Below are 288,358 nucleotides of genomic sequence, written 5' to 3'. Positions count from 1 at the left end.
CTATAGCTTATGAGCATGAGGAGTGTATTAGTTATCCTGTGCTGCGTAACAAATTGCCCACAAACTTAGCAGTTTACAGCCATAAACATGTATTATCTCACCGTTTCTTCTAGGTCAGGAAGAGTAATGAGGACAGCTTAGCTGGGTGCCTGTGGTTCATAGCCTCTCCCAAGTCTGCTGTCCAGGTGTTGGCCAGGGCTGCGATCAGTGCAAGGTTCAAGTTGGGGAGGTGCTGTTTCCAAGTTCACCAGAGTGGCTGTGACATCAGTTCCTTGCCATGCAGGCCTCCCCATCAGGCAGCTCACAACAGGCAGCTGGCTTCCCTCAGAGTGAGCCAGCTGAGAGAACAGAAGGGGATGCCCATAACAGAAGCCACAGTCCTTTCGTAACCTAAGCTCAGAAGTGATATCCCAGCACTTTGTTGTATTGTGTTTGTTAGAAGCAAGTCACTAGGTCCAGTCTACACTCAAGGGGAGGGGATTCCACAAGGACATGGATTTCAGGAGGCAGGGATCACTGGGGCCACCTTGGAGGCTGCATACCACAAAAGGGGAAACAGCATTTGGATTAGCTTCCCACTCTCGGTCACTGACATGCTTTTCTTTATCTTTATTGCTTGTCTACTACAACAAAAGCTCCATGAGGACAGAACTTTATTCAATTTGATCACACTTGTGATCATTCTATGACCTACAGTATTACCTGGCACATAATTCTCAATAGGTCAATATTTGTTGAATGAATACATAGATCTCATTGATTGATGGCAAGGGAAGACTCATTATGGAGTTTCTCAGTCCTTCTATATATCTTACTTTGTTTCTTAATGATTGTTATTAGTGACTTAAAAAGGCAGGCCCAGGGAGAATGGTATATTAAATTCGTTCTAACTCTGAACTTTAAAATAAAATTTCTTCTCAGGACAAATTCAGGTGCTTTAACACTTCAGGTAAGTGAGAAATGAAGTGTTCAATGGCCAATGAGCACATGAAAAGATGCTCGATGTCACTAACCAACAGGGAAATGCAAATCAAAACCGTAATGAGATATCTCTTCACACTCATTAGGATGGCTATTATTAAAATAAAAAACAACAAAAAAGTGGAAAGTAACTTTTGGGAAGGATGTGGAGAAACTGGAATCTTAGTGCATGTTTGGTGGGAATGTAAGAGGGTGCAGCCATCGTGGAAAACAGTTTGGTGGTTCTTCAAAAAGTAAAATATAAAATTATGATTTTGGTTTGGGGGGTGGGATCAGGTTTCCAGTCCTTAGAGGGATGGACGGCTAACTTGAGTGTGAGAGCAACCTGGGCACCGTTGGCTGGCTTAGGGCACACCTGGATGTATACAGCCTGTGGGTCATGCGTGATGTATAGGTCAGGGTTTTCCAGAGAAACAGGCCCAATAGGAAAAATATTTATACTTATTATAGGAATCTGCTCACACGATTATGGAGGCTGAGAAGTCCTACAAGCTGCCGTCTATAAGCTGGAGATCCAAGAGCAATGATGGTGTGAGTGCCAATCCAAAGGCAGGAGAAGACCAATGTCCCAGCTCAGCAGTCAGGCAGAGAGAGAGCAAATTCACCTTCCACATTGAGGAAGATGATCTACTTTACTCAGTCCACCAATTCAAATGCTAATCTCATCTGGATACACCCTCACAGACACATCCAGAAATAATGTTCAACCAAATATCTGGGCACCCTGTGACCCAGTCAATTGACACATGCAATTAACCATCACTATGGCAGAATAAATTCCAGATTCTAACTGCTGCTGGATGGGGCTCCCAAGGGGGACCTCATTCTGGTCAGACCTGGTGCAGAAATGGCAGGAGGCCAGCAGAGAGAGCCCCAGTGGGACAAATGCAGGACCGACGTGGGACACAGTGTGCTTCGCATTCAGTTTAGTTAGACCCCGATTCACCTGGATTATATAAAAGTCATAAAAGAGACATTTGGGCATGGGATCTTCACGGGTGGCCAAAGGGTACGACTCTTCAAGCAGAGATGCTGCTTGAAAAAGAGAGAAGAAACACTTAGAAAAGACAAAATGAATCAGACGGTTGAGTGTGAGCTGGAAGGGCATGGCGCCGTCTTCCTCTTTACAAGCCTAGGATGGAAAGAGCAGTCATACGGGAATAGATCATCCACCACTGGAGCTGGCAGGTGGAGGCCATTCGGGGAGGGGAGAGAGCCCAAAGCCAGATGCTCAACACAATAATAACATCTTTGCCCTTGATATCATCTAAGTGGTGAATGAGAAAGGATCCAGGGGAACGACAGGGCCCTGCAGGGGGCAGGGGAAGTTAGTGCTGGTGTTTCCCATTAAAGCGGTAGTAATAGCGATAACAACTGGACATTTATAGAATGCATGTCATGCCTGGGATTCCACTGGGCTTTAAAACAGGAGGATCTGGTTCACACCTCCTACCAAGAGAATGAATTACCGTCCAGCTCTCAGGGGTGGCGTGAAGGACTTCTCAAAGGATCTTAGATTCATCAAATTGTAGAGCTAAGTATGGCGAGAGGTAAACCAGTCCAATGCCCTTTTCTCATAGGCCCAGAGAGGTTGAGTGACTGGCCCAGGGTCACACAGCTACTTAGGGGAATTGCTAGGACTGGAACTCAGTTACGTTTCCTTTGAATCTCAGCTGTCACTTTCTGTGTGTCTTTGGGAAAGTCACCTAACCTCTCTGAGCTTCCGTTTCATCATCTATAAAATGTGGACAATAATAACACCTACACCAAAGGGCTGTTGAGAGGATTAAATGAATTCCACATGCTTAGAACAATGCCTGGCACGTAGTAAATGTTAAATACATGCTAGATATTATGGACTACTATTCTTTTTAAGGGTACCATTGATTTAAAAAAGGTTGATGTAACCTCTTCTCATTTGCCACTGTTGTAAAACAACCAACTGGGGTGGAAATGGCAGGTAGCATCAGTGCTCTGTGTGCCTTTTTGCCCCAAATCCTGGTCAACAGGGATGCTGGATCACTGTGAGCCTGAAGCAGCCCTGCTCTCTGGGTCCCGTCAGTTCCAGGGCAGGTGGAGACGTGGACAGAGCCCGTGGACTGGCTCCTGGCTAGGTCTTCCCTGGCGGTTCTGCATGGTGCCAGGCGTGCTTCCCCTGATCAGAGGCAGATTGCCGGCTGGTACTGGACCGTGCTGTCAGCAGCTGTGCGTCTGGTAATTGCAGAAGCTCTGCTGCTCTCTCCCCTCTGTTCCCCTACCCTACTGGCTGTTGATCTTTAGAAATTACTCCTCTAGATTAAGACATTGAACTCCTATTAAAAACTCTGGGGCAAGAGCTAACATTTTGGTCTATTGCCAGTTATTATACTTTAGTGCAAATAGGTTCTCTTCTTTCTTGAAGGTGAGTTTTAAGGGGACTGGAGGGTAGAGGAAGGAGTTGGGGTGGGATGGATATTGGAGATACTGACCCTGGGAGAAAAAAGGTCAGAGTTCAAAGGCCGGTGTGTTGGAAGATGGTAGGTACGTCCTTCCCAATTTAGCCTAATGTAGGAGCTCCTGGAAACCAAAATACTATACAGTCAAGTGACAGTAACCTGTGACCATACTGAATTCCGTAACAATCTGGCTGAGCCATTCCTATGCCCTGTGTGCCTGGGCACTCTGTATGAGGGCCACTCACCCGAACCCATCCCCACCCGAATAATTCATCGCCTTGCTTCCACTCTCTGCTCAAGATAATTTATCAAATGAAATAGTTGATGAGAAAGAGTCCTTCGACATGTAGAGCACTATAAAGAAGTTTTGGTGATACTACGGTGATAACTGATATTTTTCAAAATGGGCATGAGTGTGGCCTGCTGGTTATGGACGTGCTTCCTCAAGGTGGCATGAAAAGCCCCATGTTTCAAGTTTTGGGGGCAGGGGACAAGGGTGTGGAGGAAAGTTGCTGTTGGCCGTGTTGCCTCTGGAAGGAGCTCTGAAGAATTCTACTTCTTGGCTGATGAATCAATGAAGGAGTGAAAGGATGTCTTCTTTGAACCGCTGCTCAAGGGCAGGTAAGCTAAGCTGACCCAGGCAGGTGGAGACAACACAGCCCAGGGGCCAGCAGGAGGGGACCCGCGTGGCCTTGTGCATCTGGCAGGCTTAGCTCTGCTCCTCGGACAAGTTGCTTACCCTCCTCAGGGCTCGTACCCACTATCTCAGAAGGTTAAACGAGGAAAAGCACAAAGCGCTTGGCCCAGTTCCTTGAACAGAATAGCTACTGGACAAGCAATTATTATTATTACTATGGAGGCAGAATTTATTCGTCTTTTCACCATAATTCAGATTTCAAGCTCTCACAAGGATACACATTAGCCAACATACCTGTTTAGCCTCTTGCGAAGATGTCTCAATCTCTGATTTATTTTACTTTTTATTTTCCCTTAAGGATTGAAGCTTTGACTGGTAGGAATTTTGGTGAGTGATTCATTCGGGCTCCATTTGGCACAAGGAAAGTTCTGACAATGGCTTTGAATCTTGTTTGTATCAAATTCACAGTGGCAGCGACGTGCTGTCATGACACAAGCCAAGAAGCCTGGTGCATTCCATGAAAGGAAATAGGCATTAACTTTCTTCCCCAGCCTGGTTACTCAGGACATTAATCAGCCCATAAAAATGGGATTAAGTCAACTCTCAATTTAGTTTTGTAGTTCACCTTTAAAATGTAACCATTCTTTGTGTTTTCATATCGGGTGATCACATTTTAGATGTAATGAAAGAGCAGAGATATTTTCCCACAGATGTTCATGGGGATTCGTGACTACAGATGGAAGCCTTCCTGCAGACATTTAAGGAACAATTATTCAATCTGGGGGATGGCTTTGGAGGAGCCATTCCAGCTGAGGGCATATAAAGTGAGTTTCCTAAAAGTTGTATAAATGAGAGGCTGGAGTAACCCTCAAACGTATAGTCATCTAGCTTATCCTTTATTGCCTAATGAACACGGTATAATATCATGGGCCCATCAGCTTGAAACTGTGCTCTGGCTCCGAGCCCCCGAAGGCAAACAGATGGATGTTTAAATCCTTCCTCTTAAAGTCTTACTGGATTGCAGAGCCTTTGCTGAAACGGAGAGCCTGAAATTCTCCCGAGCTCTAAAGCATCCTCCTGGGCTTTGAAGGAACTGCTCTGCCTCTGCCCTAAAGGTTCTCTTTTTTCTTTTTCATTTTCCTTTCTCTTGGATACAAAGCCCTCGGGGCTCATTCCAGGCCAGAGTGTCTACCTTTCCCAACTAAAGAGCCAAATTCAGGCCATAGTGGGTTTTCCCAAGCAACTGCATTTACTCGATTCAAAGAACCAATCTGGACTCTGAGGTTTTGTTCTTTCCTCTTTTTGGTATAAAATACCTTCTTTTATTAGATGATTTTTTTTAAAGTATCTTTTTCGACACAAAATAAAAGTTTTCCCAAAAAGCTTTCTTTTTTTTTTTTTTTTAAATTTTATTTATTTTTGGCTGTGTTGGGTCTTCGTTTCTGTGCGAGGGCTTTCTCTAGTTGCGGCGAGCGGGGGCCACCCTTCATCGCGGTGTGCGGGCCTCTCACTGTCGTGGCCTCTCTTGTTGCGGAGCACAAGCTCCAGACGTGCAGGCTCAGTAATTGTGGCTCACGGGCCCAGTCGCTCCGCAGCATGTGGGATCTTCCCAGACCAGGGCTCGAACCCGTGTCCCCTGCATTGGCAGGGAGATTCTCAACCACTGCGCCACCAGGGAAGCCCCCAAAAAGCTTTCTTTTTAAAGTTTTGCTACAGAAGCCGAGAGTCTGGGGACCCTTTAGCGCCGTCCCTCCGTTTTGCGGTGGAGGTCTAGGGTCAAGACCGTCGCGCTTCCGCGGGGTCGCGGACTCGGTGCAGAGGCGGGTCAGCAGCAGCCTGGCGGCTCTTCGTGCACCGTGCTGTCCCTGGAGCGGGCGGAAGAGGCCTCGCTAAGGGCGCCGTAGCTCCTAGCAGCGAGGAGGCTCCTCAGCGCCCTCTGGGCAGCTGGCTTTGCAGCACGAGCGTCAAGTGGCCGTGTCCAGGGCAGGGCACCTCGGGCACCCGCTGTGGCTTGCGTTCAAGGGTCCTGGACCCCGCAGGTGGGCAGAAGTTTCCTCTTCCCGCCCGAGATGCCCACGCGCACAACCTCAGCCCCCCTTTCTTAGGGTTAGGCCTGGCTCTCTCTGGTTTCCCATTTTTTTTCTCCCTCTAAGAACAAATTTCCCTAGAACACGTACCCATAAACCCGCATTGGTCATTGGCGGTTCCAGAATGAACAAGGTCATTATTTTCTTCTCTGAAAGTCAGCTGAGAGCTGGAATTCTGATGAGGGGAAAGAGACCCAGGGGGGTTCAGAAAGGGCAAGAGGAAGCCGCTCTAGATCTAGGGCGTGCAGAGTGGGGAGGGGAGGGCGGAGATGGTGTCAAGGCTCTGGCGCTCGTGCTAGAAGGTGTCCAGAGGCGAGGAGGTTTGCTGGACGGGCGGACGGATGAGCACAGCGGATAAACTTGGTCCTCTTTCTGGAGACCTTTATCCAGCAGGAGGAACTACCCTGAGGATGGGGATCTCTGAGCAGCAAGCCTGAGCTGGAGACCTTCAGAGAAGCTTGGTTCTTTCCCCAAAGGGACCCCAAGCCCATCACCTTAGAGCCGGGGGCTCAGCACACGTCTTCGTTAATATTGTCACGCGTTCTTTTCATTGAAAGACACCCTGAAGGCAATCTCAGAGTCCCCAGTGAGCGAATCCTTACAGAAGGAGCCAAGCTCCATACCCGGATCCCTGATTCCGGGGGCTGTTTCCGTCATTTGGGACACAGAGACAGACGTGGAAGGGAACGGCCACCGCGTCTTGCGGGCAGGCTGCTTTCATGCTGTATGCGAGCACGAAGATGCTCGCAGCAGATCTTCTCTATGAGAAGCTCCCTCCGTTACAAAATCTGCTTCTGGAAGTAGATCTTTTGGGGAGTCTCAAATGAGGATTTTTAAGTCTTCCTAGTGGGTGCCGTGTTCCACTTCCTTTTAAGTGTCATGGGATAGGGCTTCAGTTGGCACCAACAGTGAAGTTTCTGCAAACTCTAAAAATCTCACGGTGCCTGTAAACAACTCCAACCTGAGGCGTTCTGCTGGGCAGAGATTCCATGCTAGAGACATTTATCAATAGATAAAATAACTTTTTTCTTATTACAAAAGTATTACATGAGCATTTGAGCAAAATTAGGAATTACAGATACATAAAAAGAAGAAAATTAGAAAAAAACACTGTAATCTCAATACCCAGAGACAATTGCTGTTAACACTTTGATATTTGTCCTTCCAGATCTTTTTTATGTACACACTGGTACACACACACACACACACACACACACTTAAAAAAAGCAACATGGTTACATGTGGTATAAGCTGTTTGGAAAGCTGTTTTTCAATGATCAGTGTATTATTATACATATCTTTCTATGTAAAATAGAATAGATCTAGAAGAAATCGACACAAATTTCAATTTACACAATTATGTGGGAAGGAGATTTGTGTTCCCCCAATTCACATGTTGAAATCCTAACCCTCAAGGTAATTAGGAGGGGGGAGCCCTTGGGAAGTGATTAGGTCATGAAGGCAGGGTCCTCACAGACATAATTCACACCCTCATAAAAGAGGCCCGAGAACGCTCCCCTGCCCCTTTCTGCCACGTGAGGTTACAGCAAAAAGACAGCTGGAGTCTTGGAAGTGAGCACTCCGCAGACACCAAATCTGCCGACACCATGATCTCGAATTCCCAGCTTCTAGAACCGTGAGAGGTAAATGTTTGTTGTTTCCAAGCCACCTAGTTTATGGTCTTTTCTTATAGCAGCCAGAATAGACTAAGACAGTAAGGTAGTGGGCAAGTCTTCACTCCTAAGGAATTTTGTTAGCTGCTGGCACCAACCCTGGTAGAATGCAATGTTGCTACTCACCTCTCCAGCCTCTGCCAGTGGGCCCGCGTTTGAAGGGTAGGGCTTTGATGCTAGAAGAGCGAGTCCGGAGTCCCAGGTCCACCGGACCCCGCTCTGTGACCTTGGGGTTGGTCCCCATCATCATAGCCACCATTCATTACCATTTATGAGCCATGCTGTGCTGGGCCCCTGGCTAAGTTCTTTTTTACATGATCCCTACTTTGTACGATAGCCCCATGTTAGAACTCGGGACACAGAGGACACTGGCCACCGTGACCCAGTTAGTAACTGGTAAGTCTGCCCGAGGCCCGGCTGAGTCTGTGGGCCACCACTATGTCCTGTGCCTGTAGGGCCACAGTTTTCTAATCTGAAAATGACAATAATAAAGAAAACAACTGACTTGTAGGGTTGTTGTCAGGTTCAAATGAAATCACGCATGTGAAAGCATCACATCCATCATCAGTAGGTTATAAACAGCAATAGTTATTATTAAGAAAGAGAGAGAGATTGAAAGGTGTGATTCTCCCAGAAAATGCCTCCAGGTTTGAAAGCAAAAGTGAAAAACTGACAGGCCAAGGCCCAGTCGAGGCAGCTTACTGATACCTTTTGTTTGCCTTGCACAGTGCTTGGTATTTTTCAGCCAACATTTAAACTCAGGAGATTTCATGAACAAATTCAAATTTTCAGCATTTCTTTGAAATGTGTAAGACCTGCCATCTCTGGGTCCATTTTGCAAGGCCCTGCTCTCTGGAGCTGAGGCGTAGCTTTCCATTCTAAGAGAGGAGTGCGATGTAGGGCTAGCTCCACCCGTTTACACCCCCTGGCAGGAGTCTGCAGGTAGCTGGGTGTGGGATCTGGTTCTAAAGAATGATGTGTGTGTGTGTGTGTGTGTGTGTGTGTGTGTGTGAATGCACCTTCACTAAGAGTGGAAGGTGGGGAAGGGTGCTTTCGAGGTGCTATAGGGGGTTTCAGTGCTATACGGTGTTTCATAAAGTATTGTGAAGCTCAAACTTGTACCGGACTGGAATTCTGCTGAGTGGTCCACAGCCCAAGATAGTCTCTCAGGTCTAAGCAGAATTTCTAAGAGGGCTATAGGCTCCGGAAGGATCTTCTGGTTCCCACTTAAAACCCCAAGGTGTAAGGAAAGGATCCCAGATGAAAGGAAATGATACTGCTTTGCAAGCATGATTTACGAGCCCGGGTGCCCCTTCCCATGGCCCAGGCTGCCGAGTGCAATGAAGAGGGACCTGTCCCCTCCATCTCGTCCCTCCGGCCTTTTGCACTGTGCTGCCCAGGACATCTTTATTCGGGACTGACTGGGAGCTGGCTCTACATAGGTAGGCAAGGTGAACAGGGCCCAGAGGAGCATGCTGCCCACAGAAGAGGAATTGCAGAGTCCTCTCGGAGATGGGCAGGCCCACCGTCCATCCCAGGGTGGAGAAGCTGCTGAGATTCTGTGTCGGTGGCGTGGGCCATGAGGTGAGAGGAAAACGCTTTTGACCATAAAATTCCGACAGACCCAGAGTGGCTTTTCGGCCAGTACTTTCTTAGAATAATATGAGTGGACAAACCCTGATCTCATTTGATGTCTGTGATTTTTATTGTAAAATTCTTATGCCCCTGGGGCCCATTGCCCGTCCAGGGGAGGCAGTGACAGAAGATGCAATACTTATTCATCTTTGCAGGCTGAAGAAGACTGCAAAGTGCATTTCCCTCAAGATTCTACTGCTCTTATCATCCAGACTTCTAGACCAGCAGCCACCCACTTGTTTATTCTAGACAGAAGGCTATTTTTTGTTTTAAAGGAATGCTATTCAGAAAGATCACCAAAAGGTCATCAGACCTCTTGTTTATTTACTGGTTTTGAAGATCAGGTTTCCTGTTACTAGATGTGGGGCTTTGAAAGAGAGCAGGATGCCAGGTCCTCACCAAAAGGATTGAAATTCACAAAGTAGGTTGAAGGGAAAGTGTAGTTTCTCCTTTAAATGGAAGGAAGCAGAATTTAATCCCTTAGAGTTCCCAAAGTATTTTTTTTTTTTCAAAATTTTTTTTATTAGAGCTGAAACCCTTTAGAACTGGTCCAAGATCCAACTAATGTTCTTATCTGCAGTTTTCTTTGGAAATCATTCAGCAGTAGATATAGATGTCCAGACATGTATGCAGCCCCGTCTTAGGAGCTATATATGGGGAAGCTGCTGCCAGCTGCTAATACCCACTGCTCTTTGGGCTCCCCTTCCATTCTCCAAGTTGAAAACCTTTTTTGTTCACCAACTTGACCTTAAAAATGCCAAGTTCAAGGATGCCAATTCAAATGGGATCTATTTCAAACAAAGCACACCCAGATTCACTTTGATCATTCCTTATCTTGCCACAGAAGACAGGGGGGCTTGAGCGTGGAGTCCCGGCAAATGGAAGATCGTCAGGCTTCTCCAGCCCAAGGCTCTGGACACAGCGGCCAAGATAGCGTTTCTCGAAGCCCGCGTATCTGAGCAGGGCACATCTAATTGAAGCATTTGGCCTTCGGTATGGACTTGTACTTAACAGCATCCAAAGGGTTGTTCTTTCTAGTTTCATTAAAGGAGCCGAATCCTTCTCATAAGTTTTCCATTAATGGGATTATAAATTGACATAATTTTAAGTCCAAGAAGGCAAAACTGGTATGTGGTAAACATAAACATGTGTTTGGCGTTAGATGTAAACTAGCACAGCCAAAGCGGGCAAGTGTTGTAAACTTCAAACGTGAAACAGATGGAAGGTAATTAGAGGCATGAAAGTGACGACAACAGCAGTGAACTGTGGCAATGAAATGAATTGTTAGTTTAGGCAGGAATCGCCGTGGCCCTGGTGGATTTATCACGTTTCTAGCTGCTGTATGAAGTTGATGTTACCCTCCTCTAGAAGAACACAAGAATTGCTTTTTTTTAATTCGAAGGCAGGAAGTACAACTCGGAAACACGTGGACCACAATACTGGTTTTCTACGTCTAAAAAAAAATGGATTGGGCTTGCCTATCGCAAAATGGGTTCACTGGTGGATGAGCAATTTAAACATTTTATTTCAACTCATTCTCTAATCTTGGGAGCAAGCTCTTAGAGCCCGTCTGGAGACGTTTGGTTGGAACAGAGGTAAAGTCTGTACGACAGGTTCCCTCCCAGCAATGCGGGAGGGTCTGTTTACTCTGTGTGCAGGTGACAATGGCATCTTTCAATGGCAAAACTTAGCTTTGGAGCAAGTTTCACAGTTCAGTAAAGCTAAAATGAAAGAAACCCTTGCTATAATTTTCTGATGCCCAGAAAGTAAAATTTTAAGCAAAAAGTCTTGGAACTTGAAGAAGAGCGATGGAATTTTCCTCCTGAGGTATCAACTGAGAAGAACAACATTTTTTTGAGCTAGCTTTTTTTTTGTAATGAGGAATCACTGTTTGACGGCCAAAGGATCATTTTATCAAGTTACTTTTGATTTAGTGGAATCCAGATCAAACCCACTCCAGTGTCACAGGCGTGTGATAAAGGGCTTAATTCATTTTTGCATTGACTGATAAAAAATGTGCGTTGTATCTATCTATCCAGCTCTTGAACGAGGATGATTAATGAAGAAATGAAGAAGCGCCTGCAGGTGCTGAGGAGGAAGCGAGGGATGGGTAACGTCTACTTGTTATTGGCTGGACCGAGGCCAAAATCAAGAAAGGCATGGACTTAAAACCACCTTTTGTTTCAAAGTGTAGCCCCTTCCGGGGAGTCCTGAAAGCACAGCGGATGAAGTGGTCCTCCTTTCCTTTCTGACACCTGGGTATAGAGTTAGGCAGCTGTCACATCCAGCCAGAGACCCTTCCCCCGTTACCTGCAGCCATAACATGATTAAGTCCCATTAAATTATGAACATTCTCTGTCCCTTCCAGCACTGACAGATTCCAACGTCAAAACATTTAAGATGGTCCTCTCAGGAACAACGTTTCCTCCTTTGTATCAGAGGCTCACGTCTATCTTAGAGAAAGGAGCACTGCACTTGCTGTTAAATGGCCTGCTGCTACTAATTTTTAGGGAAGTGAAGTGCTCTGGCCCTCAACTTCCAGCTTTGTAAAATGGGGGATAATAATGTTTGTCCTTCTGACTGCTGCAGTCGCTCAGTGAAATGATGAACGTGAGAGTGCTTCGTCATTATTATTCTCCCTGTGTGTTCATGCTGTTGCCTCCGTTTGGAATGCTTTTCTCTCCTGCTCTACCAGGCCAGCTCTTATAGAGCCTTCAAGACCCTATTAAAATTTCCCCTCCTCTGCCAAGCTTCTTAGTGCAGAGGGGACCCTCTCCTGTACTTTCAGGGCCTTCTGTTCGATCTCTGTCAACCAACCACGTTGTGTCGTCATTGTTCGTCTCTGCCATTGGACTCTGAGTTCCTTGAGCAGAGGATGGTGTCTTATTCATGGCATGTGCCCATCTTCTGATATCATCGCTGCCTTAGTGGATGCTCAAGAAATGTTTGTTTAATTAATGCGTGGAGGACATTGGGTGGGCTTCCTGCAATCTACGTGCTCAAGCAGAGGATTCCAGACCACTGGCCTCTAGTAATAACACACAGCCTCTGTTTTGCCTTCTGTGCCGGAAGATGGCCAAGGAGCAAAGCCTCACTGTCATGGTCAGATTCAAAGCTTCCTTGGAATTGAAGGAAGGAAAAGCCCTGGAAGCTGCCGTGTTCATTCTGCCCATGGAAAGATCAGCTTACTCTCCTGTACTGAAGTCAGATAATAAAATGTGAAAGGGCTTTGTAAACACTAGAATCATGTCTTAAACGTCTTTCTTTGCATCCCCTTCGATGTGGAAGACGTAGTTGATGATCGATACTTACATATTGAATAAATAGGTCCTTCCTTTTACCATTATAGTGTCCCTTTATTTTCAGTCACCATAACATACAAGGGCAACACCAAATGCCTACTGCTCCCCGCTTTCACCTCTTCCTGCTTTTTTCTCCATGGAAGCCAATGGATTATTAGTATTTCACTTAGAGTGCACGGCCATGGGTGCAAGTTTTGGTAAATATTTGTGATTGAAGTTATTGGATCCCCTCTGTATCACATGTCCCCCCATATCTAAAAGATAATCATCCTTTAAGTAAAGAATGATACTTATTTAAGGGCATTTGGCATTGGTTCCAAGTGCGAAAAATGCTGGGAAGTTCTCTTTATTTTTTATATCTGGGTCTGTTACAATTCCTTGGATGAAAAGAAAATGGTGAGTGTGCCTTCCACTGGCATTCGATGCATATTTATCGATTTGTTTTGAATTTAATTAATGCACACGCCTACTGCACGTGAAGTACCAGGTGTGGGGCTGTGTACCAAGAGGGACAGACATGCCGCTGCTCCAGGGAGTCAGACACGATTTTGGAGATTAAGACACATACAAATAAAACGTGATTCGTAATAAAAAAATCTATGCATGATTTATAGCTGTATAAATCTCTATGTATACGCACACACACACACGTATATATATGTAATGTGAGAGATAGTAAATGCTCCGTGAGTTCAGAAAAGAGAATTTCTTTGAGGGAAAGTAATAACCCTTAGGTTCCAATAACAACAGGGTCGTTTGTGTGAGGTTTCTCATTTAAAGATGTTTGACATTATACGTATATTTATACGTAGAAGATAAGAAAGAGGCAGGATCAGGGAGGGAGAGAAAGCAAGAGAGTAATGTTTTGATTTTTCAAAACATTTGTTTTATTTTATTTTTTAAATTTTATTTACTTATTTTTAGCTGTGTTGGGTCTTCGTTGCAGCACGCGGCCTTTCTCTAGTTATGGCTTGCGGGCTCTAGAGCGCAGGCTCAGTAGTTGTGGCGCACGGGCTTAGCTGTGCCGTGGCATGTGGGATCTTCCCGGACCAGGGCTCGAACCCGTGTCCCCTGCATTGGCAGGCGGATTCTTAACCACTGCACCACCAGGGAAGTCCCTAAAAAAATTTATTTTATTCAGGTATAGTTGTTTACAAAGTTGTGTTAATTTCTGCTGTACAGCAAAGTAATTGTTTTATGTATATATATATATTCTTTTTCATATTCTTTTCCATGATGGTTTATCCCAGGGTATTGAATATAGCCCCTTGTGCTGTACACGAGGACCTTGCTGTTTATCCATTCTCTATGTAATAGTTTGCAATAATGTTTTGATTTCATAATAGGCCGCTGAGCCAAGTTTCCTGAGTTCCAATCCCACTTCTAAGTGGACCTTGGCACCTTTTCAAATCTCTGTAAACCTCAGTTTTCTTTTCTGTAAAATGTGAACAAGAATAGAATCTTCTTCATAATATTGTTGTAAATACTAAGTAGAAGACACTGGACACACAACTTAAGACTCACTGACCCTGAAGTGTTAACATGGAGCACTTACTAGGGCGCTTAGGAGTGGGCGGTGGCCCAGTGTTCCTGCATCATCCCGTCTGGCCTTCCGGCAGCCCCGCCGAGGGACTCCACTGGCTTCCCAGGTGAACTAGCATAGATGACTGCTTTGCAGGGTGTTGCCGTGTGAGTAGGTGCTCAGTGCATTATCCATTTGCTCACTGATTGGATTGTGCAAACCACTCCTGTTCCACAGCTAAGGTCCTTAGAACAGGCCCTTAGCCCAAAGTGGGGCTGCATCTGTGTTTGCTACTCTTGTGCTTCCCTCCATCCCTGGTGGCTTCTGCACTTGGGGAGGAAGGCTCGGTCTGGGGAAAGGTCGCCTTGTTGTCTAACGACAGTTTCCCCAGCCAGGCCTGCAGACGCTGGGGGGCAGCGCCTCTGTGGTGATTAACCGTCTGGCTGCTGGGCTGAGGGTGACTTTGAGAGACCCAGGTGACAGTGGTGCCTGTGGTCCCAGGCTGTGGGATTACTCTGAGGCAAGGGCTCCAAGGCCTCTCACAGCTACTCATTTTCTCTTAAATTACATGTGATTAGGAATATAATTACCACTCCTTACTCTGCCCCCCAAAACACTGTTTTCCTTTGCTCGTGCAGTGCTTTGGGGGACGGGGCGGGGAGGGTCAGAGCACGCCGCGGCTGTGAGCCAGAAGAGAAGCAGCCTGGAGACGGCAGGGGGATGGAGCCCACCCTTTGTGGCACCGGTGAGCTCTGAAGTTCAAGAACAACAGTCCGGGGGCCAGAGTGAGCCTCAGAAAAGGTCTGCAAAGCGCTTTGATTATTGAAATCGTACCTGCCCAGGGTTCTTGGGAGAGCCTGAAATGAGATGTGTGCTTACGATAGAATTAGAAAGCTCGGCTGCAGATCTTTTTCTTTTGGGAATGTCTCTCCCTCTAATTACTTCACAGTCCAAATGATTAAAAAAAGGAGCAGAGAGCGACAGATGCTCCCAAATTGCCGTGTGTCAGGGAAAGGGCTGTCTGTCTGCGTGGGTCTCTCCCTGCAGCGAGAGCCGCTGCTGGAAGCCGTGTAGACAAGCTCCCGAAACGGGCCCAGCGCCCCGGAGCCGGCCGGGCTTCCCAAGGCCAGGCGGCGTCTGCCGGGGCCGGAGGCCGGCAGCAGCTCGGGGCTGTGTTTTCAATTAATGGGTTCACTTCATTCGGAGTACCGGGGGCGGGGCGGGGGAAGGCTAGTTCAGAAGGAAACTTCCCAGGCTGGTCGTCGCAGCATCTGGAAGACACAGCGGGGCCTCCCCTTCCAGGGCGCGACCCCCGCGTCCCCCGCCCTGGGTGAGGTCCCGCCTCGCCCCCTGCCAGGCTGGATGGAGACGTCCCATCCCAGCAGCGGAAAGGGGTCCGGGGGGCGGGGCGGGATCCCTCCGAGATGTGACAGAGGGAACGAGGCCCGGCTTCTCCCAGCGTCACAGCCAAGGGCATCCCGCCCCGGGTGGGTGCCGTTCTCCCAGCCCCTGCTCCGCGCCGCCCCTCTACGCCCGGTGAGAGGCGCCCGTGCGCACGTCCCCGGCTGCAGACGACGCCCCTCGGTGAGCCGCGAGGGGTCACCGCGCATTCCTGCGGAGGGGGGAGGGGCTCTAGGCAAGCCCACCCAGGAGGGGCTCGCTCGCTGGAGGATCCGGGTTACTATTCAAGGTAGCTCAGCCCTCACGCATGTCCCCTCGTCGCCTAGCGACTGGGAGAGAAGCTGGACCAAAGGCATTTCGCTGTTACATTGACTTCTTAATTAAAAAATGTCTTTCTTTAACTTTGGCTCACGCATTTCCCCTCAAAATGCTGGAGGATTTTTCAGGGTGTGAAATCACTTTACTCTGGTAGCTTGGAAGAAAGAACACGCCCTCGCATCCCCCGCACCTTCTTGATGACTAAGAGGCTGGATTGGTTCCTTAGCTGCAGAATCTTTAATGTTTATAACTCGTTCAGGAGGAGGAGCACAGACGAAGTCAATACAATCCACTAAAAGTTCATTAACTTTTCAAGTTGATGAACTTGGCCACATTTCTACAATTATAGTTTTCCCTTTGATGCTTGAAGAATTCCTTTTTTTCCCCCATGTAAAGCATCTTCATATGTTATTAATTATTAAGGGGACCATTTTGACTTAGCAAACTTTATATCCAAACGAGTGATATGCACTCTTTGTAAGGTACAACGGACTCTACGGAATAGTAATCCGTATTCTCAACTTTGATGAGGCAATACATAAATCCTTCCACTTTTCTCCATATGGAATAATGTTTTTGGTAGGTACATGGTATCATGGTTTGCAAGAAGAAGTCTTATTTAAGATTTTAGCCTCCTACCTTCGTCCTTAATCTTCTTAAAAAGTTGTTTTGTGGGTTTAATTCCAGTTTATGCACAGGCAAGAGATAGGTGAGATTGCCTGGGTGCTTGAAAATGAGGTTCGAAACTACCTGTTGATCATATCTAGTTTGGTGTTTGTCTCCACTGACTTGTGTTGCCAACCCTGACACAAGCCAGAACCTGAATTATTCCTGAGACCTGTAGCAGCTATTCAGTGGGAGCTCTTATCGATGGACATTGACAGTCTGTTAATGACAGATGTAATGGCTGGATGCAGTTTCTAGCCAAGAAGGAATTTTGCGGTGCTGTACATTAGGTCATTAAATAATTGGCGTGAGAGAAAGTTAAGCTTAGAACATGGTGGCATTAACGCCTGTGACGAGGCAGAAATTTAAACAAAGGAATTTTTGTAGATTACTAGACAGCAGAAAATTTGAAATTGAATTTTATGTCTATGTCTAATTTTAAGACTGATAGAGTACAACTCTTTTTCTCTCCTTCCCCCTATCGCAAAACAAAATGAACAACAAAAATACTTTTAAATGATGGTAAGAAAAAAATAGATTAAGACATTAAATTGGGAGTTTTGGACTTTGGACATTTGAGAATTCTACAAAATAGACCAAAAGACGCTTCTGTCACCTGTTCTATTTCAGGCTTGGCCCTATGTGGAGAGGCACGTTCCTTCTGTTTTATGGTAGACTTTGAATCAAAAATAAAAGTTCTCCGTAGGCAAACTTGCCCCTGTTTTCTGGGACTGGCTTTTCTCCTCATCTGCATATTTTAGAGGGGACAAGACAGACCCCTCCCTCTCTCCTTCTCTGCCTCCACACAGAAAGGTCCACAGGCATTTGGCATCTTTTTTGCATAAGGGAACAGACTATATTGTGGTAAAAATGGGCTCAGGTGAAACCATCATAAAAAGCAGTTCAAAAGAAACATCTGTAGACTGTAACTGTTTGCAAGATTTTGGCAATCAAGCAAAGAAAATGCCGGCAAGGATGGTGAAGGGTGGCAGTTACCAGTTCTGCAGTCAAAACAGGCATCAGGGGATAATTGTTACAGGAGTTGATTCCGTAGGAAATGATTTTTCTTGTGCCACATATTGTCGTGAGAGGACCATTTCACTTTTGTTTTTTCTTCCCAGGGCGGCACAGTCATACAAATATATTTGGAAACCTTCGCTCCAGAGCACAATTTCAGAAATAATGAAACAATAAACAAGAACCTGGTATTAATAATCTGTGGGTTTTAAATTTTATGCCTTTAAAAGATGTAGGGATTAGTAATTTCATGTAGCCTACAAAGTAGAACATGCCTTAGGACACACGGATCAATGATTCATGTGGCGCTTTACCATCTGACCGTAAATACTCGGCACATAGACTGGGTTCCTGGCGCTCACTGGTTGGAAGACGATAAAACCTCATTAATTTAAACCTCCCAAAGCCAGATTTGGGGATGAATCAGGTTGAAAAGGCGTGGGACTGAAGCTGACATTTGCATATTTGACAGCCTTTGCTAAGATAACTATGAGTTGCCCATCGTTGAGGGAAGGATGATCAAAGAGAACACACAGGTTTTGAGAAACACCAAGCACAGACACATGATGGCGAGGCTACGTGTGATTTATGTCACCTCGACATCAGAACAGGTTTCCCACAGGCCTCGACAGAGCAACTTTTATTAACCTATAGGAGGCTCTAGAAAGGACGTGGGACCTGCCTTTCCTGTAAAATGGCTTCTCTCCAGAGCATCTGAATTATCAGATGATAATTCAGAGAAGCATCTGAAAGAAAGTGAATCCACTTTCTTTCCATACGTGGATTAACCACTTCTGCAAGACACACGCAGGCCACAGCTCTCCACCTGTCATGAGTACAATTTGCAAGCCTGTCTTTCCACAGCTGAGGGGGACGAGGGTGATGAATGTGGCTGGGACGTTCTGGATCTTGTCCTTTGATAAATGCACCCATAAGTCAGCCAGAATGTTCTCTGATCCAACCAGAGGGAGGAGGGCAAGAATACCCGGGCCCCAACACCTCAGGACACACCACCTGCTGGCCTGGTGGCCTGGCTTTTGCCATTTGTCACTGTGCTTTTTCTTGTTCTCAAGGACTGTAAGTGCCTTGGTGAAAAGTTGCTGCAAAAAGGCACACGGGTTTGTGTGCTTTCAGTCTGAGGCTGGGAACCACCAAGGCCCCTGGGTGTCCTGTGGAAAAGCAGCGCTCAGTACAGCACAGAGAAGGCCAGGAACTCCGTCTCCAGCAATACTTGTGAAATTCAGAACAAATTTCTCTTCCCTCCCATTGCCTCAATGGGACTCCACAATGCTTCTCAATTAGTAGGGATCGATTTTACTTTTTTGCTTTGCAATGGCAATATTTCAAGGGGCAGACTCATGGCGTATATCAATGTGAATCTCTCCAGTGAATTAATTGTGCAAATTTCTGCTCTGCAAGAGAAATAAATACTTCTGTAAAACATTTACCTTGCCTAAGAGTCTAACATTATGCCAACACAGCAGTAACACCTGCCAAACAGAAAACGCTTGATAATCTAGGAGTCAGTAACATTAATATTATTTTTTTGGAGGCCTGCAGGATGGCCCAGAGGATCTGTGATAACTGGGATTTTTGTGGGTGGGTAGACCCTGCAGAAGATCACACTAGAATAACGGTCTGTGTTTACATCAAGCGAAGGGGACGCCACACAACTTAGACAAGAGCAGAATTCAGAGTGGAAAATATGGATGGCTTGTATTTGCAGAGTGCTTTGCAGCTTAGGAGATGCTTTCATATACAAAAGCTAGTGTGATCATCTTCTCCATCTGTGAAGATTCCTGAGTGGGTATGATTAGCCCCTTCTTATGGCTGAGAAAACCGAGGTTCAGATGTATTAAGTGACTCAGCTGGTAGGTAGGAGAACTGGGCTTAAAAATCCAGATGTTTTAATTCCGACTTCAATACAATTTTGGCTACATTTCTAATAATAGGGAATTCTGAATGAGTTGGTGTTGCTTTATGTTTCTGGTTAAGACCTTCAAAATAAAATCTGTATCACAGAATAAAACACGGAGTGAACCTACCCTCCTCCAGGGGACCTTTTCCTTTAAAGACCCCTGGAATGTTATTTGCCTCAAGAAGGAACATCTCTGATGTGTGTGCATTAAAAAAAAAAAAAAACGAAAAGAAAAGAGAAAAGTCAAGGCCCAAGGCAAGGTCGGGTGGTAGACAGAGAGCAGAGAGGCTGTGGGGAGCCAGAGCCTTTGTGAATCTTCCCCAGGCCTCCAGCTGGAGAGGCCGGTGGGGTCGCCCTGTTGAGCAAGGAGGGTCTGAAGCGTGCCGGGGTGTGAGGACTTCTAAGAATGTGGGTTTTGAGTCAAGATAGAAACTTTTCCTTACATTCTGACTCACAGGGGATTAGAAAGTAGTGGATGGATTAGACGAAAATGCTTCAGTTAAGAATTTAATCCTGTTAGGCAACAGTAAGTCACTTTTCTTAAAGGCTCTCTTGCCAAAGAGTAGAAAGAAAAAAAGGTGCCTCCACAGTGTGGGAGGTAATTGTTTCTGAAGAGCTGCCTGCCTGAGGCCTCTTGAAGGCCAGTTTTCCTCCAGTTTGCATGATTTTCTCTTCTAAAGAGAACAATGGATTTTGTACTGGGGTGTGAGCTGTGCCCCGAGCACAGGGCCTCCCAGCTGGGCTGTTTCTCCTTGTTGTCTGTGTGTGTGTGTGGGGGGGGGGGAGCAGTGCTGGAATATTCTGGGGAGGGCTGGGGGTGGGGAGGGACTCAGGTTGCCAGTCCTGGGGTCAGAGTTCAATTATGCAGCGGACTCAGACCCAGAATAAAACCAAATGGTCAAACTGATCTTTACTCCGTAGGCTTGAAAGCCGATTCAAACTCTTCCAGCCCCCTTCTTGCTTCTCAAGACTCTCCTTAAAGCATGAGGACTTTGCTTAGGACCTGGGTTGTTCTGTTGTATTTAACATGGGGGGAGGGGGCAGATAAATCATTGACATGAAGGAGCCAGTGGAACCCGTATTTCTTCCTTCCTTTCTTCCTTCCTTTTTCTTTTTGTTATAATTCTTTTTTTAAAATAAATCTATTTATTTATTTACATTTTATTTTTGGCTGCACTGGGTCTTTGTTGCAGCGAACGGGGGCTACTCTTTGTTGCAGTGCGCGGGCTTCTCACTGCGGTGGCTTCTCTTGTTGCAGAGCACGGGCTCTAGGTGCGCGGGCTTCAGTAGTTGCGGCATGTGGGCTTCAGTAGTTGTGGCTCGCGGGCTCTAGAGCTCAGGCTCAGTGGTTGCGGCACACGGGCTTAGTTGCTCTGTGGCATGTGGGATCTTCCCGGACCAGGGCTTGAACCCGAGTCCCCTGCATTGGCAGGCAGATTCTTAACAACTGCACCACAAGGGAAGTCCTCTTCTTTTTTTTTTTTTTTAAAGTTTAAACAGCAACATTTATTTCTCAAAGTTTTGGAGGCAGGAACCCGTATTTCTTGACTTTCAACACCAGAAAACCCTAGAAATTTATATAAAAATTATCATTATGTGGCTATAACCTTTGTATTGCTTGTGGGGTCTCCTACAGCAAGAAGTCCGGGGACAGATTTCAGAGAAAAGCCAATCCAACTATAAATCCAAAGAAATGCCATGGTTGAATCTCCTGTGATGCCCTGAGCCCAATATCAAATCCTAGAGTTTTGCACAAGGTCTGAGATACGATGCCTCGTACCAAGCTGTTCAGAATCTGGTTGCAGAGACAAGACAGAAATGATCCTGCCTCTACCGGCCAAAAAGGCCATATCTGACATCAGCTTATAAAGACGCTTCAGGGTGAAAAACCAAAAGGACCATTTATTCTGTTGTCATGTTATCCTATTATTATACTGGACAAGAGGTTGGGAGAGGTTTTCCCTGGCATCTAATACTATGGGAAAAATATATTATGATTACTATTCCCTTGGTGTGGCAGTGAATTTTATATGTCGTTTTGACTGGCTAAGGGATGCCCATAGACCTGGTACGACATTGTTTCTGGGTGTGTCTGTGAGGGCGTTTGAAGAAGAGAAGAGCATTTGAATCAGCAGCCTGAGTAAAGAAGATTGTTCTCACCAATACAGACAGGCATCATCCAATCCCTTGAGGGCCTGAATACAACAGAAAGGCAGAGGAAGGGTGAATTGACTCTCCTTGCTTGAGCTGAGTTGGCCATCTGCTCCGGCTCTCAGATGCTCTTTGGGTTTGGACTGGAATTACACCAGCCGCCTTCCTGGGCCTCCCAAGTGTAGACGGAAGATCACAAGACTCCTCAGGCTTCATCTTGGCCTGAGCCAAACCCCTCATGATACTGGTCCTGCTGTGAACCTGCGTCTATTGTATCGGTTCTGTTTCTCTGGAGAACCCTGACTAGTACACTCAGTTAACAAGAGGTGGATGGTGCAAATAGAAAGATTGGTTAGGATGACGATAATCCAGGTGAGAGATGAAGAGGGTGGCCCAGCGAGGCTGTGATGGAGGTGCTGGGAAGTGGTCGGATTCTCTTATACTCTGAAAGTACAGAAGAAGTGATTTCCTGACAGATTGGATGTGGGTGTGAGAGAAAGAAAGAAGTGGATGGAAGCTGGGCTGGCCACCCCATTAGTTGGGCCCTCAAGAGACCATTCCCCCTGAAAAAATGGGTTTGTGCTAGCAAGCTGAGATGGTAGCAGCACATGTTTAAGAATAAGACAGGACTGCCTCTTCTTTTATTACGGACCTCCTTCAAGGGAGCTAAGCCAGGCTTGGGTCCCAGCTCTACAACTATCCTGTCTGTCTGTCTATCATCTCTCTCTCTTTCTCTCTCTCTCTCTATCATTTATCCATATCATCTATCTACCTATCTCTCTTGATTTCATGATAGATAATTTAATTTTTGAATACATAATACATTCATACCCAACAGGTATAGAAAAAAGGGATTTTTTTCCCCTATGACCAACTCTTTGATATATTTACTAGTTCTATGATTTTTTCCTTTAAAATTTATGTCTGATTTTATCTTTACTAATTCCTTTTGTCTGCTTTTCCCTGCATCAAACAATGTTTTATTTCATGTTTTCTTGTATTTAAGGCTATACATTTCCCTTGGAGCCCTGCTTTGGATGCGCTCTGTGGGTTTCATATGGCTTCATTAAAGCTCTTCAGATTCACACGCGGGGCCTCTTATCTAGGCATAAGCCTGTCACCATGGTGGCTGGGACAGGATGGTGTTTAAGCCTCACAGACCCAGAGTGAATGCTCGTCATCCTTTCTCTACCCTTGATAAGAGAGAGGCTTACATTTGTAATCACCTCCTCCTACCCTCGTGAAGCATTCTCAGGGACATTAGTATCCTGTACTCTGTGTAATCAGGCCTTGCTTGGTGCTTTCAAGGCCATTTGACAAACTTTAATGGTTTTGAATTATAAAGGGAAGAGATCTCTTTTTCTTCAAGGGGTCTCCCTGTTTCTATGGGGCAAATAGGTAGATGGACAGAAGCCACCCAACAGCAGTCACGGCCCAAATTTCAATGAACTGAGGGTGTGGTCATTAAGAACACTCGACTCCCCACCCACATGCGTTCTTACACCTACATTATTTCATTTAAGCCTCAAGACCATTTTGCAAGGTAGTAATTTCTATCCCCACTTTTATGTACGAGCTTAGGAAAGTAAAATACCTTACCTGAATTTTCACACTAAGTGGCAGAGATGGGATTCAGTTTCAGGTCTGCCTTTGAGTCTAGACCTCTTCCACTGTACTAAGTTGCCTCTTCAAAGTTCCAGCTTTTGAGCTTCAGTTGTATAATTGTGTCAAGAAATGATGAATCCTTTCTAAATTGTTTTTCAAGATAATCAAAGCTTAGTCGTTTAAGCACCAACAGTTTGAAAACCATTGTAGATATAGATATTTCTAGAATGTGTTTTCTACCTTCTTAAACAAAGCACGTTGGACAGATTTTGAATTTTTCTTGGTGGTTCGCATCATCTTCATGAAGAACAATTATTATGTAACGCCATAGTATAGGGAGTTTAAGTGTCTTGCCCTGGGCTAGACAGCTGTTAAGTGGGGAAGCCGTTCAGACTCAGGCAGTCTGGTTCCAGAGCTCATGTTCTTAACCACCAGACTATGATGCCTCACCAAGGTCTCAAAAGAGCCAGAGATCCCTGTGGGCTGGAAATGACTTGTCACACTGGGGTTGGTTGTTCCAGTAAAGAGCAAGGAAGCAGGACCTGAAGCCATCATAGTAATCATATGATTACTCAGGACCTGAGTAATCATAGCAGAGGGAGAGAGGAAGGTCTACTTTGCTGATGTTTCAAAACAGAAAAATGCCAAGTCAGAGCCCAAGTCCGGAAAGAAGTAGGTCAGAGATTGAGATGTATTTTATTAAAAAACGAAAAGCGGATATCAAAGAATCTATGGCTAGGAGTCTGAGATAAAAGTCACATGTAAGAGTTTCTTAGGGGGACAGAGAAAGAGCCCCCCTCTAACCTGCTTGAGTTCTGAAAAAACAGAGACAGAGTAGCAGATGGGGCCTCAATAGTCCTTTATTAAAGGCTCAGTTAGAAGGCGTAGATCATCGGGAGAACTAAGTGGACTGCAAAATAATTCCAAAATTCAACATCCTTACCCCACATTCGTGTGGGCAAGGACCAGGTGAGAGAGTGTGGAGGAGCCGGGAACTCCTGGCACCTGCAGTCAAGTTCAACTCCGGGAGAGAAAAGGTGAAGCTGAGCCAAGCATACCTAGTACAGTCTTCTCAGAAGCCTCTCCACCTTCTCTTGGACAGAGAGAGTAAGAGGTGGAGAGAGGCCAGAAATTACATGAAAGTCCTGTCACATGGGAGGAAACATCAGAAGTCCCTCAAATGTTACAGCGAGTAGATTTAAACTGTGTATCCTGCAACTTTGCGGCCATACCACGTTCAACTAGAATTGGTAACACGCGTCTACCCTGTGCTGGTGGTAGTGGTCAGGAAATGCTAGCGGAAGAGATAGAAACTAAACTAGGAGTTCAAAGGTGCGTTGGATTTAAGGAAGAAAGGAGAGCAAGAATGTTATTCCAAGCAGGAGGAAAGGATCTGACCCAGGAAAAATTCATTCCATGTCTAGGGGACAAATATGTGAGCTGCCTGGTTTGAAGCGGTTTTGGAAAGGTAAGTTTGTACAAGCCATGGCTGCTGAAGAAGTGGCAGGTTTCCTGAGGTCCTGTGTGCAATCAGTCCTGTAACTGAGTTTTCTATCTGGGAACCACCCCCCCACAGATGTATGAATGCCCTACATGTCTATGCTAGTCCTTTGCTTGTTTAAATAGTCACATCTACTTTCCACCCTTCCCTTGTGCTCTGCGTTGCAGTGAACTGCATGTCCCAGGTTTCCTTAGCTGACTTCCGGCTGGTGTGGCCAATAGGAGGGGCTGGCATGAGCTTGGGGGGAAAGAGTTGGGAGAAGCAGGATGTTTTCTGTTCTTCCTCTGTTCCAGGCAACTCCTCCAGCAGTGACTCTCTCCTCTAGGCTCCTGCCTAAAGATATCCCTTCTGCTGGTGGCCCCGGATTCTGGGCTTGGGTCACGCTTCCTCCTTCTTGCTAATCCTTTGATTGCCTCGCTGTCTTCTGGACCCCCTAACACTTGCGTAACCACTTCTCCATATTAAATTCCCTCCGCTGGAAATATCTAGAATAGTTTTCATTTTCTTGGCTGGACCCTGACTGATCCCCCACCCCCACTCCTGCTCGCATTCAACAAGACTCACGACATCATGACAGATATAGACCCAAGCGTTGCTTCCCGGTGCAGGGCTTGCAGGCGGGCTGAGGAAGAGCACATCCAGTCTGCTCCTTAGAATTGCTGCTTTGGTGACCTGCGGAGAAGGGCAGTGGATGCTGTGTCTAGAGGAGACAACCTTGTTTGAAGACCATCGTAGGAGTCCGGACACAGATGGGGAGGCTGGAGGTCAGGGGGCTGCAGTGTGGATGTCGAGGGAGGAATGGGCTTGAAAGACACTACGGAGCTCGAAGAGGCAGGTCCCTGATGAGGAGTGGGTCCTAAGTAGGATGGTGGTGGCGTCCCAAGCGACAGGACGGAACGAGTGCTCTTGGCTGAGCTTGAAGACGCAGGGTGGGGGGGCATTCAGTTTGGGGGCAGGTTGACCTTGGGGGCACACCCCTCTGGTACTCAAGAAGGGAAGAGAGGAATGGTGCGAGTCCTCGGCAGAGGGGATGTGTGGAGCCGTGGCTGTGCGTGAATGGAGAAGGGCTTGAGGCAGACCGCGAAGAGCATCGACATGGAAAGGGAAGGCAGAGGGCTGAGTCGGAGCGGCCAGAGAGCCCAGGGGAGAATCAGGAAAGAGTGACCTCGTAGAAGCCACAGGGGAGCAAGTTTCAAGAAAGAAATAGTCACTGCTGTCAAATGCCACGTAGTGGTCAAGTGGGACCCGTCAGTGGAATGGGAGGAAGGGCACAGATGTGGGTCCACGGCAGGCATGGGGGCTGAAATCTGAGTAAGTCTATGCCTGATGGTTCAACAGGTACAGACACCCATGAGAATCAGTATCTACTATATGTCATCTGACAGGTCTGAAGGAAAAGAATGAGCCAACATTGGGCTGCCTTTCCATTTTCTGCTCTCCGCTACTCTCTCCTACACACACGTGTCGCAGGGGCCCATTGGGAGACCCCAGGGGTCAGACCTTCGGTGCCAGGCGGCAGAGAACCCTATCAGTCCCGGTGGATGGGCCCAGAGCTGTTTGGCTACAAAACATGCTCTCCCTCTCTGCTGTAGGACCCTTTGCTAATCTGGGGGGCTGCATCCCTGTCTCTACGAGTTCTGAGGGTTGCTTGCTTTAATTTTCAGTCCCTGGCAGAGGCACAGCTGGGCACAGGGCCATGCAGCTGACAGCACCTGCTGGTGCCACCTGAGAAGACGCTACTGATGTCCGGGCAGACACACCCCCGTTCCCTGGTGTCACTGCTGGGACGGTTTTCTGTGTCTTGACAAGCAGGGCTGTGGGCTGACATTCTCCCCGGTGAGGGGGGGTGTGGTGGCAGCGGAGGGGCGTGTGAGGGGCCAGTAAAGGGGCCGAGCAAGGAGCAGAATCTCCTGGCTTTGGGTAACGGCCAGTATCTGACAGGACGTCGTTCTGAGCCCTTCCCTGCAAATTGCTGCTTGGTCCACGGAGCAGAGCTGCCAAATGCAGAGCTGGGCCCGTTTGACAGGTGGGCAGTTCTCTCTGGGGTCGTGACTTGGCGGGGTGAGGACGCCGTGTCCCCAGGAGGCCCCAGAGGGCCCGTGGTAGCCGTAGCCCAGGGCCCGCGCCAGCTGCACACTGGCTCCCCTGGGAACCCTGACCACCGCGGGCCCCTGCCCCGCCCCATCCCCTTCTGCCCCTGAGCTGCGAGTCTGTCGCCCTGGGACAGGCCTGGGCATCAGAGTTTGTAGAAAAGCTGCCCCCGTGATGCTAATGTGCAGCTTTGGGGGGATGTGGAGAGGGAGTCCTTGGGCCCCGAAGATTCCTCTGGGCTCTTAACGTGCAGGAACCTTCTGGGCAGGCTTGGCTTGGCTCTGTGACACCGACCTTGTGTGGCTTGTTTAATTCGTGCCTCTGGCCTGCCGACTGGCTGGCATCAGCTGCTCTGACAGATGGCTTAGGGAGATAGGGGCTGAGGGGGCAACTTCTCCTCAGAAGGGAGGTGGACGGCAGCTGTAGGGGCAGGTAGGTGGCCGCCCAAGGGTCTGGGAGAGACGCAGCTCTGGGACCTTGTCAGTTTCTCCGTGGGGACACAGAGGCGGCTTCCACAGGGCGTAGCCGTTCTCAGACTGCGCGCCCACCTCAGACGTGCCCAGGGCCCAGGGAGGGAAAGCTGACACTTGATGCAGAAGTCAGGCACCGTTCCCCTCCTCCTGCCCCTTAGACACGGCCACCGTGTCCTGGGGGCCGCGGCTGCCCGGACAGTGAGGGAGGGAAGACAGCAGAGTGATGGTGGCTGAGAGGAAAGGAACAAGAGGAACAGTTGGTGAACTTGAACCTGGACTGTAGACGCTGGTCAGGAGCTGACGCAGCATCCAGCCCAGCGCTCCCATCTGTCAAACGCTGGCGTCATTGGTAAGTCCCTGGACATTCACCAGCAGGTGAGTGAAAGAGGAAAGAACAAGATAAAACACACCAGAGACTTCCAGGCTCTGAGGATGGGCAGACTCCAACAGGAGGTAGGTTCAGTATAAAATCGGGTTAGACAGCAGTTCTTTCTTCAGCACTTAGAAAAGATTTTATCTGATTAATGTCTAAAACAAACAACAGCAACCCCTGCAGGAGCTCTTTCCTTACCCCATGTGGCTGGCGAGTTCCTAGTTCATGCTTCTGAGGTGTATAGAATCATCTGTTCATTGAACTGAGCACCTACTCTGTGCCAGGCACCGTTCTAGATGCTGGAAGAGTGGTGAACAAAGCAGCAAGGATCCTGGCCAGCGGGGAGCATGGAGTCTACAGGGTGTGACAGTCAGCAAAGTCTAAGACAGTGCTAAGTGGAGCCATGGAGAAAGTGATGCTGAAGGCAGCTGGGGAAGGCTGGTGTGCACGAACGAGCGGGGTTGCTACTTTAAACGGGATGGCGGAGGGGCTGACTGACAGGGGGATTCTGAGCAGAGACCTGGAGGGTGCAGGGAACAGAGCAGAGCACAGCTCGGGGACGGGGAGCAGGCAGAGGGAAGAGCAGGTGCAAGGGCTCTGAGGGAGCATCCTGAGCCTGTTGGACGCTGCAACGTGTGGCTGGAGAGACGTGACGAAGGGGAGGCCTTTGAGGCCGTGAGAGCCTGACATCATAGACCCTGTGTAGGAAAGACCCAAAGAGGGGTCTGGCTTTGGCCCCGACTCCTGGGAAGTGATCTATAAGGCCTTGGGTTGAATGTCATTTTAGACCTGGGTCATGGGTCACACCCATAGTCCAGCAATGTAATTTAGGATGGGAGCTTTGGGTCACATGGTATCAGCTTGATCTCTGGAAGGGCTGGAGATGAAGCGCAGCCATGTGGGCAGTCAATCATGTCTGTGACTGAGCCCCAATAACACCTCAGGACCCCAAGTCTTGGGTGAGCATCCCTGGGTGACAGTACTCGATGTGTGATGTCACACTCTTCAGGACTCCACGGGGAGGGGGTGAGTGGAAGCTTCGTGTGTGTAACTGTCCTGGACTTCCCCCCCACCCTTCTTCTCTTGGCTGATTTAATCTGTGTTACAGCTGATGGAATCACTGTAGTAATCCGTAACTGTGAGTATAAGAGCTATCAGTGGGTTCTGAGTCCTTCTAAGTGATCGCTGAGCCTTGGCTGTGCCCCCTAACTTGACAGACCTGTGGGACACTTTTGTGGACTTTGGCTTTTGCTACTTGTGGATTGGTGTCCACGCAAGGCTTTTGAGAGGAGGAGTGACATGATCTGACCTACGTTTCAATGAAACCGCACCAGCGGCTCTGTGCAGGATAGGCTGGGCGGGAGGGGAGGGGAGAGGCGATGAGAATGCTTTGCAGGCTGTTAAAGCGCAGCTCAGGGGAGTGACGATGGCGGTGTGGACAAGGGTGGGGACACGCATTGTGTTTGGGTGTATTTGGAAGGTGGAGCCAACAGGACTTGCTGAAAGAATGGGCATGTGAGAGAAAGAAGGGCTGAGGGTGTCTCCAGGTTTAGGTCCCAGCAACTGCAGGAGAGCGGGCAACCCCCTCACAGCAGCAGGCAGGCAGTCAGGGAACGGGACAAATGCGATAACATCAGTTAGGTGTTGTTCAAGGGCTGCAGAGATGATGTAACCCCTAGGCACTGACTTTACCCTCAGCAAAGTGGGGGAAAAGTACATACACACATGCATCCATGCATAGGTACATACGTGTGTGTATCTAGAAAATGTTTTCTCTAGTTTAAAAGTCAGAGTATTTGTCTCCACAGGTGACAAAAGATGAACATTGACTCCTAGAAAAATGGTCAGCAGAGGGACCAGGGGTCAGCTTTCCCAGTGCCTGCCTGGCCTGGGATGTGAGTGGGACCCCTGCACACCTTCCGACATACTGAGTGAACATTTTCTCGGTGTGGCGTGTGACCCAGATGTGCGGGGATGAACTGAGAATGGCGTGTAAAAGCATGGGAAAAATAAAGTCTTATTTGGGTTGTGGATAGAGATACAAGATACGTGGAAAATGAAAACAAAAACAACTTTCCCAATTGCTAAACGATATACAAGTAATCTACCATGAAGATAAATAGCATTCCAAATACGTATTGCATGAAAACGTCTACGTCCCCAAGGACATCTTTTTCCCTCTTATAGTTGCCCAGTAGAGTGACACGAGGGTGGGATGATTTCTCCCTGTCTCCGTAACGAGGGTCTGTACTCCACAACTGGAATACACAGTTCCAACTGGGCGAGACCAAACATCCGAGGGCAGAGAAAGGAGCCAGACAAGGGCAGAACGAGCTCATGGCTTGTGGCTCAGGTTTGAAAACCACCTGATCCTGCGGCTTCCTCCTTCCTTTCCTCAGGAGCTCAGCATTCTTGAGACGATGGGCAGAAGCAGCTCTCTTATTCTTAAACAGCTTTCTGTGTCTCCGAGAGGGCTCTGTGCTTTGCAGCAGGACACTTTGCAGCAGGACAGTTACTGAGCTATTCTTGTGATGATTTTCAGGCTACATATGCCTACACCCACGAGGCTGACATCTTCCTGAGTGCAATATGGTTTCTGTTCAAATGAATACACTGTTGATGCATGTTTGGCTAGAAGTATAATGATAAATTTAACCCCACTGTCTGAGCTGTCATCTTTACTTAGGTTAAGCTTGTTGATTGGAATTTTGTACTATAAGAACCTACAGCTTGGTTCCAAAATCAGCCATGTTTGTAGATAGATATAGGTAAATCCACTTGTTCATAGCGGCTCATGTGCTCCAACGTGATTAAGGGTCATCTTTTATTATGATTGTTTACCCCCAAGTCTGATAACAATATCCTAGTTTTTCCATGACTGGAAAACCTAGAATGTCCCAGAAGGCTCCACATCTTTGGAAGATCCTTATTTTGCCTGCAAAAGAAATTCATATGTTTTGGATAATCACATGAAATGATGTGGGTGGTGAAGATTCAATTAATTACACTTAAAAAAAAATGCTATAGACATGTGCTCCGGAAAGCCAAATGCTCTGCATTAGCATAAAGAGGCTCCAGGAGAGGTGTCAATGTTTTGTTTATTACTTTAGTAAGCTATTATTTAAAAAAAGTATATTTATGCATATGAAAAACTTTTTCAGAGTTGTGGAATCTGATAAAAATTTATAACAACCAAGGGAGTGTTTAATGAAGAAAAAGGCAGCTGAATTTTAGTAAGAAAGCACTGTCCTGTTTTTGTTCATCTGCCTAACATCCTCTGTTTCCCAGCATGGGGACAGCCATGGGGACAGTGGCTATTTTTCCTGGTGTGACTTGCTGGTGCCAGGAACCTAATGCAGACTTGCTCTTACAGTCATGCGGTTGTGTGTTTTGACCTGTCTGGGAGTTCTCTGAGGGACTGGCACAGAGGCTGGCCTTTGTTTTGTCCACCTTGGGCTACAGTGGTTTTCTGGACAGCAGCAGAATTTGCTGAAAAATTGAACTCTGGCTACATGCAACAGTATGAATGAATTCCACAATGTTTAGTTAAAAAAAAAAGTTTAAAAGACATATACTACCTATAGTCACTTGGAGTAAGGGATGGTGGATGGAGCAAGCACCAGACGGACACAAAAGCCTAGAAAAGCAGGGACTGAGGAGGAAATTTCTTGGGGGAATAAGGGTTTGGAAGGATTCTCATATATACCTGGGGAAGCTGGAGTGAAACGTATACGCATAGGGCTGGGTGTGTGCTCAGAAAAGATCTGAGAGGACCCTATGCTTGCACCTATGGTGGATCAGTGGGGTCCATGAAATCAAGAGGTGAAGGCTGAGGAAGAATTATAGATGTCCTGACAGTGTTGGAGGAACGTCCTAGCTCATAGCCACATGGCAAAGACCAGGGAAGTAGGATTTTCTTTTGGGCTCCAAGTATTTAAGGAAATCTCTGTCATGTCACTGGTTGACCTCTGAGATAATGAAACAGAGATTTTCGTGACAACATATGACAAAGAACACAATCTTTACAATAATAGTTTGGAAAAGTCACTAAACAAATGGATAATTGCAGCTATCAGCAGTCAGTGACAGCAAATCTTGGGGAGAGAGAGAATCTGATTTCCAGAGTTACCACATTATACTATTCAAAATGTCCAGATTTAAAAAAAAAATTACAAAGCATACACAGAAATAGGAAAGTATGGCCCATTCATAGGAAAAAAAAAATTGACAGAAACTTTCACTGAGGAGGCTCAGATATTGGACTTACTAGATAAAGACTCTAACTAAACTCTCTTTAAGATGACCAAAAATCTAAAGGAAGCCAGGAGAACAATGTATGAACAAATAGAGACTATCAATAAAAAGATGAAAATTATAAAGCAGAACCAAACAGAAATTCTGAAGCTGAAAAATACAATAGCTGGAATGAAAACTCACTAGAAGTGTTCAACAGGGGATTTGAATTGGCAGAATAGATAATTAGAAAATTTGAAGATAAAACAACTGAAATTACATAATCAGAAGAGAAGGAAAAAGAATGAAGAAAAATGAAAAGGGTAGGCAACTTCTGGGACACCATCAAGTGTACCAACATACACATTATGGTATTCCCAGAAGGAGAAAAGAGAGAGAAAGGGGCAAGATGAATATCTGAAGTGATAATGGCCAAAATCTTCACATATTTGGTGAAAGAAATGAACCTACACATCCAAGAAGCTCAGTGAATTCCATTTAAGATAAACTCAAAGAGATCCGCACCAAGATAATTATAATCAAACTGTCAATTCCAAGGGCAGAGAGAATCTTGAAAGCAGCAGGAGAGAAGCAACTAATTACAAACAGGAGATTCTCTATAAGATTAACACCCAATTTCTCATCAGAAGCCACAGGCTAGAAGACAGTGAGATGACATATTTAAAATGTTGAAAGAAAAAGAATGTCAATAAAGAATTCTGTACCCCCAAAATATCCTTAAAGAATGAAAGAGAAATTAATACATTCCCAGATGAAAGCTGAGAGATTTTATTGCTACCAGCCCTGTCTTACAAGAAATGCTATAGGGAGTCCTTCAGATTGAAATGAAAGGACACTAGACAGAGACTTGAAGCTATATAAATAAAAAAATATCTCTGGTAGGTAAATGTATAGGTAAATAAAAGGACAGTATTATTGAAGTTTTGGCTTATGACTCCTCTTTTTATTTCCTATATTATTTAAAAGAGAAATGCATAGAACAATGCTTACAAAGTGAGGTTAATGGACACACAATGTATAAATATGTAATTTGTGACAATAACAACCCAAGAGGAGCAGAGTTGTATAGGAGTAGAATTTTTGTATGTTATTGAAGCTAAATTGGTATCAGTGCAAACTAGATTGTTATAAATTTAGAATGCCAAATACAGTAGTAACTAAAAAAAAAACTAAAAAAATATATAGACAAGGAAATGAAGTGGAAATCAAAAAGGTGCACTAGAAAAAATAAACCAAACACAAAAGAAGCCAGTTTTGGAGGAACTGATGGACAACAATATATGGCACGTAGAAAACCAAAAGATGGCAGAGGTCCTTCCTTTTTAGTAATCACTTGGAGTATAAATGGATTAAACTCACCATGTAAAAGGCAGAGACTGGCAGAATGGATAAGAAAGCATGATCTAACTACATGTTGTCTACAAGAGATTAACTTTAGATCCAAAATCACAGATAGGTTGAAAATGGAAGGATGGAAAAAGATTCCATGCAAATTGTAACCAAAGAGAGCAGGGCTAGCTATACTAATATCAAACAAAATAGACTTTAAGTAAAAATCTGTTTTAAGAGACAAGAAGGCCATTAGATACTGCTAAAACTTTCAATTCATCAAGAAGATACAGTAATTACAAACATTTTAAGTACAAAACAACAGAGTTGTTATTCAAATGCAAATCAAACCCACAATGAGATACCACCTCTTATTCACTTGGACGTCCATAACTTTAAAAGTGAAAAATAACAAGGATTTGTGAGGATATAGCAAAATTGGAATCCTCATACATTTCTGGTGGGAGTGTAAAATGGTCCAGGTGCTATGGAAAATGATTTGGTGATTCCTCAAAAATCTAAACAGAATTATCATAGGTTCCCAGTAATTTAATTCCTAGGTATGTACCCAAAGTAATTAAAACAGGGGCTCAAACAAGTACACACATGTTCATTGCAGCATTATGCATAATAACCAAAGGTGGAAAAACCCAAATGTCCATCAATGAATGAATAAATTGTGGGATATACATACATACAGGGGAATATAATTCAGCCATAAAAACGAATGAAGTACTAATACTTGCTACAATGCGGATGAACCTCAAAAACATTATCCTAAGTGAAAGAAGCCAGACATAAAATGTTACATACTTTATGTTTCCATTTATATGAAAAATCTAGAATAGATAAATTCATAGAAACAGAAAGCAGATGGTGGTAGCCAGGGAGCAGAGGGAGAGACCAATGCAGAGCAAGTGCTGAATAGGTATGGGTTCTGGGATGACGAAAAAGTTCTGGAACCCATAGAAGTGGTGTTTGCACAATGTTGTGAATGTACTTAATGCCACTGAACTGTTCATTTAAAAATAGTTAATTTTATGCCCTTTGAATTTCACCTTAAAAAACGTGAAAAAGAACATATAGTATATTAGTATATTTATCTAAAGTGGAAAAACAGGCCCAAATAGTTTTTGGAGTCAGAAGTTAGGGTAGTGGTTTCATTTGGAGAGAAGGGAGGAGGGCAGTGGTTGGGAAGAGGTTCAGGTGTGTCAGATCAAGGTCAGCTCCTGCTAGAACCTTGAACTTGTCCATGGGGCTTGGCTGTTGGAGGACCCTTGAACCTGTCGAGAGCTGGGTGGGGTGTAATGCCTGCCCACGTGACTGACCAATCACATTCTGTAATCAATTCAAAACTGTCTTTGAGGAGCCGGTGTCCTTTGGAAGGAACTTCTTTCTTTTTGCCTTGTGTCTTCTCCTCACACACTCAGCTCTCTGATCTCCATCCAGAGCGACGTGGCTCTTCCTTGCCCTTTCAGCCTCAATATAGACCCTATGATGGTCTTTGGTTAGCCTTTGAAACTGGTAATGTTCTATTTCTTGACCTGGATGGTACTCAACACAGGTGTATTTCACTGTGCGATACTTCGTTGAGCTGTATGAACTTAGGATTTGTGTCCTTTTTTCTGTATGTTAGCCTTCAATATAGATGAAAAACAGAAATAGTAAAACACAAACCAACTTCGGATCTTCTGCAAGCCCAGACAACCAGACTCCCATCTATTGTTTGTTTCTTAAGAAAATATAACACAATGACCCTTTGTCTTTGGTTCATGGCACTTTCTTCCTTGCTCACCCTACTGATTTTTCTTCTACTGGGTTAACGTGGGCTGTGTTGGTTTTTAGCACTGATGACTAATAAATTAAATCATTCAACCAATTTTATTTACTACCTACTTTTGTCCTAGGTATTATGTGGGAACAGAGACTCAAAGAAGTTTAAGAATCATATAATACTGTGATAATTTTAGCACTGATGCTTATTTGGGGCAAGGGGAAAAAACATATGAAGACACTACTAGCTGTAAAATATTTGCCTCAGACGGGCAAGTTGTATTTCCCTTCTGCTTGTCCGTCTTGAGAGTTGTAACTTTGATTTGCACAAGAAGAGCAAGGGCATCGTCTCTAGAAGTTTTGAACGTAGCCTGTGGATCAGGCTTTCATTAGAAGAGAAACTGAGTTACCTCTAGCTTTCATCTCTAAAACAGTTGACAGGGATTGTGACTTTGCTTGAGAAGATAAGATAAGCCATTGTCATTTTTCAGCAGGTGCAGAGCAAACAGAAGTGTGGCAGGGAAGGTTCCGAGTGGTGGGGTGGCAGGACAGCAAGAGCTGCCATTGAGTGATGGACATGATAAGTATGATTTAAGAACTTAGTCCAGGACTGAGCCACTTAGAACTCTCAGTGAACTCGGCTCAGGAACCACTGAAAAGTTTGAAGAGTAGCAAGGGAGAAATCAAAAAAGAGAGAGAGAAGGAACTGGGAGAAAAAAAGCAGGAAAGGAAGAACAGGAGAAAAAGCAGATGGAGCACAGCATTTACCTCTCATACTGCAGACTTTCCTTACTTGAAGGAGCTTTGAACTGGCTGTAGTTCCTGAAAACTTGGTACATGATGAGGGTTCAGCCTGGGTGTGGTTCAAGCTACGGCAATACCGCAAGGGGATCATTTCAATGAATCTGATGATTACAAATTGATGTTTTGGTTTTTTAATGATTGGAGTTGGTTGAAGAATTGGGGCTTTCCATTCGAGTGGGATCATTTGATTTATGGATGGATATAATGGTAGATTTATTTTGAGTTTTCTGCTGTAGGGAGACGCAAACATAGCTACTCAACGTCCACCAGCCAAAGCCCTCCGGGAGCACACCTGTAGTTGAACAAACTGGGTTTGCTGACTTCTAGTAATGGGGGAGAACTCACACAATGGGAAACCGTGGAGGATGTTAGAAGAGACGTTGTAGGATTTAGACTGTGTTAGGTGATTTGGGAAAGGGTTCAAGGAGGTGACGTTTTGGTCTGAACTGGATGCTGTCAGGAAGTGGAATTAATTCTATAATTGGGCATCTTAATAAATGTTACCTAGAAGGCATGAGAAACGAAGCCATGCTAGAGCTGTGACTGGTGAAGAATAGCGTCCCATTAGCCAGGATAGGGGGAGATGTGGAACTTTGAAGCTTGGATGATATTCATGCTTTGTCTGTGCTCAGACATGATGTGGAGTGGTCTTACTCCGTCTTCATCCTTCATGGTCACAGGTAGCCTTGTCTGAGGTTGAAGTTTTGTGAAATTGCTTATGTTAATTTCAACACCAAGATTTAATTGTGAATTCTGGGGCAGCTTCTAGCAACACCAAGTCCTGGCTGATGGTACCAGGCCAGCTCCTAGATGTCAGGGACTGCTTTTCCCTCCCTCAACTAGCAGAATATAGCTATACATACAGCCTAACTTTCAGTCAGGTGATATGTGAGTTAGGGCTATGTTTTGTCACATGAAACAAACAAACATCCCCAAATAACAGTGGCTTAAACAATAAAGATGTTTAGCTCTCTTTCATATATAAAATAGCTCTGGAAGTAGGTCTTGCATAGCTGGAAATGTAGCTCCATGATTACCAGGGACCCGAGCTTTGGCTATCTCAGTGTTCTGTCTTTCGTAGTTTTTTCCCTTGGACTTATGGTCCAAGATGGCTGCTCAAGTTCCAGCCATCACATTAACATTCCATTCAGCAGAAAGAGGAAGGGAAGAAGCAGGTCCACTTGCTCCCTTTTAGGAAACTTCCTGGAAGTACCCTTCAACACAGCTATTTCACATTTTACATGCTAGCATTTGATTACAAAGCAAAGATGCTTGTGAAATGCAATCATTTAGTTAGGTGGCAATGGATTCATTAGAATAATTGGGGTTCTCTCATTAAAAGAAAAGTCATAATTGGCTATTGGGGGGCTACAAGCATCTGGAGTTGGGATAACACAGCTACCACATTGAGGTCTATGAAAGGCAATTCTATGAGGGCTTTTGTGGTATGCAAATATCCCTATCTTTGGTGAAGCAGCAAGCAGTTAATTATCTTAAAGGATGCCTCCTTTTTGGTCTTTCTTTTGTAACAATATCAAGAGTTCAAGTTTCCAAAGTGAACTCCCTTTTCAGTAGTTCGAAGCTTTGTAGCTTGATTGAAAAAAATGTTGTGATCCAGCCGGCCACCGTTGCTAGGCTGCCTAACAATTTACCTTCTAGCAGCAGGGAAGAAATAGTTGTGTTGTTGGAAATATCGAACTTAAAAATAGATAAAAAATCATTCTTGCAAATTTATTTTTAAGAATAACTTAATTCCTTTGTTTGGAAGAGCTATAAAATTACTGTGTGTTCTTCTGTTTTTTGTTTTTTTTAAAGGAGGTAATAATTAAGGTGAATACAATTGTAAACAAAAAGTTCATGTTGGCACTCACTATAACTCCATGTAGACATCTGGGCTGGAAATGTGAGAAAACTGTAAAGAATTTGGAAAGGTTCAAAGGCTGATGTTATTAAAGTTTTAATAATCTTCTTTTCTGCAGGGCTAACCCCCTGCTATTCTTTCAGTGTAGGAGAAAAACAAAATATGGACAAAATTGTAGTTAATTAAAGCTGAGTCTTCCTTGGAAAACCTATAGAAATTGCTTGGAATTTTTATAGAGGCTAAGAGTTGGGAAGCATGGGTTTGAAATGATGCAACTTCATTTTCGTTTAAGGAATGTGGAGGATTTTTGTTAGGTTTCAATGAAATAGAATATTTAAAAATCTTTATCAGTTAGTGAATATAATTGACTGGAAAACACTATTTTACAAGAATTATCTATGAAAATAATCTCACTTAGCATTTTAACTTTTCCCCATTGATCAGTCAGAGCAAAATAAAATATTTATTGCCCATAGCAGTATACTGAGAAACAAATGACATGTCTTTAGTTGATTACCAAATTGTCTTAATTAAAGAGACAGCATTCCCTCATGTTTGAAATATAGTAAAATTGTAAAAGTCTTCTGAATACAACGCATTTTATTTTTGCTGTAGACTTGTAATGTCAGTGTTGCTATTCTTCTGTTTGAAATTAATTTTCTTTTAAAGGCCTCTTAAAGGTATATAGTAATATATAATGCAGCATGTATTTTACTATATGTTGTATAAGGCTATACTTAGCGTAGGAAACTTTTATCATAGGTGTGTGCACATATAGGTACGAAAGTATGCGCATACAAAGTCACACGTGTATATTTGAAATAGGCAGACACACAAGGAATACTTTAAATTGTGTTGCATCAAGGATGGTGAAAGAATTTTACTCATTAGGATCCAGCCATGAGCATTGAAATATGATTTGCGGGAGATGAAGCTTGGAGTTGTTTTAATAGGCTAAGTGGTTCCAAATGCAAGTTCGGATCGCAGACTCCCAGGCCCTTTGTGAGACTAATTGACTTTGCTGTAGAGTTTTGGCAAAGCTCTTATTATTTTTATTACATTTTCCTTTTTAATAATGTAAAATTGAACTAACTTCTAAAATTCAAGTTCCTCTTTATGAGTTTGTTACTCCTTCCTTCTCCAAATTAATGACTGACCAGGCAGGACAGCCAAGAACGCTTGCTGCTCTGGGCGTTTGTTAATTGGTTCTTCGTTGGGCCATATAGGAGGGGAGATTACTGCTACTATAAACCAAAGAGTGTAAAGGAAAATAGTGATATAAATATGGAACTGGGATAGCCAGGGAAAGCTAGCAACGCAAAAGTTCTGTTGTTCTGCTGGATGGTTCCCCTAGGATAACTACAAAATATTGAAAATAAAATGCTGCAGCCCAGATCCTACGGAGGAAATTCGTTTTGGTAAGTCTTGGAAAAGAAGAGTCATGGTTTTGACTAGTTTGTAAAGCTCTAGCGATAAATTTCTTTTGTTTTTTAAAGGAAAGTTGGGCTCATAGAACAAATAAGAAAGAGTAAAATCTATTTCACCTTGAAAATTGCTGCATAAATAGTTTGACCCTCAGTACTGGGAGAATGATTAGGAAGGAATGAAAACTGCAAGACTGGAATTTTGACCATTTAAGAATGCGAGGTGGACGGTCATTCCATTTCTCTAGGTCTGACATTCCTTGGAAATTTCCCTTGGAATGTCTTGCGGGAAAACATCAGACTTTAAGGCAGAAACACCTAGTTTATTCTCTCATCGTCCACTTTTGTCCCCGTGCATGGTTTTCTCCTAACTCTCCTTATAAACGCTCATCAGAGGGAGGAAAATCCAAAAGGGAGGGGGTATGTGTATACGTATGACTGGTTCACTTCACTGTGCAGCAGGAGCTAGCACAACATTGTAAAGCAACTATACTCCAATAAAAAAAAAAATGCCCATCGGACACTGTCTTAACTCATGTTTTAAGCTGAGGATTGAATCCAGGGGTTTGGCTCGTGTTGCAAAGGTTTCCAGCAGCATCAGGTAATTCTGGGCTCCGTTTAGAATGGTATCAGAGACCTGAAAGTCTGCACGACTCATTACCAATTACCCATTCCCTGGGCCATCCGGTTCCCTGGCAGAAAGGCTTCCGATGAATTTGCGTTGCAAATTGAAAACATGTTGTCAACAGCAGCAAGTCCAAAAGATGTTTACCTTAACTTTTCCAAGGCAGGCTTTTTACAATGGGGATGTTTTTTGTTTACAGAGCAGCTTTCCAGATTTCCTCCTGTTTCTGGGGTTGGTAGTGTTGTTACAAAGGGGTTGTCATAGTCTCTTGATGGAGAGAAAAGTGAAGTGGCTACGTGAAGACTCGCTCTCAGGTGGTGCCCGTGCCTTTTCGGGGGCACCTGCCACAAAACTTTGCATCGGGTGTGAGGTGGCAGACGTCAAGGCTGGCACAGAGCCGTCTGATTTCCCTAAGGGTACAGGGACCTAGGAGATCAGCCCGATGAAGGGCTTCTTTTGCAGATAAGTAAACTTGTTATGTCACTTCCCCAGGGACACTTGTATAGCTAGCGTCATGGTTGAGTCTAGAAGTCAGGGTTTCCTGAGTACCCCATGCTTTCGCATAGTTTATGGCCCCGGACTGGAAAGTTGTTAATGATTGATGTGTATAAAATAAAGTTCAGACAGAAATTAACTTGCACATTTCCATTAAAAATGAGGACATTGGGACACAGGCCTCAAAGGAAAGCTATTTGACCTTTGAACATTTTTGGATCCTTTTTCCAGGTGATACCCATCCACTTTCAAAAAATACTACTGGAAGAAGCCCATCAGCTCAGCCAGAGTGAAGGTGTCTGTTCATCCTGGGTTAAAGTAATGTCCTGACACCCCGGGTCCATGGGAGGTCCATCTGGGGCCGAACAGAGTCTGAACTCTAGAACTGTGGTCACAGAGCCTCTGAGCCAAACCCTGGGGATGTCAGGGAACCTCTAGTCTTCCTAGGAGGCTTGTTTTAAATTCAGTCTCCCCTAATTAGCGTTCAGTGTATTTACTTAGATTACATGTCATTAACTCACAAGTCCTCCTTAAAGATCAGACAAGAATTTTGAGCAAGTACGAAAAAGAAACTTAACCCATTGTGGACTTCAGGTAGAAAAGAGGAAACCTGGCTTTGGCCAGAGCAGGAGGAAGGAGCCACATTCAAGTTTGGCTGATTTCACAGAGGGCTTTCCAGAGGCCGTAAACCAGAGGAGTTTGCTAAGCAGGCCTCTCAGCTAGTACAGATGTGATGAAACCCAGCGCTTGGAGAGTATCCCATGAAGGCTGGGAGGAGTAAGCACCACACAGAATGTTCCCAAGACACAAGAAATGAGAAGGTTCAGAAACGCAGACCCGCCTAGAGACAAACTCCCAGAGACAATGGAACCAGAGTGTGGAGACGGGACGTCAGGGAACAATTCAAGGGCATGAAGTGTCGGGACTGGGGCTGGGGCTTCCTTAGTTCCGTCAGGGTGGAATGTTCTGGTCACCCTGACTGGCTGAAGTTCAGCCTCCCCAAAGAGGTCCATCTGATCATGACCTCACAGAAACAGAATTCTAGAAACCCCGAGGTTAACTCCAACCAATGCCTTGGGGACCATCACGTAGAAGACATTCTATCTGTTGCCTATTTTGAGCATTTCATTTTTTGGATTAAAAAAAACTCAAGATTTTTGCTAAAAAAAAGAGATCAAAATGGGGCAGCAAAATGTTGACCTGAAAGGCTTACTTACTTAGGACTAACTTAGAACCACAATTCTACTCTTCTTGTAGAAAAGTGACCCAAAACATTTTTACTGGAGGTGACAAAATTGCATGAGTAAGAAATGTGCTGGCCCCTCATGTTTACTCCCTCCTGAGTTTGCCCGTCATAAAATTCGACCTGGGCCACTTGATGAAGCGTGGCTCTTGGGAAAGAGGAATTCACTAGTTCCATCCTCGGGAGGATATTTGTTAACTAGAACAAACTCTAAAGGAAAATGTATCACCGTAGAGACCTGAGTCTAGGTTTGATGTCTATTTCATCCAGTCAGCTATAACATATCAGTATTAGGTGGTTCAGGACTAACTATGACTGAGAAACTTGGGAGATTTTTCCTTTTGGGAACGATGGATTTGAAAGTCAGCTTTTAGGCATTGGTTGGAGTTAACCTCGGGGTTTCTAGAATTCTGTTTCTTAGCTTTCATCAGCAAGCTGTGCCTTGGAGTCAGGGCCATGGACCTGGGGTATGCTGTCACTGCGGTGCTGGTTGGACCAAGGTCAAATGACGGTAGAAGCAGTCATTTGTCAGACCCTGGCACGAAGTCATTTAGGTTGATGACCTTCTCAGAAGAGCCAAACAGGAAGTAGAGGGTGGGAAGGGGAGTCACGTCAAGGTTACCTTGAGCAAAGGGAGTCAGATCAGTGTTCAATAAACACGAGGGCGTCCCAAGGCGGCTTCTGCTTTGTCCTGGCCTTGCTGCCCTTGAGGGTGTACTTTGGCGTAAATCCAGCAGCTAACTGACATTCAATAATTCTCTGAAGCTACCTAATGGTGGCCCTGTCAAGACCCACACTCAGCAGTTAATTCCCTACAACCTTAATCACAAGTGTTAATTATTACAGAGTTTATGGAAATGAGCTATCAGACAGCCTTTGGAGTCTGCAGCTGCCTTATTTCTATTTCTGAGAATAGTGACATTGGTAGTTCCCGCCTAAGATGGCCTACGGAAGGTTCATATTAGTGCCTGGTGTAGAGCTTTCTGCAAGGCAGAGCTGGGAGGCTGGTGCTCTGAACTCTTTCTTCCTTTTAACTGGGCTCAGAGAGAGTGGCTCACAGGACTTTATTGAGCATTTATATTAGCCTCTTCTAAAGAGCATTCGAAGTGGTAGTAACGTGACATAAAAGGGGCCACGTTGAGGACTGTTCCAGTTTCCTGAGGACATAGGAATCTATCTAAGGAGGTGAAAAATGGGGCATTGAAAACAAACAAGACTCCAGGCTCCTTCCTCATGTTTCTGCCCGTGTCTGTCATAGATCTGCTGGCACGCTTTCTTTTGGGGACAAAGGACAGCACTGTTCAATCCTCCTGTCCATGCCAAACTCCAAAGGGGATAATTACATTCTGCCTCCTGAAATTCCCTTTGCAGTTTCATGGGGGCACCGCTCTGCACCGCCTGTGTGTTGCTCCACGCTCTCGGGAGCCGTGTTTTGTCCCCAGGTTGCTATCATCATGGCCAGTGTTAGCACTGCACAGTTTGATTTCGGTCGCAGCATATAGATCAGACTGGGGTCTCAGGCTGGGCTTTCTTACAGTAAAAAACATTGAGCGGCAAACACTAGCTCACTGGAGCATCGTGTGTCTGAGTGTCTCCTGGGCACAGCTGGCATAATTGCGCCTGAAAAGTACAGTCAGTTGTCTAATCTTGTTTTTAAGAAAGGGAACTCTTTTAGAGCAGTTTTTGGACCGGTTAAAATAGTACAAGGTAATGATTTTGTGTTCAGGTGAAAAAACATAGTTCAGGTATAATGTTTTGACCTCAGTAAAATCATTAAAGCTAATTGAAATTCTATATGTAAGACCCCAAATAATTCAGTTTGGTTTCCTGAAGGCAATTATTCTTTCCTAAATAGCACTGATAGTAACGTTATTGTAAACGGGATAAAAAAAAAATTCTTAGGGAAAGATAATATATGTTTGTTTAAATTCTTAGAACCGATCTTTGTAATATAAGGAAAATTAACCAAGCTTGTTAGAATGAAATCCAGGTGAAAACGTAATACTACTTCCCTGAATTTTTGGAGAAATAGATACTAAGATGATAATTCCAATTCCCCAAGGGAACTAGGAAAACCTGGACAAGATGTTGGTTTTAATAATGGTATTTCAAGCTGTTCCTACCCTTAATTGTAGCGCAGAATGAAACTGTAGCCATCGAGCGGTGCACTTAAAACCCACTGAGGGGTTTCAGCATGAAAGAGGGGATCATTAATCACAGCAGTGACTGAAGTGGTTTAATAATTATGTCATTTCAAGGGAAAAAGGGATCTGCCTAAAGTAAAAGGGGAAACGAAGGACTGGTAAATAGAACTTCTTTCTATTCTAGGTAGTCAGCTAGTGGGACTACTAGTGGGAAAGGTCTATTAACTAATTGATCTGCTAGACTCGATAGAGAACTCTAGCTGGAGATCAAAGGAAATTCTCTGCCACAAAGGCAGGCAGCAGCCTTGGACCAGATGTTTCCCTTCCAGCTCTGTCATGCTTGATAACTGTGGAGTGTAGCTGAAGCTGGCCATAGGCTTTGTCCACCCAACCATCGAGATGAAAAGCAAGGGGTATGTGTGTGCCCGCACATGCTTAAAAGAGAGACAAGATCTGCTTCAACGTAAAAAGGTTCAGAATTTAAGATGGGTTTGAGAGCTAAGAAATTACTTTTCTATTTCTTTGCAAAGTAAAGGGGACCAAAGAATGTTGTCAACTGCCAACTTTTAAAAAATGTTCCTATACCTTAATCGTTCTACAGTTGCCATTTATAATAACTTACATGAATGCATTAGAATATACATCTGTTACGATAAAATCAAGGATATTTTGAATAATGGATGAAATTACCAAGATTCAACTGTTACTATTAGCTTATGTGTTTTCTTTTCTATTCAGAACAAAAGTGAGAGTTCAAACTCCAAAGGTGATTTTTCTTTTAGTCGTTACCCTAGAATTGTTTGCTTATATCTGTTTGCCACCTTTATCTTTTTCAATTCTAACTCTGTATCCTGGTTCTGGTTTTTTCACATCTGGATTAGGTATTATTTAACATGATGCAAAATATTTGGTTTAGAAGTTTGAAATATATGTAGATTTATCATTATGTCTTTTCTATGCACTTTTAAAGATTCCTACAGTATTAGACATTTTGAAAAATGAGACGTCTAGAATTACCTTGATGTGGTTTGGTCTGTTCTATGGCTTTTCTTAAAATACACCTTGCTTCTTTAGTTGATCATAAATATCACCAAAAAGTCATTAGTTCATCTGATTGATAGATGTTCAGAGCGAAACTTCATTGATCTAAGTCAGTTGAAGTCACAATAAAAGGTAAATTTCCGTAAAATGTTTGAATGTTTGCACTTCCAGGGTGCCTAAAATTCTCAAATGAGAACTCACTTTTTTAAAGCCCAAGACTTTTGTTTCTACTAAATTTTAGTTTCTAAAATTTCCCATTATCTTTGTGTGTGTATGTATTTAAAAGAAGTATTTCTTAGATAATATATTTTTGTATGTGTATTTATCATATAATTTCCTGAAAATATAATTGGACAGGGTGGAAGGAGGGAAAGGTAAAGATGGCCCCCCAAAACCAACTCTGTACGCTTTAAACTTTGCTGAGTGTCTGGTTCAAGACCTTATGCCTCAAACCTCACCCTTTCTCAAGGTCCCATTGAAAGACTGAAATGATTAATTGCGCATTGTCTGTTTGTCCATCCATAAATCTATCGAATGAAGCCACAACAATCTGGACATCAATAAAGGAACCACAGAGTGTGAATAAATGCTAGTAAATAGAAAGCAGATGGACTTATATGAAAAGCAAACAAAAGAAAAAAACAGAGAGGGGGATTCCAGAGATAAGGGTGGCTGAAGAAGCTCCAGGCTTGGAGTTATCAGACACAAAGGACAAGAATGGGTGGGGGACAGGGGAGGATATTCATTAGAGTGTTTATTTAACCTTCTGAATTCAGATCTTCAGAATACCTTTCTTCAACTAGATCTTCCTTTCCCCACTCTTCCTTCTCTACTCCACTCATCAATTTCTCAACAAACATGGACAAATTTTGTCACTTGGATAAAACCAAATAACTTCTAAAGACTGAAGGGTAGGGCAGTGTGGGTGCTGGCCCTAAAGAAAAAAGCTGGAGGTAACTCTGGGCTTCGGTAGCAAATGCTGGGATAAGGACGCTTTGCCCAGACACATCTGCCTAAGTTCTTCATGCCCTGAGCAAGCCTGGGGGCTCTCTGATTGCCTGCTCTGTACAATCGGGAATCCTGCTGGTCAACAATTCCATTCACCCAGTGTCTGCATGGAACTCCCTCATTTAATAGAGCCCTGAGAAACAACGTTTTTGTGCTGGCCCGTTTCGTCCTTCAGCCATAGATATAACACTAGATATTTGACAATATTGAGTTCTTGAAAGAGAAGGATTAATATGAACACATAGAATAACCAACCAATCCTAAAGAAAACAGATAAAAGTCAGAGAGCTAAAAAGACCTTTAAAAATTCTCTTCAGCATTCTCAGAGCAATTCAGGATGATACTATATCCTTAAAATAAGAATAACTTGCTATGACACAAGAGGGATCAGAAAATAAGAAGAGCTTCTGATAGTTAAAATAAGGTTGTTAAAATAAGAAATCAACAACTGATTGAAAAACATGTTGGACATGACTAAAGAAATAACTTGGAAGAAAATAAAGGAAACCTTCTAGTATGTAGAGCAAAAAGACAAAAAAGACAAATGAGAGAAAAGTTATCAAGTATGAGGATAAGACCAGAGGTTTGACATCCAACTCATAGGAAAGACATAGCTAACAGAGAAAATGAAGGAGATAAATAAAGAAAAAAAAAATAGTAGAGGAAGATTGCCTTATGTAAGGAAGACATAAATCTTTAATTGGAAAAGTCCCACTAAATACTAAGAAAAGGTAAATTACAATAAAAATAAGACAAAACCTGGTGATACTTGAGGTATATACAAAGATAAAGAAAAAATCCAAGAGTTTCCAGAGAGAAAAAAGCAAGATTATTCTAGATGCCTAATAATCAGACTGACATCAACATAGGACAATAATGCGGAGCCCACAGAGTTCTCATCAGCAAGAAACAATGAAGCAGCGCCTCAACGTTCTGAGATAAAACGATTTTAAATAAAGGTAGGCACACTTTTTCTCTAAGGGGCAAGATAGTAACGTGGTCTTGTGGGTCAGGTGGTCTCTTTTGCAACGATTCAACTCTGCCAATGTAGCACGAAAGCAGCCCTAACACTACATAGATGAACGAGCATGGCTGTGTTGGATTTGACCCACGGGCCATAGTTTGCCAACCCCTGATTTTGAATGTAGAATTCTGTACCTAGTTAAACTGTCAACCAGAGATGAGGGCAATATAAGGACATTCTCAGGAGAGCAAAAACTCAGAAAGTTTCATAACCAGGCATCTGATATGAAAAAAAATACTCAAGAAGTTTTGTTTGAGCAAAACAAAAAAAGACTAAGTGAGGGTGAGATGAGGTACAAGAAACAGCAGCAGCTGAGCATGACCTGGGAGTCTGGAACATTCTCCTTAAAGTGGCCATGGTTTATGACCTAGGATTGGTTACTTTCCCTTCTCTATGGGCTTAGTCATATTACTTAATTCTTCTTGGAATAATATGTAAATACAGTCAGACCTCCTTTTCTTGTTCTTTGCTTTATTATGCTCCATAGTTATCACGATTATTTTTACAGACTGAAGGTTGGTGGAAACCCTGCCTCAAACAAGTCGATGGTGCCATTTAGGGCTAGGGACTTTATTACATGAAATTAGCTTAAAGCTTAAAGGCTGTTAAACAAAAAAAGTTTTAATCTGTCATCTGTAGTAAAGTCGATTTGTCAAAAACATTCTTATAATTTTTCACTGGGCAAGTTAATTAAAAAGAAAATTGACAAAATTTTATAAAATATTTTTCTGGACCACTCTAACCTTTGTTAATAAAAACTTTTACAATGTCAGTGGGAATATAAATTGGGGTAGCCACTATGGAGAATAGTATGGGGTTCCTTAAAAAACTAAAAATAGAGTTGCCATATGATCCTGGCAATCCCACTCCTGGACATGTATCTGGAGAAAACTATAATTCAAAAAGATACATGCACCCCAATGTTTATAGCAGCACTGTTTACAATAGCCAAGACATGGAAGCAGCCTAAATGTCCATTGACAGATTAATGGATAAAGAAGATGTGGTACATATATATAATGGAATACTACTCAGCCATAAAAAAGAATGAAATAATGCCATTTGCAGCAAAATGGATGGACCTAGAGATTATCATGCTAAGTGAAGTAAGTCAGAAAGGGAAAGACAAATATCATATGACACCACTTATATGTGGAATCTAAAAAAAAGATACAAATGAACTTATTTACTAAACAGAAACAGACACAGATATAGAAAAGAAACTTATGGTTACTCCTAATAAATTAGGAGTTTGGGATTAACATATACACACTAATATATATATAAAAAAGACAGTCAACAAGGACCTACTGTATAGCACAGGGAACTATATTTAATATTTTGTAATAACCTATAAGGGAAAAGAATCTGAAAAAAAATGGATATATGTATATGTATAACTGAATCACTTTGCTGTACACCTGAAACTAACATCACATTGTAAATCAACTATAGTCCAATAAAAACAAAACTTTCACTCAGAGACTACGACCTATCTTTAATAAGGTAACGTTTTTCTCAGCTACTCTCAGAACACTTCTTATACAAGAATTACATCCCCGTCACTGGGCATCTGGTTTTGTAAATAAACTTGTATTGGAACCCAGTCACATCCATTTGTTTATGTATCCTCTATGGCTGCTTTTGTATATGGCATGCCATTCCAAAATATTTACTATCTGGCCCTATAGGAAAAAGTTTCTTGACTCCCATGGTGCATCAGAATGACCTGAGACTTTGTTAAAGCCCAGATTGCTGGGCCCCAACTCCAGCGCTTCTGATGAGGTGAGTCTAGGGCAGGAGTGAGAATTTGCATCCCTAAAGGTGCCACAGGCTGCACATGCTGCTGGGCAAGGGACCACAGTGAGTAACCACGGTGTAGACAGGTCTTGGATTTGCATTTTTGCTTTATCCATTGCAGGTCTGTACGAGCTCAGACAAGGCGCTCAATTTTCATATCTCCGGGTTGGTTCCTCTGTGACATGAGGGGGATTCCAGTTCCTATCTTGGATTATGGTGAGGATTCAGTGAATTAATGCGTGTAAAGTGCTTAGCTTGGTGCCCAGCCCACAATGACGAGTCAATGAAATGTTTACCATCGTGATGATAAACGCACACTTTGCCGAGGGGCTGATCAGGTATGAGAGATGAGGTTAGAAAGTCAGCTCTTCGGGAAATGGAATCATTTCCCTAAGTCTCTAGATCTCACGCTTTGCATAAAAATTTCCCTAAATGTTGGACCAGCAGAAAAAAATAAGCGAGTGGCTTTAAATCAAGTTCCTTGGAATGAAGTACAGATTGAAAAGGATCACCGGCACTCTCGTATTTATTGCTTTCCCATTTGGAGTCATTTCAAGTTTAGAAAGAAATGTATAATTTTCCACATGTGAGGGTATGTGGTAATCATATGAAACGTGTATGAAAGAGGTGGCAAATGAACATTTTTGTCCTCAAGGAATTTATAACCTAATTTTAGGTAAGGTAGACCCTCATGGAATAGTTACATGAAACACCAGGCGCAGTCTAGCTAGACTCTGAGGAAGATGAGAGATGCAGGTAATGTGTACATCAGGGTGTGGACACCAGGCTGGAAGAGTCAGGGGCTGCTTGAAGATCAGGTGGGATTGTGTGAGGGAATCTCCCCCATGCAGTAGGAGAAATGCCTTTGAGAAGGTATGCAGGTGAGGAAATGAACACAGAATGGTTGAAGTTTAGCTACGAGTTGAGGAAATCAGTCACTGTTGAAAACTATGTAGGCAAGTAACTCTTAGAAGAGCAAATTCCATTTTTCAAACATGCATACTGTGCTTTTTTTTCAGGTGGCACTACTAAAATAGTCTCAAGTTCAACAACTGTGGCTGATAGGGGCTCTGGCTCAAAAAAAAAATCCTGCTCTCTTTGAAAACTCAGTCTGCTCTCTGCAGGATGGAAAATCCTTCTGACCTTGGAGTCATCTGAGGGGATGAGCTGGAACAGGACAGGGACCGTCCTCATCTTTTCCTCTCCAGGCAGAGAGGCTGAGACAGACCACGTCTGTGGCTAGAGAGCAAGATATGCAGGGAAACTTGGCTTTGGGGCTTGGGTCCTGGAGAGGGCAATTATTTATCGCCCGGGCTGCAGTCACAGAGGACATTCTCTGAGGGTCAACAGGCGGATGAACGAGCGAGAAGGGCATCTGAAAGGACCACCTGCCTCCTCGTGCCCGGGTCGGCTTGCAAACATCAGTGCACGATGAAGAAAACTGCTCTTGTGGGCTGGGGAAGCATCCCTGTCTGGAAGCTGGGGTCTGGGGCGGAGTCCAAGCTTGTTCGGTTTAGTTCACCACGGAAGCAGTGTGGGTGTCTTTGTGGGGCAGAGCAAGACCCGCCGCTCCCATCTCTGCCTGGAACGGAACCATCTGACGCTGCTGCGTCAGGTGATAAACTGAGGGGACTAATGACTGTGACCTCATGAAAAGAGAAGGGAGCCTCCCTCCTTCTGATTGGAGGGACGGTGGCCATGGCTTAGTCACTGCAAAAACAGGCATGGCTGGGTCTGCCACTCATTTATCTCCTTCTGGTTTTTAATTGCCAGAAGAGGAGATTTATGTAAAGTCTCTGTAACTCCTTCTCCCTGGGAGAGAATCTGGTCCACAGCCTTCCTTCACAGCCGCCCACCACGCCCCCATTTAATTGCCTTAGCAGTCAGACCGGATTACTGGAGAATTTGTCTCTTGAAGCTGTCTTTCTTTATAAAAGAAAATATTATACAGTTTCAGTGCGTTTTGGTTCTCCCTGTGTTGTGTAAATTAACTTTGATTTCAGACATTTTTGTAGGTGGAGGTCTGGGATGATTTAGAATAAAAACCGCACAAGTACTTCAGTGTCGAGCCCCCTTTGGCAGGGGGCGCTGGCTGAGGGACTTTGACTTACCCTCCAGGGCTGCAACCTGGGCAGGAGAGGCTGCTCCAGGCGGACACACCCAGGACTGTTTCTACACAGGAAGGGGGGGGGGGCTGCAGGCAGCAGGCATTGCTCTGCCCCTGGTTCCACGGTGCCATGCTTCTCCAGTTCAAGGAGGGAGCTTTGTGTAGAGGGGTGGTGACAGGCTAAATCTCCGAGGTGACTTTTCTTGGCATGTCACCAATAAGCCCCAAAGATGCTTCTTTATGATGGAAGTAAAAAGAAGATAGAAGAAAACCTAGGCACAGTACTCCCGAGCCTTTGTGTGCATCAGCTTAAGCAATTCTCAGGCAAAGGGAAGCCCCAGAAGACGTGAAAACGTCATTTACAGAGAAGGACACCATCGAAACGATGGAATAGGAGTTTTCTCCCATCTTCCCCCCAAAGAACACTGATGTTGACAATCACCTGCAGACAAGAGGGCTTTTGTGGCGGTCTGGGGAGGGCAGTGGAGAAATTCCAGCACGAGACTGGACGCAATGAAGAGGGTAAGAGTGTTACCCACCAGGGTTCCTGGCCTCCTTAATCAACAGAAATTGATAAAAGGCCAGACAAGAAATGCAGGCAAGGCTTTACTGGGGCCCCTGCTGCAGCAGGAGGGAGCGAGAACAGACAACAGGTTCCCTTGCTCGCTCCTTTGTCAAAGTGGGGCGAGCTGGTTCCCTACACGGGGTGAGGGTAGAGGTGTGTCCAGGGGTCAGGCTGGAGGGGTAGCTTAGGCGGTCTGCCCACCCCTCAGGTGGTGGTGTGTGCAGGGGGCATGTGCAGTGCCCTGCTTTTGCTCCTGGCTCTTCACAAGTGGCAGTTGGGTTTCTGGTCTTTTTGTATCTTGTTGTCCATAATTTGCCCCAGTTGTGCATGCACACAGTTATTTTTAGTCCCGTAGAGTTTCTCTGTATCTTGTTGCTGGAGGAGATGTGTGTCCAGGTGCCAGCCCTGCAGCCCAGGGCCCAGGTCCCAGCCCTCTCAAGAGGAAGCTCCACTTCACCTGTGACTCCCACCCCTACCCCAGGCAGCACAGCCCTGGGCCAGGAGAGCCCTTCTCCCAGTGATTTCCCCAGAGGGGAGAGTGAGAGCCTGAGAGCGAGCCCCTGGTTTCCCCAACTCCACGGGGCACTGCCCACTTCCTTCTCCCCCATCCCGGATGCCCAGGTGTGACGCACGGCCGGGGGAGGAGGCAGAGAGGCTGGGAGAACAGCAGGCTGGCCTCTGGGAGGGCGTCAGACGGACGTGTGTCTCAGGAACTGCTTTCTGGATTCCATCAGGAAATCCACCCCCAAACCACTGGGGACACCTTGACCTTGGATCTCCCCAACTGGCCCATGGGCACCCTCAACCCTGCACACATCTCACCTGCATACCCTCATCCAGTGGCTGGCGCTCTGTGTGTGCCCCTGAGGGCGGTGGGTGCGAGCCTCAGCAGGTGTCAGTGAGTGGGACTGGGAGAAAGTGCTCCCGCCTGAGCATTCAGCAGGACCCTAGAGACAGCGAGCAGGAAGGAGGCTGTCAGCTCCCGGCCTGGCTTCACAGGGTCTAGAGAAGGCACACAGCCTTTGAGGTTTCCCCGCAACAGGGAGCAAGAAGTGTGGAGCTGGCGTACCCATAGAAAAGCCTGAGAAGGACTCGGCATCCCTAGCGGGACGGACAGAAGGTATTTCTCTCCTGAAGCCAGACTGGAGGAGGTGACAGCTTCTTCAAATGCGGAGACTAGCACACGGCTTCAAGGAACATGAAAAAACAAGGAAATGCGACACCAAGCGTTAAAGTAATTCCGCTTAGAGAGAGAATGATAAACCTATACATCTCTGAACCTTTTAGCAAAATAAGACGGATGAGAAGCCAAATCCACTCCTGCTTTTCCTGCAAAGTCCCATTCCCACCTCCATCATGCTGTGGGGCTTATTAGTTTAGCAGAGCCAGAAAGCTTTAGTGGTTGGGGGGGTCAGAAGCTTAAATAACCTCAAGAATGGTCTCACATAACAAAATTTTGCTGATCTTGATATAAAGTCAGAGTCTGTATTAATAACTTTTGCAATGGAAATTAACACACTGAAAAAAAAAGAAATTAACATGAACTTTTTCAAACTAATCGGTAAAAAAATGTTCAGAGTGATTTGCATTAGTAGACTAAATTTATTTAATGTTTTTTTCAAAAACATTTTGAATAAGTCAAAAACATGTTTTTTTAAATGGAACTTTTCAGTTGGGAACATAGGTATAGCCGAAGCTTCTCGTTTTAAGACTTCTAGTTAAACTAGGCTAGTTAGACTAAACCAGGGCCCAGCAAACAATGGCTGGTAAGGTCAAATCTGGCTCACCACCTGATATACACAGCCCCTGAGCTAAGAATGATTTTTACAGTTTTAAATGATTGAGAAAAATCAAAAGAAGTTTTGTGATGTGAAAATTACATGAAATTCAAGTTTCCATAAATGAAGTTTTACTGGACACACACTCACACACAAAATGTCATTTAAGGAAATATGACAATATTTATTAAAAACTTAACCCAGCAACTTCACTTTTTCCTACAAATGTTCTCACATGCATGTGTGCATACTTACGTACAGGGATATTCCTTGCAGCACTATTTGTAATGGCAAACAACCTAAATGTTCTTAAGTTGTGGTTCATTCACACGCATGAACACTATGTGGGCAGTAAAAAGGAGGGGCATGGAGCTCTATGTACTGGTATGGGATGATCCTAGGTGTACTAGTTTCCTATTGTTGAGGTAACAAATGACCACAGGTTTAGTGGTTCAAGACAAAGGTCAGAAGTCTAAAAAACCAGTTTCACTGGACAGAAAGAAGTCCAGTGTCGGCAGCACTGATTCCTTCGGGAGCTCTCAAGAGGAATCCATTTCCTGGCCTTTTCCAGCTTCTCGAGGTCACCTGCAGTGCTTGGCTCATGGCCCCTCTCCATCTTCAAAGCCGGCAGTGGAGCATCTTCAGATCTCTGACTCTGCTCTGTGACTCTCCATAATCGTGTCTTTCTCTGCCTCCCCCTGCAAGGCCCCCTTGACCACACTGGCCCACCTGGATGACCCAGGAGGGTCCAGAATAATCTCTCCTCAAGACCCTTCATTCAATCACATCTACTAAGTCCCACTTGCCGTGTAAGGCTTGCAGGTTCTTGGAATGGGCATGTGGATGTCTTTGGAGGGATGTTATTCAGTATTCTAAACTAGAACATACTTTTAGGCAAACATAGCAAAGTACCTTATGTTGTGAACAGAATGCCACCATTTGTGTAAAAAAATGGGATAGGTGCTTTTTGGTTTGTTTTTGTTTTTCATTCTTTTTAAAAATAAAAAAACGTTTATTGAAGTACAGTTGATGTATAATACATAAGTTACAGGTGTACAATATAGTGATTCACAATTTTTAAAGGTTATACTCCATTTTTAGTTATTATAAAATATTTGTGATACTCCTGGTGTTATACAATATATCCCTAGCTTATTTTATGCATAGTAGCTTGTACCTCTCAATCCCCTATTCCTACATTGCCCCCGCTTTCCTTCTCCCCACTGGTAACCACTAGTTTGTTCTCTATATCTGTGAGTCTGCTTCTTTTTTGTTATATTCACTAGTTTGTTGTATTTTTTAGATTCCACGTATAAGTGATACCATATAGTATTTGTCTTTCTCTGTCTGACTTATGTCACTTAGCATAATGCCCTCCAAGTCCATCCATGTTGCTGCAAGTGGCAGAATTTCACTCTTCGATACAGCTGAGTAGTATTCCATTGTGTGTACGTATGTATGTGTGTGTATATATATATATATCACATCTTCTTTACCCATCCATTTGTTCATGGGGGCACTTAGGTTGCTTCCATATCTTGGCAATTGTACATAGTGCTGCTATGAACATTGGGGTGCATGTATCTTTTGGAACTAGTGTTTTTGTTTTTTGCAGATATATACCCAGGAGTGGAATTGCTGGGTCGTATGGTAGTTCTATTTTTAGTTTTTTGAGAAATCTCCATACTGTTTCCCACAGTGGCTGCACCAATTTACATTCCCACCAACAGTGTAGGAGGGTTCCCTTTTCCCCACATCGTTGCCAGGATTTGTTATTTGTGTTCTTTTTGATGATGGACAAGAAAACGGGGGGGAGGGAGATAGATATTTAATCTATATTCTTACGTATACATAGAATATCTCTGGGAAGATATCCAGGAACCTCATAACAATGATTTTGGGGCTGGACTGGGGTCATGAATGGGAAGAAAGTTTATCCTTTGTTATTTTTTACTTTTTAAACAGAGTAGGCATCTGCTATATAAAAGTTAAACCACGGTTCTGACCTCTTTCTTACCAAGCGTTTACAAGAGTTTTAATTGACAGAGTCTTGCCTGATTTTATCTTTTGGATACCAGCAAGAGAAAAAAAAAGAATTTTATCTTTTGGTTAAAAAGTAAGAGAAAGGTAGAGAAACCAGGCTTAAAGATAATCCGGGAATGGGCTTTTCAGCACCAGATAGTCGAACATTGGCTTGGCTTCCACAACCAAACCTCCACGTGAGATCAACACACGTGCCAGCACACGTGTCCTCTGCCCCTTAACCTAAGTTCTCTTAAAAAAGGCTCTTTGCAAAGATGCACCAGAAAGCAAAGAAAACTCTCTCCCAAGAGCTGGGCTAGCACTAGTTTCTGAAATTCTTTGAGGAGACACAGGCAAGACATTTCTCTCTAGTTCACATTCCATTTTAAAATCAATTTTTCTCATAGAATCATATTATTTCAGAGCTACAAGGGCTTAAAAGTCATTGGTTTCAAACTTTTCCTTTTAAGGATGAGAAAAGGGAGATTGACATGGGTGAGATGGACTCCTCTTTGGTAACAGATACAACAAATGTCCACCTATGGTGTGTGGACGACATGCCAAGCCTGGCGCTGGGCTGCAAAGACGGTGCCGTGGCCTGCTGTCCAGGGGAGCTGGCGCTCGAGACACAGCTACACGGTGCTGGTGAGAGGACGGACAACGGGACCTGGTTCCAGCGGGCACATCACTGAGCAAATCAAGGCAGGTGTCACAGGGTTCGGAGTCCGTGAGTGAAGCTTGACAGATGAGTTAGTATCTCTCAGGAGCTGGCGTTCCGAGACGTGGGGACAGAACAGCAGGAGAACGTAGGTTTCTGCACCTGTGGAGGGTAAAAGCAAGGAGGGAGGTGGAAGAGGAAGTCGAGAAGCAGTAGAGGCAAGATCATGAAAGATATTGTACATACTCAGACTTTTGTTCTTAATTTACTTATTTTTATTATATATTTATTTATTTTTGGCTGTGTTGGGTCTTCGTTTCTGTGCGAGGGCTTTCTCTAGTTGCGGCAAGCGGGGGCCACTATTCATTGCGGTGCGCGGGCCTCTCATTATCGCGGCCTCTCTTGTTGCGGAGCACAGGCTCCAGACGTGCAGGCTCAGTAGCCGTGGCTCACGGGCCCAGTTGCTCCGCGGCATGTGGGATCTTCCCAGACCAGGGCTCGAACCCGTGTCCCCTGCATTGGCAGGCAGATTCTCAACCACTGCGCCACCAGGGAAGCCCAGACTTTTGTTCTTTACCAGGGTTATAAGGGGTGACAAACTTTCTGAAAGGGGTCAGAGAATAAGTATTTCAGACTTGGCAAGCAACAGACATCTCTGTCTCCTATTCCTTTTTTATTTTTATTTTTTTTACAGATCTTTAAACACGTAAAAACCATTCGTAACTTGCAGGTCGGATTGGGTCCCCGGAGTCTGCTGACCGTGTAGACCATGGGAATCACTGGAGACTCTGAAGCAGGAAAGGCCGTTGTCAGATGGGGGCGTTGGAAGGAGCGCCCTGCTGGCAGGCAGGGTGGCAGAGAGATTGGGCGGTGGAGGGAGAGTTACCTCAGGGGCCGGGCAGGTAGAAGAAGACCCTAATCACCATAGTCCAGGGACGAATGGTAAGGGGAGGACCAGGGTGGTGGCAGTGGTGTCGCTTGCTTCTTGATAGCCGGGCTGGACCCGCGCACATGAGGATGACGTGATCGTGCTGCTTTTCTCTCTTCTCCTTCCCACCAACTCCACAGGACAACTTCTCATCCACTCGGGATGTGAGTGACAAGCGGGGGAGGGTGCCATTCGTCCAGGCAGGGCTTCAGCCTGGGGGACACTGCAAACCCCTTTCCCACGGGCCCGACCTGCCAGGTTCTCTGTCCAGCTGGTGCAGCCCCGGGGCAGCTCCTCGGCCTCCGCCCCTGCTCGGGCTTCACACTGGACTACGTCAAGGATCCTTTCCTTTGGATCAAAGAGTTTCCTTTTTTCTATAAAATAAGCATTGACAAATATCATATGATATTACTTATACGTGGAATCTAAAAAAATGAGGCAAAAGAACTTATTTTCAAAACAGAAACAGGCGCACAGATTTTGAAAACAAACTTATGGATACCAAAGGGGAAAGGTTGGGGGAGGGATAAATTGGGAGATTGGGATTGACATATACACACGGCTATAGATAAAACAGGTAACCAACAAGGACCTGCTGTGTAGCACAGGGAACTCTACTCAATATTCTGTAATAACCTATATGGGAAAAGAATCTGAAAAAGAGTGGATATATGTACATATAACTGAACCGCTTTGCTGTACACTTGAGACTAACACAACGTTGTAAATCACCTCTATTCTAATACAAAATAAAAATTCAATTAGAAACATAAAATAAAGTCAGCATGTCCCCAGAATGTTTTAGTGCATCTTCTTCTAATTGCTCAACGTGCCGGACAGCTCAAGCTTCACACTTTTCACCCCATTTCTGTTGTTTGCTACCAAGACCGCTCTGCTGTTCTAGGTGTGGGAGACAGGGCAGGAGCAGGGGGACCCTGGGCAGTGCTGAGTCACGTCTTATCCTGCGCTCGGTGCCTCCTTGCCGGAACAGGGCTGCCTCCCGACAGACAATTGTGTCCGCGCTCTTTGCCTGTTTTTGTCGCTTAGGTTTCTGAAGCTCCTGACTGACTCGGGCCCTTTTATCCCAGGCCTCCCCCGCCGCCCCGTTATCTTTCAGCTTCCCCTCTCTGGAAGCTCCTCTTTCATCTTCAGGGGCAGTTTCTCCCCCCAGGACGTGAATACGTTGTCTCATGATCTCCTTGCAGTTCCCAGGGTAGAATTCCTGCCCTTTTTACTTTTGTTTCCTTCTCAAACACTTTCTGGCAATGTCTTGAATTATGTCTTGAATAGTGAGTTACTCCTGCCGATTACGATGTGTTTTCAAATACTTCAGATATCTGTGACAACGGGCTAAATTTTCTACTTTTCCTCTTTTTTTTTTTTCTGCGATTTTACTTGATAAAAATTTGTCATTGCCTCTGGAGCTGTAAGTTGCTCCCCTTCAGCTGTGCTTGGTAGGGCGCAGGCCTCCTCGGATTGTATCTAGTCCTGGTTTACGTAGGTTAGTTTTGAGCGTGTGAGTACCCTCATTTATATATGTTTTCCCCAGAGGATGTTTCCTCCTTTTGCCGTGGCTGCTTTAGTCAGTGGCTCTGTTCTCTGGGCTTTTCTTTATTTTTTAAAAAATTGTTTGTGTGCTTTATTATCACCTCTATCATCTGTTGGCTGTTTTATGAATCTATCCAAATACAGGAGTCAGAGGTATGTACTTGGACCTCAACCCCTTCACTTGATGCATCGGTGTGGTCACAGACCTCTTACCCAGCCAGGTAAGTTCCAAATTAGAACATCTTCCTCTGTTGTCTCAATGGGTAGCAGCAGCGATAACGGTTGTGGAGAAGCACTGACGTTAATGAGGATGGTGGTCGCCATCGCTTTAGCTGACATTTATCCAGTGTCGACCGCGTGCCAGAGGCTGTGCTAAGCTCCACTCGTATTACTTCATTTGGTCCCCACGGCAGCCTTCTGAGTTACAGACGTTTATCGTGTCATTTTACAAACAAGAAACCAGAGAGATGAGTGAATTTACCCAAGGCCAGATGATGGCACCAGGATTCAACAGAACTTATCAGGCCATTTGTCACCATGTGGGTCGCCGGAGATACAGACGCACTTTGTTAAGGCACCATCAAAGGATTTGCCAAGGCGTGCGGATATTAGTTACAATGCTCGGGTTTCTTCCCTTTTGTCTTCTCATCACCCACCGCTCCCGAGGCGCGTATAGCCAGACCTTGGAGATGTTTCCAGTTTGGTTCCAGACCACCACAATAAAGCGGATATCGCAATACATTGAGTCACGTGAAGTTTTTGATTTCCCAGTGCAAGTAAAAGTTAGGTTTGGACTGTACTGTACTCTGTTGTGTGCAATAGCATTATGTCTAAAAAACCAGTGGATGTACCTTAATTAAAAAATACTTTATTGCTAAGAAATGTTAACCATCGCCTGAGCCTTCAAGGAGGGAGTCGTAATCTTCTTTGCAGTAATAACATCAAAGATCACTGATCACAGGTCACCGTAACAAATGTAACAGTAACGACAAAGTGTGCAATGTTGTGAGAACTGCCAAAATGTGACATGGAGACCCAAGTGAGCCAACGCTGTTGGAAAAATGGCACCATTGACTTGCTTGAGGCAGGGCTGCCACCAACCTTCAATTTGTAAAAAACGCAGAATCTTCTAAGTGCAATAAAGTGAAGCCCAATAAAACGAGGTCTGCCTGAAGTACAGGATTTCCACTGCTTCTGGAGTTAAGCTTCCTGTAAGGTAAGGAGCGTTGTAACCCCCCCAGGTGGATCCCATGTGCAACCGGTAACCAAGGCGGACGTCTTCATCGGGAGGCAAAGTGCTCGGGGCCCACTGTACTTTTAGGGACCTGCAACAATGTTTACATTTCTTTTAAAGTCAGAAGGGAAGAAAAGGACCTTTTAGGCCAAAGAAAATGCTTTAATATGTAACATTAATACATTTGTCCTATGTCTATGCAATTGTCAACTATTAGCAGAGCCACCCAAATAAAAATGTGCTTTATTTTCAGACAACATTGAACTCATGGTCCTGAATTTTTGCCTATAATCTTTTAGCTTTAGAGCTGTGTGGGGTAGGGGTTTAGGATTGAGTCAATGGGATTAGAGTCAAGCTGCCTGGGTTTGGATTTGAGTCAATCACTTACCAGTTGTGGGACCTTGGGATGTAAGTGGACCTCTTTGGGCTTCAACTTTCTCACCTGTGCAGTGGGAGTATTCACTGTAACTACCGTTACTGAGCTTTGAGGATTAAATGAATTAAAGCAAGAAGAGCTTCTAGAATAGAGCCCAGCATGTGGTGAGAGCTCAGTAAATATTAGTATATTGTTGCTATTATTATGATTGACCAAGTAAAGAGCTGTGTCCCGAGGTTAGGCTCTCAGACCTTTCCCCCTATTTATTTATCTATGAATTCTAGCTTTCTATGTCTGGTCATTTCCCCATTGCATGGGGACACCGCTCTCTCTGTTTATTTTCAATGCTCCCTTTGCAGAGCTTGAGTCTAAAGACGCGTGCCTTTTACCCAGCAGCATGCTGGTGCAACACCCATGGGCCATCCCCCCGCTGGGCTCTGAGTTGCAGCCGCAGAACAAGATTCTGACAGACACAAGCAAAAGGGGAATTCATGGAAGATGCGGCCGTGGAGGGTGGGAAACAGCAGGGAACAAAGATCACAGAACCCACGGGAACGATCCTTGGAAATGGATCCACTGGTGCTTCAAAGACCCAAGAAGCAGGAAGACGCGTAAGTATCTTATAACCAGCACAGCGTGGTCCGACTTTGCCCCCTTGGGTGCCCAGCTGTCCCTGCTGCGATGACCCAGCAGCATCCCTCTGTCCTTCCTCATGGCTCCGGCTCAGGAGCAGATTGGCTGGACTTGGGTCGTCCCGTCCTCTGCATCTACCAAGTGTGGAAGGGAAAGTAAGTATCTGTTCTCCGCAGCTTCTGGCTCCAAAGCCACAGCCCCAGCTCACCCACCTGAAGTCCACTGCCCTTGAGAAGGGGAATAGATGCTCAGGTCCCCAAAGATGCAGGGTCCCTCCTGTGTGCCCGCACCCACACGCTGAGCTGAGACGGAGAAAGAGGCGTGGCTTTCTCCTCCTATTCTCTCTGCGGGGCTGGGGGCTGCGCATCTTCTAGCTGTTGGCTGCTTGTCTGCTTCGTGGGCTGGAATTTGGTGGTAAGGAGCTGTGCGTCCCATCCCGGGCCCTCAAACCCCTCCTGACACAGGCAGATCGACCCCCGATCTGTAAGGCCTTCTGAGACTCGCCCAATCCTTTGTTTGATAATCTCCACCTTCACGAAGCATAGCCATGCTATTGAACCCAAGTGCTTTCTGTCGTAGCTTAAGACAGCGGTCCCCAACCGTTTTGGCACCAGGGACCGGTTTCGTGGAAGACAATTTTTCCACGGGGCAGGGGATGGTTTCGGGATGATTCAAGCACATTACATATATTGTGCACTTTATTTCTGTTATTATTACATTGTGATATATAATGAAATAATTATACAACTCACCATAATGCAGAATCAGCGGGAGCTTGTTTTCACTTGCCACTCACTGATAGGGTTTTGATACGAGTCTGCAAGCAGTTGATTTATTGTGGTCTCTGTGCAGTCAAACCTCTCTGCTAAGGATAATCTGTATTTGCAGCTGCTCCCCAGCGCTAGAATCACCGCCTCAGCTCCACCTCAGGTCATCAGGCATTAGATTCTCATAAGGAACACGCAACCTAGATCCCTCGCATGCGCGGTTCACAGTAGGGTTTGCGCTCCTATGAGCACCTAATGCCGCTGCTGACCTGACAGAAGGCGGAGCTCAGGCGGTAATGCGAGCGATGGGGAGCGGCTGTGGATACAGATGAAGCTTCGCTCGCTCACCGGCCACTCACCTCCTGCTGTGCGGCCTGCTTCCTAACGGGCCACGGACTGTTACTGGTCCATGGCCCGGGGGTTGGGCACCCCGGGCTTAAGACATTCCCCTGCTCTGGATTCACTGACGGTCACCCCTCCCCCCTCCCTTGTTCAGAATCAGTCTCTGTACAAACCACATTTTCTGGTTGCTTCTGAATGGAGACTGGATTTAAGGGCTAGAATCAGGGTAGTTGTGGTTTGTGCAGGGGGGAATCCAGAATCCGGTTCTCTTTCTCCACTGATGTGAAGCGGGGTGTGGCAGGGAGGCTGTGGGGGGCTGGCCTCTCTCTCTCACGACCCCTGGAGCAAGTGCTGGGTGCTGGTGGGCTGGGCATCCCAGGAGTGCAACTCAGGCTCCTCTGAACCGTCCTCATTGCTGCAAAAAGATCTGGTTTAGAGCCTGCTGATTCGGGGCTCTTGTTTTGCTGGCGGTTTTTCTTTTCCAGGAAAGACCTCCAAGCTAAGAAGAAAGCGTGAATACTCGCTTTGTTGGGATATGGTAATTTTCAGTGAAAATCACAGCATTTCATCTTAGTATTTGCACCCTTCGTTCCTTCAGCTCCAGAGCAGCCCCTACCTCTAAGTTTCTGGCATTTTCCAGAACAGCCAAGCACCTAGGCAACCTGGCGTGGGAATCTAAGAAACAGCCTGTGGACTCCGGGTGAGAAGGAAGGGAAAAGTCATCCCTCACGGTTCTTTGCAGTGCTGCAGGGGTTTCCATTTAAAATCCAGTCTTTTACAGAACAATATAAATTTCAAGCAGAAGGGAGATTTTAGAGATCATTAAATCTAACATCTATTTCATAGAACCCAGAGGGATTAAATTACTTGTTCAAGGTCATATATGGGTTCCAGAGCAGGACTTGAAACCTAGGACCCCTAACGTGGAGACATTCATATAATGACGTTTACATTGTCCCCTCTTATTTTTGTTCATTGGGTAATTCATTTGTCTCCACATTTTTTTTTTGTTTTTTGAGGAATATTCCCTATGTGTCTATTGCTGTTCTAGACATCAGCTATGTCATCTTTAAGATGTCACATGTTACTAGCTATAGTTAGTGGTGTTTCTGGCTTTATAGGTAAATTAAAGCACTAGAACTATAGTCGTTCCTGACTAGAACTTTTTACAATGGGAAAATGTAATTTTTAAAAAGTTTAGGATTTTAGTTCTAGTTCTGTAAGAAACTGCCCTATTTATTTATTGAAGTATAGTTGATTTACAATGTTGTGTTAATTACTGCTGTACAGTAAAGTGATTCAGTTTTACATACACATTCTTTTTTTAATATTCTTTTCCATTATGGTTTATCACAGGATATTGACTATAGTTCCCTGTGCTATACAGTAGGACCTTGTTGTTTATCCATCCTGTATATAAAAGCTCACATCTGCTAATCCCAAACTCCCACTCCATCCCTCCCTCACTCCCCTCCCCCTTGGCAACCACTAGTTTGTTCTCTATGTCCATGATTCTGAGAAACTGCCCCATTTTAGATGCATTTCCAGGGGAGTTGCTTTTCCTGTTTACTGCGATACGTTAATGCATTGGGTGCATGGTGGCCCTTGAGCTGTCCAGGTCTTTGCTGCATACCCTTTGAATGTCACGCCATCTCGTGGATTGCGGGAGTTGGGCGAGGGTGAGCTGTCTCCAGTGGGTGACCCACTGGCCTGGAACTTCTCCCTCCCGCCTGCCTACTTTCAAGGGCTGTCCCAGATCACAAAAGCGTGTCAGCTGTATGTACGCTGGTCCAATCGGCTTCCATTCTGAGCTTAGAGAAACCAGTAGAAGGTAGAAGGTGTAGGACCTGCAGACGAAGGCAATAATTTGGGTGGTGTCATAGTCAGGGGATTGGGTTTATTGTGAGTCAAAAGGTGACACGCAGGGCTAGTTGATGACTGACCATCATGCAGTCTCGGCCTTCCCTTGTCCAGCAGCTGGATCTGAAGGCATTTGATCGTGGAGCATCTGGGACTCGGGTTGGCTAGAGCTGGCTCCTGGGGTGTGGAGGTGTCTGAGAAACTAGCTGAGAACCTAATGAATGGATTTCAGGAATTTCCAGAAATACACATTCAATATGCCACTCTTTGTTGAAAAATGAATAAATATAGTCTGTGGGAATGAATGTAGCACTTAGCGGAGCGTTTCTCCACTGGCAAAGAGTTTGTAGCGTATGTACGCTTGGAGCCTTTGGGAAATAAGGGAAACAAGGAACGCTTTGTTAAGAGCTGAGAACGCGCTGGGATGCTTTCTGTGTGTCACACAAGCCTCTGCATCATCACTCTGAATTCAGCACACAGATTGTTTTATTTCCAGGTTGTTTTTAAACTCGACAGTCCTTTGACTTGATTTGAGGCCTCAATGCCACGGCCAAAGCACACATGCTGGAGGAATAGTCACCTTTTCTTTCCCTAAAACAAGGACAACAACATTATACTGGCTGCATCTTGTATTTATAAAGTGACGTTTCCACATCTGCCCTGCGAAGTTCTTTCTTAGTCAAGTGGTCATAAAGAAGGGGAAGATAAAAAACCAAAAGAAACGGGAGTAATTTAAGTAAAGAATAACTTCCTTTTTATTAGGTTTAACTTGAAACCAGGTATCATATTTATATAAATACTGTGGAAAATATTTAACCTATTCATAGAGGTTAAGTAACTAACTGATAAGCTTTGTAGGGAAGGTCTGTTTAAACGCGCCCGTTAAACTCAAACCATGCCAGGCAATTTTTCAAATACATAACCATTAGGAAACTGGGAAGAAGTCTGAGGGACAGAAAGAATTTCTGGTGAACAGATACAGTTGTTCATTGTAGAAATTGTTGCTACTTTATATATCAGAGAGTGCCAAGCGAGTCAAAAAGTCAAAATAACAGGATTTAGATGAAAGCCTAAATGATACAAGTTAGTCTTTGGTAAAGACTAAAATTCCTTCAGCTGCTGGCTAGAGGAAATCAAAGGGCAGGATATTTTAGCTGGGTCTCCTTCTCCGTAAATAATACATGAAATGATTAGAGTAGCAAGGTTGAGAGGTCTGGGGATGCAAACGGAACTTTTGGCAGACTGGCAAAACTGTTTACGAGGATAAAAATTAGACAGCGCTACCTTTGTAGATTTCTTCTTTGAGTAGAATCATCGTATAGTTTATCCTCCAACCAGGAAGCTTTGAGAGTGGAAGTGGACCGTTTTCATAACTAACCAGGGCAGCGGGCATAACCCGGGACCAGCACGGGATCCCCAGCGCACACGGTCACTTCCTTTGAACCTGTCTTCGTGGCTAACAGTTTGAACGCAAAGAATTAAATAGGCCACTGTCTTTTGGTTTTGTTTCTTTTGTGGGGCTGGGGGATCTTAAGCACATTTTAAAGGACTTGTGCGATTTCTGCTGCATCGAAGAAAAAAAGGTTCATAAAAACCGTCAGACGATAATATGTATAACCAAAAAGTGAGTATACTATACACATTCGCCCAGAAGTGAAAGATCACATACAACCTCATAACCCACAGGCAACCATTATTGCCTTTTTTAATCTACCAATGTAAATTCTTCTATTCGTATTAGATGATCTATCGATCTATCTAACCATCTATCTATCTATCTATCTTTTAACATGAAAGGGATCCTACTATACAAGTTGTTTAATAGCCTGATTTTAGTCACTTTAATATGATTAATTTGTTAATATTATTAATAGTGTGAATATTTTTCTGTTCAATAAATGTTATTTTTAGTAGCTACATAGTTTTCCATTATTCCAAAAAGTACTGGAATTTATTTAACCGTCTTTATTTATGGACATTTGTTTCCAGTGCAATATAAACAATACTATATTAAATATTTGGGGCATGTATACATTTTTTATATTAATTTGATTATTTCCTTAGAATTTATTCCTAGAAGTGAAATTGCTGGATTAAATAGTGTGTATATATACGTAAATATAGCACATATATTTATATACATTTTTCAAGTGTCAATAATCAATTTTCCATTTAGTAAGGTTTAATAAATTTATGCATCCACCCAAAAGAGTGTGAGAATTCCTGTTTCATCATATCAGGGTTAACATCGGATATTAATAATTAAAAGTTTTTGCCAATCTGAAAGATACAAAAGAGCATTTTGATTTAATATCCATTTCTGTGATTATTAGTGTAATGAAACATCTTTTCAAATGCTTATCGGACGTTGGTATTTCTTACATAAGTCGTTTGTACCTGTCCTATAGGAATCTCCGATTTTCACAGGTCTCGAGAAGAACGCATGTCACAGCCCTTCCAAGTCAGTTCTTCGCCTTACGTCCTGGTTACCAGCGTCACTGTCTACTCAGAGCTGGCTTCCACTTCTCTCAGCTTTTCCATCCACTCTGACACCCAGTCTGGTTTATTTAATTTCCGAAATGTTTCTCTAATAAGTCCCTCTTTTCCATTTCTTCACCGCGGATCCAGTTCAGGACCTTTTCTTGGTTTACTGTAGTCGGCTCTTCGCTGGTAACAAAAGGCCACGGCCACGGCTGCTGCCACTGCTGAAGACTGAAGACGGAGCCCTGAGGCTAGAGGTCGGGTTTTCCCGAGTCCCGTAAAAGCCATCGTTATGGGACTAGCTAGACTACCACGTATGCACCTCTGTATCCCTGGTGCCTGACACACGGTAGGTACTTGATAAACAGAGGACGAAATTGCTTTTTCCCGTCTCCCGTGACTCTTCTAGGTTGTTACCAGAAATCTCTCTCCAAAACACAAATAACGATTATGGTCCTCTGCTCTTAAGAACTGTTGCTGGTGCCCCACTGACTGTAGCTGGGTTTCTCAACCTCAGCACATGTGGCCCAGATAATTCTTTAACGTAGGGGACTGTCCTGTGCATTGCAGCGCCCTTGGCCTCCACCTACAGATGTCAGTGGCACCCCCTGCTCTGACCTTGGTTTAACAACCAAAAACGTCTCCAGATCCTGACAAATGTTCCCTGGGAGGCAGGGGTGGTGTGCAAAATCGCCCTTGGTTGAGAACCTCTGGCCTGTGCTTTGGGCTCTCCTGCCTTGCCGGCCTGCTTACCGCCTCTCCTGAACACCCTTGAACACGCCCCACCCCTCAGCACCTGTGCGACTGTCACGTGCTGTGTCTTCAGCACTTTAGCAGCGAGGAGGCCCGACTGCCACAACGCACAGACAGTGCACGTTGGCTCAGACTAACAGAAGCTTATTTTTGCTCACGTAACGCACTGTGGGGTTGAACACGCTGCTGAGGCAGCCTTCCACATGTCAGACCTTCAGATTCTAGCCTGGCTGAGGCTCTGCCATCCTTGATAGACGGCTCCCCAGACGGCCCCGGGGATCATCGCCAATCTACCTGACGAAAGGAGAAAAGAGGCTTGGGCAGGACGCGAAGGAGATGTTCACGGCCAGGATGGAAAATGACGCAGGTCCCTCCCACTCCCATCCTATTGGCTGGGACTCAGTCACAGGGCCACCCGGAATTTGCAAGGGACGCTGGGAAATGTAGTCTAGCCGTGTGCTTGGAAGAAGGGGTCCTGGACTTTCCCATCAGCCAGCACTCTGCCGCCATCAGCTCCTCCGCTCGGCAAAACTGTCGTTATCCTTGAAGGTCTAGCTCAGCCGTCACTCCTAGAATTATGAATTCTGGTCTCCCCATTATGACCTCTTTTATACACTGTGCTTATACATTATAGTACGATTGGTATGGCATAAAAATCATTTTTTCTCATTAATATCTAGGATAGTTCCTGGTACATGGTGGGCATACATCCGTTATAAAAATGAATGGATTATATTTAATTAGATATTATATAATATTATGTGTATTATATTATATATTATGTATTATATAATGGGAATGGCTCACCAACTCACTGAGGTTTTTTGTCTGTCTGTCTTCTGATCTCTGTTTGAGGAATCTGGAATACCAGTACAACTGTCTCACTAATACAAAGCTGAGACAAGGTTATTTGCAGTTTCTCACGGGACACTCAGCGTCACCTGAGGCCTAGCAAAAATGGAATGAAGGCTTTCTCTTTCTTCTGGTGCCTCCTCTCTCTGTCCCCTCCCCCAGCTTCCTCGTGCTGTCCACACATCACCTTCCACGGGTTCTCCCGTAGTCTCCCGATCCCGCTTCCACCGAGTTCCTGGGGTTCAGTGACAATCCTCCCACCAGAGATGTGCATTTAAAAAGGGGTGGTTGTTAATTCTGAGGAGTCATTGACTGATTCGTTAATTACATTGGGAAAGAACTTGGGATCCTGATTTTGAAAGGGCTACCATGTTGTATTTTGTTGTTTTTAATCTGTATTTGCAATCTGACATTTCCCTAGGAAACAAAAGTAATAGTTAAAGGGACAAAAATGCCTACCATGTATAAATTCTAGAAAGATTTTTACAAATGGGAATTTTGTACCTTAGAAAAAAAACAAGTCTTCTTTTGAATGCTGGCTGTATAGTTGCCAAAGTAAACCAGTCAAGGCCTATGTGCCTTTGATGCCTGGTGATCTTATTAACTAAACTGGGGTAAGAATGAAAGCATTTCTGCAATGAATATTCAAGGGATTTGAGCATCCATTTAAGGCTGTAACCAGGCCAAAATTTCCTTTTAGAGACCAAGCAGAACCTGGTCCAAAAGCATGAACACAACCAGAATGTTTCTGGTCATTTTTCTCAAATGCACCAGAGGGTTCCCACTGCATTTTCTGACACACTTAGCCTATATACTGCACGACAAGGGAGCATTTATGTAAAATGTCCACCCCCCCCACCCCCCACCCCCGCAAGTTGTTCTGACAATTCCAACCCTCACTTTCTCCCCTGCTCCGGTCGACATCTGAGAAGGGAGACCACAATTGCATACCACTTTATAGATCCCCCTGATTAAAACCAGTTCTCCCTATAGGTCACATCATGTATGAGACACACGGTTTTTGTCAAGAGACCAGCTACCAGCAGAAAGGGTTTTGATGCTATTGCTAGTAAGAAATTAGTAACTAGATCCCGGGTCTGTTTTAAGCCAACTTTATAATTATACTGTTTCAGTGGTAAACCAGACCTTTGAGCCAAGGGTAATTTAGAAATTCTAGATCTGTATTCTTTCCCCCCTCTTTCTTTAATGTTCATCTTTGCTGTCGGAGTCTCCATCTTTTGCCTTCAAACATATAATTTTCCTCCATTCCCTCCTCACCCCTGGCTCCTTGTTTCTGTGACCCTCTGTCACAGAAGGACAAAGGCAGCCTGTTCCCCCTTGTCCTGGGAGATCACACGCAGCAGTCACGGCTGTGCACACACACATCTCATTCTGGTCTATGATGCCACTTGGCAAGGGTGTCGCCAGCGAGGGCTGTCTGGTTTGCCTCCGGGGTTGGAGGTGAACTGGCGCCTTATCCTGTGTGTCTACAAGGTAACCTCTCCCTTCTAAGACTAGGACCACACCGGAGATGACTTTCTCCAACTCCTGAACGCTTCCTGCTTCTGTAAAGTTTTTGTACTCAGAGCTCTTTTTTCTGTGTGTGTGTGTGCTTCGATTCTTTTTTTTAAAATTTAAGTTTATTTTTAAAAATTGAAGTATAGTTAATTTACAGTGCTGTGTTAGTTTCAAGTGTATAGCAAAATGATTCAGTTATACACACATATGTATATTCTTTTTCAGATTCTTTTCCATTATAGATTATTTCAAGATATTGAGTATAGTTCCCTGTGCTATACAGTAGGTCCTTGTTGTTTACCTATTTTATATATAGTAGTGTGTACACATTAATCCCAAACTCCTAATTTATCAGAGCTCTTTCGATATAGAAAGATTTATTAAATATTACAAACGAAACCCAGGGCTTCCCTGGGGAAAATTTTGTAGCCTCACTCGTGCTTACCATCGTGTTCTCTCTCCCCATTTTCTCTCTTAACCCTCTTCTGTTTGTTTCCCCTGCTGCAATTGTTTTTCTACTCTTTAAGCTATATTTTGGGATGGTTAAAAAAAAAATCTCTTAAGTAGACCTTGAAAGCCTAAATTTTCATTTCAGCTGAAAGTCATCCAAACCATATGCATTTCAGTTGAACACGCCTCCAGCTGGCCTCATGCTGCCAAAGACCCTTTTTTAAATACCTGACCAAACTTCTTTAGAGTCTGGCTGGAATTATATTGATCCCTCCCAGATCTTTAAGGGATCACCGTCACCAGGTTCCAGATTGTTCTTTCACATAGCTAGAGGTTCCGTTGTAAGCAAACTTGAGCGTTTCTTCTCCAGAATTGCTTCCTTCTTTCTTTGTTTCTTCCCTTTACTCTTTCTTAGTCCACCTTTGCTCTCCTCCCAGGAAGCCTGGTTAATCGCCCAGTGTCTCTGTGTCTCTGTGTCTCTCTCTCACCAACCCTAATCCTCGGCCGCCCGTGGTACAGAGGAGCAGCCAGAGTTTCCTTCAGAGACAGCTGGTTTCCATTTCAGGAGTCTCAACACTGTGGCTGTGTTGATCGTCTTTTCACCTCTAGGTTTGGTCTGACTTGCAGCTAAATCATAACTAACTCTTTTCCCTCGGCCTCCGGGGCCCCTGCCTGAGCCCTGCCAGCTGCAGGCCCTCCCCGGCCCTCCCTGCCACTCAGGGGCCACCGGAGTCCCCGCCAGACACCCACACCCACACCCAGGGGAGAAATTCAGGCAATTTCGCTGAGGCCCACGGGTGAGGAAAATTGGTTGATCGAGTTATTACTAAATGGCTTTTCAAATCTTCTCATTCTGTGGGAAGGGAGGTAGATTGGCAGGGCCTGGGTCCCGACCCACAGATAAAGCCAAATCCGCAGGCCTCCTGTGAGTGGAGAGGCTTGGAGACCGTGGAAACAAACCACCACGCCTAAATCAGCAGGGCTGCCCCTGGGTGCCGAATGCAACCAATTCCTGCCCGTTTTAAGTGCAAACATTCTGGGATGGGAAAGTGAATCCTGAGGGTGGAGTGCTTTGTAGTGATTTGTGCTTGGGGCTGGGGGGCGCTCAGAGCGTTAATAAGCGCAATATTAACAATAAACGCGAGGGCTACTTAAAAGGCCGCGCCTTCCGCTCCCAGGGTACGTCTACACAGGAAGCCCAGCGATAAAGATCATTCATATTTTTTCTGTAAGTCACTGAATCAAAGGGAAGCTTCCCTATCTGCATTGTCTGGATGCCAAATTAGGTTGTATACGTATTAACTCTTTGATAATCTCAGCCACCATAGAGCTTTTTGCATATATACACATATATATTTATACACGCATACCTACACACCTATATATGTGTACGTATATACATATATATATACACACACACAAAAGAAGTAGACAGGGAGGTTATAAATATACAACCTCTCCACTTGGTACATATAAAAATGAAATCTCCTTGTGTATGTTCATCTGCCTGCATCTTTAACCTGGCTCTGTAACCTCTGTGTGATGGCGAGCATGTCACGTAGTGTCTCTGCATCTGGTCTGTCCGTCTGGGAAATGAAGGAGTTGCACGAGCTGGTGTGTTCTGTGGGAGGTGCTTCCGCTGTGATCCGGCACAGGTCCGGGCGCGCGGTGGCTCTCCGTGCAAAGCGACACGTCCCAGGAGCCACCCAATTCCTGAGGCTGTGCTGAGTCCTAACGTTCCGTGATTCTAATAGTTTTAGGTGAGTCTGTCGGGAAGGTCCTAGCAGTGGGAGGAGGAAAACGATCATCAGATCCGCACGCGTGTTCTGAGAGACGAGATAGGACTCACCTGGCTGCAGAAACAAGACCCGTCAGATGAACTTTCTGTCTCCCTGGAGACCGAGGTTGGCCTGCTGGGTTCAAGGCAATGGACAGACTTCATCTAGCTCGACTTTAGCGAGACTTTCGACTCTGTCTTGGGCAACACGCTTATCAACAAGCCTCGGCTGGGCCCCGTCGCCTCACACCCAGATCCCTTACCCCAAGGGTGTTCACTTACCCCGGTGCGCCATCGGCCCCTTCAGGCACACGGCTGCCAGCTCAGACATCCCCAATGTCACTCTCTTCTTCCAAATCCAAGAGCGGCCTCTCAGGTGCCTTTCTGACGATTGCCAAGGCCCTTGGCTTAGCACTGAGCTTCACTGGGTTTTCAGCCATCCTTTCTTTCCAGCTTTATTTCTAGGGGTCTCCTACAGACCCAGCTCTCCGGCAGAAAGAGGTTTCTAATTGTTTTGTCCCCCTGTGGCACCCCTGCCCTGCCCCACGTTCGTCCCATCCTAGGGCTGTTGTGCGGCAAACCTGGAAGACTTCTTGTCCAAAGCTGCAGTCTCCTCTCCCCCCACCCACCCCGTCCTAATCTGACCTTTGAACCCAAGGTCAGGACCCGCCTCCTCCACTGAGGTCTCCCTGGTGGGCTTGTGGCGAGGGAACCTGCCCTCCTCTGACCTTCCAAGTCACCGGAAGTCTGCACGACACTGTTTGTCCTCGTTCCTGCTAGCCTGGGCACTTCACTGCGGTCCTGGAGGAGCCTGGTGGGACTTGGAGGGTGCTGGAGGAAGCCAAGGGGGTTATGGGGGGCTCGAAACCCAGATGGCTGGGCGGGCTTAGAAGAAGCAGGGATAGTTTATTTGAAGGAGGAAAAGTAGAAGGTAATTTCACAAGAATCTAAGTTTCTGATGAAGTACCCAGTCTGCATGGCCACATGTGAGGGTAGAAAAACAGACACGGTATGCCAGGGGAGGTGAGGAAATGGCCTCAACGGCGGGTGTCTTTCAGGTTGGCTATGAGGCTGCAGGAGAGGTTCGACCAGAGACAGAAATTAGAAAACACACCCCACTCTCACGGTCTGCTGTAGTCCAAAGACTTAAAGCTTTTTAAATGTCAGACAGATATTTGGCCTGAGAAAGCAAAAATTAAAAAAGTAAATTAAAAACATACTGGTATTTAGAAATCAATTTCATAATCCCATGAAAATTTTCCTTGTTGCTCTTAATCAAGCTGGGAAATGAAAGCAATCTTAAAATTTGCTTGCTTAACAGATCTTGTGTGAGCGTATAGCTATTTATGGAATTTGTTATAAAAACAGAGAAGGAGAAGTACTTGACAAAGTTAAGAAGTCCGCCCAAAAGAGAGATCTTTTCAGTTTTGGAAATCACCTTTTTGGACTTGGATTTTTTCTGGCTTAGCCCTCAGGTACCAGACAGTCTCGTAACTGGAGGGTAAGTTGGGTGGCGGGTGTCATTTCAAAGTGCTTCCCCCTCCCTCTCTCTCTGCTTATCCCCAGTCGAGACTCATTGACCCAAAGCTTCCATCTCTGGCAGGGGTCCTTCTAGCTAATCTTACTGGATTCTTGGGTCAAGTTTTCTCCATCTCCGTTCCTTTGCCTCCTTTTTATAGGGAGCTCGCCTCTGAGATCAAAGACAATCTATAGCAATTTATGAGAAATAAAGGAAGCAGCAGAGGATACTAAGCTATTTAAGGGGCGGGGTCTGAAGTGGTGAATCTATCGGAAGATCTGGCCTCTGCTGTGACTGTAAGAGGTGGGACAGGATGTGAGAACCTGCTCTGTGGAACGCTGGTCTTCGTCCAGTCTGATCGGCGGTCCTCAGATCTGACTGTGTCTCTGAGTCACCTGGGCTCCTTTTGAATGATGCAGATGCCTGGGCTTTACTCAAATGATTTAATGGGTCCCAGCGAGTCCTATGAGTCTGTAGTTTAAAGCCTTACAGGTGTCCCGAGGCTCAAACAGCACAGACAACCATTGACCCAGCCCCTGATATTTACTGCAGTTTCCTTAATTTGCTCCTCTTTCCTCCAAATACATTTATAATTTTCCAAGGGCTCCAAGACAAGAATCTGGTTCATCCCAACTCCAGTGCATTCACTGGTGAAGAACAAAGGGGAAATTCACAAGAATGAGAAAGCTTCAGAAGTAAGACTACGTAAATTATTTTGGAGACAATTTTTCCTTCTTGTACAAATTTCAGAGGGATTTTGGGAGTAACACACACACACACACGAGTCAGGGAGATGAGTAAACAGGAAAGAAAGATTGACTTTTAATAGTTGCTGGTTTAAACTTAAAATTCTTTTTCTTTATATTTGGACTCCCCCTTTCCTTTTCCCTTAGAACTGTATCAAGCTATTTTCAGGAAGGAGAAGTGGTTGGTTTTGGGGAACGATGAAAAGCATGACATCACCATGTTATTTTGAAAGAGTGAGAGAAATATACCAGTTTTAGGTCAGCTTAGTTTGGTTCTGTGTATGTAGGAGCTGCATTGCGTCTTTTTCGAATTTGGCTTCACTTGGGGCTGCAGCTCTTCACGGGAAGGATAATATTTATTCAGAGCTAATTTGTAAACATCACTTTCAGTTTAAGGTCTGGAACCTAAATGGCTATTCTTTTCCTGCAGACAGCAGCTCAGACTGCGCGTTTTAAAGGGGGTCAGATGTGCAGGCTTCTTCCCACGGGCCCCCAGACTCCCCCAACTCCCAACTGCCTGTTTGATTTTAGGTCAACTGGGGGCTATCAGTTTGGAAAGCAAACCCTTAACCTGGACTTTTTGTTGCTGATAAGGGCTCTGTGGATGGCAAAGAGACAACTTACTCATTTCTTTAGAATTTGCAGTGGAATCTTTTTCTGCATGTATGTCGTGTCAGCAACTCCTATTTTCCCGGAGAGGTTTTGAAAGTTTCCCTCTGAACGTTAATATGTTTATAACATTTCTCAAATAGAACTCCTCACTCCTAATAAACATTCAGCTTTTTGAAAGGCGTCAACCCCAACTTTTCCATCCCTGGAGACAAAAGCACACTTTTGTGTGTACCATGGAAAAGGCTGCCAATTACGGCTGTAACGTTGCTTTCTAGACAAACTCGGATATCATCGTTTTATTGTTAAAAGAAGCATTTTACTCCGAGGTTCCTAACCTATTTATGGGTCTGATAGATGGTTCCTTTTTGGCAGCCTGGAGAAAAGCCCGGGTCAAGGAAACAGCTTGCACTTGTCTCTTCAAGTCTAGCTCGGCCTCGCCGTATCATTTCATGATTTCCTTTCTTGTTATCTTCAAACATTCCCTCAAAGCTGAGCTTGACAAGAACAGGAAGGTTGGCAAAGGTCTGGCAAGGAGGTTGTTTTTCTTTGTGTTTGAAAATGGACGCTTTCCTCCCCTCCTCCCAACCCCATCCTTTCTCGTTTTATTCCCGGCTCCCGGGCCCTCTGCAAAGCTGATGGAAAAAAAGTTAAGAACTCCGTTCCCTCTTTAAAGTAGGGTCTCTAAGAGCTTTCTAATCAGCTCACTGTCAGCCTGTTTCCTCTGATCAGCTTAAATAGGTCCACTTGAAGTTCACAACTGCCAAAGCCAGCGTTCAGATGGAAAGCACGGGGCATTGGAGAAGCGTTTATGCACGTCTGCCCAAGATTATCCAGGGACCCGAAATCCCAGGGAAAGTGCTGCTTCCACAGAGCCTTTCTTCTTGATTAAATTAGCGCTTCGCACTAAGAGGAGAAGGCATTCCCATTGCACAAGCTGATTTCTGTTCTCTTTCTACCTCTCGCCTCCCCACAGTAAAATGTGAACTCGATTCCTGTGTCCTTAGCGGGAGCCTGGTGGTGACTGAGGTTCCCTGTAAGCCCTTCCTAAACATCTTGGTACAAATGAACCTTTTAACCTCTTGTGGATGGCTTTGTGTCTAACTTGGTACAGGAACAAAAAACCCAAACAAAAGCAAGTCACGTTATCTCAGCCCTACACAGACGCGGGGGGCAGAAGTTGGTCTCCGCTCTATGGCCCCCAGCTCGTTTTCTGAGATTTTCTTGCTCTGTCTTCAGAAAGGAACGGCTTTGTTAACCATTAGCCACTGACAAGAGTGTGTCCATTTCAGCAAAATTAATAAGAGATAGCATTTTTCTTCCTTCTAAATGGCCCATGTCGGTAATTAACATCGCCTTTCATTACTCAACTTGAAAGCTGCCTTCCCGGGCCCCCCTGACCTTGCCCTGGCTTTGCTGAACTGTGGCCTCCAGCCTGCGAGAGACCTAAACGCAGAAAAAGCGCCCGGGGCCCTCACCCAGGTGCCTTGAAAGAATCATTCGACAAATATTTATTGGGCGCCTACTGGATGGAGCTACCGAGTTGAATCAGACAGGGACTCTTGCGGAAGGGAAAACGGGGGTGGAGATAAAGAGGGGTTCTTTCAAATCGCCCTGATGCAGCAGAAACTGAAGATTGTCACAAACAAGAGCGGATCCAGTGGCGGGGTGGGACGGGGTCTGGGCTAAGAAGTGACCCAGGCGGGAGTTTATGGAGGAGGTGCCATTGGAGGGGAACATTCAAATGTTGGAGGTCATTGCATTTAAAAGGGATGTAGGGGCTCAAGTGACCTTGCCTTGCACTGCTTTAGGGAAAAGACCATTTTCACAGTGTATATAAGCTGAGGGCTCAAGAAGAATTGTTTTCCTCTTTGGTGGGCTGTTTCCCTGTACATGTAGCCAATGAGCTGTTGACATTTTAATAAGGGCGCCACCTTCTAATTGAGCCAACTCCCCGCAAAGTGTGTAAAATATATTCCTGTCATTTTTTCCCCATCAGGTCTGTGCCCCAGGAGGATTCTTGGTCACAGAGCTGGAAGTGTCACTTGGGGGTGAGTTAAGATACACTTTATACGTATTGTTCACATCTTTAACCATGAACTCCATGCTTAAAAGAGCCACCAAGAAAAACCCAAATGCTCTGTAAGAGGGGATGGGTTGAAAAAATTATGACGCATCAAGGGATGGGATCTAATTGCAACCGTGATGGTGAGTATTTTCAATGGTTTATGAAAAAACAAAAGTGGCACGTTCTCATTTTTGTGAAGAATATGAATATATACACTGAGAAGGACAGGCTAGAAGACTCAATACTAAAATCTTAATAGTGGTTATTGATGGGTGCTGGAAAAAGAAATGATTTAACTTTTTCTTCCCTGTGATTTTCAGTATTTTGCAAAATGTCTACAGTGTATATGCATTACTTCTGTAGTCAGGTGAAATGCTATTAAAGAATAAAAATGCTGAGGGAAAAAAAGGACTTTGTTAAGGTGAGAGGATGGCTAGGAGGTCATTCTCCTGTCTCAAGCCACTTTGGACTTGACATCAGTTGTAGGAAAAAAAAAAAAAAAAAAAGGACAAAGCACACCCACCCAGCAATCAGAACTAAACGCCCGGAGTCCGTTTTAAGTAACGCTGCCCGGCATTCAATAAACCCAATGGAAAAGTTCTCCTTTAGCTACTTGGGTTGAAAATTTGTCAGTTGATTCTTTTAGAAATTTTTGTAGTGAAAAATTCACTTCTGTCTCTGTCTCTGTCTCTGCTGGAATTTAGCTTCAGTAGACTCTGGGTTCTGAATTATTCAAGGGTTAAAAATCTTTTGCAGAGGTTGTCCTGATCACTTTTTTTGGGGAAGGGTGGTGGTAAATCCTTTGTTATTGTTCTCTTGTTCAAGCCTAATGATATAAAAAAATCGAAAGGCCAGTTATTCATCTGGTGACGCCCTTCACAAATGCACAACAATGCACCTCTTTGTTTTTATCTATTATTTTGTAATTTTCTTTTGCTCAAATTTCACACATCAGATAAGCTTATTCATTTCACCGTTGGTGGTAATAAGCGTGCAGAGTGTCTCAAACCAGGAGGCTGTTGTCTGCAGGTCTGGGAGCAGAGGAAATAGCTGGGGCTTTTATTCAAATGCTGTCTCTGGTCATTTGCAATAGAAAAGCTTAGCTGGAGGGTGTGGGGTGTGGATGGCAGGGGCTGGAGACAGGGAAGGGAAGGCAGAGAAATGGAAAAAATGCAGACCTGTAGTTTAGGTTCACATGGGGTCCCAGCTTCTTTTGGCGTTTTGTGTCATCCAAGCCTCATAATTTGAGGATCATTCCCTAAATTATAGCAGCAGCTCCCGCGGGGGCCCCTCCTCCAGAACCGAGTTGTCTTTTGACGTCTGAGTCACTCTGAATTGTGGAGTCAAAACATATAAACAGAACAAGAGAAGCTGTTCTTTCTACAGAAGACTCTAGAAATGGGGTTGAAAAACGTACTCAGGGAGGTCTTCTAACCATTTTGCTTTTCCTTTAAACTTTCTGGCCTATGTATCCACTTGCTTTGGTTATTAAAATTTACTCATTGATACTTCATTCTGGAGCTTTTCATAGAGAGATGAACAATGTTGCTAAATGAACTCAGCAAGGAGGCCACGAGACTCAGGTGGCAAACCGAGGCCTCACGGCTGAGAAACGGGAGCCAGAACAGCCAATAGACTTTTCCAAACAAGGAAGGCGCCGCTCCGGGCCAATCACATACTGTGTTCGCTTTGCTGACGCATCTTCTCTGTAAAAGTCTCCGGGCTCCTGTTGGTGGAGCGCTCCTAATCCTTGATGGATTGGAAGCTCCATTATAATTGACTTTTGCTTAAGTAAACTCTGAAGAGTTTTAATATGCTTCAGTTTATCTTTCAACAATACCAAAATCAATAATTTGTCTCTATACCTACAGTAGAGTTAGGATTGCAGGGTGTCGCCCATAGTGAGCGTTTAACAAATACTTGCTGAATGAATAGATGAAAAATTAGTAATATAATGTGCTATCAATAAACAATTAGAGGACGCCATGAAAATATTTTAATTACATGAGAAAAAAAAATCTAGAAATAAACCTAATATGAAGAAAACCATAACGTTGTATTGAAGGACCAAAGAAAACTTGAATAAGCAGACACATACTGCGTTGGATGGTAGACTCAGAGTTGTGAAGGTGTCAGTTCTTCCCCCAGATAATCCACTAATTCAGTGCGATGCTAAGGAAAATTGCAAGGGGATATTTTATGAAACTTGACAAGCTGATCTGCAAGTTTATATAGACTAGAAAATGCACAGATTAATCAAAAGTTTATTGAAAAAGGGTGAACAGTGATAGGAGATTTATCCTATTTTATATCAAAACATACTTTAAAATGTTAACAATTAAAACAGTGTGTTGTTGACACAAGAATAGAGAAATAGATCAATGGAACAAAGAGTCTATAAATAGATCCATGTATGTTTACGTAGGAATTTAGTATTTAAGACAAAAGTAACACTTCAAATTATGAATAAGTGAGGACCTATTCAATAAACAGTGTCAGGATAATAAGAAGAAAAGGAAATTTCAATCTCACCATAAATACAAAAACATACTTTGTATGGATTAAAGAGCTAAATCTAGAGTAAAACTATAAAAGTATTAGAAAAAATAGAAATTTTGTAATTCTTAGATGGGTAATGTCTTTTTTAAGCAAGATGTGAAACCCAGAACCCATACAGGATACAGTTTTTATTTTAAGGCTATATTAGACATCCTAAGCTTTAATACAGTGAGGTATATAAAACATGAGCCACAGTCTGGGGTAAAATATTTTCAAGCTACATGATAAAGATTAGAATTCATAAACAGCTCATAAAAATAAATAAGAAAAAGAAAAAAGTAGGAAGATAGGCAAAAATATAAACAGTCCAGTCACTGATCTAAGTAAAAGTGACCAATTACATGTGGAAAGATGCTTATTCAGTAAATAATGAACAAAGATCGAAGTAATGATGATAGATCATGTTTTACCCATTAGATTGGAAATTTAAAAAAATTCTGTTGCTTTCAGTGTTGAGGGAGTATAAAATGGTATAGTCTTTTGGAGGTCAACTTGAGAGTATATATCAAAAGTAAAAATGTCTGTATTCTTTGAACCATCACTTCTACTTCTATGTTTCTGTCCAAGAGGATTCTTTCCACATGTGTACAGAGAAGCATTGATAAGGATTATCAGTGCAGCATGGTTTGTAATGGCAAAAAATTAGAAACCATTTAAACGTCCATAATTAGGGAAATAAATTGTGATATATCCAATATTACAGAATAAAATGCAGCAGTAAAAGAGAATAAGGTAGACTTATAGTGCTCACATGGAAAGATTTATAAAATATATGTCTGTGTGAAAAAGTGTAGATGGAACAATACATACAGTTTAATCCTGTGTTGAGACAAACCTTGGAGATGCTGTGGGATCACTTCCAGACCACTGCAACAAAGCCAATGTCACAATAAAGCAAGTCACATGAATTTTTTGGTTTCCCAGTGCATATAAAAGTTATGTTTAGACTATACTGTTAAGTGTGCAATAGTATTATGTCTAAAAAAGCAATGTACATACCTTCATTAAAAATACTTTATTGCTGAAAAATGCTAACTATCACCTGAGCCGCAGTGAGTGAGAGTAGTAACATCAAAGATCACAGATCACCATAACAAGTGTAATAATAATGAAAAAAGTCTGAAAGGTTTCAGGAATTACGAAAATGTGACACAGAGACAGGAAGCGAGCAAAGGCTGTTGGAAAAATGGTGCCGATAGACTTGCTTGATCAACCTTCAATTAGTAAAAAAAGTAATATTTGTGAAACGCAGTAAAGCAAAGTGCAATAAACGGAGGTATGCCTGTAATTCGTATTGTATGAGCATTTGAAAGAATATATTCATTCTTAGTTACGTAATTAAACATTATTTTAAGAAGATAACATTATTATCTGGTGCACTTTTCAGAAAGAAGACACTTTACCCAAACCTAAGCAATGTAAAGGGCCTCAGGAATTCTTAGTTGCCAGGGTAATGCAGTCCTCTTTTGCCCTCTTGTCTGGAAGGATTTATTTCCTTTCGACATCACAACCTCTGGCCACCCCTCCCTCCCCACCCCAGGGCCTTCCCCCTTCCTGATAAGGGTGAGGCAGTCTCCCAAGGGATGTTGTTCACAGTCTCTGCAGTAATGGAAGGGTCATGGGCCTGAGCAGAGTTTTAAACCCTCTGCCCATAGCTCCCATCTTAGCTGGTGGACTTACTTACTACCTTGATACCGGAGCTGATATTTTAAAACCTCACATTCTTTCCTCTCCTGTGCTCTCCTCAGGGTGATGTAAGTGTACAAAGTGACCAGTGGGGAAAAGGATTGGGCAACTCACACCAGGACAGTTAGTTCCTGCGTGATTGAAAGCTGGCTAGTTGGATTTCATTCTCCTAAAAAAAAAAGAAAAATCCCCAAAAGTTACATTTGGCGGTCTGGTGCATAAATCAATATCTGACAAAGCTCCCCCTCCTTACAGTGTGTAAAGCTCAAAACATGAGACACGTTTGTAGGCCTCTTGGGTATCTCTGTTTGAATGACCCTCTTTTTTTCTCCTGACCTGTACTCTCCACACTGTATATCAAAATCCAGAGGCTTTTTTATTTTTCCCCCTTTGGGAAATTCATTTGGGTTTCATTCATTCCATGCAAACCTTGCTTCTCCGTTCTAAGCAGAAGAAGGAATGTAGTGTCTAAAAAATGGCCCTTGGGCAGGACAGCAGGGAAACCAATTCCATCCCTTCTGCCAGCCCGAGGAGTATTTCTCTTACAGTTTATATGCAGTTGTTAAAAATCAGAATGATCTGCTCTGAGATCCACTAAAGTCACACTTGATTTACATCCCTGGGAAAATGCTTTTCCAACACCCCTTGGAGTAAATTTTTTTTTTTAAGTCTTTATTGAATTTGTTACAATATTGCTTCTGTATTATGTTTTGGATTTTTGGCCGTGAGGCATGTGGGATCTTGGCTCCCCGACCAGGGATCGAACACGCACCCTGCATTGGAAGGCAAAGTCTTAACCACTGGATCACCAGGGAAGTCCCCAAATAAAGTTTTAAATTAACACTTTTGCTGGAGCCAATGTGTGTGTGTGTGTGTGTGTGTGTGATGGGAAACTGCCTTTAAACACACTGAAATATCTGTCACAGTTTGAGGCAATTTGTGTAGAGACACATTGTGATGCCCGTTGCATATCACAGAGAAAACCATTTTCATTATATCAGAATGAAGACCTGTGCGGTGGATTATCTCTTGCTCTTTTGTCTGATTGTTCTTCCCTTTAGGACCTTTGCATTCTGTACCATTTTGGTGGGTCAGTCAATTAAGTGCTTGCAATACCACTCCCACCACAGGGTGACGTGGGACCAGTCAGGCCAGACAGAAACCTTTTTCAGAGACTGATACGGATGCTGAGAGGGCAAGGTCTCTGCAAGGGAGATAAAACTCCAGGGCTGCTGGGGGCCAGCTTTCGGACCATGTGGGTAGAATCTGCCTGAGAATGACATCAACATGGAAGGAAGCAGAGCCAGGAGATACATAGGTGGACGGAGGGGAGGAAGGATGGATGGATGGATAGATAGACAAATACAGAGTGCCACACCTGCTTTCCAGGTGTCAAGTGTTTGTCCAGGATTCAGTGACTGAACCAAAAGATCTAAATGAGGGAGGTGTATCCTGTAAGGAATTCTGCCCAACAAGATGGGTCCTTACTGGATGGAGACAAAGTGACCTCAGCAGACTTCTCCTGGGCCGGGAAACTCAGCTGACGTAGGCCTAGAGCTCAGGGCGTGCTGAGCAGCGCCGAGTGAGGCCTGTCTCAGTAGTCCCTGAAGCCTGAGGAGCACCTAGACTTGGAGATGCTGTAACTCTCATGCGTATGTTGCTGCTGAGACTGCTTTCGGGTTGGCTCAATTCCCAGTGTATTCATTCTTAATGTCAAGTCCCGTCACTAAAGACGATCTGTGTGTCTTATCCTTGTGACATCAAAGCGTCTAATTCAGATGACCTTTTTCTTTTTTTTATGTTTTATAAGCTTAGTGATAGTTTGGAGACGTTGCAAAGTATGGATTTGGGAGAGAGAGACCAGAGATGAACAGCTAGGTACATAAGAAAATAGGGAGTTATTTGAATGTGGATGGTTACTGATGGAACGCTAGTGAACACTTCTGCCACCGGAGAGAAGGGAGGACAGCTGAGGTTCTGCGTGAGGGCTAGGGTCAGGTTGACAGAGAATTGGAAGGAGACCCCAGAGGACCCAAGTTTTCCCAGTAATGAGCTGTGTGACCTCCTGCTTGGCCCCAGCGTCGATTCCATTTTCAGTACATGGAGTCACTCGCTCTGTGGACAAGGCGAGTCCGGCATGGCCTCTGCCCTCCTGAGCCTCGTGGGGTAGGGAGGTTGGGCCTTCAGAGATAAGCCTACAGCTAAGTCTGCCTCAGGGAGAGCAGGACAGAGGTGCACGCTCTGTTTGGGGTGAATTAAGTGCTGCTGGACGTCCACGAGGGCTGGTGGGTCTGGAAGGGTTTCTCCAGCTTCCTGTGAATTGGCAGCTTTTGCTTTTCTCTGCTTGAAGCAAGGGTTATTTCCATCTGCTTCCTGATACTGTTGAGCTAGAAGGCCCACCAGGCAGAGGTCCTGGGGCTGGAGGCTGTGAGCTGCGGTGAGTGTCCATTTGCATTCAGGCTAACAGAGCCCGTGAACGATGTACTGATGTTGTCACGGGGACAGGAGGGGAGGTGGGCAACGCTGGTGCCCCTTTGAGCAGGAGCTGGTCTCAGCGAGAGCACTGGACTCCTCCCTCCACTTAAGGCATTTAACATGTGTTACAGCTTCTCTCGCCCTGTCCTCTTCCGGTTCCCTTACCTCCTTATCTAGTCTTCCCAGGACTTAAAAAGAGACAAACAAACCTCAGAGGTATAGGGTTTCCTCCCCTTTCCTCCCCATGCTGGCTGGGAGCACATTTCTTAACCCTCGCTTCATACCACTCTGTGTGTGTCTGCTTCCTCTCTCTCTCTCCCTCTCTCCCTCTCTGTCTTTGATTCCCTCTATTTTCTCTTTCTCTCCCCCATTAGTCTTTGATTCTCCTTCCATCCCTCCTTCCCTATAAGTCACAAGATCTGAAAACCCAGATTATTTTCTCTCTGAAATTTGCAGACAGCAAACTAATTTGAGGCAAGAGAAATGAAATGTTTTCATGTCATTTCAATTTCTATCTTCCACTGTATCTTCTCAGACACACATTGGACAGAGTAAGAAAATGTTCGACTCTAAGTCTGTTCTGATTTTCAACCACAGGCAGCATGTATAACTTTTTTTTTCCCTGAGGAATCCCTGACAGACAGCTTCATCCAAATTTCAGCCCATCCAAATGCTTTCCTTAAGCAAGAGTGTTAATGTTTCTCCTTAAAATCACCGTTTTTCAAAGGAGGGACAAGATGCTTCTTCAACGGACTAGACTGACGGGATAGATTCTCTTGGTTCTGCTTTTCTAGGTGATAACCTCACGGTTTTGTTCGAGGATGAAGAAGAAAAACCAAAACAACAGTGGGACTATAGTTCCTTTCCTCTCCAAAAGCTATTACGACTGGGTGTCTGTCCATTAAGGCAGTCAGTTGGCTGGCTGGCTGGATTCATCCATCCATTCATCGGCTGTTTGAACAATGATTTATTTAGCGACTACGAAAGGCAGGCTCTGCGATAAAGAGAGGTCCCCAATCACATGGAGTGTCTCCTAGTCGGTGAGACAAATAATCTAATAAAAAAATGAATGAACAGGATAGTTTTAGAAGTGCCATGAAGACAGTAAAGGAAGTTGATGTGACCCCGAGTGGGGAGTGGGAGCCTAATTTAGAGGGAGGGGCAGGAAGCCTCGTTACAGAGGAAGAAACACATCCTGAAAGCCTTAGATGATAAGGAGGACCACCTACACACATGTATGTGGGTGAGGGATGCATGGTGGAGAAAAGCAGACATCCTGGGGGAAAACTTCCAAAAGGAGCTGAAATGAGTTTGACTTACATTTCTTTGCTTTAGCAAATGTCCTTCTTCTTCTTATTTTCCTCTTCTTCCTCCCCCCTCTTATGAGGAGGTGACCCAAGCTAATAGTCACCCTCAACCTAGACCCCAAAGGCCAATTTCTGTTTTACCACACGTGGCCAGCAAGTCAGTTTCTGCTCAGGGATCATTATCTTTCTGTCTTGGTTTCTTCCCCAGCTCCAAGAGCATTACAGTTCATACCTTGAGGAAGAGACTGCAGTGGGTGCATCTGTCCACTGGGACAAGTGTCCCCCCAAGCTCAGGTGGACGTGATTTTCAAGATCACGGAATGGAAAGAACCCCACATGATCTGTCTTGTTGACATCTTGGAGAACTTTTTATGTTTCTGTGTCTTTAATTGGCTTGAAAATATGTTGAGTGAAAAAGGCTTTTTGGTAGTGTTTTAACCAAGGTCAGAGAACCACATGTGGCCCCGAGAAGTTTATTTTGCGTCTCAAGCTGGCCAATGATTAGCCTGTCCCGAACGACTTCATCTAAGAGGCACTTACGTAATGGAGAGTGAATAAAAAATAAAAGCAAATTACAGAGCATGGAGATAAGGGGAAAGCTGAAAAAAAAAGTAGCATTTCACCTTTCAAATTTGGCGGAGATTGTGATCAAGCTATAGATTCTGTCTGCCTGACAGATGGCTTTGAGTTCATTTTATTACTTAACTAGGTCAGTACGCTGGAGTCCTCAGTGATCAGGTGGATAGGACCAGATCAGGAAAAACTAGGCTTAAGGGCAAAATAATTTATTAGAGAGTTTCAACACACTGGTAGAAGTTTCAGTCCAAAAAGAAGCTCTGATTCTAAATTTGTAGGCACCTAATCATATATAAAGCCAAAACTGACTGTTTTCAGGAGATGTTTGACATGTTTTAAAATATGCCTCTCAGTAATTGATAGATCCAGTAAAAACATCACCAAGGACATAGGTGATTTGAACAGCACAATACTGTATTTACCTACCGAGACATAAACATACACACATATGTATATCTGCTCGTATGTGTTCATACATGTATATGTATCAGCTGCACCTGGCTACTGGAAATTACACATTCTTTTTAAGCACACATGGACTCATTTAAAAATTTATTTCTTAATAGTCATAAACCAAGCTTACAAATTTCCAAGTCCCTAGCCACAATACAAATGAACTAGAAATTAACAACAAAAAGATAAACTTAAAGGAAACCTCATATACTTGGAAATTAACAACAAAAAAGGACCTATGGCTCAAAGAAGAAATCATTACGGAAATTGAAAGTAGTTAAAGTTGAATGATAATGAGCACAGGAATACTAGCTATAAAAACTTGGCAAGCATGGCTAAAGTATATTTTAGAGTGACATTTGTAGCTTTAAATGCTTATGTTAGAAAAGAAGAAAGGCTGACAAGAAATTAGCTATGTGTCCATTTTAGGAAGACAGAAAAAAAGAAATAACTGAATAGGTCCAAAAATAGTAGAAAAAAGAAAAGAAATAAGAGTAGAAATAAATTAAATAAAAAAGAAAACCACAAAATTATCAAGGTCAAATTTGCTTAAAATGACAAACTTCTGACCGGTCAAGAAAAAAAGAGAAGTCACAAACAGTATCAGGATGAATTAAGGTCATAAGTACTGATGCAGCAGAGATTAAAATTTAAGGAATATGATGATCAAGTTGATGTCAAATACTTAAAAACGTCTGTGAAGTTGAAAAATTCCTAGAGAAGTGTAAATTATTAAAGCCGACTGAAGAAGTAATAAACACCTGAAGGATCCTATAATTTTGAAAGAATTTGAGCCAGTAGTTAAAAATCTTTCCACAAAATAAATACCAGTTCCAGAAGTTTTTATAGGTTGTTTATACTCTATTTTCAAGGAACAGATAGTTCCAGCTTTAGACAAACTCTTTTCAAAGAGTAGAAAAAGAGAGAACACTTATCACCCACAAGACTAATACAACCTTGATTCTAAAAGTAGAAGGAAAATCATGGACCAATTTGGCCGTGAATCTAGAGGCAAGAATCCTAAGTAAACTATTCGATAACTAGGGCCAGCAAGGATCAAATAGCATTTATTTCTGGAATGATCGACTTTCTATCATAAAATGTATTATGTAAATCATCATATTTATAGTTTAAAGGAGGAAAATCTTGTGATCACCATAGATTCAGATAAACACTTCACGAAATTCATCAACCATGCATGATAAAACCTTAGCAAGCTAAGTTTAGGGTGGAACTTCCTTTATTTACAGCAAATAACTTTTTAGTGGAAAGCTATGAAAAGCAATGCCTTGAACATTAGGGATGAGACAAGGGCTGCGGCTACTCTTACCCCTGCTAATGAACGTTGCTGTGGAGTATAAGCCAGCTCAGTCAAACAAGCAAAGTGCAAGGGGTGAAAAGGAAAAATCAAAGCATCACTATTTGCAGATGATATGATTTTTTCCATATAGAAAAAGCAAAAGAATCTACAAATTATGAGAAATCACACACACACACGCACACACACACACACATACACATACACACACACACAGTTGTATCCAGTTGGGATCTCTACAGGAAACTGGTAGTATCCTCAACGTAGAGTTTGATGACTAGAAAGATGTAGTCAGGGTGAAGGGAAGCCAACAAAGACGGTCACCCCCAGGTAAGTAACACTGAGGCCCCTCAGTCTGTGGGGTGAGAGTGGGGCGTGGATACCACAACCTGGAGAGGGAGTTGCAGCTCTAGGCAACTTCTGAAAGTGGGAGGTGAGCTTTGTTTCAGGAGAAGAGCACAGCCCTGCGGCCTGGCTGCCTGAAGGGGAGGGGGCGGGGCACAACACCCCATCTTACTCTCTTCCTGTCCTCTGCTCTCCTCGCCATTGCTTCCTATTTCCGACCCTCCTGGGAGGCTGGACGCAGGGACTCCTGGATGTAGAGTCCATGGAGTTCATCTCCTGGATGCAGGGCATGACGGGAACGGCGGAGGGCACACTCGGGGGCCAGGAGAGGATGGCCAGCACACATCTACCAATGCCATGCAGGTCCTTTACGTAGACACGTACAACTGTATTCAACTATAATAAGGGGAACTAAACAAATGAAGAAAGAGCCATATTCATGGTAGAAAGACATCATAAAAATGTCAATTCTCCACGATGTGATGAGAGATTGAAAGCAATTTTAATAAAAATTCCAACAGGATAGTTTTTTGCAGGACGTGATTAGCGGATTCTAAATTTTAATGGAAGAGTAAATCGAATAAGCAAGACAGTCTTGAGAAGAACCAGGCAGAACATATACTCTACAAGATATCAGGTCTTCTTATAAGGTTTTAGCAATAAAGACACGGTCTATTAGCACCGTGAGACCAAAGGAATAGAATAGAGAGCCCAGAAAGAGGCCCATCAAACAGAAATCCCATAAATGGCAGAGCTCACAATTGCAGGTCAGTGTGGAAACGATGAGTCATTCAAAAAGTGGTGCTGTTATCGTGTATTAATGCATATATGTGGAATCTGAAAAAATTGGTATAGACGATCTTATTTACAAAACAGAAATAGAGACACAGACGTAGAGAACAAAAGTATGGATGTCAAGGGGGAAGCGGGAGGGTGGGATGAATTAGGAGATTGGGATTGACATATATACACTATTGATACTCTGTATAAAATAGATAACTAATGAGAACCTACTGTATAGCACAGGGAGCTCTACTCAGTGCTCTGTGGTGACCTAAATGAGAAGGAAATCAAAAAAAGAGGGGATATATGTATATGCATAGCTGATTCACTTTGCTGTACAGTATAAACTAACACAATATTGTAAAGTAACTGTACTCCAACAAAAACATTTTTTAAAAAGTGGTGCTGTGGTTGGTTATGCACGTGCAAAAATCATAAAAGCTGTCTAATGGTCTGTATTCAAATGACAGTTCTGAAGCCAGGGGCAAGGTGGATTAGAAATCTAAAACGTGAAAGACAATATTTTAATATACTTAGAAGGGAATATAGAAGGATATCTTTATGACTCTGGGACTAGAGCAGGATTCCTGAACAAGTACAAAGGACACAAACCATAAAGGAAAAATGGATAAATTCAACCACAATAAAATTAAGACCCTCTGTCCTTCAAAAGACATCAGTGAGACAGTGGAAAAGCAAGCCATGATCTGGGATATTTCAACACATAACTGACAAAGGATTAGTATTCTGAAGGTATGTACAAACATTTACAAATTAATAAGGAAACTATAAACACTCCAATGAAAAAAGAGGCAAAAAATATGAATAGGTCAGACACAGAAGAAGTCTGGGTAACTAATGAACATGGAAAATGCTCAGCCTTGTTAGTTATTGGGACAATCGGCAATGTCCCACCCTCCAGATTGGCCCAAATTAAAAAGTCTCACCACAGCAAGCGTTGGCAGGAGCATGGAACCAAAGGAACTTTCACACACCGCTGCACCTGTGCAAGCCGGTGAAACCATTTTAGAAAACAACTTATTAGGAATTAGGTCAAGTGCATACATATCCTGGAAAGCAATCACTCGACCACTTTTGACTTTCAGAAATGACCATGTCATGTGGTTGGATCTAAGAGATCTCCTCAAGGAACTCTTCCACTTTTTAACTGGGAGACACGTATAGGATGATTCACAGCAACGTTGCCTGTGATAACTGAAAAGAAAACGTCCTAAATCTCCATGTCCACTGATAGTATGAGGGATGAGCATATGGGGTGTGTTAAGTAATGGAAGACTTTAGATCCATGGAAATGATGAATCCATACTCAACACAGATCAGGTCAAACACAGAGTGTAGGCAAAAGCCAAAACAGAACAAAACAAACAAAATACTGAAGTGTGGAAGAACTTATACACAGTTCAAAACCAGGCAAAACTCAGCAGTGTGTTATTCAGGGATGCCCTCACATCTGGAAGATTTAGCAAGAAAATCAAGGAGTGATTTATATAAAACTCAGGAGTTACCTCTTAGAAGGAAGGAAGGGAAGGTGGTGGCATTCCTAGGGCATCAGGATAATCAGTCGTATTTGTTTCTTAAGCTGGGTGATGGGTATGTGGGCATTTGATGCATTTATTTTTAAAATTATCATTCTTTAAAGTGTACATATATGTTATATGTATTCTTTTGTATATTGTATACATAAAAAACAAAAAGTTAAAAAAACAGAGATTACAAGAAGAAAAAAAATGCATCTGGTCCAATTTCCTCTCCATACTATAGCACTTGAAATGACTGTCCTTTCCATGTCTTGTTTTCTTCATGTTATATCTCCTGGTATTTTATTATTCTTTTCATGATTTGCAAAGCATTTATCTTTCCCAGTGCCTAGAACTGGTCTGTATCATCGTAGGCATTCAGTAAATATCTTTTATTGTTGAGTGCAGCAACAAGCTAGCCAAATGAGAAAAAGTTCAATTTCCCTAGTAATTAAAAACACTGCTATTCGAAACAATGTGAATTTTTACGTAGCAAATTGACAACATTTGAAAAAGTATCATTGGAAGAGTATGAGAAATCACATATTGTTTGTGGGAATGCAAAATGTAAGCGGTGGCTAGTTCTACAATAAGTTTGGAAAGTCCTAAAAAATGTATTCTTTGATGTAGTAGGTCTACCTATAGAACTTATGATCATAAAACCATTAAGATGTGTGTACAAATTTCCATTTAATACAGTACTTTATGTAATTACGTAAAAGGCATATACTTGACAATCATGGTTTGTTTAAATAAGCTATGGTCCATCTATAATTTAATGGATAGTATATCACTATTAATATGGTGTAAAGTAGATGATGAAATAAAAAGTTCTTGATATATTATTTAGTACAAATGAGGTTAAAGTCCTATGTAGAATATAATTCCATGTTTTAAAAATATACATATTTATGTATAGATAAAGAATAGAAAGGATATATATAGTCCCTGACCTTTAATTGGTGCTAAATAAATAAATGAGTAATAAAGAAATAAAGGAACGAATGACATACACCAGAATCCTGACACTGGTTACCTATGTGCTAAGAGTAGGGGTGACGGCAATGTTCAACATTTTATATCATGTTTATGTATTCTTGTTGCAGGAAGAAAAGTTGCAAATAATTAGAATTAAAATGGAAGACTAGTATCTCTGCATGACCATCTTGTTTCGTATCACAACCAGCACAGCATTATCACAAATGGGCTTATTAAATATCTTTGAAGTTGAGGGTCACGTTCAGATCTGCTTCTTTTCTTTTTCTTTTTTTTTTAAAGTAATGGCATCTTATTTATTTATTTATTTATTTATTTATTTATTTTTGGCTGTGTTGGGTCTTCATTTCTGTGCGAGGGCTTTCTCTAGTTGTGGCAAGCGGGGGCCACTCTTCATCGCGGTGCGCGGGCCTCTCATTATCGCGGCCTCTCTTGTTGCGGAGCTCAGGGTCCAGACCCGCGGGCTCAGTAATTGTGGCTCACGGGCCCAGTTGCTCCGCGGCATGTGGGATCTTCCCAGACCAGGGCTCGAACCCGTGTCTCCTGCATTGGCAGGCAGATTCTCAACCACTGCACCACCAGGGAAGCCCCTGCTTTTTTTCTAATCTTAAATACCTGTTTATTCAATATCCTACAGTTTTGAAACCTTGAAAAGAAATGGTTATGTGTTCATACCCAGGTTCCAAAAGTGCCCACTCTAAGGTTACTATTTGGCCAAAATTTAACCAGCTGGTCCCACAATGTGCTCGCTTTGTGGGAGTGCCAGCCCATGTCAGCAGGGAGGCAGTTACAGAGCCAAAGATCCAGCTCTGGATTTCCACCCAGAGGCTGAAAACGGCCCCTAGGACTGAGAATTTCAACACAGGACCTCCCCCCTGCCCCTAACGCTATTGGTCTCAACTAGCAATTGGGTGCATTGCTTAGAAGACTTTGTTTCAAGGTCTACTAAACTTTCTTAAATTCCCTAACCTGGATACCCATACAACAACCTGGGTAGATCTTTCCAGATCTGATTTCTATTAATGTGGCTACTGTTGTTTTCAAATACATTCATGGCAAGACTTGAGAAATGTATGATTCTTGTTAAGCATCATGTTATTAGAACATTTCTGTGCTGTTGGACATACAGATTCAGAAAATTTAACCAATCATTTTGGATCGCAAGGTCTGTCCTTTTCAACAATGTCCTGTGCACACCCTTGGGTGCTGCCTTCTTTCTGGAATTTTTGAGGGTTTGATGCAGGACCAAGTGTTTCCACACCACCCACAAGCTTCATGCTCATTAGTTCCACTATAATTGGAGTCTTCCAGCAATTTACTTGGGAAGAGAAGGAAAAGACAGGGGCTCTGCAATACTCAAGATTACAGGTTGTCCTGAGCGATAGGAATTCACAAACCCAGAAGGGCACTATTGTTGTGTGGTTTGCTAACTTAGGCTGAAGGTTGGACAACTATCAAAACCTTCCGTCTTGAGAGGGTTGTGCTTGTACTAAAATATCTCAGAAAACCTGACTTTTATGATGCTTTTAGTATATCCTTTCTGGGTCTTAGAAAGAATCCCTAACCTAAAAGCCAAACTCTACTAAATGCTTGGAATCCAGTGATAAATTTAAACTGGAGCCTCACAAACCCCTTTTGGAAGAATCTATGAATTTTCAGTTATTTGCATAGGCATGGAATTATTTTGGACACTAAGGAAAAAGTAGTGCCACTGACAGCCTGCGGTAAAACACTAGCTGAAAACCACATTTGTCTTAAAGGAAATACGAAAAACATTAGCCCCAAATGGCACCGACCAGGGGCTGTGTCCACTGTGATAACTTGCTTTGGTGAGGATTGGAAGGTATGCTTGGAGTCGCTCAGGGTCCTGGAGATCCGTGATAATAATTTCCAGGAGGAAAACTGCATGGGTGTGGAGAGTGGAGAACTTTCCAGTGGGTTTTATTTAAATAAGCTAACATTTAACAGATTATCTGAGCCTAGTAAAACATGTCGAAATACAGTTCCTACGGCGTGGTCTCAGATCTTTGCAACTGTTTGGGGAATATAATTAAAGCCAGTTCATCAGACTACTGGGTGGGGCCTGCTGAGGACTCTGGATGGGGAAGGCTGGCGACGTGGAAATCTACAGGCAATTAACATTAGACCCCGGAAGAAGCGGTGCTGAGGAATTAACGAATGCGCTCCTCTGCTCGCGGGAGTCCTGCACAGCGAGCGGTGATGCATTGAACAGTCCGTTTTCCTTTTCTGAATCGGGGGCTGTGTTTTGCTTCTCCTGGCTGCTGATGGTGCATCTGAAAGGTAGGAGTCCAGGTTTTGCCTGCAGGCAGATATTTGCAATCACGTCTGGCTTGGCTTTGCCATGTCATTAACCGCCCCCCCCCACCCCCGTTTCCCTGCTACAGTTGTTTTCTTTTTATTAAATTTCCCGTCTAGATCCATGCGTCTGCATTTCCAATGTCAACAACCACTTTTTATCACAGATAATAACTTCCTTTTACAGAAGGGGCTGTATCATCCTACATGCATTTCAAATTACGTTTTATGGACAAACACTGAAATACAGTATTTGGCAGTATGCGTAATTGAGTATATTTATAGTAATCTAAATCTCAATTTTGCGAGAGCCAAGAACCAAGTTGGTTGCAGTTTTCTTAATAATCTGTTTCTTGAGAGTGTTGTTGCTTCTCACCAGAACTTAATTAAGTTCACATTGGGATGTTTATGAAGGAAATTATGCGGTATGCCCAAACACGCCATACCAACAATTATCAAAACACCAGCAGTTCCTTAACACTCCAGAGTTTTCACAACCACGATCATGACATGTTCCCAGATCGGTTGTTTGCTAATAGACAGGCTAGAATAAAATTAGGAAAAAATGGCTGAGGAATGGGAAGGAAAGCCCGACTTCTGCAGTCGTCAAGGACAGGACTAAGCAAGTGTCATGGTGTCTGTCGTTTTGCCTGATTTATTATTGTCTCGTGGTGTAGACACACACTGGGCAGGGTGCCAAGTTCAGGTTCTGGGTTCTGCCGCTGACCTGCTATGGGTTATGCAAATGTGTCTGGTCCTTGTGGATCACTCGAAGAAAAATAGAGGACGGTTAGGAAGCTATTGGCCAAAATGAGGTTAAAATGAATTTCTTGTTCCTTTTGCTAAAGGTGTTGAGTGTTTATTTACTATAGAGTATATTTAATCTAGTGACTAATCCTTCATAGCCACGTAATGCTGCCTGTAACCCACAATGAAAACTGAGTGAATGGTAGAGAATTAGATTCAAAACTTGAGTGATGAGTTTCAGGTGTTTCCAGTTTTGAGATGTAGCCTGACGGGATGATGATGCTCACGCAGGAAAGAAGTACACAAGTATGGAAACAGAGTTGGCAGAATGGGTTGCATATTTTAATCTCAGACATATAAGAATGTTCCAGGTGCAGACTTCTGTTATCAGTGCTTTCTTGATTGTGTGCCCTTCATGGACGGAATGTCTGCACACATGACACTGGGCAGATGCAGCCTCCAGCAACAGTTTTATTAAAGAGGAAATGTAGCTTGGAAGGATTGCACTGTGGAAACAAGAATTTACATTTCAATGGCTATTACGTTAGTTCTCAAACCTGTTTGAGTGGGATTCCTGTTTAATTTTAAAGCCCAATGATACATTTTTACTTGCCCATCCTGAATCCTGGTGCAACTCAGAATGTAATGACTGGAGTCTTGATTTCTTTTGTTGATTGTTCTGGGTACATTTTAAGGGTGCAGTCTCGTGGCTACTGACAAGAGAGTTGTTCTGTGTATACTTTATGTCCATGCTCTTAAAGAAATGAAGCCTTAGAACAGTGATAGAATTTGGATGGGTGTTTCTTTCTTCTGTTCTATGGAACATGTAAGGCACATTCTTATCTCTGTTTAAGTTCTACCAAATTCTAGAAAATAACCTAGTTAAACAGCCTTTCTTTTTTTTTTTAATTGGGGTATAGTTGCTTTACAATATTGTGTTAGTTTCTGCTGTACAATGAAGTGAATCAGCTACATGTATACATATATCCCCTCCCTTTTGGACCTCCCTCCCACCCCCATCCCACCCATCTAGGTCGTCACAGAGCACCGAGCTGAGCTCCCTGTGCTATACAGCAGGTTCCCACTAGCTATCTGTTTTACACATGGTAGTGTATATATGTCAATCCCAATCTCCCAATTCATCCCACCCCCATTTCCCCACCCCCCACCGTGTCCACACGTCCGTTCTCTATGTCTGTGTCTCTATTCCTGCCCTGCAAATAGTTTCATCTGTACCATTTTTCTAGATTCCACATATATGCGTTAATATACGATATTTGTTTTTCTCTTTCTGACTTACTTCACTCTATATGACAGACTCTAGGTCCATCCACGTCTCTACAAATGACCCAGTTTTGTTCTTTTTTATGGCTGAGTAATATTCCATTGTATATATATGCCACATCTTCTTTATTCATTCATCTGTCGATGGACATTTAGGTTGCTTCCATGTCCTGGCTATTGTAAATAGTGCTGCAATCAACACTGGGATGCATGTGTCTTTTTAAAATCTGGCACCAAAACAGAAATATAAATCAATAGAACAGGATAGAAAGCCAAGAGATAAACCCACACATCTATGACAAAGGAGGCAAGGATATACAATGGAGAAAAGACAGCCTCTTCAATAAGTGGCACTGGGAAAACTGGACAGCTACATGTAGAAGAGTGAAATTAGAACACTCCCTAACACCATACACAAAAATAAACTCAAAATGGATTAAAGACCTAAATGTAAGGCCAGACACTATAAAACTCTTAGAGAAAACATGGGAAGAATACTCTTTGACATACACCACAGCAAGATCTTTTTTGACCCACCTCCTAGAGTAATGAAAATAAAGACAAAAATAAACAAATGGGACCTAATTAAACTTAAAAGCTTTTGCACAGCAAAGAAAACTCTAAACGAGACAAAAAGACAACTCTCAGAATGGGAGAAAATATTTGTAAACGAAGCAACTGACAAGGGATTAATCTCCAAAATATACAGACAGCTCATGCAGCTCAATATCAAAAAAACAAACAACCCAATCTAAAAATGGGTGGAAGACCTAAATAGACATTTCTCCAAAGGAGACATACAGATGTCCAAGAGGCACATGAAAAGCTGCTCAACATCACTAATTGCTAGAGAAATGCAAATTAAAACTACAATGAGGTATCACCTCACACCAGTCAGAATGGCCATCATCAAAAAGTCTACAAACAATAAATGCTGGAGAGGGTGTGGAGAAAAGGGGACCCTCTTGCACTGTTGGTGGGAATGTAAATGGGTGCAGCCACTATGGAGAACAGTGTGGAGGTTCCTTAAAAAACTGAAAATAGAGCCACCATACGATCCAGCAATCCCACTCTTGGCATATACCCTGAGTAAACAGCCTGTCTTGAACACTCATTCTCCACAAAGTTGGGCGTTGTAAAGGAGATGCAAAAGAAAAAAGGAGGCAGCCCACACCCCCTGCCTTCTCATGATTCACCACCTAGTGGGAAAAGGCAGAATAAGCATATGTGAAATACGTAAGAAACACTTCCTATGTACTAAACCACATATGTGAATGTTGGGTGCTGGGTTGGAAAATCTAAGTCAATCAAGTGGATCATGATAGGAATTTGGTAGAAGCAAAGCACATAGTTGGGGATCAAAATCAAAATACTACAAGGACGATAATGAATGTTGCCTTGGAATACATCAATCACTGAACCAAAGGCTCATTCTGATGATTGGGATTACTGATGGAACTTTACTTAATCTCCCATCAGAAGCTCCAAGTTCAGTAGTGAAAGTAACAGGTGGCAGGTTGCTTCAGTGACAGTGACTTTCATGCTGGAGTGGCTCCATCTGAGCTTGGAACTTCTTTTCCCAGGACTGGGAATCATGGGGAGATTGAGTCTATAGTCTTGGGGTGGATTTTGGGGGTGGAATAAGGATTTCCAGAGAAGAAGCTGGAATGTTGAACTACCAGCCTTAGGCTCATGTTGGTCTCCAGCTTGGAAGCCGATAGTCTCAGAAACACAAAGTGAGGGAGAAAAGTCCCAGGGGTTGGTGGCCTGAAGGCCAGGAATAGGAGGTACGGGTCTCACTCCCTGTGGGTCCCCATGGTTATTTCTCTTAGTGGCACAGGACAATTTTCCTAAATTACAAATGAAGGTTTATGTTGATGTGATTAAATATGATTTTTCATATTCCTTGTAATGAGTAAGGAATCCAAACTGTGTCAAGATCAACTCAAATGGACACTGTGTGTTATTAATGTAACATCTTCTGCCCTCAGAGAAATGACAACGTATGTGGAGACATAAAACACATCAGAGTGAAAATTAATTTTGAGGTTTCAGGGCAACTGACCAGCTAAGTACTAAGTGAAATCAGGTGCATGGGTGGTGACATGAGATGAGATTTAGCACCACGTGCCTTTGTCCTCTGTCACTTACCTATGTCGCACCTTTAGCAGCTACTCACCCCTCCCAGCTCCAGCCTCCTCATCTGCCCACCCCCCAGGCCTGTTGCAAGGATCAAAGGAGATGATTTATTCCATTTTGATAAAGAGTTTTGTTGAAACTCAGGTGCGTGGTTAGAGTGAAGCACTCTTGAGCCAAAGCTTTGCAGGAGAGGCAGACACTGTAAATAAAGGATTTTAGCCCCAGGTTAAGAGCCGAGAGAGGAAATGATGGACTCCGTCTGGAGGAGACCGTGCGTATGAAGACACTTTACAGAACCAGGTAGGAAATACTATGAATGCGGGGAGCTGCCAATGTGTGCTGGTTCTATCAGATTATTTTACAACAATAGAATGATTCTTAACATCAACAAGAAGGTGGGAAATTCCCAGCTGGGGTAATGCCTATTTTCTGATAGGTGTTTATGAGGAATCCATGGACACATGTCATGGGTAACCCCACTCTCTGGTTATTTTAGATCAGAATCTGACCCTAGCTATTTTTAACCTACGAACTAGCTTGAAGAAAGTTTTGGGGAAATCCATCCTTTTAAATTAAATGTGGCACAGCATTTGAGTTTCTTGCAGTGTGCCCTTTAGTTGAGCCTAGTGCTAAAATGAAGCAATTAAGAATATAAAGGTTGAGTTTTGAATTAGAAGATCTGAAGCAAGACCTGGGTCGTAGGTACACACACGCACGCATACACGCACACAGAGTTCTTCCCAAGTTATCAACCCATTAACGGAATAGTGCCTCATGATATTACATGGGTCCTTTGGTCAATCGTTCAACACGATTTATCAGTTTAGAAGATAGGCGATCAGCTATGGGCTTGTTGATTGCCTTTGCTTTCACAGTGGTACCGTGGAGTCACTGAGAGCGTTCCCTACGGTGGATTCGAGGTTGAGTGTTACGGGGTGTTTAGCCTTAGGTTCTAGAGGCCACGTTAGAATACGGGGTGAAGGCTCTTCTGGGGGCAGTACGAGGACTGGGACAGGGGACTCTCAGCCGGTGAGGGGACCGTGGGGCAGCCGTTGCTGACGTCTGAGGAGAAGTGAAGATCCTCTTGCTGACAGAGGGGCACGAAGTAAAACGCTGATTGGGAATCTGACGCTCTTCCCGAGCTCCCCTGCTGGGCCGCGATGTGGGTGAAATCTACTCCCCACATTAATGAGAAAATGCCAAGGGAGGCCAAGCCTGGGGAGCAGAGGAAAGAAGGGCCCGGAGATTGCGCACTTTCCTCTGATCTCCCGGCGGCTGTGGACTCATCAGCCTCATTTAATTAGTGAGGAGAGAGGGAGCCACTCTGCCAAAATAAACAGTGCTGGGCACACACGCGCTTCCTGATAAGAGCTCCCTTATCTGCGAGCACAGCTTCTGGAGTAACTTGGAGTCGCTGACGGCTCGCTGCTGGCACTTGGGGCCTTTGGGAGCCACGTCCACGAAATCTGGGGCTGCTCCGTCACAGTCTGCCAGGCCGCGGCCCTGCCAGCATCTTTCTTGGTGCAAGTTCTGTTCTGTTTCTCTTCCTAAATGAAAGGATAGGGAGCTGGTCTCCTGCATCCTAGAATCAAAGTTTCTCAAATGTACCTGGGCTTAGGTGGAGTTGTACTGCCCTTTGTGTTTTCGGAACGCTGTAACCACGGCCCTGCTCTGTATAATGACTTTCCCAGTTTCCCAGATGGGGAGTTTTGACTTGAAGTTAAGAAAAGCCGAGTGAAGAGAGCTCACAATTATTGTTGGTAAGAGTGAGAGTTCAACCTTTACTTGCCTGTTTAATTCAAATTCCACACAAGACTCTCCGAGCCCTTTCTCTGGGCTGTGCACCCCGCCACGTGCTGTGGGCATCAAGAAGGGCACCCGGGCCCCTGGAGAGCTCTGTCTTGAGGTGGGAGAGGCAGGAGAGACCATAGGTCGTGGCCAATGTTCCCTCCCCTCAAATATCAATGTTTAAAAAAAATTCACCATAATGCGCATGATGCATTCGTGTGAGATGTATTCCTAAGGATGAATGGACTTGAGAAATACCATCTTCTGATAGATTCTTAATACACTAAAAAAAAGATTTTAATGCAGATCTGTCAAGAGATGATTTTTGTTCCGTAAAGTGAGTTTTAAAGTGATACTTACCAATTCATTCAAAAATTGGAAAGAGTCAATGCCTCCGGCATCCTCTGGGCCCTGGGCAGAGTTCATTGGGTTAAAATAAGTTATTTACTGGCTTTACTTTGTGTGTGTATGTGTTTTTTTGCTTTAATGATTAAATAATTTTTCGTCCCTTGAAAGCTCCACATTGGTTGACTGTGTAGGGAAGTGTTTATCTTTTGTTGTTTCCAGGTGGTACTTCCTTCTGCCTCTGTGTGCTATCTGAGCAGTAAAAATAAGACATCGTTAGAATCAGATATGAACCCCGTGACTTGCTTGTTTATATACCTACTGTACCTTTGTTTTGTTTGAATTTCTGAAGTGAGTCAAAGCAAATATATGTACAGTCTGGAGATGGTTGTATATAAACTAGAACATCTTTGGTCACAGTTGCTGATAATATATTCCTTCAGACGAAAGCCTTAAAGAAAACTAGCTATTGATATTAATGGAAGGGATTTCTGAAAAGCTTGAGAGGAATAACTGGACTTTTGTTCTACTTCCATTTACCGCTTATCCTGTAACCCGTTGCAGGGTGTGGTCCTTGCCCTGACCCAGCTTAAGTGCCTGGTGGGGTCGTTTGCTATGAATAGACACCACTGTATGAAAACAGTGACTGTGCTTTGTGTTTTAACACCTAAAAGCATCGGCTTCATTAATCCATTATGTGTTGCATGCGGCGTCATGAAGTAGAAATATTTGATTTCAAATGAATTGTATTCTCTGTATGTATATGAATTGAATTATTAGACAAAGTTATAGTGAGTTTATTACTATTGGGAATGATATTAGACAAAACTTTTAAAAAATTACACTAGTATTTTTTTCCTACTTCAAAAAAACACTTTAGGCTGGATAACACATTTCCAGAATGGATGTTTCTTGTATTTCCAGAATGGATTGTTCATATTTTAGGGACAGAATTTTTTTTCTTTTTTCTTTTTGTAAATTGCATTGAAAAATATCAATAAAATGTTGTATTATTTTCTGCTGTTCAGCAAAGTGATCCAGTTATATATATATATGTATATATATGTGTATATATATAGTCTTTTTCATATTCTTTTCCATTATGGTTTATATCAGGGTATTGAATATAGTTCCCTGTGCTATGCAGTAGGACCTTATTGTTTATCCATCCTATACATAATAGTTTGCACCTGCTAATCCCAAACTCTCAATTTAGGGAGAGATTTGATCTACATTAAAAGAAAGGCCAACCACCAACTCTTCTAGAAATAATATAAACAGATTGTTGTTAGTGGTTGGCTTCAGTTATTTGTTTTAGTTTTTTATTTTTAAATTTTTAAAATTGAAGTAGAGTTGTACAATATAGTGATTCACAATTTTTAAAGGTTATACTCAATTTTTAGTTATTATGAACTATGTGCTACATTCCCTGTGTTGTACAATATATCCTTGTAGCTTATTTTACACATAATAGTTTGTACCTCTTAATCCCCTACCCCCATATTGCCCCTCCCCCCCACCTGGTAACACTAGTTTGTTCTCTATATCTATGAGTCTGCTTCTCTTTTGTTGTATTCACTGGTTTGTTGTATTTTTTAGGTTCCACTTATAGGCGATATCATACAGTACTGGTCTTTCTCTGTCTGACTTATTTCGCTTAGCATAATGCCCTCCAAGTCCATCCATGTTGCTACAAATGGCAAAATTTCATTCTTATTTATGGCTGAGTAGTATTCCATTGTATGTGTATATATATATATATATATATATATATATATATATATATATATATATATATATATATATACACACCACATCTTCTTTATCAGTTCATCTGTTGATGGACTTTTTTTTAAACATCTTTATTGGAGTATAATTGCTTTACAATGGTGTGTTAGTTTCTGCTTTATAACAAAGTGAATCAGTTATACATATACATATGTTCCCAAATCTCTTCCCTTGTTGATGGACACTTATGTTGCTTCCATACCTTGGCGATTATAAATAGTGCTGCTGTGAACACTGGGGTGCATATATCTTTTTGATTTAGTATTTTTGTTTTTTTCGGATATATACACAGGAGTGGAATTGCTGGGACATACGGTAGTTCTCTGTTTCCTGTGGAATTGGGTGGCTCTTTATGTGAGGAAGGAGGTCAAGGTGACTGAGTGAGCGTGATTGAATGGGGTGGGAGGGTGGAGCCTTGGAAGGATTATTACCCGTGCGTGAAAACGCTAGAAGAGACCAAAGTTGTGTTAGACAGGGTGCCAAGAGCCAGGAGCTGCTGTTGCTGAAAAAGGCGGGGAACCGTGAGGAGCAGGGGTGATGCACGATGACATGATGTAAGGTAGAAGGGAAGGAGAAGGATGCGGAAGTAGGAAGAGGTTTGACAAGGACCCCTCCATCACCTCCAGGTCTGGTGTGTGATAACTTCGAATGAAAAACAGCCACCACGTGAGGGGGAGACAGAGCAGCGTCCTCAGGGAAGTGTCAGTCTTTGTCAGAACAAGAAGGAGAAAAGAGTATTTGGGGATTAGATTGGGGATATAGGGAACTTTGCTGTGAATGGTCCACGAATTCCAGGAGGCGCAGTGGAAGGGTTTCAGGAGTTGGGAATAGATGGGAGAGCCTTGTGGTCATTGGACTGTGGGGAGGAGGGTGGGGTGACCTGGAAGACAGAAAGAAAGGGCAAGGGTACAAAGCATTTAGCCTGGGGCTGCAACGTCATGAGCTCTCAGTAAATGTTCGCTTTTAATCGTCTTGTCAGGGAACGATGAATTATTGGGAAAAAGGATGTATCAGAAAAGGATCAATAACAATACTTCTAACTTACAATCCAGACATTCAATCAGTGTTATCAAAAACTGTGTTAGCTCAAAGGATTAGATAAAACTACCTTCTGATCTAATTGGAGAGAGCGCCTAAAAGAGCCGGGAGCTATAAATCTCAGGCAATATTGGTCTTTCCAATAATGCTTTATATACTGACTTGCAAAAACAACGTTAGAACATTTAAAATACTCACGTTTCCCATCAGAGTAAAGGAAAATGGTTTTATTTTTGCATTTCCCCTTGAGTGAATGTGATTTATTTCGTTTATAAACTCACCACTTTACAAGGTTTTTGAGGAATATCAAGCAGACACGACACAGTTATAATTCTTGGCTTCTAACAGCATCTTCCTTTTGTATGGCGAACTACGTCTTATTGTAGTTAATGTTGTGAGGAGTACAATATCTCTCCAGAAATCTTTTCATATCCTAGACTCAGTGCCTCTGGGCTCAGAATCTGATCTGGCATATTTTACTACTTGAGTAAACATTTAACCTCAAAATAAATAGGCGAAATCTTTTAGATTTAAAAAATGGATTGAAAGATATTCTGGAGGGGATTAAGCCTGTCTCTATTCAGTAAAATTTCTGACATTTTCAAATCCCTCTGACACTGAGGTATTCTCTTTCCCCAGTTATGATTTCAGATTGCACAGCTAGTGTTTCACAGAAGAGGACGCCTGTCAGGTACACAGCTCAGGGATGCAAAGGGTACTGTCCTAGGTACAGGAGTAGCACCTCTCTCTGGAGGGGCACCTCACACTTCATCTCACCTGAATTCTCTGCAGTAGGGGTCCCCAACCCCCGGGCCGCAGACTGGTATCTGTTAAGAACCAGGCCGCACAGCAGGAGGTGAGTGGCAGGAGAGTGAGCGAAGCTTCATCTGCTGCCCCCCATCGCTCCGCATTGCCCCCCATCGCTCCCCATCGCTCCCCATCGCTCCCCGGTACCGCCTGAACCATATGCCCCAACCCCCGTCTGTGGAAAAATTGTCTTCCACAAAGACGGTCCCTGGTGCCAAAAAGGTTGGGGACCGCTGCCTGAAGCTGGGCATGGGGCACCACTTCTTCCTTCTCGGCTTTTGTGACGTCTCGATTCTACTCTTATTTCTTAATCTTCCATCTTCGTTTCCTTCGCTGGGCTTCTTCTTTGTATCCCTGAAATTCTTTATTAACCCATTTAGTCATTGTTATGGGCTGAACTGTGTCCCCCACCAATTTCATACCTTGAAGTCCTAACCCCCAGTGCCTCAAGATGTGACTGGATTTGGAGACGGGGTGTTTAAGGAGGGCAGTTAAGTTGAAACGAGGTCATTAGGGTGGGCTTAATCCAATAGGACAGGTGTCCTTACAGGAAAAGGAGAAGAGGACATGACACACCCAGAAGGCAGACCGTGTGAGGACACAGAGAGAAGACGGCGTCTGCAAGCCTAGGAGGGGGGCCTCCGAGAAAGCAAGCTTGCCAACACCCCGGTCACAGACTGCCAGCCTCCAGAGCTGTGAGAAAGTAAGTCTCTGTTGTTTCAGCCCCTAGTCTGTGGTACTTTGTGATGGCAGGTCTGGCGAACGAAAACGGTCATTCATCTGATAAATATTTTTAAGGCCCTGACAAAAAGGCATGGTTCATTGACAGAATAAAGGTGTTGTCTCCTGCGGGGAGGCAGACGTGTGAGGCGAAGGGCATAATTCAGAGCTGCGTGTCCTGGAGGTCCGCCCTCCCCGCTGCTCAGCAAACCCTTGGAGACACCTTGCTGCTCTGCACTTCCTGCTCAGTCCAGCAATCAGGAAATCAGCTTGGCTCAGATGGGTGAAAAATACAGCCCGAGCGCACCCCTTCTGCCCCTTCCCCGACTCGCACCCTGCTGGGAGCGCGTCACCTGCTGCCTGGACCAGTGCAGCCTCCTCGCTGGTCGCCCGTGCTCTGCGTCCTCAGAGTGCCCTCAGCACGCCCACCTGGGCACTTACAAATTCAGCTTCGGTCAGGTGGCCCCTCTGCCGAAAGCCCCACAGTGGCTTCCGTCTCACTCACACCGGCAGCTGTGATCCGCCCCCAGCCCCCTGCCCTCGAGCCCCCCTCCCGCAGTGCTGTGCTGGCCCTAAATGTACCGGGCCCGCTCCTGCCCACGGGCCTTTTCTGCAGCTGCTTCTTCTGCCTGCAATTCTCCCACCTTCCTCCCGCAGGCATTCGGCCAACGCCCTCATTTCCCTCACACGTCACCTTCTCAACGAGGTCCGTCCTGACCACCGATTTCATGTGATGACCTGACCCCGCCCACTGGCCCTGCTCCCCCTCCTAATCCCCTTCTCCCTCTGGGGGCTCTTACAGTCTAACGTGTTCGGGGTTTTATGTGTTTATCGTCTCCTCCTTCCCCCACCGCTCGAGAACAGGGAGTCCCCAGGGCGCGAGTGCAGGGGCGCTTGTCTGTTTTGACCGTGGAGACCCCGCAAACGCCTGGTGCTGGGGCTGGCGCGTGCGTGGGGCTGGACGCAGGTCTGTGAATTTGGTGACTAGAGGACCCCATCCCATCTTTCGAGGGGGAAACATGCAGAGGGAGCTGCACCTGCGAAGGTCTGAAAGCCCCGAGGCTGTGGATTGGAAAGAGCTGTTAGAGTCTTCAGTATCTTCAGCTTTCCAGGCGCCGGCACACGTTTCCTGGGCAGCTGCCGGGCAATGGGCTGAGCAGGGCAGGGACTCTAGGGGCCAGCCCTGCGTACCCAGTGAGGGCCTCTAACGGGCCATCTTGCCTGAGACTTTGTCAGCTCTGCATTATGGGCTGCGCGCTTCCGGCCCCAGCCTGCTCCCCTCTGCTCTCACAGGTACCAGCTCGGCATCAGGACCTGAATGCTCTTCCTGCCCAAGTCTGATCAGGCCCTTTGTCTTTCACAGGGGCCCCCCCTGACCCCAATAAACCTCTTACACTCTTAACTTCATGGTGTCCGCTTCCTGAAGAGCCCAGGTGGTCCAGGGAGGAGGTGGTAAGCTGGCCTGTGGGAGTGGGCCCCCACTCGACTGGCAGTGAGGACCCCATCCCAGGGGTGCCCAGAGCGTGGGTGATCTCTGGCACAAGGTGGTAACCCAATTGCTAAGACTGCCACTGATGGTGAGTTGGGAGAATGTTCCAGCAGAGGGGGTGTCCCTGGCTGGAGAGACGATTCAGGAGTTTGGGAAGGTGAGGAGATGCAGGGTACACGAGGACCATGGAGTCGGCTGGTTGTTCCTAAGTTGCCGTGGTGCCCGTGGTGGGCTGAGGGGAAGCTGCAGGCAGTTAGGGGACAGTTGAAAACCAAGTGTGAAGGCCAGAGGGCCTCTTGGAGAGACCTGTTGCTGTAGTCAGGGTAGAAAAAGTAGAAGACCAAACTCAGGATTTAATAGACTTCAATTATTCAAAGATAACTGAACCATTATGCCAAGGTCAGGGCCCTGGCTGGGAAAATACGGGACCCTTACACATGGGATGGGGATACCTGGGTGGATGCCTCCAAATATTTTGGCCCCCAGAGCCCTCTGAACCCTCGGGGCCTGCAGAGCTAGTCACCCTTCTCTTTTATGAGCTAGCACTCCACTGGTGTGGGAGGACACCACAGACCCTGTCCCCACGAGGCAAGAAGGGCCTCCTTAGAACCCCACCTCCTTTTCTGGTTGCCAAGCTGATGGCTGGAGATAAGTCACAGCGTATCCAAGCCAGGGATGTTCTGGTGAGCCTGGCAAGTTAGAAAGAGACGATACCACCGCCCCTTTGAACGGCAAAAATCAGCCAACATACACTGGCAGGAATTGGGACTGGATTTTGAGCGTGTTGATCAAGGGGCTGGATCATAAGACTGAATAAAGGCGAGTTTATGCGTTTGGGAGCAGTCTCTCAGGATACGGGCACAAACCTCAGAGGATGGTGTAAACTTGCTGCTTGGCTCGTTCTTAAAAGACTGGAGAGAGGCCTGTGCTGAGTGGAGTTGGAAAGTCTAAAATGTCGTGGCAGAGAGTGTAGGGAGGGGTGAAAAGGCTCAGGGGCGGGGATATGCTGGGCGGGATACACCACGAGCAGAAGACCCCCCGAGGGTTAGTCGCGTGGGCAGGCCAAGTCAAGAGTGCCAAGACCTACTGAATCAGAGATCCCTATCTTGCACTGTGTCCCCAGTAGGAAGAATACATGGGATCTGGAACTGAGGAGGGGTAGATGGAGTGGCCCCCTGTCATCATTCACAGTGACCACTGGGCTCCTTTGTGTTTCTTATCCCCAGAAATCTGGGCCCCTCCGAGGTAGAGGTCTCTTACTAGGGGACTCAACAATGTTCTCACAAACTATGAGCTATGGCTGCTCCCTGGACAAGAAAAGGAGTTGCCATCTTGGCAGAGATAACTGAGTCTGATCAAAAGGCAGATACCCAAAGGCAGCAGAGAGGAATAGGCGTGGCCTCAGGGGAATGAGTTGGATGCCTCTCGGTGCTTCTTAGACCACTTGTGACCACAAATGGACAAGAGCAGTGACCCCAGCCTGAGAAGCCTGCGGTCACTAAGGATCCCTCAGGAAACGAGAGCACGGCTCATACCCCAGGGAAGTCACCAAGATCAGTGGAGGTAAGAGCTAAGGGTGAAGGAATTCAAAGTGGATAATGAAGGTGAGGGAAGAAGACTAGCAGTGGCCGTCCTGAGGCCAACGGCAGTGACAGAGGCTGCACTCTGCCCCATGAACTCCCTCTTTTAAGTTTCCCCTCACAAAGAGAGCCCCACTGGACTTGTGAAGGAGCTGCTCCTAACACGCGTGTGGAGAAGTAAATCCATGCGATGCAGGGATGCACTGTGGCAGGCATCGGGTGCGCTGCCCAGATACCGATTCAGGAAAGAACACACCTGGCGGATGCAAGGATGAAGTCAGCTGACCACCTCCAGCTGCGGCATCTTTAGGATCTGCCTCGGCTTTTGAGCCAAGACCACACTTCCTGGACAGCATCCAGCCAACGACTGAGCACCGTCTGTCCAGTAGGTCATCTTGCTCCAGGGTCCTCCATCGGGTTGGCCAAAACTTTGTCAACCCCCCACCCTCCACCGTGATCTGAGTCTCTCTCTTCTCCATCTTGTTTCCTACTCCCTTACCGTTTACAGGTGCCAGATCTGAACCATGGTCTGAACCATGGGTCGTCTTCATCCCTCCTCGGATGTTCTTCACAAACATCACCCCCATCCCCGATCTCTTGTCCTTCTTACTCAACCTCACCGTCTGCTTTCCTGGGGACCCATCAACACAATGTTCTAGTCAGCTGGTTGGAGTCCTTGAGCCGCAGATAAAGGCAGTGAAATGCAGTAAGTGGCTAGCAGAGGCATGCTTACACATGGAAATACTTATGCCCATTTAAAGCGTTGATTCACAAAGTAGTACCAGATTTTCTTATTACAAGTTTGTTTCATTCAGGGACTTTTACAGTTAAAATATTCTGGAAGTTGAACAGGAAAACTAAATTGAAGATAAATCTAAGTTAATTACAGATGCAAAATTTTCGTTTGAAATGTAAGCACTACCCCACTTTCTTTACCCAGAGTTAGATTAGTGTTCTATGGATTGCACACACACTTTTCTTGCTTATTATGGAATTTGCTTTATGTATTTTTGAAGAGGCTAAATTCAGAAGCAACAAAACTAAACTGGTCTCACATTTAGATTAAACACCTTCTGTGGCTGAGCTACTTCCTCTTGGATGACTGATTGTCACCCAAAATTAAAGATGGTAGTGGATAAACTCCTTGCTTTCTATTTCAACCCTCTCTTGCCTTACTGATTTTCTAGTACTATTTGTGACACCATGATCTTAAACATTCAGTGGGCTCAGACAATGGCATTAAAAGTGGCTGCCACTTTTTTGTATATTCAAGGTCCTTGACAATATCTCCCAGAAGACGTTACATGGCTCCTTATGATGCTCCAGACAAGAGTGGTAGAGGACAGCCCTTCTTTCTCTTTCTTCACTCAGACACTTATTGGATGAAATCAGTTTTCCAAAATTACTTTTATACAAAGAATGTAATCTTTTTTCTCAGATCCTTTCGTTGGCTTCCCATTACCCATTTTCTTTTTCCTTTTAAACCCTCAAGCCATCATGTCTTAGTCTGTTCAGGCTGCTATAATAAAATTCCACAGACCGGGTGGCTTATAAATAATAGAAATTTATTTTTCACAGTCTGATGGCTGGAAGTCTGAGATCAGGGTGCCACCAGGGTGGGGACCTCTTCAGGGTCGCAGTTCCTTGTTGTGTCCTCACATGGTGGAGGGGAGAGGGAGCTCTCTGGGGCCTCTTTTACAAGGGCACTAATCCCATTCATGAGGGCTCCACCCTCATGACCCAATCATCTCCCAAAAGCCTCACCTCCAAAAACCATCACACTGGGTGTTAGGATTTTAACATGTGAGTCTCGCAGGGGACACAGACAATCAGATGTGGACTTTGAAGTTTATTGCATCTTTGTCTGTCACTCTCCTCCTTTTTTCTTTATTAATGTTTTCTCAGACCTTATATTCCAGCCAAGACAACAGCTTCAACATCCCTTGCCCTGTTTCCTCTGATGCTGAAGATTACCAGCCTGCTTGCCAGCCCTCCTGGATTTACCAATATCTCTTTTAATCTTCAGATTCCTTCTTAAGACCCATTTCCTCCTACAGGTCTATTCTAGCTGTCTCCAAATGATTTCCCCTTCTTTGGTCATTATCATAATGCTTCCTTATCCGTGAGCTTGTTTGTACAGGTGTAATGAGACCTGAACTTGGTCGAAGCATAATGCCTGTACTTGAGAGAAGCAACTGGAAAGTTCACCAATATCTGCTGTTTCATATAAATACAGTCAAAACTCCCTGCCTTCCTCACCTTCCCAAGTGTGTGTGAATAAAGGAGAATATGCTTGAAAATCACCACCTTTCATTTGTAGATTGAGGGAATAATTTGGCTTTTTTGTGAGTATTAGACAGTTATGTGCTGTCAAAACTAAGGGATTTATTTAAGTTAACAATTATACTGTAAGTAGTCAGAGTGCTGAGTCAAAATCTGGCCAATACTTCTCTTGTGCTGAAGGGTTAGCTGCTGTTTGTCCTGTAGTTAGAACATGCCTATGAGAATATATATAAGGAAACATAACTTATACCAAGCTGTTTGTATGTACCCACTTACTTATCTTCCCACTAACCCACACCTCTAGCATTCTTTCTTGCCTTTTTGTTCCTAGTTCCCGGTCCTGTCTGGCATAGACTGAATATTTGCACCTCCACACGAAAAAATTTAGTGTTAAAATCTAATCCCCAAAGTGATGGTGTTTGGAGGTGGGGCCTCGGGGAGGTAATTAGATCATGAGGGCAAAGCCTTCAGGAATGGGATTAATGTCCTTATGAAAGAGGCCCCAGGGAGCTCCCTCCCCACTTCCGCCATGTGATGACACAGCAACATCGGTCACCTGTGAGTTGGGAAGTGGGCTCTCACCAGACTCTGAATCTGCCAGTGCCTTGATCTTGGCCTGCCCAGCCTGTAGGACTGTAAGAAATAAAGTTATGTTGTTTATAAGCCACTCGGTCTATGATATTTTTGTTATAGCAGCCCAAACAGACTAAGACATTGTCAAAATTCAATAAATGTTTCTAAATTATTTGGCTTTTGTTCTGTGTAACGTTCCCTCATTCTTCACACCAGAATTGTCTGAAAGTCAGCTGGAAGTTTCACAGTAATTTACTCACAGTTTTTACTCACAGCCATAACATCTGCATCTCGGGAAGAGAAGGCAAACGTTTTAAATGTCCTGTGAACTGCGATTGGACGGAATGATCAGTCATTCATAAGATGGTTAAGTGATGCTCTTTCTAAGGCTGCTTCTGGATGACTGCAACGCGTGCATTTGCTTTCCTGGTTTGTTCTTCTTTCAATAAAGAGGCCACAATCAGAGGGCTTTTGGCTCTGTGCTAAACCGTTCTCTTTGCATTTTGGCTATTGTTATAGTCCTTGCATTGGGGGAGGATTAAACTGGATTTGCATGTGGTGACCTATTTCAGAGGAGGAGAGGAAATGTTTCATTCAGTCTTACGGGGAATCACCACTCTGTGAGCCATTTAAAACTCTAGCTAAGGGCCGGGGAACATTCCGCAGAGGACCGTCCAGAGTATTAAGGGGATCTGCATTTTGCATCTTTTAGGCTCCAGACCTCTTTTAACTCTCAATCCCAAAATCCTAATGAGACTAAACAGCCTTTTATTTTTACAAGTATATACAAATTGTTCCAAAACTTTTAGATTTCATGGACCAGTAAATTTCCAATAAATATTTTGAACACTGGCTTATAACTTTTTTTTTTTGTCCAGGATAGAAAAGTTAGAAAAAATAAAAATCATCAAACCTATATCTTTTTTCTAGAAATATCTATCATAGCAGATGTTATTTCCTCCTTCCTTGCAGGAAACTCCAGTTTAGTTTGGGTGTCTGCCCCCTCCTGTGTGAGTCATAGTTAAATCGTGACTAGTCTAGGGTTCCAAGTCCATGCCCTTGACAGTGATTGGCTTAAGGACGGGCACATGATCTTATTCAGGACAGTGATTGGCTCAAGGACAGGCACATGATCCTATTCGGGACAGTGATTGGCTTAAGGACGGGCACATGATCCTATTCGGGACAGTGATTGGCTCAAGGATGGGCACATGTTCTTATTCGGGACAGTGATTGGCTCAAGGACGGGCACATGTTCTTATTCGGGACAGAGATTGGCTCAAGGACGGGCACATGATCTTATTCGGGACAGTGATTGGCTTAAGGACAGGCACATGATCTTATTCGGGACAGTGATTGGCTCAAGAACAGGCACATGTTCTTATTTGGGACAGTGATTGGCTCAAGGATGGGCACATGATCCTATTAGGGACAGTGATTGGCTTAGGATGGGCACATGGTCTCATTCAGGAAAGTGATTGGCTGAAGGACAGGCACATGATCCTATTCGGGACAGTGATTGGCTCAAGGACGGGCACATGATCCTATTAGGGACAGTGATTGGCTCAAGAACGGGCACATGTTCTTATTCGGGACAGTGATTAGCTCAAGGACGGGCACATTATCCTATTCGGGTCAGTGATTGGCTCAAGGATGGGCACATGTTCTTATTCGGGACAGTGATTGGCTCAAGAACGGGCACATATTCTTATTCGGGACAGTGATTGGCTCAAGAACGGGCACATGTTCTTATTCGGGACAGTGATTGGCTCAAGAACGGGCACATGTTCTTATTCGGGACAGTGATTGGCTCAAGAACGGGCACATGTTCTTATTTGGGACAGTGATTGGCTTAGGATGGGCACATGTTCTTATTCGGGACAGTGATTGGCTCAAGGATGGGTACATGATCCTATTCGGAACAGTGATTGGCTTAGGACAGGCACATGATCCTATTAGGGACAGTGATTGGCTTAGGATGGGCACATGGTCTCATTCGGGAAAGTGATTGGCTGAAGGATGGGCACATGACCCTATTTGGGACAGTGATTGGCTGAAGGATGGGCACAGAATACTATTAGGGACAGTGATTGGCTTAGGATGGGCACATGGTCTCATTCTGGACAGTGATTGGCTGAAGGATGGGCACATGATCCTATTTGGGACAGTGATTGGCTCAAGGACTTGCACATGTTCTTATTCGGGACAGTGATTGGCTTAGGATGGGCACATGGTCTCATTCGGGACAGTGATTGGCTGAAGGACAGGCACATGATCCTATTCGGGACAGTGATTGGCTCAAGGACGGGCACATGATCCTATTAGGGACAGTGATTGGCTCAAGAACGGGCACATGTTCTTATTCGGGACAGTGATTGGCTTAGGAAGGGCACATATTCTTATTCGGGACAGTGATTGGCTTAGGAGGGGCACATGATCCTATTAGGGACAGTGATTGGCTCAAGGACAGGCACATGTTCTTATTCGGGACAGTGATTGGCTCAAGGATGGGCCTATGATCCTATTCGGGACAGTGATTGGCTCAAGGACGGGCACATGTTCTTATTCGGGACAGTGATTGGCTTAGGGAGGGCACATGATCCTATTCGGGACAGTGATTGGCTTAGGAAGGGCACATATTCTTATTCGGGACAGTGATTGGCTTAAGGATGGGCCCATGATCCTATTCGGGACAGTGATTGGCTCAAGAACGGGCACATGTTCTTATTCGGGACAGTGATTGGCTTAGGAAGGGCACATGATCCTATTCGGGACAGTGATTGGCTCAAGGACAGGCCCATGATCCTATTAGGGACAGTGATTGGCTCAAGGACAGGCACATGTTCTTACTCGGGACAGTGATTGGCTCAAGGACGGGCCTATGATCCTATTTGGGACAGTGATTGGCTCAAGGACGGGCACATGTTCTTATTCCCGACAGTGATTGGCTTAGGAAGGGCCCATGTTCTTATTCGGGACAGTGATTGGTTTAGGAAGGGCACATATTCTTATTCGGGACAGTGATTGGCTCAAGGACGGGCACATGCTCTTATTTGGGACAGTGATTGGCTCAAGGACGGGCACATGATCCTATTCGGGACAGTGATTGGCTTAGGAAGGGCACATATTCTTATTCGGGACAGTGATTGGCTTAAGGATGGGCCCATGATCCTATTCGGGACAGTGATTGGCTCAAGAACGGGCACATGTTCTTATTCGGGACAGTGATTGGCTTAGGAAGGGCCCATGTTCTTATTCGGGACAGTGATTGGCTTAGGAAGGGCACATGCTCTTATTCGGGACAGTGATTGGCTTAGGAAGGGCCCATGTTCTTATTCGGGACAGTGATTGGCTTAGGAAGGGCACATGCTCTTATTCGGGACAGTGATTGGCTCAAGGATGGGCCTATGATCCTATTCGGGACAGTGATTGGCTCAAGGACAGGCACATGTCCTTATTCGGGACAGTGATTGGCTGAAGCACGGGCCCATGATCCTATTCGGGACAGTGATTGGCTGAAGGACGGGCACATGTTCTTATTCGGGACAGTGATTGGCTGAAGGACGGGCACAATATTCTTATTCGGGACAGTGATTGGCTCAAGGACCGGCACATGTTCTTATTCTGGACAGTGATTGGCTCAAGGATGGGCCCATGATCCTATTCGGGATAGTGATTGGCTCAAGACCGGGCACATGTTCTTATTCGGGACAGTGATTGGCTTAGGAAGGGCACATATTCTTATTCGGGACAGTGATTGGCTTAGGAAGGGCACCATATTCTTATTCGGGACAGTGATTGGCTCAAGGACGGGCACATGTTCTTATTCGGGACAGTGATTGGCTGAAGGACGGGCCCATGATCCTATTAGGGACAGTGATTGGCTCAAGAATGGGCACATGTTCTTATTCGGGACAGTGATTGGCTTAGGAAGGGCCCATGTTCTTATTCGGGACAGTGATTGGCTTAGGAAGGGCACATGTTCTTATTCGGGACAGTGATTGGCTTAGGAAGGGCACATATTCTTATTCGGGACAGTGATTGGCTCAAGGACGGGCACACGATCCTATTCGGGACAGTGATTGGCTTAAGGACGGTCACGTGATCCCACTGTGGCCGACGATGGGCAGGAAGGGGGCTGCTGGAGGGCATGCTGATCATTTTCCATCTCCCTCTCTCCATCCAGAAGCATCCTTTGCTTTTTCTGCCTGTCTGGCCTCTAAGCACTGCCCCACGAAGCCTTCCTTGTCCGCTGGTTTCCCCTGGGGCTGGCTAACGGAGGCACTTGTCGGGCAACCTCTTCCCCCAGGAGCAGCTCTCGTGATGGGGGTGCGACTTTCACTTCCTCTTCTCGTCCGGTCAGAGCCGGAAGTAGTAATGGCTTCCTGCTGCTGCTCGCCCTTGGCCCGGCACCTCTCTGTTCGTCTGTCCTCTTCACTCTTCTGCTCGTGGTCTTTAAATAATCCCTCAGTCATATTCACTTCAGGTAAGTTCCGTGAGCGCGCCGCGGCTTCCTTGCCCGAACCGTGACTGATACAGGGGCTCTCGGGATCGGTTCCCATAAAAGAGACACAGAGGAGGGCCCCGGCGTCTTGTACTGGAGGTGACTGTGTCAGCAGGTGACCCGGGGCCTTTGTGGCCGCCGTCCCGACCAGCGAGGGGAGCCGGGCTGAGGGAAACCAATGCGGCGTGGGTGGCAGAGGGGGCACCCAGAGGCCTGTGTCCTTGAGGATCTTGTGCCTTTGAAGGAGCCAGCTCTGGATATGCGTTCAGTGGGAAGCGTGCTATCAGGCTGAGAGGTTTCCTTGTTGTTTAGGCCACTTTGAGTTGTGGTCTTGTGTTCCTCGAGGCTAAAAATTTCCCAGGTTTGATAAAGCAGATGAGTAGGGTGCAATAACCGAATAATGGGGTGGGTGTGGGGAAATCTCTTAAGTAGAACGAGCAGAGCTACATTTAACATGATTTGAAGAATGAAGAGAAAAGAGATGATGAACGATGTTCATGAGGACTCTGCTGTCTGCCTCCCCGGGGTCCCTCTGTTGTGGTCTCGCCTGCCTGGACCTCCAGGCTGGCTGGCTGGCTGGCTCTGTGCTCTCTGACCCATAACCTTGGGGTGGGGCTCCCCACTTCTTTCTTCCTATCTCTCTACCTGTTTTTGCCTCCTCAGGATTCTCTAGAGTGGATCCTCCCACCATCCTTGAACTTCCATTGCCATCATTTTCATCTCGTTAAAGCCATTCTTTCCGAAAAATATCATAATTTTTAAAAACCAATCTTCTCCAACCTATTTAAAACAATTTTAATTTTAAAAGCTTTTGCCTATGGAGCTATTTGTTCTTAGTTGTGAATGCTGTCACAGCTGACATGATGGGTTCAATTCCCCCTTATTCCAGGCCTCCATATTTTGGTCACGCCTTATTTCTTTTCACTTCTTTGACATTTTGTCTTCTCAATTCTGATTCCCTCCAGCCTTTTTCTACCAACTCTCAGAAGAGAAGTGGGAAGGAGAAACAAGAAATTAAGGGGATGCCGAAAGTTTTATTTTCCAATGAAAGACTCGAGATAAGAGAGAAGGTCTTTGAGGACTGGTGTATTCGTGATCCCAGTAGCCTAAGGTTAGATTGGAGGGAGAGTTTGTCGTTTCTTCTTGGGTGAGCTATTTGCATGAGTGATGCTGGATTTGGAGGCTACGGATGAAAATTATTCTATGAAAATTATAGAATAATCCCCTAATTTACCCAACCTAGTGGCTAAGTCAGGGAAAATGATCAGTTCATCCCTTGAAAATAAATTCTTTCCTTTGGAAGATAGTAAAAAGCAGAGGAAGACACTGAATAAATCCTTTCTGATGGTGTGGCTGCCGGCTGGGAGCCACTGAGGTCTGGAGGCCCTTCCAGCTGTACGGTTGGAGGGTTCTTAAGCGAGAACACATGTGCTGAGAATCCACAGAGTCAGAGATTTTCACTGTGGGTGGAAGATGTTAAAGGGTATGGCTTTAAAATGAAAAACTCGCTCCTTGCAATGTATAAGGCAAAATAAGGGATAACACTGAGGCCCCCAGTCAACAAGATCCTGGGCTCTGATTTGGGCCCCTCCCTTTTTCCTGGCTTTGGGAAATTAGGGAACGCCCTTAGTCTCTCTGAGCTTTCAGTATTTTTATAACATTGGACTAATCAATCCTGTTCTGCCCATCTCTCTGGGTGGACAGGATCAAGAGATGCCAAATGACAGCCTGCTGTGTTGTGTAACATTCTGCACACACACAGGGCACGACTGGTTTTACTGTTACGTGTGACCCAGTTGCACAGCCACCAGGGATTGTGAACTCTACCTGTCAGCACCTCCGGCAGGGCTGGGCTGGAACAGGTGCCTTCCTACCCTTGGGAAGCTTAACTTGGCTGGAAGAAATCACTTAACCAAAGCTATGCACCCAGCAGTGTGCAGGAGAGTGGAGGTGGGGGCATCAAGACTGCTCAGCCAGGCCGTTTGTAGAGATGCCTGCTTTTACTGTCAGACTTCAGAGAGGACACTACACTGAATATATTTGATAATACCTGGTGTTTTAAAATCAAATAATGATTGTTTGCAGAAATTTTAAGTAGGTATGTTTTTCATTCAAAGTCTGTTGGCCCGTCCTTTGAAGTATTTCTTCAGTCCGTCCACTTTTGTCCATCGTCACCACTGCTCATGCCAGGCCCGCATCCCCTCCCACCTTGATCTTCACATCACCCTCTGGCCTTGTCTCTTTCACTCCAGTGCCACCACCCACCCCCAAGCTGCTGCCCACGCCCACCCAGAACCTTCTCTAGGACTCCAGTCTCTTTATGTCACTTCCCTGCTTCACATCCTCCAGAATCGATCACTTTTGGGATCAAGTCAAATTTCTTACCGTGTGGCACAAAGACCCAGCTTAGCTTTCCCGTCCCGGCTCACTACCGCCCCGTCCACACTCGGGCAGCCTGGACGCCCTGGGCCCAGCCTTCCCTGCCTGGCTCGTCTCTCATGGTCACACAAGCCTCTTTCTCTGCTCTGCTTGTCTCAGCCAGATTTCCCTCTTCCTTCCCTGTTGCGTTCAGATGTCCTGTGTCCCCAAGGCTGGGCTCGGTTGTTCCTTTGTCCTCCTGGGCTGGGCTCACCCCACGTTCCCCCTTCATTCTCAGCTGACGCCTCACTTCACGCCTCTCCGAGGACCGGGAACTCTCTCATCTTCCTACCAGATCTGTGATCCAGCATTCTCGCCCCCTCCCCCTTTCCTCCAGATGCGATTCTCAAAGTGTCTCTTCCCCGTGAAAGGTGGGCTCCTCTGCTTCTGCTCCGGACCTCACCCCTCCCCTGCTCAAGGACTCCTGCCTTTATCCCGCCTCCATCTTCAACCGCACAAGCCCTCCCTTTGTCCGGGATCGCTCCATCAGCATGCAAACATTCTCCATCTTCTTCTTGGTTCTTCCAAGGATCTCTAGCTGCCATTCCCTATCTCTGTTTTCTACGCCTAAAATCCTTCCAGAGCTGTCTGGGCATTGTCTCACCGTCTCAGTTCTCCCTCTCGCCCGCCCATCAGGCTTCCCCCTCTGCTGTCCGGCTGCAGTAGCCCTGCCGGAGGTGGGAGGTGGGCAGTGGCCTCTGCTGTGCACTGCCCCAGTCGGGCCCCTCCCTCTGCACCACTCACCACCCCACCTGGGCTGCCTTCTGGCTCTTCCCCATCTACCAGCCCGTCTCTTCCCCATTCCTGTGCCCTTGCCTTTCTTGCCACCCTCTCTGTGGGTGGTCTCATCTTGACCCAGATCTTTAAATAACATTTATTTGCCAGTGGTTCCTGAATTTATAGCCTGAGCTCAGACCGCTTCTCTGAATTCCAGACTCTTGTATTCAGTGCCTACTCCACATTCCCACGTAGCTGTTTCACAAGCATCTCAAAATTACTATGTCCCAGAATGAACTCTTCATTCTGCCACTTCAGTCCATGGCTCCCCTGTCTTCCCCATCTCAATAAATCACACCTTCACCCACCAGTTGCTCCATCCAGAAATGTGGACGACCTACTTGTCTCTTCTTTTCACTCATCCTCGGAGTCTGTCAGACGTTCCTGTCTAGCCCATCTCCAAAGCCTATCTAGATCCGGTCCACTTAGCCCCACCCCTTCCCTCTCACCATGGCCCAAGCCACGCCCCACCCCTTCTCCTCTCACCGCGGCCCAAGCCACGCTCAGCTCCGGGGGTGGTCCCCTGCTTCCACGTGGGGAAGGCAGCTCTAGTCCATGACCACATAGCATCCGGAGAAAGTGTGACGCCTGCATAAAACCTTCAATGGTTCCCCATTGCACGGCTCACACGGCCCTATGTGGTCTGGCTCTTGCCTTTCTTCCAGCCCCCCTTTTCGTGTCCGGTCCCCTCCCTTCTTCATCACACACCCCGTGGCTGCTCCCCTCACGTCTGCTCCGTTGGTTCAGTGATGGGTACTCAGTCTCCAGTAACTGCCCACGACACAGAGATTGTGTGAACAAATATTTGCTTTGATTGCTAAATTTATTGCTGTGTGCCAGATCCTGGAGTGAACCAAAGAAAGTTCCTGCCAGACAGGAGCTCTCAGTCTGGTGAATGACACGAATGTGTATACAGAGACTATTTACTATTTGATGTGATAGGTGTGATCCTGAGGGGAAGCCAACTCTGGGGCCAGAGGAAGCTTAGGAAAGGTTCTCAGAGAAGGAAATATTTGAAGTGAGTTGATGAACCGCTACAGAAATCTAAAACAGCATTTAAAAACAGTAAGTTAGGAAGTAGGATAGTGGAAAAATATGCTGAAATATTAATATTGGTAATCTCTAGCTTTTAGCTTGGTGAAAGTTTGTTTTTTTTTCTATTTTGATATTTCCAAATATTCCATCATGAATTTATTGTTTTTTATAATAAAAAAAGTTAAAAAAAAACTTGGCGGGAAATAGTTCTTTGACACACCCACAGGCACCGGTATCGTAACACAGACAGGCTGGGTGTCTCGCTATGAGTTTTCTCATCTGTTTCTGGAAGCCGGCTACAGGTACTGGAAAAAGCTTCTTGAAATAAATTTTCCCCAACCAAGGAAAAAAAATAGTAGAAGAAAAAAATGAGAAAAAGGATGAAATCCTTTTCCTCGGTTTATGAGTTGAGCGGGTAGCTGGCAAGGAATAGGAGGAGAAAAGAAAATAGGATTCTCTTGTCATGTTCCGCTTGTGAAAACCAGTGGATATTTTTACAGGTACCAGCTAGTCGTTCCTGAAAGTCCGCTAATGGGCACAGGCTCTGAAGCAGCAGTAGGAAAGATAAATGCTTTTCTGGAGAGTAATTTTAGTTCAGGGTGGAAAATGTGAAGAGAAAAAAAAAGAAAGATCAAATGGAAAATCCATCCGCAGGCCAACCCACAGCACAGAAGCTCTGAAGACCATGTGTTCTAATTAGTCCCTGCACCCGGCCGGGGCCTCTCCCTGCAAATGCCCCTCCCCTTGTGTCGGGCAGCCTGGGGGGAGCATTTGTTGGTACCGAGTGGCTATCATTCTGGGGGGTGGGGGGTAGAAGGCTTGGAGAATATAAAAAACCAAGACCACCAAGCTGTGACCTTCCTTTTCCCCTGATTCAACGATGCAAGTGTACTTTTCTACAACAGGTATTTAGATGCTTCTGAACGGAGCATTCAGAATGCAGGCACTATTGTGTGTGTGTGTCTGGGGGGAGCTGCTTTCAGTCTCTGACATCTTTCCCACTCGGCTACTTTTTCTACCCCAGTCAACTCTTTTGTAATGACTATGGAGGGCACATAGACTCACTAAGACTTGGGTCTCCTCCTCCTGCTTTTTCTCTGTGCTGAAATGGTCCCCATTTAGTGCCCGTCTGAAATTCAGAGTTTTCCACGCTCCTCATGGCAAGCTTTAGTGTTTCTAGTTGCCCTGACGTGCAATCTCCAGTAACCATTGCCCTGTGGGAAGCAGAAAGGGAAAAGGTGCTGTGATGAGATAAACCAATCAGGACAAGGGTCTCAGAGCTTCCTCCCATCCCCTTCGCTCAGTAGCTACTTCTCTCCCTATAGGGGTTTCAGAGTCAGAGAATCTGAAATGACAGACTGTTCTGAAGGTTTGCTGAGGGCTCTATACTTGGATCTCCTCAATAACCTAAGAGAAATCTGGGGAACTGTGACTTCCTTCCTGCGACCGGCTCACTGCTCCAACAAGGGCGGCCAATGGCTGAAAACAAGAGTCACATCCCATATCCAGAGCTTGGCAATCTTGAGCACTGAGGTATTTTTCTTCCGGTCAAGGAACTTTTCACTCCCACACAGGCAATCAGTATGTTCTAATGGTTGACTTTTAGGGCGCTAAAACAATAAGATCTGTGGGAGTAATTTCATATTTAATTTAAAACGGAGACAATCCCAAGGGACTAAACATAAAGGAGGTGGTCTCTGGTCTGATCTTAAGGCACCTGCTGTATTGTACCCCAAAGCCCCGTTTTGGTGGAGATTGTCCAGGCAATAACTGGGAGTGTTTACTCCCCTTGCCTTAATCCCAAGCCTAAGGGTATGTCTGCTCCTTTGTTTTAATTGTTATCCTTTGAGAGGTTTAATCAGGTCTGGTTAGATTTAGAATTAAGTTGGAACCTGGCTTGGAGGGGTGTTTTTGTTTTTCACTTTGGCTGTAATTAAAAATGGTACCTGGGGGTCAAGGCAAAGCAGATAAGATTGCTATTCTGTCCTCTTGTTGCCGAGAACCTGACTTCATAAAGCAGTGGTCTGAGATGATTGCTGTGGAGATCATGAATTCGGGGCGCTTCCTTACAGAAAGCTGGCATAAGCCTCAAGATGGCCAGAACCCACTCCTGCCCAGCTGACTTAGGGTCACCAATGGTCTTCCTTTGCCTGGGACTGTCTCAGTTTTAAAACCCGTCAGTCCTGAGAAAATCAAGGTGGTTTGTCACCTACTTGGAATTAAAGTTCGAATGAATCAAAACCATGAGACAACCAGGAGACACACTTGATCTCTGGCTTTAGTGTCCTTTCTGTGTGTGAGATGGCGCCTGCTCCCACTTGTTTCCCTAATGGGCGTTGGCGTGGAGGCAAGGAGGAACAGAAGTAGAGAAAGGCAGTGGAGACGAACTATTTCTTTGCAGTGAGACTCTGTGCATTTGAGGCGGCTGATTTTAGATAGTGGCCAAGTTTGGATAACCAGTGGGACATGTGATGGCAACAGAGGTTGGGCCTAAGCTAAAGAAAGCGATTTCTGCCCCCAAATAATGGGACGGGGGATGAGTCTCAGTGTAGAGAATCTTCCTGAATTCTCAGGCAGACAGAGATACTCTTCCCCTCTGTGTCCACTACATCTTGCACCGTGTTCCCTAACAGCAAACCTAAACATTTCAATTTTTGTTAAAAAAAACCCCAAACAACCCAATCAAAAACTGGGCAGAAGACCTAAATAGACACTCTTCCAAAGAAGACATACAGATAGCCAACAGGCACGTGAAAAGATGCTCAACGTTGCTAATTATGAGAGAAATGCAAATCGAAACTACAATGTGATACCACCTCACACCACTCAGGATGGCCATCATTAAAAAAATCTACAGATAACAAATCGTTGGAGAGGGTGTGGAGAAAAGGGAACCCACGATTGGTGGGAATGTAAACTGGTGCAGCTACTATGGAGAACAGTATGGAGGTTCCTTAAAAAAACTGAAAATAGAGTTACCGTATGATCCAGCGATCTGACTCCTGAGCATATATCTGGAGAAAACTATAACTCAAAAAGATACATGCATCCCAGTGTTCATAGCAGCGGTATTTACCATAACCAAGACATGGTCCTGGAGCATCTGTCCCCTTCAGGGGGTGGCTCACTGTATCCTGAGCTCATACCCTGTATCCCCAGTGGGACGAGCACCAGACTCCAACAGAGCGAGCCAATCACAGCACAAAAGGTGGGTCCCCCCATCACAGGAGAGGGTGCTGTGTTGCAATACCACCCTTTTCTAGTTTCCAGAATGCTGAGTGTTGATTTTTAAAATGGAAATCCAGAAATGGAGAAATTAAATTGCCGTGCGTTTGTGACTCTTTGTTACCTAGAAGTCAGTTTGCCCTTTTCTGTGACAAAATGATATGGATGATATTGCCTTGAAGGGTTTTGTGATTTTCAGACTCTGGGAAGATCGTAGAGATCTTTCCTGGTGAGGCTCTTTCCCTGCTGATGAAATTCTTGTTACATTATGAGAACAGGACACCAAGCAATGACCTCAACAATAAAATAAAATGATGAGGCCCCAGCTGCCCTTGACCTGGGAAGTTCTGGGGATGTCTGTTCTCCTGTTGGCTTGAGATAATAAAAATATATTTGAAAGTATTCGGCTGACATTGCTTCATGGATGAAAAGGAGAAAGGAGTAGCTTTTCACGTTTAATCTGGTTTACAACACAGCAGTGCCACGGATCTGCTCCGTCTGGGTATTTGGGAACCTTGGTCCACACTCCAGAAACTGAAGGGGTCTGATGCCTGAGAAAAAAACAACAAGGCCCTCGAAGCTGAGTGAATCTGACGCCAAAACAGATTGCAGCCAGAATAAAAGTTCCCTAAGCCAGACAAGTTTGAAACGTGGGGACTCCCTGTGGACCACAATGCAGACAAAAGCATTCAGTGTCGCTGCTGTAAAATCAGAGCTCGAGTCGATGGGGACGTGGAACGTAGCTGAAGGAAAAGGTTCAGTATTGTGGCTAATGCCCACTTTGAGCTGTGAAACAAGTTTACAATGTTAGGAGTATTTGGAGGTACGAATGTACACACACTGAGTTTCCAAGGAATTGTTAGCAACACGTTTTGTTTTCCCTGTTAAAAAATTCAGAAGTTTCTTAAATATGGTCAATCTCAAATTTGTGTTTGCCATAGAAGCAACTGATGGTTATAGAGCAATGTCAAACAATTCATTTTAGGAATAAATGCTATGGCCCCAAAGTAGAGCATAAAGATAACTACAGGATGTATAGTCTAAAGGTGGGAACTACTGTGGAATCTCACCTGAGTCAGGTCAGGCATGACCTAGAGGTGGTCCCCAAGTGAGTGTCGTGAAATATTCACTACATCTTGAAATAAAAGTGTTTCTTAAAGCTTATTTGAGAAACTAAAAAATTTGGTAAGTGTACAGTTTTTGTAATGATTTGGTGGGAGTAAGGCAGGAAACTTTGCCTAATTGGACTTTAGTGTAAAAGAATCCAGAGAATTAAAAGGCTGATAAATAGTAATAATAATGATAATAATGCAACATGTTGGCAGAAAAAAGGTACTTTAAAATGAGCTTGACCAACTTCAAGGAATTTCTTGGTAGTCTTATTATTTTGGACATGGGCTTATTACAAAATCATTGTTGTGATTATTATGGGGAAAATGAAACCTCAAGTATCAGACCTTCTCAAATTTAAGAATTTTTTTTTATGGGTTTCTGGGATAAATTGTTAACATAGCACTATTTTAAATAATTGGTTCTTAAATATAGCCCTAGGTTGTACAATAATTATAAATGTAATATTACTTTTAATAGTCTTCGGAGAACTATTACCAAAAATGTTTAGCTTTACCCACACAAAACCCTGTAAGACTGGCCGTGCAGACATATCTCCTTTTTACAGAAGCTGGAAGAAATTCAAGCTCTTAACTTGCCTAAAGCTGGGAACTGCTGGGACCAGGACCAGTTCTTCTGACTCCTGGAATAGTGCTCACTGTGTTTTGATGATTGAAGAAGACACTTGTGGTTTGGGTTACTCTTGAATAAGACCTAAAGCATTAAAAACATTCTTAGCTCCGTTCCAGGTTACAAAATAACACATCATTATTCTTCGGCGTTTCCCGGTGAATGAATGCAATATAATTCTTCATTTTATTCTATAATTCATTTTAACCTTTAAATTCTAGGCACCATTTTGTGTTCTATCTGTGGAATTGTCTGGTTCATTTCATTTGCATTGGATTTCAACCTGAGGGAATTCATATGTTGGTTCTATGAACAAAGAAAAGTGTATCAGTCACCATCATTTAATGAGCATATGCTGAAAGCAGGTAAAGCTGGCAAAGACTTGAGAATGAACTTCATGTATTTAAAAAGCTTTCAGGATACTGAGAATTCTTACTGTGAAAGGGCTTTGGGGGAATTATTTTTTCATTTAAGGAGGTTTTGTCTAATAGGCAGTGGGGTATGAGGGAGTATGGAGTTTGGGAGTCAGGTAAGGTGGAGGTGTTAACCTGGCAACCGTCAGCAGGGGATCAGCCATGTAGGGGTGAGTCTGGATGGAGAAGACAGAGGGGCCTGAGAACGTCAGGCGAGCGCTCGCCCGTGTGTAGAGCAGCGATCTTCTCCCCGGCTGCATCGTAGAATCACCCTCAAGATTGAAAAACACGTAGTGGTATCTGGGCTCCTCCCCAGGGCTCCTGGATCAGTTACCTGGTACAGAACCTAAGCATCAGAATGTTGTCTGCACTTCCCAGGTGGTTCTAATGTGCAGGTGGGGATTGAGAACCACTGTTTCAGAAGTTAGGAAGAGGAGGGGAACCCTCAGTGGACAGTGGGCAACAGGAGGAGAAATAAGAACGGCATCTTGCAGAAAGTCAAGCCGAATGCAGAAAGTGCTCAGGAAAGGCGGATTGGTCAACTGTGCAAAGCACTGCTGATAGAACAAATAGGATGAGAACGTCTACCGTTCACTTCGTCAGCGTGGAGGTCGTGGTTGACCACGATAGGGCGGTCCCTGTGGTGTAGTGGGGATGAAGCTTGAAATGGAGTCGATCCCTGACAGCTTGAGAAAGGAGGATATAGACAATTTTTCAGAGACGTTTTGTTTTAAAGGGGAACAGAAATATGCGGATGTACTTGGAAAGGGTTTGATGTTTAGGGAGTTTTAGTTTTTTAAAAATGGCAAAAAATTGCAGCATGTGTGTATGCTGATGGGAATGATCCAGTTGAGAGGGAGGAATAATGGATGAAGAAGAAATAGAGGGCAGTTGAAGGAGATCTTGAGCCCAAGAGGACGGGCCTTCAGAGAGAGAAAGGGCAGCCCAGCTGTTGAAACAAGAAGGGAGGCAGCGCAGGTTAAGGACCAAAGCAGCCGAGCCGATGGCGAGGGCCCCAGTCTTCTCCGCAGCCAGGCCGATGGTGAGGGCCCCAGTCTTCTCCGCAGCCAGGCCTATGGCAAGGGCCCCAGTCTTCTCCACAGCCAGGCCTATGGTGAGGGCCCCAGTCTTCTCCGCAGCCAGGCCTATGGCAAGGGCCCCAGTCTTCTCCGCAGCCAGGCCGTTGGTTGAAGTGAGCAGAGGGTGGGAGGAACTGGAGGCTTGCAAAGAGAGAACATTGGAAATCATCGCCCCTGAGAGATGGGAAATGAGATAGGATTGACGGGCGGCTTTAAGGACTCATTTGAAGTGTGTGGTCTTGCAAATGAGACCAGTGACCATGGTGGGCTGGGTTTTCTCCATCCGTCCCACTTGTTTGGGCAGAGGCGTAGAGGAGGCTGAGAGCTGAGTTTAATCAGTGAGTTGAATTTGATTTTTATTCCAGCTGAGTGTGCTAAAGGGGAAAAGAAGCTGAGAGTGTATGCAAGGGAATATGTCAAATGATGGACCACAGAGTCTACGCTGTAGGAGGGATGTGAGGATACAGGGGAGGCGAAGGATAATCGCAGGTCAGTGCACCTGTGACCCCAGTGGGCTGAAGAGCTCTGGGAGTGAGGTAAAAGGGAAGTGGTTTGGAAACATAGGACGTGGTGTTTATAAAGCGAAATACTTGAAATTAAGATTGTGGCAGAAGTACAGTTACTTATACTGACATTCTAAGATGTGTGATCTCGGGGGTGGCTAGCGGAGTGGGCTGGAAGGCAAGTTGCAGTGGAGGTGAGAAGGTTGAGGAGATGAGAAAACAAGGCATTGGAGGAGCCGTTTCCCTCGATGTGGGACTCCCCGTGAATTACGACAGAAAAAATGGCGAAGATACAGACAGAGATCCCGGAGCTTGAATCTTCAAGGAGAGGAGAGGGGATGAAGGAGAGGCCGTGGAGGGCTGTGCCCAGGGTGGCATCACCTGGTGCATTCTCCAGGTCTGGTCTGATGCCGAGCCCTTCAGAGGAGCTAGGACTGTCGTGGAGAAGGGGTCCCCATGGTCTGGAAGCAGCACCAAAGAGGAAGAAAGAGCCTTTGCCGGGCTCAGCCCAGAGTGTATGAGAGAAAACCAACCATGTAGGCTTGGGTTTGAGCATTAAAGAGAACAGGTGGAGGATACAGAATTTCTATATCCTCCTAGACCAGGAGTTTCCGAAGGCAGAGTGGAAGGCTTTGTGGGATCTAGCATGGGTGTGACATTGGCCAGAGCACAAGGTGTACAGGTCTGTATGGGGACGAGAGTCTGGAGAATGAGACATGACCCTGGGCCTTGGTCACCAAGAAGAACAGCGTGTGGGGCGTGGTGAGATCTGTTCTGATGTTTCTTCAGGGTGGCTTGGTATCCAGTTCTACTTAGAGCATATTTCTGGGGCTGGTGTCTTAGATTGTGGTCATGAGCAGTGACTGCTGGGGAGGGAAGCTTTCCAAGACGGTGCAAAACTCTTCGGTGCTCTGTCCTCCCAAGGGTAAGTATCATGGCTAGAAAAGCTTAATATCACCTTAGAGGTCCATGGACCTTTTGGGAAGACTTTAAAAAATTGACGTATAGTTCATTTATAATGTTGTGTTAGTTTCTGGTGTACAGCAAAGTGATTCAGTTATACATATATACATACATATATTCTTTTTCATATTCTTTTCCACTATAGGTTATTACAAGTTATTGGATATAGTTCCGGTGGGAAGATTTTAAATTCTTTCCTTAGATAAACTTTCAGAGGTGGAATTGTTAGGTCCAGGTTTTGATGTTGTCGTGGCTGATGTGGTCACGTCTCACTATCCGTTCTACCTCCAATGAGTGGCCTCCGCCAACGACGGCAACTGCAGAGCTCACACCAATGACCGGTTTAGGAACAGGAAAGTGACCGAATACTAGTCAGTGCCAACGGAGGTGAGAGAAAGTCAAAGGCATGGGTGGGGAGCGGGCCTGAGGGAGATTTCAGGGAAAGATTCCAAATTCCCTAAAAGCCATTTAAGAAATAGATAATTTATCTTCTTTCTCAGATGCTTTTTTTTTAAAATTTTTATTTATTTATTTATTTATGGCTGTGTTGGGTCTTCGTTTCTGTGCCAGGGCTTTCTCTAGTTGCGGCGAGCGGGGGCCACTCTTCATCGCGGTGCGCGGGCCTCTCACTATCGCGGCCTCTCTTGTTGCGGAGCACAGGCTCCAGACGCGCAGGCTCAGTAGCTGTGGCTCACGGGCCCAGTTGCTCCGCGGCATGTGGGATCTTCCCAGACCAGGGTTCGAACCCGCGTCCCCTGCATTGGCAGGCAGATTCTCAACCACTGCGCCACCAGGGAAGCCCCTCTCTAGATGCTTTTGGTTGTGAGTGAGTTTCGTGTATTTAACAAACCTTTAGGATTATGAGAATTATCATGAGCCCTGGCACAGCCTAAGCCATCCTATCTCCAGCTGAGGTTGATGCCAATACACAGAGGGGATCCCTGTGAAGAGAATTGCAGAGACCTGGACGGGAGCCCTGACATCACCCCAGGACATGCCCTATCTTGAGACTTCTTGTTATGCGAGATAACACATTTCCTTATTGTTAAAACTACTTTTAGTTGTGCTTTCCTGTTATTCACAGCTGGAAACATCCTACTGATACCAAGAAGTACTGAAATATGGCCCTTCAGAAAGCTGTGTATTCTCTACACCCACTCCTTAACTCAGCCATGTTACAATAAATCTAAACGTCATCTGGTACTGAGTGTGTATGTGAATGAGTCTTTTTGTGAAAATTAGTCTAATCAACATTCAGGGTTGTTGTGGCCTGAATGTTTGTATTCCTCACAATGCATATGCTGAAGTCCTAAACCCCAAGGTGATGGTGTTAGACGGCGGGGGCTTTGGGAGGTGATTAGTTCGTGAGGGGGGTGCGGTGCCCTCATGATGGGATTAGTGTCCTTACAAAAGAGACCCCAGAGAGGTTTCTCGCCTCTTTCTGCCACGTGAGGACACACCGAGGAGACAATCATCTATGAACCAGAAAAAGGGCCCTCACCAAACCCTGAATCTGCTGGCACTTTGATCTTGGACTTGCCAACCTCCAGAACTGGGAGGAATAAGCGTTTGTTCTGTAAGCTACCCAGTTTGCATCCTGGCGTCCCTGGGCTCATTCATAAAGCTCAGAGCCAGTTGGGCGCCCCACCCTGGTCTCCTCCTTTGGTGGACGCCGCTGGACTCCTTTCTCAGCCTCTGTGTCGCCTGCTGGGCGTGTTCAGTCCCAGAGCACTCCCAGCGCTCTGCTCTGTTCACGTTCAGGCCCCTTTGTCGGGTGCTGGAGCCACCACTGGCCGAGACTCGTCACCCCCTGTGCTGCCCAGGTGCCTCTCTGTCTCCTGCAAGGGACAGCATTTGGGAACATGGTTTCTGACTTGGGTTCAGCCTTATTTTGAGATCCATCTCCCTCTTCTGGGTGTCAGAGTTCTTATTTATAAAACAAATGGTCTGGACGGATGTTCTGTGAGGTTCTTGATTGCCTGTGATTACTGTGAATTTATTCTGAAACATCTGCGTGTGCTAGTCCTCTAGCTGCATGATCCAGACCAGTGGGGAGGAGACCCTAACGGGAACGGCATAGTGGCCTGTCACCTTCCTGTCAAAGCCCTGCACCCAGTCAATGGCTTTGTGGTAAAGGGCATTTCTGAAACCCTCAGCTGATGGCTCTGAGCTGTAAAAGGCACACTCAACACTTGATACTTTTCATGAAGATGAAAGAACTCTCAAGTTCAAGTGACAGAGTAGGTTGATAAATGCTGATAGTCATAACGGTGCTTTTTTGTCTTCAGAAGAATTTTTCCCAGTCGTGGCTTTAACCTGACATCCAGACAACAAAGCTCCTTGATGACATTTCATAAGAAAATTTAATAACCCCCTGATTGAGTATTTTTGCTGCAGACTTGGATTAACCTTTAACAAATGAAGCTTTAGTTGCCGCATTGCCTCAAGAATGTTCTTGCTGTGATGAATGTGTCTAAGTCTGTGTGTCTGTAAAGATGCTGGGGGCGGGGAGGTCACATGCATTGGAAAGGCCCCCAGGAAGCTGGCTCTACCAAATCAATGATGCCAAGATACCAGGAATGACTTCCAGGGCTCAGAAACCGAATCGCCCTCTGCCACTCAACTACAAAATATAGAAGAAACCCGTTTCATCAGATATTTAAATACTAGACACGTCTAGACAGCAGAATTGCCCCCTCAAAGATTTCTCTTTAAATGCTCGTCTATTTAGAAATTGAATGATGTCTTATTGTGGGTCATGGCACTTGGGAAGGGGGAGGGGTGAAGATGTGACCGAGCAGCTGGTGTTGTCATGGAAACGAATCCACATTCTATGGGGGGCGGGGAATGGATCCAAAAGGTCCCCATTTCTTGTGACTATCTCATAAATGTTACAAAGCAATGTTTAGTTACTACTTAGCAGAGGATAGTCCAGAGGTATAAGCTTGAAGAGAATTTGAAAGAAAACCTGCAGAAAGACTAAGATCTTCCCAAACTGGGGTCCCATTGCTCTTTGCTCTGGTTTGTTAGATGATGTCACAAATCCCCCTGCATGACTTTGCTACACTGCTCCTGGGGATCAACAGGAATTTAGGTTTCCTATCATTTTATTATGATGGTTTTAAAGTTCTTTTAAGTAAATGAATGTGTAATGCAAATTTGTATTTTTTTGTGGTCATATTGGATAAATAACAAAGTTTGAGTTACTTTTTGCCTCTAATTTTTAGAGTTTAATGTTATCACATTTTTTTTCATTTTCAGGTAAGCCAAGCTCGGAATTTTATGACGGACACAAAATAACAGTAAGTAGTACGTGCTTCAGTGCATTTGCATGGTACATAATGTATTTTTATTAAATAAAAGGTTGTCTGGTACATATACATACACCTAGTATATATTATATATATTCTTAACACTTACTTGTTCTAACAAAACCTTATGTCCCTTATCATGTACTAAATATTGTGTGCTAAAAACCCTTTTTGTGCCACTGTGTCTGCTGGAAATCAAGCTCTCTGGCTTCCGGATGCGTTTTTAATTGAGAACAGATGCGCCCCTAGACATTTTGAGGAGATTATTTTTGACTGTGGGGTGTACTCTCTAGACTCTGCACCGCGGTGCCTTTCCTGTGCTCCCCAGGGAGGTGACCGGTGAGCCTTAGGGAGGGCCAGCACAAAGGTCCCGAGGCCGGGGGCGAGGGGTGACAAGTTAGGATTCAAGCCAACACTGCCCAGGAAGGCCTGTCCTCAGGGCTGGGTGGACACCGGGCAGAGATGGCCTGGCCCCTGGGGTCTTGTGCACTTGCGTGTCTGTCCCTGTCACGTAAGCGATCGTCTTTGCTGAAACTGGACAGGCCGTGGAGCGGGGCGTCCCCTTTAGCCTCGGGTTCAGCACCCCCATCCCCGACTCCAGGAAAAGCTGTCCGTGTGCTTCCACACGAGTGCGGAGATGCTGCCTGTGCCCCCGGGTTTTTCTCCGTCCAGCACGGGCACATCCTGTACCAGGCAGGGGAGGAGGACTGGTGATGCTCTGGGTTAGCCAGCTTAGAGGAAAACCGTGGGAACAGTAACAGGGCGGGGAGGTCCAGGTGGGCGAGAGACAGTGATGGAGACTGAAGCTTCTTTGCGTCCGGCTGTCTCACTGTTGGCTCGGACCCTCCGCTTGACCTTACTCAGCAGTTGAAGGCTAGGGATTCCGCTGCTCATGGGCCGGTGCTGCAGTTTTATTTCAATTTTCTTCCACACAAGAGACTGCACACGTGAGTGAAAATGCTTCACCACTAGGAGTTTATCCACTAATGATGCATGCTTGTAATGCAGTCTGGCTGAAGCAATGGAAATATTAAAATAAAGAAAAAACCTGTCAATAATTACATATCTATGTATACACATGTACCTATACCTACATATCTATAGATAGATAGATCTCAGAGAGATAGATATTTCTATACCTCCAAAAGCAGCTGCTTTTTTTTTTTTTTTTTTTTTTTATAGATTAGCTGTTTAAATGGTCAAGGGCAGTTGTGCTTAATTAATGTGAACTTGGCCCCTGAAGTTAATAAACTCTCCCATGGAGAATTGAGAGGGTGAAAGGAAGTAGTCTATTTAATAGCTAATCTGATGGCTAATGCTTTCCTACTGTATCGTTTTCTAGATTTTGCATACTAACAATGAAGTGTTGCTTTGAATTCTTTTAAAATCTAGGTTTAAAACATTTTCTGTTTTGTAAAACTAAAAAAGGAATTAGCACACCTTTCATGGGAGATGTGAGGGTTTTTTTTTTTTTAACTTAACTATTATAGCATTTTTCTTCTTAACCCAGAAAGCAAACGTCTACCTTTTGGATTAGTAACACTTTGACTGAGTCACATACTGATCTTGAGTTATTTCAGCTAAGATGAAGGAAAGCCTCATAAAGTGCAGGGAAAAGCCCAGGTTCCCTGGCCCCTAAGGCTGTTTTTAGTAATAAGAGGTTAGAGATCTGTAGCCAGTTTTGGCTTCTGTACCTAATATTTGACAGAATTAAGAAGCTTCTTTAGGTACCTAATTTCCTGCCAAGGAGAAAGCTTAAAACTCAGAAACTTCGGGATTTAAATGTACTGATTAAAATTCAGTGGTGGGAAAACAAGGAAGAATGTTTGAGGATTTGCTTCATAATCATGTGCCGGTCATGATAAACATTTTTTACAACACTTTACTGAGGTAAAGTGAACAAGTCTAAGTATAGAACTCAAGGACATCATACGTACGTAGATAGCCACGTGACCGCCACACAGATCAAGACTTAGAACCTTTCTGTCACCCTGGGAAGTTCTCTTTCTCATTTCGCATCACCACCCCAATTTAACCACTATTTTGAGTTTTTTCACCCTAGATTTAGTTCAGTCTGTTTTTCAGCTTTCGATAAAAGGAATTGTATAGTACGCTTTCTTGCAGAAGTGTGTCTGGCTTCTTTCACTAGATGTAAGTGGCTTTAAATTTACATACAGTTGAAATCATTTTTTCCTGTGTATACCGTTCCATGAGCTTTAACACATACCTAGGTTCCTGTAGCCCTCCCGAGTCAGGATGCAGCCTCTACATCTCCCGTTAGACTCAAACACTGCTCCCCCATCCCCGGCCCCCAGGGAGCTGTTCTCCTTCCCTGGAGTGTTGCCTTTCCCCAGATGTCATGTAAATCACACATATGTAACCTCTGATACTGGCTTCTCTCACTTAGCACAAGGCATTTGAGACTCTTCCGTGTGTCGTAATGGTTTCTTCCTTTGAACTGCACAGTACTGTTGCTTTGTACCATAATTATTCATTCTGCTGCTGATGGTCGTTTGTGCGCTTACCATTTTTTCTCTATGAATAAAGCTTCTATGAACATTTCTGTACGTTTTTTTGGTGGACATAGAGACTAATTTCTCTTTGCCGTATAAGAGTGGAATTGCTAAATCATAATTTAAGTGTAAGTTCAACTTTATCAGCAACCGCTAACCAGTTTTCCAAACTCATTATACCATTTTACACTCTCAGGCGCAATGTACAAAAGTTCCAGCTCCTCTATGCCCTCTCCAACACTTGGAATCACCAGTCTTTCAAATTTTGTCATTCTGATGGGGATCTTTTAATATCTCACTGTGCTTTAACTTACTTTCCTTGATGAGGAATGATGTTGAGTATTTTTCATGTACTTATTGGCCATTCTTACATTTTTTATGACTATCTTTTCATTGTTGGTTTGTAGGAATTCTTTACGTATTTTTCATACAAATCCTTTGTTAAATATATGTATTGTGAATGTTTTCTCCCAGTCTGTAGATTGCCTTTTCACTTCTTAGTGATGATTTTGATGCGCAAAAGTTTTACATTTTGATGAAGTCTATTTTATCATGTTTTTTTCACTTTATAATTAGTGCCTTTTGCATCTTAGCCAAGAAATCTTTGCCACAGTTCCCAAACACATCATTCTATGATTTCCTCCAAAGAGCTTTATAGTTTTAGCCCTCACATTTAGATATTAGATTCATGTCCATTGAGAATTAATTTTTTTGGGGGGTGTGTACAGTGTGGGGTAATAAAGATATCCAATTATTCTTATACTATATTGAAAAGAGTTTTCTTTCCCCTGCTGAATTTCATTGGTGTCTTCGTTGAAATCAAGTGATCATATTGTGTGGGTATATTTGTGGACTTTCTATTCTGTTCCCTTGACCTACTTGTCTATTCTTACGCCAATACCATCACACTCTTAATTAGTATAGCTTTATAGTATGTTTTGAAATATGGTCGTGTAAATCCTCCTCCTCCTTTTTCTCTTATTCATCTTCTTATTCCTTTTCCTCCTCGTCCTCTTCTTCTTCTTCAAGATTGTTTTGGCTATTTGGATCTTTTGCATTTCATATACATTTTATAATTAGCTTGTTTATTAAAAAAGTAGCTCCAAAGCAAATGCAAAGCTCAAAGGCAAAAAGCAAGGGGTTTTGACAGAGATGGCATTGAATCTATAGATCGACTTGGGCAGACTTGACATCTTAATAATATTGAGTCTTTCCATTCATAAATATGGTATTTCTCTCCATCTATTCATGTTTTTGTAAAATTCACTCAGCACTGTTTGTAGTATTCAGAGTGGAGGATTGGCACATCTTTCATTAATTTTATTCCAAGGATTTGATGATACTGTAAATGATATTTTTTATTGTGATCCAATATACGTAACATAAAATGTACCATTTTAACCATTTATGAATGTACAGTTCGGTGTCATTAAGTCCCCACATTAACTGCAACCGTCACCACTGTTCAGCTCCAGAACTTTTTCAACATCTTACACAGAAACTCTGTCCCCATTAAATAATAACTCTCCACTCCCACGCCCCAGCCCCTGGCAGCCCTGTCTCTACTTCCTGTCTGGGTGAATCTTACTGTTCTAGGGACCTCATATACGTGGAATCATACAGTATTTTTCCTCTTGTGCCTTATTTCACTTAGCATAGTGTCTTTAACTTCCATCCATGTTGCAGCCTGTGTCATGATTTAATTCCTTTTTCCGGCTGAATAATATTCCATTGTATATATTATCACATATTGTTTATCTGATCATCTATCAATGGACATGCAGATTATTTTCACCTTTTGTCTATTATGAATAAAGCTGCCATGAAGATTGGTGTACGGTATATCTGTTCAAATCCCTGTTTTCAATTTTTTTTGTTTATATTCCAGAGGTGGAATTACTGGATTGTATGGTAATTCTATGTTTAAGTTTTTGAGGATGTAAATGATATTTTTAAATTTTGTTTTCCAATTTTTTTGTTGTTAGTATTTAAAAATAAAAATAATGTAAAAAAAATGTATATATATATGTATAACTGAATCACTTTGCTGTGCAGCAGAAATAAATACAACGTAAATTAACTATACTTCAATTTAAAAAATGAATTTTGGGGTGTTGACTTTATATCCTGTGACACTGTTAAATCCACTCACCTAGTCCTAAAATTTTGTAGATTCCTTTGGATTTTCTATGTATACAATCATGTCTTCTTTGAATAAAGTAGTCTAACTTCATCCATAATTATATTAATGCTTTTTTTTTCCTTTTTGCCTTATTTCATTAGCTAAGACCTCCAGTGCCATGTTGAATAGAAATGGTGAGAGTGGACATCCTTGTTATATGCTCAACCTTGGGGGGAAGGAATGTAATATTTCATGATTAAAAGTTATCTGAGCCGTAGAAGTTTTTTGAGGCAACCCTTTGTTTATTTGAGAAAGTATTCGTATAGTCCCAGTTTGCTGGGGGTTTTAAAAAATACCATGAATGGGTATTAAGTTCAGTAAATTTTTAGGGTTTTCAATTATCTGAATATGATAATTTGAATGTTATTCGTTCAACAAATATTTATTGAATATTTACTATATGCCAGTATACAGCAGTCAACAAAGCATACAAAGTCACTGCCCTTTTGGAGCTTACATTATAATGTATGAAGTCAAACTATAAACAAACATAAACAGATACAGTATATATTATACTAGAAGGAAGTGATTGCTGTAAGGAAAAATAAAGCAAGGAAAGGGGCTGGGGTGAGATTGTTAGAGGGAGAGGTTGCAATTTTAAATACGGAGATCGGAGAAGGACTGAGTGGATATTTGAGGTGAAGGTGTTGAGTGAGGAAGTCTGGCAGATATCTGGGAAAGGGTTGGCAGATATCTGGGAAAAGTCTGGCAGATATCTGGAGAAAGTCTGGCAGATATCTGGGGAAAGTGGCAGATATCTGGGGAAAATCTGGTGGATATTTAGAGAAAGTGGTGGATAACTGGGCAAAGTCTGGTGGATATCTGGGAAAAGTCTGGTGGATATCTGGGGAAAGTCTGGCGGATATCTGGGGAAAGTCTGGCGGATATCTGGGAAAAGTCAGTTGGATATCTGGGGAAAGTCTGGCGGATATCTGGGGAAAGTCTGGCGGATATCTGGGAAAAGTCTGGTGGATATCTGGGGAAAGTCTGGCGGATATCTGGGGAAAGTCTGGCGGATATCTGGGAAAAGTCAGTTGGATATCTGGGGAAAGTCTGGCGGATATCTGGGGAAAGTCTGGCGGATATCTGGGGAAAAGGTGTTCTAGTCAAGGGGAAGAGACAAAGCTTGAAGGCAGAGCTCTACTCTGTGTGTTTGGGGACAATAAGAAAGGCGGGGTGGATGGAGAGGAGCAACTGATGGGTGGGCTAATAGTGGTGGTAGTAGCAGTAGGAGTAACAGAAATAATAATATAACAACTGTAAATACCAGTTGTCTAACAGTTGCTTTTTGCCAGGCACTGCTGCAAGTTCATTAAACAGTGACAGTAAGAGATGAGGTCAGAGAGGTAAAGTGAGACAAATGGGTGATCAAGTCACACGGTGTTCTTGTTGGCCAGAATAAGAACTCTGGACTCTGATGTGGAGCCATGTTTAGGTTTTGAGCAGATCAATGGCGATCTAACTTAAACGTTAACAGGAGTACCGAGGCTGCTGTGCTGGGAACGGGTGAAGGCTGAAATGGGAGGGCCCGTGAGGAAGCTGTTGTAATCTGCACGAGGCGGGAGCAGTGGTTAGAATCTGGATATGGCTTAAGAAGGGAACTGACTATACTCGCTACTGGATTGGAAACCGGTGAAAGAGAAAGAATATACAAGGATGACTCAGAGGCTTTTGTTGAGTGGCTAAAACGGGGTTTCCACTGACTGAAGTGGAGAAGAGGTTTATCCGAGTAGGGCGAGAACTAGATTTTGATACAGTAAATCTATCCTTTTGCTCAATTTTCAACTCTACTGCGAGAAAGAACCATGGTAAGTTAGAAAAATAGGTTAAAAGTCATAGTACTTAAATTCAGCACTTTTGAAAATCAGTCTTTAGATTGATCATTTCTCTAGGAATCCAGATGTGACCTTAGGATATTGGCTGCAACTTTTTTCCCTGTTTCATATGACACCTGCTTACTATTCTAATATTAAATTTATGACTTTCAGATCTCTGAATTTCATAAACAAGTATCCTTTAAAAGGGTTTGGAGATTGATGTAAGATTGCCAATTTTTTTTATTTTCTCAACTGCATTTTAACTATAAGTTTTATTTGATCTCAACCTCATTTCGTGAATGGAAGGTTTTTGTGTTTTTTTTTTTTCACCAAAAACAAAAAGAAAGAGAGGAACAAAGTGTCCCACAGCCACTTAACTTTTGTGACTTCTCTCTAACTACATACATTCAAAAGTAAATACTTTAAAGAGTGTGGGAGTCTGTCGGCTGTTCCGTGGTTCTACCTACACAGTATGTGCTCTGGAGTGATGAGGGTGTGGAAGACGTGATCCTTCCCTTTTCCTGCTAGGGCTGGGTGTACAGTGAATCTTCTGTTCCTCTAAGTCTCGTGTTTCTCAGCATTGTGTCATTCAAGTCTTTAAGAGGTTTGTTTGTTTTTTATTTTTTTATTTTATTTTATTTTTTCTGTTTTGTAATAGTTCAAGATAATACTTTTTTTTAACATCTTTATTGGAGTATAATTTCTTTACAATGGTGTGTTAGTTTCTGCTTTATAACAAAGTGAATCAGTTATACATATACATATGTTCCCATATCCCCTCCCTCTTGTGTCTCCCTCCCACCCTCCCTATCCCACCCCTCTAGGTGGTCACAAAGCACCGAGCTGATCTCCCTGTGCTATGCGGCTGCTTCCCACTAGCTATCTATTTTACATTTGGTAGTGTATATATGTCCAGGCCACTCTCTCACTTCGTCCCAGCTTACCCTTCCCCCTCCCCGTGTCCTCAAGTCCATTCTCTAGTAGGTCTGTGTCTTTATTCCCGTCTTGCCCCTAGGTTCTTCATGACCATTTTTTTTTTTAGATTCCATATATATGTGTTGGCATATGGTATTTGTTTTTCTCTTTCTGACTTACTTCACTCTGTATGACAGACTCTAGGTCCATCCACCTCACTACAAATAACTCAATTTCGTTTCTTTTTATGGCTGAGTAATATTCCATTGTATATATGTGCCACATCTTCTTTATCCATTCATCTGTCGATGGACACTTAGGTTGCTTCCATGTCCTGGCTATTGTAAATAGAGCTGCAAGGAACATTGTGGTCCATGATTCTTTTTGAATTATGGTTTTCTCAGGGTATATGCCCAGTAGTGGGATTGCTGGGTTGTATGGTAGTTCTATTTTTAGTTTTTTAAGGACCTTCCATACTGTTTTCCATAGTGGCTGTATCAATTTACATTCCCATCAGCTGCTGCACCAACAGTGCAAGAGGTTTCCCTTTTCTCCACATCCTCTCCAGCATTTATTGTTTGTAGATTTTTTTGATGATGGCCATTCTGACTGGTGTGAGGTGATACCTCATTGTAGTCTTGATTTGCATTTCTCTAATGATTAGTGATGTTGAGCATCCTTTCATGTGTTTGTTGGCCATCTGTATGTCTTCCTTGGAGAAATGTCTATTTAGGTCTTCTGCCCATTTTTGGATTGGGTTGTTTGTTTTTTTGATATTGAGCTGCATGAGTGTTTGTATATTTTGGAGATTAATCCTTTGTCAGTTGCTTCATTTGCAAATATTTTCTCCCATTCTGAGGGTTGTCTTTTCATCTTATATATGGTTTCCTTTGCTGTGCAAAAGCTTTTAAGTTTCATTAGGTCCCATTTGTTTTGTTTGTTTGTTTTTTAAAATATTGTGGCACTTCAAGGAAAGCCAAGTATTTCATCAGATATGCTCAGCCGCAGAACTAGCAATCTGTTCCATGCTGTAGGAAAAGCAGGCTGTGATTGGCTTGGACTTCATTTTGTACCTTCTTAAGAAATTCTGAAGGGTAATTTTGGCTGGATGTAATTTTTGCAATAAGGAATCACTTTACTCCATCATAAGATACGGTTCCACTATGGTCTCAGAACAAAGGATACATAGAATATCCCTTTACATAGACTATTTCAGCCTATGGAAAATACATTTCGTCGCCCTTATTTTCCTCATGTTGTTGTAGATGGGTAAATATTTCATTATGGGTATTCCTCCGTTCTCAGACCTGCAGTTGGAAATCCATAATTTAAGGGAATGGTTTAGTTTCCACAAATGAAAACATGTGGGATCTTGGTTATCAGGCAGTGGAAGAAGTACCATCTCCTTGCTCCCTGGTGCTCTTTAGAGATAGAATGGAAAGGCCTCACATGTGTCAGGGCTGGGCACCGAGACAGACACATCTTTGGGGAAAACAAATGTTAGTACCTACCTCTTGCTTCGTCATCCTTCCCTCCTTGATCCCACTTCTAAATGTCACAGCTGGGTATTTGTGGCTGTGGCTAGATCGGGAGATGTCAGTCGGTGGAGACAGCTGAGTCTTGAGTCAAAGCTCAGGTCTCTCTGAGGTGTCAGAGTGGGGAACAGGCAAGTTCAAGGTGTGAAAGGAGAGTTGAGCTGGCATCCTAAGACATAAACCTTGTTGGCAAACGTGGGCAAGAGAAGTCCAGGTGACGGGTGGTTGTTGATATTAGGGATCAACTGGATATCAGGAAACAGGTGAGCAGTGGACACCAGCCGAGAACAGTGATGTCATTCAAGTCAACAAACGTTTATGGAGTCACTGCTACGTGCAGCTAAGTGCGCTCAGACTTCTGAGCTGGGAACAGCCTAGCATGGGACAAGTATAACTGACGTTTGATTGCTGACCTCGGGCAAGGACAATCAATCTCTGCTCTGGCTTTAGTAGCCCAGTTTGGGCAGATAAGACTCAGTGAGAACTGTGATGGGGGTGGGGTGGGGGATGATCAATTTCTGCCTGTGCTGATGATTGTAAGCAAAGGCAGGGCCCCTGGGAGACCCACAACTTAAGTGCTCCACGTGGGTGGGCCATCCCCATTCTTATCTGTCTTCCCACCGGTGATAGGTTTCCTTTTTTCTATGTGTTTCCAAAGCAGAATTCTTTCATGCTGACTTTACTCAGTAGAGGTCTTAACCTAGAGTCTGGGTCGAAGGGACACGCTGTTATAGTCTGGAGCCACGTGGGCCTTGACAATCAAGTTCTTGGCTTGATAAGTGAAGTTCCATTATTTTGATTGTGCACCCCTCCCCCCAACCACCCACCTGTGACGCAGCCATTGACCTCGAGACATTACAGAATATTAAGCACACGAATGAAAATGAAAGAGAAAGAGGTGGGTTTTCGTTCCTCCTTTTTCTTACTGGGTCAACAGTTAACCACTTTGGAAGGAGCAGAGCTGGAGTGATCCACCAGAACCTCGCACTGGGTTTCTGGGAGCCCCGAGTCCAACAAGCCTCTTCACTAGCGTGTTTGTCTAGGAGTTGGAAAAAGGAAGCTTGAGTGTTGGTTTATTTTATGTTTCCAACTAAGAGTAATTGCATAAATACTAGACATTTTGCAGGGGAAAAAACCCTTCATTTTCACTAAATGATCGATCTCATAGGCAAGAGATACTTGAATGCATAGAGATTAGAACTGGATATTTTGGACTTTCTGCATGCAGAACTGTTCTTTTCAGAAGCCACCCCCAAAGTCTGGGAATTTGTTTCTGGTTAGAAGTCTAGTATTCAGACTAATGTCACATCCTCCTTATGAAAAAACCCACAATTGGGTGCCCGCTGCAAGTAAAGAGTGATGTTCTTCAACCCTATGTAATCGGCCCTCTGTCTCTGTGGTTCCACGTCCGTGGATTCAACCCAACTGGGATCAAACGTATTCGGAAAAAAAAATTCTAGAAAGTTCCAAAAAGCGAAAATTGAATTAGGTACAGACCAGCAACTATCTACATAGCATTTACATTGTATTTGTAACTATTTACACAGCATTTACATTGTTTTTAGGTATTATAAGTAATTTAGAGATGATTTAAAGTATACGGGGTGAATAGGTTATAGGCAAATACTATGTCACTATGTAGAAGGGACTTGAGCGTCCCTGGATTATGGTGTCTGCGGGGTTCTGGAACTGACTGTACACACCTGCGCAAGGCCAGTCAACCTCGGAACCGGGCCCAACTGCACGTGCTCCTCTAGGCGGAGAGGTCTCCTGATAGAAAAGCTGACAGTTGTTCTTTGAGGACGAGGAACTATTTGCAATATCTGTTTTACGAACCAATAAGCTACCTTTAAGATTATGAAAATGAAATGGAGAGACAAGCATTCAGCAACCAACTTGAACTTTTGGGTGGGGAAACCCCTCACACCCCCAGGGCCTCCCTTGCAGAGGCCGGTGAGAACCTCTGAGAATCCCGAGGGCAGGCCTGCACCCGGGGGGACCTGCCCCGGCCTGGGGCCTGGGCGGTGGGAGTGCCCATCCCGTCCTGGAAACAGCGCCGGGCGGGGTTTGCCCATGTGGCCAGCATCCCGGTCCTCACCGAGTGAGGCCTGGAGACGGTTTCCAGGGGCAGTTCCGTTTCAGCCTGTTTCTATTTTAAAGCCTGGAGACAATGAAAGACTAGTGTCTGGTGCCAGTGTTTTTTTTGTTTTTTCCTTTTTTTCCACAGTTCACGCTATTCTTAGAAACAGTTGAGCCAGTGGTGGTGGAGGCCGAAGGCTCTGGAACCTTTTCCTTCGTGTGGCAACCACTTCTTTTTCCTGTGAAGGCTCAGTGGTGAGGCTCATGCGGCTTGGATTGGCTTCTTCCCTGGGAGCACACACACTGCAGCCTTTGGACATGAAGCAGGAAGGACGGGGGTCAGGGCGGCAGGCGAGGAAAAAGGAGGACTGGCCTTCCGAGGCCGGCCGCTTTATTTATATCTCCTAAAATGGTGTTTGTTCAACTCTCCTGAACTTTTGTGGACGTTCAAATATGGGAACAGTGCTCATAAAAATGCTAATTATATTTCTCAAAGTATTTTTAACCATCTGTGACGCTGAGGCTGCATTTTGGCAAAATAGCCTGCTTTGAATATGGTCCTGTGGAATTAAAGAAATTAATCCTCCCAGATTTTGTTGAGCACTTACTATGTATGACACAAGTTTACATAAGGTATAGTTTTTGTCTTCGTGGAAAAGAAGTGAGACATCCACATGGATTTCTACAGTAAAAATTACCAGGGAACATTATTACCTCAAAGCATATGTTAGAAAGGCCGTTTCCCTGTTGAACTAGGAACATTCCAGAATGATTCAATGTTTGCTTTTGTGTATGTTTGAAATTCTCCACAATAAGAATTAAAAGCTATAAGAGTGAAAGAAAGAATAGTATACATTTTGAAATCATTAAACAGGAAAAACCCTGTAGAGTGTCACTTAAATGATACTTTAAATGAATATTTATCATCTTAATTGCATATATTAGAAAATGAGAAAGATAAAAAACTCATGAGCTAAGTACTGTCCACAATACAGTAAAAACACAACCACAGAGCAAGCAGAAAGAAAGCAGAAGGAAGGAAATCATAAAGATAAGGGTAGCAATTAATGGGCTAGAAAACAAAGTAATAATACAGAAAATCCACCAAACTAAAAGCTAGTTCCTTGAAAAGAGTGATAAAGCAGTCTCTGGTGAGAACGACCAAAAGCAGGAGGATGGAAGGCATGACAGAGAAATAGGACATAACTACAGACGGAGATTTCCAAGCCTATCAGAGCATACTATGAATAAGTTCTTGACAGCATGCTGGAAACTTCGAGAAACTGGACAGTTTCCTAGAAAAATGTCAATTACAAAAACTGATGACACAAAAAGATGGAATCTACCTATAATCACAAAAGAAGTGAATCAAGTTAATAATCTACAGCTTTCCCCCAGCCCCTTCCTCTGCAGAAAACAAGCCAGACGCAGCCAAGATTACAAAATCTTCAAAGAACAGATAAGCTCGACTTTGCATAAATGTTTTCAAAGAATAGAAAAAGGACAACTCCCCAAAACATTTTATATATATAGCCTTGATAATAAAACTGAACAAATAAGGTAAAGCAAAATTGTAAGCCATGGACAATTATGAATATGAAGGCAATGGTCTGAAATAAATTATTAGCAAACTAAATCCATCAAAATATTTTTCAAAGACATTTTTGCCCAATGAGTGTTTATCTCAGTGTTGCAGGATAACTTGCATTAGGAAATCTTTTCATGTAATTTACCACATTTGAACATTTAAAGATGCGCAAACATTACTATACATTGCTTAAAGTTTTATGTCTGTGTAAAGTATAAAACACAGTCAAGTTATTTTTCATCTGTGGTGGTGGAGGTTGAAGAGTGAAGTGTGTGCTTCAACTGTCACTAGATGTTTTGTTTTCTTAAAAAAGAAAAAGGTAACTGAAACCAAGCTTCAGTTAAGGCAAACAGTTCTTAGAACCAGTGCATGAGCCCATTTTTTTCTGAATTTTTGAAATATTACACAAGTAAACATTTTAAATTTAAGACAAAAAGAAAAAAGGTAAAATTAGAACCTGCACTGTTCTATTGATATTTTCCATTTTGATTCACTGATCTACCAGAAAATGTTCAGTTTATAACTGATTTTGCTTGTTAGACCAAGATTCTGAAGGGAAGGTCTTCCTGGCTTTTCTTCCAAGAAGTGTTCATAGTGTCTGTGGTTAACATTTTAGAATTCTTGTTTTCCACCTGTGGAAAAAAAGTGATATATTGAATAGATGTTTGAAACAGAGAAAAGATTAATCTTCTCATCAATAACCATCATAACCCCACTCCAGACACGAGCGGTCCACTCTCTCTGTGCCTTTTTACTTCCTCCAATGCCCCGGGCTCATCGATGTGCTTCTGAGGTCGTAGTTCACTTCCCTCTGCTTTCTGATCCCTCCTCGGGTTTCATCTGCTTTGTCTCTTCATTATTCCCCACATCCGGTGTCTCCTCTCCTAATTATCCCAACAGGAGGGACTGACTAGTCACATATATTAGAATATGTTACCTGGTTGTCGAAGTGAGAGCTCTGCCGAGTATATCTGTGCAGAGCAGTAGTTGCACAGACACGAGTGTTCCAGGAAAAGGCAGAAGAGCAGCTGAGGGCATGGCAAGCGATGGGACAGCAGAACGACGGCACATTCAAGGCTGTGCAGAGCGGGGAGCGCCCATCTCTCACTGAAGAAGTGACGGAGGAGTACGTGACGGGATAGGCATTTGGGCTGAAGGATGAAGGGCCTGGAAGAACTTTGCCTGTGGGAGCTGACGGTGGAAATAACGGGAGTCGAGACCAGGAAACAAAACAAAAGAAGGGTTGTGAATAGGGTGCTGTAAATGGTTTGGTTCGAATGTCTTCAATTAGGAGATCTCAGTCTTCTCCCAGGAAGCCCATTCTACCTCAGTCTCTAGGTTAAATAATTCCTTCTATTGAGCCCAAATCTGTTTTTCTGAAGCTTTCTGGATCTAGCTCTGGAGACAAGAGCCGGCTCCTTCCATGGGAGATGTTTAAAGATCGCCGTCACGGTCTGGCACTCCTCACACACTATCTTCTCTTGTCCATACCACACAGTCCTTGTAGCTTCAAGGCTTCCTCACATGCTGTGTTTTCCCATCTTTTCTGGGTGCTTTCCAGTTTGCCATTTCCCTTTGCTGCATCTGCCTTTGAAAATATAACACCATGAAATGAACAGGATACCGTAGGTACCAGAAGGCTGGAGAATGGGATGCCCGCCTCCATCTTTCTGGACTGTAAATATCTGTAGTCATAACTTGAGATGGTTTTGGCTTTTAGGTTGGTGACATCACACTGGGAAGCTGAGAGTTTCCTGCGAATGCAACTGTCAGTTGTTGTTCATTTATTTACGTGTGATATCTGTGCTTGGACATAGCTAGCTAATGTGATGTTGGCATGTGAATTAGAAAAAGGCACCCTCTCTGGGGGAGGTATTAGGAAAAAGTACCCCCTGTGGGATGATGTAGACAATGGTTACAGCTTGGCAAGCAAAGCAGGGCTGGGTTTGGACCCCTACTTGCTCCCTGGCCCTGGTACGTTTATGCAGTTCAAAGCCATCCCAATTAGCGAAGTGCCCTCTTACTGTGTTTGTAAAATTTGTTTCCTCCTTCCCTCCTTCCCTTTCTTCTTCCTTTTTTTTCCCCCCTTTCTTTCTTTTTTCCTTCTCTCCCTTTTTGTTTTTGAATGAAAGGCCTTACATTTCTGGTCATTATATTTCATTTTGTTATAGCTTGTCCATTTTTCAGCCTTTCAAGTTTTGCCTTCTCATTTGCATATATTTGCATCTCTTCTTTGTCCTGTTACCAGTAAACTTGATCAACCTTCCTTCGCTATGTGCTTCTGAACTTTCTGCTTCTGACCTTCCCCTCTTTATGTGAATCAAGAGCAAAATAAATATCTTTTTAGCTGAGAACTTAAATTCTCTTTAAACTTAGCAAGGTTTAAGGAAGTTGACTTTTCTCATTTAGGTCACCACAGAGCACTGAGTAGAGTTCCCTGAGCTGTTACAGTAGGTTCTCATTAGTTATCTTAAAAAGAAAGAAAGAAAGTTGACTTTTTAATCTTGTCTATTTCCCTGCAGAGATCAACAGAAATATCCTTAAAATGAAAAAAGATCTAATGGGACGAGGGGCAAAAGTATAATAAATAGGTTGGTGTTCTCATGGGTACTGTGCTGGTCACTAATTCCTGACTGCCTTGCATAGCAGAGGCTCCACTAGACTTGAACTTTCTCCTTTAACTTTGAAGGTTGTTGTCACCCACCTCTCTGTCCACAGTGTGTGGCCCTGGCGGTGTCCACCCATGTCTGTGTGGGCATTGGGGGTTCAGACAAGGCGGTGAGTTAACAAACAGCCTTGAAGGCTGCCGGGAGCAGACACTGGGTTAGATGCATCCGCATATGCTCTACCATTTAATATTCAGATCAACCGTATGGGGTGTTACTCCCATTTTACAGAGAGGTAAACTGAGTCTCTAAGAAGTGTGTGACCTGTCCAGCCTCTGAGTGGTAGGTCTCCTGGTTACAGACACGAGCTTTTTCACTAATTGAAATATTTGGTCAACTTAAGTTCACTTTTGTTCATTTCTCACCAACACTTGAGGCTTTCGTGTCCAAAACTGGAAAGAAATGGTCATGTTGTCAAAACTAACAATGATGGTAGATCCTCCATCATAGACACAGTCTCATAGGGTTTAACAGTTTGTTCTTTATTTCTGACGGGTGATAATATTTTGAGAATAGTGTTAGAAAAATGAGGAAAATGCTTTCTGATGGTGAAAGCTTGGAGAAGATCCAGGAAGACTGTTGCACCTTTACCTCCAGTTGTGAGACAATCTCTTCTCTTCAGGTGGGGTCACGGGAGTCCCATCCCCGCCAGCCACAAGGCGCTGAACTCAGACTCTCACAGGCCCTGACTGCTCTATAGGAAGAATCCTCTCCCAGCTTCAGAAAAAAACCCACTGTGTGGGATCAGACTACAGCGCAAATGCCCCGTGTTTCAGGAGTGTTGGAGGGACAGCTGCTTTCTCTCGTGTTTTTCTTTTTACTTGGGTGAGGGCTCTAGTGAAGGAGCCTTTTATGTTCTTAATTCCTAGTGCGGTGATTTAGATGGCTCCTGCTTGGAACAGATTGTCTCCTCAATTTAAAAGTGTTCCGTAACTAACCTTCTGCCCCATAGTTATATCTGCCCACCTCTCCCTCAAGAATGTCGCCAGCTAAAGTTTTGCAACTGACAGGTCTGTTGGGTCCGTGGTGTTTTTTCTGGTGGGGCTTGAAGTCCTCGGTCCTCCTCCACTCTGGCTTCTTAGGATGTTGGGAGAAGGAAGCGTCTTCCACCTTCGAGCTGATGGTGTGGTCTTTGCTCACCAGAGGTCACGGAAGGAAGACAGAGGACACTCCTCTAGCCAAGGTCAGAGGTTGGCTGCCCATGTGGGATAAAAGGGCAGCAGAAGGGACACCGTAGTTGGATAAATCTGTCAAATTTTCACATTTCCAGTTTCCTACCTGTTCATGTAGATAAAATCTGTCCTTCTCTTTCTCAGCTACTTCACATCAGGTTCTCTGAATCATAGCCGGGTCTCTGCATCTTTGGGTCCAACACGCATTTCTTGAGTGTTCTGTGATCCAGATACTGTGCTGGATTCTGAAGGTGCTGGATTCTGAAGGTGCTGAGGAGATAAGACCATGCCTGGCCCACGAGGAGTTTACACTTTTATCGGGGAGACAGACAAGCATGAAGGTAGAGGCCATCTCAGCTACTACTCACTTTATTCTTAATACATTTTCTGGTTTATGTTTTTCTTACACCTTAGTGCAGATTCCAGCTTTCTTAGGAAGACTTCCCAGCTTTACCTCCCTTCGGCTCAAACATGATGGTCATTCATGTTGTTACTGGGGGCTCAGATCTGGTTCTTAATCTGCCCTGCATGGTTTGAGGGGAAGCCAGGGATGGGCAAGGGAACCTGGGTCTGCTCCTTGATCCCACATCTTCTTGGCTGTGTGGCCTCGCTTGACCCCTAATCCTCTGTTCCTTCATCGTAAAAGGAAGGGAATACGTGTACCTCACAGAACTCTCACGAGTATCTGGGAGATAACGTATATAAGATAATGTACCACGTGTTACCTGTTTCAGAGTAGTCGCTCATTAAATATTAGTTTTCCCCTTCTTTTCTTCATATCTCTATTTCTTCATCTATTAAAGGGTTAGTCTATCATTTCCAATTTCTCGTCTGCCTCCAAGATGCTGAGATTCTGATATATTGATATTTAGTTATTGCAAAAATAGTTATTTCATGTGTCTGTTTTATTTTTCAAGCAGTGTCGTGAGTTTCTTGAGAGTTGTTATATTTTGTGCTCCAGGAAGTGGTGGGTTTTCTGTGTATGCAGTGGATATCATTCATCTATGTGTCGTTACAGACCTATCATGTCTGCTTGTCTTGTTTTCTGTTAAAAAACACAGGCTCCTTGAGAAAACTTCTTGGCTGTATCTGCACTGTTGTACACTGTTGTGCAAAGGGGAGATTGATAAATATCAAGAGTGGATGGGAATTACAGGTTGTCCTCCCTTGAAGTTCATGCTTCCTTTAAACATTATCTCTAGAATTGCTTATATTCACAATAATTAATCTTCCATAGAAACTTTAAGTTAGCGTAAAGCGTTCCTCAGATATCCTATTCTGATAATAACGTTTCCGAGTTGTCGTCATTTTTTTCATTTGATATATTCTTTAAGAGTTTGCTCATGAGCTGTTGAAATTCAAGTACTTGCCATAATTGAATTTCAAATCTTATCTCTCTTTTATAATCTGATATGTATTCCTACTGTGCTTTGGCTCCAAGTATAATAAAAATCACATTTCAGAAATCCAAATTTTATCTCAAGGGAGAGTTCTGCTCTTGTTAATGAACAGTTTGTATACATTGAACACTTCTGAAAAAGTTTAGTCAAAGGGTCCTCAAGCCTCTTACTCTTTGGAAGGTCATTATAGTCTCTACTAAATACAAAACAAACAGCAAACCCTGTTATTAGAAATTCTCCCTGAGACCGAACAAGTTGAATATTTAAAAAATGACACTCTGCCATTGCACGGAGAACTGAATTCTCTCAGTAAACACATATTCACTTATTGTTTTCCCAGACAGCAAATATGACCGAGGTATTACAGCGTTTCCTTGTTTGTACTCAAATAGTAAAAGTACTGCCTCTTTAAATGAGATCTTATCCCGGTTAACAATTTAGTTAATAATTAGTTAGTTTAAACCCCTTCCAGAACTTAACACTTGATCTAAGTACATCCTTGGCCCCAGCTAGTCTCAAGGAGTTATCTGCAGACTTTCAAAAAACCTCAAGTTTAGGAACGTCTAGGAGAGTGCTGTCGCACATGAGCCTTTTTCCCCCCTTTCTCTTGAAAAGAATCAAAGTTAGAGAGATAAACCGTACATTACATCTCCATGTTGCCTTTAAAGCACTCCGCTTGTGTCAGGGACTAATTCTAAATACTTTGGTTTCTGATGGCTGTACAGCAGTTGATAGCTTGACAGGACTGTGGATCTTTGTGTGCCTGTGTGTGTGTATCTGTGTGTACCATATATTAAAGTAAATGATTTTGTTACCTAATAGCTTCTGGACTAGCTTGAGATATTAAGGCTTAATTTACTCAGTCTAATTAAGCATGCTTAACTCCAGGTTTCTGGGAAAAAAAGAAGCCTATTTATAAGATAAAAGAAGGAGCAACCCTGGCCTTCCCCCATCTCCCGTCCCTCCCTGGTCTCATGACCTGACTGCTCTTTTCCAGAGTGGGGCAGGCTCAGGACTTTGGAAGTTCATGCCCCTCGGGTCACGACCTGGCTGTCCTGAGCACCTGTGGTTTTGAAGCCTTTGTTTGGTCTTAAAAGAAATATTTTCAGAGTTAAGATATACGTTTATATATGTATATATAGCTGTTTTATTCTTATAACAACTCTGTGAGGGAGGAACTCTGATTTTCCCCCATATTATAGGTGAGGAAGCTGAGGCCCAAAGAGGTTACGTGATTTGCTTCAGTTACTAAATATTGAAGCTGAAATTTTAAAAAAATGAATCTTGCCTCGAAGCCCTTGATCTCGACCATTTTGTCGTATGTCACACACATATATTCCAGCTGAAAACATTTTCATGATGCAGTTGAAATTCCTCTTGACCCCCCTATCTCATACTAGTCTCCCTTCCAGAAACAACTGCCCTTATGAGTGTTGCAAATCTTTGTCTTTATGCATTTGTAATATATGTATATGTAATGTGATTTCCTATTGTGGGATTTAAAAAATACAAACCATATCACCCTGTATGTCTTAATCTATAACTTGTTTATTTTAATGTCACAACATATTTTAGAGATTTTTTTTCCAGTTCAGTACAAAGGTTGGCCTTTATTATTTTTTTACTGGTATCATAGTATCCTGTGTTATGGATAAACTCTAAAATATTCTATCATTTCCATACTGACATTTGGTGATTAGACTCTTTTTTTAAAAATAAAACAAAAATGCTGCAATAAACATCCTTGTGTAGCTCCTTACGCATGCCTCTTGTTATTTCTAAGAGGATAAAATCATGCTAACATGCTGTAGTGTGATTCCTAGTGCACCGACTGACTACTTCACTTTATCTCGTCCTCCAGCCTAAGAGAAATTCAGTTAGAACTTTACAAAATTGTCTATACAGGGGGTGCTTAAGTTTTTAAAAAAATTCTTGCCTGTTAGTGTTCAGGGGTTCATAGGATTAGTGTGCCTGACCCAATGTGAGGCCGATCACATGACCACAATGAGGGCGAGTCCCTTGCCTTTGGTCAAAACCTCCCTGGAGGAGAAAATGACCTGAGAAGGCATCCCCCCACATGCCTGCTGGGGTCTCCCCTGAACGCTGGCCGGTGACCTTTCTCCTGAACAAATCACTTGAGCTTGGGACAAAGCACCTCTTGTATTTATATCTTGTATATATTTCATATTATATAAGGACAGCTGGGTTTTGAACTTCTCCCTCCAATTTGTGGATGGTCCCATAGCAGCAGCAGTGGGTTTGGGGCCTGTGATATCACCGAAATGTGTGTCCAGATCCCTGGCTTCCTGTGGAATCTCATTTCCATGGAGAATCATGTGTTTCCTCTCCGTATCTTCACACCTGAAAATTCTCCAAATTTTCAACTTTCATGGAAATGTTCTCTTATCCAATGAACAACTTTTCATGCTGTCTGGACCACTTATTAAAGCAGTTCCCTGAAGCACCTTTTCTTATATAATAGAAAGGAAACACGGGACTGCTTTACATTCCAGATCTGAGTTAACTTCAGAGGTTTCTATCTGACTCTTTATCTAAAAGTCCTTGTTAAGACCCTGACTTTCTTAGGTATTCATTTATACTCTAATTATCAGATAACTCTATAAAAACTAGCTAATTTGGCCACTTTTCCTCTTTTAATTAGGACAGTTTTATTTGTTTTTATCCCACAGCTCAGGGCTTTGCCAATCTCTGTAAAATACATTCTGACATCCGAGATTTGGTCGTTTTTTTAGAGTCCTAGAATTGGAGAGCTGGGCGTTCCCTCAGCTGTCACTGAATCCACGTAAAGACGCTGAGGGGTTGAGTGAGTGTCGTAATGATGGGCTGGAACTCAGCTCGTCTCAGTCAAGTTCACTGGCGCTCCATGTGCTGATGGAGACTGGGATTTCTGAGCCAGAACTTGGTGAACAGTTGCCAGGCAAGGAGATCCAAGTTCTTGGGCCCGTGGCTAGGGTTTTTTGGGGGAAGGTGTGGGTGAAGGGACTGGGAGAGTTTGTGGGGATTATAACACACTGCAAACCCTAAGCAAGAGTAAGGCGCTCCTGTTGGGTTTTTGTAGCTGGTGGCTTGAGCGTGTCTAGAGCAGGGCTGGCGGGGTCTGGATCTCCTGGGCTTTCTCACTCCTCACACCCTTGGGAATCAGGGATTATGAGGCTCTTCTGCCCAAGGCAACCCAGCAGGGATGCCAGGAGCCCCAACGGACTTCTGTGGGGCATGAGGTGGGGAAGGTGTTTCTCCCGGCGGGGCAGGGGTTCAAGGAAATGCTTGTCCCCCCTTTATTGAACGTTGTGGCTCTGTGGGACGAGAGGCCTTTGCAGCTGTAGTGCTCTGAGCTGGACACCTTCCCAGCCTTTCTGACCCATGGAGGGAGGTGGCATCCTTGTGACTGTGAGTTTCACATCTTCGTGGACATTTCTGGCAAATAAATCCCCTTGACGGGACCTGCATTGATGACCACGCTCTGAGATGCCTTCTAGGGCAGGTTAGTGGCGTGGGGTTCAGGGCGGAGCCCCGACAGGTGAGGGCCTGGGGGTGAACAGGAAAACGCAATCAGGGCTCCTCTGGGGCATGGAGTTCTCCTCCTAGACTTGCCCTTTCTTTGCCCCGTGTTCTTCCTCTTCTTTCTCTTTGCCAAAACGTTAGAAGGGGTGGTGTCTTCGGGGCCCTTCTTGCGCTCCCCTCCTCCGTTCCACCTGTACTTGTTGACTCACTTGATGGAAGATTACATCACTGGCTTCCAGGCAGCCTGGCTGGCCCGACAGGCTGAGGTCGGCCGTTCTAAGAGGACATGCCCGCTATGTGGCCACAACGACCCTGACCAGAGGCTGCCAGGCAGATCCCGACGGTTCCCCAGCTGACAAAGGTGGAGTGGGCTATGGGGCGTTGGGCCCAGCAGGCACTTGTGCTCCTACTGGTGGGGAGTCTAGAAGGCAAGGGGTACTGAGAAAAGGAGGCGAGGAAGTAGGACGCAAGCCGAGGAGCCCGGCACTACTGCAGTTCCTCACTTTAACTTTGCTCCAGCAGCCTTGGGACCCTTCCTGTGCGTGGGTCTAAGAAGCGTCCCAACTAGGCAGCCCTCTGCTTCCAGCTCTTCCTGCTAAGTGTAGGAGGAAGTGCAACACCATGTATACATAGTCTAATAACTTTTGTCTGATCTGTGCTGGGAGTCACGCATATGAGCATTTCTACTCAATATTGACAGTATTATAACTGCACGAAAGACGCATTTTCCTCCAGAATGACTACAAAAGGAAACTATTAATGGCACGACTTTGATATGGCATCCTCAGTGTACTTTCCTAGGATTAGTATTTATTCTCCAGGCTATAATTATCTCCGTTGCTCTTGGGCAGGGAAAGAGGCATTTCCCTAAGCACATAGCAATGTCTGAAGGTACAAATGTGGGCTAAAGTTCAGTGTTTCTTTAATTAATGTTAAACCAATAGTCAGATTGTGCAAAGCATCGCCTTTGAGACTGCTCTGGATTCTTCGCTACTGAGTCTGTTTCCTGTGGCTCTTTGGCCCCAAAACCCTCTTTTATTTTTCATTTTCTCTTTCCCATTGAGCCCTAATGTGCAGGAAATAGTGTATCCTGTATTCACCAGTTATGGATTTTGAGGTAAAATTTAAAAGTGAAACATAGCTTCTCTGAGACTCTAGAAAATTCAGTGTATTGATTTGCCTTTACTGTGTGGTGAAAAGGCTTTGATATATTTACCTTTTTAATCTTCAAATCTTGACCCCAAATAAAAGTGACAAGAAAAATGAGCTTTGAAAGGATAGTTTTGGTTCTGTAACCAAATGGCCAGGGCGTTTTCCATCCACTTCTGGGCTGTGTGGGGATCAAGGTCTGATGGGAACAGATGTCTTCTGAGTCTCGTGATGACCCTGGGGTTGAGAGCAGGGCCCTGGCGAGGAGACAGACGGGGCTGCTCAGTCCTGGGTGTGGTTTGTGGGAGCACAAGGAAGGAGAGCCATTCAGCTCTCCCGTTTCCTCCTGCCAAGTCCCACAGGGTCTGAAATGCTGAAATTTGAGACGAAATCTTCTAGGCTAAGCACCTCTCCCCCCTGGGTCCTTACCAAAAGGGGGAAAATCCAGATCTTGTCACTAACACCTTGGTGTGAATTTATTTCTTATCCTTAGTAGCTGGAGACGTCATGGAAAGCATTAACGAGTTTGTCAGTGAGTCTAAAGCAGCCCCCCTGGTTTTGCAAATCAAGTCTTACTGGATCTCAGCCATGCCTGTTAGTTAACATAGCACCGTGGCTGCTATTGCTTCGCAAGAGCAGGGCTGAGTAGTTTCCAGAGAGGCTGCGTGACTCCCAAAGCCTAAAATATTCATTAGCTGACCGTTTACAGAGACCTAGGCGGACCTTTAGTCCAAAGTTGTGATGTCTAATACAGTAGCCACTACTCACATGTGACAATGCAGATGCAAATTTCTTAAAAACCAAATATAATTAAAAATCCAGTTCCCCATTGGCACTAGCCACCTGTGGCTATTAAGGCCACCATGTTGACAGTGCAGATAGACTACTTCCATCCCTGTAGAAAGTTCTTTTGAAACATATATTAATTGATAATTTATATGTTAACGTATATTAATCCATTCACAACCCAAACATATCAAGTTCTTTGATCTCTCTCACTTTTTGCGATCATCTCAGGGAGTGATTGTTAAACTCACTGCCTGTCTCTGGGAAGCATAGTGCTCCCTGTTCCGTGAATAATCCTCCGTACATAATCCCCCACAGTATACCCATGATCTCATGTATTACAGTGACTGTTTTCTTCTCACATTTGAATCTAAAAGCTATAGGCATGCTAGCAGTTTCCACACATTTCATGACCCCGGATTCACAGTTCCTTGCTGGCCTCTTGGTAGGAGACACAGGCTCCCTGGACTGCAGAGTTGGAAGGAAGGTCACTCCACACCACAGCCTTGTCTGCAGCCACAAGATGAGGGCAGCGGTCTCTTCCAGAGATGCTGAAGGCGTCGCTGGGGCTCTGAGAGAGCTGCTTCCCTGAGGAAGGAGTTTGGAGGCTAGGGGAGTCATTGCCCTTGGTCTTGGCAAAGGTTTGGCTGTCTGCAAGATGCTATGTGATATCTTAAGAACTGGTAAAGAGGTGGGGGGCACCTGGGGAATGCTCTTCTGATCTGATCTGAGAATCATTTCTGTTTCAGGGCGAAAGGCTAAGTTGTTCAAAGAGATCCAACCGTGTGGTAGCTTAAAAGACAAAATGTTTCTTTCTTTCATATGACAGTCCAAGGTGAATATTCCAGATGCAGGCTGCTCAGTTCCACAGTTATTTAAGGATATAGGTTCCTTCCAAGTCTTTGCTCTGTCCTCCCTGGAAGAACTATCATCTGCATGGTTGAAGCTGGTTATAGCCATGTCCAAGGGGTGAAAGGGAACAAGTATGGAGGGGGGAGAAAGGGAACAAGTATGGAGGGGGGATGCCTGTCCCCGGCAGTGTGACTCGGCTCTGCTCAGGGGCCACTGGACTGGATCATGACACCTAACCGAAGGGTGGCTGGAAATGAAGTCTGGACTCGTGCTCGGGAAGAATTTGGGTTTTGGTAGACTGCTGGCACTCTCCACTAAACTTTCCTCTGCTCAGTCCTTGATATTTTCTTCCTTTCAAACATCAAGATTCCACCAAGAAAATGTGTTGATTGTACCTCTCCTTCTCTTCCCTATTTACCTCCCTCTCTACCTTCCCCCGCACCAAAAGAAAGAAAGAGAATTAGTTTTTTCACCCTTTTTACTTTTGTTTCAAAAATGTCAAATCTCCAAAACACATACACTGGGTTGAAAATACATTACATTTCCATGACCCTTTTCTATGTAAATGGAGCTATTGAGCGTTTTCCTGGAGCAGGCATGGTGCGGGAAGCCAAGCCCTCTCATCATATCTTCAACAGCCGGAAACAGAGATACAACCAGAATGTTCCTAGAGCCAATCAGCTGTGTGCCGGCCCCACAGATCCTCATTACTCTGTCCTCTTCATTCCACTAGAGCAGCTCCAAGTCCTGACAGCCAGTGGGGGTCATTGACATGGAAATGCTCAACCCCAAGTGCCCCAGCTTCCCCCAAACAATTGCTGGATTGTTCTGGGGACCTGCCGATGCCACAGCGCTCCCGCTGAGAAGTTTGCCCCGTAATTAGCAAGCGGCAGCTGTCAAGCCCATCAAATGGTTTTATGTGATGAAGTGAACGAGACAAAGCAGTTTCTTCTCCTTCTCTGGCGGGGAAGACAGTGGGTTTTTGAGTGGAACTGACACTTCTGTAAAGGAAACTAAGCGAATTTGGCTTCCGTTTCACACTCGTGCTTTCCAGACTGATATCGAATCTATGAGGCTCATCTCTCGAGCCTGGTCCCCTGGAACTTGGCTGATGGGGCGGCGAGGTCTTGATGGAGCTCAGGGAGGCGAATAAAGGCAGCCCCATCTGCTCTGCACCTGAACAACCCTTAATAACCTCTGGGAATTCTCAAAACGGAGACAGTTCTGCACTCCCTCAACATGGAAAGGAAGTTCAACATGTGATAGTTTGAACCTTGACATTGATTTTTTTGTAGTTGAGGAAATTTACAATGAAGTAGGATGAGACCAGAGTTACTCAGAGCTAGAGGAACACCATTCCCTGTAGACCTGTGATTAAAGTAAACAGGAATTTCTTCTTATCTTTTATGTGCGTTGAATGAAAACATACAGTTGTAGAGAGACATTGTGAGTGGTGGGAAGGGGAGCAGAGGGGGAGGAAGCCTCAGCAGCCTCGCCTGTAAATTGGGAACATTCATTCAATAACCTTCAGAATCTTATCCAACTCCAGATCTATATGGACAGATGGATGGCGTCCTTTACCAAATATTGTAATAATGTAATGTTCTTAAACATTACAAAATCTCTGTCTCTTTATATACTTATATTAATATTTATACATTGATACATATTCACATGAGATATGATGAAACTTTATGCACACTGACGCATTAGCTATTTTCCCCTGATACTCGTACCCGTTAGAAATACATACGAGTCCAAAATGTGATTCTCATGCTCCTGATTTGAATGAGAATGGAAATACATAGTTACTTGGCATTTTAGCTATCTCAAGATTGATATATTGTTCTTAATATCATCATACTTATAACCATGAAGAAGCTTATAGCACTCTGAATGATATATCTAAAAAAGCAGAAATTCTATGGATACTTTCTGTACGCTGATGATGGGAAATCTTTTAAAATGGAAACATTCTCATTTGCAGTAACTCTCACTGTAGATTTAATTCTTAAAAGGCCTTCAGCCAATTGTGTCATTATAGAATTGGGGAAAAATATACAGTGCATAATTGTACATTGCTTATTTTATTTTCCAAACCATGCCATCCCTTGGTGGGCTTTAAATTGTAACCAGGTAACAAAATTAAAATGCTGGCATCAAGAGCACGTGGTCACCTGTGAAATGAATAGAATACGAATATGTATTTGGGAATTTTGTTCGATTTCAGATTATCCAATAGCACTAAAGAGCAGCTGCTACATGGTCTCTGAGATAATACAGTGAAGGAAAACAAGCTATTTAACTTAGAGGATGATGCAATTTGCAGGTTAAAGGAATTAAGTTTTATTTTTCAATCACTGTACATTTTATAATCTAGACCATTAAGAGTCTTAATACCAGAGATGAGACAAGTTAATGAAGATAGTTAGGAAATAAGCCCTTCTATTATTTCTTTGCCTTTATTTTTCCCCATTGTATTCACAGCTTACATCACTGCACATAGAAAGAATTCAATAAATATTTGTTCCAGGAATGAATGAATGAGTAAGTGAGCTTCGGAAGAAGTTCCTACAATGTCTTTGTGAGCCTCAGAGTTACATAAAGCTCTCCGAGACCAAAAAAGATGAAGCACTTCTAATCTGTCTGGGACTAAGATAGATGTTTTATTTATTTTTATTGTCATCTGAGCATAGCCCACGGTTGCTTTCAGTCATGGAGGAATTTCAGCTTCACCTACTTGGACTTCGTAGAGGTGGTCGGCAGGACTGAGCTGGAACCTGGGTTTCAATCCTCTTTCTCTCTGAGCTGCAGAGTTTAATATGTTTATTGTGACTGAACAACATTTGTTTGTCAATTATTTTCAAATGTATGCTGAACGCCCTCCTGGGCTGGGCACAGTGCTAAGTTCTAGAGACTCAGAAATGAATGATTTCTGCACTTCTATGGAGGAGCCCTAAGTTTGTCAGGGGAAAGAAACATGTAAAGAGAGCCAGTGGTGAGCAGAAAATTTGGAACCTGGATCTGGCCTTTTCTAACCAGGTGGCCGTCGCTGAGTGCTGGTTCAGTTTCTTCACGTGGGCATCTTCAGTACATGGGTGTTGAAGATACATGGGTATTGCTGGCATACATGGGTATTGCTAGTAAATGGCACATTTGAACTCTGACCTCTTGGAGTCCTGTGTTCGCTGTGTCCTTGCTATTGGGTGGGGCTCTTTCAGGTGGGCTGAGGTGGGAGGTGTCTTTTACCACAAGTTTGGGTCCCCTCGCGGTGCAGTCTGGCCCCCAGGGCCGCCTGTGTCCCAAGGATTCCAGGCTGTCTGTTCAATGATTGCTACTTCTTGTTGTTTACACTCTCTTTCTCATCTTGCTGTGAAAATAGAGCATAATCTCGGTACTACTTCCATAACCTTCTGTACCTGAAGCAAATTTACAGCTCATTGAAAGTTTCCAAGATTCTTTTCTATAGTTGCTGGAAACAAAATGAGGGCTTCTGTGCACATGTTTGTGTTTAAAATTTGGGTGTGAGACGAGGCTTCCTTTTTGGTTCTTGGCTTGGTCTTTCCCTACAGGTTCAATTTTTTTAAGCTGTAATGTTTTGGGTTAATTTGTACAAAAGAGAAAACTTCAGCTATAGTTCAGAGAAAAATAAGACATGAAGTGAGCATCCTGGGTGAAGAGGATTATGGGGAGGGTGTGTGTGAGGACTTCTGAAGAGGTGGATTGGAAAGCACTAAGAATATTGCCTTTAAGGCATGATGCTGGCAAGTGTGGTAGTTAAAAAAAGCCTGCAAATTTCTTGACACGACTGCCTTGAGAGTTGGGGGTCTACGTCCTCTCCGTAAATCTGGGTGGGCCTGTGACTTGCTTGTAGCCAGTGGAATGCTGCATGACAGTTTCATGGCTTGGATGGAAAAGACGATACAGCTTGTGCTCTATTGACAGGGACTCACTGTCGGGGCCCCGAGGGGCCATGCAGTGAGGAAGCCCACGCCATGGGGGAGAGGGCACACGGGAGTGCTCCGGTTGAGGTCCCAGCTGACAGCCAGCATCAACCCCCAGACCTGTAAGTGAAGGTGCCTCCAGAAGATTCCAGTCTCCAGCTGTTGCGTCAGCTCCAGCTGTAGAGTTTTTCCAGTTGAGGTTCTAGATATTGCTGAGCAGACATAAGCAACTGTCCTTGTACTCTGACCAAATTCCTGACTCACACAATTTGTGAGCGTAAAGAAACAGTTGTTTTGAGCTGTTAAGTTTTGGGGTGATTTGTTAGGCAGCAGTAGTAACTGGGGGCACGGGAATAAGGATGGGGGGAGGGAGGGAGGGACAGCGTTACCCTCCCTTTTCCTTTGGCACCATGTGTTCTGCCGCAGATGATTTTGCCCTGAACCAAGACCGGGGCAAAGTAAGAAGGCTGGGCATAAGGATCCAGAAGAGACCTTAGCATCAGTTTCCAGGGAAAAGAGGAGGAGATAGGGAGGACTTTCTCATGTCCAACAGCTCTAGGCAGCCTTTCTCCGGCAACCCAACCTCGATCCAGTATAAACATATCAGTGGGTACTTCTGCAAAAGATCCTTTATAAGAACCAGTGCTTTAGGGATGGGGATTCTCTTTTTGCAAACTCAGAGACATACACCTGTTTCCTGGTCAAGAGTTTTCAAAGGGAACATTTCTATGTGGGCTGTGGGAATGGCTACGCTCCTGAGTGTCTGAGAGTGGAGAGGAAAAGCACAGGTGAACTAATGGGCAGGATTGCTCTGTCGAGGCCAAGTCAGGTCCGTGGAACCACAGTAGGCAGAGGGCCATCGTCCCGACCAGGGCAGGGCTCAGCCATTGAGACTCAGGGACTCTGTTCCAGAAGGCCCGCCCCGAGGTGCAGCGTGGTTCTCACAAGGCATCCAGATACCCTGCTACAAAAATAAAGACTCCGTAGAGATCTGGTGCTCACTAGACCCAGCATGAAGTTTTCCCCTAGGATATAATTTATAGATTAATCTATTTTTAAAAATAAGTAAAAAGATCTCTACTAGGGTAGAAAAGGTTTCCAACTCAGAAGGTTTCTTAAAATGTTCTTATGAATAGACTGTTTTTCTAATTTCTGCCCTAAGTTTGTATATGATATATGATTACACCAGAATGTGAAACCAGCCAAATGAGCCCCAGGAAAGAAATATTGCTCCAAAGTAAATATAGGAACTTGGTTAATACCACATGATCAGATATCTTGCAAATAAGACACACAATTAAAATATCATCGTATATGAGATTGGGAGTTACAGATTGTACAAGATAGTCCCACCAAGCTGAAGTGGAAATATGATACACTTTCTGAGCCTTGAGAAGAATTCTGGGAAAATGAAACTTTGAACCGGTACAGGGAGGCAACATGATTATAGAGAAATATGGCTGAAAAGTAGGGGACACACAGGAACAAAAGCAGATCATAAATCTTTAATGGAGAGCAAATGTTTAGCAAACCATTGTAGCTGCAGGAAGGGATAAAACATCTGGGGACGTGAGGCGATTCTCAAATTTTAGTAAGCACCCGACAGAACAACATTAAAGCATATACATATTTAAAAGAATCTTCTCACAGAAAAGAAATTCAAAGTGAAACAAGGGAACTACTTATGTTAAGCAAAACAGTGAAAAGCCACTAAATGAAAGAATTAAGGATGGGGTGGCATTTAAAAAAACTCATTAGAGTGTGATTTTACCTTGCCACATACATAATTTAAGAGAAAGTTTACTTTAAGTAAAGGGTAGGAAAATGGAAACTACAAACCAAGAGACAATAAAACAAACTCTAAGAAAAAAACCTTCTTACTGCATAGCTTAAAATAAGTTATCGTTTGGAACTGCAGACATTTTTTATTGTAAAAATTTTTTACATTGTGATATTACTTTATTTTAATGAGGCAGCTCAGACAACTCGGGATATATGTTTAGATAAAGGTTAGGAAGAGACGCAGTGTCTTCAAATAAATAAGAATTATTAGGTACAAAAGAAGATTCAAAGATGTCCCTAGAAAACCAGTCTGACTTTTTTTTTCTTTTTTGCTGGGGGAAAGTCAGTGTAAATACCTTTTATAGGTAATGAACAACTTTGTTCTTTGCTTAATATAGATGGGACCCTGCTCTCCTGACATTGTGTGTTTTTACATTTTTAAGCGTTTTCCTTCTCTCGGGTCTTACAAATGATTGACACGAGTCTGGCAAAGTTGCAGACCCTGGTTTTAAAGGATCAAAGACTGAAACGGAGCTAATTTCCGACAATGATTCTACAGCCTGGATAGTTAATTAAGTAGGAGAAGATGGCCTATCGCCATTTATTGAACTAATTAAAAATAAAAACAATAAAAAGCATATCTCAGAGCATGATACAAATTATTATTATTCTCTTTTGCCTTGAAAAATATTTAACCTGACTCTTCTCTTTTGAAGGTTAACCAAAGCTCAGTACATTTTGTTAATTGGTTTATTAACTTTTCCGATCCTGGGATAATTGATATTCAGACTTTCTTATGTAGGCTCACTTTCATATCCTTGTGTAACCCATGGTCTCAGATTGGGTTTTCTTACTAAAAAGAAGAGAGTTGGTGTTGGAAGAGAACTTGAAAGGTTACCTGGTCTTGCCTTCAAACAGCTGTATTCTAAGTCAATAAATGAAGACATGTAGCCTCCAGACTGGGAGGGGGTTGCATTTAGACCATGGGCTGCCAGTGAGGTCATGATGGGGCAGCATCTCATTGCCTAACTTCACAATCCAGAAATCCGGCCTTCGTCTGCTTCAACAGTAATCATGCTGTGGGGAAGAGGGCACGGACCCATGATGCAATTTCCATGAGAATGACAATTACAATAATTGCATTAATCTGGAGAGTGCATTTTTGATGACGTTTGATCATAAGCTCCTTCTCTACAACAGTTCTCCTTTGAGGTCTTACAGGCCTTCTACTCACCTTTTACAGGAATTTTTAGAAAATGCTTGAGTTAGGAGATGCCCCAGCCGACCAGGTCTGTCAAAACCTCCTTATGTTCTATCTCTCGACCTGTTTGAATGGCTTTATTGGTCATGGTGAGTGTACGGCCTATGTAATGAAAGTGTCAGCCTTTGAGTAAAGAGCCCTCTAATTCTGATTCAGTCAAAGTTCCTAAGTGGAACACCTTTTCATGAATATTTTTAGTTCTAATCAAGTACCCCTGGACTCAGAAGTGAGGTTTTCCTAAATATTTGTACAGGACAGAAAAAACCCTGGGACAGATTTTATCTGGCTCACTGAATACTTTTGAAGTCTTGAGTAAGACTGGACATTTTGTAGGCTTTCCTTTCTATGTCAGAGAAAGTTTCAACAAGGCAGGCAGCTAGATAAAAGAGAAATCCCAGCCTATTTGGAGATGAAAGTTTTCAAACTAGGGAATGCCAAATTCATCAGAGAATATCACCTCAAAGGAAATGTTTGCTTTATTTTGAAAACTCATTGTTAAAAAGCTCATTGTGTCATTAGGCTAGACGTGTGATTATTGAGAAGCAGCTAAAAATAATAAGGGGACACTTCATCAAAGGCATCCTTTTACTATAAATATAAAATCACTTAATGCTAGGTGATTTTTTTGTATTGAAATTGTGAGAGGTATATATCTGGGATATGTATCGAAGACAATCTGTACCCATCAGTATGTCTAACCAGGAAAGCTCCCATGCAACTATGGCCTGGAGAAAAGTTGAGGGTTTTTTTTGTTTGTTTGTTTGTTTTTAATTTTTGGGAACATGGAGAATATTTTACATGGGAACTTCAGAGACCTGTTCTTCTGCTCTGTTTTTGGCCAGGTTGGTCCTGTCCTTTGATAAATGGCAAAGTCACCTCATTAACCAACCCTGAGCAGATCCAGCCACTGACCCTGCTTGGGCTCCGCTCTGGGCAGGAAGCAGCTTTCCCTGAGGCCAGATCTCATTTTCAAGACTGAACCCTGTTGAGATATTGAGGCACTAAATCAATAGCTGGTATTCAGTCAGCCCTGGAAAGAAGGCAGTTATCAACAGGAGCTCAGGTGAAGGCGGGTGACAGCAGATGCAACTGTGGTTATTTTCCAAAGGGCCAGCGGCCTCTGAAGTATGATGGTGCTTCTCTGACACACCCCAGATCTTCCTCCTCAAGTCTAGTTTTGTGTCAAGCTGGGCCTGTCCTCAGAATATGGTGAACAATTTTGTTCTTGAAACAACAAAATGTGAAAATATTCACGTGTGTAGTCAAAATGCATATTAAGCCAAAAATAGTTGCCTACATGAAGAGGGAAAAAAACTCAGCTCAGGAAGACATGATTATCATGTACCACTGAGCAGTGGAACATCTCTGACCAGTCATGGCTTTCTTCAAGAAATGTGTTCCCCCTTCTCCCCCTTCCCCATAGCCCACAATGTAAAACGAGGAAGTCAAACATGGACATGGAGTTTTTAAAACGTAGAAAGGCTCCTTTGATAAAACATGCGAAGGAAGGCATTGTCCTAATAAGAATAAAGGATTGAAAATGAAAAGACCATTTCCTCCAAGAAGTCATCCTGGATTTGGCAAGAATAGTATTGGATTTCCCCCTCACCACCACGTGTCTTCCACTTAATGCTGAAAGTTATAACAAAGCCTAAGTAAATATATTATATGGGCCTTGATTTCAAAGCTCCAGGAAGCCCATATCCTAAAATAGCAGAGAGGCAGGGGAATAGAAGCATTTTTAAAAGTCAGATAACAATCAGACCCAACATATCTTACATGTGCGATCAAATTTCCCAGTGAAAAAGAGGCTAAGGTTTTTTTTTTCGCCTGTACAGAAATACTTTTCCGAATGTAACAGAAAAATTTGCAAAAAAGTTGTATGTAAATCAAGTCTTTGTAAATAATTGCAATCACATTTTAAATGTCTTTGCTTTTTAAAAAGAATTCTGATAGCACAGGGAACTATATTCACTAACTTTTAATAACCTATAATGGAAAAGAATCTTAAAAAGAATATATATATATACGCACATATATATATATATATATATATATATATATATGAATCACTGTGCTGTATACCAGAAACTAACACAACGTTGTCAATCAACTATACTTCAATTAAAAAAAAAAAAAAAGGAATTCTGTGATGACTCCTTCCTACAGAAAATAATTACTTTATAATATGGAACTATACCTTTAAAATATATAAGTATTGGGGTTTTTATGTTCAAAAGAAGGCTCCTCTGTACCAAAGCTTTACCAAACGGGTAACTGTCTCTCTGACGTGTGGTAATTATTTTCTGTTAATTCCTTTCATTTAATTTAATGCTGGTTTCAGTTTTGATTATGTTTAAGGCACATCTATGCTGTGGAGGTGAGACGGTGGAGATCTGTCTTGAAGAAACTTACAAATCAAAGGACCCACAGCATTCCGCTTCTGTGCTCTCTTCACAGATAGGTTTCTATCTGTCTGTGACAGAGTCACACCCCTTTAGGGACCAAAGTTTAATCTAGAAACTATTATGGAAGAAAGATCCACACACATGATTCAATCATCACAACAAATGTATGCAGATGAATTAATCGCGTTTGGACTGGTAACCCTAGTGCTACGTACTTTGGAGATCAGGATAATTAGTTCAAAAGCTAGTGAATCTCAGATCACCGGGAACCAGAAGACATTTGTGCATATTTCTCAAGCCTCCAATTAAAACTTGCAGCTTGGTAAAGGGCTCTTGGAAACATTTCCTTTAAAAGCCAGTGGACTGTCTTTCCCCAAATGTACTAGGACAAAGGTGGGGAGAACAGAAAGCAGGGTCTTCTCCGCTTTGGAGACTCTGATGCCGGTGCCAGGGATCCAGGACACTGGGGTCTCTGGGATGAAACACACACTCCCCCAACTCCCCACCACATACACTGAGCCGCCCAAGTGCGTGAGCCATGGAAGCTCCAGGTCTGGGGCCAAGACCCCAGAGTCCTGACACGGTGGAGTCTGAAAGTGGAAGCCATTGTTCTTTTCTCCCTGCAGACTCACAACTGAAACAGAGGGGAGTTTGTCCTTTAAGGGGTTCTGGGTAGAATGCATTCTGTTCAGTGGAATCTTTAAAAAAAAAAATTCAAGAACCCTGTGGTAGGTATCAGTCATTGGTTTCCAGTTACTCAAGTTTTTACAAGTCTTAAGGAGCCTATAAACTTTGAGAGTTGTAGTAAAATATTTATAGAGCAAGTCAAAGAAAAGCATAAAACAGTAGTCTAGGTGAAATTCTGACGTGACCAAAATTCCTTTCTACCTCTCTTGCTTTTTGATCCGTGAGTGTCTAGGTACCCAGCTTGGTGAAATATCAACTCGTTTCACCCCGTGGGCCTGGACTGGTGTGATTTCCACAGCTGCTCTATTATTTCATTTCTTTTCTTCCAGGTCTTAAGAAATCCAAGAGATGATTTTGATGAGGAAGCGTGGCCCAAACTCACACCAGTGCCATAGCTGAAATCTCTCAGGTCATTACCCTTCTGAATTTTCCTGGGAAAGGGCTTTGGAGTCACTTTTCCCCTGTGTACGAGAAACCCTAGGGTAGTCATTGATGTTTCAGATTGTTAGGCAGGTATAAAACAGAGGCCTGACTTGTAAAATCTGCCACCCAATGCCTCCAGATGCTCTTTAGTGAAGCTGTCATCAGATCCTGGTGCAGCTCCATCTGGAAAAGTCACATTGTGCCTTTGTACCTTTACATTCCCCACCAATACTTAGGTCCTTCTCTCCCTGGCTGGGACCCGGGGCCTTTAATGACAGGGTGCTGTCCATCAGCTGTGGCCCTGCCATTGGGCAGTGGGGACCGGTGTTCAGCGAAGTGACACAGGGTCCCTAAACATGCACGGGGCAGGAAAACTCTATCGCATATAAATGTGTGCAATGTTATTCCAGGAAAAACATATGAATGTTTTGGAAGTCATAAGGGATTTCCTAAATGACTCTGGTGCACAGCAGCCAAGAAGTTTTTGCTTAAAGAGAGCCCCAGATCATAACTAAACGTGTGTTTAGGAGGCAAGGAAAGGTCAAGAACCACAGGCAAAAGTCATGTCTTGTTTGGTCCTGCTACCATAACTCTGGGGGTGAAATGAGTTCATGACCCTGTATGCAAAAGCATGATTATATAGTAGTGGGGTGGGTGCCTCAAAGAATATATGTGAATGAATACATCTAAATAAACGTGACCTTCAAATTAGCCATGGTAAAAAACTCTAATTACTACGATATGCGTGTGCTTAAACTGTTTTTTTTCTTATGTCTTTTTTGAAATTCTTTACTCAACCCTTCTTATCCCCTAGAATGTTTATTTTTTTTATTTAAAACATTTTTTTCTCTAGATTGTGATATGCACTACTCCTCTGAGCCTCTTGGGATTTTGCATACATTACTAGTGTAACTATTCCCATTTAACACTGTAATTAGTTATTTTCTGGGTTTGTGCCCAATAAAGGAATGTATCCTGACACAGAGTAAAAATGTAAAAGAAAAAAGTGTGTGGAGTGGATGGGCTTCTTGCCTAATATTTCAGGGTAAACATTTTGTTTTACACCAAAGCAGTGTTACCCAAATCGATCACAGAAAAATCTGTTTTCAAGTGATTTTTGGTTGATTTTTAAGAATCAATGCACCTTCTTGGTATCAAGATTTATAACCGTTGAGGTGATTTTAAAAGAATGTGCTCTTGGCTCTGAAGGCAATTCCAAAGGAGGAATTTCCAAAATATTTCTGAGCCATGACTGCATTATTGTGTAGTGATGCCCCAGTGGAAAAATATTTTTTAAAGCAGTAGAACCGTTCTTTAAAAGTGACTAAGAGTTACTGGAGGCTGAGAGATCAACTCACTATTGTGGCAAACTTCCTTTGCTTTGGGAAAAATCAGCAGAATTTCAGTTTGTCCAAGAACGTTCATTTGTGTCAAGAAAGTCATCATCCATCTGACTCTAGACATTGTAAGCTGAGATGTGATGTGTTCTATTTAATATAAATCAAGACATTGTCCTTGCAGGCTCTTTGAGTATGGATTTAGATCTTAGTGATTGTCTCTGAAACAGGTCTAGGGAGATGTGTGTATCTGTGTGTGTAGGTGTATGTGCATGTTTAAACAAACATTTCATCAAACTTTTTGTGTAAGGATATTGCAAAACCCAGAAGGTAGCCTGGCTCTCTCTTCACTTCAAATTGGGGGAAGGACCAGGAAGATAAAAGGACCAGGTTTGGCCCGGTGCCGTCTAGGTTAGAGCCCCAGGCAGGGCGTGATGAAGACCAGCAGATGGAAACGAACCACTGATTATTGGGGTTGGTGTTTGGGGCGTTTGGGGTGTTTGAGGCTGCATGGCAGCTGGTGGTGGTTTGAGGGTCCCTCCTGTAGGAAGGGGAAGATCCTTTTCCCAGTCATCTCAGGGAGGAAGAAGCAGGTCTGGCCCTGAAGTCGGGGGCTGTGGGCCTAGAGCTGGCTGCAGGGGCGGTAAGGAGCCTGCAGACAGGTTGACAGGAGGATGAGCTGGCTCGGTCACGTTCAAGTTAGCCAAGAGCGATGGACGAGGCCTGAGGTTGGCTTTTGGAGCTGTGAACCTCCAAAAGTATCTACTAGAGCATCTACTTTAATAGGCATGTGTTTCCCTAAGTTGCGTCAACCCCAAGCCTTCCGTAAAATTGTATTAAACCATCTGACTGTTCTTCGCTGTGCTTTGCGGAATTAAAGGCAGCACTGGGGTCTGTACGCGAGTGCCTTGCTGTGGGGAGGGCAGAGTGGCCCGGGAAGGGAGGCCAGTTTCCAGCCCACGCCAGGTGACCTGCAGAGCTTGGAGTCAGGGCGGCTGGAGGGATGACCAGGGGCCCCCGGGAGGGATCCGTGGACCAGCCAGCCACCCTCCAAAATGGCCCCGGGGGAGAACAAGGGAGATGACAACTCTGGGGTCTCGAGGGGATTGGGCTTCAAAGTCACAGCAGTTTGGGTAATTAAGGAAACATGGTCGTTTTGGCAATTACAGGTGGGCGAGGTCTGGAACACACTGATTCTCCTTGGAAGAAGTGTACAGCCAGACAAGGGGGTTGCTTTGAAGGAGCCGGCATGACTGGCTTACTGTCTGTAAGATACCTGTTATCTAATGAAAAAGGTACACGGAGACAATGAAATCCCATATTTTACCTGTATTTAGAGAGTCTCACTATGTAGGTGAAATAGGTGAAAACTGAACATTAACCCAAATGTTCAGTTTTCAGTGGGTTGTTGGATGCGCTCTGCCCTAACCCTCTTCCTCTGCCCGTCTGTCACTCCTCCGCCTCCGGCCCCCCAGCAAGTCTCTCCTGTGCTACAGACGTCCCAGAGCTGTCCCTTCTCCCACCTCTGTTGCCGTCTCTCCAGCCTGTGTCACCATCCTCTCCTTGGCCTCTTGGCGACATGGCCCTCGAAGGCAGCAGTGAGATCTTTTTAAGACGCGAGGCAGATCGTGCCATTTCCTGCTGAGAACTCCCCAGACAAGCCACACCCTTCTACTTCCAGAAGATTCTCTGGGACGCCGTCTCCCGGGCCTCCCCTGGGCTCCCGCCTGACGGCCATGCAGGCCTTTGGGACGCTGGCCTCTGCGCTCTCCCCTCGGGGCCTCGTTCTTTCTCAGGCTTGCGGTGTGAGCAGCTCCTTCTCCTCAATCAGATGTCACCCAGTGTCACCTCCTCAGAGAGGTCTTCCCTGGGCGGTGTCCTCCTTCCACCCCCTCCCTGCCACCCCATCTGCTTATTCAGAGAAGCCGGCAGACCCTCAACTCACTCATGCCTTTTGCATCCGCGTGTGTGTCTCCTGCTTGTAAGTTCCGTGTCTGCCCTGCTCCCCGCGGCACCCCTAGCACCCAGCGCGCGGCGGGGCCGTCAGATCGGGCCCACAGAGGTTAAACGGAGAAGGTGCGCCGGACATCGGGGAGCGGCGGAGCCCAGGACGAGGCAGAAAGTCCTCCCGAGCACGTGTGCACACGTAGGATGAAGGCCGAGCGGAGCACACAGCCCGGGAGGCCCCGCGCACGCTCCCGCACTCCCAGCCCTGCGCCTCGGGCTCGCCGTGTGCCCTGCAGTCCGTTCAGAGCCCCCCCGGCGGCTCCTCTCCGTGAGCCGACACGTCCCCGAGCAGCGCTCTGCTTCCCGGGCCGGTCAGGCAGCCCCTCCAGGGCCCCCGCGGTTCCCCCCCGGCGCCCCTGCCCCCTGCGCCCGCCGCGCGCGCCCGGCCCGCCACCCACGCCACCTCCCCGCCTCCCTGCTGGGGCAGCGCGCAGCTCCGGGGCTGGGGGGAAGGCGGGAAGGGCCCGCTCTCCAGCCTGGGCGGCGCCTCTTCCACGCGGCCTCGGGCTTTGCCAGCTGCCAAGGATGCCTGCCTTCCAGAAGCACTCTCGAGGGTGACAGTACTCAGAGTTTCTTTCTTCCACCTGAAGTTGTCTTACAACAGACCCCCTCGGGTGACCCTCCCAGGGGAAAAAAGCATCCTGCCCCGTCCCCCGCACTGACATAAACGCAGAAGCCTCTCAAATATGGTACCTGCTTCCCCACTTCAAGAAAATCCACATAAACATGGCCCACTCACAAGGTGCTTCAAAAATATTACCCGACCCAGTCAGCTTCTCTGTCTCTCCAGGGTGCCTGGCAGGGCTGAGGGGGCTTTGGGCGGGCTGCTTCCCTCTCCCCTGAGCCCCAGGAACCGACTTGCCACAGTTAGGGTGTGTTTTTGGTAGAACTGAGTGCGGGTGTGGTCAGCGATTTTCTAGCGAATAGACCCCCAAATAGGGAGCAGTTTATGGCCATATTACTAGTCTGACTGCAGTGCCAAGTCAGAAAATCGTTCAACCCGTTTATGCTGATTATTTAAAAATAATAGACAGTCCGAGCACATTTCAAATTTGCAAGACAGTCTTTGAGAAAACTGTGTCCTGGGAAGGGATGAGGAAGCAGGTCTGGAGCGATGCCAGGTTCCTGTCGGCCAGCCGGTCCCTGAAGTCCCTGGAGGAATCGCCTCAAGGAGCCAGTGTGTCCCACGTCTGGGGTGAGGTGGGCGGAGGGCCTTGTTACTGGCGATGTCACACTCCTGCCCTCTTATGTATCTTGTGTCCTCAGTCCCAGGAACACCAGCTTCATAAAAATATTCCTCTCACTGAAACTGCCCATTAACCTTTCTAAGTTGGCTAATGATTAATGTCATTAGCTTCTGGATGGGACCACAGTTCCCCGAGAAGGTACGGTGCCCACAGAGGGTGGGTTGTAAGGACTCTGCAAACCTAGCCTGCCGTCCTCGGTCTGTCTGGTGGTGGCACTAATGGTTTTACCCCCTCCATCGCCCCTTTTATTGCAGTCATAATCATGCATCTGGTCGGTCAGCACCTGCCCTACTGCCGGGGAGAGAGAACCCAGATAACAATGTCAAGTTTACCAGACCTACACGATGTGGACATCACCAATTACGTGTCAATGTTGTATCTGGAAACCAAAGTCTCCCGGGACTGGGGAACAGCCCAGTCACAGTTTCTTAAGGTCTGTTCTGATTTCCTTTACCCTTGGCATGGTTCTATCAGATTGAACTTGTTTGAGATTGCCATTTCAGGGGTCAAAAATTGGCTAAATATCATCAATTTCATGGGGTTCAACCCACTATATTTTGTCCTCAATTCTTCTAGAGCAGGGATGTCAGTCACAGTTCAAAGGTAACAAGCAAGTAGAATAAACTCAAGTGAGAGGAACGTCAAAGTTAGGGGTAGCACATGTTTAATTCTGAATTGCCCCAGTTGTGTGCTTTTGCATTAATATTGTATGCATGTGGCTTCTGAACAGTTCCCACTTCTTGGGTTGAGATATTCAAGGTAATGAATTCATAAATTTTCATGTCATTATGGTGCCTAAAAATAGTTTTCATGGTATTTTCATTAAGTTACGAAGGACGACAGGTTGTATTTACAAAAGGAATGACTGTAGTCTTGGAGGTCATGTGGGAAACTGCAAATAACAAAGTCCTGTGAACAAGGTCAGGAAGTCTTGTCGGAATTAACAGCAGGTGAACCTGGAAACAGCAGAAGTCACTGCTTGTCCCAGATGTTGAGTAGAGCTTTATCACTTGCTTACCCGCCGTGTGACACGTCTTTACATGTATTTTATCTTCCCATCCTCCTAAAAAACCCACCGGGACAGGCATTATTATCACCACAGGTGATGGATGCTCTGACGTTCTTAAATAAAGTGTTAAGGTCCGTATTGCTAGACATTGGCAGAGTCAGAATTTACACCCAGGTTCATCTTAGTCAAAGCCTTGCCGTTTCCTTACACCTAGGAAGCCTGGAGGACCTGTTCTTGAGATGGTCTGGGGTTACGCCCTTGGTGCTGGCATATACTCAGAAGTGTCCCAGTGTGGGACTGTGCATACGGCTGGCGCTTTCCCATCTACTGGCCCACTCCGCAGGTAATTGAGCAGGTCTCCCCCAGTGCAAAGCACAGAGTTTGGGTTGCACTAACATTTGCCTCTAGACACTGCTGCTCCTGGGGTCGTTGCTACTCCTGGGAGAGCTTGGAACGCCATGGTCGATGAAGCACGTTCTTTTAGTAGTGTCTCTGATGGCCTTGTTAGCTGCATTTTCTCGTCAGGAATCCAGGATAAAAAGGAGTTCTAAATCACCTTTGTGCAAGACAAAATGGAGAGCACTGTTTGAAACTTAAAGCACCAAATTCTTTTCCAGTCACGTGATTGCTGTAGGTCGATGAGCCATTAAATCAAGTAACAATTATGCCAGGTACTTGAGGGGGAGGTCGGGAGAGCGAATAAATACTTTTGATGCTGGCTTTTACTGCTGTGTTGATTCTCAGAGTGTTCTGCTTTAATCATCGCTCATGGTAAGGGTCATGGATAAATACTACTTTCACATGTACACACAAGTACTGGACTTGGAAATAATGGGGATGAGGGCAGTAATTTAATACATACTAACTTGTTTGCTGATTTATTCTGCATCTGTCACAGCCTGTAAACCCTAGCAACCTCGTAACTGCTAATTCTGCCCCGTTGCTGACATGCAACAGAGACAAATGCCAAAGAGAAAGCATGGAAACTGAGCTGGCCCTCAGATGGGAAGTGGGCCCATTCCTGCTGACGGTGGAATGTCCCCTGGAAACCGAGCAGGACCTTGAGGGGCTCCCGGGTACAAATCCTTTCTGTGTCCCTGTTTCTTGTTTGCTAGGAAATAGGCATCATTCAGCCTCCTAGACCTTCCTTGAGTACCAAAGGGCAGATTCAAACAATTGCTAATCAGGGGAGGAAAGGGGTGCAGGAACAAAGGAAGAACGATAGTGGGTCAAGTAACAATAGCCAAGTAACAACAGTCAAGTAACTCTAGTGGGTCCTGGTTCCTCCTCAAAGGATACACAGAACGATATCTTTGAGTTTCTTCTGCGGGAATTATGGCCCGCACCAGGTGGAGGAGGGTAACTTCAGGCTGAGCAAAAAAGCGCTGGAGCACAGCCCTGTTACCTCACCACCAACCAATCCGAAGAAAGATGCACAGCCTGCAGCCCTCATCCCAAATTTTGCCCATAAAATCTTCTCTCTCAAAACCATCCAGGAGTTCAGGTTTCTGGAGCAGGAGGCCCCCGTTCTCCCTGCTCGGCCCTGCAATAAACCTTTCTCTGCTCCAAACTACGACGTTTTGGTTTGTTTGGCATCCCTGTGCGTCAGACACATAAACTTGTGTCTGGTAACACCCTCATTCTATTTGCGATCGAGTCAGCAGTGTGCACAGAATTTCCTCAGGAAGGGAAAACAGACATATATAAAGTAGCATTCAGTCTACGTTTTTGGCCCTTTGCTCACTGAATGACTAGGTTTCACAGCCCCAGTGGCTCCGTGCACTTCACCCACTGGGTAGGGTGCTTGGAATAGCAGGAGTTCACATAACCTTTGAATGATAGACGTTTGCTGGGTTCCTATCCCTATATTAGCGACAGAAGAAGTATAAGGTACTTACACTGTTTTTGTGGAGGTGATGGACAGCAGTGAAATAATTAGACCCGAGGCATTTGTTTTTATTTATTTATTTGGCCGCACCATGCAGCTTGTGGAATCCGACTTCCCCAATGAGGGATTGAACCAGGGTCGCGGCAGTGAAAGCACTGAGTCCTAACCACTGGACCACCAGGGAAGTCCCCAGACCTGAGGCATTTAGAAAGCAAAACTAGGAAGGTTAAGAAGAGTAAATTGAAGTTAAGCAAGAGCCCAGTTAATTACTACAGACCCCAAATGGCTGAACTTCTGAGGGGACGTGTTTCATGGATCTGAGCTGAGGATCAGACACGGCGTGGCCAGTGGTGTCTGGGGGACCCCGAGTTACACGCTCAGTGACTCAGCATGTGGCTTTCCTGCTCTTCACAAGGCTAACTGTAGCTACCTCGCGGGATTGTTGTAGAGGTCGGCGATAAGGTAAGCAGGGCCACATGGGATGCCTGGCACAAAGTGGGAGCCAACACATGGCAGCTGCCTTGGTCACCGTGGAAGAGGCAAGACATGAAATGGAGCTCAGAGAGTGACCAGAATTTCAGCAAGTGGTGGGAAGAGATAAAGGCACGCTCCATGCTGCTGTGTGGAGCCCTCATTCCTTTACTCTCACAGTTGTGTAGCTTTTCCATTACACGAATATTCTACAGTTTAATTTCCTTTGGTTATTTCCACCTTCTGGCTACTATGTGTTAGTTTCCTAGTGCAGCCGTAACAAACGATGCAGATTGGATGGCTTTAGACAACAGAAATGTATTCTCTCGCGGTTCTAGAGGCTAGTCCAAAATCAAGGTGCTGGCAGGGCTGTGCTCTCTCCGAAGGCTCTTAGGGGAGAGTCTATTCCACGCCTTTCTCTCAGCTTTTGGTGTTGCCCGCCATCCTCAGCATTCCTTGCTTGTGTCTGCCTCTGTCTTCACACACACTTCTCCTGTGTGTAGCTCTTCTCCTTTGCTTATAAGGACACCAGTCATCTCAGACCAAGGGCCTGCTCTAATCCAGTGGGGCCTCATCTTCACTTAATAACTACATCTGCAACTACATTATTTCCAAATAAGGTCACATTCTGAGGCTTTGGGGGAGACATGGATTTTAGGGGGGCACCATTAGACGCAGTGCACATGGCTGTGAACATGCTTGCACCTGCCGGCTGGGGTTCCTGTGCGTGGTGCCTGTGAGCCAGGCCTCCCTGTGAATGTCCTTCCACTGGGATCCTCGGGTCCTAGCGTCTGTGCATCCTTCACTTTCACAGGATTAAGCCAGATTGCTTTCCTGGTTAGTGATGCCAAATTACACGCCCACAAGTAGTGTGTAAGAGCTCCTGTGACTCTCAGCGTTAAAAACATTTTGCCAACCTACTGTTTGTCAAGTGGTACATGGTTTTTTTTTTTTGGGGCCATGCCATGGGGCATGTGGCATCTCAGTTCCCCTGTCAAGTGGTACATTTGTACGGCTTAATTCGCGTTTCCCTAATTCATATTCCTCATTTATTTTCTCCTTTGTAAAATACCTATTAATGTCTCCTGCCTGCTTGCTTGTTGGGTTGTTTGTTTTATCCTTAACTTTTTGGAGGATTTCTCTGTCAGTTATATAAATTGCAAACATTTTCTTCCAGTTTGTGGCTTGTGTTTTCGACTCTCTTTAAGGGACCTTTTGATGAAAAGAAGTCCATGATTTTAATGAAGTGAAACTTAGTACTTTTCTTTAAGTTTGGGGATTTTTGTGTCTTAAGAAAACCCCTCCCGCTACATTGAAGCCATAAAGATATTTCTCTTTATTTTCTTTTAAGATTGTAAAGTTTTGTCTTTCACATTCGAGTCTATAGGCCACCAGGAAGTGTTTTGTTATGAATGGTGTGAGGTTGAGATCCAGTTTCATTTTTTTCCAGTAGGGGTAAACAGTGATATCTGTTATCACTTTACCTTTCCCCACTGATTGTCAATGTCACCCCTGTCATCTTAAACAAATATCCATGTGATTAAATCTGTTCAGGCTCTCTGGTCATTTGTCATCTGGCTGGTCATTTGAGTTGTTTTTCAAATGTTTGCTATTATAAATGATTGTGTGAATGACAATTTTGCATGTCTATATTTGCTACATCTCTGCTGTTCATTTCCTTAAACTTCTGGATGCAGGTTTGCATGTCAAAGAGTAAAGGCATTTTGCGTTAATTAGTTTCTCCTCACGTTAGGGACCCTCCCTCACCCTGCTGCCCTGTTCAGCACGTGGACAGCTCCTCACCCCTTGCAGACTCCCCAGGGTGAACTGAGGGAAGCTCTGTGGGCAGGGGGTCCATCTTGTTCCCTGCTGTATGCTCAATATAGCCCCTGGTACGTAGTAGATGCTCAATAAGGCTTTATTGAATGAATGACTGTGCTTCTCATTTTTTCACCGGCTAGTTTTATCACTAAAAAAAAAAAAAAATCCACTTTGTGAGTTTCTAAAGGCTCCATCCCTAGTCCACTGTGGGACGGAGCCCAGGGTGTGTAAAGACTCCGGGGTGCCTACAAACCCTTCCCTTCAGTCACGCCTTCCTCCAGCCCAGCACAGAGATCTGTGAGCTGAATTTCTGCAGTGATTTCCAGCACCTCAAGCCAAACAGAGTCCGTCTTCATGGGTTTTCTGCTTCCTAAGTGGAACGTAACACCAAATTGTGCCCAGCATGGAACTGGTTATACAATTATACAACCAGGAACATATTGTCTTTATACCATTGGGTGAGGACATGAACTGCAGAATCTAACAGACCTGGGTCACACGCTAGCTCTGCTATTTGGTAGCTAAGAAAACTTGGGAAGTTTAATCTCGTTTGTGTAATGTGGACAATAATACCTCGCTCTGGGTGTTCTTGGGAGGGTTAGACGAGAGATCATGTATGTAAAGTGCTTAGTACAATGCCCGGCCCATCAGAATAAAGGCTACAGATGTTAGGCATTAATAATGGTGAGCGTGGCGAGAGCTTAGAAGGCCTGTGTGCGTCAAACTGCTTTATTAACTCAGTGGAAATGGAAACGCACTTCCAGGAGTGAGGAAGGGGAAAAAAGCTTCATTTTTGATTTGTTTTAACAAACTGGCTTTTAAAATTGTAGTTGCTGTTACTATGAGCTTTGATTCCTATACATTTCTTCTGCCTGGTCTAGGAGTAGAGTACCAGGGGGCCAGTAATGACTCCCTAAAGACAAGTGTTAGGGTGGCGAGCAAGAGCTAACAGACTAATAAGCTTCCCCCCCAGGCAGGCTGTGCCCCTACAGAGCCCCCGGTCACCCACTGTCCCTCTCCCCCTCCTCTGTGGCTCTGCCTTTGAGCACACTTCGTCAAATCCACATCCTGGACTTCCTGACACAGAGCTAAATGATAAGAAGGTCTAGCGAGCTTAAGCCAACTCAAAGACATCACTTATGGAAGCTGAGAAGTAACATAAGAAATAAACCCAATAAATGGTCTCCTCGGATAGTAAAATGGACGCTCTAAGAAGTTATAAGAGATTTTGTGAGCTGTAATATCCTTAGGAGGAATAAAATTAAAACATTTTTGGTTTGTTTTGTTTTGCCTTTACAATCTTTCATCTCTGACCAAAAGAAATAAAAATTCTCCTTCAACGTGACCCATGCCAATGGGCAAATCACTAGCAATGCCACCTTTTTCAGTCTCTAAGTAAACAGAGAGGAAAATTTTTTTTCATTAGTCGAAAAGTGATATGACTTCTAGGAATTCTTGGGTAGTTGTTGCCTTGAAGGCTTGGAGGACAAAAAACTCACTTTGCCCATGAAGGTCTCATTTGGCTTTTCCTCCACAGCTGTGGCGAGGACCCCCATTAGTTCCCAGAAGTGTGAACATGCGCACGGTGATACCTGGTATCATGTTAGTCTCTAAGCTTCCCAGAGGGTCTTCAAGGCTAACAGCGCTTGGAACTCTCCTCGCACTGCGCGGTGGGTAGATTTCACCGAGGTTTGGAAGGAAGGATGCAGGCAGGGGCTCCGAGCGCTCTTCCCAGGTCTTCCCCCGCCGGCCCCCTGCAGGCTGCTGTCAGCCGGGTCCGCATCCGCCCTTCCCGGGCTGCTTCTCGCACCCTGCTCCCCCCCCCCCCCCACCGCCCTGGGGGCTTCACTCTCTGCTCCCTGTTGACGCAGAGCGAGCGGCTCGGTACTCGTCTCACCAGAACGCTCGGGCTTGACTCGGGGTCCAGGCAGGAGGCGCACCGGTGATTCTGACGAAGAGAAATTAATTACAAGGGATTGGTGACTAGAATAGGTGATGAACGAGTGAGCTGAAGTGGCAGAGGGTACGTGAAGCCCTCCCAGAGGTAGCAGTTGCAGGGGCAGCTACCACCCGAGGACCGGGAGAACAAAGGGAAGGGCTTGGAATTACGAAAACGTAGGCGCTTGAAGGCGGGCCTTGGAGAGCTGGTGTCTGAGGCTGGGACGGGATGAAGCTGGCTCCACCAGTGCTGGAAAAATCGTCCACGGGGCTCAGTCGCCGCTCCGGGAAGGACCTGCCGTGGCTGCAGGGAAGTCGCGGTACTAGGGTGATGCCCGCAGGAGTAGGAAACAGACAGGGAGGGACGAGTCCCTCCTCCCCCCGAGCCCTGCCGTCTCCCTCTTGAGTCCCCTCTGGGTGGAAACTAACACAGACCAGATGGCCCGGCAGAGAGGGCTTTTGCAGCATCCGACCCCAGCGTCCTGGAGCCAGGGCACAGAAGGCGGATTTGGAGCTGAGACACGACGGCTTAGTAACTGTCGCGCAGACCCAAAGCCATTAGGATGCTCTGCAAAATCACAGGGTTAGGGTAGGGTTAGGGTTAGGCTTAGGGGCACCTTTTCTAGCATGCAGTTGTGGTTATACGTAAAAAAATAATTAAAAGTTACCCCATCATCTTAGAGAAACAAACGTTTACAGTTTAGCTGTTCCATTTGGTTGTACCTATTAACTCCCTTCTCTCCTCTCCATCCATCTTGCTTACTATAATTCTATTTAGCGTCCATAAACACTGATTTCATCATGTCACTGCCCAGTACTTATAACACTGAAGTCTAAATTCTACAGACTATTGTATAATCCACACTTACCTCACACTTTCTACTCTCTGTCCCCACCCTCCCCTCGGGTTCCACCTCAGATCCGCACTCCTCATTATATACTTTGTAACAGGAATATTCTGTTCCTTCCAAGGATTCCTCTTTCTTCTCCCCAGTCCCCCAAACTTTCCTTTACTTTTGTAATTCATTCATTCTTTAATTAATCTGGGTACAGGAAGTAAATAAAAGATAGAAACCTTCTTCCCAGAAAGAGACATACAGGCACTACATTTGCACGTAATGCTGCAAATTCTGCTCGTAGACACCCTGCAGATCCTTGCCATGGAACCTCTGAGGGTCCATCATTCTCAGATTAGGGTCTCCTTTCAGAAAGTCTACACCAGGAAAAGTCTCCTCGTCCACTGAGCCAGCCTCAACCACCAGCTACTCAGACCGTCTTTGATTCTGCTGTGTATCACACATTTTGCCCCCTTCTTATACCAGTATATAACAGGTGGATTTGATTGACTAACAGTTTATGATTGACGTTTCAGCTCCTCAGCTAACATAAATCTTTCGTGCGTAGGGACCCTGCCTCCCACCCTCCCGGCTCCCTCCTCTGCATCACACTGTATTTGCTTTTACAATAAGAAGCAACAAATAACATGCATTTATGGACATGATATGGTTTTAGCACCTTTCTTGCAAGTGATAAAACATTTCTTTAAAAATATTCCACAATACCTACCTTTTTGCTAATCAGACAGGCACCTCTCCTAGTTCATAGGGACTTAATAGGTTTTACAGTATTTCAGAAGAGCACAGAGTGGTGCTTATTTTGTCACTGTGTGTGATGTATCTTCTTCTCAGTCCTCCAACGATAAATGGAAAGTTTGTTTCTGAGTCAAGAGGCCAGCACCCCAGAGGCCCAGCAAACCCTCGCTGTGCTTGGCGGGGCTCCGCCTCCCCTCTGGGCCTTTTCCCCACGCAGGGCTGGGCTCCATCCTCTGCGTCATGCGTGGTCAGAAACCCTGCTGGGGGTCTGCTCCACGGGGCTCCGCCCATCAGTCCTTCCTGCATCTCTCCCCGTCTGCAGCCCCTCAGCTACCCAGCGCGTGGCCCTTCTGTCCCAGGGGGCTCCTGTGTCAGGTTCGCCTCTGTCCCGTGGGAGGGAAGAGAGCATCTTTGAACCGAGCTTAACAGGCAGAGACTGCCTGGGAGAATCAAAGGGTGGAAGGGTGGGGCTCAGACCGCTGCAGTCATGGGTGCAGTTCAAAGGCAGCCCCAGTGAAGATGCAGCTCCTCATCTGTCATCCCCTCTGGCACCCGCAGGCCTTCCCTGGCACAGGATTGCGGAGGAACTGGCGGTGTGAAGGGGAGGGGAAAGCGGGGGAGGAAGGGTGTCTTTCGGGCGTGTCTCCTCTGTCCACCAAGCCAGATCCTCAGGTCTGTGTGATCTCGCCTTCTGAGAGCTCTCGAAATGCTCCCGAGCCTTACGGAGAAGCCCAGCAGAGCCACTTCCACCGTAGCTGGAAACTCCTGGCTTCAGCTTCCTCGCCGCCCACGTGCAGCTGTGTTGGTTGCCCTGGACCCCAGTTCTCCCGCCTGCTCCTTTGACTTCCGCCCTGCGTCCAGCCCACCTCACCGCAAACCTTCCCCTGTAAGGACACAGCCCTGGACGTTGTCCTGCCCCCCACTCCACAGCACAGTCATGACCGCGGAGCAGTCTCATATGTGCCTGGCTTCAGGCCTGTGGCCCAACCTCTCTGCCTCGCAGGGCTGGGGTCTTGACATTTTTACGCATGTGACGTTTACCACCTCCACACTAATTTCAAGTATGTTTCCCACTTAATCATAAGGTTTCTTGTGACTCAGAGAGGTTAAGTAGCTTGCTCAAGATCACACAGCCTGATGGCGGTAAAGTGAGACTTCAGATGCTGATCCCAGAAGGAGGGCTCTGTCTCCTGTGATGAAGACGGTGATTCCACGGAGCCTGTGCTACCACCTCCCCTTTCTCCCAGTCTCTGGTCCAAGGACGCAATCAGTAGAGGATAGCAGAACTTCCTGTGGATTGAATTCAGCCTCAGAGGCTTTCTTAACACAGCGCCCCAGAAAGCCACTACCAAGTACATGCAGTCGGCCCATGAGATGAAACTTGTTCACCACCCTTGCCACGTAAGCTGTCCTGCTGCCCGTGTAGAGGAACAGCTCCATGGAGCTCAGTGAGCCAGGGGCACAAGCTGCTGTTCTTCAACGCTGCTCCTTTCCTCCCATATTTTAAGGTGCGTGTTCTTCTGGGTGGGATTTGAGGCTTGTTCGGCTGCTCCAGATCAAAGCAGAGGAACTTGGGGGGGGGGGGTGACAGGAGGACCTTAAAGAAGAGCACTCCCTGGGTCCCCAGGCGGCATCCTCCCTCTGGCTCCCAAGCCCGCGGTGGTGCCTCAGCTCCCGAGCTCTGCGCGCCCAGCTTCCCTCCACGGAAGCTGACGCCTGTCAGGCCGGGGCAGCTGCTCCAGCCCCCGAAAGCCAGACGGGGAGAGGGTAAAACAGATTCTGGCGAAGACGGGCAGCTGGCTCCTGCGGCGGAAACGTGCCAGCCCACGGTGGGCTCGGAGCTGGGTGCTGAGGTGGCGCTCCGGGGATCCCCAGAGTTTGCATCCTCAGGCCTGTGGACACCCGTGTGCCCATCTCCCCGCCTTAAGTGTCTGTACGGGAAGCGCAGAGCCCAGGGCACCAGTTTGGGGGCCTCAGCCTGGGAAGCAACGCGCTGGGCTGGGCTGGGCTGCGCGCCCGGTGGGGACCGCGGCGCTTCCCCCCAGGTGTCTGCGACAAGCAGCAAGGGACCCGCGTGTTCATGAGCTCGGGTCACCAGGAGGTCGCTGGACGGCCGTGGTCCAGCCGCCATTTCATTTCAGGAGCTGCTGCCGGACTCCCAGGGTTAGCACAGCAAAGCCCTCCCTGGTTCCCACACGCGTAGGTCAAGGCCACTGGGCGACCCCGAAAGATGCCCGCCGGCGCTCGGCTCCGCATCTGCTGCTTCATGCGGTCGGGCCAGGCCGCCTTGACCTCGGCGGTGCGGGATGAGAGGAAAGGCCGGAATCGGATCGCGGCTGTGCGGTTTCTCAAAGCCAAACTGGGGCAGAGACTCAGCCTCGGGATTCAAAGGCTGCCCCCCAGCCCCGCCCGCCCCCGCGGTGTTCCTGCCTTCGGGGGACTCCAGCATCAGGACCACAGCGGAAGGAGCCTGACGGCCTCAGTCTCCTGCCCTTGCGATTAGACTCGACTGACGTGCAGTCCTCGGTTTGCTGTACAAGGCTTTGCGCAGGCGGCTCAGGCTGGCCGGGGGCAAATGCGCGGGGCAGAAGGCAGGCCTGTGTCTGTGTTGGCAGGGTTGGTCAGTGACGCCCTTCACTTTGCGTTTCTCTTGGAAGCTAGATACTGTAAATAACTACCTAGGAGTCCCTCTGTTTTCAGTACGCAAGGAGGGATTTGCTGGCTTACCCCTCACGTGTATCTGGTGCCCACTTGGAGAGAAATCCGGAGGGTGGCCACGGTCCATAGAGGCCTGGGAGAGGATGCAACAGGAGGGACGGATGAGCAGGGCCCAGTGGGGAGGCCGGCGTGAGCCATGCTTCCTGCTCTGATCTGCTGTGTCTGGTGCGGCCCTGCCTCGTGTGACTTAGGGTGACCTGGCCTCTATGAGACTCTGCTGTGATTCCCTCTACTTTGAATGAAAGTAATTTGTTAGTTTACAGGTCTTTAAGGAAAGGACACCGTATCAGGAAAGTGTCCTGCTGTATCCTAGTGCCCCTCAATGTCTTCTTGGATGTATAAACAGGATTCCTAGCTTTTCTGGGCCGTAGTTGGAGTGCACACACACACACACACACACACACACATATATATATATACTCACATATATGTATACACAAATGTACATGTGTGTATATATAATTCATATCACACACATAAACACCAGTTGCAACTATTATTATGTGAAATCATTGACTGATAAGAAATTAAAAATTAAGAAATTTATATACACTTGTGTAATGTAAGCAACATTATCAACATTTGTTGGGAATTGTGACCAGGGCTGCCCATGATTAATGATAGACGTCATCCAAGTCTCTAACCATCAATGTTTCTAAATGTTCTTTTCTTTCAGGACGTTAGTCAGTGGCCAGTAAACTCATAGGGTGTGAGTAAAACATTAGCCTTGTAAATTCTACTCTTGAACTTCCAGGCAAAGTCATTGCTCTCAGGCTTGGGGGGAGTAGGGCCTGCATTTGTGCGCATGGACTTCGGAGTTAGATAAACCTGAGTTCAAATCCTGTTTCTACTGCTAATAGCTGTGTGACTTGGGGAAAGTCACTTGACCTGTCTGAGCCTAAATTTCCTTATCTATGAAATGGAGATTATAATGCTTAGCTGGATCCTGTCTACTGGAGAGTGCTTTGTCTGGCTGTGATTCCTCGCAGCCACAGGGAGCAAGCTGGCCCTCTGAAGACGTGGGTATAGAAACAAGCCAAGAACTCAGGTTGCTGATGACATTGTTGAATTAACCAACCTTGAAGCCACTCAACTTCCAGACTTCTTGATGTAGCCAGTTGAATTGGGGTTACTTGCAGCTGAAAGCTTCCTAACTAATAAAACCAAAAATAGAATAACTCCATCTTAAATGAAATCTAAAACCATTCCACAACCACAACCACAAACTATGTAGAAAATGTTGCTAAATGTGGCAATTTGGGCGAAATCCAGGGGGGATGCGTAGGTGCGTCCTAGGTTACACTTAGGAGAGAACAGTTGAAGGGTATCTCAAAGGATGCCCTTGCAAGGGAGGGACCACAAAGGCAGCTGTCTTCACACTAGTTTCAGGAAATCCTTAAAAGGTTTGGATCAGGAGAATGCCGTGTTTGGAAGTTTTTAGAGTGTTTTGCTCCTGAATTGTGTGAGTGGGAAGAATCGTCTGAAGTGAACGAAGATTCCCATCTGGCACGTTTCCCCAAATTCCGTTGCAATAACCCAGTGAGAACTGATGTGGCTTTGAACAACTTTCTGCCGGTGGGGACACAGGAGAAGGAGATTGGAAGGTTTGGTGCATTGCACGAGATGTAGTCGAAGTTTTAAAAATGAGGAGCAGGAAATAAAGTATCCCGGAAGCCACAGGAGAGAAGAGAGTCCAGAAGGAAGCTGTGATCACCACCATCACCACCACCGTTAATGAAATCAGTGACCCAGTGGTGAGAACTGGCCTTGTGCCCCGGTGCTGCAGGACGGCTGACGTAGAGGATTCTATTTAATCCTCGCAAGAAGCCCACATACTGCCCCCCACTTTCTGATAAGGGAACCTAGATGTCATAGTTCACGTCTGACTGCTCGTAAGAGTGGACCCAGGATTCAGGGTCTGATGCTCCTGAAGCTTATTTCTTTAGCCGCAGGCTAATCCCGTGATAGGCGGTGATGCAGAGAATCTAGCCGGAAAGGAAGCTGTTGGAGTTGGCAATTAGGAAGTCACTGGTGAGAGATGTTTCAGATAAAGGTTGTGCTGAAGTGTGACAAGAAAGTGAGAGCGGGCAGTCGGTAAAGGGACCCGCCTTTGAAGAAGCTGAGGCCTGGAACTGGAGGGCGACAGCCCAGGGGACACATGAGGTCATAAAATGGTATTTTTTTTCCATTGGGCGTCGTGAGAAAGGGCTCCAGTGCCTATTAGTCGTAATTATGGTGGACTGGGAAACACAAGTAGAAAGAGTTCACCCTGATGTCACTTCGAAATCAAAATGTTTTGAACCCCCCCAAGCCAATTTTTCTCTCCTTTCATACCGAATCATCATAAGAGATTCAGCAATTCTACGTCTGTTAGGCCGGGAGGTCAGGACAGCTGCTGGTCAGCGGAACTTGGAAGGAGAGCTTCCACTTCCCTGTAGATGTTGAGGGACCAGCCTCCGGTTAACCAGACAATTGTCTAGTCAAACTGATAGCATCAGATTCCAACTGAGGGTCCCTCTAACACGAGCCCCGTGATGAGCTACATATGAGGTTGCTGTTGGGAGTGCACTATTTTTGGCCACACTTGCTCGTTGAACGTGACTCAGTGTTTATTAGAAAAGCACTCCGGCTAGCTTGCTGGCCCCGTGAGCCGATCACCGAGGCCACAGCTGCTGGGGAACTGCTTTGGTGCGAATGCCAGCTCTCTTCCGGGGCTTCTGCGAAGTTCGAATCCCCTTGGTCCTTCCAACTCTGCCCCTGACCCTCGGGAGACTGTCCGGTCGGTAATGGGAAAAGGGGGAAGGCTGGTCACCTTCCCACTTCCTGAGGATGAGATGAATGAGGGAGACTGGAGACTGACTCATTACGACAGCGTGTTTGCAGAGTGTTGATTGAATCTGATGATCTGGAGTTTTCCTTTTTCTCTGGCGTGGCTACCAGTGATATTCAAGATGGTGGCCGCTTTATCCACCTGGACCCCTGAATGTTTATGAAGAACAGCCCCCGAGCCTGACTCCGCAGGCCTCCTGCTAACTCTCAATGGACGTGTGCCATGAATGAGAAATAAACTTTGGTACCTTTAAGCCACCAATAATTTGGAATTGTTTGTTACTATAGCAGAATCCTGACTAATACAATGTAAGACCTAACCTCTCTTTCAGGGATATATTACACCTGTATTATTTAATACACTCTTAGGGCCACTAAGCTGTAAGCACCTAAGGCAGACATGGCATGGTGCTCATTTTGTATTTCTGGCACCTGGAAGAGGTGTACACTGTTTCTTTTTTTTTTTTTTTTTTAATTATTAGCACCTTTAATTATTATTTATTTATTTTTGGCTGTGTTGGGTCTTCATTTCTGTGCGAGGGCTTCATCTAGTTGCGGTGAGCGGGGGCCACTCTTCATCACGGTGCACAGGCCTCTCACTATTGCGGCCTCTCTTGTTGCGGAGCACAGGCTCCAGATGCGCAGGCTCAGTAGTTGTGGCTCAGGGGCCTAGTTGCTCCGCGGCATGTGGGATCTTCCCAGACCAGGGCTTGAATCCGTGTCCCCTGCATTGGCAGGCAGATTCTCAACCACTGCGCCACCAGGGAAGCCCTACACTGTTTCTTAATGAAAGTTATTGTCTGACTCCTTGGATACCTGAAGAGAGGGAGAAACATCAAAAAAAATGAGTAACCAAATCCCAATGTTTCTCCTAAATGTTATTTAAAATAACAGTTTCAGCTTCTCCTCGTCCCAGTGCCCTAAAAACAACAGCTTTCAAGACTACAATTTCACCAGATGCATACCCTGCAGAGTCTCTGGTGAAATCATAGTAAATCATAGAAAAATAATCTTTGCTCACGAGAAAAGAGATAGAAGAACTGATTACTGCAAGGTTGAGAATTAGTTATGTTCAAAAAAAAAATGGTGTTCCTATTATCTTCTTTAGACAATAGGAAAGTTTCAAGATCCATTCTGGAGACAGAATTGATCTCGTCTTATGGATGGTGGCTTCAAATATTTCATTTCAATTATTCACCACTCACAGCCAATAACTTGTTAAATTTTATAATTCATTTTTTCCATATTTCAATCAGATTGAGTTTATCAGGACCAAGAATCTGATTGATTAGAAGAGTGAGATAACCAGTAATACCATATCAAATGGCTCTATATCTAGCCCAAAGCTGAGTCACTTTAGTTACCTTCTGTAGGCAGAATGTGGTTTCTGTTGAGCTTTCTGGAATATTAGAGGTAACTTGAAGCTTCTCCAGGACTCCCTTGGAATATTAGCCTAGAAATGGCTGCGACCATTCCCTCACTTCATTCAAGCCCCTGACTGTGCTACCTGGCCTAGCCATAACCTCACCCCCTGGGCATGCCCCCTTTATTCTTCTCACAGAATTGATGACCCGAAATTGTGCCATCTATTTTACTTGTTTACTTGGCTATTGTCCACTGAAGTGTAAGCTGCATGAGGGCAGGAGGGTCATCTCTCCTGTTCACTGCTTTAACTCCAGTACCTGGACCCGTGCCTGGCACGTACTCACTACTCAGTACCTGCTTGTTCAATGACGGAACAAATGAATGAGCAAATGAATCCATCTATCCATGAGTTGCTTGAATCACAGAGCTCCTAGGTTGGTAGAAGCGGAAGGAAACCTAGAGTTCTCCAGTCCAAAGCTGTACAGAGCAGCACCCTGGGGGTCATGCCTAGGATTGTACCCAGGTCCGTGGTCAAGCCAGGACCGGCACTCACAGCCCAGGGTTATCTCCGTTGGAGGCCATTTGGAGGGTGGCGGGGCGGGAGGAAGGTGAAAACACCTGGGATGGATGAGGGAGATGCTGGGAAGAGAGGCTACCAGTGCCTTGAGCCTGTCCCATCTTCCCACTGTTGCCCAACTGCCCAGTCGCGTAGGTGGTGATGGAAGGTGCGGGAGTTCTGGAGGGGAGGGCAAGACAAGGTGTGGGGCGGCCACCAAATGGAGAGGGGGATTAAGAAAGAAACTGCGCTTTTCTTTTTTCTTTCTTTTTTTGGTTTCCATCACAAACTTAGCATGCCTTTCCCTCTCTTTGTGATCTCTTTTTAAAATTATGAGCCACTGAGTATTTCAAATAGGCTTTCTGTTATGTCATAAATATTCAGACTGGGGATGGTAATTGTTCCCTGTGATTAATTCTGCTTAGTCAGGCAAGTTGTGCAAGGTTTTCACTGGAGGGTATGTCTTTTATGTTTTAATGTGACTCGTGTATAATGCAATTTGTCCTTAACTGCAGTTGAGACAGTGGAGTTTGGTTAAGGGCTTTGGTGGGGGGGAGGTCTTTTTCCTGATGGCAATGTTTGGAAGCACTTAAATTGGATGGTTTGTGTTACCCCTCCCTGAGCTGAGATGAAGGTAATTGACAGGGCTGAGGGCCAGAGGTTCCTACTGGCCGTCCCAGTCGTTTCGGTCTGGGGTTAATGGAGAAAAGCGCCATGTTGAAGGTTACAGCATTTCCTTTGCTTCCATTTTAATGATATTTGCCTGCCAGTATTTCCTCTTTGAAGAGCAATTTAATAAACAATCACTGGCGTTTCATGTCGAGGGTAAGATTGTGATAGCGTTCATCTCCCCAGGAGTTCTGCCTCGGCGTGTGATTGGATCAAGCCCTTTGCAATGAATACGGGTGAAGCGCTGGTAGCTCCCAATGCATCATGGGTCCCCCCTGCACAGGATGAAAATGGGCTGGGGGTGAGGGCACGGGGACGATTTTCAGGATGATTCTGCACGCTGCTTAATTTTCTCTTACTTGAAAAACATTTTCCAAGGAAGTCAAATCTGAGCCTGGAATTACCTGAGGACCCTGAAGGGGAGGGCCGAGGGGGCAGAGGGCACACAGAGTTCTGGAAGGTGACCTTCAGCTGGCTCTGTACTTGGGGACAACAGGAAGCTCCACAGTCAGTGTCTTCATTGTTGAAGAAAGACAGCAGTGGAAGGTCTAAGGCTTGACAAGGAAGGTGACCATCCCATGAGGCTTATTAAGGGCCCACACGGGAAGACACTGCTCTGGGTGCCATGCCGAGCAAGCCCAGACAAGGAGCCGGGTGGTGTGAATCTAATTTTGGATTAAAATCGCATGTAAATGTACACAGCTAATTAGGGTGGGCCTCAGGCTCTAGCGAAGGTGCTAGGGCTGAGCAGGGCCACCCACACTAAGAAGTGGGAGCTTGACAACCTTCCAGCTTCTCCTGGTCTGCAATTCACAACAACAGCAGTGCTCCAGGAAAGCACGATGGAGACGCGGCACCCCCGAGGGAGACTGCAGCATGACACGGGACTGTGGGTGGAAAGGACAGGGGTCACTCGTCTATGAGTAGAGCCGCTCTGTGTGAGGCCAGAGGGACCCACACAGCTTGTCTCAAAGACCACGGCAATGACAGTTTCTGTAGCATCAGAGGTTGGCCGGTTTCCTTATTCTTTGTTTCGGCATGACAGGATTAGAGAGAAAGTGCAATCAGACATCACTGTCTTGGGTTCTTTTGAGAGCGGGGATGTGACGTTTAGTAGCGGGGGAGGGCTGGCTGTGGCCAGCACACACATGCTTCAGGGAAGGGGTGGAGATGGGCACACTACGGTGGTTAGTCACCCCCTCGGTCAACAGTGGCCGTTCCTGTGGTCGTGGACATGCAGGCTATAAGCTTCTGCATCCTGTTTATCTTAAAAGAACTCTCACAACAATAAAAAGATATTCTAAGCGTTAGCCAGTGATATGCTTATTATAAGTAATACTATAAAACGGATAAGAGAGTGACTGCAGAATAATTAGCATGGCCCCTCGGAGATGCTGGCAATGAGTTTTGACTTGTGGGTGTGACGGCAGACGTGGCCAGTGTGTGTTGGGGACGGGTGGGAACTGCCCATCATTTCCTGAAATAGCTTTTGAGTCGGCTTGGAGGTTGTGTAGACAACCCGGCTCTGCCCCGGCTGCCACAGAACCTAGAGGCTGGCGCTTTCTCTGGCTTCGCCAGACACAAAATTAGATGTAGAATAAGGAATCAGGACAACCCAACCTTCCCCCTTTCTCCAACCTCCATCCACTCACTCATTTTTATGCCTAAAAATATGCATTGAGATTGTCCTCCAAGATTCCAGTTAAGTGGAAGAAGAAGAATGATTTTCCCTCTCTGTTTTTCTGGGGAAGAATCAATTCAAACTTGGGTGGATTCTTCTGCAGCAATCTTGTGTGCCAAGTTCATGAGACACCTGTGACACCTGGATGACAAGGTCGTTGAATGAGGACATTCTTAGTGGGGTCATAAAAGGCTGAGTGTTCAGGGCAAACATGGCATTATCAGGCCCAGTATAGTGTAGTGGCTGAGAGATGCTTCTAGAACTATTCCCCTGGGTTCCAATCCCAGCTCCACCATTTACTAGCCGTGTGACCTTAAACAAAGTGCTGGGCTTCCTCATGCCTCCATTTCTGCATCTGTGGAATGGGCATGATATTAGAATTTACCATAGATTGTGGTGCGAACTTAGTTATTGAAAGGATTAAATGAGTTTAATATACAAAAAACACTGGCACAGTACCTGGCGCGTGTAAATACTTGATAAGTGCTACTATTATCCCTTCTTAATCCAGAACCTCAAATAAGTATACTTCCCTCTCACCCCTATTGGCTGAAGTCAACTCTAACACAGACAGATCTGTATTGGGCCCTAATTAATTCTTCCTGAAAAAGTAGCACTTACTGAGTTTATTAACAAAATAATCAGTACAAAGCCTTATGCCCTTCATAAAAAGCAAGCAAGCCAGCAAATAAACACAAGTTTCATGAGAAGCCTTTGTGGATGTCCTCTTCCCCCAGGACAGGGAAGTCCTGTTCCAGATCAGGGTAATAAAGGTAATGGGGAAAGAATGCAGAGCTCCATGTTTGTCTAGTGAACTGGAAAAGGCATGAGTTATTCAGATTTCTCAAACAAACTAGTGGCTCTTAAATAGAGTTTGTGCATCAGAATGAGCAGAGAAACCATAAAAATACCAGTATCTGGGGACCACGCCAGAGCGTGTCTGCAATTTGGCCTGGCATCTGTATGTCCAAGAAGTTCTCCAGATGCTTCTGAGGCAAAGCCAGGTAAGACCGACTGATGTGAACAATCGTACACTCAGCAACTGGGTGCACGGCCCAGGTGGGTTAGTAAGTAGACCTGTACGGGGTACCATGAAAGGAACTTCTTTCACATTAAAATAAGTTCTTCCTGTTAGTCCCTCTCATTATAAAATTCATGCTTTTCCTTTGTCTCTGGAGAGGACTATTTGGCAAAAGGCATTGGAAAGAATTCAGGTATTCAGGGGTTATGGAAATCTAAGCGTCTCAGGCGTTAGGCACATGACTCTCGTTATCCATCTGGATTCTCACACTCGTTACATTAGCAGTGAGGTTCTAATGTAACAGCGTCTCAGCAAAATGCAACACACTTGGTACATATTCACCTTAGCTCTGGGCCTCCAGGAGCACTTTTCCACGGGGTGCCAGGCCTCCCCTCGCGCTGCTGCAGGCGCTGTTTGCACGGCGTAGAGCGGGAGCTGTCTTGATGGAGGGTGGCGCTGACCCTGCAGGGAACCGTCCCAGGATCACAGCCCAGCTCTGCACGTCCGCCCTGGAGCCCGAGGTCCAGCCCGGCTGCCCAGTGTCCCTCACTCACCCCCTTCCCTCTGCCCTCCTTCCCGTCCCCTGGCCTCACGGACTTCAGTAAAAAACAAATCTGTACTGTACTCTGGCCCCTTTTCAGAGTCCCAAATTCATGGACGTCCGGAGTTATTAAAGAAGTTCAGTAAATTGAAAGATAATTCCTTGGCCCCAGAGATGAGTTAGGATAATTTTATGTCATTAAACCCAACAACTAAGTGGCTCTTTATGCAAAGAGCATCTCACGCCTGGGCCCACGTGAGAGTCTTGGCTCCTGGAAGGATCTTCCGGCGCCTTCCAGGCCATTCGTCCTGGTTAGTCGGAGGCCACCACCCTCATTAGGTCATGTTTACTGAAGGTGCTTGTTTTCTGTCTCTCCATTCAGTCGGTTACAGGACGGCTACAGGACAGGGTGTGTTGTAACTGACCACCAGTGGCGCTGGCTCTGTTCAGGGATTACGGTTGCCTTGGTGACCAGCTTTGCAGAACTCCCCACAGCAAACACGCAATGAAAGGCTGGGTCAACACCCAGGTAAAACAGGGGTTATGCAACTGTTTGCCGACGCTTTGGAAGGATTTTTTTTTTTTTTTTTTTCTGGACATTTCCCAGAATAGCCGCATATTCACAAATTCCAAATGAAGAATTCTAATTTCAACCCATAACAAGTATTTCCATTGTTTGTGGAAAAGAGCTGTTGCTTTTGGAAATATAAATTCGGGTCTGTAGAAGATTTGAACTGGGTGTTGCATCCGTTTCAGTAACGGCTAGAAAGCATATTTAATGATAAGCTTTCCCTAGACAGGAAACCAGAGGCTGCTCATGTATTTCTAATGATCTACATAAATAATTTCATCTACTTAGATTCCCAACTTCAGTCATTAAATGGTTTTACTCTCATCTCAGCTAAATAGAGTCTTGAAAATGAATTTTAAAATGCAGAAATAAGCTTTTGAAAAAAACTTTCAGAGACAGGACGGAGCCTCTCTTTGTGGAAAAGCAAATTGGCAAACAGGACAATTTATTTGAGACAGTGAGTACAAAGGAGCAAGGTTCTGGGATCTCCTAATTCCTCAAACCATTTAATTCTGTGCAGACAATTAAATGGTAATATAATCCAGGTTTCCAGAGTAGTTTATGTTTATTTCTGTCTCTGCTGGGAAGGAAAATAGCTCACAGGGTAAGAGCATACCAGTAGTCGTGACTTGTGCATACCTGGCTGATGGACACGGTTTTCATCCTGGTCTTTCTTTCTCTGTACTGTCCCCATTTGTGAATTTCTCATACTCTCTGAGTGCTGACTCCCGAGGATTTTCTTCTCAGTTTCCTCCTCTCACCTCTTCTTTTTTCCCCAGCTGAATTTGGTCTGGTGTTTTACACGAGGCAGGCACTAAGAGCTGGGTGCTGTCTTCTTAAGCAGTTCACGTCAGATGGCTGAGGTGAGGTCTCTCTTCCTTTTCTCCTGTTTGCTCCCAAGGCCCAGGTGACATCTCCGAAGGCACTGGGCCCATGTCTTTAAACTCAGGTGGTACCTTCCTCCACAGAAGTCACTTTGTTTTGTCTTTCACATCCACCAGGGAGAGGGGAACCAATGAAATATCTTGACAACTGCTTTCATTTTGACGTCGTTTTTTCTTGCTCATGGCCCAGATAAATTGTTTTGGACTGAGTGATAGTTAGGTGTAGGAAGCAATTATTGGTAACCAAATAATTTCAAGATGTCTTCCTTTTTATTGTACTATTATTTCTCATTTGTATCCTAGATACAGTCTTTTTTTTGTTTTTTTTTTGTTTTCTTCTGGAAAGTTTTGGAAAAAATAATGAACGTAAGTGTAAAAGAAGATGTGTTTTACCTAAGCATGTATTTTAAACAGCACTTACTATTATTTTTAACTTTTTATTTTGCAATAATTATAGATTCACAGGAAATTCCAAAGCAATATACAGGTAGGTTTTGTACCCCTTCACCCAATCTCCCTGAAGGTTAACATCTTGCATGACTAAGAGTATAATAGCAAAACCAGGAAATTGACATCAGTACAGTCCAGAGTTTATGCAAATGTCACCAATTATACATGCACTCGTGTCCGTGTGTGTGTGTGTGTGTGTGTGTGTGTGTGTGTGTAGCTGTATGCAATTAAGTCACATGTGTAGCTTTGTGCAACTACCACCACAAACAGGATACATAAGTGTCACATTGCCACAAGGCCCCATCATGGTACCTTTTCATAGTCACACCTAATACCTCTCCATCCCTGGACAAGCGCTAATCTGTTCTCCTTCTCTATAATTATATGATTTCACTAACATATGAATGGAATCATGCAGTATGTACCCTTTTGAGATTGTTCAGTTTGTTCAGCCATTCAACCATTGAAGGAAATTTAGGTTATTTCCACTTTTTTGGCTGTTATGAATAAAGCCCCTATAAATCTTGTATGCATTTCTACATGTAATTAAGTTTTTATTTTCTGGGAAAAATGCCCAAGTGTGCAACTGCTGGGTTGTATGGTAATTCCATTTTTAGTTTTAAAGGAAACTGCAAACGATTTTCCAGAGAGCTTGTGCCATTTACATTTATACAGCAATGTATGGGTAATCCAGTTTTTCCACATCCTTGCCAGCATTTGGTGTTATAACTATTTTTTTTTTTTTACCAATTTTCATAAGCATATAGTGATATATCAGTGTGATTTTAATTTGTTTCCTTAATGGCTAATAATATTGAACATCTTTTTATATGCCTGGCAATCTATATATTTTTTTCAGTGAAAAATCTGTGCATGTCTTTTGCCCATTTACTAATTAGATTTTTTTCAATGTTGAGTTTTGAGAATTCTTTACATATTTTAGACATGAGTTCTCTGTTGTATATGTGATTTTCAAATATTTTTTCCAGATCTGTAATTGTCTTTTCATCTTCTTAACAGGGTCATTCACAGAATAAAGTTTTTAAATTTTGATGAGGTTCAATACATAAATTCTTTCTTTTATGGATTGTACTTTTAGTGTCAAGTCTAAGAAATTTTTGTCTATTTCTAGGTCCTAAAGTTTTCTCCTATTTTTTTCCTAAAAGTTTTATATTTTTATGATTTATATTTGAGTCCATGATACATTTTGAATTTTTTTTTTTGTATAAGGAATAAGATTTAGGTTGAGAGTGTCTTCCTCTGTGGATGTCAATTTTCCAGTACTATTTTTTAAAAGAAAGATTGTGTTTCTTTTATTTGGTTTTGCTCCTTTGTCAAAAATTAAATGGACATATTTGTATGGGTCTATTTCTGGGTGCTGTATGCTGATCTATGTAACTATCAGTTCATTAGTACTGTGCTGTCTTGATTATTGTAACTGTACAGTAAACCCTAATATCAGGAAGAGTGATTCCTCCTCCTTGTTTTCAAAATTGTTTTGGCTATTTTAGGACCTTTCCCTTTCCATATAAGTTTAAGAATAATCTTCTCTGTTTATAAAACATTTCTTCTCTAAGGTTTTGACAGGAACTGCATTATACTTACAGATCAATTTGGGAAGAATTAAAAACTTTATAATGTTGAGTCTTCCAATCTATTAACACTCTATATCTCTCCAATTATTCAGGCCTTATATGATTTTAAAAAATGAACATTTTGTAATTTTTAGCATATAGATTCTTTACATGTTTTGTTAGATTTATACTGAAGTATTTTCTTTGGAGTAATTGCAGATGATACTGCACTTTGTATTTCAGTCTGAACTTGTTTGTTGTTGGTATATAGAAATAAAATGGACTTTTGTGTGTTGATCTTGTATCCTGTGACCTTAATGGACTCATTTGTGTGTTCTAGAAGTTTTTGGTAGATTTTTGGGGTTTTCCATTTAGACAGTCATCTCATCTGCAAATAGAGACACAATTTTTCTAGTACAATTTTTCTTTTCCTTGCCTTATTGCAATGGCTGGATCTTCCATTACTATATTGAATAAGAGTGGTGAGAACAGATATCTTTGCCTTGTTCTTGATCTTAGAGGGAAAGCATTGTCTTTCACCATTAAGCATGATTTTTGTAGATACTCATTATGAAGTTGACAAAGTTTCCCTGTATTCCTAGTTTGTTGAGAGTTTTTAAAAAATCATAACCAGGTGTTGAATTTTGTCAAATGCTCTTTTTGTATCAATTGATATGATCATGTGATTTTTTTCTTCTTTAATTTGTTAATATGTTGAATTACATTGATTACTTTTCAAATATTGAACCAACCTTGTATACCTGAAAGAAATCCCACTTGGTTGTAATATACTGTTCTTTTTAGACATTGCAGATTTCATTTGCTAAAATTTTGTGGAGGATTTTGTGTTTAAACTTGTGAGATATATTGATCTGTAGTTTTCCTTTTTGATCCTTCCTGCATTTGTCTGCTTTTGATATCGGGGTAATACTGACTTCATAAAATGAATTGGGAAGTGTTCCCTCCTCTTCAGTTTTCTGGAAAAGATACTGTAAAATTGGTGTGAATTCTTTGCTTGGTAAAAGTCTCCAGTGAAACTATGTTTCAGGAGCTTTGAAATTACAAATTCAATTCCTTTTATTGTTATAGGACTATTCAAATTATCTACTTCATCTGGGCTGAGTTATGATAGTTTGTGGTTTTAGAGGAATTGGTCTATTTCTTCTAAATTGAAGAATTTACTATCATAAAGTTGTTCATGTTATTCCTTTATTATTCTTTAATGGTTGTGGTTTCCTCTGTTTCATTACTGATATTGGTGATTTGTTTCTTCTCTTTTTTTATCTTTGTCTGTCTTGCTAGAAATTAGACTTTCACCAAAGGTCCAGCTTTTTTATTTCATTAATTTTCTCAGTTGTCTTCCTGTTTTAAATTACATTTATTTCTGCTCTGATTTTTACCATTTCCTTTCTTCTGCTTGCTTTGGGTTTATTTTGCTTTTTTTTTTCTAGTTTTTTGAGAGAAGAACTTATAATCTCGATTTGAGACCTTTTGTCTTTTGTAATGTAAGTGTTTAGGATTATAAATTTCCCTTTCAGCACTGTTTTAGATGCATCTCCAAAATTTTGATATGTTTTATTTTTATTTTCATTCAATTCTATGTACTTTAAAATTTTTCCTTTGAGAAGTTTTCTTTGAGCCATTGATTATTTAGATGTGCTGTGTAATTTACATGTGTTTGAAGATTTTCCTGTTGTCTTTTTGTTATTGATTTAATTAAATCAATTAATTGATTTAATTAAAGTTTAATTCCACTATGGTCAAGGGATATACTCTTTAAGATTTCAATTCTTTTGCTTCTTAAAATTTGATTTATAAATCATAATACAGTCTATCTTGGTGAATGTTTCATGGACTTTAAAATATAGTTTGTATTCTGCTATTGTTGGGTGGAATGTTGTGTTAATGTCAATTAGACCTGGCTGGTTGATGATATTATCGAGTTCTGTATCCTTACTGGTGTTCTGTCTAGCAGTTCTGTCAACTGGTGAGAGTGGGCTGTTGAAGTCTCTGACTAAAATTGAGGATTTGTCTATTTCTCCTCTCAGATCTATTAGTGTTTCTTTCATGTATTTTGAAGTTCTGTTGTTTGGTGAGAATTTAGGATTGCTGTATAATCTTGGTGGATTGATTCTTTTATCATTATGTAATATCCGTCTTTGTCCCTAGTAATTTTCTTTGCTCTGAAGCCTACTTTATTTGATGTTAATATAGCTACTTCTGTTTTTTGATTAATGCTTATATGATATGACATATGGACCCTCAATAGCTATCGGTTAAAGACATTAACGTATTTTGTTCTATTTTTGCTGAATTCTTATGCCTGACTATCACCTTGTAAACAATTGAATATATCTTAGTGGAAACTGAAGACCAGAGAGCCAAAGTGATGTATCTAAAGGCACATGAGTAGATTGGTGAAAATTCTAGGGGTAGATTCTAGGTCCGGCTACTGCACCGTGCTGCCTTTCTCCTCTGAGAAAAAGTATTCCCAGGAGAGTCAGGTTATAACACTGTTTAGAAATCATTTCTGTTTACCTTTTAGGAAGACTTTTAACAACAAAGGTAAAACAAAAGCTAAGATTTTTTTCTAGTTGACTCACAAATAAACAGAAACGAAATTAATCAGAAAATTCCATTCCTAAATATTCTAGTAAATTGAAGATTTCCTAATAATAATATTTATTTGGTGTCCGCTGTACAGGAGTCTATTAGTCACAGCTGCTTGAGTCCCTAGGAGGCTGTAGTATCCTCCATTTCCTGCATCATTAGCTCCTATGGTCATATATATCCAGGAGCCTACAGGGACCTCATCATGATAATTTTCTTAACTTATTTATCCCAAAGTATCTACTTTTGGGGAATCTCTGGTGCATTGTTTCAGGCATAGGAGCTGAATAATTGAATATGTCAACCTATTAAATTTGTGTGTGAGGTAGACATCCCCAAATTAAGAGAGAAATAAAATTTTCTACACATAAGCATGTGTTAATAGGAATCAAATAGTTTAGCCAAAATTCACCTCTGAGAGCTGGAGCTATGGTTGATGAAATTTTCACTTCTTGTTCAGATGTTTGATATTCCACAGAGTTCATCCCCTGGATTGTGGAAGAAAGTGAGAATCAGAAATCTAGTTGGACACAGACAATAATTAAAAGAGCATTTGTCTTGGGATGAACATATGCACACTACTATATATATGATAGATAACCAAGAAGGACCTACTATATAGCACAGAAAACTATACTGAATACTCTGTACTGGTCTATATGGGAAAAGAATCTGAAAAAGAATATATTCTTTTTACATATATAAAAAGAATACATGTATATATATATATATATATATATATATATATATATATATATATATATATATATATATCTGAATCACTTCAGTGTACACCTGAAACTAACACAACATTGCTAATCAACTATACTCCAATAAAATTTAAAAAAATAAAAAATATAAATAACTAAAAGAGCATTTGTCAGAGATAGGAGAAGGGGTGAGTGAGGGGAAATTAATGTTTTCTGAGCATCTAGGAGGTTCCAGGTACTCTAAATTGTCCTCTCACTCAGTCCTCAAAACAACCCTCAGGCTCAGCTACTTACTCACCAGTCCATTGTACAGATGAGGAAACAGAGGTTTCAAGAAGCATGGTGATTTCTGAAAGTTCCTTAGCTAATAAGTCCTAGGGAGAGGATCTCTGGAATTTATATCTTTCTTTCCACAATATAAACCACTTGCTGAAGGTCTCAGGAGGAAAACAGATTGGATTCTGGAAATGAAATATATCTATTTAAATCCCTAGAGTATAAATCTACCAGAAGGCTCTCCTCAGTTGAAGTCTAATCAGCCCATCTTTAAAACACATGCAGGTTGGAAATTTGAGTCTTAGTGTCCTGGGAGCACAGCAACCTGGGACTTGTTGGGTTTGTTGCAAGACTCAGGGCTAATGTGCTTCTAAATCCCTCAAAGGCACATTAGTGGGTAATTACAACAAATAAAGGCAAATGGGAAAACCACATCTGTTTTGTTGATTTGGCTTAGAGAAGAATTCTGGGTTAGGAGATTTAGTCAAATTGCTTGACCTTCTTTAGCCACCCCTTGCCCCAATCCCAAGCGTACCTGCAAGGGGCCCATTGTCTAGTGGGAAGATCTCTTGACCTCATGTATGCAGAGGAAAAGCTCAAGCAGCCATATACTGATTCCCGTCCTGTTTGTGACCCATGACCTGGCTGATGACCATAGACAGGCCACGCCTTTCCCTGACCCTGGAAAGGCCTAGAATGTGCCTAGGAGGAAGAATGTCATGAGTAGATTTTTATCTTTGCTGTCTCCAAAGGGACCCAAAGTGTTTTCCAAATGAACTGGCAAAAAAAAGGCATTTAAAAGAGAGATTTCTCTGCTTTCATTGCTCCCAAGGTATGTGCAGTCCAGGTGTTAATGGAGTGAAACATTCCAGGTGGTCAAGCCTTTACTTTTTCGGGAAGCTGGTGTAACAAAACTTTCACTTGGGACACAGAGAAGCATTATTAATTTTTTAATGCATGGAGTAATTGAAAAACTTGTTCTTATAGGCTTCCTCTATTTTACAATGAAATTCAATCTGTGTGGAAAAGACAGTGATACTCGTTCACTAAATTCCATTTACTCTTTCTCTTCCTGAGCATGTAGGGTGACTCCATTTCCTAGCCTCCCTTCCAGTTAGATTAAACTGTCTGGTTCTCATCAGTGGGGTGTAGGCATGAGAGTTGTAACCCATTACCAGAGCTGATCTTACAAATCTGACATCTGAACATTCAGCCTGCTCTTCCCCTGATGCAGGAACTGTAGAAGCCATATGTTGAGTTCACCTCATTAAAAGATTCAGACAGCCTGAATCCCTGAGTTACCAGATGGAAGAGAGATGCCCTGCAGAATCATCTTCCCTATCAGACTTAACGTGAATGAGAATCAAACCTTTTTTGTGTGTTAAGCCACTGAGATTTCTGGATTTATTGATACCATGGGATAGCCAAGCCTATTCTGAATAATACATTCTCCTTTTCATATGTGCTATACTTTGTGTTTCAACTGGAGTCTCATGGAATCTTGGCTTTTTATGTAGCTCTAAAAGTCCTTAGTCCAACTACCCTTTGGATGCTTGACTCTCCTGTACCAGATCCTTCTCAAGGGGAATTCATCTCCTCCTATAACAGCCATTTAGAGCAGCATTGACTTTTAAATATTCTCTTTACATTGAGCTATACATCAAATAGCTTCTACTATCCAGTAAATGTACATGTGGGCCATTAAACCAGGCTTCTAACCAACATTTCCCTCACCCCCAACTAACCACATCTCAACCAGCCCACAAAAGAAAACTACAAGGGCTAAGGGCTATTATAAGTGTTTGAACAGGATTCCTAACTTAATATCACTGTGTTTGGGCTTGTCTTCTTCACCAGTGCCCCCTGACATTGCTAGCATTAAAGTGTCTGCTCTCTACTTCTCCTCATTCTACTCTCTGCTCACCATCCTGGACCTTGGCACTCTGGAATTGCTTTTGTTCTTTCCTCTGATGGCAGAATCTTCTATTGTCTCAGGAGAGAATCCTACCTTAACTTCCAACTTGATAGACTCACCCCACTGCTGGCCCCTCTGTAGTGCCCTGGTCAGACCAGTCCAGCCGTGCCCTTTTCAGCCTCCCTGACGAGAAGGTGGAAAAATTTAAGATTAGAACAGGCAACTCATTTTACACAATGCCCAAAAGTCAAGTTTAGTAAAAGAGACCTGTCAGGCTAGAATGTTTAGAGCTAACAGAGGTCCCTCTGTCCTGGGAAATCCTTTTAAAAGAACTTTATGAAATCTCAGTTATCTTCTCAGAGGTCACCTCAATCAAGAGAACTTCCTTGACCATCTTTTCTATTCCACCCCTCATCATATTTTATCTCTTTTCCACATATTATTTTCCTTCATAGAACTTTCAACTACTTGATGCATATTTGTTTATTTTTCAGCTCCCATCAACAGAAATTAGGCTTCTTGAAGGCAGTCACTTTATTTACTCACTGCTGTATCCTCATGCCCAGGACAGGACCTAGCACACACTAGGTGCTCAATAAATATTTGCTGAATGTTGAATAAACAACAGAAGAAAGGCACTTAAAGAGCTGTAAAATTCAGTTAAGGAATTTTCCAAGAGAGTAGCACAAAAAAATCACAAAGAGATGGAAAAAATGAAAGAAAAATGAAGAGATAAGGAGGATAGTTTCAGAAGTTCCATATATATCGTGTAAGAAATGTTTAACAAAGACCTAGAAGAATTAAATAACAAACACCTAGATGAACTAAAGAACAAACAAACAGAGGTGAACAATACAATAACCGAAATGAAAAATACACTAGAAAGAATCAATAGCAGAATAACTGAGGTGGGAGAACGGATAACTGCCCTGGAAGACAGAATGGTGGAATTCACTGCCTCAGAACAGAATAAAGAAAAAAGAATGAAAGGAAATGAAGACAGCCTAAGAGAACTCTGGGACAACATTTAAGGCACCAACATTTGCATTACAGCAGTCCCAGAAGGAGAAGAGAGAGAGAAAGGACCCAAGAAAATATTGGAAGAGATTACAGTCCAAAACTTCCCTAACGTGGGAAAGAAAATAGCCACCCAAGTCCAGGAGGCACAGAGAGTCCCATACAGGATAAACCCAAGGAGAAACACGCTGAGACACATAGTAATCAAACTGACAAAAATTAAAGACAAAGAAAAATTATTAAAAGCAACAAGGGAAAAATGACAAATAACATTCAAGGAAACTCCCATAACGTTAACAGCTGATTTCTCAGCAGAAACTCTACAAGCCAGAAGGGAGTGGCAGGATATATTTAAAGTGATGAAAGGGAAGAACCTACAACCAAGATTACTCTACCCAGCAAGGATCTCATTCAGATTCGACAGAGAAATCAAAAGCTTTACAGACAAGCAAAAGCTAAGAGATTTCAGCATCACCAAACCAGCTCTACAACAAATGCTAAAGGACCTTCTCTAAGTGGGAAACACAAGAGAAGAAAAGGACCTACAAAAACAAACCCAAAACAATTAAGAAAATGGTAATAGGAACATATATATTGCTGAATGGATACAAAAACAAGACCCATATATATACTGTCTACAGGAGACCCACTTCAGAACTAGCGACACATACAGACTGAAAGTGCGGGGATAGAAAAAGATATCCGATGCAAATGGAAATCAAAAGAACGCTGGAGTAGCAATACTCATATCAGATAAAATAGACTTTAAAATAAAGAATGTTACAAGAGACAAGGAGGACACTACATAATAATCAAGGGGTCAATCCAGGAAGAAGACATAACAATTATAAATATATATGCACCCAACATAGGAGCACCTCAATACATAAGGCAAATGCTAACAACTATAAAAGAGGAAATCGACAGTAACACAATAATAGTGGGGGACTTAAACGCCTCACTTACACCAATGAACAGATCATCCAGACAGAAAATTAATAAGGAAACACAAGCTTTAAATGACACAATAGACCAGATAGATTTAATTGATATTTATAGGACATTCCACCTGAAAACAGCAGATTACACTTTCTTTTCAAGTGCACATGGAACATTCTCCAGGATAGATCACATCTTGGGTCACAAGTGAAGCCTAAGTAAATTTAAGAGAATTGAAATCATATTAAGCATCTTTTCTGACCACAATGCTATAAGATTAGAAATAAATTACAGGGGAAAAAACGTAAAAAACACACACACATGAAGGCTAAACAATACGTTACTAAATAACCAAGAGATCACTGAAGAAATCAAAGAGGAAATCAAAAAATACCTAGAGACAAATGACAACAAAAACATGATGATCCAAAACTTTTGGGATGCAGCAAAAACAGTTCTAAGAGGGAAGTTTATAGCAGTACAATCCTACCTCAAAAAACAAGAAAATCTCAAATAAACAATCTAACCTTACACCTAAAGGAACTAGAGAAAGAAGAACAAACAAAACCCAAAGTTAGAAGAAGGAAAGAAATAATAAAGATCAGAGCAGAAATAAATAAAATAGAAACAAAGAAAACAATAGCGAAGATCAATAAAACTAAAAGCTGGTTCTCTGAGAAGATAAAATTGATAAACCTTTAGCCAGACTCATCAAGAAAAAGAGGGAGAGGACTCAAATCAATAAAATTACACATGAAAAAGGAGAAGTTACAATGGACACCACAAAAATACAAAGCATCATAAGAGACTACTACAAGCAACTCTATGCTAATAAAATGGACAACCTGGAAGAAGTGGACAAATTCTTAGAAAGGTATAACCTTCCAAGACTGAACCAGGAAGAAATAGAAAATACAAACAGACCAATCACAAGTAATGAAATTGAAACTGTGTTTAAAAATCTTCCAACAAACAAAAGTCCAGGATCAGATGGCTTCACAGGTGAATTCTATCAAATGTTTAGAGAAGAGCTAACACCCCTCCTTCTCAAACTCTTCCAAAAAATTGCAGAGGAAGGAATACTCCCAAACTCATTCTGTGAGGCCACCATCATCCTGATACCAAAATCAGACAAAGATACTACAAAAAAAGAAAATTACAGACCAATATCACTGATGAATATAGATGCAAAAATCCTCAACAAAATACTAGCAAACAGAATCCAACAACACATTAAAAGGATCATACACCATGATCAAGTGGGATTTATCCCAGCAATGCAAGGATTCTTCCATATATGCCTATCAATCCATGTGATACACCATATTGACAAACTGAAAAATAAACACCATATGATCATCTCAAGAGATGCAGAAAAAGCTTTTGACAAAATTCAACACCCATTTATGATAAAAACTCTCCAGAAAGTGGGCATACAGGGAACCTAACTCAACAAAATAAAGGTCATATACGACAAATGCACAGCAAACTTCATTCTCAATGGTGAAAAACTGAAGGCACTTCCTGTAAGATCAGGAACAAGACAAGGATGTCCATTCTCACCACTCTTATTCAACATAGTTTTGGAAGTCCTAGCCATGGCAATCAGAGAAGAAAAAGAAATAAAGGAATCCAAATTGGAAAAGAAGAAGTAAAACTGTCACTGTTTGCAGATGACATGATACTATACATAGAGAATCCTAAAGATGCCACCAGAAAACTACTAGAGCTAGTCAATGAATTTGGTAAAGTTTCAGGATACAAAATTAATGCACAGAAATCTCTTGCATTCCCATACACTAACAACAAAAGATCAGAAGGAGAAATTAAGGAAATAATCCCATTCACCATTGCAACAAAAAGAATAAAATACCTAGGAATTAACCTACCCAAGGAGGTAGAAGACCTGTACTCTGAAAACTATAAGATGAAATAAATCAATGCTGACACAAACACATGGAGAGATATACCATGTTCTTGGATTGGAAGAATCGATATTGTGAAAATGACTATAATACCCAAAGCAATGTACAGATTCAATGCAATCCCTATCAAATTACCGATGGCATTTTTTACAGAACTAGAACAAAAAAATCTTAAAATTTGAATGGAGACACAAAAGACCCCGAATAACCAAAGTGGTCTTGAGGGAAAAAAACGGAGCTGAAGGAATCAGACTCCCTGACTTCAGACTATACTACAAAGCTACAGTAATCAAGACAATATGGTACTGGCACAAAAACAGAAATATAGATCAATGGAATAGGATAAAAAGCCCAAAGATAAACCCACACACCTATGGTCAACTAATCTATGAGGCAAGGGTATACAATGGAGAAAAGACAGTCTCTTCAATAAGTGGTGCTGAGAAAACTGGACAGCTACATGTAAAAGAATGAAATTAGAGCACTCCCTAACACCATACACAAAAATAAACTAAAAATGGATTAAAGACCTAAATGTAAGACCAGACACAATAAAACTCTTAGAGGAAAACATAGGAAGTAAACTCTTTGACATAAATCACAGCAAGATCTTTTTTGACCCACCTCCTACAGTAACGGAAATAAAAACAAAAATAAATAAATGGGACCTAATGAAACTTAAAAGCTTTTGCACAACAAAGGAAACCATAAAAAACACGAAAAGACAACCCTCAGAATGGGAGAAAATATTTGCAAATGAAGCAACTGACAAAGGATTAATCTCCAAAATATATATACAGCTCATGCAGCTCAATATTAAAAAAACAAACAACTCAATCAAAAAATGGGCAGAAGACCTAAATGGACATTTCTCCAAAGAAGACATACAGATGGTCAAGCGGCACATGAAAAGCTGCTCAACATCACTAATTACTAGAGAAATGCAAATCAAAACTATAATGAGGTATCACCTCACACTGGTTAGAATGGGCATCATCAGAAAATCTACAAACACAAATGCTGGAGAGGGTGTGGAGAAAAGGGAACCCTCTTGCACTGTTGGTGGGAATGTAAATTGATGCAGCCACTATGGAGAAATGTATGGAGGTTCCTTAAAAAACTGGAAATAGAATTACCATATGGCCCAGCAATCTCACTACTGGACATATTCCCAGAGAAAACCATAATTCAAAAAGACACATGCACTGCAATGTTCATTGCAGCACTATTTACAATAGCCAGGTCATGGAAACAACCTACATACCCATCGAAAGACAAATGGATAAAGAAGATGTGGTATATATATACAATGAAATATTACTCAGTCATAAAAAGGAACGAAATTGGGTCATTTGTAGAGATGTGGTTGGACCTAGAGACTGTCATACAGTGTGAAGTAAGTCAGAAAGAGAAAAACAAATATTGTATATTAACACATATATGTGGAATCTAGAAAAATGGTACAGATGAACCAGTTTGCAAAGCAGAAACAGAGACACAGATGTAGAGAACAAATGTATGCACACCAAGGGGGGAAAGTGGTGAAGTGGGGTGGTGGTGATGGGATGAATTGGGAGGTTGGGATTGACATATTTACACTAATATGTATAAAATAGATAACTAATAAGAACCGCTGTATAAAAAAAAAAAAAAAAAAAAAATTCAAACCATAAGCATCTCCCTACACCCAACATGGTTTTAAAGAAAATTCTACAAATTTTCAAAGAATAGATAACGGCCATCTTTTACGAACTGTTCCAAAATATTACAAAGTTAGAAAGCTAATATTTTTATGAGACCATATCATTTATGAACATGGATTCCAATTTTTTAAAATTAAATACTAGCATATCAAATCTGGTAGTATATTAAAACAATACATTGTGACAAATAAGATTTATCCCAGTAACATAAACATGGTTAAACATCAGAAAATCTAATTGTATAATCTCTACATTAACAGATTAAAGATATATAAAAACATACAATCCTATTATTACAAATTGAAACCAATTTTTATAATATTCAACATCTAATTATGATTTTTAAAGAATTTCTAGTAGTTCAAAAAATTTATCAAGTCAGTTACAAAAGGTGCTACTGTAACCTGATAACACTATACTTAACAGCAAAGCATTAAAATCACTTTCACTAAAACCAAGAAAAGTTCTGAAATGCTTTCCATCAATCATTTTTATTCTACCTTTTAGAAGCAATGGTAACCAATGAAATAACACATAGACACACACACACACACACACACACACGAAGTAGGTGTAAGAATTTCAAAGAGTAAATGCCTTGTCATTATGGGCAGATAAAATAATCTGCTTAGAGATCCAAGAAAATCAAAGGACAGATGTTAGAGCTGATATGGGAGCTGAGCAGAATGGCCGAGTATGATATCAGCATTAAATATGGCCTGCTAATGCTGCTATACACTACCACCAGCAGTTCAAAGCTATAAATGGTGTGTGTGTGTGTGTGTGTGTATGTGTAAGGAGGAAAGGTAGAAGGGAAGAGAGACATGATGGATAGACAGACAGAGACTTCCATCAATAATAGTGATCAAAACTATTGAAATCTTAGGAATGAATCTTATAAGAAATGCTTAAAATCTTAGATTTTTAAAAAAATAACTTACAATTTTACTGAACCACATTAAAGAACATCTGTGTAAATGATGTTTTTCTTGTTTATGAATGAGAAATCTATTATTATAAAGATTTCATTCATCATCAAATGAATCTATATATTCAATGTAATTCCAGTGAAATTCCCCAAAGTAACTTTTCTGTTAGAAAAGTTACCTATCCACGTGGCAAAAATAAAATAAAATAAAATAAAATAAAATATTATCTATGCTCAAAGTAATTACAAAAATAAGTTCCATATAGATTAAACATCTAAATATAATAAAAATCAAGATGTAAAAGCATCAGAAGAAAATAGAGACAAGTATGTCTCTGATATTTAGAGCAGAGAAAGCATCCTTAAGTGAGATTTGTAAAGTCATAAAGGAAAAGCATGATAAAATTAAACAAATAAATGAAAGCCATAACAATTTAAAAAATCTTCTGTATGATGACATTATTAACAAAGTTAAAGAGACAAGCAAGAGCATAGCCAAAAATATTTGCAACAATAGACAAAAGATAAAATATTAGTTCAAAGAACTTCTACAAGAAAAAAACAAAGTAAATATAAAATGAGCCAAGAAAAGGATGTAGCCATTCAAGGATGATCCTGAAATCTGATAGCCAACATACAAATAGGGAGATGATTAGACTGATGGGATACCATTTTTCATATTATTTGGTAAAAGTTGCCAAGTGGCTCCTATATAAAACTGGAGAAATTGTGGGAAATGATGAGAGTAAATTGGTACAGCCTCTTAGGGGAACAATTTGTCATTATCAGTTAATAAGTACATACCCAAACCTAGCAATTCCACTCCTCAGTATCTAGTGTAAGAAATTCATACAGATTTGCTCAAGGAAACATGATCAAGGATGTTCACTGCAGCATTGTCTATATTAATAAAAGAGCAGCAAAAATCAAAATGGCCACTAATTAGGAACTTTTGGAATAAACTAATGCTATGAAAAGATCTCCAAGATATGTTGAGGAGTGTAAAACGTAAGTTGAAGAACAATGTATGATAAGAGAACATTTATGCGCTCTGTGCCTGCCCCCTGGGCTTGAAGTTGTGGCTCTGATTTGCCATCACTTGGGCCACACTGCTACTGCTCTGCACTCCATCCCTTGGGGCCCAAGTCACAGTTTTGATCCATTATCTCCAGGCCAAGCTATTCTACACTGTGCTCCACTCTCTGGGACCTAATCTCAGCTTCGACCTACTGCCAGGAGTGCTGAGCTGCTCTGTGCCCTGCCCCCTGAGTCCTGAAATGCAGCCCTAACAGGCCAGCACCAGGGCTGACATAATCAAAGCACTAAAAGAAAAAAATTATGAAGCCGAATATTTTCCCCGGAAAAGGAAATGAAGGAAAGATAAAGACTTTCACAGAAAAACAAAAGCTGTGGGAATTTATCACTACTAGATCTGCCTTACAAGAAATGCTAAAGGGAGTTCTTCAAGTATAAATGAAAGTATACTAATTAGTAACATGAAAACGTGTTAAAATATAAAATTCACTTGTAAAGGTAAATATATAGTAAAATTAAAAATACTCTTATATGCAATGGTGGTGTATAAATCACTTTGAACTCTAGTATAAATATTAAAAGACAAAAGTGTTAAAAATAACTACAGCTACCATATTTTGTTAATGGACACACAGTATAAAAACATGTAAATTATGACATCAACAATGTAAAATGGAGGGGCAAGTAAATATATAGAACTATTTTTATGAAATTGAAGTTAAGTTGTAAATGGACTGTTATAACTATAAGATGTGTTACGAAAGCATCATGATAATCACAAAGCAAAAACCTATACTAGATATACAAATAATTCAAAAAAAAGAATAAAAGCATATCAGTACCAAAAAAAAAATATATCATCAATTCACAAAGAAAGAGAGGAAGAAAGGAACTACAAAACAGTCAGAAAATAATTAACTGTTGTTATTAAGTTCTTATCTATCAATAATTACTCTAAATGCAAATAATTTAAATTATCCAATTAAAAGATATAGTGTGGCTGAATGAATTTTAAAAAAATGAAGACCCTACTATATGCTGCCTGCAAGACACTCACTTAAGCTTTAAGGACACTCATAGGCTGAAAATGAAGGGATGGAAAAAGATGTTCCATGCAAATGGAAACCAAAGAGAGCAGAGGTAGCTATACTTAATAAAGTCATTATATAATGATAAAAGGATCATTTCATCAAGAGAATATAACAATTGTAAATATACATCACCCAATGCTGGAACTCCTAAATATATTAAACAATTATTAACGTATGCAGAAATAGACAGCAATGCCATAATATTAGAGGACTTCAATACCCTACTTTCAACAATAGATAAATCATACAGACAGAATTTCAATAAGGAAATAATAAAGTTGAACTACACTGCAGACCAAATGAACCTAACAGACATATACAAGATATTCCATGCAACAGCAGCAGAATACATTCTTGTCAAGCATTCATGGAACATTCTCCAGGAGAGATCATATTTTGGCCACAAAACAAGTCTTAACAAATTTAACAAGATTGAAATCATATCAAGTATCAATTCTGACCACAATGATAAAAAGTAGAAATTGATAACAGGAGGAAAGCTGGAAAATTCAAAATAGGTGGAAATTAAACAACAGACTTCTGAACAACCGAAGAATCAAAGAAGAAATTAAAAAAGAAATCAATAGAACTTGAGAAAAACAAAATGTAAATACAATATACTTATGGGATATGCAAAAGCAATTCTAAGAGGGAAGTTTATAGTGATAAATGTTTACTTTAAGAAAAAAGAAAGATCTCAAACAAAAAACCTAAACTTACACAAGGAACTAGAAAAAGAAGAACAAAGTAAACTCAAAGTTAGCAGAAGCAAGGAAATCATAATGATTAGAGCAGAAATAAATAAAATAGAGGCTAGAACAATATTAGAAAAGATCAATGAAAATAAGCGTTGTTTTCTTGAAAAGAAACAAAAATTGACAAATCTTTAGCTGGACTAAAAAAAAAAAGAGATCTGATTCAAATAAATAAAATTATAAATGAAAGAGAAGTCATTACAATGGATACAACAAATAGGCAAACAAGTCAACAGTTGGGGAACAAAGAGTCCAGGCATCACCCCCAGCATCTGGGGGCCGAGTCCACTGTTCTGTTTGTCTTACAGGAGGAATGAGAGGCATGAGGTTTGTTTCTGGAATCGATCAAACAGGCTGGTTGGGAATTTTCCCAGTGTTTGCTGATATTACAGCCAATCCCAGGGGTGCCCGAATCAGCAACATTACTTCTCACCAGCAGTGTGATCGCTGGTAAGGAAGAGTTGGCAGAAGAGCCATCTTGTAGGGTCTCTCCACAGTCTGGCAGCTTCACAGCACAGGAGCCCAGCCCAGGGACGAGCACGCATTCAGGGGTAGATGAGGAAGGAGGGCTGCGGGGCTTCCACGGGGGCCTTGAGTCCTGGAGGAGGATCAGTGGGGAAGCGTGGAGCCAGGTGGATTACAGAGTAGATTTACCAACTCAACTGCATGCGAGGCAGAAGTGGAACAGGATATGTGGTTTTGGTTATTGCTTGTTTTACTAAATTATTTATTTATTTCTAGTTATTTCATTTTTAAAAATTGAGGTATCGTTGCTGTACAACGTTATGTAAGTTATAGGTATACAATACAGAGATTCACAAGTTTTAAAGGTTGTACTCTATTTATAGTTATTATAAAATATTGGCTATATTCCCCGAGTTCTACAATATATCCTTGTAGCTTATTTTATACCTAATAGTTTGTACTTCTTAATCCCCTACCTCTATCTCCCCTCTCCCCCCTTCCCTGTCCCCACTGGTAACCACTAGTTTGTTCTCTATATCTGTGGGTCTGCTTCTTTTTGTTATATTCACTAGTTTGTTGCATTTTTTAGATTCCACATATAAGTGATATCATACAGTATTTGTCTTTCTCTGTCTGACTTATTTCACTTAACATAATGCCCTCCAAGTCCATCCATGTTGCCACAAAATGCAGAATTTCATTCTTTTTTATGGCTGAGTAATATTCCATTGTGTATATATACCGCATCTTCTTTATCCATTCGTCTGTTGATGGACACTTAGGTTGTTTCCATGTTTTGGCTATTCTGAATAGTGCTGCTAGTTACTTATATTGATGATATAGTTGGACACTTGGGAAGCCCCTGCCCATCACCTGTGACTTCCGTCTCCCTGTGCCCTCCTCCTCTCTCCCGCCCCCATCAGGTGTAGCCAGCATTCTGGGTCTAGTGCTTATCATTCCCTTAACTTGATTTTCTTTGTTTTAAATATATGTATGCCTATGCTTTTTCTTAATGAAAGTTAAAAAAAACCCATAAAAATCTTTTCTACTACTTGTCCTGTTGTGCCTGTGCTGAACGTCTGAAACAGGGATGGTACAGGGAGCCATAGAAGCCTGTACACAATCTCATTATCCAAGTGAGGCCACTTGTTTTCCAGGGAGTAAGAAAAGGCCAGTGTCTCACAGAGAAATTATAACTAACTAACTTCGTTTCCATTTGATTTAAGGAATCCATGATCTTTTTCACTTATCTTTAGTTTCTTTTGGTCACACCAAGGGTTTAAACCCAGTGGCTACACTGCACTGTGGATGGATTGGGAGAAGGGCAGTCGTTGTATCGGACACAGCCTTTGGAGCAGAGGAAACACTTCCTGTGAGGGGCGTGGTGATTGTCCTTCACTTGATAGATAGGGAGACCACACAGTTGATTATTCTAGAGCATCTCAACAAACTATGGAAAGTTTTCCAACACAAATCTGGCTATATCTCAAATAGATGAGGTTACTTCTGTTAAATAAACGATTAAAGAAAACAATGTAAGTGATACCAGCTAACTTTACTTAACATTTTGTGAAGTGGATTCGAAGAACTACAAAATTGGGCAGAAGGCAGGAAGCTTTTATAGGATAAGGAACAAAGAACAAGGAAGAGGAAAATAGAAAATATTTGATTGGCTGGGGTCAATCGTTTGGGGTGAGAAGGCCCAGAGTTGGCTTCGTGTTTGGGGATTGGCTGCCTGGGTATCCTGCATTTCTGGTCAAGAGGAGCATCTACAGGGACATGAAAGTTGCCTAAGTGGCTCCCCAGGCAGGTGTGTCTCCATCCTGGGGCTAGAAATTTATTTCAGTGGATCTCTCTACATTTCCCTCTTTCTTAGAGGGAAACACCTGCACTCCTCCCATACCTGCTTAGTTGCTTATTCTATAGGTGGCTCTGAGACCAGGTTAAGATCGCTGAAGCTCTTCCTAGTGTCCTATAAGACAGCCAGTGCTACTTTCAGTTTGGAATGGAGGAGAAGATGAGGAAGCTTCAGTGCCCAGCTTGAGGTCCTGGAGCTTCGGCCCCAGTACCTGGCCTGACGGGAGGTGGTGTGTCAGTTGGTCTGCGGGAGTCTGAGTTTTTTTGCACCACGAAAACTCTAAGGCAGACTAGTGCCATTCAGATGCCCAGAGTCTGGTTGTCACCGCTCACAGACCTGACTCCCCAGCTTGGATCAGATCCATGGTGGAGAGAAATGCTTACTGGGAATGAGTCAGCAGGGACTGCTGATAAACTGAGAGCACTCAGTCTGAATAGTTCTAGGAGGAGAATGTCAGCTCGCCTGGTAAACAATTGTCAAAGGCATAGCTCTTCCACTTGTGACCCATCTACGCACCTAACTGGTTGATTTCTATGCCAGGCACTGGTCTGGATACAAGGGTGGGATTGATAAATAAGATGTTGTCTCTTCACCAGAAACCTACAATTTCAATCTAGAAGGGCAGAATCCAACACACCAATGAGAGTGATTCAGATTGAGTGGGGTAAATATCTCAAGAGACACACATGTAGGACTGCAAGGGTTTCAAGGAGAAAGCAGCGGCGCTCCCCGAGCACCTACTGTGTGCTGGACCTGTGCCAACACACCGCTTTCGGACCTTGACCCTTGTCCAGCTCTGATGGCACATTTTAGGAACCTTATCACCACTACACAGCAAACGGAGGGCACAGGATGAGCTCTGGTTTTCCTTTAGTTCTGTCCCATGATTAGGCCCTTCTGTCATTTTTCAGGGAACTGAATTTGAACTTTGAAATATATTATAAAACGTCCCCATACATTTTTGTACTTATGGCCTTTTATGTTTTATTGTTGATGACTTTCACATGTGTATTTAACGAGATGGGGAAATGGTCTTTAAAAAAACTTTGGCAATGAGGGAATAACAGTAGGTGAACAAAAAACCCTTTGATTAGAATTTTTTCTTTTCATTTTTTGGTAACTTTGCTGCTGAGGATTTAGACAAGTCTGAACCATGATGCTGGCTTCTTGTGAATGATATGGAATTTTCCAGTGCCTTCTGGGGTGGCTGTTGGGGGTCAATGATGTAATTCTGATACTAAAACTTTTAAGACCAACTGAAAGGAGAACTTTTAATAATCATCAGCTGGATGAGAGCAGAGATTCTATACGTGTCTCCACCTTGGCTGCTTTAAAAAAATGTAGGTGCCTCTGGCCATACCTCTAGCCAACTAGATTAACATCTGTCACGGTGGGATCCAGCCTTCCATATCTTTTAAAGCTCCAGGTGATTCTAGTGTATGGTCAAGTTTAAGGAATACCTCTAGACAGGTGATATTTAAAGTCTAATCTGCACTTGAATCCCCCAGATGTTGTTAAAATGCAGAGTCTGATTCAGAGGGGTTGGGAGGGGAATAAGGCCTGAGATTCTGTATTTCTCACAAACTCCAAGGAGATGCTAATGCCGTTGGTCCATCTCCTTTGAGTAGACAGAGTCTTTGAGTAGACAGGGACCACACTTTGAGTAGACAGGGTCTAAGGGAAATATTTTTCAGAGTGAGGTGCAGACCCCTGAGTCAGAATCACTGGGGTGGGGGCCGAGGGGGTGCTTGCTGAAAAGCAGATTCCTGGGCCCTACCCTCAACCCCCTCAATTAGAATGTCTAGGGGTGGGCTAACATCAACTTGGGTGCTTTTTAAAAAATGCTTAAAAAAACTCTACAAATAACTAATGCTGGAGAGGAGCATTTGAAGTGGAGCAAAGGGAACCCTCCTACACTGTTGGTGGGAAAGTAAGCTGGTGCAGCCGCTATGGAAAACAGTATGGAGGTGAACCACCATATGACCCAGCAATCCCACTCCTGGGCATGTATCTGGAGAAAACTATAATTCAAAAAGAGACAGGCATCCCTATGTTCACTGCAGCACTATTCACAATAGCCAGGACTTGGCAACAACCTAAATGTCCATCGACAGATGAATGGATAAAGAAGATGTGACACACACACACACACACACACACACACATATATATATATATATACACACACACACACAAACACACACACAATGGAATACTACTCAGCCATAAAAAAGAATACAATAATTCTATTTACAGCCACATGGATGGACCTAGAGATTATCATACTAAGTGCAATAAGTCAGAAAGAGAAAGACAAATACCATATGATATCACTTATATGTGGAATCTAAAATATGACACAAACGAACTTATCTACGAAACAGAAACAGACTCACAGACATAGAGAACAGACTTGCAGTCACCAAGATGGAGAGGGTGTGGGGGAAGGATGGAGTGAGAGGTTGGGGTTAGTAGATGTAAACTATTATATAGAGAATGGATGAACAACAAGGCCCTACTGTAGAGCATAGGGAACTATATTCAATATCCTATGATAAACCATAATGGAAAAGAGTATAAAAAAAAGAATGTATGTATATGTATACATATAATTGAATCACTTTGCCATACAGCAGAAATTAACATTATAAATCAACTATACTTTAGTAAAAAATTTTTTTTTTAAATAAAGAAACAACACTTTTAAAAAATGCTTATGCTCATGTCCAGTCATCCCATCCTCCATCTTTCCAGATTGTAACTTAACTGGTTGAGGCTGGGGCCCAGGCACTTCCAGCTCGTGAGGCTGTCCAGGTGATTCAGCTGTGCAGCCAAGCTGAGAAGCTTGGGTTAGGGCAGTGGTTCCCAAATTCTTCTAAACATTGGAAGCCCCTGGAAAACTTCAAAAACTCCCAGTGCCTTTGTGCCACTCTCAGAGACTGGGATTTCATGGGTCTGGGGTGTGACCCAGGTACCTGAAAAGTTCCCCAGGTGATTCTACCATGCAGACACGCTTGGCAACCCTGGGCGAGGGTATCTGTGTCTGAGCACATTGCTGAGGCAACTCTCCTGCGTGTTAAGGCGTGAGAGCCTGTGCTCTGGAAGGAAAGTCCTCGTTCATTGGTGTAAGGAACACTTCCTGCTAGGGTTTCAGTTATAATTCTATGAGCAGCCTTATAACTGTGACTAACTCTTCAAACATGTGTGTGATTCACCAGCTGTGGGAGGACCAGATCAGCAACAGGAAGACAGGGTAGAAGGAAAAATAATACATGTGCTCTAACCCTTTATTCCAGTATTTTTGGACAGTAAAGCTGGTGGATTGCTAGGAGTTTCTGATATGATAGAAAGTTAATTCAGAAAGTATGTGATTGTAAGTTGGTGCTTTTATTCATTTTCGAGTTACCTTTTCAATCATCAGATTGGAAGGTAATGATATTCAGAGGTTACATATATTTGTTTTAGTGAAGAGTCCTGTTTTTAGAGGAAAAAATGAGGCCATTAAAACTCAAATCTACATCGACTTCTTCTGACTGTCCAGCAAACCCTGTGTACTTCTGGAAAAACACTCCTTTTTTGGAACCAATTATTTTGCTTGGGGGTTAAAAGCTTGTGAGTAGTGTTCCCGGGCTTGTGTCACAGAACCTGAACTCATTTCCTGAACACCAGACCTAGATAGGCTATTCAGAGGCATTCTCTAGGATTTCTCAAACCAGAGCTGGTTTCTCTCAGGTCATAAAGTGACATGGCATGGCCATCTCCTGTGGTGTGCGGGGACCTGCCCGCAGTTGGAGAGAATCAGGCCAACTCAATGAGAGAAGCAAGGTTAAGCCTGGGAGGGGAGACGCCCTAGTTCTCATCCCTGAGGTCCCTGCACACACGTGGTTATACTCAGGCTTACCTTCAGTTCTGTGAGCCATCCTAGTTCCATTCCAATAAATTACCTCTTTTTTTTTGCTTAAGAGGCTTTGCATAAGGTTTCTGTCACTTGCAAGCTGTAGAGTAATGCCAGTCCAACATGGCGCCCTTGCCTGGGTGCGTCACTCCAGATGTGCAGGGGGGGTGCCTGCCTCCCCAGTGAGCCTTGAACGACTGGCGAGTCTTGATTACTGAAAATATGAAGCCAGGTCATTGCAGGGCATAGGAAAAAAATTTCCATCAGTAATGGAAAAGAGGCAAGTGGCTAGAAGCAAAGGAGAGACTCTCAAAATATGAGAAAAGAGAAAAAAACCTTTTGTGGGTACCAACAGGGAGAAGTAAGCCTGCATTTCCCCTGTTGCTTACCAAACGGACCAGAATTATTTAGCAAGGGTCACTTGTGCAGCTTGCCACGTGCTGGGTTTTGTTGGGATTTTAAGGCAATAAGCACCAATATTTATGTTACACTACAATTCACAAAGTGTTTTCAGAGATATTATGTCATCTTCCAGGTAAGGAAAATTGCTCAGAAAGATATTAGCCTTCCCCAAGATCCCAACTCCGAGGGATTGGAACCAAGACTCCCACCCAGGACCTTCAAAGTCCAATCCTGTGGTCTTTATCAACTCACCGCTGTGTCTGCCCCCAAGGAACAGATGACATCACTGGGGAGTCATCAGCAGCTCAACCTACTAGGGAGATATTTCCAGGAAAACATGTGGATTCCTGCTGCTATTAAGTGACAGATGTGTGTGAGACAGCAGAAGTGGGCCGTGACCGTGGTAGGGTCTCCCAGTGAGTGTTTGCCTGGGCTCAACTCTTCACCCGAATCGTGTAAGGTCAGTGGGTGGCTTTACAACAACAGAGACCACAAAACAAGGAAATTGGGAATCCGCATCCTAATCCAGTGTCATCATGAGCTGCTGGTCTATACCACAGGCAAGCCTCTTAACCTCCCTGGGCCTCAGTTTCTTCATCTGTAAAATGAAAGGGTTGGACAAGATGATTTCCAAGGCCTCTTCCAGGCCTATAATTCTATGTCACTTACTAGAATGCTCGTGGCAAGTATGCTACCCCGTGGTTTACAGTGAATTCACTGTAATTACTGGGTTCAGAGCACGAGAACGCTGGATCCTAAATCAGTTCAACGTCTAAGTCCTGTTCAGTCATGTCAGGCCAGATTGTTTTTATATCCACGAAATTTACGGCACTGCCCTTTTAGAGGAGGAGGTGAGGAAACTTCAGGTAATCTGTCCAGGTGAAGAAGGCCAGAAAGCCATAAATAATAGTGAGAGTAAGAACCAGCCTTCTAATTTTCAAGGCAAGCTCACAGTGAGATAGATGGGACAGTGGTTGCTTCTTTTTTTTTTTTTTTAATTGCCTTTCGTCAGATGAGAAAAATGAGGCACAGGCAAGCTTATATGTTTGGACCAAGGTCTCCATATAACAGAGCCAGCACTAAGACCCAGATTGTTGGCTCTGATTCCAGTATTCCTTCCAACAGCCATGCAGAGCGTGTTTCCTTTGGGGAGTCCTATATCATGATAGTCTCATCAGCACAATGTTCCTTTCTGATGGCTAGGAAAAGGATTCGGCAAGTGTCACTCTTGTTGACAGGTGTTGGAGAGAGATATATCATAGGGTGCAGAGGCCACTTTTGAATATCCTTTTTAATTTTTTCAATATTTCCAGAGGTCAAAGGTATATGTATCTTAGGGTCTTCATCCCAGGAGCTGAAATAAAAAGAGAACTTGGTTGGCTTTAGATAGACCTGTCATTATTTCAAATTGCATCTGGGCAAAAGGCGATGGGGTTTTGCGAATGTTGTCATCTAGTTCTTCCCTTCATTACAAGGCTTGGTTGAAAGTCCTGCTGACTTTCATCTTAGCACATTTGCAATTTTGATTTACATGACTCATCTTAAACTTTATTATCATGTTCATTGTAATAAAGCTGGCTGACAACACTTTAAATAGCTGGCTTCCCATGATACGAGGTAATTAATTTTTATATTGCATCTTTAATACAAAGTATTGAGACACAGTCTTTAAATATTAAACCAAAGAGGTAATGGTTTTGGTGGGGGGGGGGGTACAAGAATTGGATCCAGACAATATCAGAAAAGTTGAAATGTAGAAATAATGGAGAGACAGATCAGGAGGGACATTGTCAAGCACTGGAATGGGATATTAAGTAAGGCTGCCCAAGTATTTCTTTCTAGAAGCTTTGAAATGTTGAATGGTCTGGTGGTTTTTATGACGAGGGAATTACTCTATCCGAGGTTTATTTCCCCTTCTATTTTTCAGGAAAGAGGATTTTAAAATGACATGACCTAGCTTACAGGGATATTAATAAAAGGGGTCCATAAAAGGAAACGAGTGGTGGTTATAAATCATCCCGGGTGGAGGAGGATTAAAAAAAGAAAAAAAGATGCTAAAGCCCAATCCAGAGAGAGCCGGGCTCTCCTTGCCTCAGGCAGCTTTGGTCGTGGTGCAGGGCTCACTGCGAGCCTGGGGTGGATGGCAGATAGAGGTCTACAGGGGTAATTACACCAAACAGACTGAAAGGCGTGTTTGCTAACCTCAGAGCTTCCTGAAAAGGAAGCGGAGAAGTGAGGAAATTTGGATAAGGAGGAGATTTCACCCCAGACTCTGGGACCTGCATTAGAAGAGAGTCCTTGTCCCAACAATGGCATCCTGCTGCTGAGCTGGGCCAGGACACGCTGTGGCAGAAGCTTTTCAACTATGTCCCGACGCCGCTGACTTCTCAGGCGTCCCCACCCTTCTCCCTTCAAACTCCTGGCGCCCAGGAATTTTCTTCGATCAAAGATGATCCCATGAGTTCTACAGTCTCATTCCAAGACGTGATTTGAATTCCCTCTAGTTTTCCCATCTGCTTCCAGGAGAGCTTTCGTTCATCAGCCACTTTAATTTTAAATGTAAAATAAATGTGAAAGAATGTGTTCTCTGACTCCGGGGTAGCAGCGCTTTCATTTCACGGTGGTTAGAGACGGCTTCGCTTTATCCTTGTGACCTTCTCGGAGCCCCTTTGATGACACAGCTCAGATGATGGCCCATCCCGCTTGGCGAAGAAGAGCCCTGTCACACAGCTCAGCCGCTAAAGCTGCTCTGCCTGCACCCTCCAGCAGTGTCGGCTGCCCTGGTACACGCTCTCTGTCTGAGGACAAAGTCCCGGCCCCCCACCTACCCAGCCTCACACCTGGCTGTGTCCTCACCTGGACGCTCCTCAGCTCTCCCGACGTTGATGTGGGCCCTGCTTTTGGCTCTGTCCTTGCCCTGCCTATGCGGCCTCCCCCCGAGATCTTCCTGGCCAGGACACAGGCTTCCTCTAAGCCTCTTTTGCCTCCCCATCGTGGCAGAAGCTTCTAGCCAGCCTGTGACAATGTCCCCTCCCTGGTAGCAGCCACCCTGGTGCCAGGGCAGTGCCCAGATGGCAGAGGCATAGGTGGGCCCCAGCCTGTTTCATCGGAGCAGTTCCATGAAGCTCGTTCCATCTGTGGCCCAGAGCTGTGGTTTTCAGAAGATTCTCTGAGCCATAACATCCTCTCTTCAAATGAAATCTGGTGTGAAAGACTTCATGTGTGGTAGAAAGTGCTGGTCGGCGATACTTAAAATAGGGAGCTGGAGTCTCACCTGCTCACCCCTCCCCTCTCCCTCCCTCCCCCTGCGGCCGTGAGAAGCATGCCTGTCGCACTCTCAGCCCTTTTATCACGTTGCACTCCGTCCTTACCCAACCCCACGCACGCCTGTACATCAGCTGCCGGTGCACACTGGTGATTTCTAAAGCACCATCTCCTGATCTTCTCCTGACTTCCATTTGTACATTTCCAGTCCCCTGCTAGAGTTTACAGGAAGTCTGGAACTTCTTATCCTCTCGGCCATGTCCACCCCGCCCCCGTTTACCTCTTCTATTTCTTACTTCCTGTGTATATTGATGGGATTTCAAGCAAGTTTGGAATTACCCCAGAGTCCTTCTGTAATAACTCCTGCATAGCTCCCCAGCCACCGTTCCTATGATTGCACCTCTGAAATCTCTCTTGGATCTGTAACCTATTCTCTATCCCACTGCCACTGCCTGGTTGGGCTTTTGTCACCTTGGGTAGGGATCATGGCATTGAAACCTGCCCTGAGCCATTCCTGACTCTGCAACAAAGAGGAAGCCTTCAGAGAAGTGAGACTTGGATCCCCCATTGAAGAATGGGTAACGTATTTGTAGGACTTCCTTTGGTCAATAATCATGATCTTACAATATTCTGAGAGTACATTCTACGAGTAGGCAGCTCATTTGAGACAGTTTCTCATGGAAATGTCCATTGAGGGAAATGCAAGTACAGTCCATTCAATGACCTGCCTTTTGTGTCGCCTCATCTCTTAGAATGACTTTCTCCTTATGTGCAGCTGTAGTGTTGTCAAATAGCTGTTCCGATGAGTGAGGAATCCCATGGGCATCTCATGCTAGCGCCCGTCACTTACAGAAGACCATCTTCCTGAGTTTCTCACTGTGCTTCGCGATTCCCCCGCTGTAGGAGAAAACTAACACACAGAAGTGATTGTTCTGTCTCGTGTAGGAAGGGTTCTTATTATGACAGAAAAGTTATTTTCTTTTCTGTGGTTTCTTAAGGGTTCTCTAATTGGGTAACCCCCTGCTGACCCCTGGCTATGGTAGTTTCTACAGTGACATCTTTGTTTCACTACTTGCACACCGAGGCCAGAACGAGTAATTCAAGCCAAGGCAGAGCATGAGATAATGGGGCTCCATAAACCGCCGGTATTGGAAAGGCGGTGACCCCTAACATTCACTGGAGTTCTCGCCCATTAAGGATTTTTCTCACCTGCACGTAACAGACGGGGTGTGTGTTACAGCCAGTCTGGCCTGTAAGTGGGCTGACTTGATCTGTCAGACTTCAAGGCCTTGAGCCTGGATGGCTTTGGAATTCATTCATGTTCTACCTACACTTGAATAATAACCCAAAATAAGCACAAAAATTTTAATTTTTTTTTTGTTTTGAGAAAAATTGAAACTATGGGAAAATATGAAGGCTAATGTAACAAAAACCTATACTCCTACCATCTAGGAGGTAGATTTTCAAAATTTGTCTTATTTGCTTGCAGTGTTTTTTAAAATTTGTCTTATTTGCTTGCAGTGTTTTTTAAGGAAATAACACATTCAGGATAAGATTAAAATCCTCCTTAGCCCCCACTGTTGGCCCAGGTCCATTCCCAGCCCCCTCCCCAGAGGCACCCTCTTCACGAGATGGTGTGTATCCAAGCAACCCACTCATTTCTTTTATTTTCTTCTACCGATGTGGAATTTATGTATTGCATTTGTATTCTTTTAGTGGCAATACAGTTTGAATATGCATAGTTATATGTATATTTTCTCCCCAAACCTAAAATTTATCGATATCTGTATCCTCCCTAACAAGGCAGTGCAAGAAGCAAACTCTGTGCTACCTTCAGACTTTCTCCTTCTCTCAGCACCATGTTACTGCCCACATCTTAGTTCAAGTTTATTTTAATCATATTAGCATGTCTCTCCTTTCTTCTCTTCCTTCCTTTTTTCCTTTTCTGTCTTTCTATAACTTCTCTTGTATATTTATTAAAATGTATTTCATTAGGTTTTCTCATGATTGCTCTTTGCAATGTGTTCCTTCATTATGGATTTAGTTTTCTTCTTGTGAAGGTATATGCTTCATTGGTTCTTTCAGGAAACATCTAAGAGAGTATATTTTCTATGTTCTTATGTCTATGGAAATGCTTTTATATTGTCCTCATTCTTAAAGGATAGTTAGTGTGGGCATAAAATTTCAAGTTCATAGTAATTTTACTTCAGTCCTTTTAAGATATTACTCAGTTTTCTTCTGGCATTTTCATGAGAAGTCTGCTATTGATAGCTCTTTTGTGGGCAATCAAATTTTTTATCTCATAGCTTCTAGTGCTTTCTCCTCAAATTTCTGCAGTTTTAATATGTATATCCAGATATTTTAAGTTTATTAATCTCTAGTGGGTATTTTTATTCTGACTCACATCTTTCTTTTTTCCCAGAAATTTTCCCAGTTTTAAAATTTGCATATTTTCTCTCCTTTATTCTTTTGATACTTTCTTTTCTTTTGGGAAATCTATTAATTAAGTTCTCATTCTATTTTCCATGTGTTTTAAATAATTTTTTTTGTCATCCCCATGTCTTTACCTCTCTGTGCTGTGTACTGGGACATTTTCTAAGATCTGAATTCTAATTCACTAATTTTTACTTTAGTTGTGTTTAGTTCATGAATTAATGTGTCTGTATTTTTCCTACAAAGCAATGATTATTTCTTGCTTTTCTTGCTTTTGAGTATAAAAGTTTTTCTCTTCTTTGAAATAATTTAATATTTTTCTAAAACTTCAATACATCTAGTATAGGAGGCATTTCTATACATTAGGAACAGAAGGGAGGGGGTTTAGTATACACTCGATCCACCATCTTGATTGCTTTTTTGGATTATAGTAAATTTCATCCTTTCCTGAATTATTGCATCTAGTATTGTTGCCATGATCATATTTTCCAAACTAAATATCAAGTTTCATTATCTGAAAAAGGATTGTTTTATAAGATGTCCATTTATTCAAATGAAAACTCTTAGAAATGCATACAAACAAATCACACTTAGCAATTTGTTGAAAATAATAAAGTTACACTAACCATAATCATCCCACCAAAATCCAGACTGGAAAAGACACTACGAGTAGAGTAATCATTTCTGGATCTATGTTTAAGACTCAAGCAGCTACAAGGCATAGGAGATTTTTTCTGTTTGTTACGTCTCTAGATGTAGGAAGTAGAGATGAAATGAATATGCACTAAGTGCACATATTTTATAGGGTTTCCTTAAAGATCTCAAAGTAAACTGTTTTCTCATGATTTGCTTCTTTCTGATCAAAGTAAGGTCTAGCAAAACATTCCAGTTATTTGAAATTCCTCTGCTGACTGATGGCAATTATAATGGCAGATTTTGTTTGTGTCTGAGAACTGATCACATTTACAAACGTACAATTCATGTATGTGAAAATCATGTCCTTTCATTTCGTCATCATTGCCTCAAAATCATTTTTATGTTGTTATCAAGGGAGGAACATAAATAGTTAACCAAAAAGAAAGGTAAACCTTTTTTTTTTTTAAATGGGGAAAGGGATCAGATTTTCTTTCTACTTTCAATACTTATGTTTGAAAAGTTTTGGTTATGAAGACAGGGAATTATGTTACACTTAAGAGCAAATATCATCTATAAATCTTCCTATGTCTTCTTGGTTATTAATTAATGCGCTAAATGATGCCCAGAAGTTTCTCAGCTGGAACTTGTGGTTTAAAGTAGCAGTTCTGGGAGAAAAAAAAAAACCTTGGCCAGATTCCCTTTATAGACCTAAAGACTTTAGTACTTGCTATACAATGCATGATCTGTCCTCATTTTTGGAAAGCTAATGAGATTAGTAATATGTGACTCATGTCAGTTATGTTGAAGGAAATCACAACACAATATACGTGTACCTTTTCAAAAGACAAATTGCAAAACTGCAAACCAACCAAACAGTACCTGTAATGCTCTCTTCCTGGGAAAACAAGCTGTCTCAAAATTAAAATTAGTTATTGTTTAGTGTTGTTACAAATGAGGCACCTGTCTGTTAAGCTTGCTTCAACTGATGTATTGGAGTTATAACTGGCAAACTTCAATCCTGCATGTCCTAGGAGAGTCATGGGAGGGCTCATAACACCCCCTGCCTCCCTGGAAGAAATGAGCTGGTTGCAGGTATTGATACAACTCTCTAGCTGTCTCCTTGCAAAGAGGTGAGTGTAGGGTAGAAATATGCTTAGCCATTTGAAAAAAGGAGGAAAACCCACAAGCAGAGGGTGACATCGGTGTGGGGAAGGTCTAAATCTTTGTTCTTACTACCTTTCAAGGTAGAGGATACATGGGCTCTAGAATGGTCCCTTTAAAAGAATTAAAGAAGGTGTTTTTGCTGACATTGACAATCACCTAAACCACTAGGCGCTGGGATGTAACACTAAGTCGCACTGACCACTAACAGGGCTCGTTAGAGCCCTGCTGTCCTCTCGCCAGAGCCCTTGAGTGTCTACACTGTGAACATCTACACGGATGCTCTTTTCTTTCCAGACTCCTGCCTGGGAGTATTTAGGATAAACATCCAGGAATACACCATTTCTGCTGGTATGTTGGTATTTTCCTCGTATCTGAAGATAAAAGTTAAATGAAAGTAAGCTAAACATTTATAAACCTTGAGCCAAAAAACAATGCCTTGAAATACACGGAGTAATAATCTTTGAAGACTATTTAGTGTTTTCTGTCCATAACTCTACACACTCTTGCAAAATTTCTTGACCTTGAAACAAAGAAATTTCAATTCTTCTGCTCTCATGGAAGGAAGCAGAAATTTCCAGAAAAGAAACGATTTCTAAGAGAGATAACAGAAGTCAGAGAAAGAGTTAGATATTGAAATAGACTTTCAAACCCTCTGCAGCCAGGGGAAACAATGCTGGGAAAACAGATCCTAGGCAAAAAGATAGCAGTGAAAATGCTATTTGCCAAATCTGAAAGCAGATGAAATTCAAGGGTGTTTGGTGTGAAAAGTAGTCACACAGAAAACTAAAATTTCTTGTAGGAAAAGAAAGTTACAAAAGATTACTGGAGTCGCCTCATGCAGCCTTGACCATTATGTGCATACCAAAACTCCTGACCTGAATTTTATAGCATTTTTCATCTAAATGGAATTTCCCTCACTTCACTGTAAAACCAGATTTGAACTTCCTAGATGCATATTTTTTAATGTTTTCGAAAACATGGGACTGGTGTAAACTGATAGCTTTGTGCTGCCAATCCCGGGCGCAGCTGAGTAACCAAGGGACCACTTCTACTTCCCCTTCCTTAACCTGTCGCTCTGGGCGTTGAGAGAAGACCAGCAGCCTTAGGGTTTGACCCAACACTCTCCCCTTTCAGGGCCTCTGGGTCCCCAAATCCTGCAGCATAATACCTTCATTTATTAAATATGTGCCTGGAAAGTTTCCCCATGAGCCACATTCACTTCTGTCCACATTTTATAGTGGTGGGTTGTAGGGATGGAGACGAATATGCCAGAGACCCACCTGAAAGGGGACTTTGAAAAATATCCCCAGTCTTGCATCTCATTTTTAAACGCAGATTTCGGGAATGAGGGTGAAGAATTAGGAAATCAACGGGATTAACTAACTTCCCTGCTCTCTTGTTCCTTGTTTTTATAACACTTAAGGGTGCTTTGTCTCATTAAGAAGCTGGCTGAGTCCTCTATTCCAACAGTCCCATGTTCCCGACAGGAGTAACGTGCTCTATTTAAATTTTTGGCTCATGTGTTTAGAATGTTTGTTCAGCAACACAAGAGTGAACGTCAAATCGCCTCCGCTGAGGAATGAAGGAACTGGCTTACGGAGAAGTTGTGCCGAGACCACCTCTGTTTCCAGTGTGTACAAGGCCGGAGACCCTGCTGTATGTGAATCCCTGCACCGCGTCGCATGGCCCCGTCCTGTTTGTATCAGTGTTGCCTGTGTCTATCCCCTTCTACCGCGTTGGCCTGTGGCAATCGGCCAAGGACCGCACAGCAAGCAAAGAAGCCTAACACTGAAGTGCACAACTCTTCTCAGGCAACAGGGAAGACAGGAGAATCGGGTGTGTGGCCAGAGGAAGCAGGAAAGGGACCCTGAACTTTAGAGGTCGGGTTTTACACATCCCGTCGCCTGGTTCTGTTCAACGAGCTTTGGGTTCCTTTGGTCCTGGGAAGGGGATTTATGCTTATTCCTCTGACCAGGTTAACTATCTCTAAATACAGTGAAATAATTCAGAGACTCTGCTATTTCAAAGACCTCAGTATATACGGGGAAGAACGTAAGGAAGAAAAGAGAGACCCACGACCCAAAGCCTTCCCGTTTCCTGTAAGAAAGCTGTAAACTGTGCCTTGCAGGAGCCGGAGGCCAGAGCGCCAGACTAAGAAGGACTTGCTTGTCCCCAGAGTGTCCCAGGGGAAACGGCTGGGGGGCCCTCCAGCCCAAGCTCATGTCACCGCCGTCACTGCTTCTACGTTCCCAGGCACCTGTGCTAGTTTCCCAGGGCTGCTGTAAGCGACCACACGCAATGGCTTAAAAGAACACGAATGTATTCTCTCATGGCTCTGGAGGCCAGAAGTCCAAGATCAGTTTAAATCGGCCTAAATCAAGGTGTTGGCAGGGCTGTGCTCGTTCCAGAAGGTCTAGGGGAGAGTCTGCACCCGTCGTCGCCAGCTTCTGGTGCTGCCGGCACTTCTTTGCTTATTTTAAATGAATTTTTATAGGCGTATGCTTGATTTAAAATGTTATGTTGGTTTCTGCCATACAGCAAAGTGAGTCAGTTTTACATATCCATATATCCACTCTTTTTTATCTATTTATTTATTTTATTTTTTGGCTGCATCAGGCGGCATGTGCAATCTTAGTTCCCCGACCAGGGATCGAACCCATGCCCCTTGTATTGGGAGCACAGAGTCTTAACCACTGGACCACCTGGGAAGTCCCTACCCACTCTTTTTTAGATTCTTTTCCCATATAGGTCATTACAGAGTATTGAGTAGAGTTCCCTGTGCTCTACAGTAGGTCCTTATTAGTTACCTATTTTATCTATAGTAGTGTGTCTATGTCAATCCCAATCTCCCAATTTATCCTTCCCCCACTTCCCACCGTGGTAACCATAAGTTTGTTTTCTAGGTCTGTGAGTCTATTTCTGTTTTGTAAATAAGTTCATTTGTACCACTTTTTTAGATTCCATATATAAGCAATATCATATATTTGTTCTCCTCTGAGTTACTTCACTCAGTATGACAATCTCTAGGTCCATCCATGTCACTGCAGATGGCATTGTTTTGTTCTTTTTTATGGCATTCCTTGACTTGTGGTTGCATCACTGAAATCTCTGCCTTCGTGGTCACGTGCCTTTCCTCTTCTGTCTGAAATCTCCCTCGGCCTCCCTCTTTTAACACTTGTGCTCACATTTAGGGCCCACCCAGATAATGCAGAATAAACTCTCCATTTTAAGACCCTTAACTTGATCACATCAGCCAAATCTTCGCCATATAAACTAACACTCACAAGTTCCAGGGATCGGGAGGCCATTATTCAGCCGATTATCACACCCATTGTTTCCCTGGCTCTCAGATTTCAGGGAAGCAGACTTTTCATCATTTCTCTGGAGAAGAGCTTAATTCCAAATAATGATGAGCCCATTTCAGTCGTTGTAGGTCTCAGCCAGATTGAGGGATTACATTTTGTGATGATCTGTACTAGGATTTGATATGGACAGAGTGTGTTAATTACACTTACTTAACATCTCCTTCTAATCGCCTGGGAGTGCAGCAGTAGACGGTGTACTTTGAAGGACTCAGAATTATATAGGTTGTTTCTTACTATCTGGAACTCAGGCTGCCCGTGGTGCTAAAATGTGTGCATAAGACAGGATCCCCAATCTGGCAAGAGGAGGGTAGAGGACAGGTAAGTGACAAGTGGAAACTGGGAGGTGGAGACAACAAGAGATGGCATTTGGGCAGGGGTCCGAAGGATGGGCATCTTTTAGGAAACCGTTCATGACCATTTCTCCCACCTGAGACTGACTTAGAGGCTCCCTGCCATATTCTTCAGTGTCCAGCTTTGCTCTTCCATCTTAACCCTTCTCACATCCTTTCTGACAGTCTGTTGACCTGGCTGTCTCCCTAATTGGGCTGAGGACAAAGGTTTGTCTGGTTTGTTCACATGGAGATCCCCAGCACGTAGCATGGTGCCTGGCACCTAGTAGGAGCTCAATGACCATGTTGACTTGACTGAATGAGTGGAGAGGAGAAAGCAGAACATTCTGGGCCGAAGGTCGGCGCAAGAAAATGCTTGGGGGCAGGGCGATCTCCTCCAAGTCGGTGAAAACCCCACGGAGGAAGACGGGGCCGCGTGACTGACCTGGCTCGCGGGCTGGTTCAGGGGGACGGAAGTGAGTGCGAGGCTGCTGTGTTCTCGGGTCCTGCGGCTGTTCTTGGCAGGAGTGAAGGAGGTAGCGGGCGTTCCTGGAGCCCCACACCCGCTGATGGGACAGGCGCGGCGGCAGACAGGATGCGAGGGCGGGCCCTGCATCTCAAGGCCTCGCTCCGCCGGCTGCGTGAGCTGGGGCACGTCACCGAGACGCCCTAAGCCGTGGTTTTCTGGGCTGTAAGACGAGGACACCGCCAACAGCTCTGACCCGCGGGAGAATGACACAGGTCAGGTAAGGAGCGCAGCACAGTGCCTGCGATGAAGGGAGGGCCACTGTGACCGTGAGCCTGAATCTCCTCTGGGAGGCCCCTCGCCGGGTCCTGGTCACACTGTGTGGTCAGCACTTCTGACTGGCGCTGGCATCTGCCTTCCCTGAGCAGCTAGTGACTTATGGGGCTGTCGGGTCCCAGGGCGACCGCGATGAGAAACCGAGGGCCGCTCGAGGGCAACGTTTGACATCTCCAAGGCCTCTGGGCAGGCGTGAGCACAGTCGGGCCGTGTCTGAGGTCTAAGTGCTGGCCCTGGGTCCGCAGTCGAACCCCAGCTTGCAAAGCGCGCACGTTGCAGCCTTGAGAAGCTGAGGGAAGAGGCCCTGGGGGCTTTGAAGCCTCCTAGCTCAAAAACAGGGCCAAATGAGGGGAGCTTTGGCGCCAGATCCGACTTTCAAGCCTGACTATATCTTTGGACCTACCTTTCAAGGAGATTAGACCAGGGATCAGAGCCAGTGGGACCCTTTCCAGTGTTAATTGGAATTAAATATAAATAACAACACAGAAGCCCCTCACCGTTGTTTCTCCTGGTGTCTGTCCTACACACTCCAGTACCGCACTTGAATACAACTTTTGGGGAAATGCTGGTTGTTTAAAAGGGCTTCGACCTCATGGCGAGGGGTCCTTAGCCGGTTTCCCCCTCCTCTGGAGGGTGGAAGGTCAGAAGGAACCGTGCATTTCAAATGACTCGATGGACTGGGTAAAACCCATTTACCAGTTGGAATGTTTTTGAATAGATGAGCCGCTCACCAGAGTTCTAATTAAAAATCAATGTGATATATAATTAAATTCTAGTGATCACATATGCACCAGCCCGTCTCTTTAGCTTTTAGCCTGAGGCAGAGGAAGAATGCTGTTATTGATCAAGTCAGGAGCCCTCGGAGTCTGTCAATACGAGATGTCTCCGCCGCCGAGGGGGAGCCCGGGGGCTGATCAGAGCCTGAAGGACGTGCCCTGATGCTTTAAGGGCTTCATCCGGAGGGCGGGACCCAGCCTGCGGTCCATGCCTCCGGGCAGTGAGCTCCGAAGGGAAGGCTCTAGAAAGAGAGAGGGTGCTGATGGTGTCCAGACTCACGCTGCCTTTTCAGCTCCCTTCCCTGTGCCCCCCACCACCTCCACGTCCTCCGCCCATGGGCAAGATCCCTTCCATAAGGTCTGCCAGGGACAAGAGTGACAGCGGGTCAGAAGACCACCTGGGTTACAACCTTCTCTTAGGAGCTGCCGGCCCCAGTTCAGCCCAGCCCTGGAACCCAGCCCACACTTTCTGTAGGAAAGTATCATTGATATTTTCAATTTCTTTAGAAACAAAGACATTGGGGTTGCTTTGCAGGCACTCAGGGCCATCTATCAATTTCCCAGCAGAGGCTCACGTGTGTAAAGTGTATCGTCCTTCTCAAAAGACCTCACGTTTTGATTGTGTCCCCGCATCTGGTCCTGTCACAATACAGCCCTTTGAGGCCCGAAGTGCTGTTTTCATGCCCACTTTACACGTGGGCGCTTCCTTGCTCAGGGGTCTCTGCAGGTCCATCCAGCCTCACGGGCTTCCGAAGTGGAGCGCTGGGGTCCTCGCCCCCCCGCCCCTCACACCCCGCCCGTCCCAACTACCCCTGCTCCTCCCCCGGCCCCCGCCAGGGCCGCCAGCTCTCCAGAAGTTTCTCTTTTTCTGTCTCTCCTGTTTTAAGCTGAATTTAGTCAGTATATTTTTTATTTATGATTCTTCCCCCCTTTTCTCTTTAGATTTTTATTATATAAATACGAATATATTTTTGTTATAAAGGATTTAAGTAATGAGTGAGAACGTAGAGTGAAACATGACAAGGCCCGTTTACTGCCAGTGCCCCTCCCCCTCCTGCCCCTCCCCCTCTTCCCTGTTCCTTCCTCTCCTCCTTTTTTTCCTGCCTCTCCCTCCCCAAGCCCCTCTCTCTCTGTCTCTCTCTCTCCGTCTCTGCATGTTTAAATAAAACAAAGATACTATTTTGCACAAAGAAAATGATAGTTTTAGAAGCCCCGCTTGGTGGAAAGCAAGAATTTTGTCAAATTCTTTGGTTTATATAAAGGAAAATCGCCGAAGGCCTTTGATCTCAGATTCTCCCATGGTGCGGGGCTGGAGCTGCAGCTGGGAAGGAGGCGAGTGTGACACGGATGAAGAGAGAAGTGTGAGGGTCACCAGCCCAGGCCTTGTGTGGAGACGTGGGAGCACAAAATAGAGCCCCCGAGTCACCTCAGATTTCTCTCTTTCTCCCCTATCCCGTATGCAGTCCCCCAGCAAACCTCAGCTCTGTCTTCATAAAATATCCAAAATCTGACCCTTCTGTCCACTGCCCTACGAACACCCTGGTCCCAAGCTATGAGCATCTCTCCCCTGGGTTCCTGCAACAGCCTCAGCGGCAAATCACAAGAGCCGATTAAATTTCCACAGAACTTGGCAACGTTTTGTTAAATACAGTGTTGACTAAAAATTAAATACCGTCCATTGGTAGATGAATGGATAAAGAAAATATATCTATATCTATATGCACAATGGAATATCATTCAGCCGTAAGAAAGGAAATCCTGCCATTTGCAACACCATGGAGGGCATTGTGCTGAGTGAAGTAAATCAGACAGAGAAAGACAAATGCTGGATGATCTCACTTACATGTGGAATCTAAAAACATTGAACTCATAGAAACAGAGAGTAGATTGGTGGTTGCCAGAGAGAGGCTGGAGAGTATCAAAGGGTACAAACTTGCATGTATAAGGGGAATAGGTTCTGGGATCTGATGTGCAGCATGGAGACTATAGTTAACAATATTGTGTTGTATACTCTACTCAAAAGTTTCTAAGAGAGTAGATCTTAAATGTTCTCACCACAATAGCAACAACAAAGTGGTAATTATGTGAGATGAAAGGTGTGTTAACTAACTTTATTGTGGTAACCATTTTGCAATACATACGTGTATCAAATTATCACGTTGTGCATCTCAAATGTACACAATGTTCTATGCCAATAAAGCTGGAAAAAATTAAATAATATAAACTTATTATTAAATTATAAAAACCAAGGTAACACATAGTCAGAAGTCATCACTTCCTACCTTTACCCCATTTGGCTATTATCTATGCCCTTGAGGTTGTTGGCATTCGCTATGATTGTACGGCGGCAATACTGTATGATGGTGACCTTTCAGCATCTCTCCCCAACTCCAATCTCAGTTGTATCAGTAGGTTGAAACGAGCTATGGGGAGAGTACAGACACCATGGAAATCGACAAGTGCTGCAAATCAGTGGAGGTCAACACTTCATGAACACTTACTGTGATGTTTCCCTCTGAATGAACCAAAGTCCTCACCTTCTGATGAAAGAACTCATCAGACTGGAGGTTATTCCACAATTTCCAACATCTCCCTCCTTCTGTAATCTGACTCAGTTTATCCTGGTTCCATACCACTCTTACACGCCCAGCTAACCTCCCCCTTTCCAAACTCTCTTCCTTCCAGAGACTGGTACGGTCGTAACACTAACCGGTTCCTATGTCTTTGATGGTTCTGTAAGTTCTTGGGGTGGGGTCAGTACACATTCGGTGCTCGATAAGGACCTATCAGTTGACTCAGGACTAGGGACCTGGCCCAGGAGAAGAAAGTGTTGCCAATAGTAGTCGAAATAGTTGTTACATAACATTATTATCATACTTACTTTTATCATCTGATGGAGCTAATATTTCCATATGCTGCATCCTTCATCGCACTCATCCCATCATGACCTGTGAGCTGAGGAGTATCAGCTCCACTTTACAGACAAGGAAGTTGGGAAGTTCGCCCAGACTCAGACAGCTGATAGGAAGCAGGCTTAAACTGTCTTCTTCCCAAGGGGAAGACTTTTCAGCAGACATTACTGGAGGAAAATGTCTGAGGTCTCCGTGGAGAGTTGAATTTTCTTGGGAGCTGCTACTGGGAAATGTTCACTGTGGTACCGCAGAGGGCCCACAATGGAACATCCTTGCTTTCCAGATAAAGACACTGTGACAGGAAGTATAGCCACAAGGTCCCCACAAGGCTTTCTGTGCCCCAGACCTTTGTAATGAGGGGGTAAGCGCTGTCCTGTTGGGCTGGCCCATTGGAAGTGATGTGCCTTGGCTTCCGGTGGGGGGCAGCTCAAGTCAGGGGCAAACGACGCCAGGGTAATCACAGCCCTTCATGCCATGGGGGGCTGTGACGAGAGAGGCTGTGTCACACCACTCCACTGCTTGAACAGGGATTCCTGAGGTCTCCAGGGCTGTTGGCTAGAACGTGGGCTCAGCTGGCCCTCATCTCCTGGGCCTGCGTGAGTTCGGCCGAGGCCCTTGTGCTGGCCTCAAAACCAAGTAATACACGTCAACCCAGATCCACCTTGGCTCACTTGATCTTAAAATTAGCACCTCTTCTGATAAATCTGGATCGTGTATTAGCAGAGCAGCCAAGGCCCTGGCTGTCGAGATTACACGGATTTACCTTTTGCCCTTGGCTTTGGCTCTTGGCTGTGATTGTCCTGGGGCCTCGGTTTCTTCTCTTGCCCGGTGGGATAAAGCTGGGCGTGCTGAGGTGAAGGGTGTGAGGACCCGACCCTGCCGCCTGGATTGTGGTCAGAGGCATCACGCTTCGGTTTTCTTCCAGAAACGCGGGTCAGGGCCCCGCAGCAGGGCTTTGCTGGCCTCGCCTCGTGCCATTCTTGCCACCAGTTTCAAGCTGGGCTGCTGGCCCGTGGCCAGAGGGCGCGTACCAGAGCTTCCTGTTTGCCCGTGGGCCTGGGGCAGCCGTGAGGCTGGGCTCCCTTCCTGGGGCCCGCGTGTGTGACAGGGTGTGCCCAGCTCTTAAAGTGCTTTGACGAACATGCCTTTGTGCTGAAAGCTCTATAAATATGCGGAGCAGACCTGGGCATGGTGTTTCCAGAACACTCCCAACCTTAGCCGTCATCAAGGCTCAGGTCAGAGAGAAGCTGGAAATGGAGGCCGTTTGCCTCTTCAGTGATTCTCCAAAGCAGAGATCGCTTTTCTTTCCAGCTTCCACGTCTTGACTCACTTGGCTTGATGGCGCGAGGCCTCCCTGGCCTGTCTTGTGTTTCCAGGGCTACACAAACCTGATTTCAAGCATCTTTTAGAAGAACTGCCAGTTACCTGTGCTGACTCTCTACCCACATCTGTCTGCCCCCCCCAACCCACCCACCGTCCAACGCCACCCAGCCACCCCCCACCCCCCGTGGCAAGCGGGGAGCTTCTGTGACCCCATGCTGCCACCGTCTCTGTCCCTCAGGGAGAGCGCACGCTTCATTCTTTCATTCAAGCACTTTTCACTGGTTAACTGCTCTGCACCTGGCATAGACACTGGAGACACCAATATGAACAGAAAGGTCCCTGCCCTCAAGGAGTCACACCTCGGTCACCACTCAGTGAGGGAACATGTAGACAAATAAGCCATTAGGGTTTTAACGTGATCGGGCCGTAGCCTGATGTCAGGGAAGGAGCCAGAGCATCCTTAACCTGAAGCTGAGGAAGTTGAAGCTTCGGGCCTGTCACCTGCGTGGGGCCCTAACAATGTGTTCAGATGGCCAGATATTTTTATAAAATTTACAGAAGTAAGCTGTTTTAAAGGAACCAGTTAAAATTACTTTTCTTCTCCATCGGCCTCTTTTCTGCCATGTTTCTCCTTGTATTAGGTGATGTGAAAGCAGCCAAGGGCATTTTTGGAACTGGCTAAGGGACTGTTGAGTTTGGGATTCGTGAGATGTTTTTCTGTGGTTATAGTTATTCTTAGCCCTCCTCACGCAGGAATGGCTTCCAAAGGTCCCCCCTCACCCATGGCCGTGACTCACCCACCCTGTGATGTAAAGCTTCACAATCAGAGGTTATAGCACAATTTACCACATCCCCTAGCTCCTGGCACCAGAACTGTGTGAGGACTGGGGGAGAGACGTGCTTTAAAGGGTCAGGAGCTGGTCTGTGAGATGTTCTTCAGGTTATCAGACTGTCTGTTGTATTGTAAGCAGAGGATCTGGTTACAGAAGAACTTGGGAGACGTTTCCCAGATTTGACAGCAATCTTAGAATTTTAGAGGACATCCTCAATACAGAGCTGTGAGGCTGAAAGAAATGTTTTCAAACAATCCACAGTATGAACCAAATTACCATCAACTATGTTAGAGGAAAGAGATTGGATCTTTCTATTCTCTGTATAGAAAATAGAAGATAGAAAAAGTGTCTTTTCATAGAGAACAGACTTGTGGTTGTCATGGGAGAGGTGGGGGAGAGATGGACTTGGAGTTTGGGATGAGAAGATGCAAACTCTTATACATAGAATGGATAAGCCACAAGGTCCAACTGTATAGCACAGGGAATTATATTCAATATCCTGTGATAAACCATCATGGAAAAGAATATGAAAAAGAATGTATATATGTATATCTGAGTCACTTTGCTGTCAGCAGAAATGAACATAACATTGTAAGTCAACCACACTTGAATAAAATAAAAATTTTAAAAAGTCTTTTAAAGATCAGAGTAGGCAGCTAAAAAGCGGAGGGAAGAAAAGTATTGTAGAGGTATGTAAGGCAATCACTATTACAAAACTAGTGTCATATTTGTGGCATTTGTCCGACATTGTAGGTACATAATCTACTATGGTTGTTTTTCTCATTCTAAATGAATTTTTCTTTTCACGCCTGATTTTCTTTTTAAATTTTATATTCTTTTCTGTAAAGAGGGCCTCCCATACTGTCTCCATCTCAGATCCTACAGAACTTGGAGCAGACTTTGGAAAGAGACCCTAGGGTTTGCCCAGGGGAGACCAGCGAGGGTTCCCAGGGCATCAGTGTGTGAGCTGGCCGGCTGGAGTGTGATGAGGGGACCCCTCAGGCAGAAGCCCAGAGGTGAGAGGCACGTGAGAGCATCTCTGCAGCAGAGTGGGATGTGGCGACTGTGGACACAGGACGTTAGGGAGGGAGAACAGCAGGAGGGTGTAGGCAGGGGATGGACGGAGCTGATTCGCAAGTCCTCTGGCTTGCCTCTGCCTTTGTTACCTGCAGCTTTTGGTTAACTCTACCTTTTCCCATGTTTCTCATCTTTATGTATATATCCACTTTACTCTTCCTCATTTCTCTTACTTTTGGTGAATTCAGGAACCTATTTCCTTTGTTTACCCTCCTCTCTATCATGTGCAGCAAACAAATGCTTCTGTATTTCTCTTCAATTCACTTGTGAAATAGGAATGACTATAATCATCAAACAAAGGAAAACAACGTTGATCAGCAGCCACTGTCTTAGACTGTTTGGGTTTCATAACAAAATGCCGCAGACAGAGAAACTTAGAAACCACAGGAATTTATTTCTTACCGTCCTGGAGGCTGGAAGCCCGAGGTCAGGGTGGAGGGAAGGCCCTCTACCTAGTTATCGCTGGGACCTTCTCGCTGGGTTCTCACATGGTGGGCGGAGGGGCGAGGGGCCTCCCTGGACCCTGTTTTCATATGGGACCAATCCCCTTCACGAGGGCTCCACCTCCCAAAGGCTCCACTTCCTTCTCACCTTTGCGGCGTGAGGATTTCAACCTATGAATTTTGGGGGGACGTGAACATTCAGAAGACAGCACCCACTCTGTAATAGTGCTGAGCTGATGATGAAAACAGTAAAGACCCTGCCCTCAAGAAACCTACGGTCTAACGGGAAGTTCGGGTGAGCGAGCGACAGTCCGATGTTTAATACTCTCTGGAAGATAAAACCATACACCACAATTTGTTTATCCATTCATCCTTTAACGGACATTTGGGCTGTTTCCACTTTTTGGCTCTTGTGAAGAGTGCTGCACAAACGTGTGTGTACGGTATTTGTGTGGGACCGATCTTCAGCTCTTTTGGGTACTTACCTAGAAGGGGCATTGCTGGCCCCTGTGTTCTCAGCGCTTTGTTGTTCTGTCTCTCTGGAATCTTGATTTATCAGTTAGTCCCCTGGCTGCTTCAATGTTTCCACTTCACTGCCCCCTTCTCCCCCGTGTCTAAGCACGTTGAGAGAAACATTCAAATAGCCCGAAAGAAGTTATTGTGATTTGGGGATACAGAGTCCCTCAAGGTCCATCAGTTGTAAAAAACCTTTACAAAAAGAATCTGAAAAACTATGATGGGATCTGAGGAGAAAGAAAACCTCAGCAAATGCAGTTGTAGGAAGCCACTTCTCATCAGTCTCATTTCTATAGAGTTATCAGTTCTGTGGTTGGCAGTTCCTATCTCTATATTGCTTGGTTTTCATCATACAAACCAAGTTTCACACAGATGGAGACCAATTTCTCTACCTTTCCAGATGTTGATTTATTTCTTGATTTAGTGAGTTTGCAAGGATAGACAGATCTTTTTCCAGTGCTGCTTTATCAGATGGAGAGCCTGCAGTGGGGTAGGTAAGAGGTGATAAAGTGAGCATACTATCACCTCCACAAACATGGCAGGAAGGATTTGGTCTGAGGCATCGCAGACTGTATCCCTGAACAAATAACCAAAGGCATTCTGTACTCTGCAGGATTTGAAAATGTCTTTTTGACAATGTCTGAGTTGCTTTCTAAGATTTCTTTCAGCTTTAAAAGCCTAAGATTCTAAATATATTGCTGGGTTTGCCATGTGATCAGATACAAAAGTGGCACCATTCCTATCAACATCTTGACTTTGAGTCTAAGCATCAGAGGTTTGTTGAAATATAAATTTGCTGATAAATGTATTTCTGTTTCTTAAAAGTACATTCACTTCCCTTCCCTTCCTTTTGAACTTGTAAGTCGAACATATTTCACATGGAGTGTTTGGCAAAGAATGTCTCACAAGTGGGTCCTGGCTTTAGCGACTTGAGGAAATTCTGCAGTTGAAACTCCATGTAGTTTTTACCAGATACTTTTTCAAGTCCCTAAACAGAAAGAGTAAAATGTCTTTATAAAAGATTTTATGAAAGTCTCAAGAGACATTATCCTGTCAGGTACAACTGTACCATCTCATGCAATGACCACAAGCCTTGCATTCTCTTCTAATTTAATCTCAAAGATACTTGCTTTTCTATAAGTGAGTTATATATATATATATATATATATATATATATATATTTATATACTTTATACATATATATTTACTTGTTATAATTTCTTTTACTTTTCTTTATTTGAATGGAGTGTCCATATCCATGATATTTTAAAGAAGCATGCTCGAGGACTGGGACGCTTATTTTATTTGAGTAAGAGGTGAATATTTATGCATTTAGGCCTGTCCATGCTGCTGTGTCCCCTGCCGAGCCAGGTCCATTTTCCGAGAGCCTCTACCTGTGTTCTCTTATCTTCCCTGAAGTGGGTCGGTTGTGCTCTGTATCAGTCCGTCTGTGCAACCTGGCTGAGGTCGTCTGCATGCACTTCGTGATTCTTCCTTCCCACACCTGTGTCCTCTGTTTATACCCACTTGGAGACGCTGTGCATCACTGATTCTTTCTGACAGTGTTTCCATCACCTCTTTGCATTCTGACTCTAAAAGGGACTTGCTCAAATCATGTCTCTGGGAAAAATGGCATGAAGGCCTTAGTCACTTGAACATTTCCTACCTGTGTGCATTTTCAAGCATTGACAATGGCCGCCCCATGGAGATACTGCTCTCGCTGGGTCAGTGGTTCAGCCATCTTCAGGGGTCATCTGGTCTACCAAGTAAGCCATGGAGATTTTTTTAAAAGCATGTATTTGCTTTGATATTTCATTACATGAGAGCATAGGTTGAGCAACTTGAGTGCATTGATGTTAGAGTTGCAGTGGCTTCTTTTCAGAAGGATAGAAAAAATTTACATTTTCTTCTTGTTTAATCCCAGTAAGATTAAAAAAAAAAAAAAAAGGCCAGTCTATAATCTATGAGAACGGGGTCCTTAGGAATTGGGTGTCTCGGCTGCACTGCAGCCCTGGATGTATTTCTTCACCCTAGAAGAATCTGCAAGCACACACTTCATTTGAAAGTATTTGCAATTTTTACCCCCTAATAATGTACATTGTATAAATGCTCCCTTCCTCAAGACTTTGTTTACTCAACAAATATTTATTGCTGGTCCACTCTGTTGGAAGTACTGTGCTTGCCTTGGACGCATAGACATCTACACCCAAGGCTTGTGTCCTTTAAAGAGCTTGCAAAGTTACCAAAGGGGAAAAAGAAAAGAAAAAGGTAATTGAGGGGCTATTTGCATACAAACACTAAGAAGCGCCAACTCGGGCAAATTTAATAATGGTGCCCCCAAGTTAATAGTAAACAACTTTCCAGCCCCGAAGACTTTGTGCCCCTGCTGAGCCTGGATAAACGATTTTAGCACAAAATATTGGATTAGGAGAAATTCATTTATGATTTCATGGGTTATAAGAAAAATGGGAGTGCCATTAGAATGTCTGGTCTAAACTCAGAATAACTCTGAGCATTTTCCCTTCAGTAAAGAAGTGAATTTTCTTTTAGCTGCTTTTTGGACCTTGAAGGCGTGGATTAAGAGAAGCCAGGGTCTGCCTTGTTTGCCTCTGTGTCTGTCTTGAATCTTTTCAAGAAGCTGAGTAATAAGCCCTAGAAATAGAGATACAGTTCACAGTGAGAGGTTACTTGGCTCTTACATGGTTTTGTTTTGAAGACTACTGGGAAATACGGAGGTAATCTCATTGACCTTTAGATCAAAAATCACTAAAAGGAAGCTCACAGAAAAAAGAAGGAACCCCCACCTGCTGATCTCAGTTGATGGCTAGATCTTCTCCGGGCAGAAATGCAGCTTCCTCTAGCGTTTGTGGGTTTTTCCTCTATTGTTTCCCCACGTGCTTCTAAGAAGTGCAATGTGGATAGAAGTAAATGTGAGGCTGTAAATGGGAAGCAGTGACATGTATACCTCTTTTTAATAGTTCATTAATCATGTTAACATTTATAAGCCATAATGTTTGTACTCTTTAAGAGGAAAAATCGGAAAACAGTATTTATACAAATTAACTTTTTATGGGCCTTCACGTCTTGAGGAATGATGCTAAGAAAAGCAATGCTACGGTCTCACGACATTAAATCTTACAGTCAAGGCCTAGTTCGCGTGGCCTCAGGGGTGTTTTTCTAATTCTTTGAGCATTTGTTACAAAACAGTAAATGGAATTGGTGAGGGTTTGTAGGGGATCATCCTAAAATTGCCTGATCACTTCTACAAGGGTTTCCTTACTTCTTCTAACCCTACACGTCCCCAACATTACAATTAAAGGCATAAACGGAAATGCGATTTTCTACCCTTTTGCCTTCCATGAAGGCAGAGCAGGTAAGATTTGGAAAGGTAGGCGTAATTCCACAGAGGGATGTCCTTTCTAACCAACAGCACTGCCCCACGGACTAGGCCACTTTGAAAGGCAGTGAGCTTGATGGTGATGGGGCTGTGTGATGGGAGGTCAGAAAGAGGTGCTGATGGCCGGAGAAGGCTGGAAAAATCATCTCTCGTGTCCCTTCACACCCTGAGCCTTTTACATTCTTATGCACCTCAGTGGCACCAAAGAAGGTATTTCTGGGGTTTTTTTGCTTCAAATTTCTGGCCACTTCCATCACCAGGAGAAGCACATGAAGCAAGAAGATGAAGCTATTGTCTATGTTTGGCTTTTGCTCCAGTGACTTTTAAGCTTAGATTCAGGTTGTGGGCTGTGTGCGGACAGCACCTGCTATGGTCTGAATGTCTGTGCCCCCTCAGAATTCATCTAGAAATCCTAATTCCCTCTGTGATGGTATTAGAAGGTGGGGCCTTTGGGAGTGATGAGGTCATGAGGGTGGAGCCCTCATGAATGGGATCAGTGCCCTGATGAAAGAGGTCCCAGAGAGCTCCCTGGCCCTTTTCACCATGTGAGGACACAGCTAGAAAGTGCAGGCTGTGAACCAGAAAGGGGGCCTTCAGCAGACACCACATCAGCTGGGGCCTCGATCCTGGACTTGAAGCCTCCGGGTCTTCGAGAAAAGAACATCTATGTTTTACAAGCCTCCCAGCGTGTGGTGTTCTGTTAGAGCAGCCCAGACAGACCAAGACACCATCTAACTGGCCTTTGAGAGCTGCTGTGTCCATGTCCGCTTTCCAATTTAGCCATTTGGATTAACTGAGCCACCAGTCAGGCTAAGTAGGGGCTAAATGTTTGAGCATGTTCTCATGTGGAGAGACACTATAAGTGTTAGAATCCAGACTGAATTTATGGTTTGGTGGGGAAAGGGGTATTGGTTGGAGAGAAAAACAGGAGAGCTCTCATATTAGGAGGGGATGGAAAAATTGTCAGTGTTTTTAGAAATGCAGTTACACTCATACTTCCAGGCTCTGGGCAAGTAAAAATCTAAAGTAACTTGGAGAGAACTCTCTCAGCTCTTTGAAATTCTGGGCCAGGACAGAGTGGACGTGACACAGTCTGGATTCTGCTGCGGAAACACTAATGCTGTCTGAGCTCTTGATTTGGTAACACAGAAATGCATCTCATGAGTTTTAGCCTGGCTGCCTGAAGACACATCTTTCTAATGAGGCTTGTGCAGAACAAGGAAAAGAATCTGCTAGAAGGCTGCTCCAGGGCCAGAGGTCACTGGTCTGCTCCAGGTTTTCTACACTTGTTCTTTTCTTGTAGAGGAGTCGAGAGAAGGTCAGCTCTGAGCTATCTCCACCCTCCCCTCCCCGTACCCTGCTGTGTACATTTTTCCTTCCCTGTCCCAGGACCTCTCACTTAACACCCTGTATGATGCTCCTATAACTAAATCAAGCCTAAAACATTTAGGGCCAGTCTGTAAAGGGGCACTTTTTATTACTGCCACACAGCAATGACTGAGAGCCTGGTTCCCGTGTTTTGATCTTCCAGGACGTGACACTTTTATCTGCTTATTGACACAAATTGCTGAAAAAAATCTTTGCTTATCATATGAAGAGTTACTCCTAATTAAATAAAAGAAAGCTGAAAGAGTGGACTCCATTATTTCCTGTTTCCAAAAAAAAAGGCTTCCCTGAAGATTCACAGATGTAATAAACTGTTTCCATTTTAAACGTCAAAACCTTAAACATTTGCCTTCATTTCTTATCAACAAACAATATATGTTTATGATATTTCTGTACATTTCTATATTTTTCTACAATTACACAATTTATTAGCATATTTCATGAACATTTTCTGTGTCATTAAATATTTTGCTATTATATTTTTAATGGCTTTATTGTATTCCATTTTTAATTTCTTATTGTCACACAATCATGCTGTTTCCAATTTCTCTTTTTTAGCAATACCACGATGATGTACACCTCTCCCCAAAATGTAGAATAGCACCCATTTCCTCCAAAATCATCTACAGAGGGTATAATCAGGTAAGCAATTTTAAAAATCAATTTAATAGGTAAAGAAACATCTTATTGTTGCTTAAATTTGCATCTTTTTGATCACCTGTGGGGCTCCCCATATTTTCAAATGTTTATGTGCATTTTTGTGAATTTCCCCTTTAAAATTTTTGCCTGTCTGGGGAAGGTGAATGAATTTTTTCCCCAATTAATTATAAGCGGTTTTAAAATTTGACTACAGATGTTACATGTTGCAAATATATTTAGTTAGGATTAGGTTTTTGTCATTTATATATTTAGTTAGGTTTTTGTCATTTGCCCTTAAATTGTATTTATAGCGTGGGGTGTTTTTTTGTGGTTTTTTTTTTTTTTTTTTTTTGACATATAGAAAACTTTAACTTTCGCATTGTCTGAACTGTTCCAGTATCCTGGAAGAAATAAAATAATGTGTAAGTCACTTCCTCTGTCTTGAAGATACCTACAACCCAATTGTGGAAATAAGATGTATGTGTGTATAGAATAAAGAATACAATGTTTAAAGCAGCAGCCTGTCATGGAAAGGTGTGTAGTTACCAGAAGGCAAGGCTGATGCTTGCTCACAGTTTGGAAAAAGCCCCTTAGATGCTGCTGAATGACACTGTCCTGCCCCCAGGTTGATAAGCACAGATTTAAACATCAGGCTGGACAAGAATGAAGAGTGTTTCCAGGCAGAGAGTGATGAATTGCCCACCTATGTGATGGTGCACTCGAGCTGACCCTCCTGCCAGGGCTGAGTTATTTTCTTTCCTCTGGGCAACCAACTGCATATTTGTGCCAGCACTTTGATAATATCAGTGATATAAACTGTGTCTCTCTGGTCTGTGAAAACCTAGAAAAGTGTCTGGAAGAAAGTTTAGGGAGAAGGAGAATGAACACCAACTTGGACGATTCTCTTTTGGAAAATTTCAAGTGATATTGTGTTGTGGGTAAGAGTCAAGGAGTTGCTTGCGTTTGTGTCTCCTTCAGCACCGTTCAGAGTACTCCGTGCGTTTGTCAGAAGCTGCGATGTGCTTTAAGGATTCCAAGCCAAAGAGACCTCACTCTGTGCTGTGTGTGTGTGTGGGGCGGGGGGTGGGGGAGGGCACAGGGAGAGGAGAATAGGAGGAAAAGAACTGGTTGCAGAAACCAGGACCGGAATCTCTGAAGAGGCAGCTGCCCGAGCTAGCTCGGACCGCATGTATGTGGGATGGGTGAGGGCGCTGTGGGGACATCTCTTTGGATGATACAGCCAAGTGGCAGGAGATGTCCGGAGAGCAGGAGTTCTTCCAATTCAGGTGGACTTCAGCCCGTGGGGTGCCAGTGGGGTGCTGGTGAATGTTTAACCACTGGCTCTCTGGGGACATCAGGACGAAATCCTGATGTGAAGCATTTACCAATTTCTCTGGTGTAAATCGCCCCACTGTGGTCCCTGGCAAGCTATCAGTAGGAAGCTGGAATGTGCACTGTTGGCCCTCGTGAGCTGTGTGAGCTGACACAGTTTTGTTTCTGTGCCATCCATCCATCCACTCAGGTGCAGGACCACAGCCACTTCTTGAAGCAGGAGTCACAGTGGGGGAAGAGGGCAATGCTCCAAGGGAGGTGTGAGCACAGGCAGGTGGTGTGTCAGGGCTCCAGCCCCAGCAGCTGAACCAGCCTGGCTTAGAGGCAGCAGGACCTGGTGCCAAGTCATAAAGCTGAGGCAAAATTTCAGCCAAGAGTGAGAGGAGGACTGCACGCAAAGAGGCTGCAGCGGTGCCAGCCCTGAACTCTGATCCATTCAAAACCAGCGTCATGACCCTGTGACTGACGCTTAGTGACTGAGCCTATGGATGGCTTCCTCTCCTGGCCAGACCTGGCTCAGATATAGACAAGGGGAAACCGGCTGGAGGAGATCACCAGTGACTCCCGCACCAGGGCCGGATGGGTCAAGGACTCCAGTCAACACCCACTGAGTGAATCTGACGTCCTCATCTACCTGTATACGAGGAGGGGAGTATTCCCATTATTTCAGTATTGGGACCTCGGCGAGGGGGTGACCTTACGTCAGTTATTCCATGAACAAACATTGTTAGGCGAACGAGGAGCAAGATTTAGCTGTTGTGGAGTCTGCCTTCTTGTGGAGGAGAGGATGATCGAGCGTTTATAAAGGGACATGATCACTTCCAATGGAGGCCAGGCTATGAGAGGCTGAGGTGGGACAGAGTTGGGGACAGGAGAGGTGTTGCTTTCATAGTTGTGTTCTTTCTGGGACAAACACATTTGAACTGGGGCCTGAAGGATGGGAAGGGAGCAGTTGTTCAAAGAGCTGGGGGCAAAGGCAGAAGGTAAAGTACATGCCAAGGTCCTGAGGCAGGAAGAAGAAGGAAGAGGCTTAGCATGTTTGAGGAGAAGGAGGTGAGGGGGAGGAAGAGGATACAAGATGAAATCAGAGAGGTCCCCAATCTTGCAGGACCTTGCAGGTCGAAATGGGGGGGTAGGGGTTGGATCTTGTTCTATGTGAAATGGAAAGTCATCTATATCCTTGTTACTGAGAGTGTCAGAGTGGGATCTGTGGACCAGGAAAACGGCATCCCTTAGGAGACCTGCTTCCACTTCCCGACTTACTGAATCAGAATCTGTATTTGAATAAGATCCCCAGATGTGCCGTCTCAGTCTGCTCAGGCCGCCATAATAAAATACATAGCCTGGGTGGCTTAAACAACACGAATGTCTTTTCTGTCACAGTTCTAGAAGATGGAAATCCGAGATCAGGCTGCCAGCATGGTCAGGTTCTGCAGACGGGCCTCTTCCTGGCTTGCAGATGTTTGTACCCTCACATGTGGAGGGTGGACGGAAAGAGGGGGAGAGAGAGAGAGAGAGAGAGAGAGAAGGAGAGTTCTTTTGTTTTCCTCTTCTTATAAGGCTAAAGTTCTATTGGATCAGGACCCCAACTTTATGACCTCATTTAACCTTAATTAGCTCCAAAAGACTACATTAGGGGTTAGGGCTGCAACATATGAGTTTTGGAGGGGGCAGGATTCAGCCCATTGCGTGGACATTGCCTTTGAGCAGCACTGATCTAATATTAGTAATTCTCAAAATTCAGCACACATGGGAATCACCTGCAGGGCTTGATGGAACCCGGATTCTTGGGTCCCCAGGGATTCTTGTTCGATTGATCTAAATCTGATTTAATAGGTCCGCCCAAGAATTTGCATTTCTAACAAGCTCCCTGGCGATGCTGGTACTCACCCATGGCTGGTCTCTGAGCACTGAATTAGACATTAGATTTCGGGAACCAATCTTCCAAGAACTAGAATACTGTAAAATAATCCGAACAAAATCTTAAAAACCAATTCAGCTGTTCTGAAGAACTTTCATATTTCAATACCTTAGAGAATGTTTAAACTTCATTTGTTTTTAAAAATAATACATACATGTAAATCTTTTTCTTTTAACTTTGTTGTTATTCTGGCTAAAGGGAGTTTCCCTTGTACTTTCCTTTGATAACCTGAAAGTGTTTTGCAAGCATTTTGTTAACCCTCAAATCTACTCCAGGGAGAATTGTAAGTAAAAAAATAAATATGGAGAGCAGCAAACTTGAGATATAGAGAAACCAGTGCCTTGTACGAGTTAGCGGCGGAGCGGAAGCAGGAAGGGGGTTTGTTAAACAGAAGTCTGTCCACGTAAGGAGATGTCAGGGGGAGTGAGCTAAGCTCAGGGCCGTTTTTGAATTAAGCAATGAACCTTGCACGTCCATTACTGCATCGACGTGAAGTTTCCTTTTTAATTTTCAGAGTCTGCAAAAATCAACAGAATCTTGGGTCACAGGTCTTCCGAAACTGTGATAATCAACCCAGATGAGGGTGCTTATATATCACTTGTGATTCCTATTGGTAATTTGGAGTAGTCAACTTAGGACAGTTCTTCAAACCCGGAAAGTTGTAAAGTTTAGCAACAATGCAATAGTGAATTATAAAAGCTGTATTGTTTCCACCATACCACCATTTTATCTAATTATTTCTGGTATAAACCCCAGTGGAAACGATGCATATTTTGTTAAGAAACTCCAACCAGAAACATTGGACCTCAGACAAAAAGGAAACTTTGGCAAAAGATTCCAGCATAAAACTGTGGCATGTATATTCCCACACACATAAAATGAAGAATTAATATAAAATATCATGCCAAGAGCATACTGCTTAACATTTGTGCATTTTCTATTAGAAACTTGTTTTGAGGTTGACTGATTTTTTTTTCCTATGAATCAGAAAGCTTCTTTCAATAACTGTAAGATACAACTCATTTCAAAATTCACCTAGAGAAATGTTTAGGAGCAAAGACGATGCTGTATTTGCAGTCAGTAAAGACCATTCCTTTATGTAAATATGATTATGAGGGTGCTATCAACCAGTTCATTTTAATGAGCTCTGTATTCCCAGAGTTTTGATGGTGATCAGAAGAGATGGTGCCATAAACATCACAGAGAGGTTTTTCTTACATGACAGTTCTTTTCTTATTATTAAACTTTTAATTTTGAGATAATTGTAGATTCATATGCAGTTGTAAGCAATAATACAGAGAGATCTCACGTATGCTATACCCAGTATCTCTCAACTTAAAATCTTGCAAAACTATATGTACATGATCACAACCTGGATATTGTCCCTCAGCATAATTCTCCAGGGTGTTTCGTGTACCAGCAGTTTACTCCTTTTTACTGCTAAGTAATATTCCATGGTATGGATGTACCATAGTTTGTTTATCCATTACGGTCATCTGGATTGTTTCTAGTTTGGGGCCATCATGAATAAAGTTGTTATAAACACATTTGTGCAGGTTTTTGTGTGCACACAAGTCTTTACTCCTGGGATAAATGCCTAGGAGTACAGTTGCTGGGTCATATAGTAGTTGCATGTTCAGATTTTCAAGAAACTACAAAACTGTTTTTCAGAGTGGCTGGTCCATTTCACATTTTCACCAGCAACGCATGAGTGATCCAATTTCCCTGCGTCCTCGCCAGCATTTAGTGCTGTCACTATTTTTTATTTTAGCCATTCTGATGGAGGGGGAGTGATATCTCATTACAGTTTCAATTTGCATTTCCCCAGTGACTGCTGACGTTGAAATCTCTTCATAGGCCTACTTGCCATCCACGTATCTTCCTCATGGAAATGTCTGTGTATGTGTTTTTGCCATGTTCTCATTGGATTGTTTGCCGTTTCACTGTTGAGGCTTTAAAGTTCTTTGTGTGTTCTAAATACTAGTCTTTTGTTTGATATGTGGTTTGAAAATATTTTCTCTTACTCTGTGCTTGTCTTTCCATCTTCCAACAGAGTCTTTTGCAAAGCAGAAGTTTTTAGTTTTGATGAAGTGCAATTTATCAACATTTATTTTATGAATCATTCACTTGCTGTCGAGTCCAAGAACTCTGTCTAGCCCTAGACCCTGAAGATTTTTTCTTGTGTTTTTCCCTGAAAGTTTTATAGTTTTACATTTAAGTCCATTTTGAGTTGATTTTTATATAAAATGTTTGACTTAGGTTTGAAGTTCATTTTTCCCCTATGGATGTCCAATTAATCCAGCATAATTTATTTAAAAGTTTATGCTTCCTTCACTGAATTGCTTTTGCCCTTTTGTCAAAGTCAGTTGGGAATATTTGTGTGGGTCTATTTCTGGGGTCTCTATTCTATTCCCTTGACCTATGTGTCTATCTGTCTGCCAACAGTACACAGTCTTGATTACTGTAGCTATACAGTAAGTCTTGACATTGGGTAGACTGATCCCTCCTACTTTTTTCATCTTTTTCAAACTGGTTTTGGCTATTCTATTTTCTTTGCCTGCTTATATAAATTTTAGAATAATTTTGTCTATATCTACCAAAAAAATCATGCTGGGATTTTGATAAAAATAGCATTCAATTGTATATCAATTTGGGGAGAATTTGGTATCTTTACTATGTTGAAACTTTCAAGCCACAGACACAGAATATCTCTCCATTTATTTAGATCTGTTTGATTTCTTTCATCAGCATTGTATAGTATTCAGCAAAGTCTTATGCAAGTTTTGATTAGATTTACATCTAAGTATTTTATTTTTTGAGCAATCATAAATGGTATTATATTTTAAATTTCTGTGTCTATGTGTTCATTGCTAGTTTATAGAAATACATTTTTCCATGTTTCCCTTGTATTCTTTGCTTTGTTCATCTTCTCTATTAGTTCTAGAAGTCTTTTTTCTTTTTCTTTTGTTTTCTTTTTATAGATTCTTTGGGATTTTCTATCAGACAACCATGTCATCTGCAAATAGAAGTAGTCTTATTTTTTTCCTTTCCAATCAGTATGCGTTTTATTCTTTTTCTTGCCTTATTGGTATGATTAGAGCTTCTAGCACTACGCTGAGTAAAAGTGGTGACAGTACATGTCTTGTCTTGCTCCTGATCTCAGAAGGATTCATTCAGTCTTTCACAATTAAGTATATTATGTATAGTTTATTTGTAGATGCTCTTTATCAAGTTGAGGAAGTTCCCCTCTAAGATATTTGTTTTTATTAACAAATTTAGCAGTTCAGGTTATATGAACATTACAGGAGTTTTGCTTTCTCTTTAAATTTTTTTTCTTTTTGATAGGATGAAAATCGTATTTTTCAAGTTCATGAAAGGACTCTGTCATCTTTTCCCACTGAAAGTATGTTGAGTGGTTGTTGTTTTACCATTCCTAGATTTGTTAGGAAATGCGCTGTTTTCACAGAGAAAATATTTGCTATCAATCTAAGTCATCAGGGAAGAAAATAAATCTCAGGTCATAATTTGGCTAGTGAAGGACTCGTCTCTTTATGGCATTGGGTGTAACACAGGAACGTGGGTGGGAAACAAAAGAGGAAGTATGCTGAGTCCTCCCAGACTCTGCTCACCTGTCTCTTCCCTGTTCCATGCCTCCCAGACCTGCAGAGAGCTGGCAATTCAAGCTATACCACAGGGTCAGGGATATTTTTCTCCCTAATTCTAATTCCTTTGTGGCCACTTGGCTTTGCAGATCCCATATGACGCCTCTGTTCTCTGATGCTACTGAACACTTGTGAAGCCCTCTTGCCTTCTACATCAGGGCTTCTCCCCCAGCCTGCTTGGAGGGGCTGCGGGACAAGAAGGAAAGCTGTGTTGTTCCCTTTCCCTCCTTCTTAGATTCTCCAGGCCTGTGGGTTTCAGAATGTATCTCTTCTGCTTGCCCACTAAGTCTTATCCATTACAGAACTCTCCATTATAGAAACATCCTGTTAGATACTAACTTTAAAAAAGGGAGCCTCAACTCCAGGCCCTAACTATGACCAAGCACAAAATGAAATGAAAATCTGGCAAATTATAGTTCAACCCTATAGATGTGAAGTAGGGAGGGCTCTTGTTTGCTTAGTTTGTTTGCTTTGCTTATGCAGGTGTGTTATCCACATCAACCAAATCTCTTTGGTAATGTCCAGTTCCTTTCGTGCTCTGGTCTGTGTTAACATAACTTACTGTATGTCCCTGAGGTCTCATTTTGTTCTCCTTTCCCACGTTTTCTTTGAGAGGTAAAACTCCAAGTGGTGCCACTGCCCAGGATCGCCCTACAGGAAGATAGTTCACAGCTGCATGGTGTCTGGGAGCACAAAGTCCCTGGTTGACTCCTGGCATTTTTCAGTGACTTTCCTCTGAGAACCTCAAAGCACCTCACAGTCTATTCTGCCACTGGCCGGTTTCATAAGATGCAGCGTATGGTAGGGTTGACCATTATGCCCGTGTGTAATTCTGCATTTTATTAAAGGATGTTTTTCGTAATTTTGAGTGAGACAGACTTATGCACTTTAGCCCATCACAGACACTTTGAACACCCCTGGTTCTTAGAGGAGCGCTTCTATTTGTTGCTTTGGTTACTAACATTTCCCCAATTACTCAAAGTGATATATGTCTTTAAAAATATAAATTAGCATTAACAGATACCCCAGCTCTCTGGAACTGAGAAGAAATGTAAGGGGAGTGGTCCACCCTCAATGTATAAGGCTGGAGGATAAGTGAGCTGGATTCTTGTCACTGTGGTAGAGCCTTAGCACGACTATGCCATACGGGTCAAAATTTTACCAAATTCATCTCAACCAAGTGGTGTCTCCACTTGGATGGGTGACTTTGCCTATAATTTTGCATAGAGTTTCTCTTATAAGAAGCTTATGGAAGCTTAGTTTGAGTTTCGGGGGATTAGATGGAAAATACCTCTGAATTGTCTCTAATACGAATTGCTGCCTTAGAGTAGGATTAAGGCTAAAAAAACCCCAACTTTAAATGAAGCAGCATTCTTATAGCTCAAGGCAGAGTAAAGGCAGCACAGCATTTCTGGGTCACTGTGGCCAAGCTGACTGTAGACAGTCACAATCATCCACCTCCCCAGATGGATGGGCCCCCGCCTTTGGATGGTTAGCGTCTAGTGACTTAAACAAGAAGGATACTAGTTTTTGACTGAGTTCATACCTCTGGGACAGTAAAGGAGGGGTGGCTCCACAGACAACTGGTCATCCATGAAGCCTGTCGCTTTGTTCACATTCCTTTTACTGACAGTGAAAAACATGTATTGAGAAGAGATGCACATAGACAAGATTCTCATGGGCACATTTCTGTCTTTCTGTCAGATTTTCCATTTCTGGAAAAACTGCAGCTAATGGGTATTTCTAGGGTTGAAAGTGGGGTAAATTGGTGTTGCCACCCCTCAAGTTCGTGCTCAAGTACAAAGATACGGCTGAAAAGTTTGTGAAGATAAAATTCTAGAGAGACAGACACATAGGAAGGTAGATAATAGACAGGAAAAGGAAAGAAATAAGAGCTATCACCATTCGTACACATCAGGAATGGAAACATACATCTGTCTTCTGTGAAAATTAGAGATGACCATTTCATGTTCATCCCCTTTCTCGGAATATACTGGCCCCATTTAGAGCTTCTCAGCACAAATGGCCTCTCCCCTGGACCATGAATTCAACTCTATAATAGACTGCTTTTGGCACAGAGTGGTAGATATTTATATGTTCATGTTCATATCTTATTTTTAATCTATGTTGCATAACTTTTTAGGAGCAAAGTCGATGTCTTTCAGTTCTTCCTAGTGTGACACTTTGCACTTGTAAGTGCTGGTGAATGTTTGAATTGGTGATAGTTGGAATAAAAATGAAGGGAGACAAAGATGAGAATTTAAGGAAAAAGCGCTCCACTCCATTATTTATAAAATGTAACATTTAAGAACCGCTAAGTGTTGGCTTTATAACGCTGCTTACTTTCTGCTCCTGTGTGGACCGTGCTCTGGAATGCTCCCATCAAGCCGTGTAAAAATATCACCTCTGCTCCTTTTCCTAGTGCGAACATTGTTGTATACTTGCAAACTGATCCAAGTGCCAGGTTATAGGATCGATTTAAATGTCGTGATCCTATCTTGAGCAGTCAAAGAGAAATTAGGGAAGGCAAGATGGGGTTTAGAGCAAACGATTAAAGGAAATCTTACCTGAATCTTTTCAGGTTATCACTTTACTGTGCAATGTTTCATTAGCTAATTGTTATTGAGACAATGAAGGAGTCGGTTCCAAAACAGTCAATTACTTAGTCCAATTTGGGTAATAAAAACATTCTATGAATTGAAATATAGTTTACTTTGAAAGGAAATTGTGCCTCCCAGGAGGCTGCTGAATGGTTTGGGCGAAAATGGTTCTATTACTTGCCTTTTTGTTGCAACATTATATGTTGGAAAAAATACACTTAATCACATTTGGTTGGCTCTAAAGACTTTCTGTTGCAAACTGCTAAAATACTAACAAAGAAACACTTGCATGTGAGAGTTGTACAGAGGGGGAGCCTGGGTCCCAGGCAGGAGGTAGGATGTGCCCAGTAGGGACCCAAAGTGCAGACCTGAGAGCCTCCGTCTCTACGTTTTGAATCCAGTTGTCCTCCCATTACTTTATGTGGCAAAAACTGCAAATAACCAGACAGTAACTCACAAGGATCTTCCATAGACTTTAGGTAGCGTATGTAAGATGCATCTTGCATACATTACCTAAAGTGAGGTAATTAAGATTTAGGATGCAAAAGTGCTGAGGCCTTCAGGAATTTCTAAATTGTAAACAGTTTATTTTAAAAAAATTAATTTGACTCCTATTTTTTAGTAGCAAAAATGCATATCCTAACCCAGCAGTTACACTAGATGACTGTAACATTTACGCTTCGCTTTAAAAAGCTTTCTGACTGCTTTTAGGAAGGCCTGCAAATGAATAATTGCCATAAAACTCCATGTTTGGGAGCCCTCAAGTCCTGGAAAGGTTTCCTTTGGCACTATTGTCTTTTCCGCCGTGCGTTTAAGACAAATCCCCTCTCTTAATGACGCTGTCACTCACCAAGCAGCTTAGAAGAGGGTTTTCTTGGGACATAAAGATGGTGAATGTGGTGGCCCAATTCCTTTTGCTTTTTAGAACAGTTTAAATAATTCTATCTCTCTTCATTTCATTTGCTGTTTCCTGGGTAAATGGATCTGTCCCAGCGGATCCTATGATTAGAGCCAAAGTCATACCCCAAATCTTCATTCCCTGATCTGTGATGGGAACACAGATGACAACTGCCTGGGGGGCCTGGGCTCTTGTTCACCTGCAGGCATGCCTGGAGGAGCATGGCTTCAGGATGACCAGGAAGCTGTGGGACTCAGGTGAGTTTCTCCACTGATCGGAGCCTCTGTTTCCTTGTCTGTAAAATGAGGATAGAAAGGGTTTCTGGCTCATAGGGCAGCCTTTTGTGTAGAATCGCTCAAGTTAGCTGAGTTGTGCTCTAGGGGAACCTGGGGGAGGATGAGCTTTTTGCCGTTCCCAGAGCAGGTGGTGAGTGGAAAGATCACAGGCTGGTCTCCAGTCTTGATTCTGCGCCAACAGAATGTCTGCTTTGGGGCAACGTACTTACCCTTTCTGAGTCTAGTTTCCTCATTCGTAAACGGAGGTAATACTGACCTTGGGGGCTTGTTGGGAGGGTTGGAAGTCTGTGTCTGGAATTTAGTGGATGTCCCTTTTCTTCCCTTAGAATGGCTGGGAGTGTTCTGTTCTTACAGAGCCCTTAATGGAACAGTGGACCGGGGTAAAGAATTCAAGGTGTTTGTTTTATTAGCCTCAGCTCCCAGGAAGACACATCTGCTGGCAACAAGGTTAGTCTAGTGCCACCTGCTGGAGAAGCCACTGTGGCCTCAGGTGAGCAGCTCCAAGATCCCGTCCTGCCCTGCAGGTGTGCATTCAGAGCCCTAACCTGCCCTCTCCCACCAGACATCCCAGCAGGGGGCCTCCCTTCTCTTCCCCCCTCCCCCTCCCTCTCTCCCCTCCTCCTCCTCCTCTTCTGCTTTGTCCTAATACTACCATTAATTAGGCCTGTGGTACCATGGGGAGAAATGGAATCTCATATCTGTCTTTGACATTTTCACTTCCATTTCAGGAATATATTTCTTTGTCCAGTAGGTGCTGTAGTACACAGACACGGAAGTGTTTGTGTGGGTCCCTGAACTTTGTGCAGACACACAAGTGAACCCACTCAGGCTAGAAATGTTTCTGACTTTTTGCAGTAATGCTCCGGGCTAAATCTTTTCGACTTCTGGCTGCATTCTTACTCTGTCCTTATTCTGTCCTTATAGTTGGGAGGATGTGGGGAAGGGGGTGGTGAGCGGGGAGAATGATTGCTTTCATTTAGAAAGAAGAAAGAGAGAGAGAAAGGAAGAAGGAGAAAGAATGAAGGAAAGAAACGAAGGAAGGAAGGAAGGAAGAAGTTTCCAGAAACATACCAGGATTCAAGTTTCCCAAATCGGAATTCATGTTCAGAAGACATAGTTTTGGATTAACTCCAATCTATGTAAATACAGGGATGTGCCTGCATCTGCACAAAGGCCACGCTTTGGAGGAACTCTTCACCTGCCCACCTGCTTTCTCAGCCTCTCAGAGGCACGCTTTCCCTCTCTTGGGCTAGAATGGAGATGCTATAGCCTCTAGAGGGAGATTTCTTGAAGAGAAGGTTAAAAAATTTGGCAGACATTCATGTGAAAGCAAAGAGCTCTATTTGGGGCAAAGCTATTGAGTGAAAAGATAATGGAACTTGGGAAATCTGGTTCCGCTTAAAATCTGCGATTCATTCACAGCTAGAGCACAAGTTCTTTCTTTAAATAAACACAAAACAGTAATTTGCTAAAATGATGGAGCTTCTCCCTGTGTGTGTCAGATGGCAAAGCATCCCACAGGGCTCTCTCGGGTCTGTGGGGACATTTTTGTTCCTGTTTACCCTCCAAGTGTTTCACTGCTAAAGTTTCACTCGCCCTGCTTGTCAGGAAGCAAGGAAGCCTCTGGGCAAAAAGATCTAGTCATTGAGTTTGATTTCCTATATTGGGTGACTCAGGTGACAAATTGGTGATTTAACTCATTTAGAAAATGTGTTGTTATGAATGCATTCTACCATTCAGCCCCGATCTCCTTTTAGTCTTAGTAGCAGCTAAGATCTATGAAATGTCTTGAGTGCTTCTTTTATCCCAGGCACAGTTCTGAGTGCTTTCTGTGGGTTGAGTCACGCTCACACTTGTGGATGCCATAGGATATTGGTCTGTTTCTGTTTGCAGATCTATCCCAAGGACCTGGAACAGAGCCGGGCAGAGAGTTGGTGCTCAATACATAGTGGTAATGAATAAAAATCCCTCATTGCAGCCCTGTGAGGAAGATAGATTATAATTGAGGAAATTGTAGCCTGAGAAGTTAAGTGAGGGTCCCAGGGTCACGTGACTAGGAAGTGGAGGGTCGGGGTGAGGGTGGAACCTCCCTTTTGGTGACAGAGCCCAGGGTCTTGGCCACTGTGTGGTGCAATCTTGTTTCCCCTCAACCTGCTCCAGGGACCTAATGACCCAGAAAGGCTGGTCCCGGCATAACAGCCCCACATGCTGGCATGTTCCTGCTTCAAGCTCCAGTGATTCCCCTTCAACTGTTACTACCACTTCCCCCCTTTCTCTCTCTACCCACTGTCCTGCTGTTAAACCCCACTCAGGCTTTAATGCCCAGCTGAAGCCCCACTTTCTTCTGAGCCCTCAGGGATCTCCCTTATGCTAAGTATCTGTATCATGCCTTCAACACTCACCAGAGAGAGTCTCCGTACCTCTTATTTATTTATTTTTATTAAAAAAATTTTTTTAATTGAAGTATAGTTGACTTACAATGTTGTGTTAGTTTCAGGTGTATAGCATAGTGATTCAGTTATACACATATATATCGATTCTTTTTCAGATTCTTTTTCATTATGGGTTATTACAAGATATTGAATATAGTTCCCTGTGCTATACAGTAGGTCCTTGTTTACCTATTTTATATACAGTAGTGTGTATATGATATTCCCAGCCTCCTAATTTATCCCTTCCCCTCCTTTCCCCTTTGGAAACAGTAAGTTTGTTTTCTGTGTCTGTGGGTCTGTTTCTGTTTTGTACATAAGTTCATTGTTTTTAGATTCCACATGTAAGCGATATCATATGTCAGTTACCTTCTATACTGAGGAAGATTTTGACCCCTGCTTAGGTCACAAGCTCCTAAAGGGCAGTGACAACCTCAGACACCTGGACCTTGACCAATTCATCACCATCCCCTCCCTCCATCCCTCTGCCCGACTGTGTGCCATTTTCTCCCTTCAGTGGTAAAGAAAGATCAGATTGAAAGGGGCTGGAAATTAAGTAAAGGCTAAATAAACTTGAGAGGTTTAGTATAGGAGAGGGAGTTCAGCACAGGGGTTGGAATGTGGACTCTGCCCTCGGTTTGCTCAGGTTCAAATCCCAGCGTTGCTGTATTAATTATCTTTGCTGAGTAACAAATTAACCCCAGAACTTAGGGCTGTAAAGTCACAATAAACGTTGCTATTTCACCGGGGTCTCTCGTGAGGCTGTAGTCAAGTGTCGGTTAGGGCTGCAGCCATCTGAAGGTTTGACCGGGATGGGTAGGGTGCCCTCCCCAGACTGGTGCTGATGAGACGCCTCAGTTCTGCCATGTAGCTGTCTCCACTGCACTCCCGCCATGCTCTGCTGGTCACATGGATGAAACTGGTTCCAGTGTGTGATGGGGCCACACAAGGGACTCGAGGATTGCTGGGACCATCTTGGAGGCTGGCTTTTATATCCACCATTTATAGGTGTGTCAGTTTGGACAACTTACTAACAACTTTCAAACAATTCCCCCATCTGTAAAATGAGGCTAATTTTTGGCACTACATATATTATATAGCTGTTGCGAGAATCATATGAGAAAATACAGGTACTTAAGACATGACTTAAGTATTAACTATTATTATTTGAAAGTGCAAACTAATTTCAGAGGAGCAGAGGGGCCTGACCTGGGGAGACTGGGCTCCCTACGCATCTTTCCTTCTACTTCTCCCCCAGCTCTGAGTGTGTGTGTGTGTGTGTGTGTGTGTGTGTGTGTGTGTGTGTTAGGTAGTGGTGGGGTGAGTGCTTTCTCAGCATAAAAGTACTTTCTAAAGAGGACCTTTCTGTATAGGAAGAGACTTTTGTTAAGTTGAAGATTTACTTTCCTTTTTCTGCGTAGTTTTTCTGCCAGCCCATGTATTGATCAGAGATGGTTTGTTTCAGGGACAAAGCCTCTCAGGCCTATTTAACACCCATGCAAGATGAAATGGGGCCAGATGAGCTTCCCAGAAAAATAGGTGAATGCCACTTGCCCCACCTGGGGCCACTTGCTGATTGGAGGGAAATAAATGGTCAAGATGGAAAGATGCAGAGAGTAGGAAAGACGTACATTCAAAGATGAAATACTTTTTGGGCATCCACCATATGCCAGGCACTATGTTAAATCTGGGAATATAGGCAGACTTCAGAGATATTGCAAGTTTGCTTCCAGACCACTGCAATAAAGCGAATGTCACAGTAAAGTGAGTCCCATAAATTTTTTGGTTTCCCTGTCATGTAAAAGTTATCTTTACACTATGCTGTAGTCTATTAAGTGTGCAATAGCATTATGTCTAAAAAGCAATGTATGCACCTTAATTAAAAAGTACTTTATTGCTAAAAAAGCCAACTGTCATCTGACAATGCAGGCTTGTTACAAACTTTCAATTTGCAAAAAGCACTGAATCTGTGAAGGGCAATAAAACGAGGTATGCCTGTATAATAGAGTTCCAAAAACGAAACAGAGCTCCTGACCTCGTGGAGCTACCAGCTATTCTTGTGGAGCAGACTTCACCCCTCAAAATTACACAAACACATGTATAACTACTAAATTATAATCACTAAAAAGAAGGATAAAATGCAGGGCAAGACCTCTATAGGTAGGTGAGCACATGATTTTGTTTGCTAGGCCCAATCCCAGTTTATACCCATATCCCACATAATGAATTATAGTACCTAATTTCACTCTCAAAAGGGTCCTGGTCTGGAAGAGAAACCATAAGGCCACCCTAATACTAGGAAACTTAGGACAGTCAGGGAAACTTCCTGAAGGAGTGACCAATGTGTTGAGATCTCTAGGAATAGGAATTAACCAAGGGTGAGAATATTTCAAGCAGAGGACCTTATACAAAGGTCCTGTCACGGGAACAAGCACAGAACATTTCAGGAGCTGAAAGCCTAGTGTGTTTGGGGCACGGGGATCAAGGAAGTACAATCTTTTAAAAAAAAATTAATTAAAATTTTAATTGAAGTATAGTTGATTTATAATATTGTGTTAGTTTCAGGTGTACAGCAAAGTGATTCAGTTACATATATATGTGTGTGTGTATGTATATATCTATATTCTTTTTTCAGATTATTATTATTTCCAGATTATTTTCTATTATACGTTATTACAAGCTATTGAATAGAGTTCCCTGTGCTATACAGTAGGTCCTTGTTGGTTATCTATTTTATATATAGTAGTGTGTATCTGTTAATCCCAAATTCCCAATTTATCCCTCCCGCCTTCCCCTTTGGTAACCATAGTTTGTTGTCTATGTCTGTGGATCTATTTCTGTTTTGTAAATGAGTTCATTTGTATCATTTTCTTTTCAGGTTCCACATATAAGTGATATCATATGGAATTTGTCTTTGTCTGACTTCACTTAGCATGACCATCTCCAGGTCCATCTGTGTTGCTGCAAATGGCATCATTTCGTTCCTTTTTATGGCTGAGTAATGTTCCATTGTATGTATGACCACATCTTCTTTATCCGTTCACCTGTCAATGGACACTTAGGTTGCTAAGGAAGTGCAGTCTTAAAATGAGGTTACCCAGGTAGTGAGATAGACCATGCAGAACCTTAGAGGCCAGGTTAGGGCTTTATTGTAAGACCAACAAGAAGATAAAGAAATATTTTTTTCTTTTTTTTTTAAATTAAATTAAATTAAATTAAATTTTTATACAGCAGGTTCTTATTAGGTATCTATTTTATACATATTAGTGTATGTATGTCAATCCCAATCTCCCAATTCATCCCACCCACCCCCCCCCCCAGCTTTCCCCCCTGATGTCCATACGTTTGTTCTCTACATCTGTGTCTCTACTTCTGCCTTTCAAACCGGTTCATCTGTACCATTTTTCTAGATTCCACATACATGCGTTAATATACGATATTTGTCTTTCTCTTTCTGACTTCACTCTGTATGACAGTCTCCAGGTCCATCCACGAGAACTGTTAAATCAAGGGAGTTACGTGATGAGACTGAGTTTCCAAAGCATCATCGGTTGTACGTGGAGAGGAGATGAGTGGTAAGGGGACCAGGGCACAGGTAGAGGTGAGGCCAAACTGGAGGGACATTTAGGAGGAAAGTGGACCTACTAAGGGACGCTTTGGATTTGGGAGCTGGAGAGAGGGCTTTCACAAATGCCTCTTCAGTTTCTGTTTGCAGAATGGCTTCATTTAGAGAGACAGGAGACACTGAACGAGTACTAGCTTTAGGGGAAGACATGTGAGTTTGATTTTACACACACTGACTTTCAAGTATCTTTGAGATTTACCCAGGAGGCAGCTAGAGACGTAGGACTGAAGCTCAGAGTAGCGGCTTGGGTTTGAGATGAGATTGTGGGTCACTTGTGTCCTTTGTGTTTGATGGATGCATGGGAGAGATTGTCTGGAGGGAGGAGTGGCCCTAGCGTGGAGCTTTGGGGAATTCCGACATTAAAACTGGAATGGCAGGGGTAAAGTTCACACACTGCTAATAACAGGGAAAAACAGACTCAGAGCTAAGAGCTTTATAATAATAACTATTATCAAAACCTATTTTTTAAGAGGTGGAAATTTGCATGGAGCTATAACCCTAAGCATGGAGCTTTGGGGAATGTCACGTTTCTAAAATGTGGCCGAGGAAGGACTTCACACAGCAGCCGAGTGGCAGGAAGCAACCAGATGAGGAGGCAGCTTTAAGTCTTGGCCGGAAGTAACCCAAGGGCACGGTCAACAACATCGGGAGTGCCCAGGAGGTATTTTTAGTGTGATATGCTTAGAACAAAGCATGGAAAGCAATAACCTTGGCTGAGCCCCTCCTAGGAGAGGAGTGCGGGGTTCACAGTTAACCATGAGGCTGTGGAAACGTGGAAGGGTAAAGCACGGAGAGGACAGGAGAGCGCGAACTGAAAGTGATTCGTGACAGCTCTCTCCCGGCTCTGAGCTGTTCTTAACCACAAGGATTTTAAGCACAGCTCAAAGTCAAGCCTGAGCTTCCCCTTGGTCCACTGAGCTGTCCACACAGAAGGACAACGGGGAGAGGGGGATGGCGTGAGTTAGGAATGTCACTGCTGCAGTCAGGAGAGTGGGGTGAGTCTGTCTTAGATCTGGGGTTCCTTGCCTGCTAGGTGCTGGGCAGGCACTGATACAGCCCAGCATTCATGTCACCTGTGAGCTCATGCCACAAAGAGGGCCTCGCTTGTGCAGTAGATGTGTTCCTGGAAGGTTGGGTGTTCATCAGATTTTTGTAAGCCAAGTAATATCATTTTCACTTTTTTGACTTCACAGTCTCATTTCAGAGATGATTTATCCTGATTTATTTTCAAATGATGTTTCTCAATGGAATTCTACTCAGCCATAAAACAAACTGAAACAAAATGAAACTGAAATAACGCCATTTGCAGCAACATGGATGGACCTAGAGATTATCATGCTAAGTGAAGTAAGTCAGACAAAGACAAATACCATATGATATCACTTATATGTGGAATCCAAACTATGACACAAAGGAATTTGTCTATGAGACAGAAACAGACTCACAGACATAGAGAACAGACTTGTGGTTGTCAAGGGGGAAGGGGGGTGGGGGAGGGACGGAGTGGGAGTTTGGGGTTAGTAGATGCAAACTAGTACATAGAGAATGGATAAACAACAAGGTCCTACTGTAGAGCACAGGGAACTCTATTCAGTATCCTGTGATAAACCGTAATGGAAAAGAATATGAAAAAGAATATATGTATATATAGCTGAATCGCTTTGCAATACAGCATAAATTAACACAACATTGTAAATTAACTATACTTCAATTTTAAAAATTAAAAAAGAGAAAAGGAACTTTTTTTAAAAAAAAACCAAAATGATGATGTTTCTTAACAATTTTGACAAAAGGTTACTTTCTTTGTTCCTTTCTTTAAAAAATGTATTTATTTATTTTTACAGTAGGTCCTTGTTGGTTATCTATTTTAAATACAGCAGTGTATACATGTCAATCCCAAACTCCCAATCTATCCCTCCCCCTTTCTTTCTCCTCTCCCCCACAACCCCAATTTTTTTGTCAAGAGTTTAATGATCTAAAAACACTTAAAGCCATTAGGGGGTTACCATAGGAGAAGAATCCTTTCACAATATTATTAATTCATGGCTCTGCTGGGCCCTGAGGTCCAGCTCCTGCTGGCAATGTAGTGGGTGCAACACTAAAACGTGGAGGGGCTTCCAACCAGGGCTGGGAGCGGCAGCTACAGACTACGGGCTACTTCCTTTTCCTTTGTACCCAGAATGGAAAACTGGGCCCAGCTGAGGGGCAGTCAACCCAGGAGGTGAAGTAACGATGGTTTCAGCTTGGAACCAACACGCATGCGTACAGAAAGAGCATTTTTCTCCAGTGAATTCTCTGAGCATTTTAAACATAATTAAGGAAGCGATATTCAAAGATGAGAGAAATATCTATTAAGTCCTTTTTTTCAAATGGCAAAGAATCTGAGAACGTCAGATGTGGGGTTCTTTTTCACAGCTTGCACTTTGGGGCTTAATTTCTGTGCAACTTCTCCTGCCAAATAAAAGAACTGTTTTGCATAATCAGGTTGCAAGCGAAGTGGAATAAAAGTTTTATTTACACGGGGACTTGACTGTTATGAGGCCCTTTGGATATTGTTCATCGGCTGCCGGAAGAGATTCTCAGACTCTAATTCTGGGTGTTTTTCATCCAATCACTTTGGGGCACGTTAAAGATGACAGAATATTCCTCAACATCTCTAATGAAAGGTGGAGCCTGTGCTTCTTCCCCTTGAACCCGAGCGGGCTCTGACAGAGCACAGTGGTGCCGGTTTTCAGGTCCAGGTCTTGAAGGCCTGGCAGCTTCCACTCTGCTTCCTGCAGCCCTGAGCTGTCACATCAGAAGCCCAAGTGCTGCGAGAAAGACTAGATGGGGAGGTTTGGACTCCAGCCGGAGAGGAGGAGCTGAGCCCAGCTGAGCCAGCCTTCCTGAATTTTCCACCAAAATGTCAGGCATATGCGTGAAGCCATCTTGGACCCTCCAGTTCAGCCCTGCTGCCACCAAAATCCACCCACTGTCCCCCATCAATGCCATGTGAAGCAGAAGAAATGCCTCGTTGAGCTGACCCAGAGATCGTGAGGATGAATGCAATGATTTCTGTCAAGAAGCAGGCCTCTGATAAGAACCTTTGAACCTTCCAGAAAAAAGAAAAGTTTTCCTATTTCAGGAATGCCTTTCCAAGACACATGACTCATTTATAGCCACCTGCAGATTACAATCTACAGCGTACATTCCAGGCAGCATTGGGGCATCTAAATTTGATTAGGCAGACGAAAAATTCCTGTATTAAATTCTTATCTGGTTTTGAAAACTTTCTCATAGACGCCCTGAGAACAGATGCCAATCATTCCCATTGACCTTTGCTCTACTGATTATCATCAACATTCCCTGCCAGAAAGTGCAGTAGGTTATAGAACAAGCCATCATTTTTAATTGGCTTTTTCAGGAGCAATCTATTAGATTTGTAGAAACCTCATTCCAGAGCATCAAGGGCAATTTTATTGAAGAAATGTAAGAACTAAGCTCTTCTACTTCTGCAAGAACTTAAAGGTATTGGATGGGTAAAATTACGAATTGATTTGCTATACATCATACTTGGGGATATGACTCTTCTGTCTCAAATAAATCAATAATTTCACTCAGTTTTTGCTCTGTGCGTGCTGTGCTCTCTACGGATGGACAAATGCCTGTTTCTCTAAAATGGTGCAGTGATGGAATGTTCTGGTTATTCAAATATCCAAATATTTGACTTAATTGGGAATTCCTATCCATACCAGAGAGTATTTCCCAATTTCAAAAAATTTCAAGTAAATGAAATACTTTATAACTACCACTGGCAATGATTTTTTTCCTTGTCTGATGATTCAGAAGGCCCAGGAATTTCCAGGGTGCCCAAGGGCGCCCTTAGGAACTTCACGATGTAGACAAAGAAAGTACAAGAAACTGTGAAATCTGCTATTAAGTCTATGTCAATGTCAGATCCCAGAGTTGTTGTGTAGAATTCATGCTGCAGAGCACGTTGTTCACTTATCATTTCTCTTTTGTTTTTATAAAAGTAGAGCTTGGAAAAAAAATCCATCTGTTTGTTTGAAGTTTCTTGGTGTTCCAACTTGGTGTAAAGGAGCATCTCCTATACGTGCATATGTACGTGTCCCTGGAAATAATGTTTTCTGCTTAGCTCCAGGGAATGGGGAGATGTATTCTTACAGGAGTCTTGCAGGAACAGTTTAAAAACTCCTTGGTGGGAGTAAATGGGGACGGAAACCACCAGGGTGGCAGCATGGAGAGAGAGGGAGGGACCCGCAGGAGAAGTGAATGCCAATAGCTTTGCAGCTGTGCCTTCCCAGAGCCCACTGGCTCATGGACATGTCACCCGAGACTCCAGACACCAGCTCTCAAAGGGCTCCACGCTCAGTGAGCTTATTTGGCTCAAACTGAAGAATCACAGTTGGGGATCGTGTCACCTGCACATTCCCTTCATTGTCACATATGGAAATGGGGGCTGCAGGACGCACCCTCTCAGACCAGGCGGAACCAGGAAGCAGAGCCACAGAGGCTGAGTCTGATTTGAATATTTGCTGTCATCACCCAGATTAAAAATCAATACTAGTTACCATAGGGATGGATCTCTAGGGTTTAGGGAGCAGGGGACGCTTGGTTCCCTCCAGCCCTGACCGGAGATGTCTGTGCAGTCTTTTCCTAATGGTCTTTGCCCCAGCGTGAGAGGAAGGCAGGCCATTTCCACAGACGTGTCCCTGGGTTCACACATGCAAACACTTCACAGCCGGTCCCAGGCAGCCAGCAAGGTCAGCATGAAAGATTCTTTACTGCGGCCTCCGAGACTTCATCTCCATTGTTAGCATAAGTAACCCCAAATTTCTAACCAACCTGGACCCTTCACCTGCAAACTGGCTTTGAAGCCCATGGAATCTTGATATCAGTTGCCTTTCACGGATATGTATTTTATGCAGACAAAAATAATTATTGAGTGAAAATCTCCTTGTGCTTTTCAAGCATCTGCAAACAAGCTGCTCCGTGAATGCATGAACGGCTACCTGGTTTGCTGACTCATTCACGTCCGTTCCCTGCTGCGAACCCACAAAGCGCTGCCGGTTGGGCAAGTCACTCTATAGACAAATGAATGCATGGGTAAATGCCGTATTCCTATTTATGTCTACCAGATGGTTGAGTTAATTAGTTGATTGAGTGAATTAGCTCTAAAGACACTGGATTTTCCCTGTCTGAACTTTCTCAACAGAAGCCTTTTGGGTTGCCAGGCACACACTTTTGTTTATTAATTCATTGTTCATTCAGCAAATATTGATTGACTGCCTGTGGAGCGTATGCCTGGCTCTGGGCTAAGTGCTGAAGCCATGGTGTGAAACTAGGTGGACATGGTCCCTGCCCACGGGGCGCTTACTCGCTCCAGGAGGGGAGCCTCGCTAGAAACATTGTTACTTGGACATGATCATGGAAAGGTACAAGGCCAGTGAGAACAGGAAACAGGTGCTCTAATTAGGAAGGTCAGCTTCCCAGTAACAGAGACATTGAAGCCGATAGGAGTTTACTGGGCAGAGGGAGAGAAAGGTGTGGGCAGAGGGCAGAGGGGGGAGGCAGGAGTTAGATGGAGCTCGGCCCCAATAGGCCCTGAGAGCCAGGGGCGCAGGAGCCGGTGACCAGGGCTGAGAGCCAGGGGCCTTATGGAGTATTTCAAAGATTTGCGGTTTTATGCTAATGACACTGGGGAGCCTCTAAGGGTTTTGGGAATGATGGGACGTGATCAGATATGGGTTTTTAACAGATGACTGGACTGTCCTGTAGAGGATGTACTGGAAGGAAGGAGAATGGACACAGAGAGCAGGCAGGAGGCCCCACAGGGTCCAGGAGGGAGATGCTGGCGGTTTTGCCTGAGGGCTGGAGTCTGGGGAGAGGAAAGGACGTTTCTCTGCCTTCCATTCTCACCCACTGTGCTGCTCACCACTCATTTTTGAAATGGAAACTGATCCCAATAGGGGCAGGAAGAGAAAATCGGCACACGTCAACACATGCTTGTTGCTCACCGTAACAGGCACTGCTTAAACCACTTGGGGGGACAGCAGTGAACAAAATCGAATATTAGATGACACTCCCAGGGCAGGCACCCTTCAGGCTGCATTCTGCCCATTTTCACTTTCTCAACCTCAAACGCTTTACTGTCCCACCTTTTTATGGTAAGGGAGTGTATGTTGCCTTTGCAATTTTCCTACATTTCTTTTCTTCAACATTTTCCCCTTTCTCTCCTCTTCTATGATATATTCTAACGATTTGGTATCAGTGTTATTCCACTTTTATGAAAAAATTAATTTTGAGAAATGAAATGCTGAAAGTTGAAAACGTGTCCCAAAAAAATCCCTTCTGCACAGAGAGCTACTCTTCCTCTGTGGTCCAAGTTGGAGATATTGATTTATTTAGCACGTACTCTGTTCCAGGCACTGTCCTAAGTGCTTCGTATGTATCGTCTCCTAATATTTATCTCCATGGCGTTAGTGAATACTGTTATTATTATCCCCACTTTATAGATGAAAAAACTGAGGCACACAGCAATTAAGTTACAGAGAGCTGCAGAGTTGGTGAGGCGAGTGGCAGAGGGTTGCCTCTGGTGCAGAGACACAGAGAATTTCTTCCTTCAGCCCAGTGCCTACAGAGCCACTGCCCTCAGATCCAGGCTTTAAACGGGCACAGCCAGAAACCCAGCTCCACTGGAATAAAGTCCTCAGGAGGGTCCACAAGCCCGCTCTGCTGCTTCCCCTCCGGGCTGCAGGCCTATGGCTGCTGGTCTCGCTGTCGAGGCGCCTGGTTCCTGCTGTGTCCAGAAGCCACACTCCCCACGCTGGACCTTGTCACTGAGAATAAGGACAACACGATAAAATGGTACAAAGGCCAGGAGGGGGGAACAGAGACAGAGACTCTCCCTACTCCAGCAGCCCACTGGGTGATCCTTCCAAGGATGGAGTTTATAAGCCATGAGTGAACCGGAAATTCTAGCTGACCAGACTTTGAGAAACTTCCCATCTGTTTTGTGTTTAAAATGGGCTTTTCGTTTGTGGAGAAGTTTCAAATCAGGGATTATGTTGATCCTAGAGATGGAAGCGTACCCGAAGGTAAGATTATTCCGATGGGATTCCTCAGAGAATGTATTGAAGTTCGGTACTTAATCCAGAATCTGTTTCCCTAGGGGGTGGGCATAACCCTGCCTGGTCCTGATCCCAGCCCACGACCTCCTTGACAGCTAATAAGGGAAAGACGGGTGGGGCTGAGGGGCAGGGACAGAGCAGGGAAGGGAGGCGCGGAGCTTCAATAGATCAGGGTGCGTCTCCATGCTCGTGTGGTGCTCGGAAGCTATCTAGGCTGTCCACAGGTCACTGTCTCAATGTGACCTCACTTCTGTAAAATCACCCCAGCACCATAAAGTGTTCTGCCATGACACATAAATGCTTGATCACTTATTAAGGAGTGGTGAGGCCATCTTTCTGTTACTTGCATTTCTCTTCCAATCTCCATGGTCCCCATCCCAATGAAGGGTGTGGTCCCCATCCCAGTGAAGGATGTGTTCCCCATCCCAATGAAGGATGTGTTCCCCATCCCAGTGAAGGGTGTGTTCCCCATCCCAGTGAAGGGTGTGGTCCCCATCCCAGTGAAGGATGTGGTCCCCATCCCAGTGAAGGGTGTGGTCCCCATCCCAGTGAAGGGTGTGTTCCCCATCCCAGTGAAGGATGTGCTCCCCATCCCAGTGAAGGATGTGTTCCCCATCCCAGTGAAGGGTGTGTTCCCCATCCCAGTGAAGGGTGTGGTCCCCATCCCAGTGAAGGATGTGGTCCCCATCCCAGTGAAGGGTGTGGTCCCCATCCCAGTGAAGGATGTGGTCCCCATCCCAGTGAAGGGTGTGTTCCCCATCCCAGTGAAGGGTGTGTTCCCCATCCCGGTGAAGGGTGTGTTCCCCATCCCGGTGAAGGATGTGGTCCCCATCCCGGTGAAGGGTGTGGTCCCCATCCCGGTGAAGGGTGTGTTCCCCATCCCGGTGAAGGATGTGGTCCCCATCCCGGTGAAGGGTGTGGTCCCCATCCCAGTGAAGGGTGTGGTCCCCATCCCAGTGAAGGGTGTGTTCCCCATCCCAGTGAAGGGTGTGTTCCCCATCCCAGTGAAGGATGTGTTCCCCATCCCAGTGAAGGGTGTGGTCCCCATCCCAGTGAAGGGTGTGTTCCCCATCCCAGTGAAGGGTGTGGTCCCCATCCCGGTGAAGGGTGTGCTTTCCATCCCAATGAAAGATCCCACGACCAAAGTCAGAAAAACAAAACATGCCTAAAATAATGTGGAGAAGCCACGTTCATTGCCATCACTAGAGATTATTTGTAGGCTGGAAGGCTTGATACAAACAGTCTGTTTGTATTCAGAGAAAAGCATCTCTAATACAGAGATCTCTGTAAAGAGTGCGAGTCACCATCTGGGCTCCATCTCCACCAAAGAAGACACAGCAAGAGGAAGTGGGCTCAAATGGCAACTCAAAGGATGTGTGTTACGTGTGATGTAAATAGACAGCAAAAGCAAATCCAGTGTACAGGGCATGGAGCCTGGGAATTTTTTTAAAGTTTATCCTGAAAAACAACCTCCGTGTCTCTTGAGATGACAATCATGTCATAGTGATACACCCAACAGTGATTGTTCTGCCCACTTCTGACAATTTGGACCTCTGGGCCATCATTCCACTCCATCCTAGAGCCCAAGTCACGTCATCTGCCTCTGGAGGCAGGTGCAAGGGAAAGCACAGGGCAGGATGCAGGAGGTGGGGGCGGTGCTGATGGGGATGGGGATGGGGGAGGTGGGGTGGCAGACCTGGGGATGCTGATGGAGGGAAGGCTCCTGGCCCTGCGAAGCTTCTTAGAGACATGGTAACACACGAGACCTGAATAACTTTATCTTCTCTTCCCCAGTCTCACTTCAAAGGATTGTAATTTGGGGTATGAGAATGATTGAACTAAAATATATTTGGGAATCCTCCCAAGCCTCAGATACAAAGAGAGTCAGTTAAAAGGAGGAACATTATTTTAAGAAAAGATATTGGGAGAATTTCAGAGTTGGCTTCAGCCTGACATCACTTCCTCTCATCCATGCCTCAGAGAGGTGTGTGTGTGACGGGAAAGTGTTTGCAAAGCTGATTGCTCATTTCACAAGAGTCATCTTAGTTAACTTCATGGTATAAATGATCTTTAGCACATATCTGACCATTTAATCTCTACTCCTATCTTGATGAAGATTTAAGGCAGAAACTTACCTCCAATAGGACCTGCCCTGAATGTCTTTTCTGAGAGGCTAAGTGATTGGGATGGAGTCTTGACATGGTAACACCTTCCCCTTTTAGAATTTTCAGAGGCTTTCCCCTGAAATAATGAAGAAATGAAATCTCAGACATCCAACAGTCAGCCTTTTATTTCATTTTCTCACCTGAAAGAGGACTTGGAACACCTTGTTGGACTCAGTCCTCCTTGACTGTGATATTAGGAATTGAGAAAATAATAATAATAAGTTCAATTTTTTAGAGTATAATCGCCATGGCTGACAGAAATCAAATTTACAGCACCAGGAAAATCTGGTTTTAATTCCCGCCATCTTCCTGGGATAGTGGGTGGCTTAGTTAATAAAGTTGATCTCCCACTTCTGGAATTGGATTGAGCTCCCAAGCTGAAACATGTCTGCATTTAATTTGGATATGCTTGTGTATTCTGGGTCTGTGCTACCCAAGAAGAAACAGTGCTTAATTCTGGCACTGTGGTGCTGGCTGAGGAACGTTTTAACTTGCTATGAGCCTCCTAAGACATGAGGATTTTAAGCTCTTGCTTTTCAAAAGTTGAATCTGATTGTGCATGTGCCAGAGGGAGAGTGGGGGCAGTGGTGAGGGATATGGTGTTTTACAAAGAGTCGTAAAAATGCAGTTACATGTAGCCAGGCAGCTCTCTCTTTGCTTACATATCTAGGAAATAAGCCAGAAAGTCAGTGAAGACTCAGCATGATTATTGATACTGAACAGCTCAAAAATGTCTCCTCACTCTTAGTTTCTCTTTCTGCCAGTTGAAGACAGGGAATTTATATTCAGAGGTGGCTCTTTCTAGAGGACTTAAAATTCTTGCTCTGAATTAATACAATTCATCATATGGACAGAGCTAAGAATAAAAGTCATATGATCATTTCCAGTAATGGTCAAAAAACACATTTGACAAAATTTTATCAACAATCATGATAAAACATAGGAAATGAGAAATCTTTCTTAACATGACATGATAAAATATATATACCTCAGCCCAAACCCTTCATCTTACTTAGTGGGACAACACTAGAAGCTTTCCACTAAGTCAGAAACTAGGCAAGAATAGTCATTACTCACCATTACTATTGAACCCTATGCTGGAGATATTAGCCAATGCAATTAGACAAGAGCAAGTAATTAGGGGGATAAGAATTGGAAAGGAAGTGGCAAAACTATCCCTCTTTGCAGACAGTATGTTTATATATCTGGACAACTTAAAAGAACCAATGGAAACATCTACTCTAAAAATTCTAGTACAGAGGCAGGATATAAAATTCACAAGCACACTAACAAGTTAGAAAAACTAATAGAAGAGAAATCACATTAAAGTAGCAACGTAGTAGCAAAATACAAAATACCTAGGCTTAAACTGAGTAAGAAATGTGCAAATTATATGAGGAAAATGATAAAACATTCTTGAAAACCACACGTAAACTTGCATAAATCATAAGAGACACCATGTTCCTATATGGCAAGAGCTAGCAGATGTCTATTCTCCCAATGTTACTTTAAATATCTAATGCCATCCAAAGAAAATTATTATTGTTTTTCTTTCTGGAGCCAAATAAATTTATTTTAAAGCCCACTTAGAAGGATTAACAAATCAGACAAAGAAGAGGAGGGGTGTGGGGAGTAGTCCTACAAGATATTGAAATATTTTAAAGCCTGTATAATTATAACAGTTGGTATTGATGTGTGAAGACACAGACTGATGTAATCAGATAGGAAATCCAGAAGTAGGTACAAGAATATATGGAAATTTAGTATATGATAAAGAGATATGACTCATCTCAATAGTGGAGGGAAAGAAGGACTTTTTAATACATACATAACTGGATAATCAAATGGAAAAACATAAAATTTAGAACTTTCCTCACACCATACACTAAGATAAATTCTAAACGGATCAAGACCTAAATGCAAAAAGTGAAACAATTTGAATACTAGAACAAATATGGGTGAATTACTTTATAATTCTTGAGTAAGAAAACTTCCTACCTATACTCAAGATCAGGCAGCAACAAGGAAGAAGATGAATAAATTTGACCACTTTAAAGTTAAAAAAAAAAAAACTGTGCAGCAAAAAGCAAATAATCAAAATAGCAACAATAATAACAACAAAAACAAAAATATAGTAAAGTAACAAGACAAAAGACCAACCAGGAAAAATACTTACAACTTACATTACAGCAGAGAGCTAATATTTCTTATATGAAGAGCTTCTAAAAATTAATAAGAACACCAATAACACAATAGAAAAGTGATACAAGATATAAACAAACAATTCACTGAAAAAGACATGTAGTTTTCTCTTAAAAGTAGAGAAGATGCCCAGCCTTGATCATAATAAGAGAAATGCAAATTAAAGCTACACAGGACTAACACTTTCACCTATCAGATGGGCAAAACTCCAAAAGCCTGGGAACATATTCTATTGGTAAGACTGGGGAAAGAGTCACTTCATAATTGCTGCTGGGAAAGCAAATCATTCAATCTTAATGGAGAGAAATAGGCAATATAATAAAAATTATGCTCTTACTCTCCAACCTAAAAGCCCATTTTTAGAAATATGTCCCAAAGATACGCTGGAAACGTATGGAATGACATTTACATTCATTGCAACACAATTTGTAATGTCCAGTGACAGCAAATATCCAATGTCCATCAATAGGAAACTTGAATAAACAATGGCACAACCTTACAATGGAGCACCGCGTAGCTCTTAAAGGGACAGGAAGGCCTCTGTATGTTGCCGTAGCGTGATCTGCTAAGTGGAAAACACACAAGATGCAGATGACTGTGTACAAGATGCCACTTTGGGGATAGACAAGGAGGTAGATGTGAATACAAATATATATTTGCCTCTAATTCCAAAAATAAAGCAAAACAGTCTTGAAGTGTTCCCTACGGAATAGGAAGCTAATGGCGATGAAAGAAGAAGGGGTGCAGCTAGAACTCAGTGCTTTGATTCTGGAACCATGTATATATTTTACATAATTTTTTTAAAATTAATGAAATTTAAGCAAACAATCTCAATTAAAAGCCGAACTAAAATAAAACTCAGAGAGACGTCATCAAGGTGGTGGAGCAGAAAGCCTAGCTTTCATTCCTCTGTAGAAACGCTGATATACCAAGATATTGGTACCAAAATACTTGATGGGAAATTCAAAATCCAGCCAAAAAGTAGAAGTACCTCAGAGGAGCACGCTGAGAGCAGTCACATTTACGTGGGTAAGAAGAGCAGTTGTATTTTACCTCTGTCACTCCCTCCCCCAAACTGGCTTAGCCCAGAGCCAAGAAGATCACCTTGGCCCATGCTTTCGCCCATGGGAGGTTAGTGAGATCAGGGTGTGCACGTGGCCACCTGCCCTTCTGGCCTCTTAGAGTGCCCTCTGTGGGGCTGGTCTCTTTCTCACCTCATACCAAGTGTCGAATGACCTGCAGATCCTGGCGCTCTGGGACAGCTAGGGACAAAGGAAAGGGGAGGGCATCGACTTGTAGCCAGCACTGCTCAGGGAATAAGGACAGAGTTGAAGGAGGGACGGAAGCAAAGGGGCAAGTCAGAGTGGCCTCCAAGGAGCTGATTTCCATCTTTTCTCATCCAGAATGACGAACAACAGCAAGCAGCTCAGTCCCCTGGGACGGGGTGAGTAACAAAGTGGTGGGCATCCTCTAATAGTTGGCACGACTAAGCATAACACAGAAGAATCACAGAGCTGAGGCTTTTCCTCCAGAAGAGCGGGAAGGAAGCGAAGAGGCCTTTTCTCCAGACTTGCAGTGCACTTCCTCAGGACGGGTCTCTGTCTCACGTGTCCAGCACTGCCTCCTTGTGAAGGTCTCTCCCCGTCTAAGTCAGCCCATTAGGACCCCAGGAGGTAGCGCCTTCTTCAAATGTGCAGACAACAAAGCAAACCTCCAAAGAACATGAAGAATTAAAAAACATGACACAATAAAAGGAAGAAGACAAATCTCCAGTAACCAGCCCAAAAGAAATAGAGATCTTTGAATTGCCTGACAAAGAAACCAAAATAATCTTATTAAAGGAGCTCTGTGAGTTATAGAAGAACACAGACAGATAACTAAATGAAATCAGAAAAATTATACATAAAAAATGAGAATATTGACCGAGAGATAGAAATGATAAAAAATGGCCAGACAAAATAATTGAAGCTGCAGAATACAATAGCTGAACTGCAAGATTCACTAGAGGGTTTCAAAAATCAGATTTGATCAAGCAGAGGAAGAATTATTTAAAGCAAACTTTAAATAATTTTAAATATTTTATTAATTATTAAATAATTACTTTAAATATAAATAGATTAAACTCCCCAATCAAACTACATAGAGTGGCTGAATGGATTAAAGAAAAACAAACAAGATTCAACTATATGCTGCCTATAAGAGACTCACTTTACTTGAAGAACATACATAGGCTGAAAGTGCAGTGGTGAGAAAAGATATTCTCTGCAAATGGTAAACAAGGGAGCACAGGAGTGGCTATTCTTATATCAGCCAAATTGAATTTAAATCAAAAAACTGTAGAAGGTCATTACATAATGATAAAGGGGTCAATTTATTGAAAGGTCATAACAATTATAAATATATAAGCGAAAAAATATATATATATGCGCCCAACATTGGAGCTCTTAAAAATTTATATTTCTGCCTTCTCATGGTCATTGCAGCATTATTCACAATGAGCAATATGTAGAAACACCTAGACGTCCATGGACAGATAAATAGATAAAGAAAGTATATATACATATATATCGTATATACATATATAGAAAATGAAATGTTATTCAGGCTTATAAAAGAAGGAAACCCTGTCATTTGACACAACATGGATGAAGCTGGAGGACATCATGCTAAATGAAATATGTCAGACACAGAAAGACAAATAGTGCATGATCTGACTTACATGTGGAAAGCCAAAAAAATCATACTCGTAGAAGCAGATAATAGAATGATGGCTACCAGGGGCAGGGGCGTGAGAGAAATAAGGAAATGTTGGTCAAAGGGTGCAAAGTTTCAGTTATGCAGGATGAATAGGATGAATAGATTATGGAGATCTAATGTACAGCATGGTGACTAAAATAATACTTTATTGTATATTTTAAATTTGCTAAGAGAGTAGATCTTCACTGTTCTCACACATACAAAAAAGTAACTATGTGAGATGATACATATGTTAATTAGCCTGATTGTGGTCAACATTGTGTTCTTATTACAATATATATGGCTATCAAAACATCATGTTGTGCACCTTAAATATATACAATTTTTAGATACAATTTTTAATTCATCAATGATACCTCAATAAAGCTGGAAAAACAAAAACTCTAGTAAGTTGGTAGTAAAGTCACATTTCAAAAGGCTTTGAAATACAGTATTTGATTATATATCCCTAGTTGGATATATCCAAAGAATAAAAATAAACCACGAAGAAATCTTAAATTATAGTCAGTAATCTTATTGTTACCATTACCATTGGTATTGTTATTTTGAAACTATTACAAATAGCCTCAAAAATATTACAAATCATTTAAAAATATTACATACAAATTATAGAACAAAGCTGATAAGTTATTTTATTAGTGTTATTAGAAACCAAGATTTTCAACTAAATAGAAAGAATTCCAAGTGAAAGAACAGCCCAGTAACAATGGGCATCACTTGAGCTCAGATTGTGAACTCAAAAAACCATTTCTTCCTTAGGAGGAGAAAATGTGGATTCTGGGTCTGGGGCAGGAAATGTACACCTTGAGCCTGGTGCATGGAATCTTGTCAAAAGGACAAAAGGGTAAAAGACACAGGAGCCAACTTAAGGGGCTCTCACTGGCCAATGATTGTATAATTTGAGCATCAAAAAAGATAATTACAAAAGATTGAAATACATCAAACATATAAAAATCCATGTGTCATGATGATACGCTAAGAAGAAAACTCATTGGTCAGTATTAGGACATCAACTCATTATTCTGAAAATTCATATAAGAAAAAAAATTAAGTATTTATCTTGTCTTTCTTGTAAGGATTATCTTTCAAACTAACCAAATAGTTGATGAAAGAATTTCCTTCTTTACAGAAGAAATACTATGAATAAATGCAGAAGGACTGATATAATTAGAAAAATCACTAATAGATCATAGATAGAACTAGAAAAATTGCAACTGTAAATGAAATAATGGATCTAATTCACAATCAGCAATGGCAGCTAAAACCATTAGGTGAAATACCAATAGATACATTTGCAATAGATGGATTGGCTGACACTCAAACCCACTGATGTATCTTAGCACCACTACAATTGGGAAAACCAGGTATTGTGTGTATTCTGTTGTGATGCATTAAGAAGTACCCAGCACCACCTATGGAAGATTCTCATCGAAAATATTCACTCCAAATATAGTCAAGTCCTTAAATCTAACTACCAGTTTGCAAAATCATGGAGGGTAGAAGAACATGGTAAACAATACCAAGAGAATGAGAGAAAATCTTATTGGACAAATGATCCAATTTCTTTAACAAAAAATGGCATGAAATAAAAGGGAAATTATTATAGATTTTAAACGCCTTAAGAGCCACAACAATCAAGTACAATATGTATTCTTATTTGAATTCTGATTTGAACAAACCAACTGTAAAAAGACGTTTCAAACAACCAGGAAAATTTGAACATGACTGATTATTAAGGAACTACGGTAAATTTTGTGAAGTATGACAATGGGGTTAAAATTATATTTTTAAAGTTCTTCATCTATTAGAAGGGTATATAGAAATATTCATGGAGATGATATAATGCTTGGGATTTAGTTTATAATATGCAACAAAGAAGCTGGAAGGGAAATGAAGCCAGTAGGACTGAATATAGAAATGTGTTGAAACTGGGTGATAGGTGCACAGGGGTACATACCTCCATGTGCTCTATTTTTCTTTCTTGACTTTTGTTGTGTTTATATGTTAAAAACATAGAAACGTTTTTAAAACTCTAGTGTTAAAATGGGACATTTTGAAAATACCATGTAACATCTTAAGTGAAACCTATGTAGGGAGAATAAAGAATTTACATCTCCAAATTCAAGAGAGGAAAAGACTGTTCTTTGGCCACAGACCCAAGCTATGAATTAGTAACTTCCAAAATTGATCTTAAACTCTTTCCAAACAGTGACAACTTCACTTCAGTACTCATACATCTCAAAGTCAGCTAATCAGAGGAGCCTCCCACCATCAACAAGGCTTTCCCAGTCAAAGATCAACCAACTCCCAAACTTTAAGTTCTGAAAGTCTCCCAACCCCTGAGCCCCATACTTCCTCAAACCCTAGATAAGATCACGTTTGCTTTGTTCAGTGGGACCATCACTTCTAAGTACAGCTCTCCCTCGCAGCAAGTGATAAATTCAGGTCTTTGTTTCAGATAATGAGTGGTGGCTTCTTTTGACAAAAGAATAAACCCATTAAAAATAATTTTGGGAAGACCAAAATTTGAGGGCCTTGGATCTGTATTTGTATTCAACTCAAGTCGCCCTGGTCTTTGAAGGCAAATTCTAGATGAGGCCCAGCTATTGAACGTGAACTCCCATCTCCCTCTGCCCTGAGCAGCAGAAATCAACCCAATTAATAAAACTTGGCACTGCAGTGGGGCCTCTGTATCCACAGGTTCCAAATCTGTGGATTCAACCAACCGTAGGTAGACCATACTACATGATTTTGTTTAATGGACTTGCGCATCTGCGGAGCTTGGTATCCATGCGGGGTCCTGGAACCAATGCCCCGCAGATACCGAGGGACGACTTACTGAAGAAGAGTTGGGAAAAAGAAGGATAGAGCAAAGTGATGTTTTATGAGACACTCGTTAAATGTGATTCGCGGATTTTGTACATGATAGTGCATCCTGAAAAACACTGATACTCAGTAAGTGATTTCAAAGCGCATTTGTTTTACACACTTTAAAATAGATTTCAGTGTGTCTCTAGTATTAACAAAAGGAAAGCAAGCTCAGGCCACTCTCTTAAAATGTGCATTTCATCAGTAATTTTCATACTGAGTGAATAAAAAATCATGTCTCGAAATACATTGTTTGATGTGTGAGTATTTGTGAGTGAGATCTATACTTTACAGAAGTGCATGTATATATGTTGAAACTCCAAAGGAATTGTTCTATGATCTATGATCTGAGTAATACTTTTCATTTAAGACCTCAGAAAAAGAAGATAAGCTATATAAAAATACATAATGTGGACAATGCTTGGATTAATTTATTCAAGATATAAGTTATAAAAGTGGTTTTTTTAAAACTCCTTTTATCACAGTTACGATTTAGTATTGCTTGTCCAGGAGGCAATATCATCTGTCTCTTATTAAACTGTGAAGAGTTTAAGTATGGTAGATTAGAGAGTTATTATTCAGGAATGTCATATAGCACAGGACTTTGCTGCTATTCTTTATGTACTAAGAAATGACTTCATAGATTTCTCTGGTGACTCTAAGTTGTTTTTAAGCTGTCAAACTGATATAAAAACTTACCACCATCTTGAAGTGATCAAATATTAAATACTCAGCTGTATGTAATTTGAGTAAACCACTAAAAAATCAAAACCTTTGTAAATGAATTCAATTTAAGAGAAATAATATTTGGGAAGTTGCACCTGAATTTCTTTGATAATTGAGGCATATTCAAATTATGTGAATAAAGTATTCCATAATTTCTTCTGTGGTCTAATTTTTGGAAGTTTCTGTATAGATAACATTTCAAGTACTTCTCTATACCTTTACCAATGTGCCATAGTACTACCCCTTTGTATTTTTAAGTTGTGACATCATGACATTTTGTTGAGTGATAGGTAGAGAATTATAATACCAGGTAGGACAAGTAATGAGTACAGCTACTCAGACAACCAAACCAAACAAATGTTCCAGAAGACAATCTTGGGTGTCATAGTGACAAGGAAAAGCCACCTTAAAACAGGGGCCTTATTCTGGTTTTAGGGGTTGGGAACCTCCAGAAATATGTAGTTTTGGAAAGAGAATCTTTAGCCTTTCAGATTTTCAAAGTGATTCTTGACTGTACAATCAGATTAAGGTCAAGCATGCAATGCCAACCTTTGGGTGGGATCTAAACGTTTCAGCCAACTATCTGAACGTTTTGTCTGCACAAACCAAACCAACCACTGTTTGATAACTGAACAACTTTTCTACTCTTATCTAAATATGCCAAACACTTTTATTATTCTTTATTGAGGTACAATTGACATAGAACCTTACATTAGTTTCAGGTTTACAACATAATGATTTGACGTTTGTATACATTGTGAAATGATCACCACAATAAGTCTACTTAACATCTGTCACCATACATAGTTACAAAATTTTTTTTCTTGTGATGAGAATTTTTAAGATCCACTCTCTCAGCAACTTTCAAATATGCAATTCCATATTATTGACTATAGTCACCACACTGTATATTACATCCCTATGACTTATTTATTTTATAATTGGAAATTTGTGCCTTTCGACCACCGTCACCCATTTTGCCTATCCCATCCCCCGCCTCTGGTAACCACCAATCTGTTCTCTGTATCTATGAGCTTGTTTTTTGTTGTTGTTGGCTTCAGATCCCACATATAAGTGAGATCATATGGTATTTCAAGCACTTTTTAAAATTATTATTATTCTCACTTCGTAGAAGAGAAAATTGAAGCACAGAACGGTTAATTGCTTTCTGCAAGGTCAAGCTGGAATCTAGGCCCAGGCAGTGCGGTTCCAGAGGTCACTCTTTCTAAACCACTGTGTGATGCCAGAAGCCTCGAGAGTATAGCTTAACTTCAGGTTAACATTTCAAGGTTTAACTCTTGAAATTTCTTACACTTTGGGAAAATAAACAATAATTTCAACTGAAACTAAGTTTTTGTTTAATTTCTCTCTCTCCTTCTTACATGTGTTCTCATTAAATTTGTTCCTCCAACTTTAGTAATGTGGTTTATTGCTCTGTTTCCCCTTCTGGACTTGAAGTCCCTTTAGGACAGAAGTTGTGTCTTATGCTTCACTACTTAGCACGAAGCTCTGCCCATGGTAAGGTCTAAATTCATATTTGCTAAATGAATAAATGCATTTTATTTCCCTTCCTATCTGTGCGGAAAGGGAGAGTAATCTTTGAAGCCAATGACTTACCTAGATTTAGGGTTGATTTTAGACTGTATTTGAATATTGACCAATAAGGTTCTGGCCAGATCAAGGAAATGGTAAGATGTTCCAGAAAGTCAGATGCCTGCATACAATACCCTGAATCATTTTCCCATCAGTGTAAACTGAAAATGGTAAGCAAGAGGTTATGTACCATGATTCTCAGAATTTCATTTTAATTTTGTAGTTAGGTAATACATGGCTCTAGCTATTATCTTGTACCTAATTAAAGGGAGGAGTGGAAAACAAAACAAAAAACACCAACAAAGAGCCCAAAGCTTGTGCCTTTCCCAGGTACTTGGGGCAAGGATTTATTTATAAGCTGATTCATTAACTTTACATTTTAATTATGAAAAATAAAAGACCAGGTCTTTTTCTAAGTCATTTGGCCAAAGGTAGGAAAAATGTGAGTCTTTAGAACACTGTGGCTTTTCTTTTGAAGTCCTTTGAGAATTTCTCTTTTAAAATTCCTAAAACTTTGTGTTTTGCTGGGTGTTTCCGGATGAAACTGATTACTAGAAACTCACAGGGCTAGAAAGAATTTGAGCTACATGGATAGGGCAAGCAGTGTTGAACAGAGAGACGAGAACTTGGGTTTTAGGCTTAGTTCAGTTATTAACTCAAAGGTGACCTTAAGCATGTCATTTAATCTCTGAGGGCCTCCATTTCATCAATCTGTAAGGTGAGAGGCCTGGGTTAGCTGACCCTTGAGCATTCCTTCAGCTCTCACAATCTATAAATCTGTAACCTAGTTCATTTCCTCTTTCCAGCAGGGACAGCACAGTTTAGCCTGACAGTCTAATGAGAAGCAACCCTTTTGGATTAAAGTCTGTGTACTGGATTTCTCTGTAGGCACATCAGATCTATTCCGACTTTTTCCACCCTACTTTCTGTCCCCAGAGGCTGACGTTTAAAGATTGTATCACAGGCTCCTTTGCCCTCTGGCTTTTGCTTAGATTCAACCCCTGGAAGGCACCGGAGGGGATCAGAAGGTGGGGGGAAGGAGAGGTCAGGGTTTCTGTTATCTGTCTCTAGTCTCTACTGGGGCCTCGCGGGGGCCAGGGCTGGATTTTCCTGTCCCTGTGCTGAAGGCCACAGCTCCTGCTGGGGAGCTGTCTGCCGTAGCTCCAGCTCTGGGAATTGCCTCTTCTTCTGTCTCTTTTGTCTAGGGGTGAGAGTGGTTACCCCTGTGCTTCACATTTCTTGTTGCTGGTTTCTCTTAAACCTACCCTACCCTCATCTTTGCAAAGAGCGCGTTCATTAAGCTCGCTTTCACTCTTTCCCATTTTGAGAAGGAGGTAGGCTACGTCTACACAGTTAGTGGAAGTGTGGTTCTGCGAATTTTTCCAGCTGGAATTTTTTATTAAGCTGATTTAGACATTCAGCACAAGCAGGAATTTATTAAATACTCTGACAGAAGTAGATTTGCACAGGGACCTGATAGAAGTTTTGAAATCCTGACACGGGGTAAACAGACAATTTTGACTAGTATCTCGTCTTTCTTAAATATTGCAATGGAAATGGTTCCTGGATTCATTGGCAGATCCTGGGGAGATTAGGGTTGATGACACCTCTGTTTACAAAAGAGCACTTCAGTTGGTTTACATGAGTCTAATTTCTTTAGTTAGATTACTCTCCTTGGAAGATAGAGAGCATATTTTCTAATAAATAAGAATACCCGTAGTATATACTAGAGGACTAAGAACTCTGCAATGTGGTTGACCAGCTGACCAGTAGCATAAGTCAAAAACTGGCACGTTAATGACAAATTTTCTTCAAAAGAAATCTGGTGGAACTTGCCTTAGTCCAACTCTATGTCCCAGGAAAGAACTATAAGGACAACTGACACAGAAAAGATTCTGAGTAGTCCCTGGAACTTTAACACTTTGAGATCTCTTTTGGAGTAAGAATATAAGCAGAATTAGCAATTAATTCTCCAAAAGAATGGGTGAAATCTAACTGTTTGCCTGATATATAAGATTTGAATAAGTCTTAAAGGTGGGATAAAAATTCACCGGTAGACTGGGGGAGGAAGAAAAGGCTTTCAAAGCAAAAAGGAGAGCACAAGCCAAGGCACTGAGGTGTGGGATGACTTAGTCCATTCAGGGCCACCAAGAGGAATGATTCTGTTATAGAGTTCAGGATACAGATGCAGCTGGAGAACAGACCAGAAAGGTCCGTGTATGTCATGCTAAGGACTTTGTACTTCATCCTATAAACTGATTACTATTATGAGTTAAATATCTCCCAAAAAGATATGTTGAAGTTCTAACTCTCAGTACCTGTGGATGTGACCCTATTTGGAAATAGAGTCTTAGCAGATGTAATCAAGTTAACATGAGGTCATTAGGCTGGGCCCTAATTCAACATGAGTGGTTTCTTATAAGAAGAGGAAACACCATGTAAAGACAAAAGCAAAGACTTGAGTGATGCAGCTGCAAGCCAAGGAATGCTGAGGATTTGTAGTTACCACCAGAAACTAGGAAGAGGCAAGGAAGGATTCCCCTGAGAGTCTCAGAGGGACCATGGCCCTGCTGAAGACATGATTTTGGACATAGAGCCCTCAGAATTGGGCTTCCCTGGTGGCGCAGTGGTTGAGAATCTGCCTGCTAATGCAGGGGACACGGGTTCGAGCCCTGGTCTGGGAAGATCCCACATGCCGCGGAGCAACTAAGCCCGTGAGCCATAACTACTGAGCCTGCGCGTCTGGAGCCTGTGCTCCGCAACAAGAGAGGCCGCGACAGTGAGAGGCCTGCGCACCGCGATGAAGAGTGGCCCCCGCTTGCCACAACTGGAGAAAGCCCTCGCAGAGAAACGAAGACCCAACACAGCCATAAATAAATTAATTAATTAATTAATTAAAAAAAAAAAAAAAAAAGATACCGGGTGATAGAAAAGAACGGTCACCTGGGCTCAGGCTGGGATATTTTTTTCAGCAAGAACAAAACCATGTTCTTAGACGTGGCCTTGATATAGTCCATTGTCAGAGGGCCTCAGTGTTACAGCAACATGCACTGTGGAAAACCCAAAATAACTAAGTATATTATGAGACAATTAAGTCTCACATCGTGTCGAAAGTGTTCGAACCATCCAGAGCGTGACGGATGGCTGCAAGCAGCATATACGTCTTCATCCTTTCGCCCCTTATAAGGTTCCCTCCAAGTCACTCCCCACCCACCATGGCCAACCTACTGCGAAAAATTGCTCTAAAACCAGACTGATGGCATGGGTCCCGGTTGAACAAGCCCTCTTTGTTAGCTGCATCAGTTGGCTCCGAAGGGCATGTGAGCAGCAGCAAGAACAATTTCATGATAATCTAGGTCGGGTTTTTCCTTTCCCACCGTTGCCAGAGAGTTTCATCGACTTCAGAGTCAGCAGGGCACGGGACGGCTTATCTGTGTGGTCGTGTTTCTCTGATGGGGCTCCGTGTGGGGAAAGCAAAATCCCTGCTCTCAGGCAACACCGTGAATGATGCTGAGAGCTTTACTTGATCTCAAACCCTATCAGCGTATGTATGCGGATTTTGGTTCTTTTTTTTTTTTTTTTAGAACCCTTTCAGTTCACTAACAACTAGTAGAATAACATTACATTTTGGCTAAGCAGAATGTGAGAAGCCAAGTTACATTTGAAAAACAATCTTTTCTTTTTAGGACATAAAAGATAACGGACTTAACAACTGACAATGGTGAAACCAGTTTGCCTATAACAGAGTCCCAAAGATAGGGGCCAGTTTATACTTTAAACCTTTCTTAGTTTCACTGAAATTTCAGGACTGTTTGAAAAAATGGAAAGACGGAGATTTAAAGGCAAGTATACAAAACGTAAATTGCTTCCTCATATCATGGTAGATTGTGGACGATTTTTCCTAGCCTTTTTGAATGAGGAGTGAATTCTGATCATCAGCTTTGGGTTTCCCACAATAGCTTGGCTTCACTGAATAGTGCAAAGTCTCGCGCCACCATTTAGTAGCTGTGTTACTTCGGATAAATTAATTAAGCTTTATGTGTTTCATTTTCCTCACCTATAAATAGGGAGAAATCATAATGGCTGTCCCATAGGACTCTTGTTAATCACTAAATGAGGTTGTGTTTGTAAAGCCCCTGGTACAAGACCTATTATATCTTAATACAAAAAGCTTATATCTTAATACAAAATAGATAACAAACAAGGACCTACTGTCTAGCACAGGAATTCTGCTCACTATTCTGTAATAGCCTATATGGGAAAAACATCTGAAAAGAATGGATGTATGTATATGTATAACTGAATCACTTTGTTGTACACCTGAAACTAACCCAACATTGTAAATCAACTGTACTCCAACATAAAATAAAAATTAAATTGAAAGAAACTCAATAAATATTAACTATATTATTGTTTCTTCTTGTCATGGACCCTAATTGAGGTGCCCCAGGAACCAACTTCTAGAGGACTCTAGAAAACCCTAGCACTTGGGGTAACTATTGCAGTCTCAAAACCTTGGATCTGAGTGACGGGGCAGGTGTTCAGTACTGCTGATGGGACTCTGCACGTAAAGGTTCAAGTTCAGGGAACCCCTAGCATTAGGGGAGTAGCAGGCCTAACTCAGAACCTGCCCTTGAGCAGTGGTGGGATTAGGGTTCTGCATGCTCCGCATGTTGGATCTCTCTAGATTACTGGCCTGCTTCTCCCTCCATAGCTCTTGAACCTTTGGCCTTCTCCAGTCTTAGTTCTACAAGAAGTGTGGTCACTCCCAGCAATCCCACTACTGGGCATATACCCTGAGAACACCATAATTCAAAAAGAATCATGGACCACAATGTTCATTGCAGCTCTATTTGCAATAGCCAGGACATGGAAGCAACCTAAGTGTCCATCGACAGATGAATGGATAAAGAAGATGTCGCACATGTATACAACGGAATATTACTCAGCCATAAAAAGAAACGAAATTGAGTTATTTGCAGTGAGGTGGTTGGACCTAGAGTCTGTCATACAGAGTGACGTAAGTCAGAAAGAGAAAAATAAATACCATATGCTAACACATATATATGGAATCTAAAAAAAAAAAATGCTCTGAAGAACTTAGGGGCAGGACAGGAATAAAAACGCAGATGTAGAGAATGGACTTGAGGCAATGGGGAGGGGGAAGGGTAAGCTGGGACAAAGGGAGAGAGTGGCATGGACATGTATACACTACCAAATGTAAAATAGATAGCTAGTGGGAAGCAGCTGCATAGCACAGGGAGATCAGCTCGGTGCTCTGTGACCACCTAGAGGGGTGGGATAGTGAGGGTGGGAGGGAGACGCAAGAGGGAGGAGATATGGTGATATATGTATACGTATAGCTGATTCATTTTGTTATAAAGCAGAAACTAACACAACATTGTAAAGCAATTATACTCCAATAAAGATGTTAAAAAATAAAAAACAACCAATTAAAAAATGGGTGAAATATTTGAACAAATAAATAATGCTTATTTTGTTTAAAAAAAAAAAGAAAAGAATTGTGGTCACTGAACCTTGGCCTTTTGACCTGGCCTCCTAGCTCTGGTCTGTAGGTTGTCTCATAATGATGCTTATTCCTGGCCTGTCACTCATGTCCCAGGAGAGAGCCCCCTCCACTGGGTGGGGGACTGTCTCAGTTTTGCATAAAACAGGACATTTTATCATGAAAGATAAGGGATCAAGTGGCATATTATGATGAATATACAAATGTTATCCTCTGCAAACCAGTCTTGCTGTAGGTTTTATTTGGCTTGTACAGTGCAATGCTTCTGTGTCATGATTCCTTAAAATAAAATAGACATAAAAGGACAACAGAGAAGACAGTCTCAAAATAACTTTTTATTGTGACTTTTATGATATGTTGTAGAACTATTTATTGTGAAGAAAAATCCTAGAAGCTTTTTAAAAAATAGTCTTAAGCTATTACAGTTGAAGAGGAGACCATGGAAAGAAAACATTTTCTTTGTCAGTCCCAACAGAACAGACACATGACACTTTAGTGGAAATCCTGTAAAGGAGAACATTATTGATGATAGACATTCTGTCTCTCTGAGTATGTTTAAAAAGTCACTTTTAAAGTGTGAATACATATATATAGATAGATAGAGATATATATTTTTAATAGAATCAATTTTATAGGATATCCTAAAAGTTTTGAACATGTTTATACATCTTTACCTAGAAATTCCAGTTCCAGGGTGCTATCCTGAGAGAAATATTTGTTGAGTGCCTACTACCTGCCATGAACTTTTCTCGGCATCTGAGATTCATCAAAAAAGAATGACATTTATCACCGTCCTTTCTGAGCTTACATTCTAGCAGGTGAACACAGACAGTAAACAATGAACATAATCAATAAGTAAGTTAGAGAGTATGTCTGGGGATTAGTGCTCTAGGAAAACAGTGGAGCAGGTGGGGAGATCAGGAGGCAGGAGAGAGCAAAGGGCAGGTAACAGTGTAAACAGCGATCTATAACATTATTTTTATTATTTTTTTATTTTTAATTTTTAAATTTTTTTTATAACATTATTTTTAATAGTATGACACTGTATGGGAGCACCGTAATTTGTCTTAGTTTATTCCCAATTCACCATTATAAATAAAGCTTCAATGAGCATCTTTATCTGTATGTATGCATATATGTATCTATTTGTCTACCTGTCTGATTATTTCCTAAAATAAATCCTGGAAGTTAAATTATTGAGTCAAATACTATAAACAGGTTTAAGGCTTACCTAACAGAAAGTCTGAACCAATTAACACTCCTTCTGGCACTTACATTTTTTACTCTTGCCCAATTTCATCGTCAAAAATGGTAACAACTAAATTTTCATGATATATGATATCAAATGAAAAGTAAAAAGAAGTATTTGCTCTAACACATTAGATTGCACACATACTTGACTAGATGTTAATACATCAGCATTTTAACAGTTTTTCCTTTTTTAAATTCAGTACTATAAGAGATTTTTTCTTCTTTCTTCATATTTTCTGTATTCCCTAGGTTTTGTACACTCAACGCAAATTTTGTCTAATAGCTTTTGCTTTTATGGATAATAAAAAAATAAGTTTTATGTAAGCAAACAATATTGGGAAGCTTTATAATGCTTTGTCAATGTTTATCACAGTTTCCTGGATCGGCAAACACTATTTCTTCATTTTCTTATTAATCTGAAATGGTTACAGTATCTTAAAACACAAATTAACAATTCTTTCTGTCCTCTTTTGGCCAGACTACTTTCCTGATTTGCTTAGGATACATCAGAAAAAGGCCCGTTCCTCTTCTGCTATGTGGCTTGGTCCTTAAGACTTAGAAATGAGTTTTCCTAAAAGACCAGCCTCAGTTCAATTTAAAATGTTGTTTTATTTGAGATGGGGGTCTTGTAAGGTGGTCCTGCTCCAAGTCTCCCCAAAGAAGTGGCTCATCCCTTCACCCAAAAGCATTCTTTCAGGGGATCAAATCTGTTAAAAATGACCAAGTTAGCTATTGATTTATTCATGCAACAAATATTTATTAATGGACAAAGTGCTGGGGATACTGAAGTAAATAAAAGAGACCAAAGAGTCCCTGCCCTCATGGAGCTTCTCCTCTAGTGGCGGAGACCAAACAGTAAACAAGACAAGTATGTACATCACTGGTAGGTTACACAGTGATATGGGCTAAGGACCACAAAATAAAGCAGGAAAGAAGGACCTGACATAGAGGAGGGTCAGGGATGCTGGAGTCTGAGATGGGGTAGCTAGTGAGGAGACTCACTGAGGCTATGATATTTTCAGTAGGATCATTCCCTTGGCATATTTCTTGCTGTGACCTTGAGACATTCTGACTTCAGGAGAATGGGTGGGCGGCTGGACTTGGGTTAATACTACCAGGGACGTCCACTTGGGGTCTGGCCCTCTTCTTTCAGGACACTTGGGAGCTGAAGTGATGGGTGGGAAATGAACAAATAGGGAAAGATGGCTGCACAGTGGCTGAGAAGCTGGAGGGGAGAAATCCTGAGAGATAATGAGAGAATGTCCCTGAAGCCGGGGGCCGTGTCAGGCACGTCTCTGGTCTCTGTCTCTGGTCTCTTGTCTTAACTGAGCTGATTTGCTCCCTTTGGCTCCCCCGCCTCTGCCTCTCTCTGCTTTGTCATTCCTTGGCTTCACTCCAGCTGCATTTGAAACACCCTCCAAAACAAATAACCAAGGCTCCTATGTGTTTAGAAAATGGACAAGGTAAGAATTTTTCATTGAAAGGCGAGTTTGTGCCCTCGCAGCCACCACTTACTGGCAAATACTGTGATTTTTTTAAGCACTGAAAACAAATAATATTTTAAAGTGGCAGCACTTTTTATGTACAGGAAATAAATGTTCATGTAACAGGACCCTTAACATCAAGAGCATTTTGTTCTCACGGGTAATTTACAAATTCCAATTACGAGGCAAGTGAATGTTTTCATTCCTTCCCACTCACACTTGAATACGTGGTATATGCCGGGCTCACGACTTGTCTGTCCTCTGGGTGCTTCCAAAGCGAGCATGTTGGTTCCTTGCAAAATAATTATATCTGTTATATCACCCGTGAGGTTTAATGATGTAACACAGGGAAAAGACGAAGATGGTTTAATAGTAAGAATGAAATACATACTTTTTGGACAATATAAAGATATTTTTTACCCAAAAGTCCCCAAAACCTCTTTAACTTTGAATAATGGTCAAGTTTCTGTTTTGTAATGTAAGGGCAACAAGGCATGCAGTGTCCAAACCGGCAAATGATCCGAAGCTCATGTTTTTTTGCTTTTGGACGTATTTTTGAACAAACATTTGAATGTCATTATGTCTGATGTTCAGCATTAATAAGTCCAATAAAACAGAGCCAAACGATGACTCTGGGTGCTGGAAGGTGTTTTTCCCCACTTCAAGTCCACCCCGGTCTCTACCTGTAACTCCCCACTACCATGACTTTGCCTTTGCTCACTTTCCCTCAAACGCCCCCTGGAGGGTAGCAGTGCCAGGAGTTTAGGAAGGAGTCAATCACTGAGGGATGGCTGGATAGACTGAAATCTAACGAGTTAAATAAATCTGAAGGTTGAATTATAGTAAACGTAGTGAGTGAGATAAAGGGAAGAATTAGATAGGATGGGTGTTACCTGTGTTGGGAAGAAGTGTGTGTCTTTCTTCTCAGGAAAGCAAGCTACCAAGTACCCCCATCCCATCCCATCCCATGCATCCTACCTTGTAACTGGTTAATGGAAGGTGCTACAGCACTCCTGCTGTGAGAGGATACAGGGAAAAGCGACTTAGGAAACAGGCCTGAGATGTATTTATACTCTCAGCTGAAGTATTCAAAGAGCATGTCTACAGTTACTGGAAGTTGTATTGGAAACCTGGTCCCTGAGCCGGTTGTGAGCCCCTTTGTTGGCGAGTGTAGATGGCCGAGCGGAGCCTTTGGACGAAGCCTCTGCCTGTCTGTGTTTGAGGATGGATCTCTGCCATCGGTCCATTGACAGGACAAAAAGGTGACCTGATTCAGATCAAATGCAGAGTGATGTGGGCTCTGGCATCAGCCGGCAGCCAGGGTTACTCAAGGTCTGGTACACGGAGTAACCTACTTAAAACTTCTTCTCTTGCTTTTGAAACTCCTGGCCCTTCCTGATTCTAACAGGTACAGGAAACATAGGGGCCTTGGGCCAGACTGCTTCAGAAATTGCTGCTGGAGGGCTCTGAACCGTCCTGACTTCTGTGTCAGTGACAAGCCTCTTTCTTGTTGGTTTCACCCACATCTGGAGCTGCCCTGGGCTCTGGGGGATCAAGAGATTTCTTGGCTCCCTAAACCTCTTTCCTCCCCCTTGGGGACACGAGGCCTCCCTGGCCCTGTTTTCCACCGTGCCTTCTCTCTAGGGGCACCTGACAAGGTGAGTCTTTCCTGCCCAGCCCAACCCTGGTGGCTTCAGTGAACACAATTGGTTTCACATAGATCCCGCTCTCCTCTCTAGAAATCACTGCATGGGAACAGGTTTGTCTGGTGTAGCTTCTACCTGTCAGGTCACCGCTGGAGTCATGAAGGTGGAAGATGACAATTCCACCTTATTCAGGTTTCACTGGGACAGGAGGCAGAGAGGCTCAGAAAGGGAAGCCTGAGAGCACGCCATCTCTAACCGTCCTGGAGAGACCGGAAAACTGCCTTGTCTATTGTTCTTTTTCACATTTAACATTCTTTAATATGTACATTTATATATTATCTATAAATATATAAATATATTTGTAATTTAATTATATACAATTACATTATTTATATATAAATTCTATATAATTTGTATTAAAATATACTTATTTCATATATAATTATATTATATATAAATTTATGTATATAAATATTTATTGTGTATATTTATATACTATAAAAACATTATTTTATATATAAAATATATAATATATAAATAAAAATATTAAAATATGTGCATGTGTGTATGTATATATGTGCATGTGTGTGTGTGTGTATGTGTAAAGAAAAACTCACAGAAGACTTTGGGGCTGAAGAATACTTGGCTGTTACCAGCTTTCACTCTTTTCATGCTTAGTTGATGTGCTGAGCAAAATTTTCCCCATCTCCACCTGTCCAGATCCTATATATCCTTTGATTTGTGATTAGACAAGATCCTCCATGAATTTTATTGCTTCCCTCTGTAGGAACAAAAATGCATGTGTGCATGTGTGTGTATAAATCTGAACTCGCACAAAACACTTTTGGTACTTGTCACATTCTCTCTTATATGCCAGTTGTATGCACTCATAGCTCCTTGCCAAATTCCGAGTCGTGTACCTTCTGCATCCGTGCACCCCCGTGCCCGTGTCTGTCTGCTACAGGATGGACGCACATGAAACAGGTGAGCAGTGGATGGAGTGTGAAGGCGGAGGGGGCAGAGGGAGTCACAGACCCATCTGTCCACACCCGTGGACTCAACTGCCCCTTGTGTAGCTGGAGTTCTGCTCTTACTCAGCTGCCCCTGATGAGTGCCTGCCCAGCACTTAGTATAACTTTAAATACAACCATAACAACGATAGAAAACTGTGTCCAGGCACTACCTCTGACCTGGGCATTTGTATTTTAATCAAACAAGCAAGCAAACATACAGACGAGCAAGCGATTCTGACATGCAGCCAGGGTTGCGACCCTCACAGTAGAGATGCTGGTTCCCTGCGATGCTTCCCCAGCAGCACCATGCAGGGAATCCCTGGGGATTAAAATGTAGACTGACACTGTCAGAGTTGGCGTGGCTCACAGACTCCCAGGGGATGCTGGTTCCTCTGTTCTGCAGACCAGAAGGTCTACCTCCTAAAAATTCTGCTGGAGTAGTTCAAGGGTGAATTTACGTTTTTAACCAGTACCCTAGGTGATTCCCATAATTAGACACATCTTGGAAACGCTGGATTTTAGCAGTGCTTTGCAACACTAGGAGTTCACTAAAAATCCCCTGGTTGCTTTGATAAGTCCATCCGCCCTGCAGGGCCCCTACGAGGTTCCAGGTGGAATGTCAGGGTCTACACTTTAAAGATCCAGAGGTCATTTCCGAGTCACCCAAGGTTGAGCAACCCTAAAGATGGCAACAGTGCTTCTTGCATTGCAGGGAACGAGTGTCCTGGGGGGTGCAAAGGGTTAGTGGAGTCTGCAGATAGAGAAACAGTTGGCACCTGGAGAATAATTGGCGTTGTCACTACAAATTGCCACATTCTGTAATATGGAAGGTTTGCTTCAGCAGCTGTTCTTCAAGAGTATAATCTCACGGACAACCTTTCCACTGAAGCTTTAATAGAAGAAATCAGAAGTTGGTTCCACACCAGTCAATTCATTTGCCTGTGTATTTTCCAATTCTTTCCCTCTTTGTCTATATAAATAAAGGTGTTAGAAGCCCCACGGTGCCTGAAAATGGTTGGCCTTGTCTCAATGCCTTTTGCTATGAAAAGGCTGCTTGTATATGAGCAAGCAGGTCTGCATGAACTTCCTGCCCCACCGTGATCTCAGAGTTAGATATCGCTCACCTGCCCTGCTGAGGGCCTTCCAACAGGATGGCTTTGGAATGCGATCAAAACACCCCCAGTTGAGCATTTCTTTCCAATGAAGTCAACTTTGGTGAAAGTTGGTGAAAGTTTGGTGAAAGTTTTGGCTTTGGTGAAAACAGTGATCCCTCCATTTTGTGAATGAAGCAACTGACATCTCCCAGGCCCTGGGTCTTGAGGCAAAAAGAGAAGACGGATCAAAAACGATGAGTCTCAAAAACATGTCCTCATTTCCCATTTCTAACCATCCCGAGATCTCCTGCTGGAGACAAATAATAAAGTTATGGGCTCATTGACCTTTGATCAATTATAATATTAGAATTTCCCCAAACGATAGAAATATAATCTTTCTCCAGGAGAAGGGTCACTGACATTTGCTGAGATCTTTCCAAGGTACCGACAAGAGCGCTGGAATGTCCTATTGTTTAATCTTATATTTACTTGGATTCTATGTATAGTCTGAGAGCCCAAATTTGGCTTTGGTTCAGACCAGGACAACCGGCCGAACAAGGAGAGAGACTCAACTCAGAACGGCCATGGCCTTTCAAAACGGGAGGTTTTCTTACTTCCCGCAAGCAAGGTGATGTTTCCTTGGAAGCCAGCTAACCATTCTTCAGAGATAAAGGTATACTGCCTCTGTGGTTTCTAAACCTGGCCACTCATCAGAACCACTTGGAGTGTGGGGAAAACTGATTCTTGTAGCCTATAGAGCTACTGACTCAGATTCTAAGATGGTGTTGATAAATTGGAATTTTTTCCAAATGATCTACCGCTCTGCAATCCAGCATTAAGGAACAACCTTCTGACTCTAGGATTCTAGGGTGCACTGAATGTTTGTGTATATATGTGATAAGTGCTTCATAAATCAGAGAGTGTAACATAAGGCATTGTTAGTAATCACCAGACACCCCCATGTTTCACTGTGTGTCTGTGTGGGGCTGAGCTGACAACCAACGAGCAGAAATCAAGATAAATTCTGAAAAAGGCATTCTTGTGAGTGGTGAAGGTGTTGTTTCACGGGAGTGTAGGTTGCCGCGGACATAGGGATGGGAGATCAGAGACAGGACTTGCCGGGTTCAGTATATAGAGGTTTTAGAAGAAGATACTGGGGCAAAGACAAAGAACATGACTCAGGAAAAGAAGATGGCAGAAGCCAGGCAGGTGGGAAAAAACCTGTGGACACATGTCAGATGGCAGAGTGAGCAGGGCGACCGAGACCCGACACACAGGAACCGGAAGGCCCGTAGGAGAGGCATGGAAGCTTGCGGTACAGGACAAGCCCACAGAAGAACTGCTCAGGAAATCAGAAGCAGGCTTCC

At 43.5% G+C, this 288,358-nt stretch overlaps 1 protein-coding gene across 14 annotated transcripts; it reads left to right on the top strand.

The window, feature by feature from the left end:
• The first annotated feature begins 83,808 nt into the window (after nucleotides 1-83,808).
• Nucleotides 83,809-263,349, top strand: LOC309654641 (uncharacterized protein). Of its 14 annotated transcripts, none has more exons than XM_082448977.1 (10): nucleotides 83,809-92,539; nucleotides 129,054-129,094; nucleotides 238,692-238,775; nucleotides 239,134-239,194; nucleotides 249,391-249,442; nucleotides 249,892-250,005; nucleotides 251,375-254,921; nucleotides 255,387-255,485; nucleotides 256,416-256,882; nucleotides 257,715-263,349. In XM_082448977.1, exons 1-7 carry the CDS (start codon nucleotides 92,338-92,340, stop codon nucleotides 251,481-251,483), a joined length of 663 nt encoding a protein of 220 aa, XP_082305103.1. In that variant the 5' UTR covers nucleotides 83,809-92,337; the 3' UTR covers nucleotides 251,484-254,921; nucleotides 255,387-255,485; nucleotides 256,416-256,882; nucleotides 257,715-263,349. The 14 variants fall into 14 exon arrangements, 12 of the variants coding, with proteins under 12 accessions (XP_082305103.1, XP_082305102.1, XP_082305100.1 ...); XM_082448976.1 differs by having other exon boundaries at nucleotides 251,375-252,918; nucleotides 254,789-254,921; nucleotides 255,387-256,882; nucleotides 257,715-263,348; XM_082448974.1 differs by having other exon boundaries at nucleotides 256,006-256,882; nucleotides 257,715-263,348.
• Nucleotides 263,350-288,358: the final 25,009 nt, after the last annotated feature.

This window comes from Balaenoptera physalus, assembly GCF_965194825.1.
Source record: "Balaenoptera physalus genome assembly, chromosome: 2".
In the NCBI taxonomy this organism is placed as follows: Eukaryota; Metazoa; Chordata; class Mammalia; order Artiodactyla; family Balaenopteridae; genus Balaenoptera; species Balaenoptera physalus.
Note: the sequence above shows the minus strand (reverse complement) of the source record. Positions and strands in the feature narration are given on the sequence as shown.

What these genes read in the sequence shown, in the direction of transcription:
- LOC309654641 (XM_082448969.1), top strand. Translation starts at nt 168,638, where the DNA reads ATGCATCTGGTCGGTCAGCACCTGCCCTACTGCCGGGGAGAGAGAACC. An exon ending in TCTACAGAGGGTATAATCAG is followed by an intron (nt 238,776 to 239,133) that starts GTAAGCAATTTT and finishes TTTGACATATAG; the next exon opens with AAAACTTTAACTTTCGCATT. An exon ending in TGGAAGAAATAAAATAATGT is followed by an intron (nt 239,195 to 249,390) that starts GTAAGTCACTTC and finishes GTTCACCTGCAG; the next exon opens with GCATGCCTGGAGGAGCATGG.